The sequence below is a fragment of the Neocloeon triangulifer genome, unplaced genomic scaffold, assembly GCF_031216515.1.
Source record: "Neocloeon triangulifer isolate White Clay Creek 2 clone unplaced genomic scaffold, ASM3121651v1 ptg000014l, whole genome shotgun sequence".
NCBI lineage: Eukaryota > Metazoa > Arthropoda > Insecta > Ephemeroptera > Baetidae > Neocloeon > Neocloeon triangulifer.
Genome location: NW_026775556.1, coordinates 827788 through 1100994, shown reverse-complemented (window position 1 = coordinate 1100994; position 273207 = coordinate 827788). Strand labels below are relative to the sequence as shown.

Sequence of the window (273207 nt, the reverse complement as noted above, 5' to 3'; positions counted from 1 at the left end):
TTTATACACGAGCCAATTAATGTTAGTGCAGAGTGTCACACCCGTATGAATGCATTCAAGCTCTCTGAGCCTGCTGTTGGTTGAGTAGGCAACCCGTGCATTCACTGTGCCACGCTGGTTGCATAAACGGATGAGAATATTTTCAATTTTCCTATTTCATGCATATACCAACGCGCTATGAAGTTTATTTATCACTTGAATTTTGTTGATATTAAATTAAGTAATAAAAGGTATTTTTTTCTTATTTTTAGGTAATATTTTATAGAAAAAGGTCATTTCGGTGTCCAAACAGAAGCAAGTATAAATTTAATTTTTTTTATCACTGATTCATGTTTCTAGCAGATAATTTTCTTTTAAAAGAATTTGTTAAATTTTTTGTAAAAACCAATAAGGTAAGGTCAAAGGTCACGGGGTCAATAATCTATAAAGAAGCAAAACTAAAGAGCTCAAAATCTTATCAGGAATATAACAACGAGCCATTCCTCTTTTATCCTAAAATTTGGAGGGAAAAAGGTCAAACTCACAGTCAAACACGCATCATTACGAATTTTCAATCAAAATATCCCAAATTAAAACCTATTAATAATGGAAATTAATCAAAATTAAAACCTAGTAAAAAGCTTTCCTTTAGAACTATTAAAGCATTACCTTTTTCCCATCTAAATAATTAAATATAAAGTATTAACAAATTTCTATGCAGCAGATTTTTTTAATTTTTTTTTCTCGATTTTCAGCCAACCGTCAATTTGAATTAAAAGGTCACAAGGTTGCCAGAAGTGACCTTGATCTTTTAAGTTTTTCGTTCAAAACATAAATCGTCTGCAATGAGGCGATTCCAAAATTGTCCCAGGAAATTAATATTAATGTTTTACACTGTCCGAAAGCTGAGAAAAATTGTTTTGAAACTAAAAAATTCCAAATTTTAATCTTATAAAATTGAGATTTTATGTAAAAAAATTTAAATTTTTTATTTCTTTTTGTGAACCTTAATACAGTTACTACTTCTGCTGAATTTTATAGAATTTAATGTCGCGTTTCGCAATAATGGAGTTTTTATAATTATGTGCTTTGATTTTTTTTTTAATCGTAAGAGTTTATTCTTCTTTAAAATCACTGATCAAAAAAGAGCAGCCTTTGAACCGCCGAGATATCGGTTTAGAGATCTGATAGCACTTTTTGTTGTTTTTGCGTAGCCAGCAACAATGAGCTTATCTGTGAGCGATATAGACGAACATGAGATGTGTTGCTGACAAAGTTATCGCTGGTAAGTTAAGGTCGTGCGGCGCTCTGTCGTGGAGAGAGGGGGGAACATCGTATCTTTTCTCTCTCGGGATACTCGGCAGAGAGGACGCGTGAATTAGAGAGAAACAGATTGCAGAAGAAGGTAAAACGGGAGGCGATTGAGCTGCTGGTACAGTTAGCGGACTCGTCGAGCCAAGAAAAACAGTCCAACCTGCACCAGCATGAGGAAAACGGTGCAACTTACAACGCATGGTAAGTAAAATAATTAATATTTAAATTTGTTTAAAATTTGTCTTTTTAAAATTCCACTTTTAAATTATTTAAAATTGAAGAATTTATTTTTAACGAGTCTACAGATGAAAAATTACCTCATTAAGGTTGGTCTTAAAATTAAAATAAAAAAGTTAATTAAATAGCGTAATTGCTACTTTTTTCCTTCGTTTTATATTTATTTGTTCTTTTTTATTTTATTAGCTCTAAATAAAAAATAGTGGCCTGCACTCAACGGACGCTCACACGATCCAATTAGAATGCATTAAAGAGCATGACTCGCTAACACTCTTGCGATAACAGCGCTTTGCATTAAAACTCGTGACTTCAGGCAACTCCCTTGAGCATTAATTTTTAATTTACGCTACATGATTTTCAACTTGGCATCTTCCCTCTCCCAGCAATCATTATTTCGAATACTTTTTAATTAATGATATACATACTATATATAAATTTTTTTTAGATTCGTACCATTTATATCCAATTAATTAGAATTTTTAATTTTATATCTTAAAAAATAGCTCTGTTTTGACTGTGCAAAAGGCATAAAAGCAATTAATGCATGAATTATGCAGCATTATGCAGGTTATTCAAAATTAAATCAGACGCTAACTTTTCCTTTCTAGAAACAAGACTGACATTTTTCATTAGCCTCTAGAACCGGTTATTATTTCACTCCAACGCACGTCTGAGCTCCTAAAGAATTCTTTATTAATGTGCGAGCGCCCATATTCCCGCGCCCAATAAATAACTTTTCTTTTGTTGTGTGAACAAGGAATCATTTGATATGGGTTGTCAAATTAAGGCGTACAATGGTGTTTCTGACTCGCAAGTGACGAACGCGTTCATAAAAAATTGCTATCTCATTTTTCCGAGACATGCTTTGGCGAGAGTGGTTCATCCTCACGTGTGTTAATTGAGAGAGGCTTGTTTTAAAAGATAATCAGATTTTATCTTCCCATTAAAATCGAATAAGAGCCAAAGGGTAATTCTTCCTCTTCTCTCCTCGGCGACCTTGATATTTGATCTTGTGCAAGATTGCGGCTAAAATTAACTTCGGAATTTAGCTGGGAGCATTTTTTCTTTTCATATTTAAATATTATATTGTAAAAATTTAGACTTCCTTATTTGGTGTGATCAACTCATGTGATTATTTAAAAACTGAAAGCAGTGCTGTTTTTTTTTTTTCAATATGTTTGGAAAAAAATAAAGAGATATAAGAATTGAAGAGCTCTGTTTGAAGACAAAAGACCATGGTAAACCACAATGTATGACTTTTAAGTGAGAATACCTTAAAATTGCATTCACTTGAGCACAGAGCTTTTTTTCATTTATCGAGGCAAAGCATGCCGCGTGAAAACCCAAACTTGAACTTGTATGTTAATACATTGGCAAATAAGAAGACTCATAAAAATTGTAGCCACATGTTTTTCAGCAACATAAGCGAATATTTGAAGCCAGTTTTTATTTTTATACTTCTTATATGTATATAATTATCAATTTATATTTAGTTATAATTCTAATTTCAGTAAGTAAGTAAACATTAATTAAGTGTAAGCGTTCAAATTTGTAGCAATAAAATAAAGAATATTTCTTGACAAAATTCAAATTCAAAGAAGTTAAATTTTGCGCACGATTTTCTGTTCAATTTCAATTATTTCACCCCTCCCCTCCCCTCTAATTTTGTTGTTTTTAGTGAGTTGTACACAAAATAGTCAGTTGTGGTCAATTATTAAATTTTAACATGGTTCATTCAGCTTACAATTAAAAAATTCGTGCTTATTAGATTATTTTGGCCGAGCAGCACAAAAAGATTTTAAATATCGATTAAAATTTTTAATAAATTACAGCAAGAAATCTCATTCATAGGCAGATTTTATTTAGTTAGTTTTTTTAATTACAGTTGGCCTCCGTTAATATTAAACAAAAAAGGTTTTCTCCCTACCCCAAATATATAAAATAAACTGTAAGGGTTCTAATTTTGCCGAAATTCGCCCTCAAGGTCAAATTAGTTTGTTTTGTTGAATTTAATGAAATTAACTATTTGAAAGAAAAAAAACTAAATTATTTTGTTCATTTGGAAGAACAAAAAATAAGTGTCTGATTAAAACAAAAATTGGAGCGCTAAATATGATTGAATGATTTTTCAGATGAGAAAAAGGGCAGTCGGCCGAACCTGTTGCTGCCCGGACACAAGCGAGCGGGCGGTCGGTTGCTGGTGGACGTGGTGGGCGAGTACCTTTTTGAGACGGGCGCGATTTTGCTCTCCTTCCTGATCGCGCGCAACTCGATCGCTTGGATTTTGGAAACGGCGTTTGGACTGGGTCCCGATTTTTGGCAGCTCCAGTGGCAAACCCTGGTCGACCGAAACCTCGACCCCAAGTTCTACCTTGTGTGGGGCGGCCTTACAGTGTCCCTGTCCGTCTATTGGATCTGGGGCGGTTTCTACTGCGTCCTCGACAGGACCGGCTGGCTCTCCAGGTACAAAGTCCAACCTGGCACCAACTTGCCCCCGGACAGAGAAAAGTTCATCAAGGTATCGCCTTAACTGACCACTTTTTTAACAATCTTTTTTTTTCAAGCTGCATTTTTGAAATCATTATTGGCTGACATATGCAAATTTTCTTTCCATACAAGGCTGTGGTGCACGTGTTGTTCAACCAGTTTGTTGTGTCGATCCCAGTGGCAATCGCAGGATTTTACCTGACCCAAAGCAGCGGCCGACTGCTCCCGATCGAGCAACTGCGGATTTTGCCTTCATTCTACAGAGTTCTGCTCGAGCTGCCTTTCCACATTTTTTGCCAAGAAGTCGGCTTCTATTACAGTCACAGGTAATTTTATATAGTTTTAGTTTAATTTTTTACCTTCTTAAAATTTATTTTGTAAATCATTCGTTCTTCAGAGAAGAAATCATTAATTAAAAGCTGCTGGAGATGAAAAATGAATTCTTAAATTTAAATGATGGATAAATTAAACAATGCGTTTTTATCACTTAATTCACAATAATATACTCCACTTCTCTCGTCAGTTAAAAATTATGGCTAAATTGATTTTGATACTAAATTTATCTCTTCAATTTCTATGTCGTTTGCTGTTAGTCATTTACATTTGTATGCATGATACATTATAGAGATATCCTAAAAGCGGCGCCTTGAATTAAAATTGAATATAATTTAATTATAATTATTAATCAAACATTTCAAAAGGACAGATTTCAATTAAATTATTCCAGTATACAAATTGAATAATTAAAAAAAAAAATTTAAAATTTTTGCACAATCATGTCTTAGTATTTTTTGATAAAAATTTAATTTATTTTTAGTTTTAATAAAATTAATCAAAAATATATTTTACTATCGCAGTCAAATAATTAATTAAATCTTTTCATTAATTATAAATGGCAATGTGTGGTTGATTTTTCAAAATGATGAAAAACTATTTTTTAACACAAAAAGTTCTGAAATTTAAAAATAAATTTGGGACGGGGGGAATCTTCTAATCTGGCCAGTGTACCTTTAAAACCTCTGATCTGCTAGCAAACTAAGTTTGATATACTTAATTGTGGATTTTTCGATTAACTTTCAAATTTTTAAATTAAATTAAATTAATTTTGTTATTTTTTCTAATATTTTAGTACTTACAATTTAGAAAAATAAAACAATTTTACATCGCATACTTGAATAATTATTAAAACTTTCCAAAAGTGGTAAAAATTTTCATAAATTTTTTCATAATTATTAAACAAACAATGTCGTTATTTACCGATTTCTAGGTGAAACCAAAAGAAATGTTTGGCATCTCTGAGCCGAAATGAGATCCAGCTGATTTTTGATAACTCAAATATTTTTGTACTCACCGCAGAGATGTGTGTTGATTGATGTTGCAGGTTGCTGCACCACAAGTCAATCTACAAGCACATTCACAAGAAGCACCACGAGTGGACGGCGCCGGTGGCCATCATGGCCGTTTATGCGCACCCCCTGGAGCACGTCTTCTCGAACGTTGTGCCGGTGATCATCGGGCCGGGCATCCTGGGTTCGCACCCCGTGTCGGCGTGGTTTTGGTTCGCGTGCGCAATCTTCCACACGATCAACACGCACTCGGGCTACCACCTGCCGCTGCTGCAGTCGCCAGAGTTCCACGACTACCACCACCTCAAGTTCAACCAGAACTTCGGCGCCATGGGCCTGCTCGACCACGTGCACGGCACCGACGCCCAGTGGCGCCAGACAAAGTCCAAGCAGCGCCACGTGTCCCTCTACTCCACCACGCCCATCAACCGGCTCATCCCAGACAACAAGGGGGACTGAGTGACCCCGGGTCTCCCCTAGAGGTCAGCCGTGGAACTATTTGTGATTTTGCAGACAATAATTGTAAAAATATATTAAATTTTGCTTGTAATTCTATTGTCTTAAACTTTTGCCTAGTCAACCAACAATTGAATTTGGAATTGCGATGTTCCTTTGTACAGATTTTTATAATGGTATTTTTATGTAAAAAGAAAGGTGATAAAATTAAAATTTTGTACAATATCAAAGTGTGTGTTGATTGTGGAATTTCTTTGTACTTTCATAATCCAAAGAGTTTTTTTTTTTTGCAAATGTAAAGTGCATATATAGGGATTTTTTTTATATAAAAACTGATTCTCTGAGAATTATTGCATTCTCAATTTACTTCATTAGATATATTTGCACAAAAATGATTTTTTTTTCAAGTGCTAACGGTGAACAGAATAAATGAAAATGTGAGAAATAGTTTTCGTTATCAAAAAGATACTTTTCTCACTACAAAATATTTTCAAATTTAAATTAATTTAAATTATGCATTATTTGCATAATTATCATAAACAATTATTTTCCTTTTATAGTCCCTTTTAATTTTTTTATTTTTACTACAAATAGGAGAAAATAATTTTAATTAAAATCATAACTTATTACGCATTATAGATGCTTCAAGAAGAAATTGTATTTGTCAACGCACGCAGAACCGGTTCACCGCGTCTGACTGTCGCTCTCGTCCGCAATTAAATGAGATATGCGTCTCGCTCGCGGCAATATAGCATAACGTAGAGAAATTTATCATTTTTTCTTCTCGTGAATATATAAATTCAAGAGCCACTTTTACACATGGAATTAAGTAGAGAAATAGACAACGCTATTTGTTTCATGAAATAAATGTGCGTGCAAAGCGAACCTTTTTCCACTGATAAGCAAATCAAATCTCTCACGCGTGAAACTAGCATGACGCGATCAGATTTTTTTTTTATTATTGATATAAGAAGAGCATTTAATATTGTTTTGGACAGAGAAATTTTCAACACAGAGGTGAGCACGCATTTCATAGGATGCTTTTCAACTAGGACCGTTTATACGTGCCATGCTCTGTTGGACCTGAGCAGCTTTTGTTGTTAGACAAAATAGAGAAAGATTTTAGAAGGAAAAACAAACAATTATACTAAAATAACCTTGCGATTAAAAATAATAATATAATAATTGAGAACTGACAAACACAAACTTAAAGGATTTATGTGAATTGTAGTCGCTTGAGAAAATAATTCTTTGGCAGCAGGTTTTTTTACGGTCGTTGCGCGGACACAAAATTATGTCACTCTCACACCATTGATTATTTTTTTTTTATTAATTTAGAGAGCAGGAAATGAATTATGCAGATCACATTTAATTCTAATCGACCGCACACGAGTAGCTGCGGTCAATGAACAGTGCAAAAAGGAGCTGCAAAAAACATTTCCACTGTATGATTTACTATATATTTTTAAGATTTTAACCGCAAAGCACGTGGGACAGCTTCTGGAAGTTTCTCTTAAAGAAAAACGTCCAAAGTGTTAATCTGTGCATTTATTTTAACGCTATAAAGTAAAAATAATGCAATAGGCTGTAAACGTGTGAGCTTGGCACGGCGTTTGAAGGAGTAGCGGGGGCCAAATTTTCACGCCGTGGAATATGAGCACCACTTTCGGTCTTATTTAGTTCCACGCCGCTCTTGCTTGTTGATTGACAAGGAAAATATCAACTCCGACGAGCTTTATATTAATCATAGGGTGCAGTTGTGACCAATTATCGGGTTCGAAAAATCAGTATGGCTGTCAATGAAGGTCAGTTTAGTTTTATTCTAAGATTCAGCAAGTTCAAAATATAGAAAATTTTAGCAATGGCCGGTTTTTTTTCACAAAATAAGCAATTGTTTTAATTAAATGAATTTCAGAACGAAAAGCAAATAAAAATTTTATTTTCATCTACATTTTACTGCGTTTTACTTAAAATAAATGTGATCATCTTGTAAATGACTAATTTTATCTTATTAATACTTTAGTTTTAAACTTGTTTTTAACATTCGCTAGAAATTATTAAGTTTTTGATGATTATAGCAGATTGAGTAGCCAAAAGTTGACACCTATTCTAAATTCATTATGTTAATTTTATAATAATAATTGCAATTACTTAAAAAGAGAAGAATATCATTTCATTTTTTAACCAATGTAATATTTTATTAACATTATGACAATGCAGCAATTTATCCATCTATCTGTTAAAGGTTTAATGACACACAAAAATGTCAATTTATTGGTCAAGAATTTTCCAATTTTGATATATTAAAATAAGAAATTGCACATTTCATGTTGTTTAGGCCTTGGGGCTGGATTGCGTTGGCAGACGGCCTGTTCTGACCTTATCGCGACTCTTCTATCCATCGAACTTCATCTGCTGGCAATCAGCAACTCTCTCCGCTGGTTAGTTTTAATAAATTGTACTCACTCTTTCGTAATCATAATTATCTGTAATTATTGCCATAGGCAGCTCGCGGAACCTATATTCATTTGTAATTATTGGAGTTTGGTGCTCATTTGCATTTTATTTAGATTAATAATTTTAGCTATCTTCAAAAACTCCTATCAAAAGACATTTTTATTGAAAGGCTATAATTATTTTTTGTTTAGGTTTGTACACTCTATTTTAAAAATCCCTGAACATTTGTTTGAAAATGCATGGCAAAATTTGGTGGAAAAATTTGCTACTCAAGACGATCAGATGACGTTTCTTGTATCAGGTAAAGATTTGATTAAAATAATATTTTATACCTGAAATCTGACTAATTTTCCCATCACAGGCACACTTTTGGTGTCCGTCGTCGTGTACTGGGTGTGGGGCGGTTTCTACGTCCTGCTCGATCTGACGGGCTGGCTCTCCAGGTACAAAGTGCAGCCAGGGACGAACCAGCCCTTGGACCAGGGTCGCCTGGTCTCTACAATCCTGAGAGTGATTTTCAACCAGACAATAGTTTCTCTCCCCGCCGCCGTGATCGCGTTTTACTTGGCCAAGTTCACAGGTCGCCTACTGCCCTTCCGAGACCTCATACACGTCCCACCCTTTTCTCAGGTCCTCCTTGAGATGCCATTGCTCATTTTGTGCCACGAGTTTGCCTTTTACTACAGTCATAGGTGAAAAACAAATTATATAAAATTATACATCCCAAGTTGACGTATTTCTTGTTTTTTTTCTTAGTGAAATTCAATAGATAATTGCTTGTACTTTAAAATTTGGTGATTTATTCTGATATTAAAGATTTTAATCAAGTCCTATAAATTGCTAATTGAAATTAAATATTCAGCATGAAAATTACTAAAAAAAAAAGATCAACTCTAATTATAAGTAAAAAATTTACCAATACATACCAATATATTAGTTTTTTAAGCGTAAACAATTTAAACAGATTTATTATTATTTTATGGCAATTTTTTTTTATATAATATTGATATTAAATACTATTTAGTTCAATTGGTTTTTTTTTTAATAGAAAGAAAATAATTGAAGTTTTTATTTAAAATATGTTGTATAATTTATGATGAAAAAATTTTTATTTTAACAGATTGTTGCACCAGGGATGGTTGTACAAGACGATCCACAAGCGGCACCACCAGTGGACGGCGCCGATCGCGGTCGTCGCCGTCGACTGTCACCCCCTGGAACATGTGCTCGCCAACATTGGCCCCGTGTTGCTGGGCCCCGCGCTTTTGGGCTCGCACCCCCTGACGGCGTGGTTCTGGTTCGCCTACGTCACCTTCCAGACCCTGAACGGCCACTCAGGCTACCACTGGCCGTGGTTCCAGTCGCCTGAGTTCCACGACTTCCACCACCTCAAGTTCAACTGCAACTTCGGCTCGATCGGTTTCCTCGACCACTTGCACGGCACAGACTCGCTGTGGAGGAAAAGCGACCAGTTTGGCAGACACGTCGTCCTCAGTGGGCTGCAACCGGCTGTACACAATTTACCTCAAAAAATAAAGTGACTAATTCTGTCGACGAAAAACTGATTTGAAATACTTTTGAAAGTTTATTGATTTTATAATTTTTATAGAAAATTTAAAAATAATATGTGAGTAAAATTGCATTATACGCTTATTATACATGAAGCCGCGTGTTTATTCCGCGCCGTGGCGGCAGCACACTTTTGAATTAACGCGTCTGCAATACTATTGCAAACTTTCCCCGTAAGAGGTCTCGTAGATTAACTATTCGTTCACAACGTTCACAATTCTCACTTCAACTCTGTGACAATTCAGAGTCCAGAAGACACCAGGCAATAAATGAGTTGTCTGACATAGAATGGATCATAGTTCATCTGATAATTGATATTTTTTAGTTCCACAATATAAGTAGGCAAAAAATATTTCAAATTGACACATTAATTAATTAATTAAAAATATATCATTTTAATATAAGGATTATCAGTTAATTAAATAACTAAAATAAAATTTTAAGGATTTATTATAGTATTTTTGTTTTAATATTTATGCATATTTAATAATTATCAAATATATTATTTTGTATTTTCATTAACACACCATTTTATATTAAAATTGGACATTACCAATAATACGGGGAGGATTAAGGTTAGTGTTAAAATAATTGACAGAACAAAAAATAAATAAATCGTTTTGATTAAAAAATTATGAATCTTTTGGAAGTCCAGTTAAATCATCAGATGTTGTGACAAAATAGGATTGGCGTAATCTACCTCAACCCACTCAAGAAAACGCGTTGAAAAAATGATAGTTTCATTTCATTGTCTATAACTCTATATATAATTATGGGCATTATGGCCAACGGTTTACTAAACTCGCCAATTCAGCTATAATTCAACTTTCTATATGAGCTGTAACAGGGTACGTGATAAACATAATGTAAGAATGAGACTAAAAATCACAATAAAATATTAATATCCTTGCAAGCGATAAAAAAATTAAAGTTCAAATCCTTTTAATACAAATATTGAAACTTGAAATTATTCTTGACTTTAAATAAAATTGTAATAAATTGGTGCATTATTTAATTATATAGTATTAGTAAATATTTTAAACCAGTTTTTGTGGTGGTTTTTCTATTGAAAGCGAAATTATAATTTATGCTGTAAAGAACTTCAATGAATACACTTAAAGGAAATAATTACATTTTGGAGAAGAATTTATACAATTTTAAAACATTGAGAAAAAAATTAAATTTTTTTATATGCGCAGTAATTAATTTTTCGATTTTTTCGTGCTGTCGTTACGAATTTTTTAAATTTATAGATTGATTATTGCTATTTTTCGTTTGTGGAAAATATTATACATATTATTTTTCTCTCACTATACACAGAAGAAGACGCGATCGTTAATTTTATGTGAACTCTTTTTGCGTCTACGTCAGTCACTCTAAGCAAATCAAAAGTAATAAAGTTGCTTTTGTCTTGATAATAAGTTGATGGAAATTGCGGTAACGACGTGATTATGATCATTTTCTAGGCGCGTAAAAGAAGAAAACTCTAGAATTTATTGAACCGGAAAAATGCAGTTAAATTTTTAAAGGTCATACTTTTTGTCAGAGAACTGCGGTGTTTAAAAAAGTAATATATGCACATATTTTCAGAACAATTAAGTGATCTGAGGGTTCAATCACCTTTCTTGGGCTCAAAATAGCAATTGGGTTTGTAATCAGTCGAATGCATCGATCGGTGGTCGACGAGAAAATTTGCACGTAGTCCCCGAGCTGCAGCGGCGTCGGCAACAAGCGGCGATCGCTTCGTTGGTTATTTATCCATCGGAGCGGCTATAAGGTCATTAAGGCCATTGCGAAGAGGAAAACTGGTTTGCCAGACTTGGTTTCAAAATATACATATATCTGTTGTATGTGCGGCGCGTGGAATAAAAAAAAATAAGAGAGCTGCGCCGATCGCCATGATCATTCCACCACTCGCCGAGGCCCCCGACGGTCCTATCTTTTACTCTCTTCTCTGCATGCGCCGCGTTCCCTCACTTTTTATGAGCTGTGAATCCAAGTTTATAATTGTGCCATCTAGTCAACTGCTCCCTGATCTCATTGCCGTGGATTACTGTGCAGGTAACGCGACTTTTTCCCCCGTTTCCGACCGCAGAAGCATCTCGAACAAAAAGGTCTTCGAAATCATCTAAAATGATCCGTTCGGCTGTAAAATTTTCTTCCGATTCTCAATTGAAAATTTGAGCCTCTAACTTTGATTAAAAATGATGAAATTTATTCAAGTATTTGCATCAGATTTTAATTTGTAGGCACGCAGGTTTTAATTTGTGTACAACCATTATTTTAATTCTATTTTTTTTTATATTTTCATGTTTACGAATTTTAGCGTTTAATTACGATAATGACCCTCACGTGGCCATCTTTGCTCGTTTAACTTATTTTTAGAGCCGACGAGAGACAAAGTGCAAAAAGCAAAGTTGCGTCATGAGGGCGCTTTAAACCAACTAAAATAAAAAAAGATTTTATTAAATTTATTTCGATGGCCTCTAAATTTTCAACTTTATTCTAATTGTTTGTCCTTAAGTTCAGTAACCTTAATCCTTAATCTTTTTGTCTTTTCGTCAATTGGGGCAGAGCGCGTGTGAATTTGATGTCAAAGTACACGCGTTTTTTTTTAGGTTGCCAAGCCCTACGTCGACCTCCGATGGCTTCCATCCCACAAGGCGCGTTCGCCAGCTACAAGATAAGGGCGAACGCTCAGAAAGAAAAGCAGAACAACGACTGGCAGGGCAAATACAATGACACCAAGGGCTCCTCAAAGGGCTTCAAAGAGTACTTTGGCCTGCCGCAATTCAACGGCGAATGTGAGTGACGCGCGGTTCTTATCTTAATTCTCACTTATTTTTTTATAAGAATATCTAAAAAATTCTGACGATTTTTACAAATTCCAGTGCTTGCAATTTCGCCTGCCAAGTACAATGAGAAGCTGATGAAAAGCATCTGGGGACAGTACAACAGATACTCTGTCCACAATTTCAAGCAGATTAAGGGAGATGCAGTTGCCTATGGCAGGCAGCAGCTTCCGCAAGTTGACGAAATGTAATTATATATATATATTTTTATTTTTTATTGGAAACTAATTTTACTTTTATCAGGATCGTCAAAAGCGTGTCTGCCTGCCTGACCAACCCCACATTCTTGGTCAACAAAAGCGGATAAAACCGCTTTGTTGACCGACAATGTACAACACCGTAGAAAAACAAGGGTTTATTCTTCTGAAATGCCATATTAGCTTTTTTATATTTCATATGCAGAGAATAAACAGTAGAAGGGTTCAAAAAACCTAACGCTGACTGCTTATTTCGCTCTTTAAAACCAGCCACCCTTGATTAAAATTAAATTTTCCAATTATAATTCTAAAATATTTCTAGTCTTCATTGATTAAGCTAAGGGTCAAAATTAAGATATTTATTAGTACCATAATTAAAGCAAATATTTTTCCAGTGTGCAAAATTTAGAATTAATTTATCCTTGCAAAAACCGCTAATTATTTTCTCTTTTAAAAAAGTCTTTTTTTTATTTATTTAATTTGCTTTTTAATTTAAAAGAAATGTATGCTTTTTCCGGTAGAACTAGTAATGTATTTGCTCTTGGAATTTTAAATTCCGAACCAGAGTGTTGAAAGCAAATTTTATTCAATGCAAATCAAATAGTGATAGAAAGTTAGAAACACATCCGGCCACGTGCCAATTCTGAATTTCCCGCCCTCTTTTAGTTCATTGGACTGCCGAAAGATGGCGAAATCTCCTCTCTTGCGAAGTCAAATAAAATCGAAAGTAAACAAAAATTTGGACAAAAGTCCAAGTCGTTTGACGTTAAATTTTGGCTCTCGTTCCGCTTCGGACACAGAATGACCGACTCAGACAGCAGCGGCGACGAATGTTCGCTTCAGAAGTGCAGAAAACCCGCGTTCGTCTTTTACCGGAACCGAGAGGACTGGAAGGACGTGGTGCCCATTCCGCAAAACGACGGGCCCAACCCGGTCGTCGCGATCAACTACTCGGACAAATGTGAAAAATAAATGATTCAAAATATTTAAAAAATTAATTTAAATCATTTTGATTCAGTCAAGGACGTGTACGACTATTTGCGGGCGGTGATCGCCAAGCAGGAAAAGTCCGAGCGGGCCCTCGGCCTCACCGAAGACGCCCTCAACCTCAACCCTGCCAATTATTCCGTCTGGCAGTACAGGTCAATTAATACCTTAAATCTCTAATTAAAGCTGAATCAAAATTTCCAATCAGGCGAGAAATCCTGAAGCATTTAAAAGTGGATCTGCGGAAGGAACTCGCGTTCAGCGCCAACATGATTCACATTCACCCAAAAAACTACCAAGTCTGGTAAGACTTTTACTTTTGAATTTCTTATTAAACTGATTATGGTGATCTCAGGTACCATAGAAAGGCTATAGTGGAAATGCTGGGCGATCCGTCTTGCGAATTCGAGTTGACGAGAAACGATCTCGAGTACGACAGTAAAAACTACCACGCCTGGCAACACCGTCAGTGGGTCATTCAAACCTTTGGGTATGAAATTCTAAATTTAGTCTTTTTTTAATTAAATATAACTAATTAATTCTTATCAAAATAGACTTTACGATGCAGAGATGGAACTGTGTAATAATTTAATTGCGGCCGACGTGAGAAACAACTCTGCCTGGAATCACAGATATTTTGTGGTCAATAATACAACCGGGTTCACTCCCGAGGTGATTGTCAGAGAGGTCGACTACACCCTGGAGCAAATCAGCAAGGCCATTCAAAACGAAAGCGCATGGAATTACCTCCGAGGGTGAGGAAGAATTAATTTATTAAAATTTTATTATAACTTGAGTAAAATTTTGAAGGCAATGCCTGTCATTGGCAGCTTTAAATCTCTTTAATTTTTTTTGTAATTCTAGAATTATTTTTAAAAACAGGAAATTCAAATTCCTTATATATTTATAGTAAATTTTATAAAATTTTAAGATATCAAATTTTACCCCATTTTTTTGGCAGTGTTTTGGAAAAGTCTCAGGATGGAGTTGCTGGAAATAGAAAAGTGAACACTTTCTGCGAAAACTTAATCAGGTCCAACGATATTTCAACGCAACTCTTGGTTTTCCTGATTGACGTCAACATGGCCCGCGCCAAAAGTGATTCCCTTGCGGCCGAGAAAGTGAAAGAGGTAAATTATTCCTAAGATAAAATAACTTGATATTAAATTATTATATAATTTTAGCTGTGTGCCATGTTAGCCAATGACGTTGACCCAATTAGGAAAAAATACTGGAACTATTTGGCCCAGACAGTGTAAATTGTAAGATCCCTTTTGATTCCATTTATAAATTTTGTTTAAATTTGCCACATCGATTGTTTACTGCAGCAACCGATCAATAAAGAAAAGGTTCTGATTATTAATTTCAATTATATTATTAATAAATTTAACGACATGAATTGTAATTATAACTGAAACTTGAAGATTTGTTGCGGGGCAGTCGGGGTATCAGTTTTGAGCAATAACACGTCGGCAACATTAGCCGGTCACGTTTTTTGCCACCAGATGAGGTCATTTGATCCGAATATCACGCGGTCCCATTTCCAAGATCAAATTGCATGTCACATTGATAGTGAAAAGTGAGAGAAGGCCGATTTACACTGCAAAAATACTCTCTTTTTATTTGGCTATCCTTTGACTTAAAAACAAAAATAAGGCGCTTTCATTTTTCCTCCTGAATCTGCAGTTCCAATAAAGACGCTGACTCCGGGCCTTTGGTTATTTGAACACCTGGAATTGATAGAAATATTAATTAGTCACTAAATTGGGATCGGCTTAAATGGAATAAAATTTAATTGGAACATTATAATTTATTTCTAAAAGAACGATAAAAATAATGTGTAAATATTAATTTCATAAAAATTAAATGTACAAAGTCAAATTAAATTGAACTGTTCCTTTAAATTTAAATAAAAATATTTATTATATTGATTTTTTTTTTTAATTATTACCGTTTGTTGTGGGCTGCTGTTTCTTGAAGCAGTGCATGACTGAGAGGGCGAGTCCTCCGAGAATGGAAGGCAGTCCTGAGAGGAGGAAGGCGAGTTGGTAGGAGGCAGTTTTGTCGTAGAGGATTCCGGCGAGGGGCGGCCCGAGGGTCATCGGAATGGCCATGAGGCCCAGCAGGAAGCCGATGGCCTGCGGCGCGCCCTCCTGGCCGCACAGGTCGAACGCGATGGGCCCGATGAGGCTGATGAAGCAGCCGTCGAAGATGCCGATGCCCAGCACCAGGGCGATCATCCACGGCCACGACGGCGCCCACACCAGCAGCATCGTCATTGCGCCCATCGAGATAAATGAAACCTGTTTTATTTTTTATTTTTATTAAGCCCATTATTTACTTTTATTTCACACCTGCTGCAGCAAAATGCGATTCACCCTTGGCAAGTCGCCAATTTTTCCAAACAGCAGCCGACCCACGCCTGACGTGAGGCCGACGCACATGATCAGGATCGTCCCATCCTCGTTCGGGAATCTTTCCTCTACAAATTTCACCTAAAAAAGTTTCAGAATAATTTAATATAAATTTTAAGTAATTTGAAGATTAAAATTTGGGAAGTTTGGTTGATTTTAAAAAGAAAAATGGTGCAATTTTTACCATAATCGCCATAATAAAAATGGAACTGAAATTTTTATACGTATGTGCTAATCTGAACTGATCTGAAAAGATGAAGAGCGGTCATATTTTAAATTATTGTTTCTCTTGAAAATAATTAGGAAAATTAAAAAAAATTTAAATTTTTATATAAATATTATGCTTTTAAAAAATTAAAAATTTACATCTGATTAGTTCTAAAAAAATTTTGAAACAAAATGCTTTAAATTTTATTCAAAAATATAATTAAAAAAAAAATCTTTGAAAATATTGTAAATAATCAGATTTAATATTTAATTAAACCCTCAAACTTACACAATTAATTAAGAGTTTTATTTGATATCATATTTGTATATTTTTCTTTCAACCTGTGGTGCGCTTGGAAATTACCATGTGAACATAAGGCACAAAGTACCCGAATAGGGAGCAGGGGATGCAGATGGTCCAGATGACGTATCTCTTCTCCTTCCAAATGGCCCAGTTGACAATGGCCTGTTTTTTATTCGATGATTTCACGGGCGCTCCTTCGGGAGCGGTGAACAGGAATCCGGCCGCCGCCAATCCTGCCATCGCCACAGCCAGGCACCGCAGCGTCCATGGAAGGTCGAAGTGCGCGAGGAGGTAACCCAGCAGCGGCGGTAGCGTGATCGTGAACACCGAGCTCCCTATCAGATTTACGTGCCAAGCAAAAAATTAATTGCGGTTCACGTCTGCATTGTTAAAAAAAAGTAATAAAAGACTTAATTACAATCAGAGATTTCAATAAAAAATTAATTAAAATTTTACGATTACTGAATATATTGATAAAAATTTGAAATGTAAATTTCACTTGAAAATATAATAATTACAGATGAAATTTCTTAAATAATTAATCTCTAAAACGTATTAATTAAAATTTTGCAATTTGCAATGCAAATAGAAATCACTTTTATGGTCTTGCGCTAATTAATTTCACATTAATCAAGTGATGAGTCATAGGGGAGGTTAATGTTTAATTAAGGAGAGCATCATGTACATGTGTGGCCGTGTTAAAGTGACACCCGCATGACATGTGTTTCGGCACAATCGCAGTTCACCTGTTCCTCACCTGTACACACAATGCCATTCACCAGGCCGAGGCGTTCGCGAAAATACAGTCCGAGCACGGCCAGGGAGGGGGTGTACGCGAGGGAGGCGCCGATCCCGAAAAGAATGCCGTAGGTCACATACAACGCCTCCACCTAAATAAAACATTAGTTTTGCAAGTAGTGAAGAATTGCAGGGCACACTCGAAGAGACGCGCTATTCGTCAAGTGAAAACGGACGAGCTTACAATTGTCCTCATGGAAAAATTTCATTTTTTATGAGGAAAAAAACGGCTCTGCTATAGTTTGGGTCACGGTTTGCGACCTTATTCCACAGGTAAGAAAAATTTAAATAAATCTGCCCATTTTTTGAGAAATTTATTTCTAGTTTTTTCACTTTTATAATGAATTTCGCTCCTTTTTTAATTAAGTGATAAATACCGTGTGGGTGAGAAACGAAGAAATGGTCATTCCTATCACAGCCAGGGTGCCTCCCAGAAGGGTTGTTCGCTTCAGACCAAACCTGTCAGTCAAAATGCCTGCCACCGGCGACAGGGAGAACGTGGCGCCGATGGTGAGGGAGCCCACCAGAGCTGCAAAGGAATTTGCATGGGTCGTAAAAGCGTTCTTTGTTAATTAAAATTACAACAGAGAGTGAAAGTTCTTTAGTTTCATTTCAAGAAAACTTAATTAAAAGCTCAAATTTTGGCACTAGCGAATCCGCTCCAAACTATAAAACCAAGCTGGTCTTGCAAAGTGTCAGTTAAATAATAATAATAAAAAAAATCAAATTACTTATATTTTGTATTTTGCCTGGCGATTATTTTGTACCTAAAATGCACCTGTTTACAAGTTTAATTTTATATAATTTTGTGTGTGTGTGTGTAAATTTCCATATTTTCCTCAAACGATAATTAAGTTTCAAAAGGAAATGAAAGCACAGAAGAAACACAAATTTCTATTTATTAACTTCAACATCAATATTGGTTTTGTCTAATTTAAACTAGCGCAGTGAATGAATGGCGTCATGCGCGAGTCAATTAAATTACGATTGTGTGTATTTATTTGTCTCATAGGATCTGATGCGGCCGTCATCAGTGAATCGAGCACTCGGCAGGTTTGGTAAATATTTAAAGAGGCTTCAAAATGAAGGGAGCAGTCGTATTTTTGGCTGTTAAGCTCACGCGCCAGCCAGTTAAAAAAAGAAAACTGGTCCACGTCTGTCTCCGTGAGTGTCACAAAGGAGAAAGACGAAGAGCGAGAGTCAAAGGGGTCTTGGCAGTAATTCTCAGTTCGAGAGAGCGATTCCTTCTTTACATTTGAAATCCTTTGTATACAGAAACAGTTTAGTGTTTTCGCGTGGTTTTAATTAAACACGCGTTCAAAGTGCGCCGCGCTGCGTGATTGCGCCCTCGACTCCACACTTGAGAGATTTGATTGCGCAGTTTGATCTCGGCACTTGGCAGTCTGCAAATCAATCATGACCTTATCTCCGTCTTTCTTTAAAGTGGAATATTGTCTCAAAAAGAACAGCAAAATACTAAAAGAAAGATCAAATTTTAGGTAACAAGCGAAAGTTTTTGTAACACTGACGAAAAATAATTTATAATTTGTTTGATCGCATTTGAAAAGAAAAAAACAATTATCCTGCTCTACATGTTTCGGCTACCGGCTGCAACAACTATAACTCATGAGCAGTGAAATCAGTTTAACAGAATTATTACAAAAATCAATCTTCTAAAGTAAAATTTCTTTCAAATTAACAATTTGTTTGTTCCAACCTGGTTCCAACTTTCAAAATTTTTTCGCAAAATATTGTTCATTTGACAGAAAAATATGCTAAAGATTGATTTTTGTACTAATTCTTCTCAAAATGATTTCACAGCTCATGAATTATGGCTTCAGCCCCGCAGCCAAAACATGTAGAGCAGGATATTGTTTTTTCTTAAACAACTCACAAACGAGGAAAAACCGATTTTAAATGCAAATCTCTCACCATGAATAAACCCTCCATCGGGAAATTGTACCTTAAGATTTCTTAATAATTATTTTGGTTCTAAAACAGAAGTGATGAAAAATGATAATTTTTTTTTTAATTCCCAAAACAGCTGTTTAATTAAAGCAGCTGAAAATGCTTAATTTTGTTGGCAGAAGGTTTGACCGAATTATTGCTTTGCTAATGCGATGAATTTTTAAGGGGAAATGTCATTGACCCGAGCCAAAGGGCAAAAACCTGACTGATAAGATAGCAAAATGATGCCTTCTTGCTTTGGATAAATAATAAAGTTCCGTTTTTTTTAATCAAGAATAATATTGAAAGTATTTAAGATTTAAAAATGACAAATCTCAGATAATTGACATAAATTTAGTAAATTTTGCTAATTATATTATCAATTAAATTATATGAAACATTTGTAGAGTTTAGGTGAAAATTAAATTAAATTACAAATGTTGCGCGTGCATAAAATTAGTAAAAATAAACCAAGAGCATATATGTATATGTTTATTGCGTTGCGATGGCGACATCGGGGAGTTAAGTAGAGGCGCTTGTAAAAAAAATAACACGGTTAGATATCACGATGATTGTGGAGGGCCTGTTACGTACACTCTGCTTTTATCAGCTCGCGTCCCGAGACAAGGATAGTGTTTGTATAAAACCTCCTTGTTTGTTCCAGCAAAACACACTCGTCGGTTCCCCTCCAAAAGTTTCTTTTTACACATAAAAATTAAGATTATCACGAGTTTCATCGTACAAAACACACGTCAATGGTTTGTTGCGCAGGCTGTGCAGCGTCGCAGATTCCAATTTCAAAGCAGGGCGAGAGCAGTTGACATGTGCGAAATGAGATTTGCCATTCATGCATGCATCAAAGCGTCAAATTGCATATAAATGTTTCAAATTAATTCGCTCCAAGTTGCGAGTGAAGCTGCTTAGAGACGCGCATAATTGCGGAAATTCGGTTTTTCCGTCTCCACGAATACGCCAGTGACGGGGAAACTTTAAACGAGGGGGAAATTTGCTTGCGTTGCGAAATTCGCGAGTGCGTAGGTGAAATTCTCCGACTTCAAAAACACAAACTGCTCTTTGAAGACTGCGGTGAAAATCTTTTGTGCATTTAGTTAGCGCCTTTTATTGTAACCTCAGCTAAAAAAACTGCTTTGTTTTTGTTTGCAAACTTTTCTGCGTAAATAATCATTTTTGAAGTTTGTTTAGACAGCAAAAAAAGAGAGGAAACTAAATAAATTTAAACATTGCTCATAACGAATATTTCTTGTACTTTTATCAACATTTCAGTGAATAAGTTTTAGAAAATTATCAAAGAAAAAAAAATCTGTTTTTTTAAACGTTTAAATATGGAATTCCGTATTAATAAATCTTTTGCAGGTTAACTTAATTTTTAAACTTTTGTGCATGAATTTAAAGTTTTGGTATTAAATGACGTGTGTTTAAGTGAAAAGGATTAGAATTAATAATTTCACAACAAACTGCAAACCACTGCAAACTTTGTCTCGAATTCCACAATGTTATCTATTCTTGAATGTCCTAAATGAACAATTTTTTTTACGTTGAATACAATTAATTATCACCACAAAGATAATTTGTGTAGATTTAAAACTGCAGATTTTATAAATAAAACTATATATCTTCACAATATGAGCAACAATTTCCAGAAAATTTAGAAAATATAATTAAAGCGATAATGTTAAACTTTGAATTTTTTTATTAGAATAAGGTATGGAAAATTGTTTCCAAATTTTTCACTAAATTTGATCTTTCTTCAGTGATTGGAGCTCATTAAGTTTATCAATGACCTAGAATTTGTACTAAAAATTGCTGAAATTAATGATAATATCAATTAATTAAAAATAATATATTAGATTTTCATTCTATTCTTCTATGCTCTAATAAAAATGAAAAGGGTTAATAATTTATTTGCAAAATACTAAAATGAAAATTTATGTCTGCTGTCAACCTTGAAGATCTAAAAGTGATCATTGGAGGCCACTTGACTGTGGCTGCGTTTTTAGACAAACAAACACGCGTGTCCGAAAATAAAAGTAAGTAAACCTGCCATGGAGCTGGCGTCCTTCTCTCCCTCGGCGGCCAGCGTCTCCTGCAACCTGGCGTAGATGACCGAGTAGGAGTTGATGAGGCCGAACACGAGGCCGTTGACGCAGAAGGAGGCGGCCACGACCAGCCAGCCGCGCAGGCCGCCGTCCCGCGGCCGCCACTCGTCCGCCTCGGCCGCACTCATGTCGTCGATTGCCGGCGGCTGGAGCGGCCCGCGACCGCCCCCACCCAACCCCTTTTATTTTGGTCTCTGCTTTTTTGCGCACGCTACATTAGGCTAGGCCGACCGACCGACCGACCGACCGACAGACCCACGTGGACTGCACACTCTTCACTAACACTCTCTCGCGGCCGCACAGTCACCTTAATTGATAACACGATTATACGACCAAGTGCAGCTCAAGCTTTTATGGCAAAAGAAAAAGGTCAGCGCTTTGATGAATTGCAGCATTTTGGCATTCCAAGCAAAGAAAAACAAAGAAAAGCGAATTTAATTTGCTTGTGTAGATTCTCACCAGTATATCATTGTCAAAAATGCATTTTTTGGAAAATTTAAATCTTATTTCCGCTTTGTTATGGACTTTTTGAGCTTTTTTAAATCGATTTCTGTTAAAATCAGGATCCCATCAGCCGAATGAAAGATTTTGGTGATATCTTGCCACTTAATTTTTTGTAATAAAAGGCGTTTCAATGGTTTTTGTCACCCAAAATATGTAAATATGATTATTTTTTTACAAATAATATTTTTTTGAGATATATCCAAGATGTATTCAGACTGAGATTTGCCAATAACTGCTATAACTAAATTTTTATCCATACTGGGAGAAATAATATAGCCCTAACTCATTACGAGTTTAATTTAATTTATTTGCTGAGAAAAAAACGACCATAAATCTATATTTGAAAAAAGGAAAATCACGTCTGAAATTTCTAGTCTTCAAATAACTTTTGTTCTCTCTCCTTTGTTTATTTTCCATGCCAAAGTTGCAACATAATAATTGGAGAAATAAACTAGAATGATAATGTTTATATTAAAAAGATAAATATTATTTGAAATATTGTTCATTCAAATTTAAATGCTATTTATTTATTTGGTTTGCGAATTTCTGTTTATGATTTTTAAATATGATGCAAACTTTGCACTTAAAGAAGTGGAAAACTTTCTATGGGATTGAAAAAAAACATGCTTTTTTGTTAATTAGAATTCACGTTTATGTAAGAATTGGGAAACACTGATTCTTTTTAGGAACTCGTGCACATTTCTTCCATGACGTCAACTAGTCTTGTGATGTTTTGCTCAATTCCGGAGACAAAAATCCAGCCTTGAACTCGGATTTATAAGGATTCTTGTGAAATGTGTCTTGCAAAATTCAATCTCTTTTATTTCTGTGAAGCATTTGAAGAAAATAAAAACGATAAGACCGTCCTGGTCTATCAGCCTAACCGGCAAAGGTTGGGGTCAAGTTCAGCGTGGGGACATTTTTTACTGGTGAGATAGACAGTCCAGATTTTTCTTCTCATGCGACGCAAACAAAACACCGGAATGAACTGATTTTCATGAAATCATCATAAGTGGGTTTTTTTGGTCGAAATGAAAAACAAGTTGGGGGTTTTTATTAAAAAATAGCACATTTATTACAGTAAACAAAAGTACACTTGAACAATTTATCATCAAGCCAACAATCGACACAACAAATATGTAGTCCAGGAGCTGAAAGATTTGACCCAGAAAATTTTGAGCAAGGCTGTTTATTCGAGAAAACCACCAGCGGAAAGTTTTCCCACACCGTCAAGCAAGAGATTCGAGTTTTTTTTTTTTTTTGTGAATGTATATTTTGCGAAAGGACCTGGCAGCGGCGGATCTCTTTCTCTCAGCTTATAAAATTTATGTTTTGTAAGCAGTGAACACGCGTGAATTGCGGCAAAACAATGTCGGAAAAACTTGCGAATTCTCCACTCGTGGACAATTTATTGAAACAGCTTGCGCATAAATCACTTTGCTATAGAAATAATTTTTCACAATTGACATACGATATACAGCTGGGCTTTTTGGCTATTTTGTTTTTTCGCAATAAAGTTAGTTGGAGAGAGCACATTTATAAATGTTTAGAAAAAGGTGAGCGAAAAGAGTGAACAAGGCGTTTAGGCGGGGCTAAGCTGGCAGTGGCAGGAGTTGATTAATGCAAATTAAAGGATCTGAAAACCTTCACAGATATTGCAAATCTTCATAATTCCGATAATAATTATTATTTTTATTATTAACTCCCTAAGTTTCCAGAAAAGCAAATTCGAAAACACGTTGTTTTGTCCAAAAATAATTTTTTAAAAAGCTTGATCCATTATAGAATTTTTTTATTCTGAACATATTTATTTGTCGATAAAACACAAAATTTCCATTCACCACCAGCGAAGCCCTTGAAGAAAAGACCTAAAATTAAGTCGAGTGCCAATCGAGGGCCGCACGGAAACCGCAGGCCAATTCAGAGCGTGCCACTCTCTCTAGTTTTGTTGCCGCGGCAGTTCCGATTCGCTCGATACACCCCCTAGCTAGCAGCAGCCACAGGTAGCGAGCGAGCACACAGGTTGCCGTGCAATCCGAGGAATTAGAACGCGGCACCGTTTGTGAAAAGAGACACGACCCGAAATTGGCTCATTCTTTTTCACCGTGTAATACAAAACGAGAGACGGCGGAGGCGCACCCCAAATTCATAAAGCCCGGTGTGTGTGTGTCTTACATAATTAATAAAAACAAAATCTCTCCAATTTTTCCTAAGCTTACGCACAATAATTCATGCAGCACTTAATTTCTTGCCTTAATCGTAATCCCTAATTTCAGACTTGAAAGGATTCTTCTTTTCACATAATTTAATGGACTCGTCCGGAAACTATAAAATCAATATATTCTCTGCACAAGGCGGAAAACAACGAGGAAAATTTAATTTGAAAATATCAATTTTTCCTTAATTTTTAATAATTGATTGATCGAGTTCGATAATTGAAAAAGTTGCCTTGCTCAAGTAAATTTTTCAGGTTCGGGAAATCGCCCGTCGCCTGGACTTTTTTTATTCTTCATTATAACTTCTAATAAGTAAGACTGGCTTATTCTTATCTGCCTACTTATTAATTCATTACGTAGAGCTGCTTTTTTAATTATAATTGTAAGCGGAAATGAAACGCAGGCGGCGAACCCTTTTCTTTCTTTCATCGTCTCTCTATGATGATTTTAAACTCCTTGATTATTGTCACCGTGGTAATGAGATATGCGATGCGTGTGTGCACCGGCGTGTTTGTAAGTGTGTGTGAGTGTGTATCTTTTTTTAATTGATAATTATCGCGCAGGGCTGGAATAATTGACAGCTTGGTGGTCCGCCCCGCGTCCCATTGGCTATATTTGATTATGTTTTCATTGTTAGGCCTGCGAGTGGCGCGCGCGATTGTACAAAAACACTTAATATTTAAGAGATAGGTATATAGAGAGACATTTCTGCTGATTGAATATATTATTGTACACTCAGAGAGTAGAGGACATTTACCGCATTTTGTTGTACCATTTTCGCCTCGTTTGTCCGACTAAAGCGCGCGCGAGTGGCGAAATTGCAAGAGATAATCGATCGTGTCTTTTTCATGTGGTCAATTAGTGCAAAAACATAGTGGATCAATTTGTTGACGTGCAGGGTGGCGCCGGTCGATGCGGAAACGAATTTTGCGCCAACGTGTGCATGCGGTAGTTTTTCATTCAAAGGCCGAAAGCAGCGGAACCATAAAGAGAATTTTTGAAGAAAGGCTTCAAAGCGTCTTTTGAAGTAGAGCAAAATGCAACCCGCCTCAGCACTTGACGTTAACTTGTTGACTTTAAACACAGGTTAACCCTCTGTTAATTGCATTCCTTCAGAGATGGAGCAGAAAAGAGAGAGATTTAATTGAATTGAGGGGCGATGAATTTTCCTCTAAGAAGAAAAGTTAATTAATTTGAATTTTCATAACTTGTTTCAACAGCCGAAAACTTTCCTTTTATCCGAAATTAGCTTGTAAAGAGCAGAAAAAGATTATTTTATTTTAATGTGATTTTGAATGAAAGGGTAAGAAAAAGCAAGATGTAAGTTGAAACCAATTTTAGGGACTTATGCAAAGAGAAAATTCCAGCAAATGTTAAAATGAAAATGGAAATTGAAAACAAAATGAGCGCTTGGATGGAATTCTTCAGATTTAAATTTGAATATGAATTAAATCATAATATTTTATCAAGGCAGAAATTTAAATATTTCATTACTAGAAATCTGAAAACTGTTATGAAATATCTTAGTAATCTCAACCAAAACGCGAAATATTATATTTTTTTGCAACATTTTTCAATTTCAAAAATCTGCTTTTTAAAATTTAGAGAGTTGTAAAATCACTTCTTCGTCCCAAGTCGGCGGAGGAAAATCAATTTAAACCGAGCCGCGAGCAAGAGTGCTGGATTCTCAACTTTTTTCACTTTCCTCCTCGCCGGAGAATTCCCCGACGCTCCATCTCTCTCCGCAACAACTTTTGCTTGCGTCGCGGAATAGCAATTAAATTCCTGTTATGCGTCGGAATTAAAAACTGCTCTTCCCTCTCTTTTTAATTTACTCGCTTTCCGCGCGTGAAAAATTGATTCGTGTAAACAAAGTTGCAGTTTTTTTGCGCTGTGCCGACGGCGCGCCAAGTTTTCTCATTATTCGGTGGCGCGCGACTTGGTGACGCGCGACAATAGCGGGATAGACCCTTTTGTGTGTGGAGCTGCACTCAGTCAGTCTGGTCGATAGATGTTGAGCCCCGCGTGTGTGTGTTGCCACCGCACCCGCAGAGAGCACGCACAATTACACAAACAGAGCCGCCACACACACTCGTTTGCCCGAAGAAGAGCTGACAACGTCATTTGGGCCCATTTTCGTACTCTCGCGTCACAAAACGGATCTAAAACTCCGTGTATGTGCGTCCGTGCATCTCTATTATATGGTCGGTTCTGCTTCGCTCGCCGATTAATAATCGCAGCGTCTGGTTAATACGCTTTTCATTTTCCTCCGTGACTTGATTGATTGCCCAACTGTCATGGTGCGAAAAAATTTATACTAATTGCTGAAAGTCGCGGAATTTTTGTGTTAAATTTACGGTTTTTTGGGGTTTGCATAAATTCCTGCGCTTTTTTTCATTAGAGTGATGAAAAGAGGGGAAAAGTTGTGCGCACGCAAAAAAGCTGCGGATAATTTATTCATGCGTACGGCATTTGCATTTGGAAGCAAATCAAGCTGAAGGACCTCTGGGACTTTCATTTAAATTAATGAGCATCTCTTCCATCTCCATTCGAACTTCCGGTACTTAAGATATCCAAAATGGCGCCGCCAGCTTAAAGAGGATGGGTTCAACTTGAATTGTGAATCAGTGCTATGCAACAATTAAAGAGAACCACAATTTTCAGGAATTTAAAATCAATCCAATAATTTCCACAGAGGAAAAGACTGAAATTTCAGTTCAAATCTGTTGTAAGATAAAATCCTTCTCGAAACTAATTTTGCAATTTGTAAAGCGGGGATAAGTTATTGGCCCGAGTGCAATCAAACTTCAAAGGGATTAATAAACTCATTTCTAAAATTATATACGCACTCGCTTATTGCGATGTAATGAAAATCGATGTAAAAAAATGAAGAGGCCGTGATTCGTCGAATGAAGAAAGTTCTGCAAAGAAGCCTTTCTTTTCGCTCCAACAAAGCCGCGGCAGTTTAATCTGATATCGTTTAAGCCGACAATCGATATTAATCCCGCTAAGCTCAGCGCTTGTATAAATTCTATCTTGCACGGTTTCTATATCCATGCTGCGGACGATCTCTCTATTTTATTCATAGCGGATTGAGCCGCATGGTGTGGTTAAATTTATGCAAACCCGCACAACATCGGTCTAGAGCAAGTTGCATAACTTGAATTAGTTCCTAACTGTGAGGTAAATTTACTAAGAAATTAAATCGGAGAAAAACCGAAATCAAAGGGTTAAAAAATACCTTTGAGTGAAATTCTCATTAATTTAAATTACCAAACTACACAGTAAAAAAAACTTGTTTTAAAAAGGGTTCAATTAAATTAATTAATTGCTTTTTTCCGTGTGAAAGTTTGGTGCTCTGATGGGAATCAAAGCAAACACGGTCCGCTCGTGCGAGTACTTGTTTGTCAATTGCGGTTATTTGCACAAAACAAATCTGATCCGTTCGCTGTCGAACTAAACAAACAGCGATTAAATTATTTCAAGCCCGTCGAGGGTGCGAATCAAAGTTCAGCAGCGCAGGGGCGGTGACCTTTGCAGCGCCCACGCAAAACGCTTTTCGCAGCCAGGCGGGCAGGTGTGGATTCGAATGTCCTTTTCGGGCCCAAAGGGCGCTCGCGAGACCCAACTTCGGCCGCACCCGAGGGCTTCCCCGACCACACATTACATTAAAATGCAGAATGGACCTTGTTGTTGGTCTTAACTGCAGAATTTCGTTCGGCCGCAAAATTACCCCGCGCTGGCACTAAATATATCCGGAGCTTTGTTTTATGACTGCTATTTTTCTCTTGCATTTTCCCACGGGACGCGTTTGTTTGTTTATTTCGGTATGCGCCAGACATCTTTCTCACTACCAGCAGATGTGAATTTGAAATTTTACTCTTTTACCAGGAAGGTCATCAAAGCCGCCGAGAGTCTTTGTTTGAGTTTTAGCAAACTTTCTTCGCAGAGAATGGCCTGTTTCGCTCGACAATAGCCCGGAGAGAGATATAAACTTTTCAAAAAATAGTTCTACTCTATATAGCCCTTTGATAAAAAGGAGAAGACAACGCAAAATGCAGTGCATAAGCTCGATTTATTTATTTCGTGTTTGGAAAATAATTTAGATTTAAATTCTAATCGCCCGTTTCCGTTTGGGAGCAAATTCCGAAGCAGGCCATTTTCTGCGTTTCATCAAATTTTATTTCACATATTTTTCGGTGAGCAAAAAATAAAATGGATATTGGATATCATAGGTAGATATATTGATAGGCGTGTGGGTGAAACCTTTTTAGATCAGCTTTTCCCTTTTCGATCGCGGTGAAAATTGAGTCGGCGGACGTGTCTAAATCCCATTTGCACAGAAGGCGCGCGCGAGTGAGAGACAGAAAGAGAAAGATACGGCAAAGTAAACTTCGCCTTGATTTGATCGATTATGGATGTGTGTCCTTTGAGGCGAGGAAATAGAGGAGAGCGAGGTGAAACATGCGCGCTTTATACTTCTGACAGCCTGTGCTCATATCTTTGTGTATTGTTGTCAAGATCAGGGAAAACTTGCAGAATAACTTTAAACTTTAGACGTCAGTTGCAAAAGCACGCCTGGAAGTGTCAAAATTACCGAGAAATCAAATTTCAACTTTTCAGGTGAATATGAACTCCAGCAGATCGGTAAGAGTGGATAGAAGAAGAAAATTTCTGGATTTTTTCATCCCATAAAATTGTAAAATTTGACTTAATTTTTTTTTGTTTCTCCAAAATAAAATGCCAAAAACGTTTATAGCATTTCGAAATATTGAAAGAACTGACGAATCCATTGGTTAGAAGATTTTTCAGAAGAAAATGAAAATGATTTGATTTAGGCTCTTGTGGGTCAAAATTGAAATTGGCTGTAAATATATTAAGAAAGGTCGAGTATTTTAGAGCTTAAATTTGCCGATAAGTTACTCAATTACTGGCAATTTTCACCTCAATTATTTAATTTTTATTTAATAACTCTAAATTTTCCAAGTGGCATTATTGTTTGAAAGAGCAATTATATTCAGTTTTTTTTCACCCCCAACTGAGCCTCTCAAGGTCTTTAAAGAAAAAGAAAAAAACATCCCGAGAAACACTCATTTTCCCTATTGGTTTTGCGTCAGTTGTGAGATGATTAGTTTCAAATTTTCCGTTCCGCGAAAAGCTGCTGAAGTAGAAAACCCGCGGCAGTTGATGACCTTTGACCCGAGAGTCAAGTTGCTCGATTGCGTCGGCGGTGGACTTTTTCCGCCCACACTCGCGCGCGCGATAGAGAAACGCTGGCGAAATGTACAACCGAGTAGAAGTGAGTCTATTGCACTTTGAGAGAGCACGCTGAAGTTAGCTACGAGATACACTTTTCATTCACTTAAATGTAATTTCTGCCACTCTTAATTAGGCGCGCGCGCGTGCCCGTGCTCAACTCGGAATTGGCCGCCGCATGTGGCGTCGATGCAACCTGTTAGGCGGACGCGCCCAGCATGTTGCATATCGCCGCCGATCAATAGGCGCGCGCGGGGAACGAGACGGAGCTCGCAGCTGCCCGCGCGTCATTCGCTCAAGCTAGGCTTCGGCACTGCACCCCCGAGAAGAAGTAGAGTGAAAGCAGGCAGAGAAGCAAAAATCATTTCGAGCTTTCAATCTTGCTTGGCCTCCCTCGCAGTATTTTTTTTTTTATTTATATATAATTGACCGAAATAATTACACTTTTTTGTTCATCCAGTTGGTGCTACGTGTAAAGGAACGACGTGTGCTTTTCAAGTACAGATAGAGAGATTCATTAACGACACCTAAATAGAGGTGCTGAAGTGAGAGATTTTACTTCCAAAGAGAGCAAAAAACGCCAAATTTTCCCCTTTTTTATTTTTCACTATAAAAATTTCACAGAAAATTTTATAACTGCATTTCGGACTAAATTTTTTAATGAATAAATTTCACATAAAATTTGGCGCATTTTCCATTCTCAGGAAGCTCCCTTCTTCAGTACCCCTACACCTAACTTTCTTTCGAACTGTCCGGAGATTTATAATTTTTTTCCTAAGTAAGATTCTTCATTTGATTATAGCATGGAAGTTCTTGCGATTTTTGCTTTGATTTTTAAAAATTTTTTATCCGCGTTGTCAGAGTGGGGGGTGGCACGAAGCTGAGCCACCCCCCGAGCGATCGAGCTAGGAGAGTCGGTTTTCACATTCAGAAGAGATACATTTTACCAAAAGCCCAGCGAAATATACACATTCTTTGACTTAAATTTGATATACTTTTTCCAAGACAACCACGCGCCAGGTTAATTTCGTAGTAAGATCTTTCTTTCTTTTTTTTTTATTTTGCTTCCTTTCTTTCTTTCTGTCTGAAGGCGAGCCGCCAAACAACGAGATATGTGTTTAATTTCACTAATGCGTTCCATGTGAGTGAGCAATTACACTTAACTGTAATTACTTGAATTGCAATTACCTCTCTTAGATATATTATCCATAGTAGTGTTTGTATTTTTCTTTTATATAATTTTTATGTACCTAAGTATTTGCCTGCAGCGATTATTTCCTCTTTTATTAATTTTCTCGCGGTTTCTCTTTTTTTTTAATAATCTCATTCTCGGTTAGATTTTTTGTTCATTAATTACTTGGAAGATGATATCGGGTGGTCTCTGTCGCGATTGCACTCTCTCTGTTATTCTCAATTGACTAGAATTGCTGCTTTGATGATTTGCTCACCGCCAGCCGAGGCATAGCAGGAGCACGGCCGTCGGGGTGGCCACGCGCGTGGCCGCCGAGTTGATGGTGGCGGCCGCCTCGGGGTCCGGGCTGGGCTGCGGGGCCATCACTTCCACTGCAAACAAAAACGCACCGCAACTTTAAATAACTGTTCTATTTTTTCCCACTTCAATATTATAAGCAAATAAATTCAATTAAAAAACAACTTTGGAATTTGTCGTCAAATTTGTGACATCTGGGTACTAATTTTGATTTAAATTTCTAAGAAAAAATATTATAAAATACGCAAATCGTCTCGTTTTAAAAAAATCTTAATTGAGTTATGCGTTGATTTTACAAAGGAATTTCAGGAGAAAAGCAATTTTATAATCTTGGGAATCATAAAAAGTCCAGAAAATTAAAATGGTAAATCTATAAATAGATTAAAAATTTTTAACTCAACAGCAATTTAATTAAAAATGAGTAAGCTAGGCTTATCTTCTTCTGATTTTTACTTCGGATCAAAATTTGATGGTAATTTTATGGGCAGTGAATATTGTTCAAAGTTGATTACTTGCAGCGTCAATAATTCCGAGCTAATTTAAAGCCATGTCCCGTCTTTTGCACGGCACCGACACACTTAAATTCCACACCTCAAAATACCTGTCAGAGCAAGTGTGGGGGGATATAAAGTTGGCGCGTGCGTGCACCCAGTATTAAATGCCTCTCATCCATTGTAAATCAATGACCCACGCGCATTATACAGTGTGGGGGTTCTTGTCAGTGGCCGGGACGAAAGGAAGATTTTCCCCAAGGCGTTACAAAGGCCTGTCTGTTCATCCTCTTAAACTGGACTACACCCGAATCAATCCGTCCACTTCAATTTCGGCCTCTTTAAACGGAAGCAAAATTGACACTCTCGTGTTCTTTTCATTACTCCAGAGAGGCAACCCCTAGCTCGCTACAAAAAACGTTCAAGCTGAGGTTTTCTATTCCCCTATAAAAAAATCTATCAAAGAGATAAAAACCCAAGAGGAATTCTTTCCTGATTGTGTACCTTCTGCCGCAGAAGGAAGCAAAAAAGTATGTCCATCAATCCTTTTTTATGATTGAAATTTTTATTATAATTGCAAAAAAATTCTTTGATTTAAACAATAGCCTCAAAATTGAGGTTAAAATATTTAAATATTAGTATCTTAGACACCAAAGGCGCAATTTTTTTAGCTTAAAATTTAATGATCTTGAATATCAACAATAAACTGTCAATTTAAAAAATCCAATATAAGCAATAAAATCCATGAATCCAAAGTTTTTAATTTTCTAATCAATCTTCTATAAAATTTGCAAAGATCAAAATTGAAACTGAATTGATGCAACTACAGCCTGTACTTTCAATAAAAAAATCAATGCGAGTTTTTTTTAATTGTTGTATTAAAAACAGTCCTCTTTGTAAACTGATCATTTCACTCAAGAAATGTGAGCAACGAAGTTTTGAATTTCACATAAAACCCAAGTTGCTAAACGCGTAAAATCCACAGAGATCCTTAAATTATTTTATTAGACAGTTTCCATTAGTTAATGAAACCGGCAAAAACTACAGAATTTCAGCTCCGACATCACTTTGAAAGAAAATAGCCTGAAGCAAGATTTCGTTTCACACAAAATTGCGCCGCTTATATTTGGTCCCAACGGCAGGCCAACTTTATATCCGCTTATTTTTTGAAAAGAAGTGCCCGGAAAGGGTGGAAAACGCTCGCCTTTTGACTTTCGCTCCGACTTTCTCTCTTTCTTCTTTTATGCCAAGACCTCATTTACAAAACCGCCGCGACGACGAGACGCTTAATTGATGTCTCCCACGCAGTGTTGGCACGCGAATTATGAAAGTCAGATTTATAATGAGAGACAAGAGCGAACTCGGGCAAAGGAAAATTTTAATTTTTCTCAAATTTGATTAATTAACAAACAAGCCTGTTGCAATTAAAGTCTGTTTGCCCAGCCAAAGTCAATTAAAGCATGAGAGGCTGTTCTAGAAGCAATTTCGCTTCGTCTTACTCAGTTAATTAATTTTTGATTGCTTGCCTTCGTCTCAAGTTGACTTTTGCTTACCTGTGAGCGAGGCCATCCGCTTGTCTGCATAGCGCACCACGCTCGGCCTCAGGTGGTTCTCCAGGTCCTGCTCGAAGCCGTGGAAGGCTGGGATCGTGGTGAGGCAGGTCAGTTGCACCAGGCCAGACGGCGCCGTCCCAGGCGCCGAAGTCGGCGCCGCAATCACGTGCTCCTCGTTCAAATCCAGGCTCAGCTGCACCGTCGAGTACGTCAGGTCGGCAAAGGTCCGCTGCCCAGGGAAGACCTGCAACAGATGGTCGTCCACCTACCCCCACCAAAGGCGGCCATTATTAAACAGGGTTGATCCAAATTTTATGTAAATTGAGTGGTGATTTTTTTTATTGAACAATTTTTAAACTTTCCCGAAAAACGAAAATAAGGAACCTTTGAATAAATTTAATTTCAATTTGTATGCAAAATAATTTCCAAAAAAGGTTACAGTTCCTAAAAAATCTACACATCTTCAAAATTGAGTTTCATTTTATTTTTTAAAAGTTCATTTCACCTTGTATCATTTGTATTCTATTCCATTATTTTAATTCCAATGAATTTGCCAAATTAGGTTGAAATTTAAACAATTTAAAATTTAAAAAAAGAAAATTTTCAATTTATATATCTTATTTTGAACTAATCAGATTTGAGAGAGAGGATTTTGCCCATCTCTTGAAGTCTGACGGACATTTGTTGATAGTTTGGAAACTGCAGGTCAGTTAATAGTTTCGAACGGAAAGGTAATTAAATTAGGTGTGTGCCCTCGCGGCGCAGGGATGATCCACTCTAGCGAATATATTAATTTCAGTTTGCTTTGAAGTTTGGCCTGAACAGGGCCGTTAGGGGAATAGAACTACTCGCCTTCTGTCCGTTGACGATCCACGTGATGTCCGCCTCCGGTCGGGACGGACTGGCCGTGCAGTTGAGCTCGAGTTTCTCGCCGGGCAGGTACAGGCCTGGTTTGCGTCCGGTGATGTGCGGGTCGGCGCGCTGCTTCACTGCAAACACGACCCAAGCACGCGATGCTCAATCACACACACAAAGTATATTATATAAATTTGCAATGGTATATGTACGCAGGGTGGCGGACACGCCTTTGTGCTCCCAAGTTTGATTTGCCTCGCCGGCAATAAATTTCAACCAAGATGCAAACAGCTGCCCACGCAGATAATGATATATATACGGACAATCAGAAATAGATTGAAGCGGCTCTGCCATAATCGTTTGAGAGAAATGAATGGTACAAAATAATTAATAAAGCTGGGAATAAGAGGCCACGGACTATTAAACTTGTTTCAAAAGAATTTCACTGTAAATTTATATGAAAAATGCAACTTTCAGTTTAACTTTTTTCAGACTTTTGTTACTAAAGTTTTTATATATTAATCTTCTTTTAAGTTTACAAAAATTTAGAACTATTGATATTTGAGAAATTTTTGATGCATCATCGAATGTTATTCCATCACAGATGCAATTTTTTTGAAAGAATGGATTAATTAATATTAATTTGAATAGAAATTAACTGGTTTCAGTTTTCAAATCATTCAAATTAATTTTACTAATGTGGCAAAAAAAATAAAAATGTAATTTATTTCTTCCTCACATTTTCATTTTTCCATTGAAAGATCTTTCCTTTTATATTTTTGAAATATATGGTGATTATTTTGTGTTACCCTTTTCCTCCAATAAGGCCAACCCACTCTTCCAAATCTTGGTTCGAAAACAAAAATCGATTTGCTACTTTGCGGGAAGGGAGGCTTTGAAGATTCCGTTCTGCGGGTTGCATACCCAAACCTTCAAAGCCTTTTTACCCCCTGGGAAGAACTCAATCGATTTTTGTTTTGCACCCTTGGTTTTGAAAGAGGAATATCTAAGGAGGAAAAAACTCAAATTTCCGTGTTGCGCGTGTTGGTTTTTTAAGCAATTAGAACAAGAACGCTTTTTACATAATTTTCCTTGGGTTAAAATGCGAGCAAATTTGGTGCTAATTAAAAAGGAAATTAATGATGGGGTTGACAGGTGCAAGAGGGGGTTGGAGCCGCCGAGATTAGAATGTTAGTGCAGCTTTTGGCAATTCATTTTCCCCTCGGCTCCCATGACACACACACACAAGAAACCGATCGATGAGAGCCTGTCGAGAGATTACACTCGGTGAAATATATCACATTTCGCCCCGTTTTGAGCGCGCGCGAATAGAATTTCACGAAGAATATAAAATCGGGGTCATACACGTTCACTTTGTGAATAAATTTGGAGTTAATTGCCCGCTCTCGGTTGCTGACAAACAGCGATTTAGATAAAAGAAATATGGAGCAGCGTGGCAGCTCTTTAGCAAAAAGAGATAAGCGATCCGGAGCGGAGAGGAACACGGAACCCTTTGTGCCCTCGCGCGCGCATTAGCCCGCCCGTGTTGTTGGATTATTTTTTCAATAGAGATCAGTTTCTTGCAGAGCAGGGGCATTAGAGGGGTGCGCGCGCACCCTTAAAGCAACACCTGATTATGGTCAAAAAACCAATAAAGCAGCGGGGGGCGCCGGCGCTACAGGCCAACGCGCCCCATTCAACCAATTTAATCGCGGCCTTAATTAAGCACCAAAACAAGCCGTTCGTCATTTTGCCAAATTGTCGTTTTTACGCACTGTTTGAAAATATCAGAGATTATCGTTTTAAACGCGCAGACAAAAAGCTTCTGCGTGCGCCAATTTGGCAGGGGCAATAAAAAGCTATCGGATGACAAAAAAGTCCATCATGTCAACATGTGGCGCAGAAACGATTAGTTTTTGATAAATGAAACGGAAATCGGCTTCAATTCAACGAGGCCCATTTAAAAAGTTACACAATTATCATCCCAAATATGAAATTATTTCTAAAATTTACAGGAAAATTTTAATTTGGTTTCTCTTAGTTGTTTATTTTTTTGCCATTTACTATGCCTAACAGTGTTTCAAATTTTGTTATTAAATAGAATCTTTGCAATGGTCTAGATACTGTTAATAACATCATAGTGATAAAATGAGTTCATTGAAGAAATTTTAAGGCATTGCAACTTATAATAGAATCATTTCGAAATGAATCATATAGTTGATCAATCTACTGTAATTTCTAATCAAAAATAAGATGAAAATAACGCATACTAAAAGACTGAAGAAAAACACGTTCATGTTGCGGCCTTATTTTAAATAATTCCATTCAAAATATTCCAGTAATATTAAAAGCAAAATCAAAAAATAAATTCTAAATATAAGTCGGAGTGCATTGTTAACATTCTGAATTGAGTCAAAATCAGCTGAAAGCTTCCCTCTTGAAATTTTTGATCGCCAATGAAAAATTGTACGCACTAAAAACACACAAATTTAATTCTATAAATAGAAAAATTATAATAATATGGATATTTTCCTATTATTTTTCACAAATATTTGTCTGTATATTTTTTTTAGACTCTCATGACTTTGACCGATATTTTGTTTAAAACTTTAAATTTGCCTCGCCTCCAGGAACAAAATTCACCACAAAGCTATTGATTGAGTGATGCTGACAAATGCGTAAAAAAGTTCATGCCGTGGCGCGGAAACGATTTGTTTTTGATAAATGGAACGGAAAAAGAATAACAGACACGAAATCATTCATCATTTCGTTGGGGCTACTCACGTATGACGGTGAGCTGCTGGTCGTAGGAGGCTTTCGTGTAGATGGGCGTCTCCGTGGAAACCTCGCACGAGTAAAACGCGGTGGCCTCAAATTGCAGGTTGCGCAGCATCACCTGCGGATCAAGGGTCGTGAGAGGAAACATGAGATATAATATGTACATTTCTCTGCACGGAAAACAAACGGTGAGGGAAACTGATGAAGTGCATCTCCACTTTAACACGTCAGCTTAGAGCGACAAAAAGTGGCGCTGCGCCCTTGAGGCTGCGGAGAGCAATTAGGGGGCAAAAAGAAGAGACACTGCCGAGCTGCAATCGCAGGAGAGAGCAACACTAAAAACAAACTTCTCGCCGAGTGATTTCTTTCGCAGAAAACAACTGTGCTCTCCAAATGAACGTGCACAAATTAGCCTTTGACACAAACGACGCCGAGTGCTTTGAAATTTTATGAAACAAACTCGTGGAATTCGGAACTTTTTCCGCGCAACTTTTTATTGACAAAAAGTTTCGAGAGTAATAAATTTTGTAACTAATGGCTTTGTAACTCGAGTGTCGTAAATAAAGGGACCAAAAAGACACTTAATACTTTTAACAAGAATTGGGGAGAAACGAAGACAGTGACGAGCTCTCAACCCTTAAAATGTATGTTGGGAGTCATAAATAAAGTTTTAAAATAGCAAAATTAAGGTTTTCCAAATCACTTTCAAGACTTTAAATTGAGATTTCTCTGTTAAAATACGTACATGCAAATTTTCAGCTTATCACTATGTCAGGACTGATGTAGTTTCATGAAGAATGAAAATTCACTTGCATGGAATCAGCCTCAAAGTGGCAATTAGGGTGAAATTAAATCTTAATTCATTGTTACGCAAGTTTTAACAGAGCTGTGGAAATTTTATCTTCTCTAAAAAGTTGGAAATTATCTTGTAGTAGATTCGGGGAGAAATAGATATTATTTTGTTTTTAGATAGAAATCTCTCTATAATTAAAGTGGATATCAACAACGACCAAAATTTTTTTTAAATCATCAGTTTTGGATGGGATGCATCAAAACTCATCAATAGGGACTAAAATATTTTTAAAATATCCCTAATTTTAAAGTTTACAGTCGTCAGAAATGGTCCCGATTATTGTATTTCAGTCATTCGAAGATAATTTTTTAATTATCTACATTTTGCCAATGGCTCAACCAAATTTTTTGAAAATTTAGAGCTAGACGTAAAAAGACATGGCGCATCTTTTGACAATCTCAGATCTTTGTTTGGGTTGCATATTTTCAAGGGGCAGAAAAATTTAATTTTTGACCTTTTGCCAGGGTCAATGACCTTTGAATTATAAACTTTGTTACCACAGACAAATGATACCTTGGTTCATTAGCTTCAACGTCCCGCCGAGAAAAGTAAAAAATCTTCACCCGTATTAATTTGACAGCAGTTTTAGTAAACCCTTAAGTATCTCCGGTGGCCATATTGAAATTTGAAAAATATGAAATTTTTTTATTACTTGGATATTTTTGGAACCAAAATACGAACTATCATGAAATTTGTTTGCAGAAATCAATTAATTCCAAGCGCTTAAAAATAAGCTTATCTTTGTCGGAAACGAGTTAAATGCAAAAAACCACGTTTTTTGACCTTCAATTAAACGTTTCTCAAAAATTTACGCGGTGACCCCCAATTTTCTTGTGCCAAATCTGTAGCCCGGTTATCAAGGAACATGATGGTGCGTCACACACTTTTGGCAAAGTTATTTTCATGTACTTCAATTACAGTTAAACGATTTTTGTGAAAATTTTACATAAGCGAGCCATGTTAACTTCAAATGCGATTTTCTCAAAAATTTATGGGGTGACCCCTAATTTTCTTGTTATCAAAATGATCCATAAGGTCCATACTAACAGTTCTAAATAATGATTTTGCGATCCTGAGCTCTTGATATCCACTTTAAAAACTGAACAATTTCAGCAGTGCATCAAGAGAACTTCTTAGTAAGAATCAGAAAATGGCTAAATTTAATGTTCAAAATATCCTCAGAAAATAAAACGCACTGACAATTTAATATTGCTCAACGCCAGACGTATAATGTTTTTTTTTCTGTTATAGAACAGCGCTGAAACATTGACCTTTACAATGCTCATTTGTAGGAAACAAACATATCATCTAGTTTGACTAACGTCAGTACCAGACATGTAAAAAGTCCCAATTCGCCGGTGGCAGAACATTATTTTCCTAAAAAAAATTTCATAGCTCGCATGAAGTTAAACAAAATTGGCAATAATGAGAATGACAAATGAGAGCAGACAAAAACTGAGCGTTGTTTTCAATTTGAGAAAATTTTGTCAGAGAAAATTCCAGTTAGCGTTGAAAATTTACAAAGCTGAAACAAAATTTCAGTGTTGAATCCTAACATACAAGGATGGACGCGATCTTAAATTTTGCGATTGCGATGGCGATCTTGAAAATTAAAAATTTTGCGACTGCGATCTTGAAATTGAAAACTCGTGCGATTGCGATCGCGATCAAAAACGTTGCGATCAAATGTATTTTGAAAAAACACTTTTCCGAACGGTTTTTATCAACTCTGGTTTCAGAACGAAGAGTCCGAATAACTATGAACTTCGTTAATGAAAAGTCTTTTTTGAGAAATTTTTCTATCAAATTACCTGAAATTGATACTTTTTCACCCAGATTAAGCATTAAAATTGCTTTCCGCGATCGCGAATGATCGCCTGCGATCGACCACCTTTTGCGATTTTGTCCGTCCTTGCTAATATATTTTCTCATTGAGCAGCATAAAAGATGAATGGGAAAATTATACCTGGCGCTCGTTGGAGTGTCGCCAGTCGAGCTGGGCGCCGGGCGTGGTGAAGTTGCGATAGGGCGGTTGTCGTCCACGCACGAACTGGAACAGCTTGCGTCCGTCGCGCAGCCACTCGACCTTGTGCAGCTGCTCGCGGGCCACGCCGTGTTCGCAGAAGAGCAGCGCCGAGCCGCCCATCTCGACGAAGCGCGGCACCCGCAGCGACACGTGGAACTGCACGCTCCCCTCTGCAACAAAGAAAGCCACCCTTTCAAATCATAATCTCCGCGGCACGAGACTGATAACCCTCGGCGGTAATGAGGTCCCTCCAGATCTCTGCGGAAAACGAGCGCGTCACGCAGGTTGCATAACCGGCACGTCCGCAGGCGCTCGCTCGCGGTTTCCCACGCATTAAATTTTAATTTCGGGCCCCGAAGGGAGGCGCCGACGTCAACCGCTTTGATGGCACGCGCCCGTAAATGTAAAAAAACGACTATGAATAACAAATGCGTCACTATATATATCGGTGCCCTCTTCCTTTCTTTATCTTTTTTTCAGGACCTACTAAATGTTGCGCGCTGCTGATGGGCTTGGTTTTATTTCCAAATCAGGTGGCCGTAACTTGCGAGGGGCAATCCAACAACGGTGTAAATTTTCAAATGGTCCATAATGATCTCACTAAAAGGAACGAGAACCCCTCCTTGGTCACAAAAATTGTTGTTTGTGCAGTTTTTCCAACAAAAACGTTTTTCTGTGGATTTTAAATATATAGAACTCGTGAGGGTTTTGATCATAAAAGGACAAAAAATTTCTTTAGCGTTCATTCTGATCCATGCCTACATAAAAATTTGTCAGGTTGTGTTGCAGTAGTACAGAAATCGCACAAACTTCATAGAAATAGATTGATATTTGCACTTTTTAAATGCAAGAACTTGTTAGATTGTCTTTAATTCATGGGCTATCATTGAAGCTTTGAAAATTTTACAAATCAGTGAGGCTATAGGAAGTTCTCCATTCTGCTTAAGTTTTAAGTCCGTTTAACTCCTCAGTAAAAATTCAAAATATTGAAAAATTTAACGTTTATTAAAATTTAGCTCCAGATGACATAATTTTCAAATAGTTTTCTGTGTGATTGAGAGGGAATATAATAATAGGTTGAAAGATCACAAACACATTTCGTGCCTATTTGTACAAAGAGATAAAATTGGATCGAATCACAACTCTCGTTTTTATTAAAGCCCTGATTATTGGAATTGGAAAAGGATGAGATAACGAGCTAATGAATATCTCCAATAAATTGTATATTTTCCGATCAAAGTTCGCATCTGTTGCTTCTTTCCATGCATCACGGAAAATAACAAGCAAGTTTCGTAACATCATCTCTCATTATTTCATGCCGGGCTGAAAAGTTTAAAGAGCCTCTGGAAATATGAGAATCATTTCAATTATTGCGCGGACGAATAATGAACCCTCTCGGCCGATTTTAATAAACGTTGTGCCGCGGCGGCGCCGGCAAACACAATTAAAGCGAGATGAAATTTGCATTTTAAAACGCACCAAACACACAGAGAGAATAATACCGACGAGTCGCTCGCGGCACTTTTCCTTCAGCGGCAGCACACAAAAGGAAACTGCGTGTTAACCACAAAAGTGGAAATCCGCGCTACGAGAGAGCGACTGGAAAATTAGCCAAAACTTTCCTTGCTCCCGTGCTTGTTAATTTTTTATTTTTTTGTGTGGGTAAAATAAAGTGGCAGGAAAACACGCGGCCGGCGCAATCCGCTTAATGTGGGCTGCACGCGAACACGTTTGATGCAATCCCCGTCGGATATATCAACATGGAAAAATCGTTAACGCAAAGATTCAACAGCGCGCGTCACCAGAGATGGGGACCCGCGCGCCCTCCAGGGCTTTGGATAAAATAGGGGAGCCTCCCACACGCGCGTCACCCACTTACTCAATCCGCAAGCTAACCTGCAGCCAATTTTCCAGGTGCATAAGGTGAGAAATCGCCTCGTTTGTCTTGCCTCGTGAAAAATTCATCCCCGCGTGCGGCGACCAGAGAGCGTGGAAATTTTCCCACTGGCCATTATTGGAAAAACACGAGACGGACGAGCACCTTTTGCACTTTTAAAGACGTAAACTTTTGCAAAACAGATACAGAAGAGTTAAAAAATAAAAAAGCACGTCAAAAGGTACAAAAAGTTTTAGTTTGAATGAAGAAATGATTGATTCAAGATCAAATTGATATTAACATCAAAGCTAAAGTTTCCTGAAAATAGTTGCATCTATTGTTTTAAATTAATTGAGCTCAAAATTATAATTCTTACATTAACATTTAGATTTGTTTAAATCACCTAAAATTTAATTACAGTTGGAAATCATTAATTTTTATATTTCCCTGACGATCAGAATGGCAATTTGTGATTTTTTTAAATTTAATAAAACATTTTTCCCCTCTCATCAACTCTATGAAATATTACTAGACATTTTATCCTTACAAATTATCCCTCAATTGGATTAAGATTTTGGTTAATATATCTGCAGATCAATTTTAATTTAGGATTTGATTGGTAATTCGAAGTCATAAGATTACTTCAGCCATCGCATTTTTGTACTTTTTTTGTCAAAATACTTTTAAAACAAAGTGTTTGTCTGTTTAAGGCTTTGGACGAAAGTTATTGAACAATTCTGAGATTCGACCTATTCGATTTTTACATTTTAGGAAAACACACCATTAAACCGGCAATGAAATCTAGCCGTTCATGAAAAACTAGAAAACTTGTTTCAGTGAAACTGTGTAAGTATGAATAATTCAAAAATATTCAATTTCATAATTTTAGCCATGAAAAACTTCGCCAAAATCAAATCCTAGGAAATTCCGCTTTAAAAACACGCAGGTTGTGAAAGCAGTTTGTTATTAGATGAATTTAAAACGGAAAGAGAAGTGACTGGTGACAATGAAGAAGAGAGAGTAGAATTTATTCACTTTGGGGCCCTCGACGGCAGTACCATTTAAAGCAATTTCATCTTGCGGCGACATAAAGGAGGTGATGAAATTCAAGCGCGATTATATTCGGGCGGATTTAGACGCGAGTGTGTCGTTTCATGAAAAATTCACTCGGCGCAACGCAATCAGGGAAACAATTGCCGCGGCGAGAGAAAGAGAGGGTCGTGTGTCGAGTCGTCGGCCGTTTGCCCACGGCCAATTGCGGCGGCGAAAGGCCGAAAGAAAAGGAGGTCAAACAGCGGAGCGCACGATATCGCCTGTTGGACAACCAGTTGATCCGCCGCGCCAATCAATACGCGGCGCCGCACCGAAGGCAGCGCGCCCGAACTCGCGGCGCCGCTGCGGGGGCACTTGACGGGGCCGCTGGACGGCCCCCGAGGCGGCCACTCACCTGAGAGGCCGACGGCGGCCAGCAGAAGCAGCAGCAGGGGCCTGGCCATGTCCTCGCCGCAGCCCGGGCGCTCCAACTCTGAGCCCGGGGGCGGCACTGCGCAGATGCGCCCCCTCGGCCGCGGCGCAGGGCGGCGCCCGCCGCCTGCGCCTCCGCGGCCGCCCGGCCGTGGCCGCCTCTAATTTTTCTCTAATCACGCGCATCGACCACTAGTTGAACATTTATTTTTTTTATTTCTACATGCGCGCGTGTGTATAATTCGTCCGCGACCATTGCACCCCCTCGATCATCCCCCGAACCAACAAATCTCTCTCGCTTTGCCACATTTTATGTGGAAATGCTAAGCACCGTATGAATCAATGATGATGCGTCACACAGACGTACATACACACGCCGAAAGACCTTTCACTCCCTTCCGACGACAGCCCTCGTCGCGCCGCAACCCCTCAAAATCCAATACGTACTTCATAAACACCTGTATCTCAGACCATTCTCTTTTGTTGTGCGAGGAATCAGAAATTTCTGAAATACACTGTTCGAATATATTTGGGAAAATGCAATTGTAAAAAGATTACTGCTGGTCAAAAAGAAATGCTATATTGTTGTTTAATTTTTGGTTTAATTATCTTTTAAATTTATTTGAAATATTTTTACGTCTATAGAATTGTTTTTTTAATGGTAAATACAAAATAATAAATATTATGTTGCTAAAAATAATGTAGATAAAATTTAAGATAAATTTTACGTAATTTGTTTGCTTTCTATCTTCAATACAAAAGAAAATTACTGTTTAAGCTACATAAAACTAAATTTCACATTTTATTTATATTTATACATAATGAGAGAATTCATGAATAAATTTTTAAGTTTTACACTGTTAACTTGTCAATATATAAAATACAGGGAGATCCATATCTCGACGACACAAAGTACGGCCGCCTCCCAGAGCGGTCAATGATCCAATTTGAAATTTCTTGACGACACTTTGTTCAGAAACTGTCCACAATTTTGTGGAGTGTGATATTGAAATTTTTTGGTTGGCGCATTAATTTCCTACAACCCTCGGAACGAAGTCGAGAGTTTGCTCTTAAGGGGAATCCCATGTTAAACGAAAATCGCGTTTTTGCATCAACGAGAAAAAAATGTTCTCATGCGAATTTTTGAACAGAGTAAGTTTTAATTGTGTTCTGTCAACTGGAGGGAGTAAAAAATCTAAAAACACCCAATAATTCACCCTTCAATCCCTAAATTAGGGTGAAGATGATAGTTAATTTAATTTTTGCAGGGTGAAAAGTTGCTCAGAGAAGACAAATTAGAATTGAAAACGTAAAATTTTTACTGCAACTTTGTTCACAATATCAATAGGCCGCACCGCAGGTGGCTACACCAGCGACATTGGTCTCTGGAGCTGTCGAATTTGCATAAATCCACAAAAAATAGCAATTACGTGGCAAAAAATGAATGAATGCGTGCAGTTAAAAATCTGAAATTTGGTTCAATGTACAATTGATCATGCCAAGAAGGTATGTAGCAGTCCCGACCAAATTTCTTTCAAACTTTTATCAAACACTTCGTTTCACACGCGTTTATGAATGTAAAAAACAATTACTTATCCCAACATTTATGATTATTATTTATTAAAGCTCTCAAAATATTGTTATTTTGCAAACATTAGCGTATTTCAGAGAAGATAGTATGTTTTAAAAAATAATTTAACATGTATGCATATACGAAAATATATAGTTTCAAAATTATGTTTGAAGTTTGGAAATTACAATAATATAATGCAACATAATGAGAATCTCAGTTTGTGGAATAAAAGAATTAAAAAGAGAAAAAGAAAAAAGATTTTAATTTATTAAAAAATTCATTTTATATCAATTTATATTTTATATTATTCCGATATATATTTCAGAGACGGTATTTGATCTTGTTTTACATTTTTAGAATGTTAAAAAAAAAAAATTTGTCAAATTTTCCTTGGTGATTATTTGTTTCGGCGAAAACTAATTTATTGCACTGTAAAAAAAAATTAAGGCAAAGCTGAACATAATTAAAAAAGATATCATGAAAAGAAAATCATGATCGTGAATTTCTCCTCTAAAATGTTAGTTTTGAGTCTTATGATGGATATTTAATTTTTTACAATATGCCAGTGAAAATAATTGAAACAACATACATACTGGTTTTGTTTTCTAAAGTAACTAATAATTTAAAATTTACCCCTGATATAAATTATCTGATGAAAATAAATAATACTGATTGTAAAAGTAACAAAAATCTATCTGCTTTTTATTCCCAAGTACCAAGAATTTATTCGCCGGTGTCTAGATTTAATATCGTTCAAGCTATTCCATTTTTTTTTTTTTTTTTTAATGTCAGTCAAATAGAATTCAGCGTAACTGAGAGCGACACTCGCTTTCCGCTCCCGTGGTGCCGCGCTTGCGAAATATCAAAGCTGCTGACACTTAATTCTACTTATTCCTGCGCCCCAACAGAGAAACTACATCATACATAACTTCCTCTCAAGCAACACCTGCTCTTTATTTTCCCAAGTCTGACGTCGCGCTGCTTTTCCAATTAGTTAATCAATTGGCTAATTAGGGTTTCGTAATCGGGATTTATATTCGGGATTAGTGGTTTGACCGAGTTTGCTCTCGTCGATCGGCGGCCGGCCGGCTTTTGCTGTCAATCTAATGCATTTCGCTGCAAATATTTTCGCCCCATGTAAAAGGAAGGCTCTCCTATCGATCTCTAATGTGTCCCAGCAGCTCCTACCATGTACTCGCCGCTCTAGCTCTCTGTTACATTACAGGTTCCGCCTGATTTAACATTTCCCCCTTAGCAACTTTCCCTCGCCGTTTCCCGGACATAAATCTCTCGGCCTTGCCAGCTCTATCAATTTTTAACGGGGCATGCAGAAAACTTTTTTTTAAATTTCATCTTCCCTTTTTTTTAATTCTTCTACTTCTTCTAAACCTCTTCCATTCATGAAGAAAATTGAGAAAAAGTCATTCGAGTCACTAAATTTAAACTGCAAAAAAAAAATCGCAAATAAATACAAAATGAGTAGTTCTTTAATTTCATATATATAAATGTAGTTTTGTTTCAAGTTCGAGAAAATAAAAACGACTGAATAGTCCAATGACGTTAATGAGTAAAGATATAAAATATATTCAAAAAGAACAGCCAAGTGCCTGGCAAAAAAGAGATGGGAGCATCTTGGTCTCATTCAAAGAGTCAATAAAAGTGGGAAAAATATTTTGTTCTGCAGTGGGACAGGCTCATTATTTCAAAATAAAAAAATTTATATTTCTTCAATTACTAGAAGCATGAACAAGCACAAGGGAAGGAAATGGAAACTAAAATTTCGGCCGTGAATTCTCTTTACATCAAGCCTCAAAACCTATCGAACCCTTAAATTTTGCAGAAAAGAGCTAAAAAAAACACAAAACCTGATTTATCAAGTATGAATTTTTATTAGAACATAAAATGCCATTTAATACGCAATTGCCAACTTTTAATACAATTAAATGTTAGGAAAATTCACATTTTTACCGTTTCTTGGAATAACGCGCCATTGGTAATTAATCACTTAAGATCAAATTTGATACTCGTCGGAGCGAAGAGTAATAAAATTACATAATAAGACAAAGTTATTTAATCAACGAAATTAAATGGTTTCAAGTGATGAAAATTGACCCAGATAAGCAATTGACCTAATTATTGGAAATTTCAAATATCTCGTCTGTGGAATTCGGTCGCCGCTGTAATCATTCACGTTTGATCAACATTTATTTCTCTCTGACCGCTGTGCAATAAAAACCACTTGATAAGGCAAATATTCGTCATAAGAAATTAAATTTATTAAAATGAAAATTGACCTTGATTAAGCAATTGACCTTATTTTTGGAAATTTAATATTTTCTCGTCCTTTGATTAAGCAAAAGACCAAATATTTGGAAATTTATTAGTTTTTCATTTATGGATTTTGCTCACCACAGTTATCACTTCCTTTTGTACAAATTTTCTTCTTCACCGAACGCTCTTCTCTAAAAACACTCAATACGGAATATTTTTTTCATTAATAAATTAAAAAGATTTAAATAGAATTTAGTCCTTTGATTAAGCAAAAGACCAAATATTTGGAAATTTATTAGTTTTTCATTTATGGATTTTGCTCACCACAGTTATCACTTCCTTTTGTACAAATTTTCTTCTTCTCAGAACGCTCTTCTCTGAATACACCAGCAGGTATAGGAATCAGAGATGATTAGCAAGAAAAATCATAAACACGTACGCTCTCATTGCAATAAAAATATTAATTTTAATAAATTTCTAGGTTCCACCGCCCGAAGCTGTCGCAGATCTTGTAGCTGCAATGAAATCATGGACTGGCTCCTTGGTGAAACTCATTGGAGAAACAAGCATGTATGTTTCTCAGCCATCCGCGTCCATCGATCAAGAAGGTCATGGAGTTGATCTGGGAGACCAAGCCAAAGTGGACCCACCCGATGAGACTTCCTCTCACAATCAGTGCCTCCTCCCAGATTGAAAAAGCTTGTCAGAAGGTAGGAAATAATCCTATTTTTTTTAAACTAATAACGTTTGGCTATTGTATTTTCCTAGATTAAAATATATATATATATATATGTATATATATATATATATATATATATATATATATATATATATATATATATATATATATATATATATATATATTATACGCATTCATTTATTAGATTTTGTTTATTTCCAGCAAAAATTTCAATCACAGCCTCTAGGCACTGTGTACCGGGCGACGTCCTTGTTTACCCCTCAAGTTGCCCAGGTAATCAAGGATTTCAAAGAATCTCCGTCTGGTCAAAAGGAGGAGAAAAACTATTGTTCAATATCTTAGCTATTGGTTTGCTATATGTTAGATATTGCTGAAATGGACTTGAAGTAGCTTCGTTATGCTCGTTATGAGATGAGTATAAGATAAGGTGTTAAAAAATGTAATTTGTTATTTGATCTGTATTATTTAATGACATTTAACGACACTGTTAATAATCTTATTTGTCTTATTTATTTCAACTAAAGAGTATAATATTCAATATATGTATACTGAATGTTAAGTAGGCAGAGACTGGCAAATAAGTTTAAATGCCATTTTTGTTTGTCTATAATAAAGAAAATGTGCTATGGACAAAATTAAACAAATGCCATTTTGCTCTACAAAAAATGACCATAATTTGAAAACATTTGTCACTTTTTTTTCAAAATTTTGAACGAAACATACAGTAACAATGATATTCCAAAATTCTCATAATAAGATTTTTGATCTCATTGTTTCCTTGGAGAATAACTTTTCGTAACTTTTTTATAATTTGATTTGGGTGGGAGTATGTGCTCAAGGGACCAGAAAAAGCTGGCCAAGATCTGTGGCCACTGCCCAGCTCTGGCTGGCTACAGCTAGAGCACACCGGCACGCAGCACTATAACCTACACAAATTTAACAACCTAGAAATTTGATAAGTTGAATGTAAATATTTCAAAGCCAGTGTTCCAGACAAACTTTTTTTACTAAATTGCCCCTTGCAAAGTCAGTTCAAGGCAGAAAAAGAATCTCAAATCAATTTGATTGCTTCAAAAACAAACTAAACAAAGAGCTGAAAATCTCAACATATTCTGACATAAACAAGGAGTTTCAATAATATGGAACAAGCTTTTATAAGTATCAAGTACAAATAATAATTTATTAAAAAGTTTGTTAGTGTATGTTAATATATTCTATTCCACTGTCCACAATTAAAAAACGTCACTCGGAAGCATTCACAAGTTCACCAAAGTATACTGTGATTGCAACAACTTTTTTCCTCAGAACACTCTGCTCGATTTCAACATAGCTTCCAGGACCAGCCAGGCTCAGCATCTATAAATTTAAGAATTTTTTTATTACTTTAAACATTTTTCATAATTTTATTGTAAAAATCATTTACAAAAAATTGATCATGATCTAATTTCGACAGATGAGATGCTTCTTCAAGAGGTTACTTTGATCTACAAAGCACTAACCTGTTGTGTGTTTGTGTTGCGGGGGAGGTACATGACCACATTTTCGCTCACTCGCCTTGCAGTTTTGTAAAGATCTTTGCCGTCCATACAACTTAAGTCTTCTAGATTGAAAACCTGAAAAGATTACAAAAATTGTATTAAAATGTCAACTTACAAAAAGAAGTCAGTTTGAAAATGAATTTAATTCAGTAGTTATCCCTGGAGGACTACTGAAGAAAATAACCATCAATAAACTGTGCATAAATCCTATTCAGATTTTAAAATTTTATGCAACTAACCTTTTTATTTAAATAATTGGGTCCACCCCAGGGGGGGCTGAGGAAAATAACGTCTGCTTTCAGCAAAGGTGCTATTTTGAAAAAGTCTCCGCAGATGAACTCGATTCGGTCCAAAACTCCATAAACTTGAGCATTGTGGGCGGCCAGTTTGATTTTCTCAGGGTCGATGTCAATGGCAATGACTGAAATTTTAAAATTAATAGGGATTTTAATTTAATTAATTTGGTTTACCTCTTTCACATGTCAAAGCAAACTGGATCGAATTTCCTCCCGCACCACAAAATCCGTCGACGATCACATCGCTTTGGCACCTCTCAGCAATGTGCTTGGCAATTTCTTCCGGAGTCACAGAAAACCACGACTCTAATGAAATCAATGGGAATCAGTTTATACTTCGGAAAAATTAAATTAAAAACTACCTTCGTCGAGACGAATTCCTTCGTCAAATCTGGAAAACAACTGGTACCTCTTGGCCCAGTACTTGTGCATGTGCGCCGATTGAACTTCCTCTGGCAGAATTTTCCTTGAATGTTTTAAATTCCTCTTCTTTTTCTCCAATTTTTCTGGCACCTCCCGAGTTTCCTCATTGGTCGACGAGTCAAAGACCGACATTTCCACCGGTTTGAAGGGGTCTAAATTAACCTTGAAGTATACACTAATTAAGTTAGGTAGATCAAATTTAAATTGAAAAGACCTACAGTGGCAGGATGAATTTTGAGAGCATTGTTTTGAGCTTTGATGTTTTTCTTTAGGTAGTACACGTCGGCATTCTCGAAATCGAATTCGCTACCACTGCTGGCGTCGTACGAACAGCCGGTCAGGTTAAGGAAGTTTTGTACTCTATTGATTACCCCTTGCCTGGGCCTCCTCTTCTGCAAACTTAATTTCACTTTTGTTTAAAAACAAATTTCCAGAATAAAAAAGAAAAACCTTTCTGCGGTAGAGGTTGATGAGGTGTCGACTTCAATGGGTCTTTTGTGAATTTTTTCCTCTATCGGCTTTTCATTTGTCTCTTCACCTGCAGGCAAGTCTTTCTTTTTAGACTCCTTGACCTCTTCTTCTTCTTCACCCGAGGAAGACGAAGAGCAATATTCCTCCTCTGCCTGTCTGATTGCTTCGAACATCCTCAAGGTCTCAACCATTAGCCCAGTAGAGTTTAAAATTCTGTAAAAAATAAAAATTTGAAATTACTCCTTTATACATTTTTGTTTTAAAAAAACCATTCAAACCTGACACTCCTTTTCTGCGCCTTCCTCTGTTCTTTCACAGGCCCAGGGATCATAGGAACTATGATTTTCTCTTCAAAAACGCTCTCTTTTGGAACATCCTCTATTTCCGGCTCAGTTTCTAGCTGGGAGACAACTTCGTCTTTCAGGTCTTCCACCTGAACGTCTCCTGGCTGAAGAGACATTTCGTTCAAGTTTTCACTCACTTGCTTGATAATTATTTCTTCTTCATTAACAACCGCGCTCGAATAAAGTGTTTCCGGTATTTCTACAGGATTTTGATTCCTAAAAAGCGAAATTTTTAGAGATGAATTGATGGGACTTAACAAATTTTACCTGTGGACAATCCTGGAGAAGACTCCGACGACCGAGTTCTCTTGATTTTCCGCGTCCAGCCAGAACTCAATTTCGCCTAAACTTTCGCTCGTCATGTAAGTACGTTTCTGTTAGAATGCGTACAGAAAAATTATAAAAATTGCAGAAAGTTGGAGACCGTGAGATGTTGCTGTTCGTTTTAGTCGTTTTGTTTACATGCGTGTTTTGAGAAAAAGGACAAAAAGGGGCGGTTTCAGATTTCGCGCGCAACAATTTTTTGATTTCAAAATATGGCGCGCAGAACACGCTTTGAATTTACATTGAATAAAATACTGAAAATGATATGAAATATTTCAATTAAATTGTAATGAAAATGTCATTTTCGAGAATAAAAATTACTTATTTCTGGATACAAAATTTCGAGACCTACTATTTAAGTTATTGTTTGGCAAGCTTGAAAGCTGTATTAATTTCCGCCTTTCTTTTAACCCTTGATTTACTTTCGCTAGTTTCTTATTTTTAAATGCATCTGTGCTAATAAATAAAATAAATTCAAGGGTCTCCAATTAAATCAAACCTCCTTTTGGGCTGTAGATTTGGTTTTTATTTTTAATTTTATCCATTTTTAATTTTAACCATTTTTTAATTTTTCATTTTTTGTCAAACATTTCAAGTTCTTCAATTGTGTTGGGCAGAGCTTTGTTGGCAGTTTCAGGTAAGAGCATGACTGAGGCGCCTCCAAGGATGGACAAAATTCCGAGAACGAACAAAGGCAGTCCTTCCCAGACCGCGGCCTGTAATTTTCCAAAATTTAATTTTTTTTTCATTAATAATAAATTAGAATCTCATTACCAGATTCCACAAGTTAGGAACGAGCAAAAGGGCGATTCCGGCCGCAAGATTCGCCGATCCGACGCCCATGTTGCGCACCACGGTGGGGAAAAGTTCCGCCGTGAAAACGGGCAAAATTACCTAAATTTCAATACAAATATGAAATATGATTTAAATTTATTTGCTGGAAAATTAATAAATTACCCAAGGGAAGGAAAAGGCGAATCGGCCCATCATGACCAGGCCAAGGGTGAGATTCTCCTTGTAGGCGTGCGAATCAGGAACAATTGTGGCCAGGATGCAGAAGAGGCCTCCGGCCGCCATGGTGGCCACCAGGGGTATCCTCCTGCCATGCCTCAAGAGCAGGGGCGTGCTCAGGGCGATTGCTGGCAACTCAACCAGGCCTAAATAAGAAGGGAAAAAATTTACAGGTTCAATTTGAAAGAATCCAGATTATTTTATTTCACTTTTTTAGTAGAAAAAGGTTTTAAAAATCTGACCTGAAATGACGGTGTTGAGGTGAATCTGGCCTTCGATGTTGCCGAGGTTGAGGACGAGGCCGAAGTAGGAGAGGTAAAGGGCGAACCACTGCGCGTACACGAGCAGGGAGATCCTCCTGATCCTGGGCGTGCTGAGGAGGGAGAGCAGGTTCTCCTGTTCGCTCCTGGCGACCTCTTCGCCCTCGGCCGTGACGAAGGCGCGCTCGACCTGCTCGACGTTGAAGATGCGTCGGTTGACCTTGGAGGCCCTGCGGAGGGTGCGCGTGAGGCGCGCCTGGTTGCCGACGGCCAGCAGCCAGCGCGGCGACTCGGGCAGGTGGTACACGACGACGAAGAGCAGCAGGGCGGGCAGGGCGCACGCCAGCTGCAGGTGACGCCACTCGGGCAGCAGGTACGCGAACAGCGCCACCGACAGGTAGCCCAGCGGCACCGGGTAGTGGAACGAGACGCCGGCCACGGTGCGCCACCGACCGCCCACCACCTCCATGCACAACACGAACGCGCTGAACACGACGCTGACGCACGACCAGCCCAGGCAGAAACGCAGCGCCATGAACAGCCACAGCCACGGCACAAACGCGATCCCCGTGCCAACCGCAATCTGAAAATAATCAGCAAATGTTATGCAAAATCAAATTTTTTTAAGTTCACTAAATTTTTTTAAGAAGAAAATAGTTATAAAATTCAATCGAATATAATTCTGTAAAAAAAAAATCAAAATTTAACTTCCTTTTGATAATTTTTGCTTAATAATTTTTGTTTCTTTCGAGTACATTAAATATATGTTCAAAATCTTTGATTCAAAAAGAGCTCCTTAAACTTCTCAGGTGGTTAAATTTGTAATTCTGCCCCCCAACAAAACCTGCAATCGAGTCATATTATTCTTGCGCCATGCGCAGCTTCAAACTTATGATCGGCCTCCTGGACGTTGGAAGGCTGCTTGGATTAAAATTCAGATTTGAAGCACGATTTTTTTTTAACTATTAATTTTCAGAAACTGGAATTAACTAATTTTACTTCTCATTAATCAGTTTTATTTTATTTAATTTGAAAAAACAAATAAGCTGCATTTAAGGTTAAATTTCAGTTTTAAACACTGTCTTAACTTTTACCGTTTAGCTTCAAAGTTTTCGGGTTTCTGTTTCTATTCACTCTTCACAAGTTTGGTTGTGTCCAATTGAATTAAAGAAGTATTTCCAAATTTATAGATAGATTCTTCCTATATACCACCTAATTGTCAACTCCGGTCAACTCTAAAAACCTTTTTTAATTCTCTAGGAATTATTTTCCCCCAAAAATTCGCGATGAAATTCGATATAAATCAGTAGATTTACATTATATATCTTTTTAACAATTATTTGTGTAAAAATATAAATCCTAGATAATGAAATAAAATAACGCATTATTTTATTTATTTTTACAGATAATTTTGAAGTTTTTTTAATAATTTGTTTGTTGATTCAGTTCATTACAAATAAGGACCACCGCCGAAAATATAAAAATAAGATCGTATATTTAAATTGATTGTGTGTTGAAATTATTGGGAAATTATTCTCTTCGCTCGATGATGCAACTGAGCCTCATTAAAATTCTAGCTTCTTGTTCTGTACAGAAATTGACAAATGTCTCAAAGAGCGCACGCTTTATTTCACAATGGAAGAATACGTTATTCAATAAAGTGACATGCAAGTGAAATTGTTTAGCCTTTCATAGCAGCATTAATTTGTAAGCGGCTTTTGACGTCCGCGCGCCTTTTACCAAATTTAATGTTCCTGATTTTTAATTTCACGCGCCGTGTTATTTATTCTCCGATACATTGGCCTTGAACTCGCCGCAGTGACGAAATTTTTTTCAACGCCGATCTCGCCGCTGGACTTTTTATTTTTTCAGGTGTCGCGCGCGTTTCCATTCACTTTTGTTGACCGCACCGGCTGCAGCGGCATAATCACGTTTACTATTTAAACCACTTTCGCCACGCGCGAATCATAATTTATTCCTGCAGCTCTACTCATGACGGGAGAAACAAAGCGTGACCCAGAAAGATGGAAAAGATTTTTATTCTTCAGCATAGTTTAATTAGCTAAAAATGCAACAATTTCATAATCTTCACGCTTTTTAGTTTCAAAATTACAACAATTTTATAAGATTTCTTTCTCTACTTTGGTTTTAATTGAATAAAAAACTCACCTGGATAGCGAGGAAAATGGCAAGAGTTTTGCGTCGTCCGAAGCGGTCGGACACGACGCCGGACACGAGGCCGCCGATGGTGACGCCGAGCAGGAAGGCCATCATGGACACGTTGATCAGGGCGGCCCTTTCGCACACCAGCTGCCACTGCTCATGGACACCGCTGATTGTTAGTTCCCATTAATTTGCACAAAGGTTTATAATAAAAGATGCAAACCTCGGAGACGATGGTCTCTCCGTCTGTCAAGTTGAAGACCCATCTCTCGCATGTTTCAGTAAAATTGTCTGTCAAATTTGATGCAGGACAGCCCACTTCCTAAAAAAAATGATATAAAATATCTAAAGTTAAAAAAAAAATCCACACGATGATGAATGAAACAATTTTTTCTGGATGTTTTTTCACAAACAACGTTTTCATTGTGAACATAGCAGATGATTAAAACAAAAAATTTTTTTTTTTAAATAAATTAGCAAGTTTAGTGTGACGGAAAAATTGCGTTTATTTATTCTGTCACCGCAGACCTTTTTCCTTATAGCGCCTTGAAAGTGGAGTGGTCATTGCGGGGGATTCCAAAATCAAAACTGGTTTATCAGCTGCGCGCTTAATGGTAAAAGTGTACAATAAATAATACAGAGACGCGCGGGGAAATACGCAAGTTAAACGCTAAACTTTAAAGGCGTTTCCTTATTTTTTAACTTCCAAAACCAAAACAGCCGCATGAATTTAGAACATTCCCGAAGATTCATCTCTTTTGACCAGTTTAAAATAGATTTATTTGTTTTGCGCTAAGATTTTTCTTATGGATTTGAGCAAACTAATAGATAAGTTGATTAGTTTATATTTATTTAATTTAAAAAAATTTATTGAAATATAAATAAATATATCATAAATATCAAATGATATATAAATTAACTGATATTATTTTTAAATTGTATAATATCAGTTTTAATAAATGTTACACTGATTTAAATTAACTTATAAATAATTTCTTAAATTACCATAATTTTTATATATTATGAGTTTGTCATTTTGTTAAGGAAAATTAATTATGAAGGGACGAAATTAAACAACAAAAGAGCTACTTCCTTGTGATTTTTGGAAAGGATCGAGTGGCGAACAATATGTAATTGTAAAAAGAAGGAACTCAACTGGTTGGCCTTCGCAGTGGAACGGCGGCGTGACCGTCTGAAAAGTGATGGCAGTCATGTGCCAGGTGGAGGGTAGGTAGAAGAGCGAAAGGGCGGCTGTGAGGCGCCACTGCCACGGGCCGCAGTTTCCGGTCGCCTCGCCCACCACGTCCTCCGCGGCCGCCTCCGGAGGCTCGTTGGGGGCGCGAACCCCGTTCTTTGGCACGACGCGCGGCTCGGCTCTGGGCATCTCGATCGTGGATCGCGGCACCAGCGATTGATTGCCGAGCCGCAGCCAAGGCCTCTCGAACCGCGCGCACCTCCACTCCACTCGCGCTCCCACTCACCTTTTTTTCTCACAGGTCCATGTCAATCCGCCAGCGTGTTGAGTGCTCAGGTTGATTGAAAAAGAAATTATCATCTCATCATATTCAGCAAGTAAAATATACCAACTATTCACAAAATTAGCGCTGAATAGTAATTAAATATATATATTTTTTTTAATTGAGTCTTATCAACAAAAAAATTGTTTTTGATTAAATTATATAGGTTTCTAACGCCTCATATTAGCCTTCAATTCGCCCATTTTACACGAATGAAAATTTTCAACCCTAAGTTTGTCTTGGTCCACTAGAAACAAAAAACGATCTGGCGCGTCTGTCTGTGAACCAGTTCTCTTTACATTTTAGTCTACTGATAAGCAAATTAAGCAGCCATCAAAATTTTATTTAACTTGGCCATGCAAAATACAGAGAGCCGCCTCAAACTTTCAATAATTATAAGCTTTTATACTACTCAACACTACTTATCTGTAAATTCGACTGAATGCCAAATTTTTTGCATTCCAACTGATAAATTAATTTGTTTTAAATGCAATAAAAGTTAATATATCGTCTTGTAGATCTTACTTTTGCTTATATCACGAGTCGCTGATTAAATAAAATACACCCCCATACTCTTTGATTTTCCCCAACTACATCAGCCACAAATACATTATTTAGTTAAACAAAATAGTACAACTTCTGTTAACAATTTTTTTTTTTAAATTTTCAGTCATCTTGTGCAAAGACCCGAACAAGTCCTGCGTCAGTTGACGAACCCTTGGCCAGAAGGGAAAAGCTTCTGAAACATAATAATATGCACAAACATATGAAACGAATAAAATTCATGAGTCTGATTATTACTAATTCAAGCAAGATAATTCAAAAAATGTATAATTCAAATTTGATTTTTAAGATAAAATCAACAAGAAATTTTAAAATTCACATTAATTTCATCAAAATCTCATTGATTCGGATTTTGTTTAATCCAAGACACCCAATTATATCAGTGCCAAGGAATTTTTCTTTTACTCAAGATCCAATTGAAACAGCACTTATTGGTTCCTAATTAACAAACATAGAGACAAAAAATTAATTAAATAATGGTTTGCAACAATAAAAAAAATCAATATCTAGCCATAACCATTTCAACTAAGATATAATGTTCCATTTTTAAGCAGAGCAATTGTAATCATTAAAATTATTTATACAACTGGAATATCAAGTTAAATAATTAATTTTTATAAATAAATAAAAACTGATAATGATAAGTAAACCTTAATTGATTGATTTGCAGAAATCCACTTGTCTTAATCCAAACCAAAGGTTGATTCAGCCTATAAATATTTTCAAGCTGCTCAACCGATGTGAACTTGTGTCAGTCAAGACGTCTTGCGCTTGCCTGGGAAGAATTTAAGGTTTTAAACTCAAATTGATAAAATGAAAAGGAATCTATTTTACCACAATCTGGCCAAATGAATCTTCAATCATTGAGGTGAGTGGAACTTTGTAGCTCCGGGAGCTCCGCAGGTTGGACCTTCGTCTGAAGGTGGAGCCACAGCTTTGCCGCAGTCTTAGGCACAAATCCACATTTAAAACCTGAGAATAATTTGTTTAAAAAAAACCAATTAAAGGAACGTCTATGGCAATAATTACCTCGTTCTCTGATGACTGAAATTCTGCGCTGATTTGTAAGTGATAGATGGCCTTGGTCATTTTAAACCCTCCAATTACCTCCTCCTTCTTGTTGTTGTTCAGTCCCAGAAATTCCTGATAGCTCTCCCATGGTCAGCACAGCTTTGCCCAAAATCTAGAGGACAATGATAATTTTATTCAATTTTATTTACAATTATATTTGAAAACTCCAGACTCTCACCTGGCCAAATCTTGGTCGCTGATGTTTCCAAGACATTGGGTTGCTCGATACATGGAAAATCTTGCCGCAGATGTAGCACCGCACAAGGTACTTGGCTGATCACTGGCTGGAAATAATTTCTAAATCTTTTCAATAATAAAAATTAATTTTTTTATAGTTAAAAAGATAAAGTAAAGAATTTTTAATAACATTCAGTTTTTAAGAAATAAGGTACCAGTAATTTTAAATTTTAAATTTAATTCCAACAATCAATTAAATATCACATTTTTTTATTGAAACAAACCTCGTAAAAATCTCCAGATTGTTGCTCAGGTCAGCTTTCGTTTGGTTCAAGGTCCAAGGGTTGTACTTCTGGTCCGACAGGTCACTCTGCAGGCAGAAAAAAAGAGGCAAAGCAACAAAAAATGTCCTTATAAAAATTCGAGAGGGGGGAAAAGTGGCCGATGAAAAAAAAATGGTGCGAGGTCGAAGTACCTCGAGCAACACAGCGTCCGTTGGCGGTAGGACGGCGTTGCCGGAGGTACCCCGAGCCTCGAAGGTCCACGAAGGCGCGTCGGAAGCAAACTTCCCACGCGCCACCCTGGCAGGGCAACACCAGGGGTGGACCAAAGGAGGGCTAGGTTGCACTTTGAGAACGGATTCATTTACCTGAAGCAGATCCGGAGGTTGACCCAAGGAGTCCCAGGACTTCGGCTGTAAAAAACAAAGTTGAAAAAATGTCCACATGGTTAAAAAGAAGCACTCACCTTGTGTAAAAGGATTTCAATCATTTTTTTTTTTTTTAACAAAATAAGGGTTAACGAGAGATAAATAAAAATCCAAGTTTTGAACTTTAAATTATATACATATTTATGCAACAGAATCAAAGAATACAATCATAATACAAATTATTGCTGTCAAACTATTTTACAAAATGAAAACTATGTACATTAATTTTCTGTGTAATTTAAAACAGCTCAATCAGGCGCAAATAAGGGACGCTTTCAGCTCGGGAAAAAAATTCTCTTAAGTAAAAAAAAAAAAACACCTCTGAGTAGAGCCCCCCGAGGAATCGACCTTTCCTGCCACGAGTTGGTCGGTGAGTTTTCGTGTAGCACGGGGGACATATGCCGTGCTTACCCGGCCCGAACCAACCTTCTGCGCTGTTGATCCTTAATTCTTTCGTTGAGCGAATCGAATGTGTTCCCCTAGGTACTTTCCAGGATCCTAAGCAAAGGACCCCAAACCCAGGCACCGAATTCGCACGCAGAGCGTGGGGAGCAAATGCCGACCCCTCGAGGAATGTGACCAGTTTTTCTCATGGATGCCCAACTGGCGTTTCACTCGGTCTCAAAAAAGGGAAGAGGTGTTTGAAAAAAAAATCGGACGAAAACTCTAAAATGGGATTGCGAAAAGGAGCTTCAGTGTTTTGACGAAAGGCGCCTTCGGGTTTTCATACAAAGTTTTGAGCATAATTCAGGTGAAATTGATTTTTTGCGTCGGTGTCAAAAGGTTACATTCAAATTAATTGTGTCTTTGGAAAATGTAAATGTGTGTTCGATTTTTTTTAAAGCATATTTTTCTAAATTCAGTTTCAGCAAGATTATATACGTATTATTTATCAAAGTTTTTTGTATTCTTTTTATTATGATTGTCGTATTAATTTCAAAAATTTATATTACATAGATTAAAATTTTTTTAAAGGTCCATGTTTTTTTCATATCTATTATTTACACTAAATTTTGAGTGTGAAGTTCTAAGATTATAAATTAACATTAATTTTTTTAATAGGAGGTTGACTTTTTTTCTTAATTCTATTGCAGGAAGATTATTTACATGTTTATTATATTAAGTTGATTAAGTTTAATTCTTTGTTTTTAATTCTAATGTGCATTAATAGTTAAATTCTATGATTATAAAATAATATTTACAAATTTTTTTTAGAAGGGCATGAGTATGTGTGTGTGTGTGTTTTTTTTTTAATTCTATCTCAGTTTAGCTAGGTTTTATAATATGTTTGTATGTGTGTGTGAGTGTGTAAATTTTTTTTATTATATTTTTTTTTAGTTTTTTTTTGTGATTGTTTTTTTATTTATTTTTTTTATTATATTTATTTTATCAATAATACCTATCAAGAAGTAATGTATATATAGATTGCTTCTTTTCAGGAAGATTTATTGTGTAATTTTTGTTTTGGCAAGATTGTATTATTGTTTTTTTTTTTCAATTATAATGTGTATTGTTGAACTTTAAGATTATAAAATATTTAATTTTTTAGAAATATTTTAGAAGGGGGTGGGTGTGTGTTGTTGTTTTTAAATTCTATTTCAAGTTAGCTAGATTATAATTTTACAATGTTTTTTTTTTTTTTTTTTTTTTTTTTTTTTTTTTTTTTTAGAAGAGGCGAATATTTTTTTGTATTTTGTATTATTTTCATTAAATTTTTGTCTCTGCATAATTTTTTTTTTTTTTTTTTTTTAGAGCAGGCGAAAATTGTTGTAATAATTTTATGTTTGAATTGTGTGTTGAGGAGTCCGTAATTTTACTATATATTGGAAAGATTGTATTATGTGCTGAAATCTTAGGTTTTTTTTTAATTCTATCTCAGCAACATGAATGTGTTTTGGTTTTGTTATTTTCTAGAGTTATTGTTTGAATGTGTGGTATTTGTCACTACGGATCTATACTACGTCGTAAATACATTGAAACGAAAATATAAAAACTGGCATCACAAATTTTCGGTACTTATTGCTTGTTGGCTGCTTCAGGAATGATGACATGGGGCTGTGTTGCCTGGGGCGCCGCGCAGTCCTCCACCACCTCCAGACGCCTGCAAAACTGCCACCCCCGACTCGGATTCCCAACAGCAGTCACACAAATTAACAAAAAAAAGTTTAAAAAAAAAAAATGAAAAATTTCAACGATTTCTACGGTGGCTGGCAATATTTGATTTATGAGCAGGAAAAGCAAAAATTAATTCATTCATTGGTTGGTTGAAATTGGGTTTTATTTGAATTGATTAACGGAGCTGGTGAAAATTTTGAGGCCTAGCATTGATTTTGCTGCAAAATTAAGACAGCGAGCCCAAAGTGGACAACAGAATAGGGTGTACATTTCTATTTTTCTTATTTTAGTGGCGGCGGATTTGTCAAAATTGTTGTAAAAGGGACGAAAATTTATCGAGATTTATTAATTTATTTGAGAGAGTAACTTGCGATTTATAACGAGAAAAGCTAACAGCAGTTAAAAGTTATTAATCATTTATCATAAATATGCATATTTAGGACGAAGGACTTTCCAAATCAAATGGGAATCAGACCCAAAACCTCTGTGACAGAATTTTATGGAGGCGCCAAATTAAGCAAGAAAATGTGCAAAAAAAGTAATACTCTGCTTTTCTCAATCTCCGAGTTTTCAGTTGTCTTAAATTCCCCTTCCCATTTTCTTTGCCATTAACAAACAACTTTTCCTCTCCAGAAAAGATATTCAAGTTTGTCCTTCGGAACTCCAAAATTTAATAATAAAAAAATACAACAAGAACAAGTGGTTTTTCTAAAGATTCATGAAAAAATTGAATAAAAACAAATGAACTGCAGGAACTGCTCTAATTAGCAGTAAAAATGTGTCATTAATAAAAGCTTTTTTTCGCTGATCTTAGTTTTTCTTTTTTTTTACTTAAGTATAAAATAAAAATAAAAACATAATATCTGATTAAACCTGGCTAACCCTCTAAATGAGAGTCAGACTTGCTGCTGAATTGAAGTCGGACATGAAAAACGCATCACACTAGATGCGCACTTTCGGACAAGAGGTCGATTTGACCCAAAATTTAGTGCTCATTAATTTTTGTAACAAAAGAGTCGCTAATAATAAATGAAGTTTAATTGCCATTGAATAATTTGATCGATCTTGATTCTAATACAGTTTTTTTAGAATAAAACAAATAAGAATTTGCTTGAATTTTAAATTGATTAGAAATTTTATACTGCCCAAAGTAGGACATGATCGCCTACAAAATAATTTTAATTGATGCTTTTGCGACATGTTGGTTTTTGTTGAAATTCGATTGATCCTAAATTTACTTTTGTATATTTCAAATTCTCATAATTATGTTCCGCAAGCAAACTACGCGAATTTAATTTTCTCCCTATTCCAGGAGATTTGCATTTTGCCTAAAAGTTGTATGAAAGTAACAATAAATATTAATGTATTATTCCGCCAGTTCTTGCACTCTTTCTCCTTGGTTATTTTTTTCTAAAATTTTGTATTTTGCTAATAGTGGTGCCAAAAATTCCTTCCAACAATTGAATGTAAACAATTTTGACAAATAAACAAGAATATTCAGAATAAATTCTAACATCTGCTTGATGTACAAAAATATTTGTGGTAACTTTCAACAGATTTCATTTGCAATTAAACAAAGTCCCTTTATCATACAAAAAAATGTTTCCTATTTTGAATTTGGGTGTCTCCATTGGTGTCGGGTTTGGCTGGTTGTGACACTCTTTCTGCCAATCTTTCAAATTTCATTTTTTTTTTCTTACTTCAGTAGAGTGCAATAAATAAACTAATAATTAAATTATTTTATTCTGATAGCAAATTTTAAAGGAGACACAAAGTAGGAACATTTCCCGTTTCTTTTTATTTAAATTATTTTTTCAAACATAATATAATATTTGGCCAAAACTAGTAATTGCAGCAGAGTACGAACAGAGAATAAAAATGTTATAAAGTACTGTGGAAATTTCAACGCTGTTGAATAAGCACCAGCCGATGAGTCTTAACTTGGCTGGACTTTTAAAAATAAAAAAGAATCCTTTCCAATTAAAAATTTTTGATTTTCCAGGCATAATAGACTTTTTGCTGTTTATGACCGAGTGAGGTGGTTGTTGCTGGTGGAAATAAAAAAGAGCTGAGGAGCTCGCCGAAACTATTGGTGATAATATTCCACAGAATATTTTAAAACAGCACCCATGAGAGAGAATGTTGCGGTCGCTCTTGTCAAGGGACAAGAATTTCAAATTTTTACGATTTTCTCTTTCTCTCATAAATTGTAGGCAGTCGGTTGAACAACAGAACAGAGAACTTAGCTTGAAACAAATAGCTTTTCACTTTAACCTTTCTCGATCTGATTTATCGCAGTAAACACACACGTGATTTTTTTATAGTTTTAAACTGATCAATTAGTAATTAAATAATTTGTATCAAAATAAAATAATAATAGCGATTGAAAATTTTATCGTACTTCGTATAATTCAAATATTATGATTGTTTTCTAAAATTGATAGATTTGGTCATGGAATTTCGCCCTACGAGTCTCAGATTTCTTATACTTTTGGTTCAGGTCGGATCTGACTACAGCAGACTGCATTTGTGATGGAAAATCACAGCATTTGCTTTTGCAAACTTCCCGCTCCAGTCGCAAATCATGGAACTTTTATCGGTCGCTTAGGAGTTTGCAACTCTCATAATGTTGGAATTGAAAATAAATAATTAGAGAATTAGTTGCTTTTTGCGGCCTGATCAAAACGCCAGGCATGCCTTTTAGTGTCGACGCAGATTTCTCTCGTTAATCCATTGGTGTTTTATGCTCAATCTTTCCTAAATTTTCTAAATCCTTCCAGCTTTTTATACCCAGAATTGCACAGAAATGCTCAATTCAAACGCTGCTGGTATGGTATTGATACGATTGGAACAAAAAATTAGGATTTTCCTCTTAAAATCTAAAAACGGCAACAAATCGAAGTGTATATTATTGTTTTTGTTTGCTTAGCGCCGTTTTTGTTTTGATTGAAAACCACGCTCCATTCCATTTATAAGGAAAATTTTTATGCTCTGGACCAATTCGGACTGGAAGTTTGTAAATCGTCAAGCGAGTTCATCTAAACAACTAAATTGTCCTAATTTAAAATTTTGCGTTTCGTCATAAAACGGTTCCTTATCGAAGTTTTTAGGACTTGACAATTTTAATGATGGGTACCTGTCGGTCCAAGCTTACCCGCAATTAGAAAAACTCAATTCTTTTGTGGTGTAACGAATTAAATTTATAATATCGAATTTATTGATGATGTTTTGGGATGAATAAATAAACATTAATTAGAAACCAATTTTCAGCAGAGTGAATGCACAAATTCTCTCACCTATTTTGACGGTTCTTTACTATTATTATTATTATTGATGCTATCAACACTACAATTAAAAGCTCGATACCTTAGAAATCACAGTTTGTCTACCCGCGGATTTTGGGCACGCTATTTTGATCAGAAATCGCTGCGAATTTGCTCATGTTATTTTAAATTTAGTTAAAAACTTGAAGTAGTTCAACTTTATCAGACTTCTGCAAACTTTGTTGCAAATTCCTATCACATTGCATATAATTTTCTTTCGAAGCTCAACAAGTGCTTGATTGCATAGAGAAGGAAATCAATTTTCAGCCAAGTTTTATGATTTATTTATTTTTTCTTTCAAAATCAAAATTGGATCATAACTTTAAAATTCAAATCATATGCAATCATTTTGGGAAAAATCATAATTGCAGGTTTCAAATGAGCTAAACCAGCTAAATTGTCTTTTTTCCAAGTTTAGACTTTTATGCTCACTGTGGCTGATAGTTTTTTTCCTATGTTTGAGCAAAATCTTTGCTTGAGGCGGTACATAGGTTTTCTTTAAATTCAACCCCCTTAACACTCAATTATTTTTCTTTCAGTGTAAACTTTTCGTATCAATTCCGACAGATAAACGAAAATAATAATATTCTTGCCAAAATAATCAATGTTATGTTGTTTTGCTACAAATTCAGAATGATTCAGAACTTCACATTTTCGTCAAGTTAGTGAAGTTAGTATATTTATATATTCATATTATAAAGCTAAAACAATAACTGATTTCCTCTTTATTTATTATATCGAAGTGAGTCGTTTTGTTCCAATTAAGAAGGGCTAGTCCGGGCATGATAAAATTCAACTGCAGGGTCCGTTATCTTTTTTCGTGTCGCATTTTTTAATAAAACGTTGACCACCAAGAACTGATTGTATTTGCGACATGTTTTCAAGTGGTATCATATTTGATGCTTTTGATTTTGCCAATTAAAAAATTAACTTTGAACTGAAAGTAAAAATGCGCTTTGTTATTGGCCTAGAAGCATCAGTGTTTAATTAACAGAGCTGCATTAATTTATTTTTCATTCGGTCGTTTGTTTCTTTCATCAATTATTATAATTTAAATACGAATATTTCTTGCAAGTTTCACAATTTTGAATAAAACAAAATAGATAAATACAAGAAACAAATCAATAATTTATAATTAATTAAAGATAACAACAAGTAACAATTGCAAGGCCATCCTATCTACACTTCCATGTAAATTTTAACTCCATATTGGCGGAAGCTCAAATTACATTCAATTCGAAGGGCGGCGGGCGAACACGAATAATCATTTATTTTTTCAAATTTAGATACTTGGATTATCTCTCCACTTTTTGAATTCTTAACAAGTTGCAACTCTAAGTTGCATTTATCACAGATAAATAGTTCAGTCTTTGCATAATATCACATGAGATGAAAAAAAACTGGTTCTTATATCACAATAAGCTCAAGGAAAAAATTATCTCTGTGTTGAGCACCTGATTTCAAGGACTTTTCTTTTGGAAACAGAATTCATCCTGTCTGATCACTAAACGACCCTTGCAATTATAATTATTTGGCTGTTCTTATTTCTTAGTTTCCAAGAATAAAAAGTAAATTATATTCTTTAAAAAATGATACTTCTTTTTGCAGTAAAAAAAACATCAATTATTTGTTCAACGACTTCAGTAGTGAGCCTAGAAAATCGGTGCTTCATGAATTTTTTCTGTAGAAATTTCTTTCCTTTCCTTTTGCCTGCCGCCCTTTTCGGTTCTCCTTGGCGCCTCAAGCGATTCACCCTAACTTCTACCCTCTTCCCCCCTCCGCACCGGCCATCATCGGTTGAAAAAGGACGATTTTCCGAGACCCAAGCCCCGGTTGACGGATCTCGAAGCGTCCGAGGTTGAAAGGCCGCGCCCCGTACTTCCACCCTTCCCTCCTCGCGCCGTTCCGGCTCTGCTACCTGAACCCCGGTCCATGCAGACCTCAACCACGCCACCCCCACCCTTACGGTCCATGCAGACCACAACCCCGCCATCCCCATCCTTAGCAAGCAAAGCTCCAAAAATTACAAAAAATAAGAAAAGTGAAAGAAGTGTGGAGGAGTCGAACGTTCAGCCTTAAACGTCGTTGAAAAAAAGTTGTAAAAGTTGATTCGCGCGTCAGGGTTGGGCCCTGACTTTGAGAAGCCCAACTTGCCACTCCAGTTGGGCGGACTGTGGTGCGGGAACCGACATCCGCCACTCGCAGTCCATGGACGCATTTCAGAATTTACTTTAACTTTGACGAAGGCTGATGAAAAAAAATCTCAGTTCGACCCAAATTAACATTACGTGTGATGAATTAAAGTGTCAAAAAATACCATTTCGTGCAGGAATTAAACCATAACTATAGAGACGATTTACTATCAAAATATAATAAAAAAGGATGGTACTTATTTTAATACTGAAAATTATGACAGAAATATTCGAGTCTCAGAATTAAAAAAAAAAATCGTGCATTTTTTATTCTAATATTCAGAATGTCACACTTTGCAAAGATCCAAAGTAAACAACGAGAATGAAACAAAGAAATCATGCACCTAATCCACCTAATTCCCATGCAACCTTTGGCATGCGCAAGCAAAAATCCAAACCAAAAGCCCAACCCTCAAGAGGGACTTATTTGAAGTCCCAGCTCGGAACATCGGCGAATGCAACGGAGCTTCGAAGGGTTTTTCCGAGGCCGCCCCCTCTTCCGCCAGATCCGCAACCCTGGCCTGGGATCGTCCCCATTCGCCTAGGCTAACGGAAGGCCCCCCTCACCCCCCGCTTCTCACACCCCATCGCTTCGAGGAACGCCTGGTCACTTTGCGACGCAACCCGCTCGACAAATTTATTTTTGACTTGAGTTCCTTTCTTAATTTGGCAAAATTTTCAGTGAATTTATTAACGTTTCCGAGCGGGTTATTTGTATGTATAGAATGTCCAACTTTTGCAAATTACGTCATTTGAATAATTTCATTTTGGGACGTAGCAGCAATTTTTCCAGCAATGCTTATGTTGAATTTCGATAAAGAAAACTTTACCAAGTTCTCATGAGTAGATTTATCTTAGTTCAAATAATTAAATATAACGAAATAGAATAATTTAGCTTAAATTTATAGAAACTGCACAAGCGATTCTCAATTATGTCGCTCAATATAGAACGATTCACAAATAAATGATTAATTTTTCACGGCAGTTTTGATTTACTCGTAATTTATCGAAAAGTCTCGCAGATTTCCTGACGTCGAGTTGGACACTCTGGCTGATTACACAGGTTCATTATTTCGCGTGCTCTGATAAATTGTACGAACCAATTTCAATAAAAAAAAACGCATTATTATAATAATGGAGGCAGGCGCCTGCAGACGGCCGAGTTAGGCAACCGGCACGACACATGTCAGCGTATCAAAAAATAAAAATATATAGCACAGTCGATGCAAATAAATAACAAATGAAAACCAAATTTCAATAAGAATAAAAACGCTTGAATTCAACCGGAGAAAAATATCACAACAATGGAAATAAATATCACAGTAGAATGGTTCAAATTTGCGGCGCCTGTCCTGCCGTCGTTTTTGCTTTTCAACCAAGAATAATTCTTTTCAAAGTGACCAGGAGAACCGTCCGAAATTTGAGGCCGGACCAGCCACGCAACGACGCCCGGTGGAACAAAAACAACTTCTTAATAAATTGATGCTTGATTTTTAATAAAAGATTAACCCAAAAACACAAATAAAGATAAAATTTGGTGGTGCCTTTTGCACCACCAAAAGCGGGCACAGGCCGAAAAGACTGTCTTGGCCTGACGCTTAAAAAAAGGAACTAATTATTATTATTTTTGAACCTCTGAGCAATTTATTCGCGCTGGGATTTCCAAATCGAGCGACACCTCTGCCTCCTTCCAAACGATTTCAGTTAAAACGTTTAAAACGCACATTTCGGCGCTCCCGTGTTCGGCCGCGCTAATCACCCAATCAAGATCACCTCTCTCAATCAATCTGTCTTTAGCTAGCTCATTCTTGTAAAAATCAGCGAGCATCGCGTTTGCTCATGAAATAGGTTGGTACTTTTTTAAGATTTTAATTTTTATAAAATTTGGAATTTTTTTATTTCAATTTGGCTGATTTCTTTTTATTTTTAGCTCATGAACTAGGGTCGCAGACCGCGACCGAAACAGGTAGCGAATTTTTTTTTTCAAATACAAAAATAATTTATGCAACGAGACAAACCCGATCTCTTCATTTCCATGATCATCTCATAAAATCTTTTTTCGCACATCAAAATCACTTCCTTTTGGTATCTTCGCCGATATGTATCTTATTTCAGACTTCATTTCATGCTGTGGAAAGCACAGACGCTGTATTTTTTACTAAATAATTTTTTTCCTCGCTTTTATTCTCTTTTTCCAATTTATAATTTTTGTATTCACCAAGAAGAATAAATAATAAAGAAATGGTGGTCCTGGACAATCCAAGATTTTATGTCAGACCAACCATTCCATGTCTATAAATAACAATTAATGCAGACGAACGGACATTCAAGTCCAGCTTGAGCCCTTGAGGTATTGGAGGGCAGAGGCTCACTGAAGCTAAAAGTAAAATAAATATTTCTCGGTCTCGGTCGTTCAGATTTACGCAATTGGGGTGGTTCAATCATAGAGTTTGCAGAGGTCGGTACTTGTAACACTTGTTTGGTTTTCAAGTTTTTCCTAGTTAACGATAATGTCCGTGGCATGAGTTCTATTCAAACGTTTTTTGTTCTATAAATGTGTCTTGAATTTTACATACAGATATTTACTCGGTGTTTAGACACTTTTTTTATTGCTTCTCCTTACTTCAATGTACTAATTTTCTAAAAGTTTCCCAATTAACTGGTTGTAATGAGTGGAGAAAAAATATATGTGATTGTTTTTAAACATAGCCTTTGGAGCAAATGCTCAAAATTATAAACGGTGTTAAAAATCACCATTTCATAAAAACATAACAACGCTAAGACTTTTTATAGTTTTCGATTGCATGAATATTTTCGGTTTGGAGTTTGATTCGTTAAATTATTTGAGATTGGGATATTTCATCTCTGAAGTTTCAGCAAATTCTTGCTATTTTGTCCAAAAATTCTTTTCTTTTAACGATTGCCATGGATGTAAATGATGTGGACAAATAAACAACAATAAAAATAATAATCATTGTGACTTCTATTTGATTTTCCTGTCGAGTTTTATAACTTTTTCCTATCCTAATGATGTAGGGCAGATTTTGCCTGATGCATCGATGATACAATTCCATATTATTTACAATATCCGACCAAATTTGTAGAATTTTGGTGACTAAACAACTCTGATTTCGTTCTTATTAACTTTTCTCATTATTTCTGCTCCAGCACTCTAGTAAAGAGCGCAAATTTTAACGAAGCGTAAATTCTCAGCAATCAATTTATTTTATGAAACTCTCAGGTTCGATCAGAAGTCGAGTTTCAAACGCAGGTGAATGATTATTTATTATTTTCAGCTTTAATCTGAATAATTAAAAGGTGACATTTTCAAACGCACCAATCTCACTATATTTTCCTCGTTTTCAAAACACCTTTCTCAAATTATCGGCGCATAATTTAATTGCTAATTAGCTGGAATGCACTTTTTATCTGAGTTGCACGCCTAAGCGTATGAAAAAAAATCCTTTTTCACTTGATTCAACTCTCAAGGAACAATTAATTTTGATCGAATTGCATGAAATTTTTATAACGTCGGAAAACACTGATTTTTGCAATTCAAAAAAAGAGTTGAATCCCAAAAAATTGCCAAACTTCTCAGTTTTCCATTCGCCGTATTGATCTCAAACGTGGCGCCTACGTTCAAGGCAATCCGACAAATTTCCAACCTGAGGGAAAAGCAATTTTTTGCCTCACACAGAGTTGTTTTTCCCTTCGTCGAAATCAAACTCCACTGAATCGAAATTAACCTCTGCAAAACTGCGCAAGCAAACATAATACGTAAAAATAAAAAATAGACTCTGATAAACGTTTCCATTTTTGACCATCTTAAATTAAATTTTTTAAATCTCTGTTCTGTTTGTGTGTTGCTCGAATCCATTCTCTTCAACTCACAAAGCAATTCCCAGTTTTGGCCTAAACTAAATTTTTGGGACGCAATTTTTGCGTGTGTAACAAATTTATTTTGCAAATGAATTGAAATCCTAAAACCTTTTTTCAAACACCAACTATCATGAACGGAATTTTTTGAGAAAAAAATTTCAATGGCAATTTCGCTTCAACAGGGGAATTTTCTGCTAATTTTGAATGCAAATTTTTGTAATGGATTTGCAGCATTTTATAAGTTTCTAGCGCTGTACTCAATTAACATCAAGAAAAATATGAAAAAAAAATATGAGCAAAGCCACTCTTGAGTTAGAAATGTAAATTTTCATTTCCTACATAATTAATATGTGGCAAAGTTTTTTTCCGTTTTTACAGTTACCGACTAGATCCATCAAAGATCTACTGAATCGTCTTAAACTAGCGCAGAGAAGAACAATTAATATAAAAATCAAACTTTGAATTTTTTCATAATCCTCAATTCTGACAAAGGAAATTCTGTTTTTGCTCTTCGAGCCATCCAAAGCACGATGAAATTTGCCAACAAATGAAAAAAAAATGGAATATTTGCAATGATTTTGGATGGTCGTTTAATTTCCCAGACACATCTAAAGCAGTGTCAATTCATTATATTATGTATTTTTTGGTAAATTTTTTGCATTAGAATAATTTCAATTGCCTATTTTATTTCTCTAAATCTCTTAATTATTTGATTCTAAATTAAACAAACAAATTAAAAAAAAAACTATGAGTGAATGACTGAAGGCCAATTTTGCATATAAAACCACTTGTCCTGTTGAGAATTCTGGAGCTAAATGTATTATTCATATAATTATAATTATTAAGATTTGGTAAGAATTTCTTAACTTGCTTCCAAGAACATTCTTATGGTTCAGTGTTGCTTTGCTTCAAATTGTAAGACTAAAAATTCGTATCAATTAAAATTGCCCAGAATCGCAAGTCACTTTTGGGAGGAAAGTAGATTTACAAGTATTTGCTAAAAGATTCTATTGGAAAATCAATTTAATTGAAATTAAAGCCAAGCCGGATAATTTTTAAGTCAACGCAGATAAAAACTAAAAAATGTTTAATTGAAATTAAGCTAGACCTCTATTATAAGTATAAAAAAAAAATAATAATAATGTGTGACCGCAAGGGAGCCCTTGCCAGAGGTAGAGCTCTGCAAAACGCTCTTGACGGTTTCGGGTTTTGCTATAAACCAAACAAAAAAGCCTGTTGTTAAAAAACTGGATACAAAAAATTTAGATGTTGAATCGGAAAAAGGAACCACGCGAGAGACAAATGAAAAATTAAAAGTTGGTACTCACCGAGATTGGTTCGGCGCTTCTCTCGTGGACATCCATGGCCAGGTTGCTGGTTTTCATGAAGTGGATTGAATTTGATGTTGTCCACAAGCAAAGCAGCTCTGCTGTAACAAGGAAGATCTCTTGTCTCTTGGTTGGGTTGGGTTGGCACGAGCACCAGATGATTTACATCGAGTTTCTGCAAAATAAATATTATATTAGTACAAATAATATTAACAGTAAGTTCGGAACTTGAACTCTTGATGATATTAAAAAATAAAAATCAAGTTTACATAATTTCCCTCCCTTTGAAGCTTGAAAGCAAATGAATTATTAAAATTCAGTTATTGCTACAAAATAAATCTCTTACCAGAAAAGTGTCTTGATGCAAATTCCACAACCAGAGAGGGTTGAGAAGTTGGTATGTCGGAAGAAGTCAAATGTTTTCTCCCTGGCTGTCTGGTGCTGAGTACACAGTCATGAAATCTTCAATATGTTTTGTGTCTTGTGGTTGATGACCAGCTTTGGAGCGCAAAGCTCAGGCTTTAACTGCAAAAAAATGCATAAAATTTAGAATCAGTAGAATCACCAAATAGGAGAGGCAAAAATATAAAAGTTTTAAAGAAATTGTTAATAAATCATTAAATTGTTAAGCTGACATTTATTATTAATAAAAATTATATGATTTTAGTTAAAAGATCCACTCACCAGAGGTGTCAAAGCACTTTGCGAATCTTGAGTAAATTGCCTTTTGGTGTTCTATCGCTAAAAGTTCATCTCTGCAAAAATTAAAACGACAATTAGATCATCTGCATTCAGCTCTAGTGAGAGTGGTGCAAGTACCTGTGGGGACTGGATGGCCGACACATTAGTGGTGGCCCCGGCGGTACAAGGCCATGTTGGCCCCTGGCCTGAGGCAGTAGGCGATGGCCTTGTCAGCCTCCACAGCGGCTCTGCGCCTCTTGGAGCTCCTAGCCAGGGGGATAACTTGTCCCTGTTCAGGCTGCCTCTCGTGCTTCCGCTGCAATCAAGAGAAAAAAGTTGTGTTACATTTTCAAAACTTCTAAATGCTTCAAGAGATTTCTCACCTTTCGCTGCTGGACGTTGTGCGTAGGAGCAGGAGGAAGAGGAGGAGCAATCTGGGAGTGGAAAAAAGATATTATTTTATTGTTGATGTTTAATTGTCCACATTGTTAAAAATACATTGCTTACTTTTGGAAACAATTTATTGAAAAAAAAGAAACCTTATGTATTTGTGTTAAAAATTAAAGTCTCACCAGAGCAACTTGCGGCACCTTTGCTTTAGGCTTCTTTACCGTCGGAGCCTTCTTGGCAACATTTGGCTTTGCATCGGACTTCCTTGCCTTCTTTGCTGGAACCAGAAGGCCAAGCAGATCCTTTGGGACACAAAATCAATTAAGAAATTATGCCTATATAACTTTTGATCACTGATAAATTACCTCGGGATCGGATTTCATGGACCTGGTCACCGGCCTGTGTAGGACTTCGGCAGTCCTTTTCTTCGGTTTTGGGGGCACCACTGGCGCAACAACCGCGGCAACCTAAATTAGTTGTTTTCATTAAATCAGCTCAGCAGCAGAAATGTGAAATAACTTGCCTTAGCAGGAGTCTTTTCTTGCTCAAATGACTTCTGAGCCAAGTTTGGAGCTGGAACCACGTCAGCCTCTGGTGCTGGAGGGTCCAAGTTCTCCTCGTCCTGAGGTTCGATGCCGTCCAGTTCTGCATCAACTACATCATTGTTCTCCCTCTGCAGGGCCGCCTCCCTCTCCAGCGCTTCAAAGTCCTTAAATTTCTTCTCCAAAGAAACATACTCATCCGATCCATGTTCGGGGAAGAAGGGTACGGCCTAAAAAAAAATCAAATATTTAACAATTTTATAAATAATTAAGGGCCGATTACTTACAAGTGAGTATGGGAAACCCTGCAGTTTTAAGTCGGTGGCATATAATCTCACTTGGACGCCGAATAGCTGAGAGAGGTAAAATTATAGTTTAGATTTTAAATTAAAAGTAAAATGAATCACCATTGCATCCAAGCACATCTGGATCTCTTTCTCTGTTTCTGGATTTCCTGGAAATTCGCGTTCCATGTCTATTTCGCTGCCCGCAAGCTGTTGGCAGAAAAGATCAAGGTTATTTTGATAAAATTTCAAATAGCTCTAAATTTGAATGAAACTTTCAAATTATATACTTCAAGTAAAGCCCCACAACAATTATTTAAATAATTCCTAAAGAATTGATATTTTAACCAAATAAAGAGTAAAACATACTTCAGGAGTGTGATCAATCCTCCATTGGGCTTCACCATCCAGGTCAATGCCGACGAAGAAATGGAAATCTAGCCCTTGCCATGATATTGAGTACCACCTGGTAGCGTCAAGGTACGCTTGGGCTAGCTGCACACCTAAAGGGCAGAGGTCCTCTGAGAGGGACAGCGACAGGCCCAAGTCCACAAGGCAGATGCTGAGAATGCCGGGCAACCTGTTCAAGAGGAAAAATGCAGCTTTCGAAGGGCTCAGCTTGCAATGGACCCAGCGCAGCACCAATTCGACCTTGGCCAGAGTGTTTTTCCTAGTGAGGAAAATTGCCCACTCAAGGCATCGCAGGTAGAGGAGCTGGTCCTTGTTGTCCTTTTCCCTGAGCAGAATAGCGTAGAGCGCCCTGAGGACAACAGGAGCCCACTCTGCTACCTCGTCTTCGGTTTGCTAATTTGGTAAAAATAAAAATGTAAACATTTTATTTAAAAAAACAGGCTCAAGGTGGACTTACCCTTATTAGCATCTCAGGGATAAATGCCAGGAGACGGTTCGGCTCCCAGGAGCCCATCACAAGCCACAAGAGACAATTCTCCCAGCCTCCCATCACGTCTCGTTTCAGTGACATCATCTGAGTAAAGGGGTAACTGCTGATCTTTTGAAGGGGCACCACATGCAATGACATGTGCACCACTGCATTCAATAAACGCCGAGCCACCAGACGGTGCGCTGGGTGAATGACATCGGGGTGTAGGTGCAACTGCTTGACCAACTCTGTGGCATCTTTCCCCTTCATCACCCCCAAAACATTCTGCAGCAAGAGGATTGACATTAATAAAGAGGTGTGCTTGAAAAATGTTAGAAATAATTACCGAGATCATGGCACTTTGTGCATCAGCTGACACTCGGCGGAAGGCGGCGAAGAAAACCCTGAAGCAATCAAGATGCCTCTCGCCGGAATCAAGCAGCAACGGCAATGCAGCTGCAAAGTTGTTTCTCGCCTTCTCCAAGATAGGCAGTCTGGAAACTTGGAAGGACATCTCCAGTGCTTTGAATACGGAAGAAGCCACTGCCAATGAGCATTTGGGCACTGGAAATAGAAGCAAATGAACAAAATTAAAATTATTTCCTTACCATGAAGTCTGGGAAAAATATTAAAAGTTTTTCTAAAATATATATATATATATATTTTTTAAATTAATATGATTCAAAGGCTTACGGTCTTTGGCAGTCTTGTACACATCAGCGGGGGTGCTAACATGGAGTGTGGCAATGATTCCGATGTTGAATGAGCGAACGTGGTCCTCTTTTGCCATCATTAAACTGGCCTCGAACTCCTTTGGCAGGCCAAGGCTTTTGATGCACTGTCCTGTGATGCAGTCGACTTCGCTGCTTTTCTCAGCGTTGCTCAAAGTTGTCTGGAACACCATCAGACCTCGCAGCACCCTGTTTGAAAAAAATGAAAAATGTCAGTTTCAAATACATAAATGAAATGAGGAGATTATGGACTCACAGGTACCACGGTAGTTTGCTGTCATCAGGGAGAGTCTCCTCGTCCAAGACCAGTTTGGGGTACAACAGCATAAGCGCTCTTACCAACAGTAAGGCGCCAGCACATTCATCAACGTCTTCGGGCTGCTCAGCAATCACGCGCAGCCTGAGCAAAAATCACATGGTATTAAACGCAGGTTCAGATTTTGATAAATAAAAAAAAGCTGCCAGGGGGATGAGGGAAATATATTCTAAATATCAATAAACTCAGGTTTTATGTTAAAATAAATATAATATAACAAAAATTCGCAGGAATTTCTTTCTTATTTACCTATTGAGTTAGCATAACATTCTTATACACATTCAATTTTTAATATTTCAATAGTTCTAAAAAATTGAAATTAAATAAATTTAATCAATAATTTGTGTTCATATTAATGAAAATAAATTACTTAGCCTAAAATGATGTGCGCTCAAATTATAAGGGTTTACAGATTTTCAGGTTTTTCTATTAAAAAAAAAAAAAAATCAAAATACTCACTGTCGGATTAATGGGTCGTCGCTCTGCTTTCGGGCAACAGGGTCTCCAAAGTTTAGCAGCGCTGGTCTGTTGACCTTGCTGCAAAGAACCTTGTCCGAAAAATGCAATTTCGTTCCAGACGGCTGCGAATTTGCCACTGAAAAAAATTTAAAAGCAAATTTAAAAATCATTCTCCTAGACCAAAATTCTATTTTTAGGATGCATTTTGATTCGATTTATTTTCCTCAAAAGAAGCCAATGCATGAACAGCATGAACTGAAAAGATAATTTGATATGCTGATTTGAAGACAATTTGATGGCGCCAATCGTGATAATAGCTTTGGGTTCAATACCTCTGTTTTATTATTATGGAATGAGGGAGATCAAAGAATTCAAGAGAGGCTCGAATGGAGTCTTTTTTTGTTCTCGGAAGTTTTAGCAAAATTCTTGCCAGTGTAGGTGTCGTTTTGTCCGAAAATTGCTTTTTTAAATAAATTTTTCTGCTACAAATTTATTGTAACAATGTGGACAAATATACAGCAATAATATTGTGCTCAAAAAATTAAAACCTTTTTTTCCGGACGATTTATATCAACCGTTGAAGGGCATAATTTGGGAATGAAAATTGATACATTTTGGAATCGGAACGATGAGAGTTTTTAATTTCTTTTGTCGTTATTAAAAAAATAAATAGTCAATTGAAGAAAAGAAAATTGAAAATTAGTTTGGGAAGCTCTCATTTCATGATTGCATATAATAAAAAACGCTTATTCAGACGGGTTGTCATTTTATATTTTTCTTCTCTAGCTCCATTCCTTGATTTTATTATTTTCCGACCGGAAGTGCACATTCGTGCGTGTCACTTTTTTGGACGTGTTTATGACCTTTTCGTGCGACAAAGTTGACGGCGGCGTTTTTCCTTTTGCTAATGGGGGAGGCAGGGAAAGAGATTTTTCCCCTTCCTTTCAGGCGCCGCGGACGTGCAAATAATTTTCAGATGTATTCCCATATCTGGCTCTCCCCTAGAGTATCAGCAAAAATAATGGTGCCACCGCACCCGCGGCAATGAAAAAGATTCTCCAACAAGTAAGCACGTGGGCCGCAAAAACAGGGACGGTGTATTTTTTCAACTTTGTTAAACTAAAATTCCATAAATAGATTCCATTAACTGCTTCAACAAGCCACACATTTTTAATCGAAATTTTATGAATCAGTTAAATTGAAGACAAAAATCCACATGACGAAGATCTTTGAGGTACTTGTATTGGCTCATTTTTAAATGGCAATTACTAATTAATTAATTTCTCAACGTGTCAAAAGCAATCAAAATTACCTGCTTCTGGTTACCTTTTCAAGGACTGGGAGAAATTACGCCGAAAGTAAATTAAAGGATTCAATTATTTAGGTGGATCTTGCAAGCAAAATAAATAATTAAACTATATAGAATTAAGACTCAACAAAGATTCTGACCTCTTAATTTATTTGTTAATCAAATCAATTAAATTGAACACGTCATTTGAATTATCAAATTTAAATTAGAGCAATCAATAAAATGAAATATAGAGCAATTTAACCGGTCGAGTATTGAGCGAGAGTTTTTGTTGTCGCCTCGGCAGGACGCAGGATAATGAGGTGGCGGTCGGTGGGGCGTTTGCATGTCAATGTGTGGGCAAACAAAATCCGCTTTCTTTGTGGATCAGGGAAAACCACCCCTGAAGATATGTGTCGATAGCAACACCGCGCCAAATAATGTCCTTCACGCCTGATCAAAACAAAGATTGCGCGCAAATTAAAAATTCAAATTACATATCTCAAGCGAGATGCACTCGAGGGCGTTCGATATAGTAGTCCTTGTTCTTAATAATATTAATAAATTCATAAAATACAAAATTCCACACGGGGTTGGTCTGTGCAACATCGGCATTCATCAATTTTTAATTTAATTTCATTCATCCAGAGAGGGGCCCTGAAGATGTTTACCAAAATCAAAGGAGGCCGTGCTCTTTTCTTTCCTAGCACGCTTCCTGCCATAAGGTCGGCACAGAAAATCATCCATTTACATTTTAGCGACAGATTCAAAACACAAAATATTGTTCCTTGCCACAGTGAAATTTACAATTCGTGAAATCATAAACTGGCGGCAGACGAATTTGTATTGCACTTTGCGCCTTAATGCGGTGAATCTCAACAAGATTTTACATACTTGTTGGCCGCAAACTTGAGGATGCAACGCTTGGGTCGCCTATTTTTGTCCCCTCGGCTGCCTGTGGGACTCGCAGGTTCTTACTCTCTTTAAAAGCTCAAGACAATTGCTCATAATAATACTCAACGTGTATGTACTTTTATTATTTAATTTACATTTCATTTTTAAATTCTCTCTATCAGGTTAATTCAATAACTAATTATTAAAAAAAAAAAAAAAAAAAAAAATCCCACCATCTACAAGGACTACCTGTGACAAAATTTTAAAATAAATGTGAAAAGTACAAAAACTTGGTCAATCGGCGGATGTGTTCTTTTCGATCTCCGAAGTTTTAGCAAAATTCTTGCTATTAGTGGCGGTGTCGTTTTTTCCAACAATTCCTTCTTTTAAATATTTCCAGTAATTGAATGAAATTTATTTTTCATGCTTAATAATATGCGTAAATTTGGAAATATTATAAAGGGAGACGACTAATAATTTTGAAGTGATTGCATCTGTGACAAATCAATTGTGCAGCTAAATAGTGAAGAGCAAAATTTCCATCATTTCAATTTAAGACATTAATGGTTTGCTCTGAAATTTCCCCCTTGCCTGAGCATTGTCTTGATTGACCTATGCAATCGCGCTAATGGCATCTGCCTGGTCTGCTGGAGAAAGAATTAATGACAAACGCCCGCGGCACTATTAATTGGGTTGTTTGTGCATCTTGCAGGAAGTGAGTTGAGCGCGACTTCAAGTTTCACGCATTTCTCACTTTCCTCTCCCACAGCGGGCATCCGACTTGGAAAATGCATTCAAATTCGATTCGCCTGAATTTTATAATTGAATAAGGGTTTCTTCCTCTCCATTTTTGAGTGACCAAATCTCACATTTTCAATCTGAACAAACAAAATGTGCACGTTTTCCGATGGGAAGTAAAATTCCTGTGTATTTTTTAACAACTTTAAAAAAAAATGGACTATGAAACAATTTCATTCCCAAGCTAAAACGGCCTTTGCAGTCGATGAATTTTTTTATTTTATTTCCAAACAATAGACTCTGCCAGTTCTGGTTTCAATTTCATGAGCAAAAAAAAAAGACAAAAAAGAAAAATTGGACGAAAATTTTAAACTTTTAAAACTATCGGAATGAATAAAATTGTGAAAATTTTTCGCAGTAACTTGGTGACCATTTTTAATTTGTACTGATACAATTCAAGCACAAGAGGATGGTTTGTGGGGAAAATCATGGGAATTACTGAAAATTTAACGTTTCTGAAGTCAAAAACATTTGCTCACTCAGCACATTCTTTGAAAGTTTGCATTTGTGTGTACATGTTTTTTTTTTATCCCAGGTGCGGCGGCACCCTTTCGTTTTGCTAATGCTGTAGGGGGAGTCAGAGATGGGAATAATACATTCTTAAATCATTGCGGCCACAGGGTCAAGAAATTTCTTTAGAAAAAGAAGCAAAACTCAATTGTGCACCGCGGCGCCAGAGAGGCAGAAGGAAAAATCTCTTTTGCTGTCTCCCCCGTCCCCCCATTAGCAAAAAGGAAAAACGCCGCCGTCGCCGCCGCCACTGCATCTCAAAACGCACAAAGAGGTCATAAAAGCGTCGAAAAACCAGGCGCGCACAAATAATATATGGATTTAGGCCCTGAAAATAATAAAACCAGCGACTGAAGCCAGAGAACAAAAATCAGAGCAAAACGAAAATTAATTCAATGGAGTTTCACTTGGGTTGTTTAACACTTTGATTTTATTGAATTAAAAAAAAAGTATTTTCATTTTCTTTAAACTTGTGAAAATATTGATTCCCAAACAAATTTTTTGCTGCAATCACCGTTATTTTAATTTGACTACAGGCCCACTGCGGGGGTTTTTTTTATCGACGATGTTTAAGCAAAAATTCTTGCCAGCGGTGGTGCCGTTTTTTCCAACAATTGAAAATGTAAACAATATTTTGTAACAACGTGGACTAATGATAATAACAGATGAAAAATAAATAAATACCCCTGAAAAATTTCTGACTTAATTTCGTCTAAAAAAGCTTCCTTTCTACAATAAAATTGAAAGATTACCGAGAAACACAGGATTAATTTTAATTTCAGCAAAATACGTACAATTTTTTTTTGAAATCATACTACAAAATGTCGCAAAATGTATTATTTGTAAATAAATTCCTGGGTGTTCAACTGGGATGCAAAGTGCGACCTTTTCAAAATCCTGCGCCCCCTTCTGCGGGCCGACTTTGCCATTAACACGCAGTCCCAGAGTGAGAAATCACTCAGGCTCCACACCCTGCTTGCAATTGAGTTCAAACGCAGAGAAGGACAAGCGCACGCTCCACTTTGAGAGACATGTAAATAAATAAATAATAGAGAATGTTCGGTAGAAAACCCCGCGTTAAAATCTCCAATTTTCTGAGCATATTTTCAGGCAAATCGTGTGCCTTCCACAATTCATAGTTTGAAATTTTGCTGATTTATTAAATAAAAAACCTATGCAATTTTATTTATCAAGTAATGAAAAGTTCCAAATATTCCATTTAAGATTTGAGTTTTTCAAAACCTTTTTTTTTCCAAGAATTGTATAATTTGACAGGATTTGAAGCATTTTTTAAGCCGACCATCATTACAACGTAAAAAGCAAATATTTTCCACTTTTGAAGCCAATGGAGAGGCCGCGGTGGGGACTAGAATGAATTCCTGGGCGAAATAATGTTTTTCTAGGGAGCCGAAAATTTTGGACCCATGCGCGCAAATGAACAAAAGAAATGGAGAAAATGCCCAGAAATCCATTTCCATTTTCGCCTTCGCCTGCTTTGATGTGCAAAGAGAATGTTGGCGCTGGGGGAGTTGTTATTGACAACTGGTAGCTGTTGGGAGGAAAAAGCAAATCCTGAGTTCGCCGCCCATGCTTTTGCTGCAGGCAGGGGCCAAAACAAAGAAAATAAGAAAATTGCTTCTTAGGCTGTCAGTTGAGCTTTTAATAAGAAACTGCAGCTACGACAAAATAAGGGAGAGGCAGATTTATGACCACAGCTATGGAATGCAGCACTAGGAAAATAATTTATTTTTCATTAAAGTTGAAATGAAGAATTTAGTAAACAATTTATCCAGCAAGAAAGGTCGCTTTGAGTTGAGAATCTACTTTATTTTTCTATTTGCATTATTTTTTCCTTTTTGCATTAAAAATGAAGTTCTAGAGGGGCGATAATTTTTTCTCAATATTTGACGAAATCACGAGTAAAACATGGACTTAATTTAAACAGATTTTCTTGTGAATTTATAAAAATATTAATTTTATTGCTAATTTGGTTCATTATTATAGTTGCCAGCAATTGTTTTTAAAATTATCTCTATGATTGACAAAGACGGGAAAGTCACATAAAATAATATAATTACAAACATAAAAATTAAACTAGCGCGCTCCCTTCAGAATTCGCAAATAGCACAAACGGGGGCTGCATTTTGACAGAAGGGTCGAGAACCCTGCCGCCGTCAAACGTGCAGAGATGCTAATTGAAAATTGAACTGCATCGGGTCCACAGACCTCTTCTTCAAAGGCAGAGAGACTGATTTTAACGCCATCGAATGCTGATGGGCAACAATTGGCAACCCCCGCCGCCGCCCGTCCCCAGCCTAAAGTGTTTTAGGCCAGGATGCTTTTCCTTCAGGGTCGTCAACCCGGGAAAGATCTGCCCTTGAAGAAAACAACAAACAAGTTTCGCTCCCTCGGCCAGCAGATTTTATTAAGTGCGTTTGTGCATTATTTTATCGGAAAGTGCGGCCGCGCCTCTTTTGATGTTTGCTTTAGCAAACCTCTGCTAGTTTTCATATTTTCAAATTCTCAATTTCTATATTGACATGGAAAAGAAGAACAATTTAAAAGACATCGATATTTTAGACGAGTAGCAAAATAAATTTAATTTTTACCCCCCGGCAATTCGACAGATTTTATTTACATAAAATTTAGACTTAACTCACCATAAAACCGAAACGAGAGTTCCAATTCAATTAGAAACTCAATTAGCGATTTATGATTAGATTGGCGTTTTTATGAGGAATTTGTAGGTGCAATTTTCGAGCAGCCGAGTGGAAAATCAGGGAGAAAAGAAATTATAGCGCCCAGGCAACAAACACATTTGTTTTTGCCTTGGAGTAAAAATTTGTTAACGCAAAAAATGGGAAATTTAATTCTTTTGCGACACGAAAAAAAAAAAAAAAAAAGAGGCAAACAAAGCACTGCCGTGATTATTTGCCTCGCGGGCAGTGCTAATGGCAGTGCAGAGATTTGAATGCGATGGGTGAGAAGCAGAGACCAACTTCCTGCCTCGGTCCAAATATCAGAAGATTGATTGGGAACAATCACATGAATTCTCATGACATCTAAAAAAGAATTGGAAAAAGTTTCATCCTCAAGTCATATATTGATGAAAACGGCATTTGAAGTCGTTGAATTTTGTTTTGTATTAACAAACAAAGCAATTTCATTAAGCAAGAAAAAATGGTAACAGGAACATTGGAAAGACGATTATTTTAATAAAAAATGCAAAAAATGTAAACCTTAAAACCGAAATTAAGCATGAAAACTTTTTCGGCGCAACTGGTTATCGTCTAGCATTTGAAAATTTTGTTTATTTTTGTGAAAAAAATTTTATAACTGATACAATTCAAACACAAGTGGATGGTCTGTGGGGAAAATCATGGGAATTACTAAAAATTTAACTTTTATAAAGTTGAAAACTTTTGCTCACTTGGCTCGTTCTTTGAAAAGTGTGCATTTGCAGGAACATGTTTTTTTTTTATTACCGCAGGTGCGGCGGCACCCTTTCTTCTGATGATTCTTAAATCATCGGCCACAGGGTCAAGAAATTTCCTTAGAAAAAAGAAGCGGCGCCGGAGAGGCAGAAGGAAAATCTCTTTTGCTGCCTCCCCCGTCCCCCCATCAGCAAAAAGGAAAAACGCCGCCGCCGCCACTGCATCTCAAAAACGCAACGCTCAGGCGACAAACGCATTTGTTATTTCCCCCCCCCCCCCCCCCCCCGAGGAAGAAATTTGTTTGTGCACAAAAAGGGTAGCTTACTTGTTCGCGACGCGAAAACATAACGCAGAGACAAATAAAATGCACTTTGCCGTGATAATTTGAGATTTGAGCCACCCACCTAAATGGCAGAGAGTGGAGATTTGAATGGGCTGGCTGAAGCAGAGGAGGAAAGCCAACGATATCAGATTCCAGCTCGACGATCAATTTAAAAAAAAAAATCGCAAAAATTTACAAAATATGATGCAAAACTTGTGTTATTAATCATATTAGTCATGAATGTCATGACACATTTGAATCATTTAAATAATTTCCGAACTTCTTTTTATGTATTTCTATTTATGTTATCATTTCATCTTTTATCTTAAATACCAGAGTGAATTCGCTCCGCAAGAAATGATAAAAAATTGATAATATTTCTGCACAGATCATAAATTTTCCTTTCAATTCTAAAATCATATGAAAACTGATTAAAAAAGCCTACGTACGGGAAGAATTACTATTTCTGTTTCCGAACAGCATAACGCGTATTATTAGCAAAAATGCTGAAAGTCATTTGGTTGTGTTTCAAAAATCGAAAGTTGTTTCTAAAGACAGAAATTTTGGCCTCTTAGTAGCAATTTTGGCAATTATAAAAAAAAAATAACATTACAATTTATGTATTACGCGGGTGAAATGCCCGCGCGTCAAATAAAAAACTGCATAAGAGAGAAATCAGAGTCTTACTTTTTGCGGTGAAGAAGAGGTCCAAGTAGTAGACGATTATGGCACAGTCAAAGATGCAATCCAAAGGAAGCGAGGGCAGCAATGGATGCAGCAGAGGTCTTGAGATTGCAAATCGATGTGACAGCGATGAGAAGAGCTTCACGCGCGGAGGTGCAAAGACAAGTGAGCAGCCAGCGCGCAGGGAGGTTTCCTGCGATGGCGCCCCCTACCTGCCTCTGCTTTCTCCCATTCCCCTTCGCCGCTCCGACTTCAACCCTTTGCAGTTCAAGAAAGCCGCTCATATTGTTCTTCTTTCTTTGCGCGACAATTCTTGCACAAAAGTTGGCGATCTGAAAATTTAGCAAACCATATGACAGAAATCACACAAAAATCCAATGGGGGCTCAAAATGCAATATATTTCATTATAATGAAATCAATTTCATTGTTTGATAGCCAATCAGAAGCGATATTTTCGAACAGGTTCTGCATCTGATTGGCTAAAAATTCAAAAAAATTCATTTTTATTTTGCATCAGGCCCCCATTGCAAAAATTATAATTTTCCATTTTTACTTATATGTTCAATTTTATTAAAAATCATGTAAAAAAAAAATGATTTTAATAATTTGCCACTCCTGCGCCAATCAAATTAAAATTCTTGGCTTAGACTCTGTTAATTAACTTGGCACATACAAAGTTCCAGTGTATTTTTAAAAAATATATTGACACTACTTATATTATTTCAATTTGTAAGTGCTTTACATCAACTAATGGCGCAGAGTGTCGTCGTTGATCATACTGAAGGTTTTGTTGAAGATTGAAAAGATTGTTCGAGAAATAATTTTTCCTAGCCGAGAATGAATAAATTCCGTTTTGAAGACAAATTTTATTCAATTGAAGAATACAATGTTAACATTGGTTTGCATCGGTTTGCATCTTGCTTAAATTGCAAATGTTGTTGCATTCATTAATTCATACAAAGGTACAAAGATTTTATCGAAGTAAGATGTTAAATTTGGTACCATTTAACTCTTTATTCTTTCTGCTAGTGTTGTCACTTAAATGAGATATAATAATCACTTGAAAGAGAAGCCTTAAGGCAAGAATTCTTGCAGCCGATTCAGTTTTTCGGCTAATATGTTTTAAGTTTAATGAACTTTAATATATAGATGACGGCAAAATGAACATTCCAAAAACCAAATTAAATGACCAAATCTTCTCTCTGGTGCATATATAAACTGATAGTAGTCCGCGATAAATAAACAGGCCGGAGTAGTGCCGACTGAATATACCTCAAGTCATCTGAGCAGGTTTTCCCAATTAATCTTAATACCACATTTTTCGTTTCTTCTTTCCTTTCATCTGCATGCCGTGTTCAAACGGTTCAAACTGTCCAAAGTGAGCATCTTCAGAATTATATGGCCTTACATTGGGTCCAGTCTAAAGTAATTTAAATGAAGAGGGATAAAATAAGCACAATAATTGATTAAAATTTTCAAATGATTTGGAACTTTAAAAAAAAAATTGAGCTTCACGTATACAAAATATTTAAAGTTTGGTTTAATTAACAACTTTAAATATGAAGCAAAACCAAAATTTAATACAAAGGCCTTTTTGGCCTGCCTCCTTACCATAGGCTCAAGCTGATTTGTAAATGCAAAGACGTGCCCTCTGCTGACGTTAGTTGTAAAATATCTATTTTCACCACAAATTGGGGAGAATGACTTTGGACTCAATAGAGCAAATTTTCCTTTCAGCAAAACACTTTGACTGTTTAGGATGGCAATGTAGATTCTTTCCTCATTCGTCAGCCACTCGGAGATTTGCAGAAGGTCAATCTCCGGCACAGTGAAAAGGTGGAGTTGTGGAATTGCCAAACGGAGCCAAGCACTGCAGCTGAAATAACATAAATTTGATCTTTTTAACGGCATAAATAAGCAAATTACAAAAATTGTACCTTGAATCATCCCCTTTTGCTTTTGCCAGTCTCACACAGGCAGACACAAGTTCTGCTTCTGACTGGAGTCTCATTTTGTTTAAGTTGAGGAAAGAGATCAAAGTCTCCAAACCAATTTCTAGAAAAGCTGCATCGTTAAGACATGTGTCAGTCTCTTCCTCCAAGAACTGAAAATATTATACAAATAAATATTACAAATTATTAATTTCCGATCTCACATAAAAACTAAACTTGAACCTTTTTGCAAGCTTCACTGATGAATCGGTTCTTTTGATTTTGGCCGAAAATGCTCCACACAGTATTGGGAGAAAGAAGAGGTTTCAGCATGTTTGAACACAAAATCCCCAAATCATGCAATAAAAACTCGTCAGCAGCTTTGGCCAACTCGATCATGTCTCCTTCGGAGTGTTCACAACCGTCAGCAGACGGCACACATGCACAAATCTATGAGCAAAAAAATATGACAGAAAATTTACTATAATTAATTTTAAAAACATTAGCAAGAAACTTACTCCATGACCAGTTTGAAGATGGGGGGTTTGACGCTCTTGATTTCGATGGGTCCTGGATTTGTCAGGTTCAGAAATAACTGCTCAAAATACATGCTCGCTGCTCGTAAATCAAATTTGTTGGCATGAAAACACTGCGAGAAGAAGCGATTATAAAAAGTAAAATTAGATTTATTAGATCTCGATTTGGTAGACGAAATCAGCAAGTATTAAAATGAAACGCACCTGCCGGCAACCGTCGTCCGGGCCGACGAGGAATGAGCAATGATCGGCGAAATCAGCCTTCTCCAAAGCCATCATTTTGTTCTTGGCCACGCCGAAATAATCATAGAATCGACTTTCCTCAAACGAAACCTCCAGGTCCATACTATTGATCGCCTAATCTAGGAAATGGATTCATGTACAGAGCGCAAATATAAAAGCCCGCTGCAGTTTTAGAGATTGGCACGGTACGCGCTAGCGACTGCAGCTATGAAAAGATGAATCACGAAACGAATATGGCATAATGGCACGAACAAATGCCGTTTTTATGCCGTCGTGAAAGCAGTCTGCTGTTATAAAAGTGAGCAGATTCGTCTGCGTCATCTGCGTGCGCCGCGGCCGCCGCGCCGTTCCTTAATTTTGCTCAACATTTCGCTCCTCTCTTCTCTCTTCTTCCACCTCTTTCCTCTTTTGCTTCGCATTCGCATTCCATTCCGCAACAAGTTTGCAACTTTGCAATGCAAAACACAAAAGAAAAGGGCGGAGTCTGTAAGTGGAATTCGTATTCTAACCTGCATTCCAAATGGAAGTATGGAGATAAATGAGATACACACAAAGGATACAATTATTTACAAACTACTATAAGCAATAAGCATGGATCATGTCGGATCATATAATGCACGTATGTGCATTATGATGTCTTTATGTACTACATTTATGTACACTAAAATGGCTAAAATGTGTCAGATATAGGGGGAGGGAGGGGGGGGAAGTGGCGCTCAAGACGATAATATTCCCGCGCCAGCCAAGCAACAACAGTGCAGCCTCCTAGCGGTAGAAACTGGAATCAATTTTCAAACAAATAAAAAAAAACAAAATAAATCGCTGAAGCTGGGAGAAGTTCACATTGGCATGATTTTTCTGACCGGAAAATGGTAAAATGAACCTCTAGCCTGTTAAATTGCTATTGCCTTGAGTGAGAAAATGGCGAGGAAGAAGAAAGCCGGCGGTCGAGGAGGAGGAGCGGCCGCGGCGGCGGCCACCAGCAGCCCTGCCGGTGCCGCAGGTCCGTCTTCCGCAGAGCAGCCCAAACCAAGAGGCAGAGGTTTGCTAACTTTAATCTCGGAGATTAAAGATATATAATTTCTAAATCTTTTACTCAAAGGTCGGCCGCGAAAGAACCCCGTTGTCGTTGCGGCGGCGGTGCCGGACCAGCCGGACGCCGTCGTTAAAGAGGAACAGTCGCAGTCGTCGTCGATTTCGACTGCCGACGAGCAGTCGCAAGACGCGACGACGTCGCAGACCGGCGACGAGTCCCTTCCGCCGGCCAGCAACAGCAAGAAGTTTGGCAAGTTCCGCATTCTGCACAGTTCTTCGCCATCCAGTTCGTCTGGCGAGCAGCCGTCCGAGTGGGCGACTAAAGTGGAGGCTGAGGTGCCGCTTCCCAGCAGTGTTGTCGAAGAGGTCGTCATTGAAACCTGCACGATGGAGGTCGAGGTCACCGCATCTGAGGAAATTAAGCATGAAGAAGTGGATGTGGAAATGGCGGTCGCTGAGGAGACGGTGGTCTGCATGGCCGAGGACGACAGCTCGAGTAGCGCCGCTCCTCCAACAAATGAAGCAACTGTAGCCAAAGAACAAGAGGAAAGTAGTCAGCAGTTGAAGGGAGAAATTGAAAATTTTGAAAAATTAACAATAGAGTCTGAGCAAAAGGTTGACGAAGAAGAGGAAAAAATTCTTATGATTGTAAATTAATTCGGGAAATTTTATATGTTTTTTATCATATTTTTATTTCAGGCTGCGGAAGAGAAAAAAGAAAAGACTGAAGCCAAAATTCCCGAGCCTGAAAGTCCTCAGAATGCAAGGAGGCGCAGTTCTCGAATTAAAATTATTCAGGTTTGGATTTTGAAATAAAGAAATGTGATTATAACTAAACATGTGAAAAGGAGTCAAATGTGAAAGTGAGGCCTAGCAAGGAGGATAGAGAGAGAGAAAGGGAAGCCAAGGAAGGAACTGAAACTGGCTGCAGCAAAGAAACTTCGGAAATTTTTCCTACTCCGACCGCTCCAGTTTCGAGCAGCGTCAAACCGGTCAAGGTTTAATCACAACCGATTCTATGAAATTTTTGGTTTCAATTTTGTATGCAGGTCAAGTCTCGCTGGAGGCGCTCGAGTGAATTAGAAATGGGATCAAACAGCCTGGCTAGAAGTCCAGGAGCAAGTCCCAACCCCTCTCCTGTGCCAACAGCACCCAAGGTGCACCTGCCACTCACGGCTGATGAGGAGAAATTGAGAAATTTCAAAAAGGTGGAGAAGAATGTTTATTTGACCCAAAGGTGAAAACTTAAAGTGAATTAAATTTTAAAATTTTGTTGTTTCTTTATTTCATGTAACTTTGTAAGAACCTTTTCTAATTTTAAACTTGATTTAATCTTCAGAACTACAAACAAAGAAACAAAAGGGATGATATGCGAGTGCGAACCTGTTGATGATGATGAGATGGGATGCGGAGAAGACTGCCTCAATCGGATGCTCATGATTGAATGGTAAATTTATGTCTCCAGTTAATATGAAATTAATTTGTGATATTTGCAGTGGTCCTCGTTGTCCACTGGGAGACAAATGTTCCAACAAACGCTTCCAGAAGATGGAATATTCTCCAATTCAGGTTTTCCGCACCGAAAAGAAAGGATTTGGTCTGCAGGCGTTGGCAAATATTGAAGGGTTATTTAATTTCTAGTTTAAAAATCCATTTGCTGAATTTTAAATCCCAGTGGAGCGTTTCTCTCCGAGTATGTGGGCGAAGTTTTGGATCCGTACGAGTTTCAGAGACGAGCCGAGGACTACGCCAATGACAAAAACAGACATTATTACTTCATGGCCTTAAAGTCTGACGCCATCATCGATGCCACCATCAAAGGCAACAACTCTAGATTCATCAACCACAGCTGTGACCCGAACGCTGAAACTCAAAAGGTATTTAATCTTAAAAGTAACAAAGCTTGATATTAAAATTCAATATTTTTGTAGTGGACAGTAAATGGTGAGCTACGAATTGGCTTCTTTTCCATCAAAGACATTGCGGCTGGGGAGGAAGTCACATTTGACTACCAACTGCAGCGCTATGGGTACAACTTTTATTTTATTAATTAGGTAAATATTCAACCATCAAATTTAGCAAAGAGGCGCAGCGTTGTTACTGTGAGGCTACCAACTGTAGAGGCTGGATCGGTGGTGACCCTGACAAGGAGGAAAAAGAGGAGACTGTGTCCAAGAAAGAAGTCAGGGCTGCCGACAAGAAGGACAAAAAGGCCAAGCCAAAGCCCAAATTCTACATTGTTCAAGAGCTTTTGGAAGACCAAGACGTGAGCAAAAAATTTCAAAACTTCTCTTTCTGATAAAGGATTTTTCAGTTGGAGAATGACGTGCAGAAGCTTTGCAATGGTGGTTTGAAGAACCAGAAGAACACGCTCAACTTCAGCAGACTGATGGTCAGGGTTGAAAACCAGGAGCAGCGGAAGCGGCTGCTCGAGTTGCTGCAATCCACTGACACACCTTGCCGAAGACTGTTTTTGGACTACCACGGTCTTCGACTCATGTGGAGCTGGATGGTCGACGAAGGCAACATTCTCCGTCTAGAGGTTAGGACAAAAATTGAACATGATACTTCAGATTTTTTAATTTTCAAATTTATTTAAATCTAATCTTTAAATAAAATTTGTTCTTCATACTGTTTTCAATTCTTAAAGTAATGTCAATTTTATTTTAGATCATGCAAACTTTAGAGGCTTTGCCTATAACCAACATTACTCTACTGCAAGACACAAAGGTCCTTGGGGTCATTGAGAAGTGGGAGGAAGAAAGCAGGTAGTTTTTCCTGTGCTATTTAATGAGTACTTTGAAATTTAATGAAATTTTGTCTCAAAGACCTAGGGAAGTTGAAATTGAGATGGAATTGGCACCAGCTGAGGAGGAGGCTAAGCCGGAGAAGGAGGAAGTTGTAAAAACTGAGCCGATGGAAGAGTGTGTGCCTCCCGAACCTGTCGAGGACTCTGCCAAAGTGGAGGAAGCTCCCAAAGATGTGGAGAAGGCAGAGGAGCCCATGGATGTTTCTCCACCTGAAAAGCAAGCCGAGTCTCAAGAAGAGAAACCTCCAGAGGAAAATGAAAAAGTAGAAGAAGTGGATGTTGAAAAGGAAAAGCGCGAAGCTCTAGTTGCCAAAGCCAAGAGTGGTAAAAATTATTAAATGAGTGATTGAATAACATTAAACTTTTCATACATCAGATGCTGCCAGACTTGCGGCTGAAAACGAAATTGCCAAGCGACTTTTGGAAGCGTGGAGACAGTTGCCAGAAATTTTCAAAATTCCCAAGAAGGTGAAAAAGGAACAGATGAAAGAGCATGAGAGGGAAGCTGGTAGGTAAAAAAACAGGCAGTTGAAATTTAGTTTTAACACTTTCCATTGCAGAGCAAAGCTACCAAAAGTACCTTGAGAACAGGGGGTACAAAGCAGAGTATTCCGAAAGCAGTGACCGCGCTCGAGACAGATACCGCGGCGCAAACACCACTTCCTCCCTGACCACCTACCCTGGCTTCAAAAGGAGAGACTTGAAGGATGAAAATAGAAAGCCAAGGCTCGAACGTCCTGAGGACAAGTTTGTTTCTCTCTTGTGTCATTTTCGCATTTAACTTGTACCTTCATGATTCAGAATGTTTGGTGGAATGAGCAAGTTTGAGAGACGTCAGCTCTTTGCCCAGCGAGTGGAACAAGAGGAAAGGGCCAAAAGGGAGCATATGTGGATGGAGCAGGAAAGGGAGCGGCGGCGAATCTTGCAGCAACAACAGCAGCAGCCTCACATACTGATGGACGCCAATGGCGTGCCCTGCTTTTTCAATCCAGCCACCAACTCCTGGCACGCCTTCCAAGGTCCTCCAGGTACAAAATAATATATATAAATTGCCTTCATTTCAAAATTTTCAATGAAATACAATTTTAAAGGCAAACTGAACGAACGATTCCTTTCTCTTAATATCTTTTTATAATAAATAAATTTACATTTTTTTTAAAATTATTATACCTTCAACAAATAATTTTTAATATATACTTTCCCAAGTTTTGGTCTGCAAAATATCTTAATAGAAAAATTTTTCAGTTGCAAAGTCACCAGCCGAGCCTATTGTGGTGCAGCCTCAGTTCGACCCCTCTGTGTGGCACCAAGTGCACCACATCCCCATTGCGCCTCTGCCTCCCAAGTGGAAGGCTGCCTATAATAAACAAGGCCTTCCCTACTACTTCCACATCAAGCACCGAGTACCTCAGTGGGAACCTCCCTCTTTGATTCCAACCATCGGCAGTCTGACTTCATCTGAGGAATCTAGCAGTTCAAGTGAAACGGAAAGCAGCGATGAATCAGGAGACGAGGGTGATTCTGAAAGTTCCGAGGGTGAAGAGGGGAAGAAAGGCGATGACGAATCTGACCAAGAAGAGCAGTAATTGAATATTCATGTGTTTTTGAAAAGGATTTTTATATTTTGTGAATTTTAGAAGTTTGGCCGAGGAGCCGGAGGCTGAACCTTGCGTACCTGGTGAAGAAGGTCTCAAATTAAAGACAGGTGAAGGAGCAGAAGAGGGGGAAGAGGAGTCTAAAAAAGTGGAGCCCAGGCGGCGTTCTGGACTCATCAAAGAGCTCATCATCATCAGTGTATGTCCAGTTTTTATTTAAATGGTAAAATTATTTAAAGTGATTTCCGCAGCCTCGTCGAGAGGAAGACATTCCGACGGAAAGCTCAAAGATTCGAATTCGAAAGGCCAAGGAGCAGCTTAGGCTGGAAAAACGGGCTGCTCTCATGAAGCAGCACAGACTCAAAGAAAAGTCCAAGGAAAAACAACGAACCATAAAAATAAAAACCCCAGCAGGTAAATTATTAAAGAGATTTTGTAAAAAATGAAATTCAATAGAATATTTAGCAGGTGGCGATGTGGATGCCGAGGCCGAGAAGAAAATCAAGGAAGACTTCCTTGCAAAAATGGCCTCCACTGTTGTGTCAACCTTGAACCCCTACCACAAACCTGAATGCCAGCAGGGCCGAATTACCTCCAGTGAAGATTTCAAACATCTTGCACGAAAGGTTTTTTTAAACTTTGCCAAATTAACTCTCATTTTTAAAATGATTTATTCTGTAGTTGACAAACTTTGTGATGCTGAAAGAACTGAAGCACTGCCGCAAAGTGAGTGACCTGGCCTGCAATGACAGCGTCAAGCACAAGGCCCGCGAGTACATCAAGAAGTATATGGCTAAGTTTGGCGAGCTCTACTCTCGAGAGCGGGAACGGGAGCACAGCAGAAGTCAAGGTGCTGCCGGAGGTGAAAAACATGATGATTCAGTGAAAGAGGATGAGGATATGTGATGTTACAAACTCAAATAATTAATTTAATTTGATCAAAGAAAGTGCTAATTTATTTTTCGTAACTCCTTTGAAATAATTGTGGAACAAAAGACGAGATAGGTTTGCATATATCTAAGATTGCTGCAGGAATTTTTATCATGCTCCGAATTTTGTGAATTGCTGTACACATATACCAAATGCCATGCAAGGTTATAAATTTTAGCACATATCACATGGGTAAACAGCCTGTCTAGTGAACCACACTGGTGAATATTCTATGCTAAATAGTGAATTGTCAACGGACGAGGTAAGATTATCTTAATTTTGATGATTTTCAGTGAACCTTTAAACCTTTTGTAACTTTTTGTTGATAAGAAAAACCATGGCAGCAGTTCCAGACGCCCGAAAGTATGAAACTCCCCTGTCCAAGAGTTTCTCGCCGAGTTTTGCTAACTCTGTTGACATTTTGAACAGCAGTGAGGTATTAGCTTTTCCTTAATTTGATCAAATCCTGCAAATTAAATCACTCTCCAGATTGCCGAAATCACTGCCATGCCTGAGGAAGGTGTCGCCGCAGCCCTGAAGCACTGCAAGTTGCGGGTCGTTGTGCCCTACTTCCGTCTGCTGGCCGCAGTCGGCCTGCGACCTTTGACCTTGACCAACTCCTGTCCCTGCTGGCTTGTCACTTCACTCAGTTTCCTGCACCTGGGTCTTGTCCTCATCCTCCTGGTGCTCGGCTACGGCCTGCAGTTCCTCTCCTGCTTTCGGCAAGTTTGATGTGAATATGAAAATAAATGAAAAATTATCACATTCTAAATTCAGGAGAGACCTCGGGCCTTTGGGACAAATCAACGGCAACGATGTTCAGCAGTGGGAGGAAAAGTGTCCTTTGACCCAACTGGTCTCAAACTTTGTTGTTCCGAGCATTCTCCACCTGATCACCTACTTGTACGTTCTCTATCTGTTTCGAATCAAGGACATCGAGCAGTTGCCTAATTTGATGGAGAGGGTAAATTGTGCTCATTTTTTTTTTAAACAAATAACAATTTCATTTTTTTTTTTTTTATTCAAACGCCAATATTAAAATTGGATACATTCCGAAGTTATGATGTATAATTGGGTGTAAAATTAAATTAAAAATTTGAATTATATTAAATTTAATTATATCTATCCTTTTAATTTTATTACTCTCTGAACTTCAATATTTTCTTAATTTTAAATTAAATTTAAACTCTTTGAATAGGTTTTTGTTGTTTCCTGTCCACCCGGTGGTGTGGTGCAGCCGAAGAAGGTGACAAGATCTCTGTGGCTTCTGCTGGCCATGGCCTCTGTGTGGCTTGTCATGTCCGTTGTCACCTTTTCCCTGGCCCTGATCCTCAACCCTCCAAACTTCCGCTGGATCTATATGTAAGAATTCCTTCTTTTTTCTGTACATCACTTAAAAAATTAAATTTCTAAAGGGATCCTATTTTCATCCGAGCTTTGTTGGCCACCGGAACGATGGTCCAGGACGCCGTTCAGTCGACCCTGGTCTCAGGGTACTGTCTGCAGGCGCATCTGCTCACCCTTTTGGCTGCTGCTCTCAAGCAGAGAGTTCTCAAACACACTTTGTCCCTTTTGGACTGGATGAGGGTAAAATGCATTCAATTAACAACAAAAAATCAGCTCTAATTAAATGACCGATATTAATTAATTAATTTTTTACTGGTTTATTTTGTTATTAGAATTGATTAGAATAAATACATAATTTCTTTGTAGTACTTTTATTTCATCGAAGTGTAAATTCAATCAAGAAATAAAAAGAAGACCATATTTAATTCAGGAGGTTCGAGAGTTGCTGGAGCTTTTGCGCCATTTGAATGACCGACTGGCACCTGCCGTCTGCGTCTTGGCACTGATCAGTGCCTCCTGGGCCCTGTCAGGTCTAATCACCATCGTTCGAAAGCCCGAATCCACCAGGGTTTACCTTGCCGTCCTGCTGATCATCCTTTGGGCCACCCTGGCCATTGCCCCTTTCATTATGGTTAGAATTTTCTGTTTTTATTTTATAAAAGTTTTAAATTTTTTATTTGTTTAGGCAACAAGACTGAGCAGACACTGTGACGCCCTCCGAGAAGTGGGTCACGAAATTCGAGCTAGGCCCTTCGAGTACATGGATGCGTCGAGTGAAGACCTGAACTCGCTGCTCCTGTTTGCCAGCACCCTCAGGTTGAAACCAAGCCTCTTCGGAACACCAGTGTCAGGTCGTTCAATGTGCATACTTTTGTCTCTTGTAGCTTTGACTGCCCTAGTTGCTGGTCAAATTGCATGATTTTTTTAAATCTTATACACAGAAAGAATGCAGTAACAAATGTTTATGCACTGCTCTTATTTAATAACAATATTGTTATAATTTATTATTTATTAATAAACTGAGCACTGAGCCGCAGTTTTTTCTCTTGATAATTAAATATTATTAGGGTTTTTGCTACACACGTAGATAATACTTATTTTTATTTTTACAAAATAAAATTTTCATCTTGTAGAAAATTAAATAGCTATGGTTAAGTTTTTTTTTTAACTAAGACGTTGATAATATATAATGCAATCCATATATTTTTTACAATACTTATTTTTATTTTTACAAAATAAAATTTTCATCTTGTAGAAAATTAAATAGCTATGGTTAAGTTTTTTTTTAACTAAGACGTTGATAATATATAATGCAATCCATATATTTTTTACAATATACTTGTGTGTGCACGGACATTGTCATTGATTAGGAAGTCGATGAAAAAAAATTCTTTTGCAAGCAAAAGGATCTCATTTTATTCATATTACATCCATGCAATAAACTAGGTTTGCATGGTAGAGATCGTTTCCGCTCTATATCATTTTTCCTTGCCAGCCAACCCCATTATTACCTTCGCCTTGCCCCTCTCTTTCACTCTGTCTCTCACTCATGCATTTGACGCACCCCCAAGGATCTTTTTGAAAGATCCTTTCGCACCCCTCTATCTGTTTTGTTAATCCTCAATCACCCTAATATGCTGGTAGCTCATATCATCGACGAGTTGTTTAACAAGAAGCATAGAAATTAACAATGACAGTGTATTATAGATGCTTGCTTCTGCTAAATGCTTGCTGGCAACTCTCATCTCGGAAGAATTCAAAAGTAAATAAAAAGGCCTTAACAAGAGCTTAATTTAGGTAACTTTTAAACTTATAATTTTCTAAAGCTCGAAAATTCAATTTTTTTATATTTTGATACGGCACTAAATTGTCCAAAAATATTTCTTTCAATTAAAGCTCTGATGCGTGTGCATCAAATAAGTATTCCCCACTTGGTGATCTATAATATATTATATTTCACGCTCAGAACTATGGTCCAGGACGCCATTCAGTCGACTCTGCGGTCTCAGGGTGCTGTCTGCAGGCGCATCTGCCCACCCTTTTGGCTGCTGCTCTCAAGCATAGAGTTCTCAAACACACTTTGTCCCTTTTAGACTGGATGAGCGTAAATTATACGAATTATACAATAATTTAAAAAATTTATTATTAAATTGAGCCAAATTTTTCTCAGGTTTAAATATTTTATCAATTTTAGCTGCACAAGAATTATTTATTTAATTAAAATTTTGTAATTTCAAAATAAATTTCCAATTCATGGAAAATAAATAATAGATACTTAAGTTTTCTTTTCCAAGAGTTTGAGATTGATGCGATTAATATTATTAATTTTTTTTTTTTATATTTCACACTATACCTGTGTGTGCACAGACTCTTAAAGAATGTTTTGCAGGTTATTATTATTATTTATTCTACTCAAGTCATAAAAAAAAAAATGAAATTGGAAAAATGAGCAGAAAGGGTATCACAACTAGCAGAGGTCTGCTAAAACGCCCGACATCAAAAGAGACACGGCCGCCGCGGTGAACCCACACTTGCAGCACAAAACAGGTGATTTATTTTTTATTGTTGCTTCAGGCGCTGCAGCTCAATGGTACACAACATAATAACATTGTAAGCACCCCGCACTCCCTTATGCCTTCCTCCCCAATTTTTAGCCTCAATCGCCCCTACCCGACCCAAAATGCAGGCGCAGGTGGTGGTAGAACGATGCGCGTTAGCGTCGTTTTTCATCCCCTCACAGCTTAGGCTATCATTATGTGGTTTGTTATGTTGCAGAGGCGCTCCACACAATAAGAGCGATGTATCACTGCTGCACTTCATTTCATTTCGCCGGGATATTTTTTTCGTCTCAACGCTTTCTGGAGACTACTCTGGGCTAGCAACTCATCTCGGAAGAATTTCAAAAAGTAAGTAAAAATAACCTGTGAAAAGGAGCTCAGTTTAGACTTATTATCACGGCCAAACTCAAATTCTCATGAGCTTAGTATTTAAATTTAGTTTCTTTTGATTAAGGATAAAGGCGCACTTTTAATCATTTCAAATTTGTGCAAGGCCGGACTGGGGCTCCGCAGCCCACATAGGGTGATATCATTGAGAAAGCGCGGCCCAGTTCGGCGGCGCGTTTCCCAATAAGACTAACAAATATGTTCAATCGGCCCAAGGCGTATCAGAGTTGGGCTCGACTGTCTAGTCTGGGCCTGAACTTATGTTTAAATATTTTGTTTTTATCATAAGAAAAATTTCAATAACTATTTTACGCGTCACGTGACAAACCAAAAGTGACAAGCGAAGATTTTATACGCACATTGTCAGTGGCTGTTGAAAAATAAATTATGAATAGAACGCTCCAAATTTTGTGTACAATGACGCAAATAAAATTAAACCAGCAGTTCTTTGTACCTGAAAGAAATAAATAAAAGAAACTACGATTTATAAATTCATATAAATTAATATATTTTGTTTTTACACAAAAGCTTTTTTACATTTAAAGTTTTGTGTAATGCGTATAATGTTTGTATTTAAATCACTGCCTTATTTATTCCAGGTAATTTTTGAGGAAAAACGACCCATCACCTTACTGTGAATTGAAATGAGTGCAAAAGAAAAAGCAGCTGCCAAAGAAAATTGCCATTGCAAATCGGCCAAGTCTTCATTGCCTTTATTGGTTTGCACTCGCAAGTCGAACCATGTTTGCACCCGCAAGAAATGCAAATTCTGCATACCCAAACGACGACAGCTCAAGCATCAACCTCCTAGCAAAGGAGGATTGATTAGTGCTAATGATACTCGCAAATACATCATTGGTGAGTATAAAAACTATTATTTCCTGGCGAGGAATAATAATATATTTCAAAAGAAATATTTTTTATTTGACATTCACAAGTGCATTATGCATTAGGTAAGAATTAAAGTCTATCTAGTTAAAAAGTTAATTAAAAAGCTAAATAATTTGTTTTGATTGATAATTTTTTGCACTTTTTTTCTCTTTTTATAGCCAGCGCATCAAAAAAGAACAAGTGTTTTGACCGAGACTTTCCATGGGAGGTTCCTCTTGAGGTTGTTGAACCTGTATGTATAGCAGATTTGCCACTAGAAAAAGATCTCATTTGCAAACTCCTGCGGATGGACGGAAAAAGGAATAACGCATACTTGAGTGCTATGTACCCTACCCCTCAGTTTTTGGGAAAACAATTTTATGATGCAAGCGTTTTATTTTCCTGCAAGGAAAAAAAGGACCAGCAAGTCTTTTGCGAACTAGCAACCGTCACGAATTTCATCTTCCACCTGGAATGCTCGGGACTTGACTATTGGAGGGTCGTGGACAAGAGCGCAAACCAAGCCTGCGGAGAACACTTAGAATTTCTTGCATGGCACACATTTCTCACGACCTACGAACAAGAGGTGAAAGAAGAGGAACAACTTCCACAAGACCACCAGCCTGCCGATTTTCTGCTCAACAATGGCCTTGTTTGGCAGCTCCACCTGAGTCCTATTTTGCTCAGTCAATGGTTGATGACCGCCCTGTATGTGCTGCTCGACTATGAAGAGAAAACTGCCCCGTACAGATATGCACCGATACCTGTGCAGATCGCAGAGGTTGCCCAAGACGTCCTGGTGTTCTTGAAAGACCTGCGGAGGAGAATCGCCTACGGATTCATGCTGATCGGGCACCTGGTCAAAATTCACCCCAAGAGGGACGGCCGGGTCACCAGACTGATCAGGGAAGACATTGTTGCGCCTGTGCTGGCCTCCCTGAAGGTGATGCTCAAAGACGAGGACAAGCATTTTCAGTATCTTGTCAAGATGTTGCCAGACGTTATTGAGTTTGCAAAGAGTTTAAGCTGTTCGTGTATGATTGAACATCTGGCATACATTGATCCACGGAATCACTATTTCGTAGACCAAGAATACGACAGTGACTTACTGTCGTCGAGCATCGTTTTCACGCAGGCTTTTTATGATGACAAGCGGCAGATCAAACCATGCTTTGGGGAACTCTCTACAAAAATTAAAGATTTAAAAAAGAAAATCAACGAAGTTGTAATTTATGACCTGCTTCCGTGGTCTGGACAAATGGTTATTGAGGTCTACAATGCTGGAATGCTGTGGGAAGTGATGCAACTGCACCTCCGTCCTGAACTAGCAAATACAAAACTAGATGGTGACATCTATTCATTAGCAAATATAATCTACAACTCGCATGACGTACTAATTAGCAGATTGGAGGAGGTTTGCAGAGATAAACAGCAAGCAATGCGGAGGAACTGTCTGTCAACTTTGTTAATCAAAGAGCACCGCAACGCTTTGGCCCACATAAAAGCAAGTTGGTTCTTTAGAGAAGTCGAAACATTCATTACGAGTGGCAAAGTAGAGTTGATGGAAGCCACGACTGTAATTTGCAAAGCCAAGTTTGGCAAGAACTCGTTGATCAGGAAGAGGAGAAACGAATTTTTGAAAGAATGGGATGGAACTAGCAACCCTTGTCTTAATCTTGACGAGCCTGTCCTCGGCAACCACAACCCCATCAGAGTGAGTTTAATGTAATTTTCTCTTTACAATTTCAGTATAAAAATCCTAAACTTTATACCCAATAAAAGTTTAAATTCGATCAAAGTATGTTATATAATTTATCTATAATTTTCAGACTGGCGTTTTGGAACTGATTAAAAAAATAATTGCCGACAACTCAGATGCCGAGTTAGTTGAATTATATCCAGACTGGGCCTTTGTGCATTACATCCTGCCAACATTTGTGAATTGCTTCCAAACTAAGAGTTCTGGATTTTCAGACAAGTTCTCAGAAACATTTTTAGAAGAGGTGCTCGGATTATTTTCCAGAGATTACAACGCTTGGAAATGTAATACAAATAGCGTGGATGTGTTCAGTAACTGGTACCAGAAAGCTGAAATGCGAAATCTTCCAAAGCTTATGATCCTAAGGCGAATTTTGATGGACCGCGTGCCTCGAGAAGTTGCAAACAAGTTTGGTGTTCACACCAGCCCCATTTCAAAATTAAGCGAACTCCTTTCATTGAATGCGGCTGCCAATGTGTTTGTGAGCGACCGCGAAAACACACCGACCTTTGAGAAGATCTATTATCGCTGGACCAAAAAGGTCATCGATTGGTCCAACATTCTATTCTTTGCTATGACCGAGTCCATCTCAAAATTTGAAAATAATACTCCCGGTGGAATCAAGAAGAAGAGTTTGCTGCTGGCAATTTATTCGATGGTTGAGCTGGTGACGCTTTTCCAAGTGGAAGGCTCGGCCGAGTTCTCGGCGCACCTGAAACACCTGAACCAGTTGTGCCAAAACCTGGACGAGACGTACACGGCGCTGCTGCTGGAGCAAAACGGCGGCGGCGGCGCCGAGTGTGCCGGCGCGGCGAGCGCGTGGCAAAGGGTGGGGGTGGTGCTGTACCTGCTGTACGAAATGCGCAAGGCCGTGGACGTGCCGCGCGAGTACAGCCCTCCCGAGTACTACCCCGAGGAGGCCAAGCTGGTGCTCAGGCACTTCGCCGCCAAAGACCTGCTCAAGTTGAAACTGGCGGCGATCGGCCTGTGCGTGACCGAGCCGCACCGCCGCAACCGCACCATCACCACCATGGCGCTGGTCAACAAGTCGTCGCCAAAGTTGTTCGCCCCGTACACGGCGCGCATCAAGAAGGGCCGCATCCGGCGCTGGCACGACGACCTGCTGCTCCCCGTCAAGCACTGTCGCTTCTGCGGCAACCTCGACCACGCCAAGCTCACCATGTGCACCGCCTGCGTCGACAACGACGACTACCCCGACGTCAACTGGTTCTGCGGCCACGAGTGCGAGGCCGCCGCCATGCAAAAGTGCAAACATGAGGACGAGCACGTCGCCTACATCATGAGTAAAATTAGTTTTTAAGGTAATAATACTTTGTGCGAATTTTTATTCTTGGAACTTTTTAAGAGTCTATTTTAAACAAGACCATATAATGTAATTTTTATAAAGAGGTTTCAAATTTTAAGTTCAGTAATGTATTATTCAGAGCTTAATAATAGAGGCATAAATTAATTTCTTGTACACGTATCCAAAACGAAAAATATTGCATTATGCTAGAATTTCGCTAGTTTTGTCATAGTAGAGCGCGCGCCCTAGTATAAAATTAGAAAACCCCATTGCGCAACTTCTCTTTTGAGTGCGTTTTAAAAAAATTGACATTATTTTACGCACTTTATGTAATTAAAGGAGGCTTTTGTAGAATAAAATATCTTGGCATTTATATTTTGCAAACAATTGAAGCACATTTTTATTTTCACATAAATCACAGAATTTTTTTTATGATAATTGTAAGATTCTGCAGGATTTTCTATTTTAACAAACTTTTCTTTTTGGTCAAGCTGAGAATAAGACATTTTTTAAGTTCCCCTATGAATTACGAATGAGCTGGATCATCAGCGTGTTCTATAGTTTTTTTTTCAATTATAATAATTAGAGTTTTCAGAAGATGTAATTATTTCAAAAATTTATAACGGGAAATATTGGTCATTATTGTCGAAAGCAATCAAAAAGTAAATTGGACGCAGCGTCCTTGGGGTGGCGAGTATTTCAAATTCTTTCTTCTGCACTCGCGTTCCTTGGCTTTGATAATGTCATCGTAGGTGCGGGGAGTGTAGGAACGTTTCTCCCTCACCTCCTCCAACTCTACGTCCTCCAGCTGGCCACTTGGTGCGGCCACACCGACGGCCAGAAGGGCGGACAACACCAGCAGAGCGAACAGCAACGTCGTCTTCATTTTCAAGCCAAGAATGATCACAATTCTCTGAAAACCTCCTCCTTAAGTACTTTATTTGCATGAAAATAGGATGTTTTCGAATTGGGATGGGTTTTTTGCCACAAAAGGAGAAGGTCAGATGGGGTTGAGATTTGAGATAACAAAAAGGAAAATTTTTTGCTGGTTTTTTAGTTCCGGAAATTATTCAATATAATTGTGCGATTTTTAAATGTCTTTTGTTTTTTGCGTTATCTTGATAAATTGCGATGGAAAAGTCCCACCCTCCTGCAGGAATAAGCTCCACTCTCGGGGGTCACTGCAAAATTTGACCCTGATCTTGACCGGATTGGCAGAAAAACTACAGGAAATTTATTGCGGCCAAATGCCTGTCTCGATAACGACGTCAACTGGTCTGCGTGATGAGTACGAGGCCGCCGCCGCCATGCAAAAGTGCAAACACAAAACAAAAACACAAAGACGAGCATGCCTCATTTTATTTTTGGCAAAAACAGAATTTAATTTTTTAAGACACTAAAATTCATTTTATAAAGCAATATTTTGACTAAAAAGGAGGATTTTTATTGCTTACATTCAAAGCAAGAAATAAAATGCAAAACAGACATTTCCGGCTATTCAAAGTTCTCTGTAAAAAAAAAAAATAAAATAAAATGAAGAACAAAAAAAAATTAAAATAAAAAAATATTATTTTCTTTGGGGGGGGGGGGCACTTTTTTAAGGAAATATTTTCCATATAAATCACACAAAACTTAGTTTATATAATACGTATCATTTTCTTCAAATATATGTAAAAGAACGATAAGATTGTCGACTTTGATAAATATTTTGGTGTGGTCTAATAATAAGACCAAGTGACATTGTCCTCATACAAACACAAAGAAACTAGAAGGAAAATAATTTTCCACAATTGATTTAGAGTTTTAACTCGCACAGTACATGACATCTGAGATCAGCGTGGCAAAGAAACCTGTGGCATTGTTTACTTTTTATGTCGTATTAAAACTTGCAATACCTATATATTTATTTCAGATAAGTTTCACTCTTTCACTGAAACAATCAAGGAAATGACGAACAACTGTTTATCTTTTTTACTATTTACCGACTGACGAGACCAGGATGAGTAACTCTATCGTTGGCGTCACTGCAGCTCAGTTAATTAGCTTTAAACAGACAGCAAATTAGCTGCAGCACATATAATCTTGAGAAATTCACGAAACTAGCTTCGGAAGACCAAGAAATCGTTGTAAATATATAAAACCTGGCGAATTCATTTTTCTATAAATCCATAAATTAAACGTAATAAGATTTGAATTATGAGCATCTAGTGTAAAATAGTATTCTTATGTGAAAAAGGTAATATTATTTACCCACAATTCTGCAAAAAAAAAAAAAAAATAAGTTTTTCAATTTATTTATTTATTATTTTATTGCATGCATGATGCAGCCAAATAAGATAATAATATGAATTACGCTGATTGCGAGATGCGCAGAAGAGTTAATTGGAATTCTTAGAAAAAAAGCGTCACGTCTGCAGTCTTTACTAATTATTGCCGTGTTTACACATCATGTCTTGATAAGATACACCTCAACACGTAGAATTATTCTTTCGCAGCATATATACGCACGCAGTGTGGAAAAATCTCTCTAGTGCGAAAGAAATTTCCTTCGTTTCGCAGCAGCTGCTTTCACAATATGAGTTTGAGGAAGTTTTTAATTTTTTTGGACAACCCGCAGGCTGTTTTCTTCGCTGGGCAGAACGTGTCGGGAAGGGTTTTTGTCAATAACATAGAACCCGTGAAACTTCAAGGTAATAATTTTATTATTGATCACGAGTCTACAATTAACTTTTAAATAATTTTACATTCACGCTCAAATTATGAATTTGAACTTCAAGCAAATATGAGAAGAAGAAAACTCTGAAACTTTTGACCACAGCCGTTTTTTTTTTATATCATAATATCAAATTAAAGGCATCAATATTAAGTTGACGGGAGAAGCTAAAGTGAGTTGGATGGACGGCCAAGGCTCAAGTCACTCGAAAAGTGAGCCCTATTTCAATCATCAAACCGTTCTTTTGGGAGGAGCAGGTGATTTACAAAATTATTGACGGCATTTAAGTGTTTTATATTAAAAACAAATATCAAAGGACGTGGCTCTGAGATTTGTCTTGCTCCCGGCGAACACTTTTATCCTTTCAACTTTGACCTGCCCGCCAACATTCCGTCGTCCTTCGAGGGCGAGCATGGCCACATCAGGTACTGCGTCTCGGCCTCGATGGACCGTCAGGACCGAGCCTGGAAGCTCGACCTGGAAACCTCGGCGCCCTTCGCCGTCATCGCCCTTCTTGACCTCAACTCGGACCCTCAGTTTGCCGTAAGGAAAATAAAATTGTGCCTAAATAAAGACTCTGCATAATTATCTATAGAGTCAATTAATTAAGGCACGCTCTTGTGTGTGAGAATGAAATTTCGATTAAATTCAGGCGCCAGTGAGTGCCACCGAGACCAAGAAGTTCTCCTTCTCTTCAGGTGTTGTCAACGTCGTCCTATCGTTGCCGGCTGGGGGTGTCGTGCCTGGAGAGATCCTTCGGCCCACTTTGGACGTAAAAAACAACTCAAAGGCCCACCTTGACCGCGTCAGACTAAAATTAAGGCAGGTTGGTTTCAATTTTTTTTTTAATGGGAGGTAAAAAAAAATCAGCCTATTTAATATTGATAGAAATTTTCACTACTAGCATTGGTTTGTATTTTTGTATTATGTCATTTTTAAGGAGATAATTAGTAAATTTGAGTATTTAGGAGAACTAAATTTGTGAAATTCAACGCATTGTTTTTTAAAAAAAATTATTTTTCTTAAAAATGCGGCCCAACCAAAATTGATGTAATTTCACCAAAATCACCAGAATGAAGATGGAAAAATAAAAACAATAGGTCAGTCATCATCAAAAATCTTATGGGCGAAGGTTCAGAAATTTGAATTTCAGTGTAGATGTCATAATCAGAAGCTCCACTCAAAAAGCTCTAATTGATTTTTTTTCCATTAGGTAGTGACATACATCGTGAGCGTCGCAAGGGTAAATATTTGCTATGCGACCGTCGCCATGAGTTTTTTCGATTCCGTCAAACCCGGACAGTCGCTCACTTTTGAACAGGACATGTTCAAAGTCCCGCCTCTGCCACCCTCGAATAAGTACTTGGAAAAGTGCAATGTCATCGAAGTCGGCTACGTTCTCAAGGCAAATAACCATTTATTTTATTTTATTTTTTTCCTTTTAAATTCAGTGGCACCTCTCGCAATAGGAATAACAAAGACTGGTTGGCTACTCCAAGAGTTCAGCGATAAGAAAAAAAAATAGCTCGCAATATTTAAAAAAGAGGAGAAATTAAAAATTAAAAAATCACATTGGTTGACACTTGTTGGCAAATTTGTCCACTATAAAGTAAAATAAACGCTGTTATCTCTTAAAAGAAATCAATAATTCTTAAATAAAAAGACTGTTTTTGCCTAAGAAATTTTGAAGGTGAAATATTTCGCAGGCTTCTTTTTCGCCGAGATCGTCCTTGCACAGCGATTTCCACGTCGGCTTTCCTGTCGTCGTCGGCACCATTCCTCTGCGCGCTAATTTGCCACAACTGCAGGGTGAGTCTCTCGCTACTTTCCAATGTTGCCATAGTCTTAATTTTTCTTCACAAATTAGCCCCGCCGACCTACGAAACGTGCTTATTGGGCACGGCCAGCAAAGTCAAGAAAACAGACAAACTCTCGGTGCCCAAGTACCCTGTCTACCACAATTAAAACTGTAGAGATCCTTCAAATGAATGTTGTGAGTCATACAAACATATGAGCAAAAATTCACATATTTTTATCTTATAATTTAAATAATTTTATTTTATTGAAGACTTTTGTATCAAATAAAATACCATGCCACACGAACAAAAAAATAATTTGCTTTATGGACACAACTTCACTTTATTTTAAGCAGTACCGCCCTCAAGGATCAACGCACCGGCCGTTCGAGTACACCTGTCCCTTTTGTCTGCAGGCAGCTTCCCTGGCTTCCTTGATTGCGGCGGCAATGTCACCCAAACTGTCTCGTTTCTCCCTCGCCTCCTCCAACTCAACGTCCACCAAAAGGCCACTTGGTGCGGCCACGCCGACGGCCAGAAGTGCGGACAACACCAGCACAGCGAACAGCAACGTCGTCTTCATCTTCAAGTCGAGAATGATCGCAATTATCAGAAAACCTCCTCCTTAAGTACTTTTTTTGCATGAAAGTAGGATGTTTTCTAATTTATGCTGTGAGGTTTTTTGCCACAAAGAGAGGAAAGCCGGATCGAGTTGACATAATTTAAACACAAGATCTTTGCTGGTGGTTGAAGAAATATTTAATTAAGTTGCGGTTTTTATGGCGCGCTTGTTATTTTGTGGTGAAAATTTGTAATCAAGCCGCTCAAATAACATCCGCGCTTTGACCCCTCAATTCTGCAATGTCATTTGCTTTACGAAAAAATAGTAGAGAAAATATAAGTTTGGCCCTTAACGGAAAAACAGAAAACTACAGGAATTCGTTTCATGATTGATATTTTCAATAAATATCTTTACAAAAATCAAGAAAGAAAGGATTTCGATCAAATTTTATTTTTTTTTAATGTGAAAATATTTTTAATGCTAAACATCTTAAAATTTAATTTTTGTTTTTGACTTGAAGTAAGATATTGTGTATTTAAATATTATTGAATGGAGAATAAATAAACATTTTTTACTGAGGGCATTGTAATCCCCTCAGTCATAAAAAAATCCATAAATTAAATAAGGGCACAGGCTGTAAAGACTGATGTTAATATCAATTATCATTTATTAAATCATTTAATGCGGGTCTATTGATAATTGTAAATAATAACCTTGACAGTCTGTATACAAAAAAGAGGGGTAAATTTTATGGCGAAGAGAAATGAGAGGCTTGCTTGACCTTTTTTTAGTCCATTTTAAACCATCTGAAATACCACATTTGACTCCAGAGTACAACAATCAAACAATGCACTGATTTGACCATATCGTAAGCATCTCTTTAATATTGTTATGATAATTTTTTGGAACAATATTTCATTGAAACAAAAGGAGTGATATTTAATATTTAACACAAAGTTTTAATTTTGTTCATAATCAACTGGCATATTTTTATATCCTTGCAAATGGCTACACTTCTGTTAATTAAACGCACTTATCAGTTCCATCAGCACAGAAGAAGCAAAACCCTAAAATCCAGATTGCAAAGCCAGGGGGTCCCTTCGTTCTGCACTCCTCGTAGTCCATCCGGAAACTTACTCTTTTCGCAGAAGCTTGTTCCAGGCAGACGGCCAAAAGGACGGCCAACACCAGCACAGTGAACAGCAAAGCCGACTTCATCGCTTCAAATTAGGAATGCTCGAAATCCTCTAATGACCTTTCCTTATATAAGCATTCTTTGCAAGAAAAAACAAAGGATGTTTTCAGAAGTAAAAATCGTGGGTTTTTTTTTCACCACAAAAGTATGCAGATGCAAGGTCAAAGAATAAATAAATAAAATTAAGATTATTTATTACCTACAACAACCTAAATATCCCTCTTTTCTCACTTTTGATACCTTATTTATTTTATTTATTTATTAAACAAAAATTAAAACAAAACTCAATATTAAAACGCTTTATCTTTTTATACCTTTTTAAATCAAGATAATTAGAATAAGTAAGAAATAAGTAATATAAACATAAATTAAATGGAAAGAAAGAATTCCGAGATTTTTGATTTTACGACCCTCAATAATCGCAGCATTTGTGGGGGTTCAGTTGACTTGTCCTGCTTAATTCCACAATATGCTGCTAAACCACCACAACGCAAGGGGGAATAATTTGATTAGAGAGAGGTCGTGTGCGCGTAAAATATGGGAAGATTCGAGATGCAAAATTTCTTACTCCATTTTCATTCTTACACTATGTTTTCAAATTTTAACTCTCGCGGCATTGGAAATTGGTCACGCAAAATAGATGCCACAACTTTTCCCGTCTTAAAAATTAATGTTATTTTTTATATAATATAAAAAGTAAATAGAAGAGCAATAATTTTTTTTTACATTCTTGATAAAAATTAGTAGGTCTGTGATTGTCGCAATGCTTATTTAAAACGTTGTATTTTATTTTTAAGTATCACACCAACTAAAATTCTTATTTGAATTAAAAGAGTGGATGTTACATTCATCAAGCTGCTCACTCAGTATACCATTAAATATATTGATGATTGTTCAGTTGATAATTAATTATTAATTAATAAAATTGATTAATAATATTCATGTATGGAAGAATAGGATATTAGCGCATTAACTTTTCTGACAATTTATTAATAACGAAACATATGTACACAAAAGAATTTGAATTAATTTTATGTTAACTGATTGTGAGATTTTAGAAAAAAAAATTGCACCAGAAACAATGATTGTCTGTGATAGTTCTTGACATAATTTTAACGTTTATTTCTCACAATCAGAAGCAGCTTCCAACATCCCTCAACAGATAGCGGACGGACCCCTCTAAAAATCACCATAATTATACCTGCATTGTAGAAAACCTCCCCCAGAGTGCCTTTATAGCGTCTTTTCACAAAAAAGCGGAGCAGCTGCGCCCGCGGCCAGGGCCAGCCGCCGCCAGATTGTTCGACCGCAGTAGCATTTTCTTTTTCGATCTCGCTTTGAATGTTGATGGTCAAGGTTTTCCCACAAAATTTCAGCACAACACATCTAATTTCGCATCACCACAATTAATTGCCTACAATATTAAGACGTAAGTTTAACAAGTGCTATTTTGTTCTATTGTCTCAAAGGCATAATCTGCATTATTTTGCTTTTCAAGGCGAAAAATTAGTTGAAAAGGTCAAGTTTGTTTTTGCTGTACACTCCAAACATAAACACGCAAAACAGAACCTGTTTTATTTCTCAGATAGCGGTACAAGCTGATTGTGAGTTAAAGCATTTACCGCTTTTTTTTTCATTAAATTATTTTGTTACAAATTTGATTTGGCAATTTAGTACTATTTAACCTGGAATTATTTGGCGTCAGTAAGTTTGAGGTGTAATTTATTTGATTTTTTTAACTTTATTTTTGAAAGCTACCATTTTTATTCAAAACTAAAAACCGCAGATAATACTTTGAACCAAATTATTTTACTAAAAATGTAAAGACTCTTTAAATTAAATTATAAATTACAGCAAAAGATAATAGAATTTAGAAGCACAACCATTGTTTTTATCATCTAACAATAATTGGTTCAATTTCCACTCCATTTTTATCTCGCAAACTTATCACCCAGAAGCAGATTGCAACCCCCTTCAATAAGTTAAAAAAAAAATTAATTTTCAGACTAAATTCAATTATTATTGATTTTCCATTCAGGCACATTGGAAATAAGATGAGATTTTTAAATTATTATCTAATTAATTTTAATTAAATAATTTTTCAGGCTATCTATCCGCTGTAGGTACTTTTTAAACTTTTTGCTGTTTTCCAAGAATATTTGAAAAATTGCATTGAAATAAAAATTTCGGGGCGGGGTTGCCGCGGCAGTTGAGTCTCTTGATTTTAGCAGACATCTGCTATATAGTAGTTGTAAACGCTTTCTTCTCCGTCTCCAATTAAAAAAATAATAATAATAAAGAAGAATAAATAAATGAATAAAGGAAACAATTGATATATTGCACAAAAAATTAATTATTTAAATTAAATAGTGATTCTAAATTATTAAGTTCGCATGCAGAAATTGATATGCATGAATTTCACCGGCACGCAAACCAATTTGTTGATTTTAGGCCAATTTTTTTTATTTAAAAACAATGAAATTGATTTGAATTATAGTTTTTTTTTAATTTTTAAGGACGAGATGAAGAGTTCGGATAAAAGTAAAAATGCGCCCACCCGCAAAACCTCCCCAAGTGGAAAGGATGCGCCAAATGAGACAAAAGGAATCTCTTCACCACCTTCTCGTCCTAAATGCTCGCCCGAAAGAGACACGCACGTGTGCTGGCGAAAATCGTGCAAACACTGCATCCCTAAACGGAAACAGCTCAAACATTTTGTTCCAAGTTTCGCCGGTGATCACAGCCCAAACGAAAGGACCAAATATATGCTGGGTGTGTATTTTTTTTTGTTTTTATCATTTTATTGACCAAAATGTAATGCAACAAAATTAGCAATTAAAATATAAAATTTTGTTTTCAAAAGAAACATTTCTGTGATTTAAACTTCAACGGGACTGCAAAAATAACTATTGAATAGTTTCATAATTTTTTTTCTTCTCGAAATCATTGCTGTTGGTAAAAATAATAAAAATTTTAAATTTTATTGTTGCTTTTGATTAATATTTATTCATTTTTCATTATTGTACTAATAGATTTTTACATTTCAGCCGAAAAACAGGCAATGACTAAAAGAATCAAAAGAAAAGTGGCTGCTGACTTCCCGTGGGTTAAATTCAGAGACCCTTCAATTATAGATGTGCCCTTGGACCATGGCTTAGTTGGAGAGCTGCCGATAGTTTTCCGACTCATTCGCACGCAAAAAAGAAATTACAGTTATCTCAAGGGCATGGAATGCTCCATTCCAAGGTATTTGAACACGGGCTTTTACGACGGAAGTCAAGTTTTAAGCCCAGAGCACAAAACAGATAGCGATCGACTAGACGCACTTGCCACAGCAATCAATCACGTTTTCTATATGGAATGCATTGGACTGCAATACTGGAAAGCCATGATGGAAAGCAAAAATGAGAACCTCTACGCAGACGACGATATCGTGGAAATAATGGCTTGGCAGGCGTTTATCAACACGCAATCAGAGGAGACGTACAGACAAGATGATTTTGTGGAGGGATACGAGCCGTCAGACTTTCTGTTCAACCCAGGCGTTTTGTGGCAGCTCCACCAAAACCCGGTCCTCTTCAACCAATGGTTAATGGCCGCTCTCTACGTCCTGCTTGGATTTGAGAGGAAAACTGCATTTCTCAGGTTCACGCCGATGCCAATGCACCTAATGGCGCCTCTAGTTCAAAATGTCCTGGTGTTCCTGAGAGATCTGAGGAGAAGAATCGGCTACGGGTTTTTATTGATTGGATACTTAGTCGATATTTATCCGCAGAGGGACACAAGGGTCATCAAGCTAATCAGAGAGGACATCGTGGCGCCCTCACTGGCCACACTGAAGGTTCTGCTGTTGGAAGAACACTTCCAGCACCTCATCGAGATTTTGCCAGAATTACTTCCGTTTTCACGGCTCCTTCGTACAGTAGGGGAAGATGTTGTCATGGACATGAGAAACTATTCTCTTCTGGACGAGGTGGAGGACCAAGACTTTTCAAACTATTCAAGACATCAGGTTTCCTCATTCCTGTTTCACGCGGACCCAGCAGCACAAAAGTCTTGCTTTGGCAAATTGAAGACTAAAATTGAAGATCTCAAGGAAAACATCAACAAAAGTAAAATTTATCCGTCCTGGTTGTGGAGGCAAGTCCCTATACCTATGCAATTGATATATCATCCAAACAGTCCTCTGTGGGTTGCAATGGACACTTACCTTGAAGAGTATCTTGCTTCCACCAAGAGAAAAGACTTGCCCCCCAGGATGCACATAATCAAGGAAAACTACGAGACGTTGCTCGAAAGGGTGGAAAAGGCCTGCGAAAAAAGTGAGCCCCACAGAGGCTGCCTGTCAACTTTGCTGAGAGAAGAACAAAGATTAGTCTTGGAGCAACTGAAACACTTCAGCTTTTTTAATGATGTAAAATACCCAGAAGTTTTCAAGCACAGCATGGGCGCATTGAAAGACGAAGCACTAAGATTATCTAAAATCGAAAATAGCAGCAAGTCAGAACTGAGGAATTTGGAAAGAAAATTCCTGAAACAGTGGGATGGAAAGAAGACTCCGTACAGCGGATCTCTGTTCCAAAACCTGAATGCTAAGCAAAGTTTGGTGGAGGCAAGTTTTAAATTTTTAATAGCATTTAAAAAATATTAATTTCAATTAAATTTCTTCTCTATATGATCCATATTTTATTTGTTTCAGGCAAGCCTTCTCCATGTCACGAACAAAATCGTATCAGATGCAGCTTCACGCGAACCAACGAAAGTCTATCATGATTGGGGATTTGTTTATTACGTTCTGCCACAATTAGTGGACTGCTTTTATACTGGAAGCCCTGAAAATAATGGTTTTAATGACAAGTTCTCTGTTGAATTTTTAAATGCGATTATTGAATTATTTTCAAACGATTACGATTCAAATATTGCTTCTGAAAATGACTGGTTCCGCAAAGTAAATATATATCACATTCCAAAGCTTTTGGCATTTAATAAACTGATGCTTGACCGCACCAGCAAGGAAATTGCAATAAAATCCGGCTACTTTACAATTCCAATCTCAAAAATAAGCGAAATGTTAACATTAAATGCAGCAAAACACTTTTACTTAAATGACCATATAAACACACCTTCCTTTGAAATTGTGTACTACAAATGGACCAGGAAAATTACTAATTGGTTGAACATGCTATTCTTTGCCACAACCGAGTCCATCTCGAAATGTTCCACTTTTACCACAGAGGATGGAATCAAGAAGAAGAGTTTGCTGCTGGCAATTTATTCGATGGTTGAGCTGGTGACGCTTTTCCAAGTGGAAGGCTCGGCCGAGTTCTCGGCGCACCTGAAACACCTGAACCAGTTGTGCCAAAACCTGGACGAGACGTACACGGCGCTGCTGCTGGAGCAAAACGGCGGCGGCGGCGCCGAGTGTGCCGGCGCGGCGAGCGCGTGGCAAAGGGTGGGGGTGGTGCTGTACCTGCTGTACGAAATGCGCAAGGCCGTGGACGTGCCGCGCGAGTACAGCCCTCCCGAGTACTACCCCGAGGAGGCCAAGCTGGTGCTCAGGCACTTCGCCGCCAAAGACCTGCTCAAGTTGAAACTGGCGGCGATCGGCCTGTGCGTGACCGAGCCGCACCGCCGCAACCGCACCATCACCACCATGGCGCTGGTCAACAAGTCGTCGCCAAAGTTGTTCGCCCCGTACACGGCGCGCATCAAGAAGGGCCGCATCCGGCGCTGGCACGACGACCTGCTGCTCCCCGTCAAGCACTGTCGCTTCTGCGGCAACCTCGACCACGCCAAGCTCACCATGTGCACCGCCTGCGTCGACAACGACGACTACCCCGACGTCAACTGGTTCTGCGGCCACGAGTGCGAGGCCGCCGCCATGCAAAAGTGCAAACATGAGGATGAACATGTTGCCTACATTATGAGTAAAATTAGTATTTAAATATACGTAAGTTGTTATTGTATCTATCCATACTTTTTATATCTCCAACATATTTTTATTTTACGTCACTTTTTATACTGGGAGAATAAAACAGGAATCAAATTAAAGTTGAAAAATCTTGTGTTATCATTTAACCGAATGGAATTGTCCATTTAAGGTGATTTTTTTATTTAATAATAACGTAGTCGCTAGGATTGTTGTTTAGTAAAAATCAATTGGTGTTTCATGATGCATGATGATAATTTTACTTGTCTAAATAGTAAGTAGAGTTCAAATAATGAAACGTGACAAAAAGTCATATGTACACACTTTTTCATTCAGAGTGACAGTTAGTATCCAATTTAAAACAACATCGTCTCTCGATTGCTCTTAAAGCAAGTTTTAGATAGGCAAAGCAAATTATATTTATCTCTCTAGTTCTGCGCGCAGTTAATAAAACTCTTGATTTTATAGTCGGATTTGAATAATGGATCTATTCAGAATATTTACAAAGAAAACGTGTCACACGCACTCGATAAGATAAACTTGAAAATATAATAGTGAAAAATCAGGCGTCGTTTGCTGATGTCAATGCAAATTGAATGAGGAAAAGAAGCAGGCGGCTGTTGTGTCACAATAATATAAAAGCTTACACAGAGTTGTACTAAAATCAAAGGAGATCAAAACGCGCCTATATTGTGACCGCCAGGTCGCTTTCAAAGCTTATCAGTTTAATTAAGATGGTGATTACTGGTGGATGTGTTTGTACATGCACAATCCAACATTCAAGAAAATTTAGTCTGCCTGACACTTAACAATTTCTCCCTCTAAGTATGAATAATTTTAAATCTCTTTCACCAATTACAAATGAAAACATCAGAAGCACTAATTATTGACATAAAAACAGGCTTCGTTTATTACACTTTAAGAATTCCTAAATGAAATTATTCGGACACTACACACAAGAATGCTGCGCGGGAATGATAGCTGGTGGCATGTACAATCAAGTGCGGGTGAATTGGCTTAGTCAAAGTTAATCAGCTACTTCCCTGAAGTTTCCAAATAAATACTTCCATATCATTTAGATAACGCAACTGTCACATAATATTTCTTTGAGTGGCAATGAACGGATGAAATTACGGAAAGGTGAACGCGTTGAGAAATTTCTTCCACCGAAATACTGTATTCACACTCCCAGATCTGTCCACTCAACTTTGGTTGTGGTAGTTTCCTCCTCCTTTTAGGAATTGATTCAGTTAAGAGCGCGCAAAAAAATTAAATTACTAGCCAAACTCAGCAGTTGCATTTCTCCGAAAGATTTCTTTTGAATTTCCAACCACAATAATAATGATCACTTGTGGTTAAAAAAAGTAAATCCCAAAATAATATGCAACTAATTGTTGAACTTAAAGTTTGGCTCAGAAAAATAAAATTGTTCCTACCTCCTCTTTGGGCTCCAATTTGGGGTCTGCGTCGATGGCCAAGGACAACTTATGGCAAGACCTGCAGATGTATTCGTCTGTCGAGTTGACGTCTGCCTTGCTGAGTCCTTCGCAGATCAGATGGAACCACTCGGAGCAGCCGTCGCACTGTACCCAATTAACTTCATCCCCTGAAATTAAATTTTAATTTATGATAAGATTTAATTTTATTTAGACGCACCACTCGGCCGAACGCAGGTGTCGGAATTGCAGCGTTCCTCAGCGTCTGCCTCCTCAGACTCGCTAGCCGAAACATCTTTCGCTTTCATCTTCCTCCACTTCTTTACTGGCTTCACATCATCCTCTTCACCATCAACCTTTCTCTTACCCTGAACCAGACGTTTAGATTTACTTGTTTAAAGGAACAAAAATTACTACCTTTCTTCCAACCATTGGCTTCCTCGGCAGCTTTTCCTTGTTTGCTCCGAGGACAACCCTCAGCTTATTCTTGACGCCTGGTTCCCTCGGCTTTCTGGGCTTTGGTTTTGGTTTCTCCAACAGATCCAGCGGTTGCAAATTCTGCTTGCTCTCAGCCAAGTCCGGATTATTTTTCTATAGAAAAATAAAAATAAGAACAGATCAGCTTCAAAACACATTCAACCTACTTCAAAATTCTGCTTCTGAACAGGGTTGCTGGCGTGCAGAATGCGCCAGATGTGGTGGGTTTCGTCGAGAGACACTTCAAGCAGGTCTCCCTCCATCATCAGGGACTCCAGCATGAAGCGAGTGCTCTCCTGAAGGTGAAGGGTTGTTGGTGGGTGGCGCGGCACCAGAGGAGATTTCCTGCTGTGCTTCAGTCGAGCAATATTCACTGAGAATTGAATAAAAAAATGAAAAATATTAATTTTAAGAAATGCAAGCACTCACTTGATGAATAGGCGTGGTCGGAGTTGTTGGAGCCTTTCATCTTTTCTAAATCGCAATCTAGATCATATTCCTCTTTAGGCATATTGTTAGTAATCTGAAAACAAATTTCATTAAAATAGGTGAAATGGTAAAATTTAATTTGTTCATTGAAGAATCAACTGTAAACTCACATCTGTTCCTGGCATATCGTCAACATTGGCCATCGGTGGCATCAAAGGCAGCTGGTTCTGCAGCTCCGGGTTGTTGGCCGCCTTCTTCAGTTCACTGCTTATGATGCGCTCTGTCTTGCGTCGAGCCTCGGCCTCCAAGACCCGCTGGTTCATGACCGACAACTTGGCAAGGGCGGAGGCAACCTCCTCGTTGGCCAGCGCCGCCTTGGCCTTCTCCTGCCAGTGAATGGCGTTTTCAGTCAGGCACTGCAGGGTCTCACCCTCGTGCAGGCGCGCCGGCAGCTTGGTCAGGTCGACCAGCAGCGGCAGGACAGTCTCAATGCGCGGACGCCGCGTCCGGAGACAGGTGGGACAGAGGTACTTGGTTTGACTCTCGCCTGGCTGCTGCAGAATCGCTGACCTGCCTTTGCCAGTCAGCTTGCTGTTCAACAGGCACTTAGCTACATACAAACACAAATTAATCAAATGCATTTTTGTGGCTCGGAGTTTCTTACGATGGTAGAGTTCCTTGCACAGTTCGCAGTCGAGCATGTTCCCAGCACAAGGTTTGTTGCAAATGCAGAATTTGGCGTCGCCGCCCTCAGCAGTCCGCTTCAGCAGGTTCTTCTCTCGCAGAGTTATCATCAGTTGGACTTCCCTCTGCTTAGCTTGCTGTAATATTTATTTAAATTTTTTTTAGATATGAATTTACTTTAGATTGAAAATTTACCAGGAAGTTTGCAAAAATGGTTTCATTGTCGAGAGGAGGTTCGTCCAAACTTTTCTCAGTAAATGAGTCTAGTTTTTTCCTCTTGCCCTTGTTGCTCTGGATGCCGACGATTTTCCTTGGGTTCAACGCCTCAATCAGCTTGAGCTGAGAGTTTTTCTTGAGGAAAATGCGACTGGCCTTCTCGAGCCAGCCTCGGGCCTTTATCGACTCGTCCTCGAGGGCACCAAGAGGGTCCAGGTGGACCTGCAAGTTTCGGCCAATGTTGACCAGAATGTCCATCTGCTCTAGATAGGGGTGTTCGGTGGATTTCATGGTTCGGTACTTGTTCATCCAATCGCGGCCTTTCTTCACAAGGTCTTTCACTGACGAAAGGTCAGGCAAGTGGACTGGAATACTTTCTGCCTCGCTGACTAGCTTCTCGAGTTTCTTTATTGTCGGCCTGTCAAGACAAGAAAATTAGCACTGGTTCTAAAGAAGTTTTAAAAATCCATTACTTATTATTAAGTCCTGTTTTAGCCGCTCTGTTCCAGGAAGTTACTCTGTCCAAGAGTAGTTTCAACAGCCCTATAGAATTTTCAACAGCTGGTGTAGGAAGGAGGAGCTCAACCTCCTCCAGAAGTTCTCGCACTTCTTTCTCTGTGCTAGGGGGACTGCAGCTTTCCAGACTCCTTACACGGTCCAGCCACTGTGCTTGTTTCAGTTTCTGAAAAATAAGTACATGTTTAATTATTTGCTAGGAAAATTAAGGGTGGATGTTTTTACTTGTTCTAACTGAGGCATTTCAGGGAGCCAGACAACCATGGTTTTGCCCCTTTTGACAATGGCAAGCAACTCTTTGGTCGGTATGTCTTCTTCAGACTGCATAATTTTCTCTGCAGCTGCGTGGAACTTTTCAACCTCGGCAAGGGTGTCTTCTAGAATGTAGCTGTGTGCCACTTTGCAGCACAAGAAAGAAACCTTGGAAGCCAGCTCCTTCAGCTCATTCTCCTGCAGCTTATCCTCTGAGGGAAAATCACCAAGCCCTTGGGCATCTCTTCGAGCTATGAGCTGGTCACATAAATTAATCGTAGTTTCTCCTTCCTTAATGGCCTCTTTAAATGCTAGATAGGCCGAATTCTGAGGGTATTTCCTTTTTCGGCCTTCTTGATCTAGTTCTACAAGCTCAGACAATTCTGAAAAAAGGAGTCAAAATGAGTGTCGACTATCTTATTTAAACCCGATTTGACTGACCTGGCTTGTCAGATTTTTCTAAAAATACAATTTCCTGGACATTCTTGAACCAGATCATGTATTCCTCTAAGGAACGCTTGATTTCCTTGAGATTGGTCGTCAGCTCAGATTCCAAGTAGCGGTAAAGCAAAGTTTTCTTTCCGCCGTCGCACTTGCACATGTTCTTGAAGTGCCGCAGACAGGCCATTTTCTTATCATTACACTTGCAAGCGACAGCAGAGAGAAACAGAGTCGTCTGGCAAAAGTCACACTGCCTCTCGTCGTCGGTCAGGGTCTCAAAAGGAACATGCCCTTTGCTTTTGATGCCCTGGAGAAAACCAAATTTAAAATATCTTTACAAAAACAGGACGACGCTCAACACTCACATGGGCAGCAACTTCCTTCCTGAGAGCCACCTCCAGCCGGACCATTTCGTTCATGTCCTTGCAAACGGCCAGCGCCATGGGCACCGACATCCTGCTGACTTTTGAAGCCATTTTGCAGACCAGCTCGTCATGTGAAAAGACACAGTAGCGGCGCTGCTCAGCATAGTGGTCTATGCATTCTCGACCCATTGTGAGCTGGAAAGTTCAAAACTGAGTTTCAAGACATCCAAATACAGAGGATTCAGTTTACATACCCAATCAGGCGGGGCAAAGTTGACCGCCTCGGCAAAGTTGTAACCCTGGTTAAAGCCTGCATGGTATGACCTTGGGAATGTGATGACGAACTCGCCAGCTTGTTGGTCAGTGCGGAAAACAGGCACCCCTGAGATCAAATTCATTGGTTCAGACTGTTTTAAGCATAATTCTTTTTTTTACCTCTCTCCATGAGCAGATTGGGATTCATAATGGTGACAAGTTGGTGGAGAAGATCAGTCTGATTCTCGAAAAGTTCAGGAGCTTTGCTTCGCATTGCATCTTCAAATTCAGGCGCAGCGGCACCAGGCACACCATACCAAGTTTTGGGTTCACCCCTAGAAAAGAATAATAAAAGTATTCGCATAAATAATAGGTTCGAAGACTGATTTTAATTTTTATGTTATTTCATTCTCAATTAAATTATTTAATTTTCCATCATAAATTTGTGTTGAAATTAATTGTGTTTTACCAGTGGAGGTAGTTGATGGAGTAGGACCAGTGGTCTTCATTGTGCCAGCAGAAGGTGGAGAAGCACATGCCCACATACATCCAGGGCACCTTCATTCCCGAAATATCTGCGTCAATGTGGGACAGAATGCAGTCACTGAGGACGGGCAGGTTGTTTAAGTTCCACCCACTCCGAACATAGGGCTGAGTGACGATTTTTAATTTAAACAGAAAATTTTAAACAAAACGAAACATACCATTTCCGGGCTGGACAGGTTGTGAGATTTATGAGTGGGGAAGCCCGAACCGTGGTCAAGGGTGTGCAAATCAGCTCCGTACTCGACTGTGACGTCTTCGTCAATGGTGCCTACGATCCTCCAATACTCACGCTCAACCAGGTCCAAAGGCACCGTCTGTATTCAAATCATTTTAATTTACGATAAATTGAACAAATCATTTCATCTCACATGAACTGGCATGTTGAAGTACTGGCATTTAAATTCGTCGGCCATCTTGCCAAACTCGTACAACGAGTACTCGCGCTTGGCCTGCTCGAATCCGAAAGCCTCGAAAGGCTTCGACACCTCCTTGTCCACGCAAATCGGACACCTCCAGTCTCCTTCGGGTATTTCTGCCAACGGAGGCACCAGGCAGAAGGTGTGGTAGCTGTCGTCGCAGCCGTCGCACAGGAGCATCTTGTCCTCTTTATCTCCACGGCTGCACTTCTTGCAAACGTACTTGGCCAGCTGAAAATTATTTGGTTTGTGAAGAAAGTACCAAAATAGATAGCTGGGTTTTGAGCAAATGAGATTAATACAAAATTGTTAAAAGAAACTATTCTTAGATATTAATCTAATCTAATTCAGAAGGAAAATGTTAATCTGGAAGTAAATAAATAATTTAAATTTTGTGTCTGATAAGTTTATTGTAATTTGATTAATTTCCTATAATGGATTCCAATGAGGGAAAAAATTTTTAAAACATTTCAAAAGAAGCTAAGCATACGGTTTCTTTTCAAAGGAATGAAAACTTTCGGGAAAAAACTAAGAAAAAAATCATCGTAATACAAACTTGATTTTAGTTGAATAAGTTAAAATTAATTTTAAATGGCTTTCTACTCACGGGGTCTATGTTGAACTTTGACTTTCTTCCCCTGGGCTTTTTGGCTGCTTCTGGCTCCTTTTTCCTGGTGCGAAAACCTGCCATCTTGTGACAGCCACCAATGTACTGGAAACGTTCATAATCCTCGAGCTCGGCCTCCTCAACCACGGGCTCCTTTTCCGGAGAACTGGGCGGCGAACTGGCCTTGCTGTTTGGCAACGAATAGTTCCCGTGCATTCCATTCTTCTTACTTGGCCTTCCTCTTTTTGCAGGCTTATGTTCCTGCTGAAGTTTTAAATAATATTTTTTTTTAAACTTATTTGCGGAAAGTGGTAAATTATGTTTAAAAAGTACAACATGAATTAATAAAACAAGGAAAATTTTGGTAAGAATTATTTGTTATTTAACGTGGAAATTGTAACTAACCTTTGCATTTCCGTTGTTGCTCTTTTTGAAGAGGTCGAACGGGTGCAGATACTTTTCGTAGTAGTCCTTCAAAATAATGGCAATTGACTTCTTCGGCGCAAAACCCAACGCCTTGCAGATTTCCAGCCACTGCTTGTTCTTGATTTGAGACAAACCACCTTCGCAGAAGAGAAAACAAATATTAACTCTGGAAACCTCGGATGAGAAAATAAAAACTGACCTGCTGCCTGGACCTCTTGGTAAAGGGTGAAGTAGTCGACGGCGTGTTTGTCGATCATGGGAATGGTGCACGGAGTGCCCTGCAAGTTCCAAAACTTGCCGATCTGCTCAATGAAATTGAGCCGGATTCTGGTCTTGGCCTGAAATTTCAATTCATTAATCTCAAGAATGGATGATGAAATTCCCTAAAACGACGTCACAAAAGTTTAAAAAAAAAATCGGCCATTTTCCAGAAGAAATAAATCTCGCCTCATTTCCAAGCACAACTTCAGCGGACCAAATTCTTTGAAGCTTCTAATTTTACTAAAGCCGCTTCGGTCGTTTCAATTTAATTAGTTTTGTAGTTTAAAATATTTTTAATTAGAAAATTTAATAAAAAAATTCAAGGCTTTAAACACTTGCGTGCTTCAAATTTAGCATGAAAAGGTCCTCCGCGACTCGTTAAGATTCGAATTGGGTGAAAATTAATCGTTTTGGGCCCAAATTCAATTGCGATGAGCCCGAAAAAGTCTTCGGACTCAAATTCGCCCCTATCAAAGTGCGTACGTGACGCGACGACCTTCGCAATGATATTTTCAAAATCGTCGGATTTACTGCGACTCAGGCCGGAAATTTGATCCGCTCGACCGATTTTCGCGTTCGGACGAAGGATTTCGAAGGAAAAAAGCAAAAATAAAGGACTCACCTCCAGTTCGTTGAGTTGCTGCACCCTGGGCGTGAACTTGAAGTTGTCCACATCCACACAAAATGGGGGCTCCCAACCCTGCAACAAAGGACCCAGCATTTTTTCTCAAAAATAAATCGACGCAAGACAAAAAATAATAATTTAAAAAATCGTGTCAATATAAATCTCATTCTATTTAATAATTACAAATTTATAAAGAATTTTTTTGAGAAAAATTAAAAATTATGCAAGGTGACACGTTTTAGATAATTATCATATGTCCCAACTTTAGAGGCATTTTGCCTATAATTCTGATTAATTTCTGGTTAAAATTATTTGATTGAACGGAAATTGGTTCACTTAAGACTCGAATTTTGAAAAACATTACAAAATGTGCTGACCCCCTACCCAAGCAAAGTCCCCAAGAAAGTTGCATGGCAATGGCAGCCATTTTACAACAGTGATTTAATCGAGGAAAAAATAATTTTTCGAAAATCCGTCCGGGCACTTTGCGATCCGAGTCGTTGGCCGCATTTTGGATTTTGGAATTTTCGGGTGGTGCGGTCGGCGTGGGGGCGGCCGTACCTTGGGCGGGCGGATCTTGCAGATGCCCGTGTGCACGGCCTCGTCTCTGATTTTGGCGATGTACTCGAAGGGGTTTTCGAACTCCTCGGCCGTCGGCGTGTAGACGGGACAGTCGGGCGGACGCTTGAAGCTGAACGCGTCCGACACCTCGGGGTTGTACTTGCGGTTCTTCAGCATGTTGTTGACCACGAGCTCGTTGAGGTCGTCGTCGGCCATGGTGCGAGAGCGTCTCTCGGCAGGGCAGGCGAAAGCTTCACTCGATCTGCGAGAGAGAAAAAGAGAATTTTCGGTGAATCGGCGTCGCCGAACGGGACGGCAGGTCACTTACGAGGACGCTCGGTGCTTCGGCTCGGCGCAACTCGTCAATGAACTGCATTCGTGACTGCCACTCGTGATGTAATGGTCGTCATTTTCCCTGTCTCTGTGTGTGTACTTAGATGCTGCAGTCAGTGTTGACTTCTTGTTTGGCCCGTGCGAGCCTGAAAGCGAGGAAGAAAGTGCACGAAACGAGTGGGGGGCAGGCAATGCATAGATGGCGAGATGAGCGACTCGCCGCTTTCGCGTTCGGCCGCCAGGTGGCCAGCGGTCGATTTAAACTTTAAAGCCCACAGCTTGGTACGTGCGAGTGGCGCGCAATAATTCCTCCGCCTGCATCCTGGAGATTGTGGGTTCGATTCCCACTCCAGGTGGATTTTTCTCGGGGGAACCTGAGTGATTTCTAAATTGAAAATAAAAGTCTTAAAACGCTTACTTACTGCAGGAAATTAACTCTTTTTTATCTAGGAATAACTTTTAAAGCAATAGCAAAACCTTTGCTGCATTAATTAATAGTGGTGCCTTTTTGTATAACTAATTAATTTAATTTTTTTTGTTAAATATAGTTTTTGTTGTAAAAATTAATTCAAATAAAACAATATTATGTTTGAAGTTCTAATTCTTTGTTTTTATTATCAATTTATATATGAATTTTGATTGTTAGAATAATTATTATTATTATTATTTATAATTTATTATTATGTAAGACGCCAAAAAGTAAAAATATTAGATATTAATAATTAATTTTTTACAAAAAAAAATTACAGTATAAATATTATTTATTTAGCATAATCTTGTAACATAAAATTTAAAAAAATTGACTATATTTCAAAATAAAAAATTTATAATAATTTACGCAAAAATAAATTATTTCTCAAGCTATATTACTATTAATAAAACTTCTTGGCAGGATCTGAAATTTTTTTAAGTTTCACGGACATATTTTATGCGTTTTGACTAAACTTTTGATAAATTAAACAAATTAAAGGCAAGTTGACCTCCAAAAAATAAAAAACAAAAAAATAAAAACAGAGAGCATCTTCAAAAATTTTCCTGCCAATATTATTTTATTTGCAATGATTAACAATTCTGCCGCTCATTTCTATTAATATACTTTAAAAATTTAATATTCGTTCACCGTTCTCAATTCTGAAATAAAAAATTATACATCCCAATCCTATCCTAGTTGTATAAGTAGATTTCTGATTTAAACTGCAGTGGTTTAATCACTCTACAATGAATTATATCATAATTACTAATTACTTAACGCAGAAAAATAATTGAATATTCAGCAATGTGCCAATATATGAATTGAGACTTTTGGCAAGATAATTTTTTTATGCAAAAATTTGTCTACAAATTTACAAATATAAACCATCTAAGTATGATAACCCAGAACAACCTTTAACGTTTTTCACACCACATTTTTGCGGCGGCCGTTTCTGTGAAAGCCATAATGGCCGAGGCAATGACGAGCAAAGAGCGCGGACTTGGATCCCTCTTTGGGTCACGCACCCGATTTTTCTCCATGATAATAATATAAACTCTCACAATGGATTATTTGCACTCTTCTACGTACGAGAAATGTATTTTGAACCTGCTAGCAAACTGCTTATCTTTTGAAATGAGGAAGGCGACCGGCCTTTTAATTACCTTCTCATCCCTATTTTGCATTTGGACGTTTTTGATGGTTCAGCAGGCTAATTCTGTAAGCAATTTTTTTTCATGCATTTCTTACCTGATTCGTTGTTACTGACGCAATCACTCAAAAATGTTAAAATTATTTGGGTTATTTATTTAATTTACGATGTTCTGTTTACTTTCAAAATCTATTAAGGTATCTAAATGGAGAAAAAATAATTAAAATAAATTTATATACCTATAATTCCAGTTGATGAATACAACTGACTGCACAAATATGAAGCGCGCCAACCTCAAATTACCAGGTGAAATATAATTATTTCAGAGAAAAAATTGGTACTAAAGGAGTGAAATAATAACTTCTAGCGAGTATTTAATTTTAATTTTTTTTTATACTCAAAATATTTTTTTCCAAGAAAAAGGTGCCTTCAACTATTTAAAATGCGACACGATTTGTTATTATGTACTTTGAATTGCAGTTTTTAGTACGGATGGTGACGAGAATTTGAGTTTTCCCAGATGCGGCGAGTGGATTCCAAAAGCCGAAACGAAACCTCCGTGGGCGGCCAACATCGTGACGTCGATTCAAAAACGAGCTGGATGCGAGTGTGTCATCCTCACAGACAAAACGCTCATCTCCAGGCATTCAGCGTTTGGTATAATAAAAACTCGGTGAAATTTGGTTCAATTAAAATTATTTTGAATAAGTGCAGCTTGCGATTACGCGTACGAAGACTTCAAGAGCGGCAGAGAAATTTCAGTTTACAGGGGCAACTTGTGCAATCCCATCAATTTCCCCAGCTGCGGAAGAAAATCTAACGAACGGATGCTGCTGAGCAATAGAGTTAAATTCAAATTTCAGCCATCGCAGGACAGATTTGGTTAAATGTATTTGATTCTGTTCAGGTCACAGCGGCAACTTTGTTGTTCAATGACGAACGCCATTCTTCTTCCTATTACGTTTGGACAATAGAAAAAATTACTTTCAGCGACATGGTCAAGCCCATTTGCTTGTGGAACTCTTTCCAAGAACCGTCTTCCCAGATTGATATTTTCAACCAAGCTGTCAACGTAATTTTTATTATTAATTAATTCTTTTTATTAAATACCAACGGTATACAGACACATACATGAATATTAATTGTTTATGCATATAATAATAGTAAAAACTGAAGAGGTAGTAATTGCACTAAACTTTCATAGAAGCTGCTTTAGTTAGTGTTAAGTCACTCTTTTTACATTCGAATAGGTGATACATTCCAATTTGTTCACCACATTTTATACATTTACAGTTTTTGTTTGCTGCACAGTGGTAATCTTTATTTTCACATAACAAATGATGAAAACCATGGCAAGCATACCTCGTAAAAAGGTGCCGATCTTTAAAGTTAGTCTCTTTCCATTTATTTTCAGTCATTGCAGGAGTGTTGTAAAATTGTGGGTCGATTTCTGCATTTGTAACATTTTTTACATTTAGGAAATTCTCGTATTCAGTCGTGTTAGTTAACGAGAATGTATTACAGAGATCAATAATGAGTAAATTTGTACATGCTAATTCATATGCATATCTCGATTTTGTATATTTGGAAAGACACATAAGCTTTTTTAAAAATCTTGATTTAACAGTCTCAAGTTTAATAAGGTCATTTTGGCTTAAAAATGGCCAAATAGCCTCAATTCCATAACTAGCTATTGGTGCTATAGCCAAGTTGAATAGCTTAATTCCTGCTGAAATTGACGATTTTGCTAGTGAGTTTAGTTTCGAGATTGCAAAGATTGCAGATTTGACTCTCTTTTCAATATGTTTCGTAAAGGTATTGCCTGATGATTGAAAAATGACTCCCAGGTAGGAGAATTCTGCGACAAATTCAATTGACTGACCATTTATCATCAGAGAATCATCTTTTTTATATCTGCCTCGACCCTTATTTCTAAATTTTATAATTTTACATTTTCCTAAATTAAGTTGAAGTTTTCTTTCTGCAAGAAATTTTTCAATTTTTACCATTGCTTTTTTCAATTCTTCTAAGTTTTCACTTAGTAACACAACATCATCAGCATATAGGATTGCTTTGACATTTAAGAATTCTAGTATTGCATCATTAAAATCACTGATTGCAAATATAAATAGGAACGGTGATAAACATCCACCTTGACGGACTCCATTTGATTGTGTTATGGTTTCTGACAACGACACTCCGTCATTTATTTGCAAATAATTGAGGTAATAATATTATAATTGTCTAATTATAAATTCATTTTTATATTTGTTATATAAGGATGACGCATTTTCGGAAACAAGAATTTTGAGTGCCAAAGAGTGCTTTGGTGATGAAATCGAGGCAGAACAATGCAAAGAACTAGATAAAATTACTTGCGCCACTACAGCATTGCAAAGTTCTCGTAAATTTTGCATCTTTTCAAGCTTTAACCTTAATTATTTATTTATTTTTAATTTCTGCAAGATTACGGCTTTTTGGTGGCGCGCAAGACCGACCGATTTTACCTTTTGTCGGGTGATTTCAAGATTGATTATTCCCGAAATGTGGTCAGGTGGTTCAGAATCGGGGACGACATCCCGCAAATGGTGTTTGCTTCCTCGGATTTGGGCCTGATGCCCGAAATCCCGCGACCCAAGAAAAAAAATCAGTGAGCTTTATTATAAATTTTTCTCTCTTGCTCTTTTATTTTACTGCGAATTAAAGTTAATTTTAAGTTTTATTTCATCAAATTAAAATACTGCTGCTCATTAACATCCCAAATCTTCAAAGGGGCACACAATTTTGAGCTGAAATATAAACGATTTCACAAACGACTAAAACACAATGAAATAATAATTATATGAAAATTTTTTTGTGAAAAACTGAAAAAAATTGGGCTAATTGAGTAAAATAAATGTTGAAGTAGAGCACATTTTAATCCGCATTGCAAATTTTCTTTTTTTTTAATCTCTTCATTGAAAAGTAGAAAAAAATTTATGGCAAAAAATATAAAAAAAGGCATCTACATCAAATTCAATATTATTTTTTTCTAAATTTTAACATATAAAATAGGAGCCACTAGCCATTATTAATTGTTCGATTGTGTCACAAAAAATTCTTCGTAGTGAAATTGTAAATATAACACCGAGAATTTCTGCGCCGGTTTTCCAAAAACGCGTGTGTTAAATTGCACGATTTCAGTTGATCAATTCAATTTTTTTTTTTTTAAATGATTAAGGTGGAGCGAATGTTTGCATTGGTGACAGCGGCGGTGGTCTCGTAATTTACGACCTGCACTCGGACGTTTTCTTTTTGCGCGGCGTCGTCAGTTTTGGCAATGCCAAGAGGGTGAGAATTGCTGGCCGCCGCGCCTACGTTTGCAACCCTGACGATTTCGCCGTTTTCATAGACCTCGGCTTCTATATGGACTGGATCGTCCAAAATTCGCCTGATATTTCTGCAACCTGAAATTTTAAAACATAAAAAAAAGAGATGCGGCAAATTTCTTTATTAAAGAGTGCCATGACATAAATAAAAAAAATTTAATTGAAACTCATTATGATATTTTTATTAGATTCCAATCTACTTTAACTCTATAAATTATTTCTCAAGATTTCAATATTTTGTACACAAAATTCCCAGCAAACAATTTTTACGTCCCATTCAAATTGAGGATAAAAATGAAAAAAAAAAAACGTGTTTGTCCTGAATTCAAGCAAGATGAATGTCCGGCGTGTTTTGAGCAATCCAGTCCAGGTGGAAGGTCAAATCGGTGAAAAGCGAAATTTCCTTATGATTGCACGCCAGCTTTTCCCTGCCTTGCTGGAGGCCGCGCAAAAAGTGGCGTCTCGTTTTTTTCTTGTGCAGAACAAACGCGCCTCCGTTTCCTCCGACGCAATCCGACGAACCACCTAAAAAAAGATTCAAGCTGGATTTCGATTTATCAATGATATATTTTGGTACCTGTTTCAGCAAAAGCGAGGCAAAAGTTTTTGGTCGGACGCAAGTTTTTGGAGAAGAATTTTGGATTTGTCAAGTAGCAGTCTTGGTAAGGAATGATTTCAAGGCTAGATTCTTGCAAACTCTTTTCGCCTAAACCCATCACAACCTATAGATAAAAAAAAATTCTTAAAAAAATGCTGAAATCTTTAATCAAGAGGTGGAAAACCTTTCCGGTTTTATTGGAAATCCGATCCAAACTGTATCCGTCGTTCCACAGGCAAATCGGCTTCACATTTTCGTTGATCTGAATTTGATCCTTTTCGAAAATCAAAAGGGCGACGTCGTTTTCAAAGTGTTTTCCGGCTGGGTCGAACTCAGGGTGCACCACAACCCTGGAAGTCTATTGAGAACCAAAATCCCCGTTTTTATAATATATGAACATTTTTTAACTCACGGTGACTGTTTGTCGCGTCGGCTCGTTTTCTTTGGTCTTGTCCACGGTGCCGAAAGTAAGATGCACCTGATCTGCCAAAATCCGCCTTCCTGCCTCGTCAAATAGACAATGCGCGGCTGAACGTAAAAATAAAATAGATCTTACAAATATTTCTCAATAAATTTTGGGCACCTGTGACGGCGGCCTGTTTTGAAATCAAAGTTGCGGCGCATAACTGCGGAGTGAAAGTCGCGTGCCAAGGGTTTCGCTCTGCCGAATCTTGTCCGCAACCCGCGAAACTCTGCTCACCGCCAAAATCTTTGCAGATTTTTCAAATTAATTTTTTTATATAATTACTTGGACAAACTAACAAATCAGTTGATTTTTTCACCTATTTAAGAGATTTTTAATCCAAAATAATACAATATTTTTCCAAAATATAGTGATAGTGAATAATTATAGAATGGTAAACTTGAACTGAAATTAGTGTTTGAAAATCACACTGATTATTTTGAGAACAAAAATTCATGTTGAAGCAACTAATACTTTTAAATGGTTTTCATGTAAAAGTTATTTTAACTGGTTTTAAATTATGATTATTTTCATTTTATCTGACCGATTTTCCTCTTGGTTTTTGGAATCGGAGGCATGCCAATGAGGTCGGTGGAGGCGGCCACGATTTGCGCCGTTTGTGGCAGCAGGTCATACCAAATGGTGTAGTCACTTGACGACGTAGAAAAAGCGCCCCGCACATAAAATCTGTTGTCCCGACGGACAATCAAATAACTGGCTGAGATAAATTTTTTATACACAAAATATTGCTTAAATAATAAATGTTTACAATCTGCTCCAAATGAGGTGGTTCGGATCGTGTGATTCAAATTTTTGCATTCGCTTACGTCGATCTGCGTAGACAGGTGGCCCTCTTCGTCTCGCACCTTCTGTACTTCCTTCAAGTCACCCTGCCATTTTTTAGTAAAAAATTGCATATTTTAAATAATAAACAATGCAGAATTTACATAATTATGTGCTTTCCAAAAAGTAAAGATTAAAAATCGCTCATTTTCTATAATGAGTGATATAATAATTCAAATTTATTAATTCAACTGAGTTTTTCTTTCAAAAATCTGAAATTAATATAAAAATTATATTATATTACCGATGGTGAAACCTGGTAAAATTTTGACTGGAGCAAAGATTCAGGCAAGTTGTTGCGATTCCACAGGCAGATTGGCTTCAGAAATTCGCTCACAGTGACCTTGTTTTTCAGTGTCCACACGTAAACGCTCGTAAACCCATTTATTTTCAAAACGGTCACATTTGCAACCTGAAATTCCTGATTTTTAGAATACTGGTGGAAAAGCTTTTCGATTTTTTTGTAATTCCCTCAAAATTATATTCTGACAATAGATTTTTCAAAATTGGGTACATGATTGTGATCCTCAAAATATATGAAGCCAAAAAATGCTGAAAACAAAGAACTATTTTTCTTTATCTTCTTATTTAACGGATTATAAATTATAAATAAAGATTTTATCTCTATAGATAAATTCCATTATTATTTCATTTCCAGCAAACATGATTTTTTTTCAAATCACAAGTGTCTCGCTTTCATTTTGAAAATCAACTCCGAAAAACTTGATAGTTAAAATTTTAATTAAATATTGTAAAATATTTTAATTTTTCTTTATTTAAATCAAGATTCACTATATAACTTAAAAATCCCTTGATACCTGCTTGATACTTTTTCACTAAAATTTTAGTCCAACAAATTTTTCTTCTATGAAATAAAGAATTTTGTCATCGGTTGATAGGTTGAACGAAACTAGAAATGTGTTTTTTTGCAAACCTTCTGATGCTGGCCGAGGGATTGGCGACCATTGAAGCAATTCTCACCACCTGTGCAAGTTGCGCCTCCGAAAACTCGCACTCGGTTTGAGCCCGTGACGAATTCATCGTGGACCATTGAGCAGTCAACTATTTACATAAAACAATTAAAATCATTTCCTAAAAAGGGGCAGCATTTTTTTTTTTTATACCGGACGTATCGGAGGAGATGACAGTTTTCTCGGAAACAAGGGCGCCGCTGCAAACCGAGTCTCCCACGAAACCAAAATTACGTGCGAAAAAGCTGATGTGCCACGGAGATTTGGCATTTTCACTCGCCTCGCCGCAATGCTCGAAACTCAGATTAGAATCGTCATTTGTGAAAACTGAAATCCGAAACAAATTTAAATATATACAGACATGAGGATTTAAGAAACTTACTAGGTGCCGCGGCTAAGGGTCTCGCCTTGCCGAAATCAGGACAATCCGTAGTCTTGATGCGCTGCAGTGAGAACGGAAAACTCTAATTTTTTTGAAAATTAAAATGATATAGGAAAAAACATACGTTTGACAATGCCGGGTCGTGAGAAAATAAAGCAAAGAGCAAAAAGGTTGCCACCCTCATATTGCGCTTTTCTTAGTTTTTTCCAAATAGAAATGAACTAAAATATGAGTATTATAAATTTTTGTGATAACATTTTTTTAATGGCGAGCTTTTCTGTTTTGTTGGTTGTTAAAAATTAAATATATTACAGTGGGAACATAAAAAGACGGGATGCGACCGTCATTATTATTCAAATTTTGCCTATACAAATAAGACAAAAACGTTTTTCGTGAAATAGCCAAAGGCACTTATTTTTTTATTATTAGAAAAAAAGCGTGACTTTAAAAAGTATTGAGGTTGTTGAGGACTATTTATATTTAGCGACCTAAGGTCTAACAGGCTAGATGCAAATCACTTTTTCGCTCAAGGCAAAAAGGCAAGATTTTAATTTTGGACTTTGCGCGTTATGAGATGATAAATACTTTAGGCCTGCGCTCAAATACTACACAGCAGAGCGAAATTCTGCAGTACAAGAATATAATATTTGTTGAAATAAAATCCGGCTTCCTCGGTGGAGATGAGCAACTTTATTGTTTCTGCATGGTACAGAAAATCCCTGCTCTACTAGTTTTGGTTGCGGGTTGCAACCCTAATTCATGAGCTCTTTTCTCGTCGGAAGACGAAACGAAACTGAATATAATAATTTTTTATAATGCAGAAAATAATTTTTAACCAAAATACAAGCTCAATATTATTCAATTCAGATTCCAATTGATCATAAATTTGAATATGAAGCTGTGAAGTGTGTGAAATTAAGTAATCTTTTTATCTAAATAAAGGGAGATTTATTGATTTCCCCTAAATTAAACTTTGAACTAATATAAAAATTGTCTAGTAAGTATTTTATTTTACTTAAATAAATTTATTCACACATTAAAATAAACGAGATTGTGATTTGCGATTTTAATTTCACTAGTTTTTCTATAACAAATTTCATATATTATTAAAAAATTTTAATTTCTTAATTGAACAGGAAAATAATTTTCATTTATTATTTTATTTCGATTCAATAAGTGCCGTAGGATTATAAAACAGGAAATAAAAGTTCAGATTCTATAGCTGGTTCAGTGCTCTGGTTCAATGACTGCAAGCCAGGATTCTAAATATTTAATGTAAAAGTAATTATGAAGACCAATTGCTCACAGAGACATAGTGAGGAATTAATTTAAACTGTAACTTTTGATAACAAATAAATTAAAGCAACAATTATAATAATTTACGTTAAAATTTAGAGAAAAACAGGGAGAATTTGTATAAATTCACAAAATCTTACCAGCAAAATAAACGTGCGGCCAAACTTCGCAGTGCCTCAAACTCAAATAAAATGTATCAAATAATCTCTCACCGAAAATAGTGCGAAAGGTTGTAGGGTTCATCAGCAAAGAGCTAATGCTCCTCTCGCGCTCTACTGACGTAAAAACAATTTGAACAAAATATAAAAATTATTGTTAAATTGATGTTTTTTTAAAACAATTTTGAAAAAAGTGAGCCTTAATAAAAAAATTTAAACTGCATACTTTTAAAACAAACATAAAGAACTGTAAAAAATAGCTTTTAAATAGCTACAAGCTGATGACGAGATCATGCGAGACAAATCGTCTGTCCATTTCACGTCCTGAAGAGATTTTTCGTCCACGTCTCCCCATGACACACTTCCTTTATTGCTGTTATATTTTTCTATTAATAAAATCCTATTTTACTTTATATATTACATATTTAAATCATTACATTTTCAAACAAAATTTAATAATATTGAAAACGATTGAAACCGTGGCAAAAAAAGCTTATTAATTATTTTAATTAAGAATTTTATTTTTCGCTTATAAATATGGGGTATAGCTACAGAAATGGTACGATTAATGATGTACGACGAAGAAGAGCCGAAATTGGAACGGAGGCCTCCGATTCTTATATGTTGCATGGTTTGTAGCGTTCTGTAGCAGCCATATGAAAATATCCTTAAGCCGCCGTACATATAAGTGATCCGCTCGCGCCGATCGCATCCGCGTCGCGCACGCCGCCACGCATTCGGGGGGCTCGGCGGACATTATTCCCACGATCCCTCACGCTCACTCCCCAACTCCTCTCTCCAGGACACACTTGTCAGGATGGTCCGGAGACTCTGGCTGAACTCTAGGCGCGTTGGGCCGGCTCTATCCCTCTGCGGGACGGAGTTCTCCGGCCGCTGGATTCGCAAAAGCTGCACGCCGAATTTTCTAAGTCCCGCTGCGCTTTATTCTCTGCTTCAACTGCCAACAGCTCACTCCTTTTGGGGGCCGATCTCTTCCGCTGCTCTATCTGCCGCCGGAGAAGATCTGGAGGCTCTTTTGCACCTCCCAATGAGGCGGCTTTTCTTCTAGACGAGCAGGGAAGATCTGCGGTGCTCCCACGCTGGATGCTCTCGAAGTTCGAAGTTCCCCGGTGACTCTATCTCTCTGCAAGGCTGAATCTGATCTGCGGCGATTTGGCTCCTCCCTCTGGCTGCAGGATCCGCTGCTTGGATAGAAACATTATCGCATCGGGATTCAACTAACGTAACGCGTGGCTCCATAAACCGTGCACAGGTTTACAGAGCCAGCGTTGCTGCAGCCAGACTGAGTAGGGAAACCGGCATAGCCTCCGGCCGCCCTCCTCAGCCTGACCCGCAGGTCAGCCTGGTGGCAGCCCTTGCGGGCCGCCGGGGGTCTCCGCTCCCCGCTCCCGAAGGAGCCGGAGCAAGGAGTGCGCCGCTTACCGAGCGGCTCGGGTTTTTATATCATTTCTTCTCATTTGCATATATCGACGATCCTGGGAAATCGGAGACCCCTAACTCCACCTTTCTTCTAGAAGGTTCTCGAACTTTCCAATGCTTAAGGTATAGGAGATGACCACACTCCCCTCTTGCCGCACTCTGATTGGCCGCCCTAACTCCAGGGGGCTGGCCGAAGCCGCAGCGCCCGCGACACGTCGCCACTCGCCTGCATAAGAAAGGCCAGGGTAAAAATCAGCGGAACTAACTTTCTCTTCCCACTCCTTCTCTCTTGCTGCTGGCGCCGGCGCACAGAGCGCCCCTCTTCCGCTGCAGCCAACACATCAGCTGGGCACGAAAACAAAGCTAAATCCTCGGCAAACAAAATCGCGGCTCTGATGATAAATAAAATGCTTAAGCGAGGAACAACAATAAACAATTAAGATGGTGAATCAAATCCTCCCTTCCGAGCTTAGCATTTCACTAGCTCCCTTCGCGCATCTCAAAGCTCTTGAAGATCTCTGGTGGTGGTTGAAAAACTCTTCAGGCTGATAGGCTCCCTACGGGCTTCTTGCTTCTGGGAAAAATAAAAAACTTAGACTACGTGAACACTGAGGCTCGAATAAAACTTAAAAGCACACATTAAAACAGCTAAAACTCCACTCGGGAGATGACTAGCTCAAACATGGTTGACACAGAACGGTGGTTGACTAAAAACTCTGTCTCAATCTGGTAGACTCCTATTCGGTTGATCTCATAAATTGGTGTTACTTGCAGAAAACGGTTGACTTCGCACGTTGTCGGCGGGCTACTTCCCAAAATGCTCAGGACTTTTCACGGCCCTGGCTAACTCTTCAAAATATCCCGCAACCTCCTGAAGCATCTCACTAGTCCTTTGCACGCGTGACTTTCTTCTCACTTTTGGCGCCTGTGCACGTCTGCACAATTTCACTCTCTTACTAACTCTCTCTGGAGACTTCTTCTCCAGCCTTCAGGGTTACGCGGAAACTCATCTTCTATTTCCTCGGTACCGGGATAAACTCTTCATGTTCATATCGTATCTCTCTGGATCCTTAATCTTTCTTCATAATTCATATTTTCATATTCTCTCTGAAGCAATTCTTTCTTGAGCGCTCATCTTGATGACTCTTCAACGTCAACTCTTCATCTCGCCGACTCTGCTCGCCGACGCATTCTCTTAGTGGACACTTCATCTTCAACTTCTCTTCTAATTTGGTACCCTGGTGCGAAATACAACCTCACGTCTTCTGAAGATCTCGGACGAAAAGGACAGCAAAACTTCCTCCCTGACTTATCACTGAGCTGCGCACTTGAAACAAAGAGGCCGAAAGCACAAGTCGTCCTTAACCAGCTAACTGGCAAAAGCACAATCGAGAAGAGATAACTCCCCGCGATCATAAGTGCTGAACGACTGGCTCGAACCCTTTATCTCTGCTGCTTCAAAATCCTGTTGATTCACTTGAAGCGCAAAAATCTGCTCAAAAATCACGACTTGCAAAACTAGGATTGTCAGACTCGTTGAATTTCCCACGATGGAAGATTCCCTGATGACTGTCCCACGACGGAAGTTCCTCGATGCAGCTCTCCCGAGCTGTGATGAATTAAAACGATAAAACTCTAATATTCTAAAAGCTTTAAAACTGACAGCACAATCTAAAAACTCTTGGCGGTTGATATATTCTTTCTCAAGCAGGTAAAGTTTCGTTCCTATATCTTCACCTTCCTCCCGAAGTTAACTCTGCACCCTACCGGCACATCATAGCACATTATGTTACGAGCTGAACACTTCGTCGGCTGAAACTCTTGCATTTGAAGCTTCTCTAGTTGGTTGGCAGAAAGTTCTGCATTGACGCTCAAAACGCTGCATCTGATGTTATTCCAACTCACTAATCCTTCTCAGGCCTCCCTCTGAATGACCCTCGGCACCCATCTGTCCCGCATGAATAGTTCTGCCGTCCTGCAATGAAGATCTAAACCATTCCTGCTTCAGATCCATCGCGGACCGGTTATCAGAACATTCAAGATCCTGGGGCAGCCGGGGTTTCCGTCAAACAAAGTTCCTCCCTCATAAGATCGCTTGATCATTGCTTCTCTGCTTCTGAGTTCTCCTTGATGGTGTATTGCGTCTGCGTTCAGTCCACTTGCTAACTTAACTTCTGTGCTCTTTGATATCTCCGTGTTGTTCTCTGAAGATTTCAATGATGTTCTGCTTTTCTCTTGTAGAGTAGATTTTCTGCAGATCAGACCAAATCAGTCACTTGTAAGCTAAATCTGCTTATATCTAGCGCTGAGGCTCAAAATCTGCGTTGACTTGTATTTTCTTGACGATTTAACTTCGGGCAGCTTCTATGTTGAAGAAGCTCTCTGGTGTCAGAAAATTTTACAAGATTTCTAAAATCTTGCTGCTGAAGTTCTTTTGACGATCTTAGTTTGTTGATAATTCTCTGAATTGCTCTGTGACTGGAAATTTCATCTTGTGGATTAGAACTTTGAAGATATCTGCATTTGAGGGCCTGCAGTCCCTTCAACGCTCGATCTCAAAGACTTCTCTTTTGGATTGTATTCGATGATTCTATCAGCAGAGCACAACTCTGTGTAGATCTTGAAGGTCTTGAAGCTGAAGATCTTGAAGGCTTCACGGTGGTGTGACTTTTCTCTCTGGGACTTAGAATTTCTCTTGAAGTTAAGTGGGTGATGTATTTTCCTTTCTAAGTGAGGTTCATTTAAAGCTGGAGCTTATCCCACTTCTGACACCACTTGATCCGTGTCAGAAGTGCTTCAAAAGTCAGCTTGATTTGCTGACTGATGATCGCGAGAAGTTTTTTCCAATCCCACTTCTGACACCACTTGATCCGTGTCAGAAGTGCTTCAAAAGTCAGCTCAGGCTGAGGGGATGCTCGTGGGCAGCTCTGCTTCAAATCCCACTTCTGACACCACTTGATCCGTGTCAGAAGTGCTTCAAAAGCCAGCTCAAGGCTGAGGGATGCTCGTGGGCAGCTCTGCTTCAGATCCCACTTCTGACACCACTTGATCCGTGTCAGAAGTGCTTCAAAAGTCAGCTCAGGCTGAGGGGATGCTCGTGGGCAGCTCTGCTTCAAATCCCACTTCTGACACCACTTGATCCGCTCGCGCCGATCGCATCCGCGTCGCGCACGCCGCCACGCATTCGGGGGGCTCGGCGGACATTATTCCCACGATCCCTCACGCTCACTCCCCAACTCCTCTCTCCAGGACACACTTGTCAGGATGGTCCGGAGACTCTGGCTGAACTCTAGGCGCGTTGGGCCGGCTCTATCCCTCTGCGGGACGGAGTTCTCCGGCCGCTGGATTCGCAAAAGCTGCACGCCGAATTTTCTAAGTCCCGCTGCGCTTTATTCTCTGCTTCAACTGCCAACAGCTCACTCCTTTTGGGGGCCGATCTCTTCCGCTGCTCTATCTGCCGCCGGAGAAGATCTGGAGGCTCTTTTGCACCTCCCAATGAGGCGGCTTTTCTTCTAGACGAGCAGGGAAGATCTGCGGTGCTCCCACGCTGGATGCTCTCGAAGTTCGAAGTTCCCCGGTGACTCTATCTCTCTGCAAGGCTGAATCTGATCTGCGGCGATTTGGCTCCTCCCTCTGGCTGCAGGATCCGCTGCTTGGATAGAAACATTATCGCATCGGGATTCAACTAACGTAACGCGTGGCTCCATAAACCGTGCACAGGTTTACAGAGCCAGCGTTGCTGCAGCCAGACTGAGTAGGGAAACCGGCATAGCCTCCGGCCGCCCTCCTCAGCCTGACCCGCAGGTCAGCCTGGTGGCAGCCCTTGCGGGCCGCCGGGGGTCTCCGCTCCCCGCTCCCGAAGGAGCCGGAGCAAGGAGTGCGCCGCTTACCGAGCGGCTCGGGTTTTTATATCATTTCTTCTCATTTGCATATATCGACGATCCTGGGAAATCGGAGACCCCTAACTCCACCTTTCTTCTAGAAGGTTCTCGAACTTTCCAATGCTTAAGGTATAGGAGATGACCACACTCCCCTCTTGCCGCACTCTGATTGGCCGCCCTAACTCCAGGGGGCTGGCCGAAGCCGCAGCGCCCGCGACACGTCGCCACTCGCCTGCATAAGAAAGGCCAGGGTAAAAATCAGCGGAACTAACTTTCTCTTCCCACTCCTTCTCTCTTGCTGCTGGCGCCGGCGCACAGAGCGCCCCTCTTCCGCTGCAGCCAACACATCAGCTGGGCACGAAAACAAAGCTAAATCCTCGGCAAACAAAATCGCGGCTCTGATGATAAATAAAATGCTTAAGCGAGGAACAACAATAAACAATTAAGATGGTGAATCATAAGTGAGGCCCGATTTATTTCCCAATACCATGTCCATCGTGGCTCCGGGGCCCATCGCGATCCACACCCTTTTTTCTTAACCCTCCGTAAGCCTTCCTTACGCTCGCAGCTTTAAAAAAATATTATCTTCGAGATCTACCAAGCTCCGAGTTACCGGATCGTGGGGTGGTCTAGATTGTGGTGTGCGTGCAATTCTTAATACATGCGTCGCGCCTCCTATAGAAATGCGTCAAGCAGGCTAAAAGAATATGTCTTGCACCTACTATAATGGTGCATAATGTCCTCTGGAGATCGCTTTAGCCCACTCTGATATTGTAGCAAAGGCACTGTCTCCCCAAGCCGAAGCTAGGATTTTGTAGCACTTGCCATAATGGTGTACAGACCTCCAGAGGTCATCTTGCCCCTTTCTGAACCTATCCCAAGGGTCCATTTTTAGCCTAGCAATACCCTAAATTGAGATTGTATGAATGGAATCGCATCGCGCATGCTATAGAGGTTTCCGAGGTAATCCGGAAAAAATCAGATTCATTTAAAATTACACCAAAACAGCAATTGAAGGCGCGACGTCATACTTTTACTTAGGAGCATACGCGCTGACATCAAATAAATTAATTTGCTCAGTTGTGCGCCAGCAAATGAGGTTCACTTTTGAAAAGGACTAAGAGGGTCATTTTTTAAAAATAAGGTCTGGAATCAAATAAATTAATTTGCTCAGTTTTGCGCAAGGAAATGAGGTTCAATTTTTAAAAGGACTAAGAGGGTCAATTTTTAAAAACATGGTCTGGAATCAAATAAATTCATTTGCTCAGTTGTGCGCCAGCAAATGAGGTTCACTTTTTAAAAGGACTAAGAGAATAAAAAGTAATGGACAAATTGCACTAATATATATACATCATGTACTATAGATCGATCAATAGTGGAAAACAATAAATACCATGAAGATTTTTAAGGTTACACAAATAATTTATTTAGAGTAAAAATTGGGTATGAAAGTTTGATTATAAAAAAAATAGCAAGGATGGAAAAAATCGCAAAATCAATCTGCAATTGCGATCGCATAATTTTTTGAAAAGATGATATAAAGCATAACTTAATAGTTTATAAGTAAAAGGAGAAAAGGAAATCAATTTAGCTTATGAAAAATCTTGTTTAAGTTGGACATCCTAAGCTTCAAGTACAATTTAAATACAAAAAAGTGGATTGAGAACAATATTGGTTTTCCCTTTTGGAGTAAACAACAGTGTCCACCAAGCATAATTGTACGAATAATTTGGTGAGAGTGACGCTTTGCTTAAACTAAACAAGTGAATACCTAAGGTTTTTAACAAGACAGAGTGCTTCACCTTCTGGTTTTGGTTTTGATGCTTTACTAGGACTATAATCCAATATTTTATTGTTTTGCACCTGCAAATCTCCAAAGATCTTATTGGCACCAGGTGCGTTGTGCTTTAGCATGGTGATTCCATTGATGACCAAAACCTTAGGCAGATTGGTCCTTTTGTAGTAGCAAGACTCTTTCAGCTTAAATATGATTTTGACAGTGGCTCCTTTGGGCACCAACACCGCAGGCATCTCAAAACGCACACTCGAGCCGGTCGCAAATTGATCGGATGTGGTTGGGGCGATGACTTTTCCTGGATACCAAGGGTTGCCAACGCAGCTGATTGTCAGTTTCACACCGAGCAAGTTGTTTTCATACTGAACTCTTTGACAATAATCAAGAAGCCTATTTCCAAAAAGGTTAATTAAAATTGTTGTACAATATATTAAAAAAAAAAACTGCTCACTCGACTTGACTAGCAGTTTTCATGTCTTCCATTTGGTCCAAAAGTGAAAGGTCCAGGTTCACTTTGCATAGAACTTCAAAACCATGGATGCAAAAAAGTTCCTTGGCCTCAAATGACAGAACAAACTCCTCCGATTTAGTTATTTCTCTGCAAAGTTGAGGATCCTCGAAAATCTTTCTCGCGCTGAGAGGTGCACTTTCAGGAATGAGAGTGAAGGTCTTGATTGCACATCTGCTCTGCAAAATCGGGCAAATCGACTCTGGCCGCTCAGGTTGATGGTTAGCCAGCAGAGGGCTGTGGGCAAGTTTGTGCAGAAAGAAGAACTTCTCTTGATCAGTCAACCACGGGTAGAGCATCGCAAAACCTTTTTCAGTCACAGTTAAGAGACGAAGGTGAGGAAGGGATGCTTGAATCACAGCCCTTTAGGTAAAATAATAGAACAAAAAAGCAAACCTGAGTAAAAACATTATAATTTCATAAATATATATAAGAATACCTTTTATCTCCGTCCTCTTTCTTTGAGTTGGCAAGTTTGACGACAGACGCAATCAAGTCAAGCTCGGAATTGATTGCCATTTTATCCAGAGCCAAAAACAATCCCAGCACCTCAAATCCAATCTCCAAAAAAGTTGATTGCTCCAGGCACTCCAATGTCCGGCCAATCAAAAACTGTGTGTAATATAAAAGTTATGTAAGAAAAATCAGCAATAAAAGAAAGCAAATCATACCTTTTTGCACGCAGAGGCCACAAATTTGTTCAGATGACTTTGCTCCATAACCTTCCAAACATTTTCAGGGGTGAGGAAATGTTCAATCAGAGCTGTGCTTTCTGCACCCAACTCGTCCATCAAAAACTCGTCGGCCACCCTGGCTAACTTCACAGCTTCCTGAATGTTGGTCACCGGAGTGTGGACACGAGTGTGAGCAAACCTTTCAAATTATTTTTAATTATTAACTTTTCATTAAAAAAAAGAGTGAAATACAATTAAAAAAAATATATAATTTGCATTGGTGGAAAATAATAATATGCAAAGACTTACTCAATGACCATTTTGAAGATGGAAGGCTCAACGTGCTTGACCCTGATGGGCTCCGATGGAATCAATAAGGAGCTTCTGAACAGCCCTCGAAAGTATTCACTTGCGGCTCTCAGATCAAATTTGCTTCCGTGGACGAGCTAAAAAATCCCTTTCTTAAAATAAATATGAATTTGTATTTAATTTTAATTACAAAAATATGAATGCATAACAAAAAATACATTACATATAATATTTTATTACATATGTGAATCCGATGAAGAAGTTTGAATCATCAATTGATCGATCAAAAATGGAATGTTACGCTCTTTTTCTTTTCGTCTTTCTCATGACGTATTTTAATTAATTTTTAAGGTTACCTTGGCAGATTCGTCGTCCGGGCCGACGAGGAAGACGCAGTCGGTGCCATCGCCCGTCTGAAGCGCCTTCAGCTTCCAAACCGCTGCTGCGGACACATTTTTCTGCCTTTCCATCCATTCATCGGCGACATTTTTACCAACTGCTGTTCGCTTCATATTCGTACTTGAAGATTAAGACAAATAATGATACCACTTGTATGGGTAAAGTACACTGAAGACTGAAGATGTGATGTGACTGACGCGTGGTGACGACAAAAGCAGACTGCGACCTACACCCTCTGCACTGCACAGAAAACGAGAAGATGATAAGCAAGGGAAAGATTTACGTTTCCTTTTTTTTTGCCTGCTCCTTTGAGGCCTACCGAGCATGCACACACTTGTTTGTGTCGATCGCGCATATAATTGGCAACGCAGCGATTTCATTGTAGAGAGAGTGTGTTTCAAGTTTCAACCGATTTATTTTGTAACTTTACGTTTGGTTTGTTTTTGTTCGTAACATATTTTTATTTATAATAGAGAATGCGACTTTAAAATTAGATTTTGTTCCATTATAAGAACATCAACATCAATTCAAATAATAAATATTCCTGAGCAAATAAGATTTTTGGAACATTTTCATTAAGATTATTTTATTTTTTTATTAAAAAATATCTCAAACCCCACCTAGCAAAATTTCAACACTAATTCAAATACTAATTAGGTGGTAGAATTGATTCATCTATCACTATCATAATTGATTTTCTGTGCTGATTGCGATTTGTTTTTTATTTTATGTATTTATTAATTCACTAATTTATTTCCCTATTTCCTTACTTATTTGTTTATCTATTTCCTTCTTCCTTTATTTTGTTTTTATTTGTTTATTCATTTTTTTATATTATTATTTTAGAGTTTTAATAATTGTGCATATTATAAACATTACTGATTATAGTTTGTTGGAAATAATATAATCATGATTTGCTTTGGATTATTTTTATCTTTTCAATTTTTAAATGATGTAGAAAATATAAATATTTTGAAAATCCAGTATAAAATTATATCTGCGCGCTGCTCATGTCTATTATAATGTCTATGCAAAAATAGCAAAACTTTTTTCGCTCTTGCATTTAAATGTATTTATGGTGAAAATTTATTTGTTTCAGGGATAATTGATGGATAATCAAAAAATGGAAGATAACCACTGTGGTGTCGAGGCGGCGCCAAATACTTTCGAAGAGGCCGGAGCAAAGAATAGTAAGTTCCAAACACTATGGTAGGATTTTCATGGAGATTGGCAGGATCGTGGACAGCCTGGTAGAGCTGCATGTTTGTAGATGACCGCAATCAACTCGCATATGAGTGTTTCTGCACTGCATATTGCACAACCTGATTGAGAACAGTGACGAGCATGAAAGCAAAAATTAGAATTATATGTGACAAAAAAACCGTAAAAACCAACTATCACATAATATAAGTAATGCTCTACTTTTCATCATAAAAAAATTAATAAATCTTAGCATGAACTAAACTACTGCTGCAGATTCGGACATAAAGAACATAATTCTCCCCATTCTTTAAAAAAAGGAAAGTTGCAGGGACGAAAAACGTTCTGCTAACTTAAAACCCGCTTTTTACATTGTACAAATGTGAACTTTAATTTATAACCACAATTTATTTGCTGCACATACTGGAAAAAAATTTAAAAAGGCGAGCACCAAAATACCCATTATTTGTGCTCATTGATCGAAAGGATCGAAGCGCGGCGCAGCGGCAATTCAGATATTCGAAAAACTTATGCATTGCAATCATAATTATTAAATTTTTTTATCATTTTTATGAAGTATTTTAAGAGGGAGGATATTTAATAAAATAATATTTTTATATATATTATTTTGAAAATAAAATTGACCGTTTATTGTGAGAATTAGCTGGAAACATCTTTCAAATTATTGCCCTGGAAATTTTTGGCAAAATCACAGAAGCTACTCTATATTGGCTGACTCAGTTAATTGGAGCGTGCTCGGCCGGCTTAGCAAAATACTCAACAGTTCCCAGAAAAAGAAATCACTCTGGTTCACCCGAGATTCCCGAGAAATCGGCCTGGAACGGGAACTGAACCAACTTTCCTTGCAGCGTAGAAGAGGAAAGTGCAAGCTAATTTGGCGCTGATTTTATTTAAAATCAGCGCATAATAACGTTATTGGCCAGAGATGACAGAAACAATAAAAAGGGGCGGGGTCGAGTTCCAAGAAAGATTCGATTGTCGGTTGTTTGTTGTGCGAATTTGCGTTCCGCGCATTCTTCCGGCTAACAATCTAGAAGAGGTCTTTTGAGACGGATGTGATTAAGATTTAAGTAAAATTTCATCGATCACGCACGGACTGAGGACCGAACAAAGGCTCCAGCATTGGCTCCAGCGCACTTTCGCATCGATCCTGCGGTCTCGACTGTCTCAAGCACGAGAGGTCTGCACCTTCGCGGCAGTCGCGGCCGCGGCACCGTATTGTTCTCATCTCATCCTAGTTTTCTAATCTGGTATGTACATAAATGTGATCAGGTCCGCCGACTTTTATTTATTTTCCCACACACGGCCTTCGCAGGCCGATCGAAATGACAGCATTAAATTTATTAATTTCAGTTTCATGTCTCTTTACTGATTTTTTAATGCTTATATTTGCAGGGAACGAGAGATAAAAAATACAAGCAGACATTTGTTTCTTGTGACCTAAAACCTAACGCAGAGCATAGAGTATCTTAACGATCTCTCGATCCACGGAGATTATCTGTGTATAGATAAGAGTCAAGTCTCACCAACTCTTCATATCTCGAACCACAGTGACCACCAGGGCCTTCCGCAGCATGTAAGTCAAGCATAATTTTTGTTCAAGAATAATTTCATATTTTGAATTTTGATTATTAAACCTTAGTTTTCTTTGTTGGTGGTGTTTGTTGGGAACGACAATTTTTTTCCTCCCATATCTCATCACCATGCTGAATTTCAGCAAACTTTGCAATAGGCAATATAATCAATTAATATTCTAATTTTGCTTTATTGGTTCATTATTGCAGACCCGCCCGTATTGAAGCAAAATAGTAATATCATGGACGACGATGTGGAGCTGCCGCCCCCCAGAAGAACTAAGCGCTTCACTTTGACTGCCTACTCTGCGTCTCCACAAATCGCAGATGAGCCATAGTATGCGGATGCCTTCAAAGGAGACCGGGTGATCATGTCCACTCATATGAGACCCTGGATTGACGAGATCAAGATTCTCTATGAATTTGAAGAAGATAACCAGATGGTATTTTCGATATATGCTGACACAAGGACGAATGGAATCAAAGACAAAATCTTCTGTGGCCTGCTAAAGCTCATTCCTAGCCCGAGGAAAGGTTTATGCTTGGTCCCAGACAGACTCCTTACCAAGCTGGGCGTCCAATCAGGGACTCGGGCTAGCGTTACCAGCCGCAAGATAACAGCAGCTACTGAACTGATTTTCACCAGTCCGAGGCAAATTATTCTGACGCGTGGACCTGCCCTTGCAGAAAGCCTTGGAGAAGCTCTGAAGCAATCGACAACTTTGAAACTCAAGGACCAAGTGGGATTTCTCTTTGACGGAACATACACACTTGTCACCTGATTTTTAAAAGTCCCGAACAAGCGAAGGTGGTGAGGGTTGGCAGAGGACGAAGTGACCCCCAATTCTTGGTTGGGTATATCAACCCCGATAGGTTTAAAGAGCTTGTGCCTGAACTTAAAAAACTCGTGCCTGAACTTGAAGAACCTTTGCCTGAACCTCAAGAAGCCGTTGAGCCTGAAAATCCTTAGTGAAGGACCAAGTGATCAGATTAAGATGAATTTAGTTGCAAATTTAAATTTGAATTTAAATTAACAGTTCTATTTTTCAATTATTTAAGTTTATTTGATTAAAAATTTGAAAAGCTGTCATGGTGCATCTACTTAAGAGAGGGATAATAGAAGGGGAAAAAATTACGCACTCTCGTTTGTGCTCGTAACTCTTTTCATGCACTCTCAATTCCAATGATTCCACAAACCTTTCCTTTACATGGCCTTCACCTTATGTAAAAACGGTTGGCTTAATAATTAAAAGAGGAGAATCCGAGAATGATAATTTTTTTATTATCATTTGACTATTGTCTTTATTTTGTTATCTAAAAATGGCATCGACGTGTCAAACGTCACAAATAATAGGGAAAAAAATGACGCACTCTCATTTGTGCTCGTAACTCTTTTTGCTACGCAAAGCCTCTAAACTGATAAAACTAGCCTAGCACATTTGAACAGAACAAGGCGCGGTGCTTACTATGAGAGGCACTCGCTTTTTTCTTCCTCGGTGCAAATCATCATATCATACGCACAACTTTTTATTCATCAACAAATTTTGTTCATTGCTTCAAAATTTTCAGTACTTATTAATTCACAGAAAACTAACAAATCACTTGGATTTGCCAACTTTTAATTCTATGATTATGTGAAAGAGACACATTTTGATTTTATATCAAGTTAAACACTTTTTAAATTTGGTTCTGTTTCAACAATTGTCACTCAGATGCTTTTAGCATGCAATTTTAAATATGACTTTGTGAGAAAAAATAATAGAAAAATTGCCAATCATTATAACTTGAGTGTATAGTTTCTAGCACAGTGGAACTGGAGGAAAGGCCCAGACTATATTTGAGCGCATACGTACTAAAAACTGGGTGAATAAGTTTTGAGCACCTTCGATGAGCACCGAAAACATTAAGATTAATAATAATTTTAATTAAAGCTTGAAATTATAATTAGGGAACACACCTTGCCTCCAGTGTTTTAATTATTATTACAATTAATAAATCATTGGCTGCGTTTCAACAACTCAAGTTGGCGAGATCTTCGAGGAATTCACTTCGGACAAATATCACACTCGGCGGAACCAGCAAGAAAAAAAATACCGATCAAGGCAGTGTGACTGTGACTGAGAGAGTCTGTGTGCTGATCAGTGGTGCTTCTTGCGTTTGTAGGCCGGCCACCGGCAGGAGGGGCAGCTGTGGTGGTCCCTGAGCAGCCAGGCCATGATGCACGCCTCGTGGAAGGCGTGGCCGCAGGGCAACCCGCACAACAGTGACCCTTTCACGTAGGACTCGAGGCAGATGGCGCACTCGGCCGCCCTGAGGGCGCCCTTCGGAGGACCAGAGTCCTCCTCGGACTCGGCCTCCTTGCCAGGACGCATCATGTCCTCGATCAGGGCGCGCGACATTGGGTCTCGCTTGACGTCCATCCTGTGACGCCACCTGGCCAGGGTCCGAAGGTAGTCGGCGCTGACCAGCGGGGTCAGCCAAAGGCCAGGAACCGCCAGACGCTGCACCAACAGCTCCTCGGGGTTCGGCATCCGCTCGTCTTCGGAATCAGGACGTAAGCTAAATAACATTTATGAAACTCAAATTAGTTAAAATCATTTAAGAGAAAGAAATTTTTTAATTCATGGTAAAAAATTAAAACATTTCATCAAAACTTCCGACAAATTCCTAATTTAGTAAATTATTTTTGAAAGTATTTTTTTCCTTTTTAATTTTCAGGAGTTTTTTGTATAAATTTAATATATTTACCTGGTGAGGGTTGAGGTAGGATTGGGCAGCAGTTGACTGAGCAGCCTCCAGCCGAAGTTGGTGCCCTCGGAGGGCTCTTCAAGAAAGCAGTGGCGCACGCAGAGCAGAAAGAGGAGCAGCGTGCAGAGCAGCACCTTTGGGTAGCGCGCCAGCAGGTTCAGGTCGGCCCTGAGCCAGAGACCTGGTTTCGAAAGGGCCGTCCAGCGGCTCGCATACGAAAAGGCCTCTGTGCATGGAGTGGCCAGAAACGGCGCCCTGTTTGAGTGATTTTATTTTTTAATAAAATTTTTTTGAAATTTTTTGTTAATTTCGCACCTGCTGAGGGTGAGGATGGCAAGCCAGGCGGCGAGGAGGGCCAGGTTGTGCGCCAGGATGGTGAGCAGACAGCCAAGGAGGGAGCGCTTGGTGGCGGCGCGCAGCACCGCCAGCAACTGGCACAGGGCCAGGGACACCAGAAGGGCGTCATTGGCCTCAGGTTGCACCGCCCTGAGGAAGTTGTGCATGGTCTTGAAGTCGAGGTGCTCCTCTCGGCCGTAGCCGTACATGTACGACCCTTGCGGGGTCGACACTAAATATGTGGTGCGGTCCTTCGCCCCTAGACTGCTCTTTGCCTCGTCTTCCTCCTCTTTATTCTTCACCTTGAACAAAAAGTGACATTCAATTTTGTGGAGTTAAATTGTTTAATTTAATTAATTGAATTGTTTGATTAAAGTTAGTTTTCAGTGAGTTAAATGACATTAATTGTTAATTCTTAATAGGCATAATTTCAAAAAAAAAAAAAAAAAAAAAAAAAATACTGGAAATTACAATTTTTAACAACAGATGCAATTAAATTACCATTTAAATTAAAATAGACTTGATAAAACTAAATAATTTATTCATTAACAGGAGAATTTTGTAAAAAAAGATGATCTATTAAATTCAAAGATTTTAAGGAGATTATTCAAAGCTAAATTAATTCATTTTGAATTAATGTGCCTCGATTGGGACATAATTATCAAAATTTTACAAATTTTTTTATTACTTGTAGCATTCCGAAGCGGACTCGTCCAGCAAACTTGACACTGAGGGCGGCCAAGAAAAGAGGTGGACTGGAGAGTTTGGTGATGAGCAGGAGGCGCACCTGGCCATCGGCCTCAGGTTTAGCCGCCGCCTCGGCCCAGCTGGCCGCCTCTGACACATTCTGGAGCCGCTCGACCCTGTCGGACAACTGTTGTCGCACCCACGCAATAATTGACTGCGGCTTGGTCGACTTGAAAATCTGCATCAACACTTTGTCCTTGGCTCGAGTGCCCCTCGGCAGGGCTAACAGGAGCAGCGGTTCGTGCCACCCTTTCCCAGTGCACAACCTTCTTGCAAAATACTATTATATAGAAGTTTTAAAAAATGATTATTTTGCATTTTTACCTCCGATCCAGCTTGCAGTCGAAAACACCTGTCCTGATTGCAAAAGGGGCCAGGTGGGCGCAGACGAGCCGCCAGCTGTAGTCGTCTAAAGGCGGCTCTGCCCCTTCAGGTGCCACCTGAATTTTTCATGTAAATTTATTAAGGAATGGTTCGAAGGAATGGACTGAGTTTTCAGACCTGAACAAGCCATACAGAGTCTTTGGTGTCCTCGACTTCTTCGTAGAAATGGGCCCCACCAGTGAAGTGAGAGGCGGGTGCTGCAATTCGGGCCTTCACCTCGTTCTCCGATGTTTCCAAAACAGCAATCTCAGAGTGCACAACTTGGCCTGGCGAACAAAAGAAAAATTAAAATGCAAGTTCAATTTTTTTAAAGACGAAGAAATAAATGAAAATTATATTTAAAGTTTTCTTGCTTTTGTTTTTAAGATTATTTATTTCTAGATTTTTCCATCAAATTGCAAAGCGAGTCACATTTTAATTGCATGTAATCAAATTACAATTCTTATCAGCTGAAGAAATTTTAAAATGATGTCGAGCGAGATAAATCTTCGCACCAAATTTTTATAAATAAATAACTTTATTATAACATTGTAAAAAAATTAAGGTAATTATGTAAATTTAACTCTTGGATTTCATGAGCAAATTCAGGAAGTGAAACTGAAGCAATTCAACCCCGTTTTTTAATTGACTAGACCCTGAAGACCAAAAGGGACGAACCAGAGTTGTAGACGAGTTCGGCGAGTTCGTGTTTCTCGACGCAGCCTGCGTAGCCGACCCCCCTGGTGTCCAGGAGGGCCTTGAGCTGTCGGACGCCGAGGACGAGCCGCGGGTCGACTTCCTGGTTGGGCGCCAGACCCTGCAGGTGCCAGATGAGCAGGTCGATGATCCTGGCCACCAACATGAGCACCAAGAAGTAAAGCACCAGCAGCAGCACCTGCCGCCAGCGGGCGTTCATCTTAATTGGGCGCCGCGACCTTTCACCTCTCCTGCTTTAATGAACAAAAGAAAACAGAGAACGCGTCAAAAGCCCATTTGGGTTGCAAATCAAAACACACAGGTTGACGTCACAGAGGGGTGGCTGCCACCCCCGTCACCAGTCACCCCAATTAGAAATATACCATCGGTCAATCGAGGGACGAGAGATCTTCTCGGCTCCGAGAATCAGCTCATTTCGCTCTTGTCAGTCACGAGAGGCGAGTGAAACGTCACTTTAAAGTTTCCCTGTGTGTGTGTGTGTGTTTCTCTAAAATTATGTACAGTAAAGCGACGAGCCTTGAAGTGCAGCTGCAGAGTGCAGCACCGCTCCACTTTATCGACTGATAACAACTCAGCTGCGGGGAGGGGCTGCTCGCGGGACCAAACGCCGCCGTTCAAAAGCGGCAAAGCACGCGAGAGCAAAATTACACTTTAAGGGTGAAACTTTTATTAAATTTTTTTTAAACTAAAACTGAATATTATTTATTTTAAATGCTTAAATAAATGCCTGAAGAGTACCCATTTTATCCCAGCGTAATATGAATGGAAAAATAATTGATAATGATACCTTCCTATCGTTTTACGTTTTACTTTTATGTAAATATAGTCACGACCTTAAAATAAAATTCACAGAGGGCCAACAAGGCGCCGACGACCTTGATGGTAATAAAAAAGACCAATCTCTATTATTTCTTTACCAAAAATTTTTCAAGCAATCATTCAAAAACTGCCAGCATATAATTATAATTAAAATTAAAATATTTTCTTATTTAAATAATATAAAATTAATTTCCAAGAAAAATTTCATTTATTTTTTAATTAACAATAAAAGCGGATGAATGGCGAAGTTTTAGAGGGTCGTGTTTAGACAGGGCTGAATTCGTCCGTTTTGCTCACCCCCGAGTGTGCCACACTTGTTGAAGTGCGGTTGGTTTTTAATTAAAAATAACAGTGAAAATAACTCGATTTAGTGGTGTCGTCACTCTCTCGCGCGAGCTTGTCCGCGTCAATTACGATTTTTTTTTGCTGTTGTTGGACAAAACTAGATTGAATTCATCCCTCGAAAATATACTCACGATTGTCATTCCTCCTTCGGAGTGGGTGTCGATTCGGCCGAGGCAAAGAAACGAGTGAAGAAAAAGAGCGCGAAGAGGCACGAAAAATTCGTCGCGACCTTCTGCCTTTTTGAAACTTTCACCTGCGAGAGCCATTCAAGGTCTGCAGCTGGAGAGTTAATGGCAACAAACAGCACCTTTGCAGTTATGCAACACATGCTCTCACTGCAGAACCTTCCAGTTTTAGCACACAGAGGAGGGGAAATCGCGACTTTTCATTTGCTGATCGGAATTTTAATTCATGTTAATCAATTTTTACTTTTTAAGTTATGAGGCCATTTATATTTTGTATCTTTACATTGATGTTAATCAAAAACATTTAAGCTAAAATTAAATTAAAATTAGAAAAATATTCCCTTAATTAATGACTTTTTAGTTATTTTTAAAAAAATTTGTGTTTCACGCGAGTTGCTACTGATTTTCTTGCACTTCTTTTACTGTGTATTAATAATTTTTTTCAATCTGCTAAATTGAATGTGCAATTTTGCTGATGCGGAGCGGCAGATGAAAGGGCCTGGCAGCACAATGGGCGCGCAGAAAAGCAAGCGAGAAAAGAGATCAAAAATAATATTTTCATTTGACACAAAAAAAAACCGCTGGCCTTTTGTCGCTCTGCACGTCCTTACGTTTTTTTTCGCTCGCCGCAGCCGCGCGCCCACGCCGCGGTTCGCACTTGAGGTGATTGAACAGAGATTCGTTGCGAGTCGCGTCGCGGCTCTCATTAGACACAGACCTGCACCTCTGATTAATTATTTCGAACGCGCCAAGGGGGATGACGCGCGCGCGTGTTCAACGGGCTTCCTTGATTTCCTATTCGCGCTTCAAATAAAACGAAAACACGCTCGCCAAGCTGGACGGCAAAACCTTCGGAAGCAGAAACTTTCGATTTCAGGCGGAATTTCAATGAATAAATTAATTAATTTGTGCAAAGAGATTTATTAAAAAAATGTAAAATAATATAATAAATGACCTATACAGCAACCTTGGCTTAAAGTAATTGAAAATAAATTAATGCATTTTTGGATCAAATAAAATCTATTTAATGATATAATTACTAACCTTTAACTGCTTCTTGAGTTTAAATAATGCAGGTCTTTAATTGTATCAAAAACATTAAATTATAAAATGGAAATAATTTCATGATTTTCAAACTCCGTTTCCCTTTGCTTTTGTTTAATTGATCAATTCTGTTTTGGCATTCTCGTTTCGTTGTGGAGGAGCTCTTTGTGCAGAGAGACATGCTGGTGCATGAGACGTGCGCGGAATTGGCACTGATTATGCTCTCACCTCACCGCCTGCTTAATTGCAATATAGCACAAGAGTTAATTAAGCAAGGGATGCCTGCTCTGACTGTTAATATTATGAATAAAATTCCAAAGTAATTTATATTTTATTTAATTATATTTAAAATAGATCAAAACCAATCTCCAAAATAAAAAAAAAATTAAGCTATTTTTTTTATAATATTTTGATGAATTATCTATATGGGTTTTGAAAAAATGCTTTAAATTAACATTCGAATTAATCAAATTTCAAATTTGGGGCGAAATCTGTTTCACTCTTGGCGGTGATTTGAAAGGGTGGTTGGGCTTGTGTTGGGCAACGAGGTGCTGCGCACACACGTAGGCGTAGGCCGAGGCGGCTATAAGAGCTGCACCCCAGCCATCCCTCAGCCATTCGCACCCCCCGAGCTGCACCGCCAACCAACCGACTCAATCAAACACAAGTGAGTTTTATTCAACTTTTCCAACTCGTGTGAACTCAAATTGTTCTAGGAAAAATGGCTCTGAACGCACAGTCCGGACGGTTGCTGTTTGCCATTGGCCTGCTCTCCACCTTCCTCCTGGTGTTCTGTCTCGACACAGCCGAAGCCCAGGTAAAAATATTACTCACAGTTTTGAATTTTAAACAAACAATGCACTCTTTGTAAATTAAAAGCACATTTCTCAGTAGCTCTTCCTTGTCTTTAAATTAATTAATTAATAGATCAACTATTCCCCTGGATGGGGAAAAAGAAACGGATTGGTCGCAGAAAGAGCTCACGAGGAGGAGATGATGACAGGCTCGTCGCCACGCGGGGTATTTCACGTCTCTCTAGCAAATGTTTCACCCCTTTACATTTCCATCCCGCACTTCTTCTTCTTCTTTTTTATAGGAATGAATCTTTGATCTAATTTGCACAAACCTGCATGGATATAATTCAATTTTTCTTTATATTTATTTAGGATTCGATTTTGGCTGATTTGTGTTTCAATATTTGATATAATAATTGTGAAAAATTCCTCTCCAGGTCAATTTCTCTCCGGGCTGGGGCAAGCGGGGCATGACAGGGGCCGCGGGGCCCGGACTCGTGCTGCCGCAGGATCTGCGCGACCTCCCCTGCAAATCCACCATGGACACGATTTTACACATCTACAAACTTGTTCAGGTTTTGAAGCCTTAAAAATTATTTAATTTCGATCCTGACTCTCTGCTTCTCTAGGCTGAGGCGCAGAAAGTGGCCAACTGCGAGAAATTTGGCTCCGAATGATGGGAATTGAACCGCGCGGCCCTTCCTTCTTATTTTTAGAGAAATTCAAAGACAGTATGTGGACAAGAAAGAAATGCATTAGTTGAAAACTTTTTCATCGAGAGGCTGGACTTTTCGTTTTTCCGCCAAAATCTTTTGCTTTCTGTAATTTGTTTCTCTTTGACAAATGGATTTTTATATAATAATGATGATAATAAAATTTTGAAACTGTGCATATCCCATATATCAAATTGCTTTATTTATAAAGTAAATTTCAATCCAATTTCAATGGAAATAAATTTATAAATAAAAGAGCTCACAAAAAAGAGAGAAAACGTTACCTAAAAAAATTGCACAACTTTTCAAAGAGATAAAAATTTAAATTCTTTGGAAATACTGATTACAAAAATGAAATCACAGATGAAAAGGAATCGTTCGAAGTAAAGTTGTGCAATCAAAGAGCAAAAAATCAATTAATCGGAGCTCGCATGCGAAATCGTCGGCTTTAACAATGGTGCCTGGCGCGTCACTTCCTCTTCGGCTCCAAACAAGTGGAGTGGCGCGTTAAATATATCACTGCACTTTGTCACTGCAGCAGCGACCTCGGTGCAAAAAGGGCCAAAAAATGGACAGTGAAAGCGGTGGCCAGTAATTATATTTAAATATTATTTACTTTTTGTCGAGAGTCGCTGATTGTGAGTGGCCGCTCGGCTATGACGCCCAAGAAACCTTTGGTGTTGCTCAAATTTATGCAAAAAAGCTACGTGCAATTCCGGTCTGGCGAGACGCGTTCATTAGATATGCACCTTGCAGTTAGCAAATATCCACTCTTAAAATTAGTTGAATCTTTTTCAATGTTTGAAAATTTTAAATATTTGCATGGGGCAAAAATGAAAAAAATTACTATATTGTTTTCTAAATTAAAGACTGAGAGAGGAAATATTAAGAAATTAAAGAATTTAATAAATTTTGATAAGTTGCAAATAATAATGTTTCGGATATTATAATGAATATAAGAATTTTGAATAAACGACATTTTCATAATGGGGGGTTGTTGCCAAATGATACAACGTTTAATTATATATTTGTTAAAAATATATAAGACTTTATCTTTCTAAACAAACAAAATAGAAACAAAAACAGTGGCACTTGTTTTTTGCCCGCATCATGGCTTTTGCGTTTGTTTTGAAAGGTGGAGAAAAATCAACGTTATGTAAAAAAGGAAAGGAACTTGACAAGAAAAATTTTTCAGACGGAACGTGACACGTGCTCGGCGAAAGAAATTTTCACGCGATTAGTTCAGAGTCGTTAAATTCTCATGACATCTACATTGTTGGTCCTCAGTCAGAGAGAATGGCACATTTTAAACTTATTTTTAATTCAAAATCTCCAAAACAATATTAACAAAGGAACTATACATAATTGACGGAATGCATTGCGAACTTGGACAGATTCACAGAGAGCGCCGACTGATTTCAAGGGAGCGCGGCATCATTTCATTTGTCTTGCAAAGCGGAGGAAGAAGAAGTCGTTCAAGTGTCAGAATCAATCAATGAAATTACACGCTCAATGAGATTATGTTGTGCCTTTTGTTCTGCACTTGATCATGCCTGTCAGTGGCTTGCCGAATTTTAATTGGTCGCTCTGGCTGCTTGATTTACATAATATTATTTAATAAGATTGATCTCTAAATAATGGTAATGTAACTAATTTAACTTTTTTCTATCAACTTCAACTAAAATGTCATTATTTTGCATGTAACAAATAATAATTAAAGATTTAAAGAAGATCTGAAAAAAAAATCCCAAATCCGGAATTCATAAATTTGTATTAAAATATTTAATTAAATTTTACTATAACTATTTTAATTATTTTGCTTAATTTTATACATAAGAGTTAATTTAAATTTTGAGTCTATTTTTATTTAAACTTCAATAATTAATGTGGGTACACTATACACATAGGTAATTAAATTATTATATTTATTATTATAATTAATTATGAAAGAGATTTCAACAATTCATGGAGAGAATACAGAATTAAATAAATTTAGCTAATAATATTTCATCCTGGTGAATAATTAAATTATTTCCTATCATCTCAAAAGCAAAGGAAGTGGCACCCTGATCAGACAAAAGGTCCCATACTTCACGTCAAATACAAATTTTCCTTTCGTTTAATTATTTCTGCTTTTCAATATCATTTCGACGCATTGTCTGAGATAGGGTGCATGTTAGGTGGTTTGTACTGCTTTCTCTAAGGCGCCGGGAACAGAATGGTGCAGCGGAGCACGCCTCTATAAAATTCACTTGCTCGCCATCGGACCGATCAGTTTTCGTTCGTCAGTGCACCGACGACGACACAACATGAGACCATCGTCGATCGCCACACTTGTGAGTCAAAATTTATATCATATAAAATCAAATAAATTTAAACTTCTTTTAAAATATTTTCAATATTAAATTTGATTTGCTGTTGCAATGATCTAAATAAAATTCTACAGTTGTTTATTCCCAAAAGACACTTAGAAATGTAATTACTGAGCAATTCAAGCATCTAAATTTAAGATTTTTTTAAATAAATATTTCAAGGTTCTGTTCTTTTTATATTATTTTGTTTCTATCAACACTATTAATTATCATATTGTGAAAAAGAGAGTTAAATTTAAATTTGCTAAAAAAACAATTTTTCAAGGTTTTTAAGATTAATTCCGATTATATCTGGAGTAGACTTTTAGTTCGTTTGTAATTGCACCTAAACAAATGTTAGCAATGAATATCTGTATTTAATTAGAATGTGAGAGAAAAATACTAAAATAGTAATAAATTAATTAAATAAATACAAACCACACAATCAAATTCATTAAACTGATAAGCTTCTGTATTTTTTATAATTTATCCTTTTCAAACTTTTCTTTGGATTTACGTTTACGCCCTAATTTTAATTGTTGATACAAAACTATGAATTGAAGGAAGTTAATAATTTTTAATTTCCCGCTCCAACTAACGAGTCGATTAAATCCTGTCGCAGCTTACACTTGACACATTGAGCAGAGCCTTTCCTTTTCGCGAGAAACAGTGGCCTCATTGCTTTTGCATTGTTGATTTGCGATCCAGAGCAAATCGAGCGATTTATTTTTTTATTATTAGCAGCGGCGTGACCAGCAGAGCATTTCACTCTCTCGCCCTTTGTCTTCTCTCATCGCCAAGAATCTTTTGCGTGAAACCTCAGAAGAAATTATATTATTGATTCATTTATCCGCAGAGATAGATTTTTGGAGAAATTTTAATATGTTGTTTTATTTGTTTTCTCCTGGAGGAAGGAAAAAACTGCCATAAAAAAATTAGCCGGCACTTTCCAAGTAACGCACCACTTGAGACGCATCGCCGTTTTCTTTAAAATAAAAAGTGTGTTATGCAAAAACGGATCGGGTGCTTGGTGCTCACTAGGAAATGAGCGACGATAATCCTGAAAGCTTCATTAACCTTTTTTGTTTGTTCTGAACTTTGAAAAAAAAAAAAACAGCAGCTCTGATAATATGGAAACCGAAACGGTTTTACATCGGAGAAAGTGACTAGTAAAACCGAGAAATACTAAAACAAAAAAATCTTATATTGTCTTGGACAGTCTTGGAGCTAAAATAAAATTTTTAATTTAAAATTAGATTCAATTCCAAAAATTTTCTTTAAAAGCTCATTGCAGCAAAATAGTTTTGACCTTATTGTTCAAATGAATTATTGTCCCATTAAGGTGGTATTAATTTGTAAATTTAATTTAAATTAATTGATGCAGATGTTACCGCTGGGCGCCCTGGTTGCGATGCTGCCGAGCTGCGTGCTGAGTTTCCAACCCCACTTGCCCGCCTACTACAGCTCGACGGCCCAGTTCGTCCCCTCGGCCAGTTACGCGCCCCAACCAAAGTCCCACCACAAGAAAAAGGCCCAACAGCAGTTCTATCAACCACAGGCCCAATACTCGGCGCCGCATTACAATTACGAACAACCCCAGCATCACCAACCAACCCCACAAGCGTCGCAACTTGAACAGGTTTATTATTATTAAATTTATTTCCTTCTCTTGTAATTAAGAAATTTATTCTAAATATTTTAGTTGAGCACCTTGTCACAAAATTCTCCTTCTTGGGGAGGCGCGGACGAGTCATCGCACGACGGATCGAGGGTTCATTTCCACGTCAGTGGCCACAAAGGACCCAAATCTTACAGATTTGGATATGACACTGGCAAAGGGTCAGTACATATAGTTTTAATTTAAATCTATAATAAACAAATTTGAGGCATAACCAAAACCTAATCAATTAAAATTAAAAAGTAATTAAAATGGAGTATATATTGAAAATAAATATTAAATTTTTTTGGAAGATTAAAAATTTGTACCTTTGGATCAAGAATATAATTATACGAATTATACTGTTTAACCTACTTGGCTCCATTCATCTTTCAATTTTCGTATTCAATCTGGCTACAAAATTTATAATTTTTTGAGACCTACATTGGTCCATCGGCGCCGTGGCTTAGTTGGTTAAAGCGCCTGTCTAGTAAACAGGAGATCGTGAGTTCGAATCTCGCCGGTGCCTGTCCCTGTGTGGACCTTTTTACTCTAACGAAAAGATGATCACATTTTTATAAACAGAAATACTTGAAATTATTTTTTTTTATCGGAATATGTAAGTGGAATCGATTTTTCAGGAAGGCGCGTCAGTTTCGGTACGAGGAGCGCGACGAGCATGGCGTGACCCACGGCCGCTACGGCTACCAAGACAAGCACGGCAAGATGCGTGTCGTCCACTACTCGGCCCACCCCAAACAAGGCTTCCAGGCCACAGAGGTCGATCCCAAAAAGTACAGCAAATGATTAATTCAACGTGTTTAAGTCGTACAATCATCCTTCATCCACCATTAACAAGATATCAGCTCTCATATTTTATCATAGTTTTTTACTTTTTCCAATAAATCTCATCTTATTTTTATAGAAAAACTGCATTCGTTAATTTGAAGACAACAAGAACACAACGTTTTAAACTGTATAAATGCTTGATTTAATGCTATGATATAGATTTATGAGTTCAGAAATTACTTCCGATAAATAATTATAATAATTATAATGTGAATTAAATATAACATGTAATTCCAACAGGCAACAATTCTTAACGCGTTTGCGTACAACATGCGCTGCTGGAGCAGCACAACAAAAAGAACATTCGTCATTCGTACACCACTTAGCGGTGGGAAACACAAGCATATACATTCATAGTTCATAGTATTCATACATTGGGATTGAATTTAATTTTGTAAGAACATCACAATTAACATTGCATGGAAGACAATAGAAATTCGTTCGATCGCTGATTGGCACAGTGGAAACATTTTGACCAGTCAAAAGAAACCCGTGACGTCATTGCTAGTAGCCTCTGTGGTTTTAGAAAGGAGCAACGTAAAAGCAGCGAATACTTAAAATGTTTCAATAAATTTTTGTGCTATAATCGAAGTTCAACATTACATATCTTTTTCATTCTAGTTACTTGTCTAAATAATTTTAATTTTTATTCTTTCTCAAATCAATTCTAAAGTGATATATATTTTTATACTTAACTCCTTCACTGAACCCCACTCCTCAGCTGTTGTAAAAACATTTATCGGGTGTGAGTAATTCGACTTTTGCGTCATTTCTGTCAAAAATAATTGTTGATTAGAGGCCTGTCACTGTTCAAATTCGACGATCGAGAGTCAACATGTCTTCGTCTGCAATGGAGAGTATCCTTTTCACGAGTTCGGTCCATGTTTGACCGTTTAAAGCTGGTCAATTGTCACATGACGCTTGAGCAAATTTACAATAATATGTAATCAAAGAATTTTTTCATTGTCAAACGCGTAAACGTCTTCTGTTCTTTTTCTTTTCGTTTAATTTAAGCGTTTTCTCTCTCTTTATTTTCCTCAATGGCTTTGTCAGAAAACCTGTTCAATTTGAAATTCGCCGTGAAGGAGTTGGAGAGGAACTCGAAAAAGTGCGAGAAGGAGGAAAAGGCGGAGAAACTCAAGTGCAAGAAGGCCATCCAGAAGGGCAACCTGGAAGGTGCCAGGATCCACGCTGAGAATGCCATCAGACAGAAGAACCAGGCCCTCAACTATCTGCGCATGAGCGCCAGGGTGGACGCCGTCGCCAGCAGGGTGCAGACGGCCTTGACCACTAGAAAAGTGATTAACTTTCATCTCAAAATTAAAACCGAATTAAATTTTGATAAGTTTTTTCAAAGGTGACGCAGTCCATGGCAGGTGTTGTGAAAGCAATGGACTCGGCTATGAAGTCGATGAACCTGGAGAAGATCTCCACCCTGATGGACAAGTTCGAGCACCAGTTTGAGGATCTGGACGTGCAGAGCTCATACATGGAGAACGCGATGTCACAGACAACCACTACCACCGTGCCGCAAAATGACGTTGAAGGCCTTATGCAGCAAGTGGCCGACGAAGCTGGGTAATTTTTTTTAAATTAATTTAAAAAGCGGAATCTTTAATTTTTCATCATTTAAAGGTTGGAGTTGAAAATGGAGCTGCCTCAGGAGCAGGTGGGAACAATTGGCGCCTCTACACAGGTGTCCCAGGAACAGGACGAGCTGACCCAGAGACTCGCCCGTCTTCGTCAAGTGTGATAACCTTGTTTTACATGAACTGGCTTTACTTGTGTACATAAAAAAATTGCTTGCCTTTACTTTACACGCAGGCTTCTTTTCAATTCGTTCCCGTAAATAAAGAAAACTATGTAAGGATTATCGTGAATCATAGGCTAGCTAATGTATTTAAAAATATTTTTTAATTTTTCTTGTATTTTTTAAGTAAGCAAAAATTACAAAATAAAAGTATTGGTTCAACATGATTTTCCCAGCATTCTTAGACATGTATCCATTAAAATGATATTTTTGAAATTTTCTAGGGCTAACTGGCACGAATTTGTGATTTAATTTTAAAGTAACATGAAGTCAGTGCATTTAGGCGTGCATGAAGAGTTGTCTGAGGTCCTCGATGTCCAGCTTTGTGGCCCTTTTCTTGTTCAGCACACCATCAGCCAGTTCCAGCTTCTTTTCTTGCATGATTTGAATGGAGGACTCGATGGACTGCTGGCAGATGAGCCTAAACAAATTAATCTAGTATTTACAAAACAAATAAATATGAATTAAATTACTTGTAAATGTTAACATCCTTCCTCTGGCCCACTCTGTAAATTCTGTCCATGGCCTGCGCCTCCAGCTGAGGGTTCCAGTGAATGTCGATCAGCACCAGGTTGTTGCCTCCAATCAGATTAACACCTGTGCCTCCAGCAGTCAGAGACAGGAGAAGGACCTGAGGTTTGAACATCATTAAATAAAACCTTATTTCAACTGACTTCAGTCAAACCTTGATTCTTCCATCATCCTCGTTGAACTCTGTGATGATTTCTTGTCTCTTGACTGTGTTGAGGTCACCTGTGAAGAGGGTGGACCTGATACCGGACCGTCTAAGGTGATCCTTGACCAGGCTCAGGAAACTTTTCCACTGAGAAACAATCACCACCTTTTCCTTCCTCTCCTTAATCTCTTGGACAAGTTTCACTGTAGCTGCAATCTTTAATAAAAAAGTAAAATCAAAACTTGGAACGGTAAAATGAGAATAAGCAGTACCTTGCTGCTCTGGAAGTCTTCCTGGTACATGGGAGTTTCATAGTCCAAAAAGCTCTCGTCCAACTTCTTCTCCTCTGGCTCCATGATGGACATATTATTGATTTCTTCGACCAAGTCATCGATGCTCTTGTCTTTGATGTCAATGTCTTCCGCTTCCATGATTTCCGTGTCAAGTTTCTAACATACATTTTTATTAAATTTTGGTAACTGAATTTAAGATAAATATTACATCTCTGACAAGAGAGGTGTGGCAACAAATCTGTCTTAGTCTGAGCAGCAGAACAAGAATATGTGAGGACTTGACATTGCCACCGCCCTTGTGCATTCCTTTCTTGACGTCAAAACCATCTTTCTCCAACTGCTCCATGGCCTTACGGACAGCATACACGTCCTCACCAGTCTCCACCATTCTTTCAGCCCTCTGTAGGATGAACTTGGCCATAAGGGTCCTAAGAAACAACGCATGAGATTTTCAACTATAATTTTTTTTTAAAGAAAACTTACTTTGACTTCTTCAGCATGTACTGGTAGATTTTGTCCTCTTCGGGGTTCAGCACCAGTGGCACCTCAGTCATTCCCTTGCTTGGCAGACAATCAAGCTGTCCTGCCTCAAGCAGCTCAACTTTGGTCCTACGCAACATCACCGTTTTCATCACAGTATTCAACCTCTCCAGTCCGGCAGAGGTCTTGTTTTCGGCCACTCGGCGCCAAACCTATGTAAGAATAAGCTTATTTTCAATTTATTTCTAAATTTATTAATTACCATCTCATTTGTGAAAGGGGTGAACTTGAGGAAGTTGAAGAGGCTGTAAATATCCTTAAGTTTGTTGTGCAGGGGGGTGCCAGTCAGGCACCAGCGGTACTTGGACTGAAGCTGGTAAGCGCCTTGGGCAAGTTGTGTCTTGGGGTTGCGAATAGTGTGGGCTTCGTCTAGAATAACTCGCTCCCACTTAACTTGGAATAAGGTTCCCTGAGAAAAATCTTTTCATTTACTGATTCAACTTGTAAAGTTTAACAATTACTGAAGGTCTTGGTTCTTGGCCTGGGAGGTAGTCCATGGTAACTTTGCCTTCACGGCCAACTATAGCGTAAGATGTGATGACAACGTCAGCGCGGCACAGCCTTTGGATTTGAATTTTCTTAGAATTTGTAAAATATAAAAGTGTAAAACATACCGGTTCAAAGAAATTCCTCGAGAGGTACCATGGTAGACGAAAGGCACCAGAGCCCTTGGCTCGCACCTTTTGACAATCTCAGACTCCCATTGCTTCAAAACACTGGCTGGACAAACCACCAAAGTCTTGCCCTTTTTCAAACCTAAGCCAAAAATTTAAAATCGATACTCTTAAAACGGCTAAATAAAATATTTACCTCCAGGACTGGCAACAATGTTCTCCTCATTGTCCCTTCGGAGCTCTTTGCTGCGCAGAATGAGAGCAATCATGCTCAGAGTTTTGCCCAGACCCATATCATCAGCTGGATAAAATAAGTTGATAATATTTAAAAAAATGAACATTAAAAAAAACATACCCAAAATGCCTCCTCGAGGATGTTTTTCTTCTCTCCACAAACACCATGCCAGGCCCTTCTTCTGATGAGGCAGTAACTCTACCTCCAAGCCTCGAGGGCCATCGTCAGAGGCATTCTCTGGCAAGTCCCTCAAGGTCGAGTGCAGCTGGATAAGGGCGTCACCAGTTAGAGCCTCGGCAACAGCGTAATCTGATTAAATACACATTGAGAAACTGGCAAAAATTCTCTTTGAAGATTTCAATTACCACCAGGACGTTGGTACTGATTCTTGACTGGCAGGTTTTCATAGGGGGTCATGTTGGAGAAGGAAGCCTGTCTCTCAGTTTTAGGCTCCACCTTCACAGCTTGCTCTGGTAGTTTCGGGATTTCACCCATTTCCTTCAATGTCTTGTAAAAACCTCTCAGCTCGAGTCGTGCCATGTTTATTTGATGGCCAATTTTCACGCCTTTATCTGGCAATTTGCTCAACAGCTCTTCATTTGTACTGAATTTCTAGAAAAAATTCAATGTTAAAAAAGGGGATTACGGCGTTACAAAATTCCCCATTTCACATATCCCATATTTTGAATTCAAGCATGAATCAAAATTTTAAAGAATTTAAGTAAAAAGGACACAAGTTACAACTTTTAAAAGAAGGTTTTTAATTGTTTAAGGCCTCCTTATTGACATAGTCAAATCAAGTCTTTTCAACAATAGAAAACATTTTATCAATAAGGTGTCCTTAATATTTGTTAATTAATGATTTAGTTTTAATAAAAGAAATACAAACCTCAAGCTTCTTTAGAATTTCCTTCTTAGCCAAGATTTTCTGGATCAGGTCAGCTCTTTTGGCAGCTTTGTCCTCCTCTCTTTTACTGTAGGTGTTTGTGTTTAACTGAGCAGGAGGAGAAAGGCTCTTCTGGGGCTTGACAGGCTCAGAGAGATATTTGTATTCTGGGCTGGTGCGAACAGCCGCAGCAAGTGGCTGCTTCTTTACAGCTCCCTGACTGGCCTGGTAGATGTTGCTGCTGTTTGAAACCTTGAGAGCCGGCGGACTAACCGACTTCTGAAGAGGATGAGTTGCCACAACAGGTGGACTAATCATCTTTGGTAGCACAGGAGGACTCAAAGGTTTGGAAGTTGAGCGACGACCGATGTCATCGTCATCTTCGTCAGAGTCAATGATTCGATTAGGCCAACGCTTTTGCACCTGCCCAGGGCCGAAGCTATCATCAAGGTCACCGACTGACGAATCGGGACAAGAATCAGTCTCAGGCACAAACTGTCTGCCTTTGCTGGTGGCACTAACGCGATCATCGTCCGAAGCCGAGACCACGCTGCTGTTGGCCGAGTCCGATGTCAGGTCAACTACTTCGGAGGTTGAATCGCGCCACACTTCGCTCACTCGTCGCTTGATCGTGTTGAAGATGTTCATCGTGAATTATGTACTCTAAAAAATTTGACGAATTGCAAAATATCCCAATGAGAAATTAATATTTAATAAAATTGCTAACAAAAATGGTGGTGATTGCACGTCGTTTAGAAAACGCGCATTATTTCAGTTAAAGTGAACTCACCAGCGGCAGATTTGGTCAAAATTCATAAGAATTATTCTTACGTCGAACTTCCAAACTGAAAACACAAAGGTTTCAAAACGTTTTCGGCCCGAATTTTCAGAATTTCGAAGCAACGAGCCCGCCCCGCCGATTTTGCAACCGTCAGTTCATTTCTCAGTTGTTTTTTAAATTTAAAAATATGCTCTAACGCGTTTTGATTGGCGCACAGAGTCACGTGACTGAATAGTTGTTCGTGATTGGCCGCTGAACAATTCTCTTGATCTCATTGGTTGATTTTCGGCTCATGCGTATTTTCTCATAGGGGCGTGGTTGTTGTTTTTTGGTGTTTTTGCCGTTTTGGTGTCTTTTTACAAAAACAAGAAGGTTTTTTCCAAATTTGTGGCCCTTTTGAGTAGTGAAAACCTAAAAAGTATGTAGTTTATTGAATGCAACTGACTGAATACTCATATCTAGATTAATTTTACTAGGAAAAATGCAGAACATGCCTATGGGCCCGATGCAAATGAATCCAGGCATTCCGCCGGGAGGAATGCAATCGCCAATGCAACAGCCGCCTCCAACTTTGCAGCAGGCCCAGATGCAGGCCCAAATGCAAGCCCAGCAACAGCAGCAACAACAACAACAGCAGCAGCAGCATCAAGAAAAAATGGAAAATATCTCAAATGTGTCCAAAGTGAAGGCGTTAGTTGGTCCTTTGAAAGAATCTCTTTCGGTACAACTTGCATTTTTGAGGAATTAACAAAAGTAGCACGACAACTAAAATTGGCTTTCTTTGATTTCAGACAACACTTAAAACTGCGGCCCAAGCCTTGCACCAAAACAGTTTAATAGATTTAGGAACCATGTGAGTTGTTAATGAACTTAATAATACAAATCTTAAGTGATCATTAATTTTTTTATTTAGAAAAGGAAATGAGGCAGCAACATACAAGTTTGACAAAAACCTGGAAGAATTTTTCTCCTATTGCGACCAAATAGAACTGAATTTGGTAATGCAATTGCTACTTTTCTTAACTCTGGTGCTCACTTTACCTTTTAATTTTAGAAAACAGCAATCGAATGTGCTTCACAGGGAGCAAGCAGTCATAGGTATTTGCCAATGCCTGTTTCACTGACTCGAATGGAGACGGGTTTGGTGACTCCGCAGCAAGACTCTCTTTCCTACTCGCAGTTTCTCAATGTGGCCAAACAGCAAGTCGCCTACGCCAGAGAACTTCACGACACTCTTCAAGCTGCTGCCCAAGCCGTCAGCTCTAATGATTGAAGAATTATTGCATTTCCACACTCCTTATTTTTATTTTCACAAGAAGTTATTTATAAAATAAGAAAAAGCAGTTTGGCAAATAAATTTGGATTTATTAATGGCCTTACAGAGCAACAGATTTCCAACTTCACTAAATCTCAATCGAATAGCAGGTTCGAATGAATTCAGTCTTAGATAATAGCTAAAACTATGCGGCCCCCAGGATAAACTCTAAATTAATCAATAAGGGAAAATTACTGGGTGTTTTTCACATTATATTAATTGAGGGCAATAATTTTTCTGTCGGGGGACAACAATCGGGCCTCGATAATCAAACAGTGGTGCGCCAAATTTTAGAAATTAGAATAATTCATAAAGGTTTAAAACGCATCGATAACTTTAAAAATTGAAAGACCTGCCGTGGAAAGGGTTGGCCCTCATCTTGATTCGCACAACCTGCCGAACACACTCCCTTTTGCGCACAATCACTCTCAAGAGTCTGTTTTCTCTCTGCGGACACACTGTTGGTCAGTCTCGGATCAGCCGAAAGTCTCTTGCGAGGCGTAAGTGATGTAGAGGAAGCCGTCTTCGTCCTTGTGCTCCTGATACACCTCGGCCAGGGTGCGAGATAAACTGGCCATGCTGTGGTTGTTGACCAACAGGTACAACGCCTGCTGGGGACTCAGCTGCATCCGATTCCTGCAAATAAGGACACAAAATTGTCAGAAACTGATTTTAATTCAAAGAAAAACAACATACCTGATTATTGTGACAAATTGAGACATCGTAATTTCCTGAGGCACCAAGAACTTTGTTTTGTCCAGAGGGTTCAGAGATTTCTCCTTGTTATAGCGGTCAACAATGATCTAAAAAGAGATTAAGTTTGTAAAATAAATTTTAATTGAGGTTATTATAAAAAAAACTTCAAGTAATCTAAAGCTTTTTTACAATGGATTTTTAAAACTTACAGGGATTTTAGTAGGGAACTTGCTCCTGATGGCGGCAACTTCAGTTTTCCGCTCGGCTGTAATCAAATGCAAAAATCTCGATTAAATTGGAATTAATTTCTTTTCTCCGTGGAAATATAAAACGCCGGAAGGTAAATTAATATCTCGCTCTGACCGAAGTGACTTCCAGACAGTATTATCAACGTAAAAAATGGCGCAATGCAATTTTTTTTTTAATACTTATAGGCAGGTTGTCCGTGTGCCTTTGGCAACGATGACGCAATTTTCAGAGAGCGCATCTCGTGACCAGGCGGCCCTCGCGGCTCTGGCGCCGCTTCATCTTTTGCTGGCGCATTGTTTACAGCGTAATTAGCCGTATTACGGCACAATCCGGCGTTTATCGCGCGGCTCATTGGCAACTAAAGTGCACTCAGCCGGCAAGTCAAGGAGAGCCAAGGGCGCGCCGAGAGTCTCGAGCGAACCAAAAGTGCCCGGTTTGCATTCAAAGTGGAGCTTTGCATTTGAGCGGCTGCGTTTTATTTTCTCAAGGCCTCCGCGCGATTTCAGAATAAAAATAATATGCACTTCTTGGCGTCATTGTTGCTGTCAACACGTTTTGTTTTTTTCCGCTTTGAACCGTTTTAAAGTGGGATGAAACTTCGGCGACGGTGGAAACTCTTTGGGAATTTTAGGGAATCAAACGCATACAACTTTCATTTTTAATTGAAATTGAAATTACTTTTATCATTTTAAATAATTCAGAAATTGTTGCAAATTTAAAAGATAATAATTTTGGTTAAATGTATAAGATAGAAATTCAATAATTTGTTTTGTATTTTTCCTTTTAAAAGAACGCAAATTTTATCTTTTATTAGAAAATATTTTTCTTGCAAAAGAAAATAATTTGGATTATTTTTGAAGGCCAAAACTGTTGCAACAAAGATGATGGAAGATTTCTTCACAGACGTCTCTTTGAACGCTAATTTTTTCCCCTTCAGAGTTTTTACTTGCAGTCAAATTAAGAAAATGAATATTAAAGCAAGGTTGAATTTTTTGAGCCGCTTTTCCGTCTCCCCGTTGTGCATCGTCACGGGACAGAATGTTAATTTCCTGATTTCGCAACTCATTCTTTCTCGCATTGACCAACATTTTCCTGTTTACGCTGCATATCGACCGAGTCGCAACGCATCGATCCCTAGAGCCTCGAAATTTCTAGACTCTATGGGACGTCCTGTTTGCAAAATTGGGTCAGCCGCCAGTGCGCCTGCCCACCGGGCTCGGGTGCGTGTCTTCCCGCACGTAAGCGAGACAAAAGCCAAAATTTAATTCCAGACGCTTGCGGAATCAAGATATTTGCAGGACATAACAAAACAATTCAGCACAAAAACAAAAATATGAACTTCCTCAACCCCAGCCATCCTTTCTGAGTAATTTTTCTGCCCATTTTACTTTTCAGCTTTGTTCGACATATCACAAAATAAATTGGGAAAAATTAGTTCAAGAAAAAATGAATGATTCCTTCTGTACCACTAATCACTAATAAAGGCAGATATGACTTTGTCTTAGCCTGACCGCAAAAGAAATAAGAAATAAATCTTTTCTGCTGCACATTGCACTCTGAATGCATTTTTAATTTTGCGTTCGGAGAACCGCGCGGCGTTGCAGCGACGCCAAAATAGGAAATGGTCTTTGAGAACCAGTTTTCAAAACTCAGAAGAGTGCATTGCTCATTTAGTGCAAGAGACACATAAACAATTGCGTCAAGGCTGCGCGAATAAATTTGAAAAAATTTTCTTCGAGGTGGATCAGGTGCAGCGCCTTAATAACTCATGGTGGCGCGTGCAAAAAAGCATCACCGGCGGGAAGGACATTGCTGCAAACTGCGTTTCACTCTTTATAATTTTTAATTTTTTATCTCTCGAAGGCGGGGTCGGCAGATAAGAGAAAAAAGGGAGATTATGAAACTGCAGATTCGCGGCGCCTCCAACGATTTCTTGTGTTTACATTTTGAATGCCAAAGAATTTTGTTTGATTATTTTAGAGTTTCATTTAAATTTATTATGACAATCATAATAATTATTATTCAGAGGCATTTCTATCATCAAATTGTGTCTCAATTTTCTTTAGGAAAATCCAGTGGTTTATTGTATTTTGACCTTTTTCGTCTGTGGTAATGAGCGGAAGCAAGAAAATGTGTCTCGGCGGCGGTAAAATAATATTACAAATGCATGATGTGCAGGTCAAGAACCGGAATTATTTTTCTCTCGGTTTTCCTTGTGTTGATGCGGAAATAATTTTACTTTTGCTCCCAGACGAAGATAATTGCGTGTATCAAAATTATCACAAGAAGACCTCGTCTAAAGAGATAAAGGCGGGTTTTTTTCAGTTCACGGCCGATTGACCCTGTTTGATTAATTGAATCAATCGCCAATTCGCCTCCCTTATTAATTTTCTTGTTCTGCGCACGTCGCCTGGCAACAAGCGCGCTTTGTCTTGAAGAATAAATAGTCGTGCGTGTGCAAAAGCAGAGAATTATTTATAAAAAGGCAGCAGCCGGCCGTTTGCGACACAGAGAGCGAGAAAGAAAAAAGAAAAAAATAAATGCCGCTTCGGCAACACAATCATTATCACAAGAAAGAAAGAAAGGATGACGTCCTGGAACTGCAGAGCCAACGACCCGCTTCTCTTGTTTGGCAGAAAAACTTGGTGACGTGCGACGGACGCTTGGGCAAAACTATTTTGCGCAAACTAGGGCGCAAAGTTTGATAAGGATCGACTGCATTAGCTAATGGAAAAGCGCACAAAACCATTCAAGCATAATATACAAAAAAATTGAGAAGCAACGATTTCGAAAACAAATTTCAAAATCAAGCGCATTTGAACAAAAAATTTGTTGCATGGATTTATTAAGAAACCTTTTTTTAAATTGAAGTTAATTTGGTCTAAAATCCAGCTCAACAATTATAATTGTCCAAAGTTATCAGTTCAATAAAAAAAACTGCATGATTTTGCAAAAGATTAAATTGTCGGACAAGCCTGCGTGTCATTATTACTGGCTCAAAAGGCCACCGAGCAAGGTCCAGTGGTAAACAATTTTCCTCAATTCGCATTTCGTGCAATTTCAACGACCTCTGCGTTTTGATTCCGGCGGGGCGCATTGCCAACGCAGCTGCGTGACCTTGTCTTACTCTTGGCCGCGTGAGTCAGTCTCTGTGCAGCTCAATTAGAACCTTCTTGCTCGCATGCAAATCGGCACCAAGGCGCCAACAGCACCTGGCCGCCCGCTCTCTGATCAATAGACCATTTGCATACCGGCACACACACACACACACACACACCACCACCTGATTTGCATGCCGCTCTTTTGAGTCAGCGCGCGACGCAGCAAAAGAGGTTCTCTGCGACAAACGCAGCTTGAACGAGGACAAAGCTGCTCATTCGAATTATTTAACATCAATCACATCATTTTTATTTATGAATCTTTGATATTTCAGTGATAATTTCTTGCATAACAATGACGAGAGGTGGGAAAGATGTTTGTTTTTAAATTATATTAAATCATTTGTTTGAAACTATTGATAAACGTAACGTTGAATTTAGCCAAAAAGTTAAAAAATTGTGCATTTTTTTTTAATGATTTACCATAATTTCTGATTTAGGTGCACCAAAAATTGTTCAAATTTTAAATAAATTATGACATTGTGCTTTAAATGTTAGAAACACGGGTAATTTTTTTAAATTTTGCACAAAATTAAATTCTCCTTAATCGATTTGATCACTAAAAGTAAAAGTCGATCGATTAGTACATCATTTCAGTGAATTTTTACGCCTAATTTTGATGGACCCAAATTTTTATCTCATTTCAGCGCCTATCAACCAAATTTAAAAATAAAAGTCCTCCACTTTGATAAGAAACCAGACCCAAAGTCAAATTAATTGCATAATTGTTTATTAGTAAATAAGGAAATGGTTTGTGATGAACGAGATGAGTTGAGACAGTTATTGTCATTTGCTTCATCTTGGCAATCAGAGAAAACGTGAGTCATCCTGGTTCATGATCGCAAACAATTCCATGTTTAATCACTCCTTCTTGTTGATATTTTAATAATATTTTTCCAATGAAATCCGTATATTAGGTGAATAACCAAAGAATATGTTTGAATTGTGATAAAAGCGCCTTTCACATTTAACCTTTGATCGATTTAAAGTCATAGAAATTACTCTATTTTTGCAATATAAACATAAACAAACACAACTAATCTAAACAGTTTTATTTACTTCTAAATATGGTCGGTTGGAAGCAGATGCGGGCACCGATCGAAGTCCTACTCATGAGCTCTGCATTTATGAGAATTGCAAGCACAGCAAAAAAAAAAAGAAAAAAAATGCGAGCCCAAAATATTAAGTTTATTTGCGCAGCCGGATTAAGTACGGAAAATTCGCAAACGAGTTGAACGCAAACACCCAAGGGCCCAAGGCCGATCATTGAAAAATGAAAAAAATGAAATGCACTTTCACTCTACGCGCGTTGGCACAGATCCGCAGCCACGGTCTGACTCATCGCCGATCGAAAACACAGACCAAATCGGCCTGTGTTGCGAGAGAGAGAGGCCAAATCGGGAAAGTCAAAAGCCGCGAATTGATCGAGTGCCAACAACAGGGAGCGCAATTACCAAAATTAGAATTAGATAATTACAAACTTGCAAGTAAATAATGGAATTTCTCATTTTGAAATAACTTTGCAGAAATTTGTTATTAATTCAAATAATTAACATAAATAATAATTAAAAATTGGACAGAAAAATTATTTTTAAAACCTTATTTATTCAAAATGTTATAAATATTTCATAAAATCTTTATTAGAAAAATTGATTTTTTTTATCCTCCACAGTTTTATAAGCATTGCAGACTTTTTTGGAATTTCCCAACCTTTTTTTTGAATTTCCCGGCATGGCCTTTTGTGGTAAACCAAATCACGAGAGAAATTTGAAGAAAAAACCAAGCCAGCAGTTTTGATGTTTATAAAAAACAAAACCTTTTTCCGGCCGGTTTTCGTAACAAGTCAAGTGTTAAAGACCAGTTTTTATCTGGCTCTTAAAATTCCTGCAGCCCAATGGCACATTAGACCAAGCAGTGACCTTGGCACGCACCTCCAAAACAAATTATTTGTCGCCCGTGCCCACCCTACGTGGGTTTTCCGTGCATCTATTATTTTCGTGTACGAAGCCCGAAAATCGAGCAAATCATCTCTAATTGAATTTCAGCGAGCAAGTTATGTCAAATCTTCTTAAAGCACTCTTGCGACTTCTCATTATTGCTCCACGAGGAAAAAGTAAAATCTCAATTTTCATTGCGTAAAAAGATTTATTATGGGCAGATATTATTATTTTCTTCGGTTTTATGATCTTGTTTTCGCACAAGCGAACCTGATTTTCTGCAAATTCACAACCTGCTTTTGCAGAACGGCAAGTTGAACCTGCCACGGGGCACCAACATGTATGCAAATCTTCGTGCTGGCATTTTTGCAACAACTGTACTTTGGATCACGACTTTCCATGCAGGCGAATAAATGCCATTCGCTAATTAATGTTAATTAATTATTCAAACACGGCCACCAGTTTTGTGCGGGATTATTAACAATGAAGGTGAAAACGAAGGTTGTCAAAATTATCAAACTTTCTATCTCGTTTGGAAACATATTTTTTGAATTTTTTCAATAATTAATTTCTAAAAATAAATTCTCAAATTTAGGCAGGCTATCGGCTATCTTTCTGCAGAGCGAAACAGCTTTCATTAATATATCAATTAAGGAATGACCAACGACCACCCCTTTTTTTATTCTCAACCGCTGATTTTTGAGCCAAAACGCGCGCCAAAAACAGGAAGCCATTAATTCCCATCAATGCTGAAATATAATTTAAAACATTCGGGGCTGGGAAATAAAGCCTTACCAAGACTCTTCTTATTTTTGAAAGGCCGCAGTCTGCTGCTGGCGGCCTGCTGCTGGCACGGTGAGACTTGTTGGGGTTGTTCGAGCCCCTCTTCGGCCCGCGTGTTCGACGGCGACATGCTTTTGCTCAGCACCGGTTGCAAATTTCCAGTGTCCCGGACGGTTGATTGGCAATCGCAGAACGAGCTTCGGAGGCACAAGCGGACGAGTCACGAGATTACGGGCGTAGATTGCTTTCGAGCTGAGGCCACGAGCTTCTTGGCCACGAGCACGTCTGTCCTGTCGGCTGCAGTGTGTTTTCAAGTTTTCATTCACACCACACCCCGCTGGCGTGGTTGCTCAAGAGGCGCCACGGCGCTCCACGATCTGCGTTCCGATTGGTCGGCCAACCGGTGAGCCACAAGCGGTGGCGCGAATTCGCCAATTCGCACGCCTGATCAGCCTAATTGCTCTGATTTACATTCGCGACACGTTTAGTTTCTCACGAATTTCAAGTTGAGTTGGAAGAGAGAGTGGTAATGCGGATTTGTTTATCTATAAGTGGAAAATTAATATTAAAATTGATTGGGTTGAGAAATAACCGGTTTTGGCAATCAGCGTTTTTATTAAATTCAAGGTTTTTCAACAAACACTGGTTTAAATCAATACAAATATGTAAAATTACATCAAATAATCACTGCTAAATAACATATTTTTATAATATTTTCAAAATTTCAAAGTTTTTGGTAAGTATTTTGTCGCCTTCAAAAATTGATTAACACCGGTTTTAAAATATTCAAACCGGTATGCGGTTTTAGATCACGGTTCGGCCGCAGATGTCGCCAGCATGCAAGCAGTTCGATCGTAGTACGGCCGTACTGCCGAACCGAGCGAAGAAGAAACTAAAACTAAAAGAAAGCAATGGCCTCCCCAGTCGGGTCGAGAAGAGCAAGTTAGTCGAACGGAGACTTGGCTCGCCATCTTCAGCCGCCGACTCTGCATTGTTATCGCACGGTGTGGGCCGTGGGAGGGGCCGTCCTAGTCGCACCTGCACCAAACACACTCTTTGCTAGGACCCAGGGCCCAGGAGGAGACTTGGCCACCGGCAAGTTTGTAAAGGTGAGTCGCCAGTTTCGCCCCCGACCAACCCTCGCGACTCGGGGGTGGTCTTTGCGGGGCCCTCCGCGGTCCCACGGGCCCCACTTTGAATTTAGATTGAATGCCCTGGCCCTGGACCTGTTGTGTTTGTTTTCAGGATTGCAAAAGTTTTAGGTGGACTAAAACTGATTAAAACAATAATAATAATAAAAAAAGCCTGAATTTTATGTTTATTATATGAGAAAATTTTCCAACTTTGAAAATATTAAGGATGCACTTGAATTAGTAAATTTCTAGCTTCGAGTTTATTTATTTGTGGACATTTTAATTCAATATTTTCGGGCCCTGAGATGAAGGAATTTGCTTCGGGTTTGGCACGGAAGTCTTGCAAATGCAGACTTGCAATTTTTTGCTCTTTTTTTCACCAATGAGCAAAAGCACAATAATAATTAGTCTGTTATAAAATTCTGTTTATCCTCGAGCTGCATAATAAAAGCTCGGCTTGCCCAAAGGGGGGCGGATTTTGTGAGTGTTCTCTTTATCAGGGCGATAAAGAGAGATGAATATTCATGCACAGTGGCGTGATTTATTTATTTACACAGGGCGCCGAATGTAGGCCAAGTCTTACCTGTCCGCCCAAAATTATGCGAACGAAATATAATAATAGCGAGAGTGGAGAAGAAAAAAAACGAGTCGTCAGACCGATTGATGATTCACTCGACAAAGGGGCGAACCGGCAGAGCTGTTGCCAATTTTATTCTCGGTGCGAGACACTTTCAGTAATTATCCCGTGTCAAGCCCGTTCAAATTGATATATTACCTGCCACTCCAGCCTAGATAAATTTTCTCGCAAATCTATTTAATTGATCTTGAGTAAAGCGTTTCGATTCTGCAGCTCACTGCAGCTATGAACTAAATTAATTGTTTTTTCTATAAACGAATAAAATCCAGCAAGCGATTCATAAGTTCAGAAATTAAAAAAAAAAAATTCGAACAAGTAATTTCTCAATTATTGATAAATTTAAAAGATTGTTGATTGATATTAGATTAAAATCCAACTAAATAAAGAAGTAATCAGGTAAAAGTTTCAAATGAAAGGAAAAATAGATTGAAATTTGTGAGTGGAAAAATGAATTTTAAGTGTGAGTTTTTTAATTTTTATTATAATTATTTCTAAATTAAATTCCATTTTGAGGAAATTAAGATTTCTGATTATAGAAATTTTTTATTTTTGTTTATTTCTGTCAAATTTTATTAAACGTGATTTTTCCAGCACAATTTGTTTTTTTAAGATTTTTATTTATAAGAAGTTCAAATTAATCCAATAACCGTGGCATCAATTCCTTCTTATGTTTTTATTATAAAATCACACAATTGCCCTTGGCGCATGCAAAATTTTGATTGAAAGCTAAACAATGTCGGTCCCTCGCGGAATTTTCTAACGCTGCAGATTATTCGGCACCTGAACGGCTTCCGTTTCTTTTTCATTGCCAAGTGAAAAGCAATTTATTAAATTCAATTTTCCAATCATCCGACCCGCAACTTTTTTTCGGCCTGTGTGATTCTCACGATTTGAAATTCAATCGCTCTCGATTTTCGTTTCATTATTATTTTCCCAACGTGCAGAGTTTCATTCTCGTGCGACCGAGAGAGAGAGAGAGAGAGAGAGAGAAAGAAAAGCACTCAACCCTCTGCTTTATTGTTTTACCCGAGAGCTTTTTTGTTTCTCGCGCCACCCTCGAGGCCACTTTGTCGCAGAATCCTCCGAAAGGGTGCGAAAGTAAAAAAAAAAAGTAATGGTCGCGATAAAAGAACGTGCGTGTTGACATCTATTGGATTTTGACGGCCAAAGGAAATCGCGTCACGTGCAACTTGATTCTTATTGTCGCGTCGAGCTGCGCTATAAAAGTTAGCCAAATTTGTAAGAAAATTACTACAATTTTTTAATGCTTCAAATGAAAAAAAAAAACTAAAAATGGTTTTATTGAAGCAATGAATTTTATTTTAAATATTTCAGAGTATAATGAACCTTTTTGAAACATTTCGCAGAACTTTCCGATTCACTCGGAATTTGTCGATTGAGAAGATTGTGTTCTGCATCAAAACTTTCGACTGCTTTTGCGGGGTCGGTGCTCGAACTGGATCAAATTGGTCTCCGCTTACGCAATCGGCTCATGCACTTGCCCAACCGGCGCAATTAATAATTATGCGATCAGGTGACGGCAAAGACAAAGCCGCCTCCGTTCCCACATGACGACCGGGAATGAAATGAAAAAAAGAAGAGGAAAACGGGTTGATTACTCATTTGCTGCGGCTGCACAGAAATAGGAGTTGGAAAGGAAAGGCTCAAAAAAGGCCTCGCGTCAGCAATAATAATGTGATATATGAATCATAGGATGGAGCTAAGAACTGAGTGGAGTAATTAGAAATTATCAAGTTTCTTAAGGATTGGATAAATTATGAGTTACAAATAAAATGCAGCCAATTTTGTTTCCTTTTTTTAAGGTTACATTTTAAATGCAATCAAACCAGTGGATGAATTTTTTTATAATTGCTTGTAGAAATCAACGATGAAAAATGTCTTTAATGAGTAAAAAAACTCTCAGTTTTTAAACTGTAAATGAAATTTTCTCTAAAATTTAAATTTACGCTAAAAATTATCAAAGATTAATGTATAAATGTAATCTTTGCTGTTCTAGGTAGGAAAATATTCCATTTTGATCCAATTTAAATGATAATCTTTAATTTCTGAAAATTTTTTTGGCATCTCTATCCCTTTGTTCTTTCAGTTCAGTTTTGTTGCTATGTAACTTTTTAATTTTTCAATATAGGCTCGGATTTTTGAGTTTGACTGTGCGACCGCAAAAATGGTCTCCGGTGACGTCTGGTGAAGCTCGATGCACTCTCGGCCGCGATCTGATTTCAAAATTTTTCCCGACGTGCCCTTTTTCGTTGTGAAATCGAAGCCCCCGTTTGAGGTTGTTGATTTAGAGACACGCAAATAATGTAGCAAAAGACCGGAGGCGATAAATTTTGTGCGGTTTTGAAAATATTTTGTCGCCAATTTGTGAGAATAAAATTCGATTTTCCTCCTGCGCGAATTCAGGCCAATCAGTGTCAATGAAATTAGCCACTCGGCCTTGGCCCCTTCGCACGGCTAATTGTTCCAGCAGCTGAGAGTGGCACGATTTTTCTTTTGGCCCGAGGCGCGGGTTTATTGTGCGTTGCGGCACTGCCCGTTTTTTATTATACGTGCAAATGCAAAAAGAAAAAATAATTCTAATGGAGGGAGTTGAACAAACTCGTTTCAAATCTTTTTGTCTCGCGTGAGACAAAAGACCAAAGACCGCAGTCGCCGTTTCCATTTCGTTAGAGCCAATTCTGGCCAATTTAGAAACCATTACCCGCTGGTTTTGTGTCATCTTTGGTCTGCGGTCGTCACTTTTCCGCAGCCAGATTTCCGCTGAGTATAATAATTCGGCAGAATTCGCTGATAACCGCCAAACCAAAGAGATAAGAAAGAGGAAAAAATGACTCGAACCGCAAACTCATCCGCCAAATTCCTTTTGTCTGATTTCGCGGAATGAAACTGGCGTTTTTATATAAAAAAAGTAAAGTTCGCTCCCAAGTGCGGGATGAATTTTTCAGCAGGCACAACTTCTTATGTTACAACTCTGACGGGCTGGAACTAGATTATATGTGAGCGAGTTTTCCTCACGACTTGCGCTCAATACCTCTGGGCTTTTGCTCCATATTTTCCGCGTTTCGTTCCCCTCGCGGATTTGTATGTGGAACGTATCTGCCAATTATTTATGCATCAACGGCAGCTTCCACGCCAAAAGTGCCGCACCGGAATCGCAAAAATATATGCGCTATATTACTTGAAAAAAGACTGCAATTTTGGGGGGGGGGGTCAAAATTTAAAATTATTAATTAATTTTAAAAAATAATTGTACTTGAGGCTTTAGCAAAATAAAATAAATGAAAAAAAACGGCCAGATTAATTTTGAGGATAACTTTTCGCTGCATTATCACTGGTTTGCAGATGTCAATTCCAACAAGACATATACTATGGGAGAACTGAATTGTTGAAATTAAACATGTTTTTTTTATGGAATTTGTCTTAAATATTTTTTTAATCTCAAAATTGACTGGACCAAAATTGATAAAAATTAGAAATATATGGAAGAATAAAAATCAATGTAAGTCAACATTATAAACAATTGAAAATTTACATGGATATATTTACAGTTTAAAACGGTTTAAAATTAAAATTTTCTATTCAAATCAATGAAAATTTCCTAGAAATGAAATATTTTTGGAGACTTGTGCTTATATAAGTATATAAAATTGTCAGAAAAAAGCATCACTTTCTTGCAAAAGTTGATCGGAATTGGAGCAAACAAAAGAGAGCCGGCATTGATTTGGAGCAATGCGCAGATGTTGGTGCTAATTTTCCAATCAGCCTTGATAAGGGTTGATTGGCGAGTGTGTGCGTGTGTGTGCAGCGCTGAAAAGCCAACCGCTCATTTCCTTAATAAAACGACGCGCGTGTGTATACATAAGTGCAGCGCAGCGCCTTGGTCGGTCCGTCTGTCCCCACGGCGTGACGTCAACGTTTTATTTTGAATTCGCTGCGACAAAGACAATCAAGGGTTGGCCGCAAATGACGTAATAATTTATTTTGCCAACGCGGATCGGGGCGGATTCGCTTTTTGCCGCGCCAAATTATTCGACTGTGTCAACAACGCTGTCAATGTTTGACTTTCGTTGCGGCCTTTTTTGCTCTAACGAGTTCTCAGCAAACAAGCCAAACTCCAAATATATGCAAACAACGAGAATTCCGGCTCCGAATGCTTAAAAAACTTTAAAATTTTCCGAGTATTTTGATAATCAAATTAGTGGAGGTTTATTTTTATCCACTCGAATAAGCCACTCGGCGCTTTTCTTATCTGCGAAGGTCGGCGTCCAATTAATTTGCGGAGACACTTGTTTGCGTTCAGAGCAATCCAATAATGATGCGTCGCGGGTGCAAGTCGACGAATTGCGCAATTGGCCTGCCCTTGCTGGAGAAATTGCGCGCGGCCTTGGGGCAGATCTGAAGCGGCCCAATAAAAACATAATCGCGGGACGGTCTGATTAGCATTCAAGGAAGGGCGCACGTGCATTTCGATTGCACCGATCACAGGGTGTTCGAATCAAATTATATTGCCTGTTTATGTTTCCCCTGTGACTGACTCACTTCCGACCCAGAGCGGTGCGACACCTGAATTTTAATTATCTTTGTCGCCCGGAATAGATTGCTTTTGCTATGGGCAGAGAGGCGTCTCGCGGATGTGTATAAATAATTGATCTCGCACCAAGACTAACAATGAGATAAACAAGATTCAAAGTTGATAAAGAATCGACGATTTTCTCTCTTAAGATTACAATTAATGTACAACTGTTGGCAGATCTTTTAATTCATAATTTATGCGAAGTTTTAAAATTATATTTTTTCATAAAGAGCACGCCAAGTATTTTAAAATAATAAATATATTATTTTTAATTCTGGATGTTTAACAAAATTAATTCATTGACGTCAAAAAACAATACAAAATTTTCACCCTTAAGATTCTCCTTCTTGATTTCCCTAAATAAATTTGAACCTCAAGCCTGAATTCACCAAATTTGGTTTAAAATGCTTTCAATAGGAAACGGCAAATCAGCTGTTAATCGATTGCGATTCTAAAGTTATCCGCACACAAAAAAATCTGTCCTGCACTTTCACACCAGAGAATGTAAACAATTTTGTTTTTGGTCATTTTGAAGCTCCAATTGAACCTCATTTCTTTCGCGCACTGCTTAGCAAATTAATTTATTTGATTCCAGACCTTCTTTTTAAAAATTGACCCTCTTAGTCCTTTTAAAAAGTGAACCTCATTTGCTGGCGCACAACTGAGCAAATGAATTTATTTGATTCCAGACCTTCTTTTTAAAAATTGACCCTCTTAGTCCTATTGAAAAGTGAACCTCATTTGCTGGCGCACAACTAAGCAAATTAATTTATTTGATTCCAGACCTTTTTTTAAAAAATTACCCTCTTAGTCCTTTTAAAAAGTGAACCTCATTTGCTGGCGCACAACTGAGCAAATGAATTTATTTGATTCCAGACCTTGTTTTTAAAAATTGACCCTCTTAGTCCTTTTAAAAAGTGAACCTCATTTGCTGGCGCACAACTGAGCAAATGAATTTATTTGATTCCAGACCTTTTTTAAAAAATTACCCTCTTAGTCCTTTTAAAAAGTGAACCTCATTTTCTGGCGCACAACTGAGCAAATGAATTTATTTGATTCCAGACCTTGTTTTTAAAAATTGACCCTCTTAGTCCTTTTAAAAAGTGAACCTCATTTGCTGGCGCACAACTGAGCAAATGAATTTATTTGATTCCAGACCTTGTTTTTAAAAATTGACCCTCTTAGTCCTTTTAAAAAGTGAACCTCATTTGCTGGCGCACAACTGAGCAAATTAATTTATTTGATTCCAGACCTTTTTTTAAAAAATTACCCTCTTAGTCCTTTTAAAAAGTGAACCTCATTTGCTGGCGCACAACTGAGCAAATGAATTTATTTGATTCCAGACCTTTTTTAAAAAATTACCCTCTTAGTCCTTTTAAAAAGTGAACCTCATTTGCTGGCGCACAACTGAGCAAATTAATTTATTTGATTCCAGACCTTTTTTTAAAAAATTACCCTCTTAGTCCTTTTAAAAAGTGAACCTCATTTGCTGGCGCACAACTGAGCAAATTAATTTATTTGATTCCAGACCTTTTTTTAAAAAATTACCCTCTTAGTCCTTTTAAAAAGTGAACCTCATTTGCTGGCGCACAACTAAGCAAATTAATTTATTTGATTCCAGACCTTTTTTTAAAAAATTACCCTCTTAGTCCTTTTAAAAAGTGAACCTCATTTGCTGGCGCACAACTGAGCAAATGAATTTATTTGATTCCAGACCTTGTTTTTAAAAATTGACCCTCTTAGTCCTTTTAAAAAGTGAACCTCATTTGCTGGCGCACAACTGAGCAAATTAATTTATTTGATTCCAGACCTTTTTTTAAAAAATTACCCTCTTAGTCCTTTTAAAAAGTGAACCTCATTTGCTAGGATAAAAAGGGACCCTTGGGATAGGTCCAGAAAGGGGCAAGATGACCTCTGGAGGTCCATACACACCATTATGGCAAGCGCTAAAGGTTTGCTGTGATAATAAGTTTTCATCGGTGCATGAGCCGTGCTCTTTTCGCATCCACCTTTTGGCCTCTTTTCTAATCCCAGAACCTGCCGGTTTCTCAGTCCGCGACTTTTTGAAACGAGCCGCCGGAAAGAATGAGGGCCGTGGCTGGAATTAATGGAACGGCTTAAGTCGCGGCGGCGGAATTGCAGATCAGCTCCTTTGACGCTCAAAGCCATTATAAGCCTCGAAGCCAACATGAATGGCTTCATAATTATTTCTCGGTAATTCTTCCCCGCCGCCGCGACCCCCTTCGTGTGACAGCAGCACCGACATAATAATGCAAGGGCACGCTCGATTCGCCAAAATTGAAAATCGAAAGTCCAATCTGGAATTATGTATGGCCGAGTGCGTTCCAGTTGAATTTCCCACCGCAGCTCGTATTTTACATATACAAAACGCGCAGCCACACAAACACCAAATGACAGATGAAACAAAAATAATTTCGAATGAAAAAGCAGCGCAGTGTTGTCGAATGTATAATCAACGCCCCGTCGGAGCGACTGCATTGAACGCAACATTTCGACCCACGCGCGCCCACCAGACTTAGAAGGCCAACAGGTTTGAGTGCATCTCTTTCTCATTTCACACATGGATGGCACTCGATCGTTCGCCGTTGATTGATCTCTCGGCTTGCTTGATGGGGCTCTTCCCGGGCCGAGACACGTTTCAAGGATATTGATAACTCTGTTCCTCTCAAAAATTCAAAAATGCACGCACCTTTCACTGAAAACAGGTTGACAAAATTTTGACTTTTTAATTTTAGCTTCTTCTTTACTGCAAAACCCATAAATATGTTGTTGCATTTAACGAAAAATGGTTAATTAAGCAATGATCTTCATGGTTCATCGAAATAGAATGATTTCAACTGCGTTTAATACAGCTTCAATTTAAGAATAATAAAAAAAAACTAGGGTTTTGTCTTTTCCAATAAAAGGTAAGTGGGAGGAATTAATGAAAACAATTATAAAAAAATTGGAAAAATTTTGATTTTAATATTTAAAAATTGCAGAAATTAATTTAGCAAAGAAGTCAGTCAATAGCTTCAGACTGTGCAATGACTTTGCCAGGAATTCCATGATATAAATTCCAGACAAAATCACAGTATGAAGCTTTTGACTGACTTCTTTGCTAAATTGATTTATGCAATTTTTCATTTAAAATACCAGTAGGTCAGTTTTCTTTAATTTTTTATATTCTTCTCTTGCAAATTCAATTTTTACGAGAAAAATGATTAAATTTTGACTAAATTGCAGCAAAGTGACGAGCGGTTCATCAATTAGGCAGGGAGGTCTCGCCGCTGTTGATTGTTGATACAGAGGTGGTCGTTTGGCAGCCTGGTTGAATATTCATTCATTCATGTTTGTTTGTCGGCGAAACGCGACACTGCAGCAGGCGATGAATTTGGCCGTGCAAACTCCTCCCCTGCTTTCAACCCTCGTGCTCGGCGTTCTCAAGAGGGCGCAACTAATTAAAATGCGAAGAGTCTCTGTGTATATTTTATAATTTCGAGCAAGACGAATTGCGCCGAGAGAAAATAGATTTTTGTGTTTAGAATTTTTGGGGAATAGTCTGGTGTCGGCGCCAAAGTAAACATTTTAATTGAAAGCGCCGAGCGAGGGAGATTTAGTACTTGAGGAGAGAAAGAGAGACAAAGCCGAGAATTAACGAGGGATCGACGTGTTCTGCTTTTTTGATCTTTGTGTCTCGCCTGACCCTTGGCCGTGCTGCTGCTGCTGCTGCTGCTGCTGGGTAATGTTGTAAGTGCACGGTGTTTATTTATGGACGCGCCGGTGCCGCGGGCTGCATCTCTCGTCGTCATGCTCGCCGCTTGCGTCATCCGACTCGCTTACAATTTTTTTCCATAAATTTCAAATGCAGCTGAAAGCGAATCTTCCTCTTATTATAAAAGAAAGGCGACACTCCGCGCCCATTTATAGTCAACTTTATCCTAAGTGCAGTTAATTGCCAATTAACGCTGTGAGTGCCACCACATGGTCGGTAACTGTTCCTTGTCCAGGCACTGCTAATGAGTGAAATTACTCTATCTGATTATTTACTGAGCACCAATTCCGGCCAGTCTATTAATTTCGATCGTTTTAATTGCACTCCGAGCCATCTGTCGTCCGGAGGAAATTTCAATATTTATTTTTACGACCGGCCTCGTAAAGTTCGTCCCGGAACTGTGCTTTTACGACCTTTCTGACTTTGCGCACTTTAAACAATTCGCACTAGTTCTCGAGAAAGCGAGAGTACTTCTTTTATACACACAAAAACAAACCACCCGCGCGCCGACCAATCAGTCATCGCTCTCTCGCGCGCCGGATTTAGCCTCGCTTCATTTACCCACTTCATTTCATAAATAATCCTCTGTGCTGCTGACTAAGCTCTGCATCCACTGGACTGGAATTTCATAAATCACGCGTGGAAATTGAGCGACAAAGAAATTCCCCTGAAGAAATCCAATCCTTTAATTGAAGGGATTCAAATTTTAAATTTATTTCCAACATGAATGTTGAAATTTTACCCCTTCAAATTCAACCACAAACTGTATCACTTTATTTTACTTTTTTTTTTAGAATATACTCAACAGAAAATATTTGTTGTCAGACTTAAAAAAAAAAACATATTATCATGAAATATGCGTCAATTGCATCATTTCTTAAAAAATTTACTGTTGATGAAAATTTTCGATTATTTGCAAAATTAGAAAAGAAATAATTGACTTGTGTAGCCTGAGTTGCCAAATCGTTCATTGAATTTGTTTTTAATTCAAATTGGTTTGCAAAATATTCAGAAAATTTCGCAGATTTAAAGGAAAGATCCAAGCTGGTAATCAAGAGCCATGTAAGAATATTTAGACATTCTGTTGAGTTTAGAAACATTTCTCTTAAGCAAATATGATGGAAAAGGGTGAAATAGAATACAATTTTTTTTTTGTATCGCTCTTGTTTGCCTTGGGCCCCTAATCCGCGCCTGTATATTGACTTTTTCTGCAGTCCTGGGAAGTTTTGCTCACAAAGGCTATGCAAACCGAGATGCAGCTGTTGTGAGTGCATTTGGCTGCACAACAAGCGGCCAATCTGGTCTTTTCTTTTGTTGCTCTGCTCCATCACAAGCCGTTCAGGCAGCATCAGAGCAGGCACAGAGAAGGAAACATTATGCCGACGACGTGGTCGGGTCGATCCTCAGGTGTCGCCCAGGTGTTGGGTTTCCTTGCGCTGCACGCACTTACATATGCGACCGCAAATTAGACTGCTCCGGAACGCACATGCATAAAATATATTCTCATGGTTTATTCATTCGGCTGCAATTTGCGCCCCGAACTTCATTAAAAGCTCACAATTATTTGGACACAAATTCACGTGCGAAGAGGAGCTTTTGGAGCAAAGCAAACAGCTCGCCCTGTTTTTGTTATAATTTTTATAAGTAACTTTTATTCCAACGCTGAGCAAACATGCCCTCAAGATTCGCACGTTCGTCGCCGATACTACCAATAAATCAGGATTTAACTTGATGTGAGAGAAAAAAATCATTTTCGATCCGAGAGAACTTCTTTCTCGCCTATTTCGTGGCGAAATTTCGAGCAGGGAGTTTATAAAGCGGCTTGTGTTTGCTCTGCGTGTTTATCTTATGCAGAGTGCGCGCGAATAAATGGGTAGGTAGGTCGGTCGACGGAATTAGCCCCGACCAGATGTGCTGCAGCTCGATTTTCGCTCACCGCGGCGGCCCTTCTGACTTTCGAGTACACGCACCCAGCCTAGACTCGGCGCTGATAAAAAGCGGCAATAACCATCAAGACCCACTTCCCGCCAGCTCTCCACATTTCCACTTCTCTCTCGCACTGCGTTACTTTGAATCCAGCGATTTAATGCACGTGCTGCAAAGCAATTTACATACGTTCCAGCCGAAATTTCAAAAGACGCTGAACCTCCATTTGAAGCAAAGATTTCTTCAACAAGGTTATAATCTACAGTGAAATTAAAACACCTGAACCTTTTCTCATTAAATCAATTTAATTTTTTTTCTAAATTCCCATAAGAAATAATATAAAATTTCAAAATTTATATCTCCAATGAATTGAATTTATTTTTTTTTTCTCATTGGAACTGAAATCTGCTAAGCAAACGTAAATGAAGAGATAAATTAAGCTTTGAACAGACAAAATCGTCTTTTACTGTTCTCATGTCTTTGAAGGGAATTTATTTTATCGCCTTAATTTTGCCTTGTACACTAGCAAGAATGCAGTGTAATGGGTTTGCATATACCTCATTTTGTAACTGTAAATGATTGCATTTTAACGAGCGTCCAGGAAATTTAATTAATCCTGGAATTGAGATAAATGGTCGTTATAACCTTTCTCTCGTAACTGCTCGCTATTTTTAAAGACTACACGTATAAGAACAATTATATTGGATATTATGAAAGTCGTGGAAAAATTGCTCGGCAAGGCTCATCCAATTTGCGGCGACTTGTGCAACCTTTTGGCATTACGAGGACGAATTTTGTGCAGCCACCGAATTTAATCAGCTTGACTTTGAAAGGGCTTTCAGGTGCCGACCATCTGCTCTGCATTTGTGCCGGGAGGGAAAAATCTGCTCGGGGTGCGGAAGCAAATAAATCCGCATTCATTCATTCACAAAGTTTCTCACGGACGGGCCCGTTTCCCACAATGGGTGCTGACTGACGCGTGCTTAATTATCCTCAGCAGCCAATGTTTGTTTTCGGCTGATGGCCCGCTGAAAGTTTGCCTAGCAAAACAGAGAATCTTGTTACAAAACTTCTATACAGTCTAAAAAATAATTTTTTAAAACAATTGGGCATTTCCATGAGTGCCCTCAGGGCCTTTGGAGGAATTTCATTAATGTTTTAGGAAACCAATCATTTTGAGTTTTACATAGTTTAAGAGCATTTAAAAAAGAATTGTTCAATGAAATTTTGGAACCAAAAAATTTAAGGACATTTTGAAAAAATTTAAAACGTGTTTAACTCTGCAACCGCGTGATAAAGTTTCACCTTTAATGAACTTTTTTATAACGAACAACTTTTCTGTTCTAGGTCAAAGGTCACTAATTAAAGCAATTGTATGATTTTTTTTCAGGTTTAGAAAAAAATATAGCACAAGTAATATTACTTGAGGATATGTAATGAGACCAATTTGAACGGAAATAGTTGTTATTTTGGAATTTTTGTCAATGAAAAGGAATAATTGTTTTTAACTCTTTTGTTTTTCACCCAATTTATTAACTTGAAGGTAATTAAGCTTTTTATGAATATTAAATACATTTTGTAAAATTGCGCATCTACATTTCTTCCTATACTTTCAAATAAATGAAAAGGTGCCATCATTTTTTTACTAAAAGAATCATAAAATCGCTTAAAAGTGGCCTTGACCTTTGGCCTGCAGCATATTGGGGCCAACATAAAAGATGTTTGGCATACAAATTACGTTAAGAGTTGAAATTTTTATCATTCTAGCATTCGCGGTTGCGGAGTTTCAATTTTTTAATTTCTTTAAAATCAAAATATCCGGGAAAAATGGAGAAGTCAGAATTTTTTTGGTTTCAAAATTTTGGTAAACAATTCCTTCTTTTTAAAGGCTCATAGACATATCTGAAACTCAAAATGATTGCTTTCCTAGATAAATTCCTCTATAAATGCCCAATTATAGTATCTCTAAATTTAACTAGGCTTTTTTGCAGATGAAGTTGAAAGAACTGAAGTGACATTATTTGTGCTTCACTTGGAGGTTCTTCGACTTTGATTATGTGAGCTGTGTGTCATGATTCAATCCAGATGACGACGAGCGCAATGAGTTTGACCATCGATTGACCCGACGAGCGAGAGCACAACTGATGCCTGCGTGACCCAGTGCGTTGCAAAACAAGAGGGTTATTTCCGCGCCACACACGTTTTGTGCCATATTTTATTTTGGTCTCCCATTGTCGCGCGTTGATTCTTTCACGCAGGCAGACGCGTACATGTGAAGCAGTAATGGCGCTCAATTGGACAATTGAATAATCAGGCGCGCTCTTGCATTGCATAAATTAGATCATATGACCCACGTTTGCGCGCCCCCACGACCAGAGCAAATTGAATGTGGCGTAACTCGAGACTTGTTACACACAGTTGGTGCTCGATCGCTCCGTCGCCAACACTCATTCAATGTTCCAGATTTACAAGGAAAATTTTATACAGGACAAAATTATCTTTCGAATTTATTGGTGAGTTGAAAATTTGAATCAATTGAAGGTCACCTTCGAATCAAGTCAGAAAAGTCTGTCGTTTTTTTATAAATACAGCCTCATTTTTTTCGCCCCAGTGACTCATAAATATTTTCTTGGGCAACTTTTTGTCGACCCTTTATCCTCTCGAGAGAGACATACGCACAGCTGTCAGCGTTTATGAATATCTAAACGAGACACTCTCCAGCTTCAGCTTTTATTTAGACAATGGTGTGCATTCAAATATTTTTATACGCCCATCGAATCTGTTTTCGAGCGAGATAAGTTAAAACGAAATGCCGTCTAATATGTCACGCGCTGACCTTTCGTTTCCTCCTCCAAAGTTCAACTCTTTTTTTTTCACCCACAGCAGATCTTTCTTCATTTCATTCTTTGTCTGCTCGCCTTGTTGATCTCCTTAAGAAAGTTTGGCAAAAGAAATCGACGCATTTGAATAGGCTTAGGTGGGTCGTGACCCGCGTGCCGAGCGACCAACCACCCTAGCTCTGCGATCGATCCTTCCGCGATTAATTGGCCGGCAAAAGCAACCGAACGGCCCAAAGAGGATTGAAAAAATCCAGCAGGCCTCTCGAAGTGACGTTCTGATCCTTTTAATTGTGTGCTGGCAGCCCCCGGTAGTAAATCTAGCGCGGAAATTGCCGCAGTCGATCTCTTCCAACCGCCAATCGAGCGGAATTTTCCCCCAACGAGAGCTAATTAGTGAGGCTTGAAATCGATGTTTGCCTATCCAATTATAGAGTGAAAATGAGTGCTTGAAATTGAAATCCGGAAACTTTTCTGTTACTTTGAATCAAATGAAAAATTATCAAAAAATTATCAAAAATTCGTATTGCAAAAAAAATTGCTTTTACATAAATAAAAAAATAAAAATACAATAGAATATTCAGAACCTTTAATTTAATCTTTTCAGATACTTTTTATAATTTTACTGATTTAGAACAGTAACAAATTTAAGTAATTTTAAGAAAAAATAAATAAACTTCAACTACGTAGAATTTTGAAAAATCTCTCTTTCATATTTTTCCAGTCTTATTTGTTCTACTTGTTCAAATGACAATATTATATGATTTAAAAAAATAATTAAACTACCGTTATTAATTTATCTTTGATGAAATCAAGTTATTTAAAAAATCTCCATACGTGGTGCCGGAATAATTCTCCATCTCAATGTCTGTCAATCAAATTTATCTGAACGGCACTTTATTATAATTAATTCTGTTCGCTCGTCCAGCAATCAAATCGGATTAATCAAATAAATAATAATATGGAGCCGCGGCTGGAAATAAAAGGGAGGAAAAAGAAGCATAAATCAATAACAGCAGCAGACGAGCAATATTTCAATTAGCCGGATCCAATTAATCATCGCGTTTTTTATTTTTTGTTCGTCCGTTTGCCGGCGCGTGTTGCCAACAGTATCGATCAGAGCAGCTCATCCGACGACAGATTCGCGGAAATATTCACTCGTCGCGACCATCAATCTTGCCGGCACCGAATCAAAACTAGTTTCTCGCCTTTTACAAATAAAGAGGAAAAGAGAGATGCGAAGTAAAAATAAAGAGCTCGGGAAAATTGTTCGTCCTGTTCAACCTCGAAAGTTTCTTTTCCCAGCTCGGCATAAAAAAAAGAAAATCGATTCTGGAAACTTTAAATTAAGATCAAATTTTGTTTTAAAGTGTTTCTGAATAATAACGAACAAAAAATGACGATATGCACAAGAGGTCAAAGGAGGTCATGTGGCGCGTCCGTTTATATTTCCAGACGAGTTTTAATCACGAGTTGCGTCGCCGACTCAGTTTCCAGACTTCCTTTTCCGCCCCGTGCACGATGAATTAATCATATGAATCGCCCGTCGATTGGCGAGAGAGGTGCGTCGATTCGGAGGAAAAAGGGCGGCGGCCGTGAATTATCCGGCCGGGGAGCAAACGAGAAACAAACTCCATTAATTTGCAACAATATGTTCGGCCCTTGGACTCCCCTTGTGCAGAATATTTACGAGGTCCGCAGTGGGAGGAGAAAACAAACTTTTCGCTGCGGCCAAAAGTTGGCAAATTTCGCCCAGTATAATATTCAAAAGTTTCGTTATTTTTGGTTTGCTCGAGCGAGGAAAAATGAAAAAAAAAATCCTGCTGCGAGAGTGTGGCGTGAATTGGGCCGTCCGAAGCTGTTCGGGTGATTAAGGGTGCTTTTCTCGGTTTGCTCCCCTCGGGCGCGCGGTGGGCTCAGCCCAGGTTGACTGTCGATTTCCTGATGCCACTCCCGTATAAAAATAGCAGAACATTTTTTCCGAACTGAATGAATATTTGAAAAAAAAATACTTTTAACTTTTTAATTCCGGATTAATTTTTTTTCTTAAGTCTTACCAAGGATTTTTTTTTAGTAAAAAACATAACTAGAAAGAAATTAAATAGAAAAACAATCACCTTAAAATTTTGTTCCTTTCATTGTTTAATTTCCTTTACCCTCTGTTTGATTCCAAACTCAAATCTCTGATAATTTAAAAAAAAATCCGGGTGAAATTTTGTTTTTTCTTTCTTGGAACGAGGTGGAATGAGGAAATGTGGTGCGAATGAATAGGGCCGGTGATCCAGCTTGCGATTCTTGGCGTCTGGAGATCTTTTATGCATGTCGATTCCTCTCTCGGTGTATCATATTGCCTTTTCGACGTCTGCCGGCGGTTATTGAATTTCCGCGAAACGCGTGCAAACGCAAATTGGACGCATTGCTGCGGGCTTTCTTCCTCTCTCTCTCTCTCCAAAGAAACTTTGAAATCGTTTCCTAACGAAGAGCAAAGTTTCTGAAAGCAACCCCGCCGCGTGCTCTTGCAAATTGCAACAAGGCAGAGACACTCGTGTTTATACATTCGCTAATGGTGCTCCGGCGAAAATTATTTTCCCGCCGTCTGTCTGTCTGCCGCGGTGTTCATTAAAATCCGTCACGTGTAAAAAAAGCAATCTCGCAAATAACATCTCTCTTAAAACTTTGACGGTTTATTTATATATTTTATTTGCGGTCTCTCTTATCAAGAAGTGTAGCTTTTGGGCGGCTGAAATATTGCGTCGGCCGCTTTGCAATTACGCCCGAGTGCACGCCGCCCTGACCATCGATCATCCCCTCGTCCATTTTTTACGCGCTTTTTCCCCAAACGTGTGCGTTGTACTGATTTCACGCAGCATTTGGCCGAACAAAAAGCCTCGAAATTCGAAATGCAAACTGGGAAAGTAATTCAATTTTAAACGAAATGAAAGCCCAATTTTCCAACTGGAATGAAACAAGTCGTTTGAAAATAAAAATCTAATTATTTTGCTTTGTTCGTTACCTCTAAAAAATAATCTCGCTCTTTTATGAATTTTCCATCTCGATCAACAGAATAACTTTCGAGCAGGAAATCAACTCGAGTGCGCCACGCGCCAAAAGATGATAATTTCTGAGCCCATATCAGAATTCTATACTAAATTTTGCAATTATTAGATAAGGGGCAAGGTCAGATTGAACAGATTTTGCCTGCAGAATTTTATTTTTTATTTGAATGGTAATTACGGCGGTGGTCAGAGGCTGTTTGTTGTGACAACGCGGGCGCAAACCCTTATCCGTATCCTATATTTGTACTCACTCACAACATTATATCTTTCCGTGTGTGTGGAGCGCAGCAGTGGCACGCGGGCGGCGATCAATAATTATGACAAAGGAGCCGGAGAGCGACCCGCGCACACAAACGCATTAAATCACAATTACCTTTAGAGCCGGGCGAAAATAAAAAATGATAATGGCTCAACGGGGCTGGTGCAGCGGCGTGCGGTTGACACAAAGAAGACGCCAAACACCAACTTGATGGATTTATATAGTTGATGTAAGGTCATTCAAGCATTTATGCAATAATTACAAGTTAATTTAAGGACAAAATTAAATGTATAGAAAAATTTGAAATTGCAAACTGTTCAAACAAAAAATGCTGAAACAATTACCAAGCTGACTTTAATCATGAAAGAATTAAAAAATAAAATTAGGTTACAAGTAAAAAAAAGGAAAAATTTAATTGCAAAATTTCTCGTTTTATTTTTCCATGTGCGGCTTTACATAAGAAAATCCAACCCTCTTTGAAGAATGTTCAATATTTCATCATTTTTTTAATGTAAAATAATTAAAGCGTATCAGAAATACAAGTTAGAAAAAATGAGGTTTAAAAAAAAATAATAATTTTTCTCTAAGTAACTTGACACCATCTGCACCCCTTCTGATACCAGTGGGGGATGCTTTTGAGAGGGAAGTGTCATTTTATCCATCTTGCTGTAGTCGATCGCCTCGCATAGGGGTGCGATTTGCATTTTTGCGGAGCGCCAAATCCTCCCTTTCCGTCCTTGACGCTTGTAATTATGCAATTATTCTAATTTTATTGCACGCGCGCGCGCGACAAGCCAAAAGTGTGAGCCGAGATACGGCCCAAAGGGGATTAACGCCTCTCGTTCCTTTTTACATTCTCCGCCTAGACCAGAGAGAGAGAAAAGTTCGCGGACAAATTTCGCGTCTGACTCGTTTTGCGCTCACAGTTTTGCCTGACACGATTCCTGGTCAGAAACGAAAATTTGAGCACGCATGAAAGTGAGATGGATAGTTTCGTGGTTTGCCCTCGCCAACTAATTTTGAACCAGACAAACTCTTCATTGTGCAAAATGAAATGGAAATTTAAAGTTGAAACGGGCAAAATACAAATGAAAATTTTTGGATCTTTTTGCAACATTTTATTTATTTTAATATATATTTAATTTGAAATTATCTCTTTAATAATCTTTCCTTATAAAATAGAAAATTTACTGGTAGAATATTGTTATATTGTTTAAGAAAAAACAAAAACGTGCTCTACATGTTTCGGCTGCGGGCTGCAGCCAAAATTCATAAGCTGTGAAATTATTTTGACAAGAATCAGTACAAAATTCATACTTTAAAAAAATATTTAGTTTTCAATTTTTTTGTGAAATTTAAAGCTTCATTTTTACACAAAACAATTTTTAATACAAAATTATCTGAAATTTTTTAGCATTGAATTAATTTTTATAACAATTTTGGTCAGAATATTGAATTTAAATTAAAATCACCAAAGAATAGGAAAATCAAATTTTCAATCTTATCCAACTTCCTTGCAAACCAGAACCACTTAAATGCGTCTTACAACAATATCGAGGAACAAAAGTTTTATCTGGAGCCGCTATGATTATTTTCGTTTGCCGGCAGCGCTGGTAAATAAACTCGTCACCAGCAGAGTAATTATGCGAGCGCGAGTTTGCTCGTCAGCGCAGAATGGAGCTCTCGGCATTGTTGTGAAAATGTCGAGCCGCCGAGCGAGCGAGCACATGTGCGCAGAGGTGACGCCAAATTGCTCTTTGCTCCTTCAGCGCAATTTAACTTTTCGAATTAATTTCCTCTCGCGGCACAAAATTTATATACAAACAACTCCATAAATTGTAATATTTCGTCATGTAAGGAAATAATTTATCAAAAAAATTATCGCATTTTAAATCGACTATATTTTTCCCTGTTTTGAACGGTTTATTTGCTCCGAGGCAATCAAAGGTCGATTGGATAACGATTTTCAACATTAAAAACAAGCGAGACTTTCGTGCCGAGATAAACCAGAGAAATATTTTCGATGCTGTGTCGCTCTTTCTCGCATCATTTGCAAGCATTGATCGAGCCTGTTCGCGCAGCGTCCATTGTCGCGACAGGGCCATTGTTCTCGCCCGTCTAGCTCGTCGCGCAACCAGTTTCAAGTTTGCAACTAAATCCACCTCAAAGCTCGGCCGAAATTCGGCGTGGTCGCCACCGATAAATAAAAGCCCTGATTTGCGGCGCTCCCTCGAGACTGCAAACACGGAAAGTCTCTGCGAACGGAAAAACAAATAAATCGCCGCTTTTTGCCGAATCGATTTTCGCCTTTTCGCAAACCAAGTCACTTGCAAACAGAGATAACAAAAAATGAAATAAAATATATAAGAGAAGACGCGCCCTTTTGCAGGCCATTTTATCTCTCTTCAAAGGAAGAAATAAAGAAAGAAAGGGCTGCATTCATGCGCCAGACCAACAGAGCGCGTCACAATAAAAGCAGCCTCTTCATTCCGACGCAACATCTGCCGTCCAAATTGGCCGCTCATCTCAACTCTTTCAATTTTAATTTTCAAGATAATATCTTTTTTGCTTTTGTGAGCAACAAATCAAATAAATAGAATAAAATTTTGTTTCAGGTGATGGGCCTGGCTGACTGAGGGAGCAGACTGATGGCCATGAAGACGCTGGTGGTGCTCGCGCTGGTGGGCCTGGGGGCCGCGCTCGGCCCCATCAACCACCACCTGCAGCAGGAGCTCGACATGGGCAGTCCCAACAAGTGAGTTTTATAATAACTTTTATGACGTAATTCCGAGAGAGACGGACTGGCTCTCTCTGCCGCAGACGGACAAGTTTCTTTCTTTCTTTCTATACTGTCGAGTTACAACTTTTTGTACGCTCACGCAATAATAACGTGTCTGTTATAGTGACTTAGGATTTACTGGAAAATGGGTTAAACTTCAAATTGAGACTTTCTCAATGAGAAATTGTTTCAAAGATAATCTTATTACCTAAAACTATTTGTTATTTGTATTTAAAAGGTTTTAAAATTTGATGATTTCACTGATATTAAATATTATATTTAAAATGTGGCCGTCAGGGCAGTAATTGAACAAAATTAAAAGCAAAACAAATTTAGAATTAACCAATTTTTATGTGCAAATTGAGTTATTGGAATCGAACTATTATATTTCTCACAAATTCACATAATATTGTTATGCATTTTGTAAAACTATCCTTTTTCTAATTACTTATTCTATACCATTATTGCCTACTGTGAACAAAAAATCTTCTTTAAACCCAATTTTAACTTCAACCTTTAACCCTTATAGTTTTCTCTTTGTAATAACATATTTTGAACCCATTTGTTGGAACAATCTTATAATTTTCATAAAACATTTTTCTATTATTTTAAGCATTCCTCCAAATCTAATCAATTAGTGCTTAAAACCACAGCTATCACGTTGATGACCTGAAAACCGTCAATGTTCAATTTAAAAATTTATATTTATGGTTTTGCATTGATAAATTTCATAAATCTTATTAATAATCATTTATTACAGGAAAACAATAAAGGCTTGCATTAAAAATTAGCCACAAAATTTATGTATTTAATTTTAAGGCCTTCTTCTTACTCATTGTTACTGAGCTTGGAACCAATGCGTAATTATTTTGATTTTTATTTTAATCTAAATTTCAGTGTTAAATTTACGGTTTTCAAATTTTAGTAGAAAAAAAACCATCTTTGACTTGGAAATAAAGAGATATTTGATTTCTGTCGCAGTTTGGCGGCGACCGCGGTGGCGGCGGCGATGGAGGACGGAAGCGACTTTGACTTTGAGTCGGGTCGGGCGCCCGAGTGGAAAGTGGCGGCGACGGTGTCGTGGCCGAACGGCGACTCGGAGCGCGTGCAGCGGCTGTGGGGCATCGCGGACACGACGGCCGCCGTCGGCCACCTCTTCTCCTTCACGGTGCCCGTCGACGCCTTTTCCGGCGAGGTCACCACCGTCGAGGCCGTCGTGGACAAGGGCAAGGCGCTGCCCCGGTGGCTCCTCTTCGAGGCGGCCAGCGGCCACTTCGAGGGCGTGCCCGAGGCCTCGGACGTGGGCGAGGTGTACGTCCGCGTGGTGGCGAGGGGCGGCGCCGGCGAGACGGCCAGCGACGTCTTCGCCATCAACGTCGTGCCCAAGAGCACCTACCAGGTCCCCGAGTGCGACGCCGGCCAGGACCGTCTGCAGATTTCGGTGCTTGTCGACGCCCAGCTCGCCAAAATCAGCCCCAAGAGCAGGGTGGCCGCGGTCAGGAACCTCGCCGGATTCCTCAGTGTCTCGCCTGTAAGTTGCAAAAACTTGTTCTCAATTCAAAATCTTATTTTTCTTTTATAATTATTACCTCAAATTGTCCTTGAATTACAATATCTTGAATAATTGCATTGTTAAAAAAAAATTGTACCTTTGTAATTACAAGCCATGTTTTAGAGATTTTCGTGAAAGTTGGTATAAAATTTGCAATTCCCTTCATGGAACTGCTGATTCGTTTTGCCCAATTTCCCCGGAATTTTAATTACATCAAAAAATTATTTAAACGCAGACATAATCGTCCTCTTTGAAAATATTTGACAATGTAAATTAAAACTAAATATGAATCCTCATTAAGATTTCTTTGAAAAATTAAAACGGAAACTGGAATAAACTTAAAAACACAAACACGACACACAAAAATACAAAAATATAACACACTTACTAACAAAATTAACAAAAAACTAAATTGCTTAAAAATGGGGCAAAAATTGTTGGAAAAGTACGTCAAATAATTTTAGAGAATTTTCACCAATTTTCATTGAAATCGGGATATCTTATCTAAACCAAATAGCTTGTTAAATATGAAAGTTTCCTGGTTGAAGCAGAAGATGCAAATTTTTTCACCTTTAGTATCATAATCTCTATTTTAACTCGCAATCAGACATTTTTTTTCTATCCAATTTCAGGACACAGTGAAAATGCTGAGCCAAGATTCCGAAAGTGCTGTTTCTCTGCACGACGAGACGGTGGTGGCCGCCGGCGCTGGAAACTCCAAGCACGGCCGCACCACCCTCAACCCAGCAGTGGTGCTCAAGTTCCCTTCGACCTGCGCCAGCCCTGGCCATGCCCTCCTGCTGGAGCGACTGCAGGCGCTGGCCATGGACGGCACCCTGGCAGAAGTGCTGCAGCTGCCTGTGATAGGGTGGCTCGCCCAGCAAACCACCCCAAGACTGCTCACGACCAAAGCCCCGGCCAGAGAGAGGAGACAGGCACTTCTGGTAAAACTTTTTTCTCTTCAAAATTATTCGAATTTCTATTCCTGGAATTTTGAAATTACAAAAATCCTAAATCACTCATTTGGCGGGAAAAGCAGAAATTAAAAATAAATTGGAAAGAACCATTAAAATTAAATTATAAATTACAACTAATTTAATATTTTGTGTCTTTTAGGCTGAGGGGTCAGGTGGTGGAGACGACGACTCATATGACTATGGCAGTCCTGATGAAGATGATGAAGAGGAGGACTCGGTGACGCCGGACTCGCGTGAGGTGCCCACGATGGCGTCGCCCATCTTTCCGGAGGCGACGGCGACCACCCCTCAACTTCAGTCGCAACACCCCCGTCGCCACCACCACGGCGAGGGTGAGGACGAGGACGAGGTGGCCGTCAGTCCTGCCAACAGCCCTGCTCTAGTCGCCTCCATCGTCCCCACCCCCACTCTGGTGCCCATCAGACCGACGCGCCTCTCTGATCTGGTGACCCCACCTGACCAGGTTGAGGTTTCCATCGAGCCCAGCAGGGTGGGCGTCGAGGACTTCATGCCCGTCACTCCCTCCTTCACACCCTCCTTCTCTCCCGAGCCGGATTATGGCGAATCCGTTGAGGTTGACGAGCTTTCAACCTCGGAAGGTTCATCCAGTCCTCAGGTCACGCAGCCGCTGCCTGCCCTGCCTTCCAGCACTCCCAGCTCAACGTCCGAGGAGCGCTCTTCCACCACGGAGCAGGGCAGCAGCAGCAGCAGGGTCACCACTGAGGAGGTCGAGTACGGCACCAAGAACTTTGCCCCCACCATCAAGCAGCGTCTGCGCAAACAGCCCGTGGTGGCCGGCAAGGTCTTCAGGTTCACCATTCCTGAGGACTCTTTCCAGGACTTTGAGGACGGCAACACCAAGAAGTTGAGACTTATTTTCAAGAGCGCCGAAGGCACAGCCCTCTCCTCCAGCTCATGGATCCAGTTTGACACCGCCACTCAAGAGGTCTACGGACTTCCTCTTGAGGAGCAGGTAACTAAAAACTTTCAATGATGCCCAAACAAATTATTTGAAAATTTAAATCAGAATCTGCATACCCGAAGAAAAAATAAACGGTACCATTAATAATTGATCATTTTCTCAATTTACCAATTAATTTTTTAATTTTAGATTTTGGGTGGGCAATAGAGAGAGGTAGAATCTTACAATTTCAAACCCCTTTAAATTTCATCAATTGTTTCCAAATTTTCAGATTTTTCACACCTCAAGTCCCCCAAGTAAATGAAACAATTACATTGTGTTTGATTAATTTCTTAAATTCTAGGTGAGCAAATGGAACTTCTATGTAGAGGCGATGGACAAGGAGGGCAAGACTGTGACAGACACTTTGGAGGTTGTGGTGCAGCACCACAAGGCGACGCGCACCGTCAACCACGAGTTCTCTCTGCAGCTCAAGATCGACAGCAAGTTCGACTTCCCCTCGTCAGTCGACTGGCAGATGAACGTCCTGAACGGTCTGACCAGGTTCTTCGGCGACTCCAACGAGAACCACATGACCGTGATCAACGCCACCGCCAGCATGAGCTCCACAGACAACATCCTCTTCACCTGGACCAACGACTCGCTGCCCAAGGAGGAGTGTCCGTCGCACACCCTCAAGCAAATGTACTCGGCCATGACCATCAACGACAAGGGCGATCCGTCCATGGCCCTCAAGGAGGCCATTGGCAAGACCTTCACCATCAAGCACGTCACCTTCAGAGGCTTCAGCAAGTGTGAGTCGCTCGTTCTCGGGCCCCAGCCGGCCACCAGGCAAAAGGAGACGCCACCTGACTCAGGGGACAACAACTTCTCGCCCGTTCTGCGCAACCAGGTTGACCAATTGACAGCCGTCGCTGGGGAACTCCTTGTCTACAGAGTCCCTGAGGTAATTTGATAAAATTTCCAATCAAATCGGTACCATGTGTTTGACTGGAAATATCAGGGAAATATATTTAAAATCCTATTACAGTCTGATTTTGTCTCAAACAATACGAAAAGATTATGCACAGAATGGAAATTTAAGATTTTGCCAAAATTAAAGGCATTTATCACAAAAAAATAATGCTTTATAAACATATTGCATTTAAAACCAATTGTTTTTAGGACACCTTCTATGACAATGAGGACGGCAGCACCAGGAACATGAAGTTGAACCTTCTGCTGATGAACAGGTCGCCCGTCGAGCCTACCAACTGGCTGCAGTTCGATGTGAAGAACCAAGAGTTCTTCGGCGTTCCTGAGAAACATGACAAGGGCACTAGGGAGTACCAACTGGTAAGTTTTGGAAAATTGCCAATTCAACAAATTACTTAGTTAAATTGTATTCAAAAGGTATGCGAGGACAGCAGCGGAAAGACGGCCAACGACGGTTTGGTTGTGACGGTGCAGCCTCCTGAGCACAGACCCCACCACGTTGAATTCAGGATGACCCTAGCCAAGCCTTCGCTTTCTGAAGTTGAAAAGAATGCAGCCAACAAGAGAAAACTGCTGGAGAGGATTGCCGAGTTGTTCGGCGACTCGGACACGAGGAACATTGTCCTTGACAATCTGCGCCAACCACCCTTCCAGCACCACTCTGGACCCAGCCCTACTATTGAAGTTTTGTGGTAAGAACAGTTTCATCTAATTTAAATTCAATGTTCAAGCCGGTTCTAGCTATTTTTGTGTTACAAGTTTTTTTCTCAGTTTATGTCTAAATTACAATAATTTTATATATAATATAACACAATCTAATCACAAAGTTTGAAATGAAGGTTTTGATGGTAAATAAAATTTTTTAAGTAAATTCACTTCATTTTTATGCACAAAAATTTATTTTTTTTTAAAAGCATTTTTTTAATAGTTTCAATCTAAAAAAATCAATTATGCCTCCATTCGATTGTAAGCATTTAAAAAATTTATCTCTTTTCTTCCTAACTTGATTTGCTATGAAGTTGCAAAAAAAATATTAAAAAAAAATTTAATGAAATTGAAGGAGCAAATAATTTTACTTTTGACATTTTTGCTTTCAGGTACAACAAGTCGATGCCAACAGACCGTTGTCCAGAGGCTGAGGTGGCCGGTCTGCGGCGCATGATCATCTCAGAGGAGGCCGTGGGCCACAGCAACCCTTCCATCTCCGCTTCGCAGCTGTCGCCGCGCGTGGCCGAGGTCATGCGCTCCGACTTCCACGTCCTCAAGGTCATGATGGTGCCGACGGGGGTGTGCCAGGGCGAGTTCACCTTTGAACACTCGCCGGTGACGCCCGAGCCGCCGCCCGACGACGACCTCAACACCTTCGGCAGCAGCAAGGCCTCGGACGACTACCTCATCACCTACATTGTGCCGGCCGTGGTCATCGCCTCGATGGTGCTGCTTGCCCTGCTGGTCGCCTGCACCCTCTACAGACGCAGGAGGCGCGGCAAACTGGCCGTCGGCGAAAGGAGCGGCCCAGGCACTCCGGGCTTCCGAACCAGGGGCATTCCTGTCATCTTCCAGGTACGAACATTTGTATTTCTGTCAAAAATAACAATTAAAAAAAAAAACTAAAATATAATATAAAAAATAATGAGGGTTGATTTTTATGAAATTATTTATTTTAAATGTGGATGGATAAAAACTTTCCATTTTGTTTATTTAAACTGAGGTAATCATTCTCAATTTAAATAAAAATTTTAAACTTTTGTTATCAAATATTTAAAATTGATATGAAATTTATGTAGGACGAGCTTGACGAGAAGGCTGTGGAGCCTGTGGCGAAAAGCCCGGTGATCATGAAGGAGGAGAAGCCGCCGCTGCCGCCTCCGGAGTATTCGGTGCCCCTGCTGGGGATGTCGCCGCACCCGACGCCGCCCATGATGCAGCAGCACCGCCACCCAACCGCCGAAGACCCGCTGCTCTCGGACGAACCCGAGGCCTCACCCTACCAGCCGCCGCCGCCCTTCGCCAGTGGCCGCGAGAACGGCCGCCAGAGCAGACCCAAACCCACCCCTACCTACAGGAAGCCACCCCCGTACGTGCCGCCCTAACCGGGGGCGCCGCCCCAAGCACAGGAATGGCGGGAGCTTTCTGTTTAGTTTCCAAAAATTAATTCTATCAAAGGGCAGCTTTTGACCAAATTTCCTATTTCTCCGAAAGCGATGTTCATTTTTTTCCACTTTTAAGTTTACACAAAATGCTGCTGCAAAACAAGTCAAATTACAGAGCTTTTGTAAGGAAACGAGCTCGCTTTTTAAAGCTTACTTTTTTTTAACATTTTGAAATCCCGAATCGACCATTCCTGTTGTAAGAGAAAAGGGTCCTCTTCCTCCAGCGTGCAACACACAATATAAATATTTGACGTCCACAAGAAGGCTCTTTTAGTGCCGAACTACGAAAAACAAACTCTAAATCGCTGTTGAGAATAAATTTGGTTTTGCCGCAGCCTAGGGAGAAAAAAATCACTAACTACGAAACTAAAGTTAGCTGTTAGTTACCAAAGACTCAAAAACTACTGCCGAGCGTGGGTGTGTGCGCGCGCCGAGTGTGCCGACTGACCGACCTGCAGCGATATTAGCCTTAAGTTTTCCTTATTATCATTAAAAAAATTAATTAATAATTAACGAACTGAGTGTAAAATGTTTGTGTCGGTTTTATTCATCTCTTTTTTGATGTTTTCCACTCTCACTTATTAGTGTTTCCACATCTATATAATATCTCTGGACAATATGTAAAATTTTGACGGAAAAAAGCAAGCCCGATGAAGAGTCTCTCTTATCAACTTAATTTATCTTCCATCCAATTAGTTTCTGCTCCGCCGTTAGAATTTTATTTTTCTATAATCAATGATTTTTTTTTTGTTCTAAGCAGAGGCTTTTTGAGGGCAAATGATTGCTTGTTTTGTGTACAGTGCGAATTAATATCAACAAAATGTCTAAAACAATTCACTATCATCAAAAGTGTGAGTGAAAAATTAGCAAATGTGAAAGCTTGAGAAAAATAATCATTTTGTACTTTATAATTGTGACGCCATTTAAAGATATAAAATTATTACTGTAGCAAAAAAATCTTCGACAATGAAACATGTGGGTGGCTTGCGTTGACTTGTGCCACTCAAATATTAATAGGTCCATGCAAAAAAAAATGTATCTGAATGTTCAGGTGGCATGTGCTGAGAAATGTATTTAATCGAGAATAAATGGCAAAATAAAATTATCAATAGAATTTTAGATTGATATAGATTTTTTATTTTCACTTTGTTCACCCACCAGAAATCAATTTTTTTTTTTAACTGGGTAATTAATAAAATAATAATAAAAAAATAAGGTTTGTACATGACTCAGGGTAATTTGTAAAAAATTTATTGTGTTGGAATTGTTGCCAAATATTATATTTTTCTATTAATTTAGATTTTGAAACGCGCAAGTAATTGCATTTTTTTTTAATTGTCAAAAGCGATAAAAAAGCCAAGAATGGGAAAATCGCAATTATTAAAAAAAAATAGCTGTTTAAAAGTCATTATTAGTTTGAATTTGTAAAGAACGAAAGAATTTTTAAAATATAACTGAAATTTGCGTCTTGCAGTAGCTCTCCGTGGAAAAATGCAGAACGAGACCGACGTCTGAGGCTTGCTGCCACCCCGAACCTGATGAACCAAGCCCCATCCATTACGAAAACGGACCTGATCGACGTGCTGAAGCGCCTGCTGCCCAGGGAGCCGTCGCTCAAGACAATCAAGATTTTCTGCCACCCTCTGAACACCAATGCACCAAGGTATCCTGTACAACGTAGGAGCTGATAGACACGCTGGCGCTCGGGTCAATTTTTTTCTTTCACCACCAGAAATCAATTTTAGCATTTAAAACTGGGGAAATTCGCGAAAACTAGTCTTCTATTTTTTTTTAAATTCAATTCAATAATTCAATTCATAATCCACGTACTTAATTTATATCTCAATTAAAGTCTTAATTTTTGCACCGCATTTTCTAAAAATCAATTTTGTAAAATTTTATTGGGTTAATTGCAAATATACATTATTTTTTTCATGTGAATGTATGGACATTAGAAGCTGGATTGGTCGAGGACGACATTTTTCCATTTCAAGACCCCAGGCCGCCCGGGGTCTTCTAATGTCCATAGTGAATTGCAACAATGACATTTTTGTAAATTCAAAAAACCATAACTGTCAAACAATCGAAAATTGCAACAGTGGAAAAAAAATAAGATCTTTAAAGTCATTCTTCTTTTGATTTTTGTAAGGTAAAAGTTTATTTTTTTGAATGACTTTGAAAGAATTTCTGTGAGTGAAACTGAAATTTTCGCCCTGGGGCAATACTTTCAACAACAGCCCGTCTGTGACCAACCCAGCCGGAAATGTATTGCGGCAGGCGCTGCAGATGAGCAATTCAGATCTGACCTCAGCTCGACCTGATTTCTGCCTGGATCTGGCGGCAATAACGCTCAGCCCCCATAATATGTGAGTTTCAACTGCCTTCTTAAGGTTTCCAGTTAAGAACTTATTTAACAATTTTCCACAGCCCTGGGTCAACACACACAATTAACAACAGCCCGTATATGTGACCAACCCAGCTGGGAATGACTTGCGGCAGGCGCTGCAGATGCTGAATGATTCAGGTCTGACCTCAGCTCGACCTGAATCTGGCAATAACGCTCAGCCCCCATATGTGAGTTTCAACTGCCTGTCTTAAGGTTTCCAGATAAGAACTTATTTAACAATTTTCCACAGCCCTGGGTCAACACATTCAACAACAGCCCGTTTGTGACCAACACAGCCGGGAATGTATTGGAGCAGGCTCTGCAGACAAAAATGGTTCCGGTCTCATGACCACAGCTCAACCCCAATCTGTTGGAATCAGCATCAGCACTCTACACCCAAACGTGAGTTCAATACAATAACCTTAATCGAGGCTTTCAGCTATAAATTATTCTTTGCAATTTTCTCCAGCGCCGATGGATTTTTATTGAAACTCTCCAGAATTCATGTTTTTGTAATTATTGCATGGCTTTATTGCTAATAATTTATTAAATTAATATTTATTTTTGAATTTTTCTTTTAAATCCCAACCATCAACTCCTTGTTGTTTTGCATAAAGACATTCACATCACTGCCTGCAATGCAAACCCACTAGAGTTCCCACAAAGGTAATTTTATCTACACAATTTATACCCGACCTATAGAATAATTAACAATTTATTTAAGCACAATTTAAAAAAATACGTATTTTGCATCGCACTTTAATTTTTAAATATATTTTTTGCCAATAAATTCCTGCAAAAAAGCATCAGCCCAAGAGCATGCCAATTATTATTATTATAAATTAATTGCAAGCAATTTCTGCAACGAACTGATTTTTTTGCAGTTTGTTGCAGGAGACAAGCCCTATAAGTTTCTGAGGGTGGAATGTGATCAGCACTTCTCCCGTGCAGATCACCTCGAAAGACGTGTGCTGAAACACACCAGGGCCAAAAACTCTGCAGATGTGCAAATGCGGAAGGCCTGACCACTTAGCGCATCACAAAAAGAACATTCACCAACCTAAGGAGAACATGAAGATTTAGGGATAACTCGCTGTTCACACCCAAAATACATAACTTTATCTTTATTTTAAAAATGAAGCTTTAACTTTTGTTTTAATTCAAATATATACAAAAAACACTTTGTCGAGCTGATTAACACTTAAGACAGCGAAGCGCAATAAATTGTGAGCGAGATGCAAAATGATGGAGTTTGAGAAGGAGCTGCAGAATGTCAAAGGTCTGCTGGGGCAGAAGGAGGAGGACCTGAAGCGGCTGCGCAAGGAGAGCAAATCCTTCCTTGTTGCTTTCATCCTCATGATCTTGGCCTTCCTTGTTTTTGGCCTTGTTTTTGAAATGTTCTTCGATCAACAGCGAGAGAACAGTTTGCGCGAGTCAAGGAAACCGTCGATTGCTTGAGGGTCACAGACGAGGTCATCAAGGACACCGGCGGTGCCTGCTGACTAACCAGTCTGAAAGACTTGTTTCACCATCCTAATTTTATAATTTTCATGCAAAAATGCGGTCCGCTTTTTTAGTGCATAAGTTTTGCGCCGCCGTGTCATCTAATGCTTGTCTCCTTTTGTTGGAATGCTCAACCAGACGTTTTTTTTTTATTGATGATTTAAATAAATTTGATGGAAAAGATTTTCAATTGAGATATATAACACAGTAAATGATACAAAAATTAAAATCCAAAAATATATTTTACTTTCAAGAGGACCACTTTCATCGTATAGCACCCGCATTGTTAAAATGAAACTATAGAAATTATTTTTAAGACATTATAATGTTTTCTCAAATTTTTCATTTAAAAATTTTTTATTTTCCTCCACAGTCGAGATACGAATCCTTAACGGAGTATGAATTTTGATGATTTTAAAGATAAGATATCTTTGCATAACGTGTGCAATTTTAGCAAATCAAATATTTTTTGCTTACTATTGTTACAGGACTTCGATGCCAAAAATGTCATCCTATAATTCAATGCTGCAAATAAAGATATAAAAATAAATCAATTTTTACTTTTTTTTCTTCAAATCCTGCAACACTAAATTATTCAATTCCTCTCAGTTTATCCTAAAGTCATGCAGCACTTACGCGATGCAGTGGTCCAGCACTGAGGAAGATGGATCTTCTAAGTGCCTCTCTTCTTGGTCATGGCATCGAAACTGTGGTGGACAATTATTTCAACTATTTTGTTATACTGAAGATCATCCCGCCTTTGTCCATCATAAAACTCGATGATTTCAGTTCAGAGTTGAAGATCCTCAGGGTTGCACATGGAGAGGCGCAAAGGCTTGCTCTACATCGCCGGATCGAATTGATGCAAATTTGGTTTGGTAGTCCTTTTCATAATTGCTTGTATAGGGTTGTTTTTGACGAAATAAGTTTTGTCTCTCCTGAAAAGTTTTATCAAAGTACCGAGTGACGAAGTTATGTAAAGATGCTCTCCCTGCTCAATGGGCCTCAGAGCTCGAACAACTGCAGTATTCTGGTGAAGAGAGAAATGCACATTTTCTTCACAAGTGCTCTTTTATAACTTATAGTAGTAGAGTCAAGAAGAAAAAAAAAGAGTCAAGAAGAGTATAATTATGTATATTCCTGAGATATTTTTGTAATTAGTTGCAAATTGTGTTTATTAATGTACCACCGGGCATTTTCTGCCCAAATACATAAGTAATTATGAAATTTATTCATTTATGGATTTATGCACGCACTCTTACACAAACGCAAGGAAAATACACAATACATAACATAACCCCAACAATAAATCTTGTCCAAAAATAATAATTCTGCTTTTATATTAATCTCTTTTACATATAGTATATTGTGTACGGTACAACTTCAAAAAACCGTGTGGCCAATGCGGCGTCAATTTCCCGCCGTCGAATGACGCGCCATCTATCAAATCAAAACTACGATCAGTGCAATCCGCACCGTATGGCTAATATTTACATCGGGGTGATCGGAGGATCTGAGACTAGTGGATAGAGCGAGAGATGTAATAATTTAATTCCCTCGCTTTTAATTTAACATTTCTTTGATTTCCATTTAAAAAGATTTGCCCTCCTTTTCTGCTTGCGAGAATGAATCGTGGCAACGGCCTGTTCCACCAACGACTCAGAACTAAGAGAATAACTTGATTGAACGCGGGTCTCCTCCTTTGTTCAATCGTATTCTCTCAGTCTCTCTTTTCTGCAATTTCCTTCTTCTCCACTCAACTTCTTACTTTTCTTCTCTTAAACTATTTCTCTCTCTCTACTCTACCTAATCTTAAACTAAATCCCACGGGAAACTCCAACTCACGAACGAAAACCGCAAAGAATTACAATTTAAACTGAACCTCTATTTATTCTACTTGCTAACTTCACGGTACTTTACACTTGAAACGGCCAACAGCGCCTCTACCGGCAAAGGGAGGAAGGGAAACAAACTAACTCGATGGGAGGAATCGGGCCTCGGTTACCGCCGCCGCCGACAGGGCGCGCTCGGTTCACCGGTTTACACAAAACTCGCAACTTCCACTAATCTGACAAAAATATGCAAATTAGCGGCGAAAACAATTCAACCGCTAATTATTCCGACAATTTCCACGCAAAACTAAACAATTTCGGGACTTACAACTCAAAAATCGGCGGGGTTCAGCACCACGTGCGGCCGACGTAACTTCTCAAACCGGGCAAAATTAACTAAAAATCCAATAAACTCACCAAATAAACGCCTAACCAACACCAGACCAACTCAGGGAACAATTCACACTACCAGAGAACTCGCAAATCTAGGCCGAAATTCGTCCGAAACCCGTCGGCAGCCAAGAGCTCGCGGCGCGCAGCTCTTGCTCCTTCAGCGTCTCAGCACGAACTCTCTCGCTCAACTGCCCAGCGCCAATGAGAGAACGCATCGGTCTGCTTCTACTCGCTTCCAGAAGGTTCCGGCCAATCAGATCGCGAGTTCTCAAATCGGGCCTTATATGGTCATTTTCTCCGGGGATTATCCAAACATGGACGGCGGAGATGAGAGAAAACGACAAAATGGGTTTAAATGACTTGAGCGGGCAATTAAACTCAAACCTGATGACTTATTCGGGTCGGGACTGGGACGAGTTGGCCGGCGGCGAATAAAAAGTGAGTCTATTTGCTTTCTTTCTTCTTTCCGGCGACAGCAAAAACACGAGGCGGTTTGTTTACTTTCTGATCGTTCCAATGTTGACCGGTAGATGGCCACGATCCGCCACTCACCGAGAAACCTCGGCGGACAATCGCGGGCTATTCAAGCGGGCTCTCTCTGGTTCATGCCCCCCAAGTTTTTGTCATATGTCTCGAAGAAACATTTGGCAAAAACTTACTAAAGGAGCTTAGGGCGAGGGAATCGGGTGGATGATGACTTGGATGAATGTAAGGACGACACTCAGCCAATCTCGGGTCAGCCAGGCAGAATGTGCGCAAGGGCAGCTTATCTGGTGGTTCTGAGGGAGGAATCATGTAAGGGGTAGCCCTGCTTGAACGCCTGTCAGACGACTTTCGCAGCCTGACCGCCCTGGATCCCACGTAGGTGTCCGATTGTCTCAGGACACATGGAGCAGTTTGGTTGTCATCAGCCTTGTCTTCCTTCAGAGTGATGTCCGGTCCATGCGGCTCATCCAAGATGTTGCACCTGGTGTTGAAGAGTGTCTTCTGCAGGGCAGGCTCCTTGGCGCGTACAGTTGTTGTCACTTGTGGCAGCAGGCCAAAACCAGAACCAGCATCAGCGTCTGCTAGCTTCGCAAAACGTCTCACTTCTGTGTAGTCGTGCTGTAATGAGGCTTCTGTTCCAATGGTCAGCATCTCGTCCTTCACACAATCCTCTAGCGCTAGCTGGTGGTCCTCGTTGATGATTGTGCACGTCTCCGGCTCATAAAACAGGTCACTCAGTCCTAGGTTGACTTCAAGGTCAGATCCAGGTCCCACATCTATGCTTCCTATCTGCGCCAGTACAGGGTCATCTCCAGGTTCGGGGTCCTTTTCTGGCTCACAGTCATCATTAGGGGGATTGGAGTTCAATTTTTTAATCAGCTGGTTCAGCTGATAATAGGACAATTGTAGGTACAGGGAGGGCTCTTCCTTCCTGAAATAGGCTTGGGGTGTTGGAAACAGTTCCGTTTCACACCTGGGAACATTGGCGGTGTGTTGAGGGGATAAAGAGAGCAATTGATTAGCATCAGAAACATGTTGGTCATGAAGTGGAGGCTGAAGATCCTCATTCACTGCCAAAGAGCTGGAAACTTTGCCGTCTGACTGCTCACCTATACTAACTGCTGCTAACGGCCCCCCATCCTGTGGGTGCTGAGAAAGCTCGGCAACACCTTTCGGAGAATCTTCAGGACTCGCCAGTTCTTGTTGTGTTGATGTCAAAAGGTCACCACTAGAAATACTCTCTGAAGACGTTACTGCTCGGTCATGGACACCAACAGTGTTCTGCGCTCTTTGTGCATGAAGATCAATGTGTGCACCATGAGCATCACTGTTCGAACCTGGGTTGAAAGGAATACCACAATTGGCAACATTGTCAACAGGAGCACTATGAGCACCAACAGGGCTAATGTACGAAGAAGCGTCACTATCAAAAGGATACTGCAGGCTCTGAGGGAAGAATTGCGTGCGGAAAGCCGAAGCAAAAGTCGCATAGGAATAACCTGGTGGCGTGTACACCTCAAAAGACTTAAACCATAGAGCTGCATGAGCCTCCAGAAGTACCTTCATCATGGACCGGCAAGCAACGTCAATGGAGACGGGAAGATGCAAAGCATACGTCTCAAACTGAGCTAAAAAATCCACTGGGTCAACCACGTCACCAATACCTTTGAAATGTGGTGGCTTTTTGTGCAGCCAAGAGGACGATGCTGGAATGTGTGCAGTATTCACCGGTTGGATACCTACAGCGGCCTGTGGAGAGGGCTGAGCACCGCTGGCACCAAAAGCAATATTCCCCTGTTGAGCACCAAAAGTTTGCGGCACCAAAGCATGCGCCGGTTGAGCACCAAAAGTTTGACGAAGGTTGTTGTTCACCATGGAGGCTGGTGTAACATGAGCACCATATGCATTCTGCCCGCCATAAGCATACAGATTGCCGTGGGCTGCATGAGCACTATTAGAATTGGCTGGGAAGGGAACTGAGTGGGCACCACTAAGGTGAAAAGGGAGGTGAGCACCACTTGCTCCGCCAAGCTGAGCACCATTTGGAACCATTGGGACACTATGAGCACGAGCTGAGTTGACAAAGAATGAAACGGCAGGAGGATTACTGTTCACCATTTGAGCACCATTGTGCACCATTTGAGCACCAGGAGGAATTTGGGCTGATTGTGCACCAGGAGGTCCACCATAATGAACACCATTGTGCACCACTGAAGCAGCATGAGCACCATTTGCTCCGGGAGGGTAGGCACCGCTTGGAATTACAGGGAAATGAGCACCGTTTGGTACCATTGGGGCACCATGAGCAACACCACCAAGATAGGCACCGTTCACCAATGGAGCACCAGTAGGTATTTGGGCTGCGTGGGCACCAGGAGGAAACTGAGCTGCTTGGGCACCAAGAGGTCCACCGTCCAAGTAGGCACCGTTTTGCACCCATTGTAGTTGTTGAGCCACCAGTCGGCGACGTTCCTCGGCAATCAATTGATGAGATAGTTCCACAGGGATCCATTTCTGCAACGGGGTGGGTGGTTCGCTCAAGCGCAAACTATCGACATATGGGTAACATGGAGTCGATTGTGGGACAGGGAAATGGTTTGGAGAAAATACATCCATTGTATTACTCCTTTATTTACAGCAAATTCACACAATTTTTACAAAATGCAATTTCCAATTTTCTAATACTACAAGAAAAAAAATTCACTCAAAACTAAAACTCCAAAATTTTCCTACACCTCGCGGTTACTATTTTCTACACTAATAAGGCCCCCAAGGACACTCACAAAGACTTTCCACTAATACCAAAAAGAAATTTCCAAACGCAACCAACTTTCCACTAAAAAGAAAAATTAACACACCGGATTACACCGTGGAGTCACGCCAGACGACGTGAGGCACGACAAGGCCAGGCCCCCAAGTTCTGAATCGTGGCAACGGCCTGTTCCACCAACGACTCAGAACTAAGAGAATAACTTGATTGAACGCGGGTCTCCTCCTTTGTTCAATCGTATTCTCTCAGTCTCTCTTTTCTGCAATTTCCTTCTTCTCCACTCAACTTCTTACTTTTCTTCTCTTAAACTATTTCTCTCTCTCTACTCTACCTAATCTTAAACTAAATCCCACGGGAAACTCCAACTCACGAACGAAAACCGCAAAGAATTACAATTTAAACTGAACCTCTATTTATTCTACTTGCTAACTTCACGGTACTTTACACTTGAAACGGCCAACAGCGCCTCTACCGGCAAAGGGAGGAAGGGAAACAAACTAACTCGATGGGAGGAATCGGGCCTCGGTTACCGCCGCCGCCGACAGGGCGCGCTCGGTTCACCGGTTTACACAAAACTCGCAACTTCCACTAATCTGACAAAAATATGCAAATTAGCGGCGAAAACAATTCAACCGCTAATTATTCCGACAATTTCCACGCAAAACTAAACAATTTCGGGACTTACAACTCAAAAATCGGCGGGGTTCAGCACCACGTGCGGCCGACGTAACTTCTCAAACCGGGCAAAATTAACTAAAAATCCAATAAACTCACCAAATAAACGCCTAACCAACACCAGACCAACTCAGGGAACAATTCACACTACCAGAGAACTCGCAAATCTAGGCCGAAATTCGTCCGAAACCCGTCGGCAGCCAAGAGCTCGCGGCGCGCAGCTCTTGCTCCTTCAGCGTCTCAGCACGAACTCTCTCGCTCAACTGCCCAGCGCCAATGAGAGAACGCATCGGTCTGCTTCTACTCGCTTCCAGAAGGTTCCGGCCAATCAGATCGCGAGTTCTCAAATCGGGCCTTATATGGTCATTTTCTCCGGGGATTATCCAAACATGGACGGCGGAGATGAGAGAAAACGACAAAATGGGTTTAAATGACTTGAGCGGGCAATTAAACTCAAACCTGATGACTTATTCGGGTCGGGACTGGGACGAGTTGGCCGGCGGCGAATAAAAAGTGAGTCTATTTGCTTTCTTTCTTCTTTCCGGCGACAGCAAAAACACGAGGCGGTTTGTTTACTTTCTGATCGTTCCAATGTTGACCGGTAGATGGCCACGATCCGCCACTCACCGAGAAACCTCGGCGGACAATCGCGGGCTATTCAAGCGGGCTCTCTCTGGTTCAAGAAAATTACACGGTATAGGATGACTCTCACAACTGCTAACATTCCGTCCCCTTTTTTCATATTATAAGGTCTCTCTCTGCACAATCAGAAAAACAAAGCGAGTGGTTTTGAATTTTTTTGATGCAATTTGAGTATATGCGTTTGCATTAAATTTAACCATTTGTTTATTTTATGTGCAAATTGCGCTCGCTTTATTGCCTTTCGCATTTGTTTTTCATTTTTTATTTGCAGTTTTGCAGTTTTTATGGTTTTTATACATACTTCTCTTTGAAATTTGTCGCATATAACTAATTCTTAAATAGCTGTGAAATTATTTATGCATGTGTATTAAAATTTTAAGTCCTTTTTCTTATTTAGCATAATCTGTCGCCTTCCGCCTTTCTCTAAATTATAGAAAAGATGGACTACAAAGGTATGAGGTGAGATTATATTATAATTTGCAATTGAATTAAATTTTCTACATTCGATATATTTGACTGTAATTTGTATTAGTTAATTGAGATACATTATGTATTATTTTATCTAATTATTATTGATGAAATCAATAAACTCAAACGGCATCTTGTTTTGATTTGTAGCCCAGCAGACCGATGTAAGATCGTAAAATTGATTCAAAGGAAGAGAAATGAGAGCAGCACAAGGAAAGAAAACTCTAAGATTGAAAGTCTGAAGATCCTGTCGATGGAACAAATTTACAAGACCTTCATGTACATGGAAGTTGGTTCACTAAAAAAATTGCGTAATAATTTTTGGAATATTTTTAATTTTACTCTTAATAAGAATTTGAATTCAAATTGCAGCTAACACTCTGGTCCAAGAGTTTTTTGGCTTGATCTCAAGATCAACCTTCCACAAAAGTCTGACTGCTGGTCCCTCTTCTGTTGCTGCAGATAGTATGGTGCTTGTTGCGATGCTCCTCAACACCTACACAACCGAATTTGATGGCCAAAAAGTCTTCTTGCCAAAAATGCCTCTTCAAGAATGGGAAAAAATTTTCACATACATTTTAAACAATTGTCCAAACATGTCAAGAATTTCTCAAACAAAATTGTCCCATTTGGAGCATCCGTTATGTCCCACGGACTTGCAAAATTTGACCAAGTTGGAGCATGTCAGCCTTTCCAGCTACGTATTCACGGATGAACACTTGCATCTCATTCAACAGCACCTTCCTCGGCTCAAGTAAACTTTAATTCTATAAAGGCTAAAGTGGTCAGTAAAAATAATAATTTTTATACTAATTTCAGGCACCTGGAAATTAGCATGGCGAAAAACACAGAAAAGGCGGCTGTTGCTTTTTCCAAAATGCAGAACCTCAAACACCTCAGCATCACACCGGGTTGTCATTCTGAGCCAATTGATTTAGAACTTCTGGTCCACTGTGCTGGTCAAACACCCAATCTGCAACATATGCATCTTGCTGCCCTCCAGATGGATTTTGCCTTTTTGTTCGGAACAATGTATCCGTACAAAGAACTCGTAATCGCAGAAATAACGTATTAAAGTTGTATATTATGCCAGTTGTTGTTTTTTAAACCTTTCTTGAATCTTTCAGCGTCTGGCTGCCAATTGAAAGGGACTGGCCCTCCAATGTTTCTGTCAAGTGCCTTTTCATTGAATGTTTCGATAGAGAATTGCATGCTGAGAGACTGTCTTCTGTTCCTTGCTCACCTGCAGTGCTTGGTGTGAATGCTGACCCCGACGAAATTTACATGCTTGTCAAGATTCTCGGCCAGGACACCAACACAATCAACATCAAAAGAGATCAGGTCGAGTCGGAAAAGATGCCTCTTGACCTGTACGTCATTCTTGAGCATTGCCCTAATTTAGAAAGTCTGAACTTCTACTCCATTGGATTCTGCGAACCTCACAACATGAGAAAGTCACCGGAGGCGTTCAGAAAACTAATTGAGTACAAGTACAACTAATATCGTTGTGTTTTCATGTGTTGATTATTCATTGATTTTTTCTCCAGTTTCCTCTTCAACAATTCAACTTATGAGTTGAACCAAGTCCTTGAAGAGGTCTCAAAAGTAAATGAATTTTACAAAATGTTCCTACTCGGTTCAGAACGCCACAACTGCAAAGACGTAATTGTTTACAACGTTGGCCATATTCTGGCTATTTTGGAGGCTCTAGTGGAACGCCCTGACTGCCTCAAACCTTTGGAGGATGTTATTTTATTTTTGCAACATGATCCTATGTTGGACTTGGCCCTCAAAGTATTTAATTTCTTGTTTAATACGAACTTTACAATTGATTGTATGAAATTTTAGATGGTCCAGTGCCTGATCTTCCACTCGCCCAATCTTAAATCCATTACATGCATCCTGAGTGAAACGACCTCCCTCAGGGAAAGTTCTGTTTACAGGGACCACAGCTGGTTTGAAGAATTGGTCACTCAAATTGGAATTCGCTGCTTATTTCTTCCAAGAAAATTGTTCACTAAAATAAGACAAAATTATTCTGGAGATTCTGATAGTGATACGAGCAGCTCAGAAGAGGAGGAGATGGAGATTGATGATGATGTTGTCATGGAGTGAATTCAACGGAGAGCCAAAGACCAACAAGAAAGGTGTTTCACCATTTGAACACCAATATTTTCCCAAGCTCTTAAAGTTTCCTTTAAAATTACATTTTGAAAAAGAATACTCTCGCATTAGAGAAATTTGCTTTTAAGATATTTTTTTGAGAGCCCTATCGTAACTAAGTTTTGGGGCGCCTAAATTGTTATCTTGCAAGCTTGAAGAGTGCTAGAGCAGAGATCAAGGTACTCTTGATTTTATATAAAGGTCCGTAATTAGACATTTTCTGCTTTCTTTATTTTCATGAATAAAAAAAAATGTCTTAATTTTTACAAATGAAGACGTCTGCTTTAGTTCCAATCAAATCAAAGAAGACTTCTCATAATATATTTGAGCAATTTAATCACATTCAACCTGAAAAACTTAAATTATTGTGGAAGTATTTTTCTCAGCTTTACGATGACCTCATCAAATTATGGTAATTCTAATGAGTTGGTTTATTTAAAGAAAAATAGTTATAATATAACTCCGCATGGATGTATAATATAAATTTATAATGAAATCCATGAACGATTATTTTAGTATAAACAAGCCTGTCCTGTTGAAGAGGACTTGTCCATTTGTTTCGGAGTGATACAATTGCATTGTGAAATCGATCAGCAGGAATATCAAACGATTTAATTTCTCTCTATAATAAAAAAGTACCAAAAGCAGATGTGTATGGAAGGTTTCATACATAATACATAGATTTCAAACAAACCAATAAATGAATCAACCTCCAACATTAAAATGCACAATTCTATTCTGAGCTGATTTATGTACACACAAGAGACGTTTCAGATATGCATTGAAAACAAGAAAGCAGATTAATTTGCGGAAAGTAAGAGTAATATAAATATACTTCAGCGAGTGCTTTCGCGCCACTCGGGGTCAAATTTGAATTTCGCGCGCTCAGTGCGAGTGGTTCCGCTTCCTGGCCCGAGAGTTTGACGTACCAGCTGACCTATATCGAGCACCACCATTTCTGTTTTGCAGTGCTTGCCACTTGTTATCTCGCAGGCAAACACAGCGTCATTTTTTTGCGACTCGCAAATCGCAGTGGGCCACTTGGCGGCGACATTTGGCCGCGGCAGTCATGCTGACCTTCGACCTCTAGACGAAACCGACCGAGCCGAGCAACGCTGGCCACCGTGAGTCTCCTCTTTCGTTAATCTCAAATTTATTTATTTTCGTGCCTGATTTTGACATTCCCAAGGTCCTTATCTGTCCTCTATCTCCGCTGATAATGAAACTCTGTCCGTCACTGTTCGCACGGGGCTGATTCATACTTCGCAGTTCATACGTTCGGCATAGGTGGGAAAATTGCTGCTGTCAATTGGAAAAGTTTTTACCGAACATCCGATTGAAAATTGATGAGGCTCCGCATCCTTTCACTTTTTACACCGTGACGCGGAAGCGGGCCCTAATTGATTTGTTTGCACCGATTAATTACACACCTTTCGTAATTATATATACTGCGGATTTTGTAATTAATAATATTACTGAAATTTTTATATTTATAATTTGTTGTCATTCAATTAAAATTATTTTGAGTGATTTCACTTCCAGGAAATTTGTTATTTTAGAGGGGAAAAAAATAAAACAAGCACTTAATTTTAATCAATATGCGCTAGAAAAGCCAAATGTTTTCTGAGATAATTGGCACCTTTTCTTGATGTACCGTTTTGCTTCTGCTGATAACGAGTATTTTAACTGTTGCAGAAAATGTCGTCGAGCACGTCAAGCCCTTTGAGCAGCACCACCCTGAGCAGTGTCATGTCCTCGACGGCCGCCGCCATCGTCTCGACTGAGCCGCCGGCCATCGAGCCCATCTTCCTGCAGACCAAGACCGCGCAGGGCATCGCCGGCGCCTTCGTCTGGGTCGCCCTCATCATGACCTGCCACCAGGTTTGTATCTTCTTAATCAATTGGATTTTTTTAACTAAAATAAATTTTTGGGCAGATCTACCAGCACCTGCGGTGGTACAGCAACCCCTCGGAGCAGCGCTGGATTGTGCGCATCCTCTTCATCGTGCCTATCTACGGCTTCTACTCTTGGCTTAGTCTCATGTTTTTCAACAACGAGAGCTACTACGTCTACTTTTTCACTGTGCGCGACTGTTACGAAGGTGCAGAAATTTTCTGTTTTGAAATATTTCTCATGAAATTAATTTCTTTTCTCTCTATATAGTGAAGAATTCTTAAATAGCACTTTACTATTTAAATTTAAATTAAATTGAAACGAATTCTCAAAATTGTAGAGGTAAAAACAATTATTATCCAGTTTATTATTAGTTTTTTAGCTTATCTCTGTTGTGTTTTTTTTTTTTGGCCTTGAAACTTGAAAGGATAAAATTGCTAACAAAATTTACTCACTTTTGCAGCGTTTGTAATCTACAATTTCCTGAGTTTGTGCTACGAGTACTTGGGCGGGGAGGGCAACATCATGAGCGAGATCCGCGGAAAGCCGATTCGCTCGTCTTGCACATACGGCACGTGCTGCCTGGTCGGCAAGACCTACACCATCGGCTTCCTGCGCTTCTGCAAACAGGCCACCCTCCAGTTCTGCCTGATCAAGCCGCTGATGGCGCTCATCATCATCATCCTGCAGGCCTTTGGAAAGTACCACGACGGTGACTGGAGGTGCTGAAATCAATATCATCCAAAATTCCCATTGTAATCGTTAAAAATTTGCAGTTTCGCCAAGGGCTACTTCTACATCACAATGATCTACAACGTTTCCGTCAGTTTGGCGCTGTACGGCCTGTTCTTGTTCTACTTTGCAACCAGGGACCTCCTCACACCGTTTGACCCAGTCCTCAAGTTCTGCACCGTCAAGTCCATCATTTTCCTCTCCTTTTGGCAAGGTAAACTTTGGTTTACAAAAGTTGATTATTTATGAATCTATAGATTTTTCATCCAATTTTACCCCGAAATACAAATTCATCAAATTTTTTATCTTCTAAATAAAATATTCATCAGAATGAAATTATTAAGAAAAAATTTGTTAAAATTCGCGAAAATAATTCAACTATTCTAATTAAAAAAATTTAAGCTCTGTTTTAACAATGAGCTCTCAATATCTAATCTTTACTGAAATATAAACTTCTGAACCTTTTTCCATAAGATCAATGTAAATTTTTTATGTCGAATGACCTATTGATTTCATTTTTCCATCTTAATTGGGGTGATATGAACATTATTTGCTAAAAATTTTTTATATTTCCAAATTATGACCAAAAAAATTAATGAAAATTGCCTTAATTTTCAAAAATCAAGTTCTCCCAATGAATTCAATTTCGCTTTGACACTAAAATCAACAAACCAATGCTAATGTAGAGAAAAATTACCATCAAAATTACTATGGCAATTTTTTACAAAAGCCTCTCCTTAATACACCCTTTCAATCACTTTCTCAGATTAAATAGATTTAATAGTTAATAATCTTTTATTCATTAAATTTTAAGTCTATGAAGTTTTTTTTACGATTTTTCCAAACCATGAAATAAAACAACTTTTTTTAATGAAATTTCAATTAATGTGAGTGAAATTGCTCAAAGATGTTTCAAATCATTTGAAAATCATCCTGTTGATTAAAATTTTTAGATCACTTGCAAATTTGAGTAATTTTAATACATTTTTTCTAAAAAAAATAGAGCTAAAAAAATATTAAGATACTAAATAGCATAAATTTAAAACTTTTTTATTCAGGTGTTCTCCTGGCCGTTTTGGAAAAGGCGGGGGCGATCGAGCCGGTGATCGACAGCACGGGGGTGCCAACGTCTGCGGGTACCGTGTCCGCCGGCTACCAGAACTTCCTCATCTGCATCGAGATGTTCTTCGCGGCGGTAGCGCTTCGGTTTGCGTTCCCACACACGGTGTACGCGCAGGGGTGTCTGCGCGACGCCAGCGGCCGCTCCGTCACCATGCACAGCATCTCGTCCAGCCTCAAGGAGACGATGAACCCGCGCGACATCATGACCGATGCCATCCACAACTTCCACCCGCAGTACCAGCAGTACACCCAGTACAGCTCCGGTAAATACTAGCATGCTTGCCCCACAAAACGCGCATGGATCTTAGTGTCTTGCAAAATCTTAGGCCAGATTTTTTGTTTATTTTTATGCTGCATCATTTTCATTTTTTATTCGCAGATTTAGATGATGGTATATTTTTCAATTCTTGCATTGTGATCAAAACTCCTTCAAAGCAGGAGGCATTTTCCTACCAAAAGAATTTTGATTGAAATTTTGACTCTCGAGTCTGCTGGGAAAAGTTTTGAACGCTTAAAAGGTGTAAATTTTGTTCACTTTAAAACAAGAATTTTTTTATCCTTTCCTCTAAATAATCTTTTTTTTTTGCAATAAACTGTATTTTAAATTTAAATTTTGGCTGAATCTGCGTCAGAGATTTTGCATCCCATCGTACTCTGGCTCATGTTGTTGCATGCCCTGTTGTTGCAGAAGTTGGCTCGTCGAGCCAAACGCCTTACGAGAAGCTGTGAGACGCCCGTCTGTGTTTTTGCTTGGCCCCTGCCTGCCTGTTCTCCTCGCCCTGTTTCTTCCCCGCTACCTTATCGTTAATTCTCCTCTATGGCTGTTTTTATTAAGTTGAAATATAATTTCCAAAAGTTAATTCATAATTTTTATATATGTTTGTTTTGACGATAAAAAGATTAAGATTTTTACTTCGCTAATTAGCCGAGGTGAAAGTAGTGCAATTTTTCTAAAAATTTCTAAGACTTCTCAAGTGGACATTGAGAACAATGTCGGAGTTCAATACAAGTGCAATGTTTGGAGCACCTTGAATTTTTATATATATTAAATGCTTTTATTGGTACAAGCTTTGCTAGAATAGGAGTCTGTGTCTACTTAGAGGAATTGAATTCGAACAAATTAATTTATTGCCTTCGGAAGCTTTCAGTATTATCAGCTTTTTACTAACTTTAAAGAATTAATTTAAACTTCAGTAGCAGAGCAGTTTTTGTTATACAGAAATAAATATTATAAAATTAATGTACGAATTAAAATACATAGCGGTGTGCGTTTGTGGAATGAGATGCACGCTCCCTGAATGTGGTACTGTTTAAATATAGACGTAATTTAGGTGACAAAGAAAGAAAAAGTTTTTATTTTCATTCAATTGAAACCCAATATTTTAATAGTTTTTAATTTTGTTATGTGCTTTAAATAAACTCCTTTTCAGGCTCTCTTTCTGCATGAACCAAACTAACCAAAGCATCTTTCAAAATCTGTCATCTGCTTGTTCTTAAAAATCTGCTTTGAAATGAAAGTGTTTTTCCTCTCCGGGGACTATAATTCTATAATTGGTTGTGGTGCTTCTCTCTTTGTGACTGTGGTTCTCCTTTTGAAGGCGGCGCGCACCGCAACAACCGGAGCGACCTGGACTACGAGGCGGCGCCCACCGACCCCAACATGGCGCCGGCGCCGGTCAGCAAGAAGCAGGCCAAGACCAGCGTGAGCACCATCAGCAACCAGCAACACACAGAGAAGTCGATGCTGCTCAGCTCGGACGACGAGTTGCAATGAACAAAACGGACTCCGAACACACCTCATCCTATTTGTACCTTGTACATTTCCCAGCAATCTTGCTACAGTCTGACACACACTTGGATCTCGCTTCCGTTTTCCATCGAGCAGCAATTTTTTCTTTTTAGTCAAAGCATTTTTTTTTCCAAATATATTAAATAACTATGCATTTTTTTTTTTTTTTTTTATAAATGGGCTCTCTATGATTTGGAATCTTTAGTCTTTACAATTTAGTCTAGGTTAAGGGGAGACTTGGTTAAAATTCACTCTTTGTTACATGTTGATTTTGGACCTATCGGGACCTATGTTGTCGAGGCTGCATATAATATTTATTGTGTATATTTAACGCTGATTCTTTGTGATGTTGAAATGAGCTGCTTATTATATCAGACACATTTCCAGTCCATGTTGAGGTGGTCCGAGGTCCACATTTCGTCTTTAGTTTAAAAAGGTATGGTTGATTTATGGGCCGTCGGACCTCTGCAAAGCAAGTCTTAAGTGTTAACTACTTCAAGGGTTTAAATGTTGCATTTTAAAGGCAAAAATTTAAATGCTGTGAGAAAAAATGATCAAGGTCAGAATCAACAACACTGGTTTTATATCGTCAAGTATCAAGTAAGCCTTGATAGAAAAATCTAATATTTTTCTTCAAGTGATAAGACTTCCTCAGTTAAATGGGCAAAAGAAAAGAGTATTTTATACTAATTGGCAGGTTTGCAACAGTTTAAAAGTTTCGTCAAAGCTTACAAGAAAATCAGATCTATGCAATTGACCTTGCAAAAATTCTACGAAATGTCTATTATAAAATAAATTATCACCAGCAAATGAATAAACGAGAAAGAAAAAATGCAGTGTTTTAAGTAACTAACAATTCCTTATAATAATTCAGCTATTCACAAAGGGGATTCAGTGGGTTATTGTTTGATATTCTGCACCCTAGGGTCGTCAGGCCTGTACACGGTGTAGACATTCTTGTATTTCCTGTTGTCTCCGTCATTGTCGTAGTAATGCTTGAGACCGATGACGCCCATGGTCAGCCCTGCAACAAGAAAAATGTCAGGAATAATGCAGACTTGGGCATAAAGACAAAAGTTACCGATGACTGCCATTACAGAGGAGCCCATCACCTCGGGAATTTCACTCCAGCCTCTCTTCCAAAGGGCCATCACTAGAAGGAAATCCAAAATATATTATATACATTGAAAACGTATCTTAAAATTGATATAAGTTAATAATTTAGATTATTAAAATTTAATTTAGGCTTCGAAAATATATGTAGAAAAAAAATTTTGTTCGTAAATCAACAAATTTCAGCCAAGTCCAGTCAAATTTTAAGTGAAACCAACTCACGGCCAGTCTGTGATGCCTTTGCAGCCATAATTCGGCAGAAATTTGCAAAAGTCCTCCAGAAATTGCCTGAATTCGACCGAAAAGCTCGAGTTGGTCCAAATAATTTTTATGTTTTGGTTCAGGTTTCTGGCTTCTGGCCAAGGAGGTTTTTTGCTGATGTTCCTCTTTTTCTGCATGCCACGCCCACTAATTCCGCAGTCCGTTCGTCGTTCCATCAAAACAAACCGGCAAGTTAGTTAAAACTACTCGAGTTTCCAGTCTATTTCGGCCCGAATTTGGCTAAATATCCAAAGGTCGACGTTGAATGGCGTGCAGAAGGGTGGCCGCGTCCTTGGTGGCCTCGGCTTGGAGGCGTCACGACCTGTCGCGACTCGCACGAAGCGGCAAAGAGGCGACCTTTGCGCAGTCCCGCACCTTCATCGCCTTCCCTCGAACCTTCTCTCCGGGTCTGCTGCAACCCTGCAGCCTGGACCAGCAGCAGGTCAGGTGGAAAAAGAAGAAGTCGGCCGCAAAAAGAAGCGTGAGTACCCGAAAATTTCAATTATTTAAAAAAAGAAATTTTTTAAATACAAAACTTCAGTTTTTTAGTTTTTGGTACGAGTATTTTGTTTGGCTGTTTTCGTTGTTCGTTTGAGTTTTTGCACAAACAATTTATATGAAAAATATAATATGTCTCTGGTGCGTCCGTAGGACGACTTGGACAGCGATGACGATGAAGAGACTGAGAGTCTGAAGGAGTTGGAAAAAGAGTCGGGCTCGAAGGTGCACAAAGTGGTGGTCAGCTCGTTGCGGGCCGACCTGATTTTGAAAGGCTGTCTCGGCACGGCCAGGAAGTATGATTCGAATTAAAAATAATGCAGAAAAAAATCTAACGGACGAAATTTGGGAATTTTAGTAAAATCGAGGCGATGTTTTACGAAGGCAAGATTGTGGTTAACGATGAGAAAATGAGGAAGAAAAGCGATTCGGTAATTTTTTTTTACACGGATACCAAGTTTGCAAAAAATAATTTAATCAAACTTTCAAGCTGAGGGTTGGAGATGTGATCGACGTCGTGCAAGGACCCAGTCCTGACAACCCCGAGAAGTTCAATTTGGTGACAAGAATCGAAATTCTCGGCGCTCATGAAAAAGACTCGGAAAGACTTACGTTGCATTACAGCAAACAAGGAAAACTGTTGGTGCCAAAGTGATAGTTATTAATTTAGAAAATCGCCAGTGATTTAAAATTTTATTTATGATTTAATGAGGTGGGTCAAGAAATAAGTTTGAATAATTTAAATTGAATTATTAGGTGGCCAAAATATTAAACTGTAATTCAATGAATGATTTTGAATCAAATTTATTAAAATAAAAATTACAAAGTTAAAAGATAACTGAACTTTATTTTTCTAAATTATTTCATTTATAAATAAGTAAGGAGTTTTGTTATGTGAGTGGAAATTGAAACGCTCTTGAATTTTTTATTTATATCATTTAATTGTTAATATCCACAGCTTTTCAGAACATGTACCATATCAGAGAACAAAAACAGAGGAAACAATGTTGAATTCCGATGAGGTAACAGATTTCAGCAACCGCGCAGTTTCCATTTTCCTTCTTAATAAAAACAAATTTCTTCCTTCCGAGTGACGAGACCGCGCCATGACTCTCTTGCTTTTGTCTACACATTTTTTTGTTTTTCGCTACAAATTATTGCTGAGATTTTGGTTTCGCCGAACGAGACGGACACTGTTTGTGGAAACACCGATTTTCAGAGATTACAGTCATTAGTTGTTTGTTGAACACATAGTCACAAAAACCGTATTATCTTGCAAGATCAAGAATATTTACAAAACACCCAAAAATTTTGAGACTACCTCTTCTCCTCGATTCCGTCAACAAGAAATTTCAAATTCCCTCTCTGCAAATGCGATCGTCGCGCGTGAGTGTCGCTTTTTTATTACGTAGGTAGGCTAACGTTAGAAATGTATTACTCGGACACAAATATCTACTTTAATCACATTCAAGGTTCGAGAATATAAAGAGCATCAAAATGACCAACGATTCTCTCTTTGATTGCGTTTTAATTTCCTCGAAAATATTTATTCTCTTTCAAATACTCGCATTTTGATGCTGCATTTTCGGCGGGAAAATCAATTAAATCGAAAGTAAAACAATTTTCACCATTTCTAATTTTCTTTCCGTTTTAAGACAGAATTTATCTTTTGTCCACTTTTTAATTTTGACGATTTTCCTGAGGTTATTTATAAATTCTCTATTTCGCGTCGTACAACTAGGAGAGTACCCTGAATCCCTTAATTTTTTTTCTTCTTAAGTTTCTGTTTAAATTACACGATCTCTCCTCACGGTTTTTTATTTATATCGAACAAAATATAATTTCTGCGTGTGTGTTTCTGTTGAAAATATTTACATTTGATCTCTTCGCAACGCGCGTCCTTTTCGCTTTTCTGCTTTGAGTACATAACAAGTGAATAGTGTTTTGCTTTTTCGCAAGTCGATCTTGGTTAATTTGAGGTATAAGAGATTCCAGTGAGTGTCTGTGTGTGTGTAAATCGTTAAGTACTGAGTTAATTGCATTCTCTCCTCCAGAGTCGCCTGCACGTCCGACCTGTCCAACTCACAGCCAATCGATTCTTGTAAATGTGCTGAGAGATTTTCAATCGGAATTTTTATGCAATACTTATTTCCTTCTCGCGGTCGAACGGCCGACCCTTCTATCTCACTAAAAACAACGACCGAAATCAAAATTGTCTCTTTCGTTCCGGCTAAAATAACGTACGCTCCTTAAACATTAATCAAAAGATATAGGAAACTCAACAAAACGGGTCGTGCCTTAAAGGGTCTGCCAACTTCCGAAAAATTCCTCAGATCCTGATAGATCTTTGCGTTGTGTTTCAAAAGTGTTGAAGAAAAATTTATTTTGGACGAACATTGACACGAGTTCTTATTAAATGCCAAAGTTTCCCAAAAAACAAAGAGGCTGCCAATCGAGAAAATTAAAAATTTAATAACTATGCCAATTTTATTTTTAAATTAATTTTGAAAAGTTATAACCGCATCTTCAATTTACAATCTTCAATTTTTTAATGTTGTCAGCCCCTTTAAGCACGCATTTTCTCACTTATTTCTCGTGTACATATATTTAATTATATAATTTATCAAAAAACACGCACCACACGTTTCACTTAATTTGAATTTTTGTCCAAACTGCTGCCCACAAAAGCAGGTCGAATTCGTCCGAAAATTACTGAACTGAAATCGGGGGGAGTTTAAATTCTAGTTTGCTATCACATATGAATTTAATTTCGTAGCAGGTGTTTTCGGGAGGGACGTCGTCGTCGGGTCCGCCGCACTCGTCGCCTCTCTCTCTCTCTCGTGTAAATAAGATTTTGCGCGCGGCCCGACTACGAACGATGAGAAGTGAAGCAAGACAAAGTTTCCGTATCACAGCGCCTGTTAATTTTTTACTCTCGCACGCACCAGTCCCTCTCGCTTATCACAAATAACACAGGAATATACATTTGAGTGTAGTTATACGCTTCCCTAATTGTATACGCAAGGACCCCCTTCGCTCTCCCTTAAACATTATCACCAATGCGTGTTTTCGTTACCAAAAATATAGCGAACCAAATTGTATGTTTATTATAAATATTAGGCTTCTCCTTACTTAAGTACGTTGCGCTACAGCCTATTTAGAAAACTATCAGTAAAGTCGCGACCCGTGCGTGCACACCAGAGTAAAAATTTGTTGTCTTTCTTTTTGGAAACTTTTGTCTCGCCAAAAACGCTGGATTTAAAGTGAAGCTGAGTAAATTTCATTCTGCCACGGACTGTCTGTGTGTATCTGTTTAAATAGGGTTGCCAGGTACTGTATGAAAATGTGTAGAAAATCGCCATTCAAATTAATCAAAATTGTCCTGTAGTGCGATTAGTTTATCTGCTAAATTTTACGATTGAGGTAGTTCCATTCAGCTCGCCAACGCCTGAACAAGAAATGTCCCAGATTTCTCTATTTTTCGTGTTAAAAAAATGAAACCGGTACAATAATCTTCCAGCCCTTAAAGTTTTAAAACGATTAATTTCTTTGCTATAACCAAAAGGGAACGTTGATCTGAATTGAAACCGGTTAAAAAACAAATTTGAAGGATTTATGTACCAAATTAAAATAACGTTATTTTTTTGCGGGTTGTGGATTTTGAATGATCTGAACAAATCTGGGCCGGGGGTAGGCGAGCCTGTTTGAATCGCCTCTGTCTGCTTCTGGCAATCCTGCTGTGAGAAATAAGATTGGCTAGTGTCTGTTGCTTCACATCTTGATAATCAATTAACTAATTATATTTCCTCCGAGTATACTTCATATTTAAATATAATCAAATCGGAATGTAAAAAATGTAGGCACTACTTAAGTCAATGAATTATATACGTAACGAAGATATAGAGCTGCTGCGTGTATCGTTTCATATCTTTAGTAAATATAAAAATGTAGTAAATCTGCAGTTTAGTATAGTAGTTGCTGTTCAGTTACGGATGAGGTGTGTCTGTTCTTTGAATCGATCGTTTGTAGAACTACTGATTTGTATAAGCAGGAACTGTTTCTCTTATTCGTAGCTATGACGTACTTATTATTGTTGTGTGTGTGGATGATTTTCGTATCTTTTGCTTTCCAGAAACTTATCGACTCTTATTAAAAATGACAACGGAAAAATATCCAAACTGAGAGAACAGCTTGTTAATTGTGTGGCTCAGTCTTCTAAGGTTCTTTTGCTGATTACAATAATATATTATTTCTGTGGATGTTCCCGATTGAAGTGTGTGTGGGGGTGTGTGTGTCAGTTAAAAATAGTGTCTGCTACACTCGCGCCAATTGTCAAGAAACGGGGCAGCAATCCAATGTCTTTGAGCCAACGGTGTTGCTTATTTAGATGGAGTGCTTTTTGGGGGCGTCGACGAGTTGGGTGACGAGGTCAAGGGCGGCGTGCTCGGCCGCGAGTTCGCGGTTCTTCTCGGACTGGGGCAGCAAGTGGATCATGCTGACCGGGATGGGGAAGGCCAGGTCCGAGTAGAAGTTGGTGTAGGGGTTGAAGTTGAGGTCGGTGGTGTCGGGCGGGTTGTTGTTGGCGCACGGCTCGTCGGCGGCTTTGGCGGGTGGCGACACCAGCTCGGCCGCACCCACCAGGCAGTCTTTCTTCAGTTGCTCCAGTTTCAGCGACTTGCCGTACTTGCCGCGCACGTACATCAGCAGGCTGTTGTACGGGATGCCGAAGATGCGCGACGCCTGCGACGTCGTCATCTTCTTGTTCCACACGTGCTGCAGCGCCTCCGTCAACTCTGCGTTTGTCCACGACCGCGGCGGACCTCCCCGCGGCGCGCTGTGCTGCCCTTTCGGCCGAACTGAAATCATGAAACAATCGAATGTGCATTAAATTCATATCAATTAAAACAAGAAATAATTCAATCAATCATTGCATTCTCATCAGGGGGTCATGTTTGATTCTGAGTAAAAGCTCCAGCTAAAAGCTAACACAGCCTGATTAATTTTTTTTTTAATTTTTCTCTGCTTTAGCATTGGTTTGTAATGTAGTTTATAAAATTTCCAATCAGACATTGTAAGAAAAATTAGATTCATTGTTGTTGTTGTTTATTTGTCCAAATTGTTACAAATCATTAGGAGATCTGATTTTTTTAGCATATTGTTTCTTATGGGAACTTTCTCAAAAATATTTGATCCAATTATTATTCATGAAATTTTATCAAACCATGTTCATATCACCTTAATCAAGTTGGCGGCAAAATAAAATTAATGTAGCTTGTCATCAAAAATTACATTGATCTTATGGGAAATGGTTTGATAAGTTTTTTTTATCAGTGTAGCTTCTTTTTAAAATATTTTTCAGTCGGTTAATGATTCCGAACTTTTACACTTTGGGTCTTTTTTGATCACTTTGGAATGGAATGAACCGAATTCGTTCTTAGAAATAAATTCAATCCAATTCTTGCAACTAGAATTTGCTTGATCAAATTATCAGTATTGGGTCTTTTAAAATTGAACTGTCTAAATAAAGCTTAAAATTCTGTTAATTAAATCATTATGTTAAATAATTCCTCAGTATACTTACATTTTCTTTTGTTCATAAGAGGATTATCGTGTCTTGGTTCAGGCAAGTCGTGCAGTAAATGATTTCGAGCGTCTATCGGTGGAAATAATCCTGAAACACGATACCAAATCCACTTTAGACTTTAGAACCTTTGATTTTTACAATTTTTTAATTATAAAAAAAAAATGATATTAAGTACTTATTGGAATGCATTTTCATTAATAACTATTCCATTTAAAATAAGAATAAGAAATACAGTATTATGTGTATCCGATTGTTGAGCTATAAATTCAAAATCTTGGACGCAAAATATTTATTAAATATAAAATTAAAAAATGTTATAATGAGGATATAGATAGGAATTACCTAAGTGCGCCGATTCCATGGAAAACACTGCAACAAATAATGGCATTTGAATCACAATTGAAGTCGGAATGGTGCAAAAAAGAACTCACTGTGTGGCGGAGTCAGTGGCAGAGAAGAAACGGTGGGCAAAACAGGAAAGCCTGCTGTGTCTAATTGCGCATCCTGCAAAACAAGACGCGATTTGCTCGGTGAGCTCGGCAGAAATAAATGAGATGACAAAACAGACAGAGATTCTCAAAGAAAACATTGATATCGCACGGACACACACACGTCAAACCAGGATAATGCAATTGTCAAGGTTTGCCACAAAAAATTGCCCAGAGCCAAGTGTAAAACCAACTTGAATATCTATTTCCTGTCATAAATCCGGCTAAAATCAATTTCATATTTCAAAAAAGGAAGACCAGTTTAAAAAGTGACAAATTTATTAAAGATGAAAAATTCAAACTTGTCTAACAGTAAAGTAAACTTTTCAGTAATTAAAAATATATTATTATTATTTTTGTGATTTTTACGTGGAATTGGAGGAAATCAATTTAATTGTAATATTGCTTTTAATGCATGAAATGCAAAATAATAAAAGGATTTAATTAATACCCGGCTGGAGAGTTTAGGTTGTGAAAAATATTTCAAATAAATTGCATGAAAAAAGAAATATCCCACTTGACCTGATTAATTGTCATTTTAAACTCAACTTTTGCTAACAGTTCAAATTTGGGATAAAAATATATTATTGTGGCCAGAGTTGTTGTTATAAATACCCATGTGAACTGAGGTGGAGCACTCACTGGAAGGCCGAGGGCGTGCGGGGAGCCGCCCATGGAGAAGTCGAGGAGGCGCTCGCTGGGCGCCAGGTCTGTGGGCAGCGAGGAGGGCGCCTTGCTGGGGGGCAGGTCGGCCGAGGTCAGGGGGCTCTCGGGGGCGCCGCTCGCCGGCGCCGAGTGCAGCGTCGACGGCGCCGGGCAGTTTTCCGTCGCCGGAAGCAGCAGCGCGTTCACCTGCGCCACTTCGATTAGCCGCGAAAATTTACATGAAAAATTTTTACTTTTTCCGAGGACGACGTCTTCTTGATGCTCAAGTTCTCGGGCAGGTCGGGCGACGGCGGCCGGCTCGGCTGCTTCTTGAGGTCGCGTGCCATCTCGCCCGATCTTCTCCGCGGCCGCGCCTGCATTTCATTAAGTTCGTTTTACGACAAATCTATAATTTATTGAAAGTTTGCTCATAATGCACCCTTTTCCCCAGATAAAACCAGTCCAAATCCACTCCAAAGTGATGAATAAGATATTTACTCTTTCGTACAATTTATGGAAAAGACTCTTTTTAACTTAAATCGCGGTCATACAAATGTTATAATTTCCAGAGGCCAATCGAATAATAAGAGACATAACTATGGGGATTGTTTCATGGAAACGCTTGAAAGACTTTAAAATGCAATAAATATGATAAATTATTTTAATGAAAGTTTTATTCAATTGAGGTTTTGAAATGGGAAGTTTAGGTTTGGCCTATTTTGTTACTGATTAATAAATTTCATTACCATTTACAGCAAACGGGTTTGAAAATTACATTATTATTTAAACGTTAACCTATTTAAAGCGCAGGCTTTAATTTTATGCAACTAAATTCACTTCCAATGTTTTTTTTATAGGTTCAATTTTAATTTATATATTTAAAGTTATAAGATTTATTTCTTCCTTTCACTGTTTACTTTTTTATTAATTGTCGTTTAATTATGTCGATTTGGACTGAATCATTACTCAAAAATTTCAAGAAAGGGTTTGCCGATATTTGCATGGAGACCAATTTCACCTCTCAATTTTTTTTTTTTTTTTTTGAAGCTGCATTCTCAATGACACCTAAATGAACTTAAATTCAAATGATTTTAACGGAAAGTGAAATTTAAGACTAAAAATTATAATAATTATATTCCGACTTAAAGGTTGTTTACTTGTATTAGAAATGTTGATTTATTAGTAGTTAAAAGTAAAATGAATGCTGACCTGTTTTCTCCTGGGGACGGGCGAGACCCTGTGGTGGTCCCTGGGGGGCGAACTGGCCTCACTGAGGGGCGACTGCTTGACGGGGGGCTCAAAGTGGGGCGCCGGCGAGGGCGAAAAGGGCGACGAGAGGAGCAGGGGGCCGTTCTCGGGGCCGCGGGCCCCCGCGAAGGGCCCTGGTAAGAAGGTGGGGGAGTTGGGGGTGGCCGCCTCCATTGACTCCTCGTGGCTGCCCAACGACTGCGGCTCCTTCTCCATGTGCGCCAGGCCCCGAATCTGAAAATTTTGGGTTAATTTTTCTATAGGAAAATGAAACTAGAATTTAGTCTCATTTTGCCTTAAAATTAACTTGAAAAAGTCGCTTTAGTCCAAAAAGTCTTCATTTATATTTATCAAAATTTAGAATATGAAAGATCTTTTTGTTTATTTTTGTTTTAAATCTGATGACAGCTCAAAAGAAGTCAAGGTAATTTTATAAAAAATTAATTTTATTTGCTAAAAAAAATCATTTTTACTTGAAATTCCTACGAAGTATTAGAAAGCAATACCTATAAAAAAATTAAAATTCTGTAAAAATTGAAGTCCATAAGAAAGTTTCAAATTAATCCAGAAATTTAAAAAGTAAAAATGAACATAAAAAATGCATAATATTTTCACACAATCAATTTCCACTGCCAGGATTCATTGTGGAGCAAATTAAATTTTAAAAAAATCAAAAGGATTTTCATTCATTGCAATAAATAAGGTGAATTCTGACCTGGAGGGACTCGGCGGCGCGGATGAGCGACGAGAGCTGGGCTTGGCTCACGCTGATCTCGCCCTTGTACATGAAGTCGACGATCGCCTGCACCTCCCATTCCTTGAGGTCCTTGAGCACTATGACCGGGTGTTTGCACGGCGTCTCCAGCAAGATGCGTTGGAAGTACGGACTGCCAATCAGTTTAAAAAATTTCAATTAACTCTCTGCGGGGAAAAAAAAGAATTTCCAATTCACGTCATTGCTCGATCGATTTCGATTTGAATTTCCATTCTCGTTTCTCAGACACGAAATAATGCAGTATTTGAATTTTTGAAGTAACTCCGAAGATATCTCGGCAATACTTTTCATAAATTTCAATATTGAAATTTCAGTCGCTGATTAAAGAGTCTATTCAATTCAAAAGCAATATTCTTAGGAAAATGGAGGTTTTTATTGGCGCAAGAAAAGTTTGATTGATTTTAGTTAAAAATTCTTAATAAAAACTTCGCATCGTTGGCTGATTTAAGGCTAAAATAATATTCTAAAATATAAAAATATAATAATGAAGGTTTTTTTAAACCTCCAATTCAAAAGTATAAATAACGAATATTCATTTCATTAAAAAAGGTTAATCACTTTATGCTCCATCCCCATCCTTCATATATTCATGAATATTATTGTTTTGAATTTTAAAATAACATTACAGAAAGAAAAGATGGGCACTTTGGTATTTTTAATTGAAATATAATTGTTAAAATTTGAGCAGAAAACTACGCGGTCGGGACTTCAGAGGGTCGTGTCACCGAATTGGGCTTAAGAATTGTTTTGACTTTTTGCTGGGTTCGGTGCAACTTATTCAACTTCACCCTTCACCGTTGCAGTTTTTTTTAATCCTTCAATTCACTTCAATAGTTCATTTAATTTAAATTCAGGAATAGTATTTGAGACAGATGAGTTATATTTTTATTTAATGTGTCCAGAGATTTTGAAGCAAATAATGTAATTTTAAATTCATCACACTAATCAGCTATCAATGTTATTATTTTTACAAAACAAATCGGCAAAACTCTAGCCTAAACAGAGTTTCCCCGTATATTGCAAATGATGAAAATAACAGGTAAAAAGATCACACTTAAGGTTCATTCTTAATCAATTGTTTTATTAATTTTGACTCTTCAGCAGTGAGCATTTTTGATCAATTTCTCTGTTTTTATTTTCCATTTGAAAGACCAATTTTTTTGAATGCACTTTTTCAATAGATTTTGTTAAAAAGGATTGATTTTGATGTCCTGTGCAACATATAAAAAATGGGTATAAAATCCGAATAATCAAATTTTCTCCAAGTTTTGAAATGGGATAAGAAAGCATTGGAATTTATTAAGTTTACAAGAAAAAATGAATAAGAGCGATGCAATATTATAAAAATTTGTATAATATTTCTGGGTTCAGAACGCTGTTAAGAAAATTGACATTGCCATCCTAATTAATCAAAAGTTATAAAGATTTTAAACGTTAAAAACGGTGGATTTTAACGTGGGTTTTTGACGTTTAAATTTAAACTTTATAAGTTTAAGAAATAATATACTATTTATTTTCAAGCATCAAATTAGTAGCAGTGAACTTCATTTTTTTTTATGTATGAATTAGTACCTTTTGCTCAAAGCATCACCCTTCACCCTGAATTTAAATAAATGGGAAAATTCATTGCATTTTACTTTAAGGGGGAGCTTTTGATATCTACACGGAAATTAAAACTTCTGGGCCTTTTCATATAAGATCAATGAAAATTTTTTTTGGCGACTGATCGATTGACTTTTATTTTTATTTAGTGAAATTTTCATCAATTTAAGTTGGGCCAATTTGAAGAAAAAATTATTTTGGGAGATTGAGAAACAATGTTAATTTAAAAAATTAAGCTCTCTCAATGACTTGAATTTTTCTGGCATCTTCAAAGCAATGCTTATGCTGAGAAACAATACCATCAATATTAATGAGGCCTTTTGTCTAACAATAAGTCTCTACTTGTCATTATTGAAGATAAAAGTAATGTCCGCGATCGAACTGATCTGTTGCGAATTTCCAAAGACAAGTTCCATTTTGAAAGTGTTGCGCAAAAATACTCTTTACGATTAAATATTCAATTATTTTAAAGTAAAATTTTTATTTAAATAATGAAACAAACCTGCAGGCAGAGAGGACGATTCTGTGCGCCCTGACCCTTCCCTCATCGCAGACGAGCGTGACGTCGACGAACGCCTCGTCCTGCAAAAGCGCGTCGAGGGCGTTGAGAATGTGGTACTGGTGGTTGTTCCATCGGAGGCTGTAGCCGGGGGCGCACACCTCGGCAGAACTCATTTTCCGGCGGCACAATCGCGTCACTCGCAACCATTTGCACCCATCACCTGCAGCAATCAAAACCTCAACTTCAACATAATCGCTTTCGCACTTTCCATTATTTAACAAAATAGAGATTTTTTAAAAAAATTCAGTAATTTTTAAGAAAAATCTAGAATAATGTTCAATTTGCGAAAGGTAACAAAATTATTGCTTTTTTTGTTGAAATAATATCAATTTAAATATTAAGAAATTTTAAGAATTTAACCAACTTTTATGAAAAATTTTAGTTTCATTTTAACTCTTGCGTTCTTAAGTAGGAAAAAGTGAATAAGAATAAGTTGACGCGCATTATTGAACGAAATGTAAGCTGCTTCTTTCCGACGCTAATCCCAAAATTGTAACAATTCCTGTCAACTCTTGCGGTCTTCACGTTTATTTGCAGCAGAGCCAAAGGAAAAGCTCAAATCTTGACAAATCAGGAGAGGAAAGATACCAAAATCTACATGTAAATTTAAAATGAAGTGCGAAGATTAATTTTGTTCAAAGATTTGATCTTCTCATCTTTGGCAAGAATATGTTTCAGTACCGGAAAATTAGCAAGAATCTTAATTTACTATTCAATTTATAGAATAATTAAAGAGAAATTTTTAAAACTTTGAACGCAAAAAACTTTAATGGTCAAGTTCTTTCTAATTGTTGGAGTGAAATTGAGTTTCTTTAGTTGGTCTAACGGATTAAAGATTTGAACCGAAACTAATCGGGAAGCTCTTACTAAGTTGCGAAAGAAAAATGTGAAGGAGGTGCGAGCGGCCGCGTTGATGAGCGAACAGACCCGCGCTCCAGGGCTAAAATACCGCGACGCAAATCGGGCATTAATTGCAGATCCGCGACGCGATTTTTCTGCAAAGAAAATCTTCAAAAAATTCGTTTGAAAATGGCAATTTTCAGAACTTTTGGGATGAACTATTTTACAAATATATTGGCAAATTTATTAACCATGGACTTATGAATTTGCAGAGCTTATGAAATTCTTCAATTAGAATTGAAAATAAAAATACGTAAGGAAAGCAGAAAATAAGATAAAACAAGATTAATTTCAAAATATCAATCATGCGGATTACAAATTATATTTAATATCTGTGAGTTTTAGAATATTGATCATGAATTAATTTTGTAAATTGTTAATTTTACTTCACAAAATTCATTATTAAAAATAATAAACGGGAAACAATAAAAAGATTAAATTTTAATCTAAAAATTGTTCTTGCTAAAATAAAAATTACGGAAAAGACGAATGTGTTGGAAGTTTCGAATAATTATTCACTGAGGAGAAATTGAAACGGGACGCGGTGCAGAATTTGTTTTTATTTGTGAAACAAACGTCGAGTGCCAAACTTGCAGCATTTGTGATAAATCAGCAAAATAGACGTGCTAATGTTTGCGACAAAGGGAGCAGAAATGTGAGTGTGTGTGCAAGTAGTGTGGAGAAACACAAAACAATGTGCAATCGACTTACGTGGCCGTTATTTATGCAATGGTGCGCAAATTCAACGCGTGCAATGACATGGGACACGAGGCGAATTTACTGACACGCACGCATAAAATTTAAATGCCACGATCCGCCAACAATCTTAATTGAGCACACCCGTCAAAAATTAAAAATAAAATTAAAATAATAATAAATTCAATAAATTGAAGAGGAAAATTTTTAAATCGGAAAAATTATTCTGAAACAATTTTATAATAATGAGTCACAATTTTAATTGAGTTTTATTATAAAAAATTTGTATAGTATCACAATAATTAAATTAAAACATTAACTGGTGCCTAAGAATAATTCGAATTTTTAATTTTGAAAAAATCTAATGAATGATGTGCAGCAAATAACTGAATTTTAATTAAAAGCGTAAAAGTTAAGTAATTAAGCACTGATCTCAAAATCGTTCTTTAAATAAAATTATAATTATATCATAAATCATAATCAATATACATATTTTCTTCAACTAATTGAAACTTTTATTCTCATTATCAATTTTTTTTTTTCGGAATCCGGAATGTTTGTTGAAAGATAAAAATCCAAAATTTGAGGGCGTTGTTGTGCAGGTTGCAGAGTAAAATTCTATAAAATCTTTTACCATTGAAAGAAATGAGCAAATATTTAATTTATAAGCCTGATTTGAAAGGGTTTTAGTGATACTTAGTATGAATTCATGACGTTGAGTTAATGATAAAGAATTGTAAATATGCGATTTTTATCAATTTTCTTCACCAATTATTTCATTTCTTTTAAAAACAGAGGAAAAAAATCTATAGAATTTTAATGTTCAGATTGAATTGAAGAAAATTGGAGAGGGGAAACCATTTTTTTCATTTTTTATTAATGAAAACTTTGAAAGGCTTGTATTTACATTGAATTCTTGCCATTTGAACAATATAAGATGTGGAGCAACTTTAAATTTTTAAAAACTTGTAATTCTCACTAATTATTAATCCAAATCAGCCAAGAAAATCATTTTTTTTAATCAGCTAATTTTTTCATTATAATTTTGCATAACGAAAAGTCATTTACTTTTAAATGTTTTTGATATTTTGTTGAAATGATCGAAAAGTGACAGACAATTTGTGATCTAAATTTGGTTATCAATAAGTTCAATGGAAAAACGAAATAAAATTTTGATTCTTTCGGAACTAATTACGAAATGAAGTCAATTAAAAGTGCTTTTACAATTAAAAAGAATGGGAACTGACCTTTGGGAAGAGTGTGGTCGGAGTCGGTCGGTCTTGTCACTTTTGTTGGTTTTTCGCGCGGCGGTCACTCTTTGCGTGGGAACGGACGCACTACGACTTTGGGGGCGAGCGAGGGTGCACGTGGTGCGGCGGCGGTGTTGACGGGGGTGGCTCGTGTGTCCGCGCCAAATCTCACTGCGACGGGGCTGCACTCGCGGGGGCTGCGTCTTTTCCTCAACACATCGCAACTAATTCTGGCAGATGCATAAAAAATAAAGGCGCGCGACGAGGTTTTATTTTAATCAAAGTTGTTGGAAAAGTAAAAGAGGTGGGGAGGGGGTGTGGGTCCGCCGCCCGCCCGTCCGTCGCGCGTATATGTATAATAAAATATTTTCGCGTTTTTCAACTTCTTCTTCTTGTATTGCACACGCGCATGTGCATGCGTGTTCCTTCTTATTTTTTAAGTTTTTCCACCCGCAACCTATGGTGGTTCTGTGTCTCTCCCTCTCTCTCTCTCTCCCTGGCCTGGCTGGCATACACAAACAGCATTATATGTGTGTGTGTGTGTGTGTACTAACTACACTTTCTTATGAGCAGAGAGAGACAATCGATCAAGCCTTATGAGTAAAAAGGCGGCGGGCGAGAGAGCGCGCGGAGAGAGAGAGAGAACTTTTTAATTTCTTATTGGTTGCCGGAGAAAAATCTTGTGCGCGTGTAAATTAGAAAGCACCACCCTTTTCCCGCGACGTGTACGTTTTTCTCTCCCTGCACATGCTGATGACGCCGGCACAGCCAGAGAGAGAAAGAACACCCCTAGCCCATCCGCCCGAGCAGGCACATCGGCCAAAGAAAGTAGTTAATAAGCACAGCGCTTTCAAACAACCCTTATCCTCAAAATAAAACACTTAAATTTCGCTCAGCCGATCAATTTTAATTGAAAGAGATGATCAAACTAATCAAACAGCTTTTAGGATATTAAAATTTAAATATTTAGCGCGTAATTTTAAATAAAAACAAAGGAGCATTATTTTAAATTTTAAATTTAGAATGAGTCTTTCAGAAAAAACCAACTAAATTTGCTGTTAAAACTCTTCTTGATTTGTGAAAAACAACTCTAAGGTCAAGGAGAAAACAGTATTTAAAGACTCGGAGATATGTGATTGGTCTATTAGGTTCCCCCACCACTTTTCTTATCGGCTTAAACCTCTTAATTTGAGGTTGGGTTCATCTCTGTTTTCACCACGAAACATGTCCCTACATTGGGAACAGCTAAACGTCATTAATCCAATATAATTTAAAAAATTCCCGCCAAAAAAGTTTCAAAAAGTTGTGCAATTTGCTAAAAGTATCTTTTGATGTTTCAAACTGGGCATAAATTTGTGCTGGAAATGATTTTATACTGATAATTTTTAAATTTAAATCGACTTATTAAAATTAAAACTAATAATTAGCCCTTTATGAATAAAATTGCAAAAGTTTGGATTTGAAGAAAGTTCGGAACGGCACTGAGGAAACTCGGCACTATTTGTGGACGTGCAAAACTTTGAGAAAACACGAGGCGGACTGGCGGCCGGTCGGACTGGGCAAAAAGTTGGTGCGCACCAAGAGAGCGGCCGGCGATTTCGGGGAAACAAAAGACGAGCGTCGGCGGCTGCCACCACACACAGACTGATCCACTAGGTTGTTATTTTCTTACTGGCCGTTTGAATGCGCCGCGATATTTAGGAAATGTCTCAAGTTAGTTTGCTGACCGAAGGGTGGGAGACGAGAGAGAGAGATGATTTCGGGGGGTTAATGAGAGGGAGGTGTGGGAGGGGGTCCGTTCAATGGCCATAATATGCAAGCAAACTTCTCTCGCCGCACTCGCACACACAATCCCTTCTCCTCTTTCTTACATACGCCCCCGCCTCACTCACTCGCTCGCATGCCGCCTTAACCAACATGCTCTGGGAGATGCTGATGATGAGGAGACCAGGAGGGGAAAACCGACCGACCGACCGACCGAAGGACCGACCGACCGGACTCAAGACGAAGAACCACTCGAGCGGGCAACTCCTTTCCCTACTCCTGGCTGCCTAGGCCGGATGTTGTTCCTTTCTCTCTCTCTTCTCGCGCTGCCGATTAATTCCACCCCCGCGTGTGTGGCTATGCAACCGGTGCGACGCGCCCGTCCGACCTGCAGCCTAACCTACCCCTTGGCTCTTAAATTTTACCGGCAGTTCTTCTTATCAGCGCGACAAAAGTTTATGAACTGAAAATAAGCTTTGAAAATTTTTAATTAGCATAAACGTAAGGGATTAAACGTTTAACAAAAATCTCTTAAAATTGGTCTAATAAAGAAGGTATTATTTATTTTAAAATATCATTGACTTGAGGTTTCTACATCATGTAATTTTACAACTATTAAAATTATAATTGTTAAATAATGAAAATTTAAACCTTATTTAATCAAATTGTGACATATCAAAGCTTAAGAAAAGTCTATCGAGTATTAATTTAAAAAAGAACCAATGCTTTAAATTTATTTTGTTATTTCATGCAGTTTTTAAATATCCTCAATTAATTAATTAACTTGTGGCGATAAAAGGTGTACATTTCTTAAATGTTCTCATATATATATCTTTCAAGAATTTATCTCAGTAGGAGAGTATTTTGAATTGAATGAAAAAAAAATTATAACAAAGCATAAAAAAACAAAATTTTTTAACCTACAAAACCTTGTATTTGTAAATTTTGACAAAACCGCTGATGGGTTTTGGGTTCAGATTATTGAAAGTTTGTCTCCTTGAATTTCTCGGGGGTATGCGGAGCGAGTCAAGTAGTTGCTCTCTCGATAAGTTTGAATTTGCTGCAAGTTGCGACGACGAGACGCGGAGCGAGGAGAGGAGAGAGGGCCAGAATAAACTCGTCCGTTAGCCCTTGGTTAGACGGAGATCAGTGTTTCGGAAATAATTGATTATTTACCCCACATCTTTGCTGCACTGCCGATTTTCATTCATGTCGTTGAACCCGGGACAATAGTAAACTGCAATAAAATTTCTGATATATGCATTCGATATAAACATCCATCAATGACTTTGCAAATTTAACAGTCGGAAAAGTTGGCAACTTTATTCTCACGACTCTTAAAGTCGTCTTAAAACGTTTCGTCAATGAGTTTTATGATAATTAACACTCGATTGTTGTATTTTTTGTTTTTCGAACCCAATTTGATTCTATTAATTTGTATTACTATTTTCAAACTTTCATCGAACCAGTGCAAAAATTTATTGTATGCAAATGAAGAAGATTATCACATAAATTCTAACCAAACCAAACAAATTTGAACAAAAACTCCTCTGATTTGCTTTCCAATAAAACTGACAATGATACAAAACGTTCCGATTTTGTGTCAATCATTTTTTTCCGCTACGACTTTATTGGAAGGGAAATCATATGAATAAATAGCTAATCACATGCAGATCAGAGATGGGAGCATAATTGAACAATTTGGTCACACGATTTGATTGATTGATGTTGAAAATACCACCGCGCGCTCGGCGGAAAAATGATAAATCGGAAAGAAAAACTGCTGCACCTACATTTCCCCCTAACCATGGTGACATTATCACATTCCCACCCTCGGCCGACGCTCAATTTATTCGTTTACACACGCAACCGTATTGTACGGATCCAATGATGACATCCACGCACGTGTGTCACAATCGATTATTCCAATTCCTGTAGAGAAACAAAAAGAAAATTGACTTTATTTAAACCTTTAACCTTTTCAAGCCTCAAATAACTTATCAAGTAAACTGTCAATTTCAAATTTGCTCCAAGATATCTAAAATTTTAAAATCATTTCCAATAAATTTCTCAACTAATGAGTTGAAAAAAGGTCTAAAAACTGATTAAAAATGAGTGTTTATTTATAATTTGGAACAAATTTCTGATTTGAATTGAAATTTTAAATCATTTTTTTTTTATCCATCTGAAGCTATAACTTTTATAATTATATGTTTGGTGGCACAAAATGTGTGACGTTCGTCAAAATAATTCAAGTCATTCGGCGGCAAGTTGTCGCGCTTTTCCGAGCAAGCAGGGTTTGAAAAATTGATGAGGACGCTTTTCGCTCTCGTGCGCGCATTAATTTTTATTTCGGCGTTTTAAATTATCTTTTGTCGGCGTCAGGAGTGTGTGTGCGTCTGAAATAATGATTGTTGCAGCGGCGGCGGCAGCATGATATCGCGACTCGCTCGCTCGCTGCGCGACTCCCCTCCGTTTTTTAATCCTCCCCTTTCTTAATTTCCTTTTACAACCCTCTCGCTCGCTGCTTCTTTTTTGGACCCCCATTAAGAGGGTGGGTAAGAACCAAGCGCTGCTCGCAAAGAAGAGAAAAAATTAATTTCTTAAAACATGCGTGCGCCCTCGCGAGTTTTAACTCGACGCTGGCTGCACACACTGCTCCCTAATAAAAGAAACGAAAAGCACCCTCGCAAACTCGCAAAGTTGCACAGAGCGAGCGGGTATCGCAGAGGCCAAAATTTTCTTCCACTCGAAAACAAAAGATGCGATAATTTCTCAGACTTGAGCTAATGTCTCGCGCTGTTTTGACGAGCCTCACTTTTGTTCAATTCATTTGCTCTTTTCAATGGATTTAAAGTTACTATAAAAAATTGTATTGGACAGATTATTTGACACCTGTAATGTTTTATTTAAAATTTTGTGATTAATTAAATATTCGTTCTAGTAAAATGTAAATTTTTTACCCCTTTAGGCCAGTTTACATTCTTTGCATTTTATTAAAATAAACACTTTTTCAAAATCATTCCTGAGAATCATTTGTTTCATTAAAATTTTGTATTTTTCAAGTCTGAAACACAAAAATCTTTTTCGTCTTAACATTATAAAAGTTAAAAGTTGTACATGAATTATAGATTAAATGAATTTAATTAAACCTCGCCTTAATGAAGCCAATGTAAATAGCTACATGATTATTTTAAAATGTTTAAATGGTTTAAAATGTTAAAATAGGCCAAAAAGTTGAATTATCGTAAGCTTCTGGAACTTTCAAATATTGCATTATAATTTAAGTTAAAAGAAGGAAATTTAGCAGATTAAATATTTAACTCTGCAAATGATGCAATTTACAGCTTAAATAAAAGAAGTTAAATTGTAATGTATAATGATAAAATTTTCCAAAAATCAAAACATGTTTTTACTCGGTTTTACGAAAAAATTTGCAATAAATAACTCATTTTAAAATTAAAATAATTAAAAATGGAAAAATAATTCAGAATTAATTAATATTAATTAAGAACATTTCACTGAAATTGTTGCTGATTTTTACTTGAATGTCGTTATTTGAAGCCTTTTGCATGTAAATGAAAAAAAGTAAGGAGTGCGAAACTTTTTGCCTGGAAGTTTGAGGCCCACGCGCCGGTTTTAAATGAAGAAATTTTCCCCTCCTGCCTCGCACACACACACGCACTTGTGCAGAGCATTCTTATTTTTGGCATGACAGGAATCGATTTTTAATTACCAGCAAAGCGAAAAGAGGGTTTGAGAAAAATGCGTGAGCATCAATTAGAGCCGCGAGCGAGCGAGCTCCGGCGCGGAGAGAGCAAGCACCCTCTCTCTCTCTCTTTCTCTCTTTCTCTCTCTTTCTGCCTGGGCAAGAATGTGATTTCGTCTAGAATTAGTATGTATTGATCTGAATATGCAGCGCGAGTGTGTGCGAGAGAGAGCAAAAAGCGGCTCCTTTCTTTCTACCCCTGCTTTTTAACAAAGCACAGTACTTAAGCTAAGGAGCAGCCGAGAGAGAGAGAGAAAGAAATTCTCATTTAATGAAAAATGACTTTCCTCCTTACCCCATTTGCTCCGACACACAATTCCTGTATTTCTCTCTCTTGCTCCGTTTTTGACAATGACATAAATTATTCCAAAACGAAACACAGCAGCCGTCGCAAACGCCACTGGCAATTATTATTAAAATTTTAATTTATCGCCGCCGCCGCCGCGTTTTGTTTTCTTTGGCCGAAATTTGTTGAAATTATATTCCGAGAGGGTTGCATGTCTGCGACCAGATAAACCACCCCTAATTGCCTGAATGAATAAATATTCACTTACGTTCGATTGATTCGGAATTTACTTTTGAATCCCTCCCGCGGCTATTTTCGGCCGCCACTTACTCTTAATTACACAATTATGGTCGGCTCGTTAATTTGCGTTGGTTGCTCTGCCGAGTTTGACGCCTAATTATCACCACTCGCCATTCATTCGCGCCTCCAATTACTCTCGGCCTTGCACGTCCAAACCCAATGTAATCTCATTTTTAATAATCATAAAATTTTAAATTGTTTATAATTTTTCTCTTACAATTAAAGTTAGTCCGTGGACCAATCATACTTTCGATCTGATGGTCAGAATGCAAATTTTCAAGTTCCGTTATGGAATTTTTTATCAATTGACAATTTTAGTCTGGCAGATTTAGAAAAAAAGCATTTTTTTTTTTTTTTAATTTTCCGTTAAGCAATGTTCATTTATATAAATTCAGTTGAAAATCATTAAATTCGTCTGAATTTTCTTGCACATCTTGTAGGAAATAAGAAATAACATCTGCGTCATCAAAGAGACGTTTTTAGCAGAAGCTCCTCCTTAATTAATTGTCAATTCAAAGACGACTTTTCCGCGATGGGTTTTTTGAGTTATTAATTGTTAGAGAAAAAATAATATCCCACTCTTTTGGCTGCGGGCTGCAGCCAGATTGATTGATTTTAAGGAAGAAGATCTTTGAAAGATTGATTTTTGTACTCCTTTTTGTTAAAATGATATTACAGCTCATGAATTACTGCTGCAGTCAAAACATATAGAGCAGGATATTTTTCTTTTCTTAAAAAAAAAAAAAAAAAAAAAAAAAAAAAAAAAAAAAAACACACACACAAAATCCATTGTAGAAAAGCCCATTTTAAATTCAAATCACCGTGATTCAACCCTCGATCGTGAAATTCTGCCACAAGATTTCTGTATAGACGAACTATTGTTTTGCACCTTGTAAAATGGTAATTTTTAAGATAATATTTTTTATTTTCAACCATGAGAGTTTTATAATTTTCTTTCATATTTTGCAAATGTAAAGAAAAGACAGAACTGCATTTATTAGAGTAAAATTTACAAACTTACACAAAGTATTATTCATTGCAAAACCAATTTTCCTTGGATTTTTGAATCCAACTTGAATATTAAAGAAAATTCTGGAAGTTTTTTTTCGCTGTACATGCAAACACGCGGGAAGCGGTGATGAGGACGTTGATAGTGAAGGAATTAGAATTTCTTTGGAAGGCCGTATAAATCATTAAAGCGCCGTGTGTAAGTTTTCCTCCCTTTTTTTCTTTTGATATATTCAAAGCACTTTTGGATTTCTTTCACACTTGGCTCTTTGTTTGCCCACGTACGTTTCTTTCTCTATATTAATAATAAATAATTCGGAGCAGCGAGAGGGCCAGATTAATAGCGGCTGATAAGCTGCTTTTGTTACACTTTTTTAGGCTTGGAAATATGCACGTGTCTCTTTCTCTCGTTTTATATATATCAATATACGTGAGATTAATTGTCAATCTAACCTCATTCGCGTTCGGAGGAATTATTATTGGAATATATAAAAACAAAAGGTACACGCTGGAGGCCGGGCACAATTTATTGGCGGTGATAATGTTGGTCGTCGGCATACAATCATTATCATTTTACGGCACGAAACCATCAGTTCACTGTCATATTGTAATTTGGAATATCATCATCCGCACCAACCCATAATCGTATAATATATAATATTATGCTAAGTAAAAAACTACAAATCGAACCAACTCGCCGCAAATCGATCCCCCGAATTCCCCCGCCGCGAGATAATTTATAAATTTTTTTATATATATGTTTTGTCATTCTAATGTGCCGCTGGTGAATTAAACATTTTACTCACAAATATTTTTATACTCCCCTTGGCTCGGTCGCTCTGTCGCTCGCGATGCATGCAAATGCGCGTTTCTTCGCTCGGTAATGTGTCAATATTAGGCCGCGCGCTTTTGTCTCAAAATTTGGTTCCGAGAGTGCGCGGCCATTATCTCAAATGGTCATTACTCAGGTAAATCGAGTATTAAAATTCACCAGCAAACACGTCACTTGAGGACAAGAAACGTCACCACAAAATAATAAAAGATGATCAAAGTAGGAGCGTCTTTTTTAATTTTGTCGCCATGTTTACAATATTTAAATTAAGGTGAGCAAATCGTAATAGGAGTCAAAATTTATAGAGTAAAATTAATGGAATTATGAATAGAAGACTTTTTTTGTTTTATCTAGAAATAAAGGCGACTATTTACTCTTTAAATTTAAGTTGCTAAGTTAAGTCGTTTTTAAAAGAATTCAAAACATGATGTTGGAATTAATGTTTATTATTTACTTTTTCTAACAAAATATACAATAAATACAAATTGTTGGAAACATTTATTTTGAAAATTTTCAAAAATTCAGTTCCTCAAATCAATCCAACAAAATTAATCAGATGGTTTTCGTGTGCAAAAGTTTCTCCTTTGTAAAAAAAATTGTAAGAATTTTTCACCATATATGAGGAAGAAAAATAGGGGTGGACTAATGTAGAAAAATCAAAGAATGAAATAAATTTCAAATTTTGTATAGCCAAAAATTTACTCATTTTGGGAGACAATTGAATTATTGCCTTATAGTTCTGAAATAATGCAGAACTTTTATTCATTTTGAAAATTCGCTAAATTTCATGTGTTTACATCAAAACGGATGAAACCACTGCAATTCCGCTTCCACATCTCATTTCTTGTTTAATTTTCAAGTAAGTTTTTGTTTAATTTTTTAAAGATTCAAATTCAGTGATTTTGAAATTAAATGTTGGAATTTTCAGATTTTCCGTGTTATTTAAATTGCAATAAAAGAAGAATTGTTTAAGAATTGTGCATCAAAGGATGGACTGTGATAAAAGTCGATTCGCCGCAAGATGAGTGGCCGGAGAAAAAGATTCTGTGTTCGGGGCGGTTGACCCGCGGCGGCGTCAAGCGTGTCACGCGAAATAGTGCGAGTTTTGGTGGAGAAAAGCGTGACTGCGCCAAACAAGCGCTTGACCGTGCATTTCTTTATATCTTTCTCGGCTCGATCGTGAAATGTTAATTACAACAAATGCGTGGAGGGACGACGGGTAATTTGTAGGTAGCCGCGATTAAATTGTAGAGCAATATCTGGTCGTGCACTCGAGTCGTTTAATTATTTATAATGGGGCGCGTGAGGTTTGCGGTTCGTCTCATCAAAAGCACCGAAACGACACAAACCACGACTTACAATCCACACCCAGCACACAACCAGAGACACGCCGATCCGCACAATTAACTCGCACACACCACAAAAGTTCTATTTTCCATCTCGATTGGCCCATTTTTTAAATTTACAAATTCACAGACTATGGTAAAATGATGTGTTTTTTCATGTTAATTAATTCGCAAGTTCATTCTGACAATGAATCTTTGCGTAAAATGGTTTTGATTCAAAATATTTTAGGTTAAAACGAATTTATTTCATTTTTGCACGAATGAAAAAAATTATATTTATAATTTTTTATATTTATTTTTTAAATTACGAATATTATTACAGACTTTTTTATAATATTTGATGATAAATAAAAATTAGTCACAAAACATAACCATTTCAGCATAATTTTTTTATGATTTTTCATTAATTATAATTAAATTTGCGGCATCACTTCTTAAGTAAGTCACATTTCATTCGAGGGCTGCCATGAAGATAATTTCTCCGATTTATCCCGGCCGCCGATCAGATTCAATAACTCGAAAGTTGTTATCGGAGTGACCTTTCGGGGCGATCAGGAGGAGATGCATGCGATGAGAGGAAACAAGATAAATTTGGATCGTGGCGAGGGAAATAATGCAGAGCAGCGAAATAACACATTTATAATGTTTATTTGCGTGGTGGGTGGGCGTGCACGAGATGCTGCACTGGAAAATTAATACCCAGCACTTGAACAATCAAAGTGAAAATCGAATGTAAACGGCGAGTGCATGTGGGATAATCGAAGAATATACGAATCAGGACATTCGTGTTCGGCGCGCGGACGAAAATGGAATTGATATGTTTTTTCGGTCGTCCAACTTCCACGAGCTCCTACTTTTGCTCGCAAAGTGCACCAGTTGAATTCTCTTTTATCGATTTGCGCTCGCGAATCTTCTTTAGTTTGAATCACTTTCAGCGACTCGTATGCTCTTCGTGTGTGGAAAAAAACAACACTTGCACAGCTTTCCTATCAAATTATCTCTTTTTTCGATTTTTAAATGGACAATGAAATGAATTTTTTTTTATAAATTTGAAGGTTTCTTCTTGACTAAAATGAGTTTTTTGCATCGCGACCATAAGTAAAAATGCAATAATTTCAAGTCTTTATTTATGATTTTATTATTTTTTCATTGAAATTCACTTATAGATGCAAATTGTATAATTCATTATCATTTTTTTTTTAATTAGTAATTCAAATAGTTTCCACAAAGTAGACCTTCTTTAAATCTGGTACACCCAAAACTTCCAGATAATTTATGAGACGCATAATATTGGCACAATAAAAACATTAATGTTTAATGAAAGGGGGAAATTTACAGGGAAATAGAATATTTCCTTGATAATTAATTCAACATAAATTTTGAGGTTTGATTTCATTGCCAGCTTGATTGTTCATATCAGTAAATTATGTTCAATTAAAGTTGGGGTGATTTTGGGGGGAAAATATTTCATTTTTTTTTATCCTACAACTGATTGTCTGACTTTTTGGAGAAAAATTAAATACATAAATTTAAATCTAACAAAGAATTATACTTAAAAGGAAAAATCATTTCTAGATATTTATCAAAGTCACAACCAACACATTTCCCAAAATTTTTCCTGAGAATCAATTAGGCTTTTTTTGTGAGTTTTTTTTACCGATCACATTATTATTTTTGCTCAAAATATTATAAATTCTGATTTTTTTCTGTTTCTGATTCATTTTAATGAAGTATAGATGGAGAGTTTGCATTAGACTTTTACTCCAAGCTTAAAATAATTATCACAAATTCATTACTAAAATAAAACCTTCTGCAAAACACTTACAATTAGAATAAAATTAAAGTTTCCTGAAATTTATCATTATTATTATTACTTTTTTTGTAATTTTTATTATTTCATATGCCAAATAAAGTCTTTTCTAATCGTTTTAAATGCGAAAATATTCTTCCCAAATGAGCTTCAGGTAAATTTGTTCTGTTCCTACAGTTCATTGTATCAATTAAACAGCTTTCCGAGGTTTTTTTAGTGCTGCTCGGTGGAATTAAACAATCGTCCGGCGTTTATTTGCTCGCGAAAGTGGTCCACTGTGAACAATCGTCGGCATTGCTAATTGTTTTGCGTGCACATGTCGCTCATTATGGAGAAAGAGTTTTGAGTTTTTGGTGCAGTATTGTTTGGGCGAGAAAGGGACTTTCTTGCTTTCTTTCGTGTGTGGATGGGAGCGCGAATCGGGGATAAAAGCAGAGCTTGCAGGTCTAATTATTCGGCGTGAATGGGGTTTGTACTGTTAGGCCGATGATCACATGACGTGACACGGATGATACCCAGGCGATCAATTGTGTCCGCGTCGAATTGGCCGTGCAGGCGTGCAAGGCTTTGTCGGAGGCGCGAGCCAACGCTTCAATGAATCCACATTCTATTAGCAGAGCTTTTTGCCATCCAAACGCGCGCATCTTCATGTCAAATTGTTGCAATCAATTGGAGCAAGAATAATCCCGCGATATATTCATCTCACAAACACAAGTGATGGAAACACAATCCATTGTCTGCCGACAGAGAGAGAAAAACGGACAGAGTTTGAGCACCGAATCTGACAATGCAAGAATTGTACAACAAAATTCTGCGCCGGTTTTCTCAATACTTTTAAGAAATGATTCAAAGATTTGAACAAAGAAATAAGTTGTTTATTCAATTTAAAGTTAAATTTGCGCACAACATTTAATGAAGAGATATAGTAAATATTGAAAATAAAGTCAATTTTGTTGAAAATTAAAGCGAAAATTTTATTTGAAAGTAAATAAAATACTCAAAATTATGAAATCATCAAAAGAAAAATTTAAAATTTTGAGGCTGGAAGAATCAATTTTCGCAGAGATTTGCAAATGTTTTAATTTCAAAATCTGCACAATGTTAATTAGTATATTAAACAAATTGATTGCAACAATGAATTGATTGATGTTTCTATAATATTTTTAAAATTTCAAATTTTCGTGTTTATAAAAAAGCCATTAATCTAGTGATTCCTCATTCCTAATCTTAAAAAGTTTTTTCTATTTAAACCAATTGCACTTGCAAATTAATTTATCACTTTCAGTGGCTTTTGTTAATCAGCAGATTTTTTTTTTAATTTTAGTCTTTTTATTAAACGTCTCATTCAATTTCCAGGAAGTTTCCATTTTAAGGCAGTTTTTCTTTCAATTCCCCAATTCTAAGTCCGTTTCGAATTTGCAAGTGTCGCTCTTCTTTGACGAAAAATTGAAAGAAAAGTTGTTGCAAAAAGCTGCGGTGCGCGAGCAGCGAGCGGTCCAGCGACCAATATATCTTTGGTCCTCATCATGCTTCGAGCATAATTTCCGTCGGATCTGCAAAAAGTAGTGTGAGACTCGTCGTTTTTTATGTGTTTTCGTGTGCATACTAGCTCTCGTTCCCCGGTGCGCCGCCGAGTGCAAAGAAAGAGTACCGGTTGAGTGCGCCTCTCTCTCTCTCTCTCTGCATCTCACGCGAGAGAGACACACAAATTAGAAAGATCAGTCAAGTAGAGCCTCGCGCAGTCTTGACCGCAGAGCAGTTTTACATTTGTACGCCTTTTTACACACACATTAAAAAGGAGGAAAAAATTAGAAAAAAGTGCCCGTCATCCCATGAATGGCACACAATGCAGCAGCCAACAACGTGAGCAATGGAATGACGTTTTAAGTGCACTAATTTATATCAAAACCGGAGCAACACAAAAACACAAACCATGAAAACTCTTTGGGAAAATTCTCCCGACAAACTCGCACCCACAATCTTCCTCCACATCCATCATCACATGAAATAATTCTTTGAGAACAAGTCAAAGTTAACTTTTATTTAAGAGAAATTTGTTCAAATTTTTAAATCTAACAGCTTAAAAAATATTTGAATCAAAATTTTGACCTGTGTTCTTATTTACAAGTAAAAAATTGCAAAAATAGATTAATTTTACGCAAGAAAAAAAAAACATTTGTCATTAAATTTTTAAGCAGCAAATGCTTCTATTAATTCGTTGAATGCGCTCAAATATGAAATCACTTTATTTTGTATTTAAAAAAATTTAAAACGATTGAAAATCTGGTGAAAAAGTTAAATACCTTATAACGGTTAATTGGCAGATGAGTCGGGCGAAATTTACAGACACACATTTTTGTTTATTTTTTTGAATGATTATTTTTTTATACACTTTTTTTAATTCCAACTTTTACCCTTCCTCTCACCCTAAAAATTTGTAATCACAATCGTTCGCCGAACAACATCAGAGGCGGCGGATTGACAGCGGGGCGAGAGTGGGGCTCGTTGGCGAGTGCACTTTGCACTCGCAGCCGATAGGTACCGAAAGGTGGGGAGTGCGTGCACTCTCCGCGGGTTGCAATCGAGGTCAGTGGCCCACAAACTTTGAAGGGCGACGCACTTGTGTTGGCGTGCGTTCGCCCAGCAGCGATCGGCCGCGTGCCGAGTCGGATCCGATTAAATTTCTGTCGACATTACGAACGTAAGTGTCAATTAATTTTCCCTTGCGGGCCAATTCCGGTGGGACTTCTGTGCCACCCTTTTTCCCAAACGGGTTCACTGACTCGGTTCTTCCCAACCTTTCAGGTGCCCCTCGGGGCCGTTTTGTATCGACTGAACGGTCTCGCGGAGCCGTCTCGGGGCGTCATACCGAGCCGGACACCTAACCACCACCCAGGTGTCCGGGCGACCTCGTCAATTGGGTCGCGCCGCGGGCCACCACTCACATCAGAAGCCGCCCTTCAGCGAGAGGACGTCACCATTGTCGCTGGAACAAGACGGACTGCATCGAGGAACACCGAAGTCGATGAGTACCGTGTTTGATTTATTGTGCGCACACAAACTGTAACCTATCCTTATTTCCTACCCTTTATTTATTATAATTAGTTGAATATTACAATTACACATTTTTCAAATTACTAATCAAAATAAAACATTTATTTCAACTAACTCCATTTGCAATATATTGTTATAATATTCACCATTTTTGCAATATAACCATCAATTAATTTTCAACCGAGTTGCCAAAGTTTATTTATTTTTGAGCCGAACCAAGAAACGAACCCTGCCTCTGCGTTTGTTTAATTTTGTTGAGATAGAAAGTTCTAGAAAGAAATCGTGGTAAGAAATTATCACTGGCATCCCAGAATTTAAGAATTTGTGTCTGAGCAGAAATAAGTAAATTCCTGAATGACGATAGGTCGTTATATGGCATCCCTTTAATTATTTCTTGGACGGCTGTGTCGAGTAGTTGACAAGTTACAAGTCGTTTTGTGTGCGTAGATACGTGTTAGCGAGTGAGTCTTTCGAAGGAGGGCCTGGCGTTTGTAGTATTTTGCTCCAGTTCGTACGGCGGCTGCGAGTATTTGTTTGTTGCGAGCGTGCAGCATTGACGCGTGTAGAATTCCGGTGCAAATTTCGTGGCGCGCGCGATTATTTGTCATTGGACATTCTTTTCTCTTGTAAGAGAGTAGTGGAATTTTTTTGATATCTGTGTGAGAAAGTAAAGTCGCGATTCATTAGCATAATGAACGTGTTAAAAATCGAATTTGACAGATTGAGCGAGGAGTGCGTGCGACACGAGTGTGCCGCACTCGGAATTGAGGTAGGAGACAAAAGTCTCACTGCTTTGCGAGGCGAGATAAAAGCGGTGTTCGATGAATTTGCAGCCGCGACTCGCGAGAGACCGGTGTTGACCGAAACACAGGCCGTGGCCGAGGAGTTGAAATTTATTTCGCAACAGACGGGCGAAGTAAAGGCAAGGGCGAACGACGTGGCTAATTCAAAGTCGGCGTCCGAGGCAAGGAAAGTGCGGACGCACATCGCGTATTTGCGGGAGTGTCTGTTGAGACTAAATCCGTCCGAGGAGGCGGCGGAGCGGTGCAAAAACTCAATTTTGGCTTTGGGCGAACACCTGCGGCTTGCTTTTCGGGTGTTAAAGGGCATTCAGCAGGACGAGCCTGAACAAGTCGAAGGCGAGGGAGGCGCCGCGGCGTCTGCTCTTTTCTCCGAATTAGACAAAACGGTCGCGGATTTAGGCGATCCTATCCAGCAAGAACACGAACTAGACACGAGAGATGATCGAGTAGCTCAGTCTACGCCCAGAGAGAAGCCGCCGTGGCTTCATGATGTGTTGATGTATTTGCCGATGCGATTTGACGCGCGGAAAAATGAGCCAGTTCCACTTCTTGCGGACGGCGCCGTGGGCGGAATTCCTTCTTTTGGAGAGCCGAGGAGAACTGGGAAAATTATTCCCGTGTCTGATTGGAAAATTCAGTTTTCTGGCGAAGCAAAAGAGAAAATTTCGTTTGCGGACTTTTTGCGTGAAGTGGCGCTGAAGAGAGACGAGAGCAATCTGTCCGACAGTGAGTTTTGGCGTGGCGCGCATAATCTTTTTACGGGACCGGCGAAAACTTGGTTCTTGGCGAATCGGGAAAAATGGGTTTCTTGGGTGGATTTTGAGCCAGATTTTTTGCGAAATTTCAAGCCCGCGAATTTTGACTCGCGACTTTGGCAGCAACTTCGGTTACGGACGCAGGGGAGAGAAGAGCGTTTGAACTTCTACGTGGCTGAAATGCAGCGCAACTTTGCTCTGCTTGAATTTCCTCCACGAGAAGCTGAGCGTTTGTCTTTCCTTCTGGAGCGCCTTAATCCGTTTTTGTTGAAAAATTTGCCATTTTCCAAAATTAATTCTTTGGATGATTTATTGTCTGAAGGATTGAGGTTGGAAGCAGTTCAGTCGCGGATTGATAATTATCGCGAGCCGGTGGCGCCGGATAATCCAGTTCAGCCAAGCCTCGTTTACAAAAAGCCGAATTTGAAAAGTTCAGATAGTGCGAAAGTGAGTAGTGTCGCGAAAGCGCCAAAAGGCGATCAACAAAAACAGCAACCTGCGGCGGCCGCGAGTGATGGTGCTGTCGTGGCCGGGGATATTAGACCGAAATGGACCCAGGGTGGGGCTCAGGGGTCAAATTTTGTCCCAGGTTCAAAGAAACTAAATCCAGCTTTTGCACGTGCGAATTCAGACCCTGGGAATGGGCGTGTGTGTTGGAATTGCTCTAAGCCGGGGCACACTTTTGCTTTTTGCCCCTCAAAACAGGCAAATTTCTTTTGTTGGGGTTGTGGCGCGAAGGGCGTTTCCAGTAAAACATGTAAAAACGAGCGTTGTCGTCGGGCAAAAAACGTGCAAGGGGGCCCTGCTGGCAGCGGCACGCAGCCGAGCGGGCCCGGGCCGAGTGCAGACGGACCGGCGGCGAATGGCGTCGTTTCATAAATAAGATTCATTTAGATACTGTGCGTGCAAAAGTTGATTTGATTAAGCAAAAACTCAAACGTGATGTGAGAAAAGCGGAAAATTGTGAACATGAATTTACGTCCGTAGACGATGATGATAGACTTTTTGTGAAAGTGAAATTAATCGGTAGAGAAGTAGATGCTTTGTTAGATTGCGGAGCCTCAATGTGCATTTTAGGGGGGCCGGCCGCTCAGTTGATTAAAGATTTAAAGTTAAAAACGCGGAAAACAAAAATTTTGAATGTAGAATTGGCGGATGGCAGTCATAATTCGGTGCAAGGCAGTGTTGATTTGCCAATAACAATTGATAATCGGACATTTTTAATTCCGGCGTTAATTGTGCCAAGTGTGGATCAGACTTTGATTCTCGGTTTGAATTTTTGGAGCCGCACAGGATTTATTCCCGATGTATCAAATGGCACTTGGAGTCTCTCTCCAGACGTGGTGCGCGGTGGGCCGAGTGCGAAACTGTCTGCTGCAAAAGCGGATGGGGACGCGCTGACGGAAAAGCACAGGCGTGAGCTCCATGAGTTAATTGATTCGGTGAAGAAAGATTTTCCCCAAAAATTAGGCCGAGTTAAATCTGAATACCATATTGACACTGGCGATGCGAAACCGATTAAGTGCAAACAATTTTACATTGCGCCGCCAATGTTGGAGTTGATGCATAAAAATATAGACGAGATGCTGGAGCTCGGCGTGATTGAACCCGCGCAGAGCCCTTGGTGCTCGCCTGTTTTTTTTGTGCGCCACGATGACAAGGGCAAAGAGCCGCGTTTAGTTTTGGATATGCGTGAAGTCAACAAAGTAACAATTGAGGATGCGTATGCTGTGCCAATTTTAACGTCAATTTTGGATAATTTGGGAGATTTCAGATTTATTAGTTCAGTTGATTTTAAGAAAAGCTATTGGCAAGTTCCTTTAGACGCAGAAAGTCGGCCAAAAACTGCTTTTTTTGTTCCTGGAAGAGGTCAGTTGCAATTTTGCGTGATACCTTTCGGTGCAATAAATAGTGGGCCGGGATTTATGCGTGTTTTGGATGGAATAATTGCGGGTTCCTGGATTAGAAAATTTGTTAAAATTTATGTTGATGACGTTTTTATTGGTACTCCAACGCTAGAATTGCATTTCAAAGTGCTAATTGAATTTTTCCGATTAATGAAAGAGGCGAATTTAACACCAAATTGGGACAAATGTCGTTTTCTGCGGAGCTCAATTAAGATTTTGGGTTATTTTCTTGATGAGAAAGGGTTGCATCCGGATCCCGAGAAAATTAGTGCAATATTGCAATTAAAGCGGCCAGAGAGTGTGAAAGAAGTGAAAATGCTCCTTGGCGCTGTTTCTTATTACCGCCGCTTGATTGATAATTTCAGCACAATTGTGGAGCCGCTTACACGCCTTACTCGTAAGAAAATATCATTTGTTTGGTCTGATGAGCAGGAAAACGCATTTGCGGAATTGAGGGAGGCGTTAATTTGTGATCCGGTGGTGCGATTGCCTGATTTTTCGCGACAGTTTATTTTGTCAACTGACGCGTCAGATGTAGGAATTTCGGGAGTTTTAACTCAAATTTTTGAGGACGGCAAAGAGCACCCAGTTTTTTACGTGAGCAGAGTTTTGAGCGCAGCGGAGCAAAAGTACCCGACGATTCATAAGGAGGCTTTAGCTATTTTGTGGTCAATTGAGCGACTCGAGGGATATTTGGCGTATAAAAAATTTTTGCTCTACACGGATAATAGACCATTAAAATTTTTGCGCGATGTGAAAAATCCGAAGGGCAGGTTAGCCAATTGGGTCGATAAATTGCAGAAGTATGATTTTGAGGTTTTCCATAAGCCGGGAAAATTAAACGTCGTGCCAGATTTGCTCTCTCGTTCTTTCTCCGCGCCGGTTAAAATTGCGCCAATGGCGATTAGAGCCAGAACTCGCGATCGATGGTTCATCGACTTGTTTGAAGGGGTGAGAAATGACCCTGGGAAATTTCCACTTTTTAGAATTGAAGGCGAGAAATTGTTTAAAATTGTGAAAAGTTGGAACCCTTGGGAGGACTCTGAATTTAAACAAGTGGTGCCCAAAGATCAGCGTTCAGATGTGATGCGACAGTGTCATTGCCCACCTGAGGCGGGACATTTCGGATTTCGTAAAACATTCCACAAAATTTCGGAAAATTTTTATTGGCCGAAGATGAGGAGCGATATTGCTCGTTTTGTTTCGAACTGCCGCACTTGTGTGCAGCAAAAGCCTAGCCAAGCCGCGCAGGCGGGATTTATGGTTTCTCACCAGGTGGAGAGACCTTGGCAGGTAATTTGCTCGGATATTGTTGGGGAGTTTCCGCGGAGTTCATTGGGAAATAAATACATTTTGTCAGTTGTGGATTTTTTTTCGAAATTCGTTGTCCTAATTCCATTACGAGAAGCGAGTGCAAATTCAGTGAGCATCGCGCTCGAGAAAGTGTTTTTCACTTACGGTGCGCCTCAGTTATTAATTCAAGATAATGCCAAAATTTACCGAAGTAAAGTTTATAAAGATTTCGCGAAAAGATTTAATGTTGACCTCCAGTTTACGCCACGTTATCATCCGCAAGCAAATCCAGTAGAAAGAGTAAACAGAGTTTTTGAGACAGTGGTGCGCAGCCACGTCTCTGACAATCATAAAGATTGGGATAAATTTTTGCCACAAGTTGCATTTGCAATTAATTCCAGTGTTCACGAGACAACAAAATTTTCTCCATATTTTTTAATTTTTGGCAGACAGCCATCGCTTTATAATCATTTAGGGCCGGAAATTGAAGACGCGGAAATAGTGCACGATCCAGTAGCCGAGTATGCGAGACGCTTTCCGAAATTGAGCAAAATATTCGATGCTGTACGGGAAAGTATGAAGGCAGCCAGCGAAAAGAACGCGCGTTATTATAATTTGCGCCGACGGCCGGGTGATTTGCGAGTAGGCGACACAGTCATGAAGAGGAATTTTGTTTTGTCAAAGAAAGGAGCAGGGTTTTCTGCAAAATTAGTCCCAATGTTTGTTGGCCCATTTAAAATTGTTGAACAAAAGGCTCAGAATATGTTTACTTTGGCAGATGATCAACAGAAAATTATTGGTGATTTTGATTGTAAAGATTTGAAGAAAACATCACTCCAGAAATAAATTTCCACTTTGTGAAAATTTTCTTTGATGGAGGGAGGTATAACGGTTAATTGGCAGATGAGTCGGGCGAAATTTACAGACACACATTTTTGTTTATTTTTTTGAATGATTATTTTTTTATACACTTTTTTTAATTCCAACTTTTACCCTTCCTCTCACCCTAAAAATTTGTAATCACAATCGTTCGCCGAACAACATCAGAGGCGGCGGATTGACAGCGGGGCGAGAGTGGGGCTCGTTGGCGAGTGCACTTTGCACTCGCAGCCGATAGGTACCGAAAGGTGGGGAGTGCGTGCACTCTCCGCGGGTTGCAATCGAGGTCAGTGGCCCACAAACTTTGAAGGGCGACGCACTTGTGTTGGCGTGCGTTCGCCCAGCAGCGATCGGCCGCGTGCCGAGTCGGATCCGATTAAATTTCTGTCGACATTACGAACGTAAGTGTCAATTAATTTTCCCTTGCGGGCCAATTCCGGTGGGACTTCTGTGCCACCCTTTTTCCCAAACGGGTTCACTGACTCGGTTCTTCCCAACCTTTCAGGTGCCCCTCGGGGCCGTTTTGTATCGACTGAACGGTCTCGCGGAGCCGTCTCGGGGCGTCATACCGAGCCGGACACCTAACCACCACCCAGGTGTCCGGGCGACCTCGTCAATTGGGTCGCGCCGCGGGCCACCACTCACATCAGAAGCCGCCCTTCAGCGAGAGGACGTCACCATTGTCGCTGGAACAAGACGGACTGCATCGAGGAACACCGAAGTCGATGAGTACCGTGTTTGATTTATTGTGCGCACACAAACTGTAACCTATCCTTATTTCCTACCCTTTATTTATTATAATTAGTTGAATATTACAATTACACATTTTTCAAATTACTAATCAAAATAAAACATTTATTTCAACTAACTCCATTTGCAATATATTGTTATAATATTCACCATTTTTGCAATATAACCATCAATTAATTTTCAACCGAGTTGCCAAAGTTTATTTATTTTTGAGCCGAACCAAGAAACGAACCCTGCCTCTGCGTTTGTTTAATTTTGTTGAGATAGAAAGTTCTAGAAAGAAATCGTGGTAAGAAATTATCACTGGCATCCCAGAATTTAAGAATTTGTGTCTGAGCAGAAATAAGTAAATTCCTGAATGACGATAGGTCGTTATAACCTGACATAAAAATATAATATTATAGAATATAAATAGAGTGACAATTAAAAAAATTACAATTTTATTTTCCTTTTTTGTACGAAGATGAAGTTTTGTTTGTGGTTTGCAAGTTAATTTAAAGTGGAATCGTTGCTTTTTGGCGGAATTGGCGGCGAACGTTTGTTAGGTCGCTGCCGGTGGTCTGGCTCTGTGTTCTCTCGAGCTGCAAGAAAGAGTTAATATTTCATTTGACGTCGGCCGCGGCTGAGAAGCGCACATGAGAGCGTGTGTGAGTGCATTGTGAGCCGATCAAGGTTGATCATGTATCATGAATCAATAAATAATAGAAAATCGTGTGCTTTTTTCAAAGGCGATACATGCGCCTCGATAATGCACGTTTAATATAATAATAAGCCCCCTGTTATACGAATAAAAACGCCGTTCTCATGATCTGCGAAAGTCATGAGCGATCGCGAGCCAGCAATTTTTCGACTCCTGACAACCACTCGTGCTTCATTTCTTCCACAAACCGAGTGTCAGCGAAAAAAAATGTTAATATACAGAAAATTAGTCTCAATCGCAATAAAGCCATTTTGCTTACAAGTCTTTAAATAAATTTAAAAAAAATAATAATATAATAATCCGAAGTGTAAATTTTAAGAAAAAAAGATTATTAGAGTTGCATTCCTCTTTTTTTGTTCAATTTTCAGTCAATTTTACAAACACTAGTCAGTCTTCCAGTCTCCAATCTAATTTAACTTTTAAGTAACACAAGTTTTTGGTTTTTAAGTACAAAATTTATCATTTTGTCTAAAAGTGACTTTTTTGAGCTTTTTTTTGTTTCTTGCATTAGAAATCTGCTATTTTTCAAATTAAAGAGAGTGCTGAGATGAAAAATTTGCTCATTTTTCTTTAAAAACACTTTCAGACTGAAGAAAACGATTTTTTTTCTCTCATTTATTTAGGCGTCGGCAAAACGGTACCTAACTATGACAAATTTTAACAAATAAGCCAGCAATTTTTATGAAATTTAATTAAATATCAAATTTGTCTCAATTTTATTTTGCATGGTGTGAATTAAACTGCAAAAATTAAAAACTTTCAAAGTTAAATCCAGGCTATGATTTAAAATTTTTCATCCGTATTTTAGCTTCATTCTTTTTCTGCTGGACTGATAAAAATTGTATATTTCGGTTGAAGCTTTTGACAGTTGCGTGTGCGGTGATGGGAAATCGATTAATAAGAAGAAGAGCTGCCGCCGCAAAATAAAAGCGGGACTAATGATTAGAATGCATTGGTGTGTTGGAGGGGCGCGCTTCTTCTTTTTTGCTTCGCGTCACCCGACCATCATCTCGAGAGTTTTTGATCTCGCTGAGAAATATATAAATTCGATGCTCGCCGCGGGCGAGGAAGAAAAGTCCCCAGCGATTCTACTTTTATATTGAATTAAGTCTGTATCTCATCATTTGCATCCAGAGAGAGAAAAGTAAGAAGGCATATAAACACTCATTTGGCAAAATGAGAAGGAAAAAATGCGCGAAACAATGGCGGCCGCGACGAGGACCCAAGAGGCGCTTACTTACTTGGCGCGGCGCCGCCCGGGATTAAAATGAATGAGTATCGGCTGCGAATAATGCAGACTAATGTATTTATGTGCTTTGCTCTCTCTTGCGAGCGTGTGTGTGACGAGGGCGCCGCAATTTTAATGCAGCTCTCGCATTATTATCAATGTGCACGACTGTCTCCTTCCTAATAAACCTCCCTTTATGTGTGGTGGTAATTTTTCCTCCGTTATATACTCGCACCACTTCAACCACTAAACAAAACGAAAGTGCGGGATTTCAGCAAATCGTGATTTATGTCTGCAAACGCGTCGCTCTTGCAACATTTATCATGTTCACGTTTGTTTCTGAATATAAAACGCGGTGTAATTTATGAGATGCTTTAAAATTACGATGGTTTTGTAAAATTCGGCCTGCAATTTTAGTTCAAGTTAAGAAATTGTCAATCGGTTCAGTAGTCCAGAAATTATTTACTCAAAATACTCTCCATTTCAGTTTTAGGTGGTTTTATTGAATTTATATTGTCCTCCTCCTGGATAACAATCCATTTTTTTTGTCAGTCTTCATGTATCAATAAGTGCTTATTTCAAATGTGGAATTTAAGCGTCTGCCCATGGAGAGGCACAAACCAAACTAACTTTGGGGCTTTGATTCAAAGTTTTTGGTCCATTAGCTGAACAAAAAAGATTAAAAATCGGCGCTTTCAGAAAGTTGCTGTTGATAATTTCAAATTTCAATTTATTCCAATGATACGTATAACATGAATTCTAACAGGGTAAACCGAATAAATGTGAATTTATGCTATTTATTAACGAGGAATTTTGCATGTAGTAAAATACCAAGCATTGTTTTTGTTTCATTGTTCCATTTTAAATTTAATTTTTAATATATATTTATTGATTATTGATTGGGCACTAAACCACAGCAGATGTACAAATGTCATAAAAAATACATTAAGATTGTTTTCAATTATAAAAATTACTTTGTTTATTAATTAAAAAACCTGTCAGTCAAACGTTTTGTACACATTTTAGGAATGATTTTACGGAGAATCAATAATCTAGAAAATGCTAGCAAACCCTTTGAAGATGCTTACAATGGTGTTTCCAACCTCAACTGCAACATTGCCAGCAGTTTTGACAACACCGACTGAGACTCCTACAACCGCAGCCCCTGGAGCTGCAATGGCCGAGAGGACTGGATTTCCACAGTCGTGGTGCACTTTTGCAACCAAATTGGCGGTGTCGGAGAACGTGGTGCTCACGCCGCTGACCAGGGTGGTTGCAGTCTTTGCCACTCCTCCGACGGCATTTGTGGTAACGTTGGCGGCTCCGTAGACCACGCATCCGACTCCTTTGCCAATTCCCTTCACAGTGGCCTCAGCAGGACTAATCGTGCCTATGGACATTTCACGTCTCAAACTTTGACCATTGGATCTGGCACCACCCTTTGTAGCGCATCCTCCTGTTGCGATTCCGATCAAATTGACCCCTAGGTCAGCCACCCCGTTCACAGCTCCAGCGAACGCCTCGGACGCACCGTTGATGACGCAGTTAGCCGCCTTGCCGACGCCATCGACAATGGCGCTCGGAGCAAATTCTTCTCCTTTGCAAACTCTGCCGGCCGTGTCGCCTAATTCGTGAACAACATTAGTACAAGTGCCAGCCACTTTGAGCACAGGAACGGTTGCCGTCTTCATGCACGATCTTCCAACGTCCATCAGCCGACGGTTGAATTCTTTGACTCCAACTTCAAAGTGTTGCAACTTGGTCAGAGCGTCCAGAAACCAGGTCTGGCAATCGGTGATCCCAAAAGGACGTATGGTTTCTTCGGAATGCTGCCGGCCAAGGTGTGCAACTGCTTGGGTGAAATTTGCACGTAGCTCAGATTGATGATCGAGGCGGCTTTGAGATATTGCGTGATGACCAGGAGAACAGTTTTGGGCATTTCCACGGAGCCTCTGGTGTGCGGCCCTGCAATCTCAGATGTCATGCTGATCAGCGTGCCGCTTGGTCTTATCACTGATTTGGCGTAGCCTGGCACTAAGAATCCTTCATCGTTGTCACCTGAGAAATTTTCATGCAAATTATTAAAATCCGAGTCAAATAGTTTTGATCTAACAACATACCTTCGATGACAACCCAAAATGTTCCAAATTTGATTCCAATAGCCCAATGGTGAAATGGCGTTTCATCATCATTCATTGAATTTACTCCTCTCCTGACGATGAAGACTTCGCCAAAGCGGGGAGTGTTGTCAGGCTCATCCTCAGGGTACGGAACAACACCCCCATTTTTCGAGTCGCTCACGCCTGAGCTATTAAAGTGGGTAAACTGCAAAAAGATTTTATAAAAGTCATTTAACTTACAAAAAAAAATTATGATGCAAAAACCCATAATAATAATAATTAAAACAAAATAATCTTTTAGATTGTTTACTAAAAATTATTAGACCAGACGCGCGGCAAAACATATATCGTGGCTATCGTGGTAATTATAATTTGAAGGTCCTCTATTCATAAAATTTGATAAGTTTGATAAGTACTTTTTTCTTACCGGCATTATTTTGAAAGAAATGTATGGGTGAAAAGTCTAAGTCAGTCCTTCTTTGAATCCGGCGGCTGCATCAGTTACGTCGTCGTTGCGTAATTTAATTAAAGGTAAAAACTTTTGTTCCAAATTTAAAGTCTTGGTAATTACTCTGGTAATTTTGGATTTTCAATATCGACTTAATTAATTTGGACCGACTTCGTTCAGCTTTCGTATGTGGCGGTGTAGTCGGATTCACCTCACCTGTATGTAAAATTTCCACGCCCTCTCAGTTGCCACCGCGCTCTTCCATTGGGCGAGCGTGTCACGTGATATGTACCACTGATACTGCTTTCTCACGAAAGCGCGCTAAAACTCGGCACGTGGGCCTATACAGTACCTTCATATAAAAAAATATAACTCTCATATTATTAAATTCCGGAAAATTCGATTCAAGCAGCTAATATTTTAAAATTAAGAAGGCGATGGATGAAAATTCTGTGTGGTGTGGTCTTTGAACTTTGACATGACCATAAAAATAAATTTATAATTTTAGGAAAAATTGAAAATAATTAAACCAATAGTAAATTTTTATTGAGATCAGTTTTTTAATTTGAGATCTAATTTACATTACAAGCACATAGCGCTCACTCACAGCACAGCCGACTCACTTAGAAGCTTCCTTCGCGTGGCCTTCTTCTTCGGCCGTTTGGCCTCGAACTGCTCATTTAACTCATGGAGTCGCTGAAATTAATTTTCAGTTAATCTATTTTAGTTTTTTTTTTAAGTTTGTACCTTTTCCAGCAACGATTCCTTCCTCCTAGTGTCCGCTGCTGCCTTTTCTGCAATCTGCTTCTTTCTCTCCTGGATGGCAGGTTCCAGCTCCTCGTCCGAGTCGAAGTCACCCAGGTCAACAACCACTTTGTTGGGGGACTCCAAGGTCAGGCCCTCCTGCTTGAAGTGCTCCTCGATGAGCTTCTCGCAATGGGCAACACTGTTCTTCCAGGCATCCTCAGGGATCTCACGAAGTGCTCTTTCCCAAGTTGCTATCACCACCTCCTTCGAATGACTTTCATTCACCTCAAGAATGAGTTTGTTGTATTTTCCTTTGGTTGTGCTCCAGATGTGCTCAATTGCATTGTAAATGCAGTTGTATGGAGCATTCCTAAGAACAACATGGCCATTCTTCTCCAGCAGGTAGTCAAAAACATAGCTAGAAATTAAAAAGAGAAAATAATTGTTAATATATTCATAATTTAAAAATTTATGAAAATATACCTTTGTTCGTCTGAAACGTGTTCTAAGCAAAGCTCAAACATTTCCTTCTTCTTGAGTTTTGGATCAAAAGGAATTTTATTTTCATCCAACCATTCCTTGAGTTCAGCTTTGCTCCGAGACTTGACAGGCCTCTTTTCAAGCTGCAATTTTTTTTTTTTTGATTATTTCATGTGTTAAGTCTTATTACTGAATTATATTTATTTTTATTTTCAGGTGTGGTATTACTTAAGTTAGTTTTTCAGTTTAAATAATAATCAATTTTAAAGAAAACTCACCACAGTTGAGTGATAGCTGGCATTGTCGATCACTATACAGCATTTTTCTGGCAGGTTGGGAATTAATTGATCAATCGCCCATTTCATGAAATAGTCAGCAGACATGTCTCCATGATAGTCCATATGGGCAACCTTTGATGGAAAAATCAAACTAGCTCCTTTTACGAAGCCGTCGGCGCTTCCAGCGTGCACAATTATGAATCGTTTCCCATTTGAGGCTCTCACCCTGCCGACTGCTTCCGAGCTTCCGTCAAACCAACCAAAAGCCACATTGGACCCATTTTGAAAAATCCAGGTCTCATCCAGGAAAATAAATGTGTAGCCCAGTTTTTTTAGCTTCAAATAACGCCTCAGAAAAGTTCTAGAAAAAAGAGAAAAAATTTAGAATAATTTTGAAAATTTGATTAATACTGATCGACAACTTAAAAAAATAGAATTTTTACACAAGAGTAAAATTTCAGCCAGTTTTTTAATTATTCAATATTTACCTTCTCCATGCTATGTTTTGAGGCGTCTGTTTGAATTTTTCCCGGAAGTCAGTTTTCCGGTAGGAGAAGCTTAGCTCATCTTTTAGCAATCTCCGTAGGCTTGAAGTACTGCCTTCAAACAGTTTCCTTGCGACACACCGATCCATGACAGTATTTATAGTTGTGTGCTCACCTAATAAATAGAAAGTGCCAAGTTATAAATTATTTAATTTAAAAAAAATTGTTGCTAAAATACTAAAATAAATTTACAACTCAATATTTAAATTGCCTGATATTAAAGCCAAAACTAAATTAGTAGGATAAGTTAAATAATGATATTTTAAATAATTTCAATAATTACCTTTTCTCTTCATTTCATAAATCAAGTTTTGAATGCATTTTAACGTGAAGGAGTCCACTCCAGTAACTGGTGCTGGCCTATTTAATCCTTTTTTCGGTGTTTCTATCTTTTCTCCAGTTTTGAGCACGTTTAAAACCGTCCTCTCGGAAACCTATTAGATTTTTAAATCATTTTTGTCCAAATTAAGGAAAGAAAAAATTTCCTTACCCCCAACAATAATGCTGTTTGCGTTGCTAATTGGGTGTAGCTTCGGTTTTCACCAGGTTGCCGAATTAAAGTGAAATGAGCGGAGAGTATTGCTCTCCGTAACTCTTGATTGACACTTTTTCCAGCTGGTCTTTTGAATGGATTTTCAATTGGGCCTGGATGATGCACAAGAGCCTTGTATTTTTTGGCAAATGGTGTAGCTGGTAAGTCGCCAAATCGATCATCCTCTTCATTTTCGTCGACCAGCTTTAATTTTATCAAAGTTTTAATATGTTGCAATTTTTTTCAAATTTTAATTCATTGATTAAAAAAAAATTAATTTACTGCACATATCAAATTTAACCTACCTCTTGAAAGTCTTTGGAGGTGGACGGGCCATCTTCCATGCTTGGAAATTTTCTTCAGAATGAGTGTGCAAGCACTTTGTGAGTGCATTTCCATGCGGGGATGATTCATAACGCCGGTAATTATGCCCGAGGTGCCCCAGACGATTGCCATTAGGGCGCTCTGCGCGACGAGCGTCACCTCCGCGTAATGAGTGGCGCCGAAGCCGTCGAATGCACCAGACTAATTATTAACCAATAAAATTCACCACTTCCTTGATTTGTCAGCCTCTAAAGAACACTTCCAATACTGCCTAAATTTTTTAATTCTACGTGTTGAATAAAAAAATTCATAAATTAATAATTCAAATTATTACAAAAATTTCAGTATTATTAAAAAAATAATGACAAAATTATCATTAATCTCTATCTTAACCATTAGTCAAACGACCTGGAAATTTCATCGCCTTCTTAATTTAATGCTGCTTAAATTGAATAAAATAATTGATCGCTTATATATTATATTTTATATTGAGCCAGTGTATAAGCCCGCGTGCTGAGTTTTAGCGCGCTTTCGTTTCAAAAGTGTACCTGGGATGAATGTCACGTGATGCGCTCACCCAATAGAGCGCGGAGGGCGTGGAAATTTTACATACAGGTGAGGTGAATTATATGTCTATGCGTCTCGCCAGCAGCTGATTTGAGAAAATAATAACAACAGCACGGTCACGATGGGGCGTGTGGCTTCGCGCTTCGTGCGAGCACAGTTTGAAACTTTGGCTTCACGTATTTTTGTACTTGTGTATAATAACCACATTGAGTATAGTGGGCTGGGCTGTAGATTTTTTAAATGCATGTTTCATTTTATCATACTCTCGTAACCCTAAAAATCTTGTCATGTGAATTTTTTTCGGCAGCAAACTAAGTATTAGATTAATGAAACGATTAAAAAGAAACGAAATTAATAAATAAATAAAGTATGTTTTTTATTTAACAATTTCTGTTTTTTTTTTCTTTTTTATGGCTATCTGCTACTAAAATTTATAATAAAAATTTTTGTTGGATAATGGGCGCTCAAGAACTACTTACAATCTCGATGAAATGGAATTCAAAGAAAAAGAATGTTTTATCAATTAACTTTTATATTTTGTATTTTATATCCAATAAATAACTAATCTTCTGCGTTTTAAGCACCTCTATAACTCATGAGTCATCTTTTAAGATAAAAATTTGTGATTTCGAAGCTAAAAAAAAAACTGAATTTTATTCTTTCAAAACATTATGTGATTTTTAATTTAAATTGCAGCACTTATAAAAAAAAAGCAGGAATTGAATATCATGGAATCAGTGTATAATTTTAATTAATTACATCTGCAGCTACTTTAAATTTGAATTTAAAGCTTGAGAGAGAGCCTTTTACTCTTACATCTTCAATTAAAAATTAAGCCAAATTTTTAATACAAATTTTAATTATTATTTTTTTGTTACAAATTTTACTTATTGCTTTAAACTTTTCACTTGGAAACTTTTACAATTTATTCAGTACATAATTATGGCCCTGTGAAGCGCTCATTAAATATAGTTGAAATTTATAAAAAAATTTAACAATTTATATTTAAGTAAGTTGCAGCTAAAAAAAATTGACAGTACAACTCTGCATAATAATAATAATAATTAAAAAAAAAAAAATTTCATCCATCCTTTTTTATTGAGGCATAATAAGTCAAAAATAATAATATTAAAAAATGAAACTTTATTTGCTCCTTACATGCAAATGCTTTTAATTCTTCTAAATTTTACCACAGTATAAGTTTTTACAAAAATTTTACATTGATTTTAAATAACTAGAAAATCCTACATTATTTTTAAATATAAATAGAAAATCCTTTCATTATCATCGCTTGTTTGAGACTTTTACCATTAGGAAAAATTATTTAATCTAGAAAATACTTGCAATACCATCGAAGATGCTTACAACAGTGTTTCCAACCTCAACTGCAACATTGCCTGCAGTTTTCGCAACACCTACCGAGACTCCTACCACCGCAGCTCCTGGGGTTGCCAGAGCTGCAAGGACCGGATTATCGCAGTCTCGGTGGACTTTTGCAACCAAATCGGCGGTGTCGGAGAACGTGGTGCTCACGCCGCTGACCAAGGTGGTTGCAGTCTTTGCCACTCCTCCGACGGCATTTATGGTAACGTTGGCGGCTCCATAGACCACCAGTCCAGCGCCCTTTCCAACGCATTTCACTGTTGCCTCAACTGGACCCATTCTGCCTGCAGCCACCTCACGGTTCAGAGTTTCGCCGTTTGATCTTGCACCGCTGTTCGTAGCGCATCCACCGGTAGCAAGACCAATTAAGTTGACACCAAAATCAGCCACTCCATTCACAGCTCCAGCAAAGGTCTCGGACGCTCCGTTGATGACGCAATTGGTCGTCTTGCCGACTCCATCGACGATGGCGCTGGGAGCAAATTCGTCTCCGTTGCAAACTCTGTCTATGGTCTGGGCTACTTCGTGAACGGCATTTGTGTACGTACCAGCCGCTTTGAGCACAGGCACAGTTGCCGCTTTTACCAATGACCTTCCAACATCCTTGACCCGGTTATGAAATTCCTTGTCGCCAACTTCAAAGTGTTGCAACTTGTCCAGAGCGTCCAGAAACCACGTTTGGCAATCATTAATCCCAAGGACGTACGGTTTTTTCGGAATACTTCCGGCCAAGGCGTGCAACTGCTTGGGCGAAATTTTTACAAAGCTCAGATTCACTGTCGAAGCTGCTTTGAGATACTGCGTGATGACCAAAATCAATTCCGGGGAACCCTTTGTGTATGGGCCAACCTCCTCAGATTTCATACTAATCAGGGTGCCGCTGGGTGTGGACGTTGATTTGTTATAGCCTGGCACCAAGAAATGTCCATCGTTGTCACCTTTCATTAAATACATATCATGTAAAATATAAAAAAAAGTTATAAACACTTTTCGCACTGTACCTTCAATGACAACCCAAAAAGCTTCAAATTTGATCGCAATAGCCCAGTGATGAAACGGTGTTTCTTTGTCTGTTTTAGAACTGACGCCTCTCCTGATGATGAAGACTTCTCCATAACGAACGATGTCATCAGGCTCATCCTCTGGGTAAGGAACAAAACCTCCTCTTTTTGAGTCGCTTGAGCTTGAACTGAACTGCAAATGCAAGCATTGTTTATAAATATACGAGGAAAATATCCCAAACTTAGAGTCTGATATTAACTGAATTTATTATATTTGTCACTCAAATATTTCCAAAATAAATTTCTTAAAATTCAAAAAGTAAATAATAATTATTTAAATCAAAATATTTTGATAGTAAAATGCTTTTGTATTAAAATAATTATTTTAACTTTTGCATATACATATTCTCCTTACCGGCATTTCCAAGGAATTACTCCTGCGTTAAAGGCCAAAGTCCTTCTTATTTGGGAGTCCGCGCGTCTGCGAGACTTTCAGCCGCGTAGTTTAATTATAGTTGCGATGCGAATCAAAATCTGCTCTATGCGAGGCGGTGAGCATCATTCATATGAAGATTGTAAACCTTAGACCTTTTCGCGAAATTGCTTCGCTCACACGCGAAAGTCTAGTAATTGTACTCTCGGCTTCAAAATAAGCGGACAGTCGGTTTCACGCGCTATTTTTAAGAACAACAAAATGATGTTGGTACTCGCAGCGCTAGCAGGTCTGATACCAGTCGGCCGACTCACATTTTGCAAGCGTTTATTAAAAAATGATTTCAACAAATTGCACCGGCCGTGCAAATTTATTAATTTTTTTTATATTTTAATAGAATAAAAGTGTGCAAATATTTGGTTGAGAAAATATAATATTCTATATTAGTCTTGTTGATCACGAGGTTTTTTATAATAATAAAACGCTCAGATTTATTGTTTTTCATTCAATTTTATTGTAATTCTTTAATCTTTTATTACCATGACAGTAAATGTACAGAAGTTATCAAAATTTCATCCAAAATTTAGTGATAGAATTAATTTAAATATAAATATTAAATTATTTTTAAACTATAAGTGATTTTTTTTTATTCATTAATTTGCTGATGGAAAATTTTATGACAACTTGCAAATAATCTAAAAAATACTTGCAATACCATCGAAGATGCTTAAAACAGTGTTTCCAACCTCAACTGCAACGTTGCCGACAGTTTTCGCAACGCCGACTGTGACTCCTGCAACCACAAGACCTGGGGTTGCAAGAGCTGCAAGGACCGGGTTATCACAGTCTCGGTGGACTTTTTCAAGCAAATCGGCAGTGCCGGTGACCGTGTCGCTGACGCCACTGACCAAGGCGGTGGAAGTCTTTGCCACTCCTTCCACGGCATTCGTGGTTGCGTTGATAGCTCCTTTTCCCAAGTCTTCCACGATTTCCACTACTGGATTCATTCTGGCCTGGTAAATTTAAAATGAAAATGAAGAATCACGCAGGTGAAAAAAGGGATTTCTAAATGCAATTTAAATTTCTCTGTTAGTGAAACTTTTGCGTGCCCCTTACCAGCGTGTTTTTAAAGAAACTCTTAAAGCAAAAAATCTTGTTTGAATCCGCCGACGCCGACAGTGTGGCTGCAGGCCGGTATTATAGCGTAGACCTTTTAAAAGGTAACTCGCAGCGTTATATAAGTATAATTAACCTAAGACTTTTTGAAAAGTCTAGACATTAAAATGTATGTCGCGTGTGTTGCAAATTCACACACGTCGTTCCGAAAAGTCTTTCAATTTGCAATTATATATTTGATAAACTGCATGTTTTCTTTAGCTAAAAGCATTCGTTTATTCAAATTTAATTAACATTACATGAAATATGATTTCATCAATAATTTTTAAAAATAAACAGCAATGGTAATAACAAATGAACCTAAAAGAGAAATTTCATGGCAATTTATGTCTACATTAATTTACAATTAATTTTCCACTCGCACAAAGTAGTATTATTATTTGAAGAAGGGGATTTTGATGGAAGTTCGTTGTTCACAATTTCTACTACACCCTTGAGTAATTGAGAAGAGCTTTTAAGTTTTGCCCCATTTTTTTGCTTCTATTTTTTCACATAATTTGAATAAAATTTGAAAATAACATGTCGGCTAAAAATTTCCAAAAAAATCACAGTGGACGCTTTTGTTGCCTGTATTTTAATAATTGTCTTATCTTCATTACTATTCCATTGAAAAAAATTAAAGCAACAATTAATAAACGCACCAGCGTTACCAATTAAACTAATTGAAGTGCAAGTTGCCTAGTATAATTTTCATCATAATCGGGGTGCTCTGCCTCCTGGCCCTCTTGTCTTACCAAGAGAACACAGTTTTCTTCTGCAAATAAATTACACAGAAAATACATGTACTAGTTAGTTAGTTTTTTTTTTAAGAAAGTGGTTTATTTAATACCCCCTTGCTTAAAATCTGGTTTGCGATATGAAAAAAAAAACTCCTTTTTGCTGATCAAAATAAAATTGTTTAAATTTCCATGCCAAAAAAGGCCATTCCATTTGCTCAATTTCTTTATAAATGCGACTCTTTTACTCTAGAATCGCAAGATTTTTGTACGTCCTTTTCAATTTTATTTGCATTTTTTGTTTTTCAACTAAATTTTTTTCAACTTTTACTCATTTTTTTGTCAATAGACTCATATGTACCAAGATGATCATCAAGTGCATGAAATTTTGGTTGAATTATGTCTAATCTTGAAATCGGAAGGTGCTCTCGGATTGCTTAAGATAGGGTGTGAAGTGCGGCTGAGAGGGCAGGCAGGGGTTTAAAATTGCGAGAAAAAAGAAAGCCAAGCAGGGAGATTTGCGCCTCGAAGATTTGCATCCGCGTGTGGAGGGGAAGTGTGGGGCGGTCTTGGGTCGGTCGGTCGGTGTGTGTGTGTGTTGTGTGTTGTAAAATTTTGTTCCTGGGCAGCGGCGGCGCAGCCACCCCAGCAGTGGCGGGTGAGTTAAGAGAAGATCTTATAGATGTAGTTACTAAGGAAAGGAAGGGTTCTTGATGAGTACCAACGAAAAATCAATAAAGCTAAGAGAGGAGAGTAGGAGATGAAGAGAAAATGAGCGGCGAGAGCAGCAGCAGAGAGAAATATAAGAATGGAGAGAGAGAGAGTGGGGCTGCAGCAAGACATATGCAAAAGAGTTTATATACATTTTCATCAGCAGCAGCCCTGCTTCTTCTTCTTCTTTTTCGGCCCCGCTGTTTAGTTAGTACACTCGCGAGCATAAAAAATGATGACGCTGCTGACGCGTGAAAACTAATCAATCCCGTTAATTTATTCCCGGCGACGAGCAAACGCACATGCCGGAGAGAGACGCGCACCCCGTAATGATTTTTTTCTCCTCTTTCCTTCGTCTTGAGAGCAGCCCGAGAAAAAATGGCAGCGCTTTTAATTGCAACGAATTTATTCGCGAGACACGCGCGCACCCCGCGCGTAATTACGGCGCCTCCACACACACACAGTCAGCAACGCCGAGATTCGCAACGACTTCGTCTCGAGGGGTGAATAATGACCCTTGCTTTATGATAATCGCGCCCACCAAAACAACCACCATCAAATGCGTAAACAAAACGCCAAACAAACAAAACTCTCCCATTTAAAAAATATAAATAAAAATCAATTTTTATGAGAGTTTAATTGAAGGTGTAATAAAAAAAACCATTTTAATGTTCTCTAAAGTGTTGATCTAACAATATTGTTAGTCTTGAAAAATGTTTGGAAGGCAAAAAACCGCAAAAACCTTTATTTGACACATCACAGTTTTCTGCAATTCAAATTTTCGTAGAAATTTTTGAAGAGCTTCATTAATCGGTGAAAGCAAAGCACAAAAATTAAAATAGGGAGTTTTTTTATAATTTGTACTTATTAGTTGCAATTTTCCCTCTGAAAATTTGATTTTAGCAGAAAAAAATGATTATATTCAAATTTCTTTATTTGTAAATTCATAAAATATTAACACAAAACGGAGCATCGTGAATTTTCCATTTGTCTATAAAAATGGTAGAGCCTTTCGCCTTGAACGAAAAATTTTTTTTCAACAAGGACAAAGCACGCTTTCTTCACTCCACAAACGGCTCTTCTTGAGCGAAAACTTCTCCACTCAAATGTTGATTTAAAGCTTTAAAACATAAACTTTATCAATCGAGCTTCATCAATATATGGAATTAAAAAAAAAATGGTTATATTTTAATCTGAATTAAAAAATACAGAGAATCATGAGGAATAAATAATTTTGGAAATTAAAGACAAAAATCTCTTTGATAAAACATGTTTTCCTAAAGTTAAAGTCAGATGAGAGATGATGAAATTTAAAAAATAAAAATTATTTTAAAGTAGCCTTAATTCGTTTCCAATTAAAAACTTCAGCTTGAAAAATGGCATTGACTTGCATTCCGAGCCCTACCCATGGTTTTTTATTGCCCTAAATGCACAATGCAGAAATATTACCAGCTTATTTTATCTTTTGTATGTTGGGAACTAAAACTTCAAGATTGAAGTTTCAATAGAAGTTTACAGTTTTGTTTTTTACTCTTGTGTTGGCGTCGGTTTGATTGATTGCAAATTCGGTTCTGTGTGAATGCGAGGCGCATCAGGTGCAGCGACGAATGAAATGAAGCGACGTGTGTTTAGTCGCTGCAGCGAAACGTGGAGCGCAGGATGAAGGAAGCACCTGTTTCTCTCTCTCTCTCTCTCTCTCTCTCTCTCTCTCTCTCTCTCTCTCTCTCTCTCTCTCTCCGCGGTGTCACGCTTTTCATTCATTTTACAACGTGTACCATGCATGTGTCTGTCGGCGGCATATCATTCACACGCCAGCAAAAAACCAGTGCTTAACCATTTGTAACTGGCCGCATGTCAAATATAATTCTCATGTCTTTTTTATATCCCGTCTGCAATAAAAGTTCCGGGAAAAAAATGGATTTTGGGACCCATTAAAGAACATCACCGGTGTTATTGTTTTTTTTTTTTTGTAACTCTTGTTATCTTTAAATACATTAAACTTAAAAATCCTCCTCTTAAAAACCATTATTAAATTCGTTTTCCGGATAAATGAAATAAAACTTTGAGTGAAAGTTTCAAATTGGTTCTAAATTCACTCAATTCGGTTGGACAATAAATTAATTTTAACCACAAGAATTTGGTAGGAAAATTCAAATACCAACTAAATTTGTGTTATTTGGCACATAAAACTTTCGTTTTTTTCACTTTCAGAATCAAAATAAAATTGCCCGTGCTGTTTTTTAAAGGAATGAGACTGTTTTGCGGAAAGTAAACTTTTGCGCGATTTGAATGGGAATCACCCCGTTTACGTTTTCTACGCGAGTTGCGAACAAGAATGAAGTTTGTTTAACAAGCTATTCTTTTTGTGAGCATGGAAATTTATTGGAGCGGCGCGAGTTTTTAATTAATTCTGGTGGAAATCAGAAAATAGTGCCGAATGACTCGTCGAATTCGCTGCAGGCCTCGAATTTGCATGCCGTAAACAAAAGACGCTCAACAATTTCTTCGGTGCATGAGCGGAATTAGCATAATTTAGTGGGTATGTGGTCTGAGAAATAATAAACAGCTTTCGAGCAGGAAGAATTGCACGATTAGAAGTTGTTACGAGCCGAGGCACGACAAATTATAATATTCGCAAAAAGCGGCGGACAAATTATATTTCCAACGACGCGCGGCGATTCATGCATGGCACAGCTCGAATGCCTTCTCGCGATGTCACCGACGCGGACCCGCACATTCATCCCCGCTCGTTAAACCACCCAACTAACAGGGGAACACCTCAACCGAGCTCATTTACAACTTCTACAGCAAAAAAATTTTAAACCAAACGGTAAAAATTTATTAAATAAATTCTTCTCCTCCAAACATTTAAATCAGATAATCGATTTTCCTTTGGTGGAAATTATTTAATTTGCAAGACGAATAATTGAAAATTTATGGTTTCAATTTATTTCCCAAGCTATGCGACGAAAATTGGAAAAAAATGCAATTTAAAATAAGAAAATTGAGGTTTATTTTCTACAATTCTGGACAAAAAGAAGCAAACGAAATAGTTGTGGATTTTTTTAGATTTATTTAAATTCCAAATCAATTGAAACCCAATCATCACAAATTAAACAAACACATTCAAAGTTTATTCAAAATTTAAATAAAACAAAGTAGGTGTAAATTGTAGTTCCACTTTTGCAAGTTAAATTTTAAGTTTCATAATAATTTGAGCCACTGATTTCACCTTACAATATTGCCAATTTTGAAACATACAATTTATTAATTTGTTGCATTTATCATATATTTAATAGTTAAGAGTTTTAGATTCACTAATTGACTTCTTTTCTTCTAATTAATCAATAATTATCTGTTGTTTTCAATTGAAAAAAGGCTTTTCCAGTGGATTTGTTTTTATTTTGTGCTATTTCATTTTTTATTTTAAGGTTGGAGGATTTCCCTGGCTAATGCACGATTCGAGCACACATTTGCACAGAAAATCTGTAGAGTAGTCGCGTGCGCGCTTTTCTTTCCCTCTTGCCAATTAATTTAAGTTATTGTTGCAAAGGTGACGCCGCTTTTCTTTTATAGGTCAAATTGTAAATTAGGAGGAGGGAAACGCGACGTTTTTATTGAAACCACCATTAGCTTTTTTTGTTATTTTAAAAAATCGGTTTTAATCGCAGGTGTTTGTTTCGGAGGCACCCACTTTGCCGCAATTATCGTGCACCAAATTACAACTTTGATGCCAAAGAGAGAGTATAGGGTAGGAAGAGCAGTGAGTGCACTCCATCGTCTCAGCAGCAATAAAAGAGCGGCAAAGTGTGAGCCAAGTTGTGCGAGCGACGAAAACGGCGGTCAAAGGCCGTCCTCAAAGGTGTGCTTGATCGACTCGAGTCAATAAAACATTCATTGAGCACTTAAAAGTGGCTGCAAATTAAACAAAAAAGGTTGAAGTTTCGTTTAAGAAGGTTATGCAACACGCTCGACATGCTTGTACGCCGGTGCAGCCTATCTTTGATATCGATGGTTTTACAAAATTTTTAATATTAATTTGTGGCTCTCGGAATATGTCTGTGTTTTTTCTTATAAATTTATAAACTTTTTTTGAAACGCGTCCTGAGGAAAAAATGTGACAACGATTAAAAATTAAAAATGATTTCAACTATCACAGTTGAGCATTTTGAAGGAGGCAAAAGTTTGACATGAAGATTTGCAAGTTTTCAACTTTCTTGAGTCTTGTAAAATTTGATTTCACAAGGAAAATTTTCATGTTTTCTTATGATACCTTCCAATTCGCAAGATGAGGAAGATTAAAAAAAAAACTTAGAAAACTTGTACTATCTTGTCTTTTTATCACCCTTGTAACCCTTTGATTTTGCTTAAAAAGTTGATAAAAAGATATAATACAGGTTTACGGGTTTTTAAAAGTTGTGAAAAATAGAAAGCTACAAAATGTTACTTTTCCCCATTCTAAATTAGAATAATTAATGAAAAACACGTGGATTATTACAAGTTTTTGGATCTTCGAATCGAATTTAAGGAAAAAAAATGACAAAATACAAACAAGAAATTATTTTCTCGGAAAAAAACACACACTTTTTTATAAAATTAAATGTTTCTTTTGGGGGAAACTGGTTAATCGAAGTGAGCTGCAAAAATTAGGTTGATATTTTTTTTTTAATTTTTGGTTTCTGATGAGTATTCTACTTATTGCCAACGTTGGTAATCTACGGGGAGAAAATTTGATACTGGTTTTGTATGTTGGCGTGTCTGTGCTCATTAGCAAGTTCTCTTGAGAGTTGGCCAGGCCGAGGCAGGTATGGACGCGTAAGTTTGAGGAGTCAATTAAAAGTACTGCAAATCCCGGCGAGCTTGAGAGTTTCTTGATGTGTCTCTCTGGACAGTTGGGACGTCTCTCAATTTTATTAGTAAGCAAGCAAGAGAGAGAGTTGAGACCGAAATGTTGTTATGCGTGCGACAATAACTTGGCAGCAGCGGCAGAGAGAGGGACTCGAAGGGAGAGAGAGAAAAGTTTGTGGATCCGTCTTGATGAATATGCCGCGCTCGAATCCGACAGAATATAATACTAATGGGTGTATGCATAAGGTTGGGGTTAAGAGAAAGCAGTTTCAAGAATGGCCGGTCGGTCGGTCGGGTAGGGACGCCGAGGAGCTCTAGTCCGGGCGCTTCACATAATAAAATATACGTATTCAATATACAAAGCAGTTGGATATTGCCTCAGTTGCCTGGGGTTTCTCTCTCTCTCTCTCTCTCTCTCTCTCTCTCCAACACATTCTGTTGGGAATAATATACGTAAGGAAGCGAGAGGAGCTCAAGAGATGGACCTTGCCAGCCCGGGAAAACGTTCGTTCGTTCCCCTTCTTGTAAAACTTGGTCAGGCGGCGCAGCATTTCTCCTGCCAGCCGCAACTTTACATACATAACACACCCACTGATGATGATTATGCCTCCTCAACCCGACCATCGGACCCTCGCCCGCCCGCCCGCCAGCCCCAACCCTTCTATCTCTCTCCGTTCGTTCGTCCGCCTTCTTCTTCTTTTCTTGCTGTTGCGGAGACATAATATGCATACGGCTGTCTTATTCCACCCCCCACCCCCCACCCACTCGGCCCGTCTTCTCTCTCTCTCTCTCTCTAATTTAATTATTCGTGGCGAGGAGGTGCTTGCTTGCTTGCTTCCTTGCGTACAATATTGGGGATTTATAATTAAGGCATTGTCCGGCCGAATATCTTGGCACATGTGCCCCCCGTTCTAATCCTCCCCGGCCGAACCCCCTCGGGTTTGTTTGTCTTGCAACCCTTTCAGTTTTGACAATTAGCAGAATTGAGAAGAGACGCCGCGTCCACGATTCACTTCGCAAACCTTAAATCTCAAATCAACTTTCAATTCAATTCAGGATTTCCAGATTTTGCAGAAAATATGTTAGAAATTTCAGAACAAAAAAAAATACGGTTTCTTTTGAAATAACAAGAAAACTTGCACGCCTAGAACGAGCTTTTTTAAAATTTAGAAATTTAATAAATCGAATTGTTTTCTTATCTGATGATCAAATTTCAATAAAATCATGTTACCTTTTCTGTTGAAAAAAAGCAGCCTCCGTTTAATTTTGATGGCAATTTTTTGTATAATCCAAAAAAACTGGAAAATAAAAAACAATGCTCGTTATAACTGAAGTAAACAGCATCCTCTTTCTGTTGATAATTAGAACCTAATACATAAT

At 38.4% G+C, this 273207-nt stretch overlaps 36 protein-coding genes, 3 long non-coding RNA genes and 1 other non-coding gene across 57 annotated transcripts; 20 read left to right on the top strand and 20 right to left on the bottom strand.

Moving 5' to 3' along the window:
* The first annotated feature begins 1302 nt into the window (after positions 1-1302).
* On the top strand, positions 1303-6051 carry LOC132201120 (fatty acid hydroxylase domain-containing protein 2-like). Its single transcript, XM_059627049.1, has 4 exons — positions 1303-1494; positions 3663-4048; positions 4150-4343; positions 5399-6051. Exons 1-4 carry the CDS (start codon positions 1464-1466, stop codon positions 5820-5822), a joined length of 1035 nt encoding a protein of 344 aa, XP_059483032.1. The 5' UTR covers positions 1303-1463; the 3' UTR covers positions 5823-6051.
* Positions 6052-6358: 307 nt separating this feature from the next.
* Positions 6359-9830, top strand: LOC132199734 (fatty acid hydroxylase domain-containing protein 2-like). The gene is made up of 5 exons (XM_059624680.1): positions 6359-7624; positions 8158-8260; positions 8468-8577; positions 8638-8968; positions 9397-9830. The coding sequence occupies exons 1-5, from the start codon at positions 7609-7611 to the stop codon at positions 9815-9817; spliced, it is 981 nt and encodes a 326-aa protein (XP_059480663.1). The 5' UTR covers positions 6359-7608; the 3' UTR covers positions 9818-9830.
* A 1866-nt stretch (positions 9831-11696) lies between these two features.
* On the top strand, positions 11697-13132 carry LOC132199735 (uncharacterized). Its single transcript, XM_059624681.1, has 4 exons — positions 11697-11906; positions 12464-12649; positions 12737-12884; positions 12941-13132. The coding sequence occupies exons 1-4, from the start codon at positions 11744-11746 to the stop codon at positions 13002-13004; spliced, it is 561 nt and encodes a 186-aa protein (XP_059480664.1). The 5' UTR covers positions 11697-11743; the 3' UTR covers positions 13005-13132.
* A 455-nt stretch (positions 13133-13587) lies between these two features.
* On the top strand, positions 13588-15244 carry LOC132200698 (protein farnesyltransferase/geranylgeranyltransferase type-1 subunit alpha). Its single transcript, XM_059626362.1, has 7 exons — positions 13588-13855; positions 13913-14036; positions 14090-14185; positions 14237-14371; positions 14436-14636; positions 14843-15011; positions 15066-15244. The coding sequence occupies exons 1-7, from the start codon at positions 13696-13698 to the stop codon at positions 15138-15140; spliced, it is 960 nt and encodes a 319-aa protein (XP_059482345.1). The 5' UTR covers positions 13588-13695; the 3' UTR covers positions 15141-15244.
* A 231-nt stretch (positions 15245-15475) lies between these two features.
* Positions 15476-21946, bottom strand: LOC132200697 (monocarboxylate transporter 10-like). Its single transcript, XM_059626361.1, has 7 exons — positions 21610-21946; positions 17982-18133; positions 17564-17696; positions 16867-17141; positions 16236-16376; positions 15833-16184; positions 15476-15611 (listed from the first exon to the last, which is right to left on the bottom strand). The coding sequence occupies exons 1-7, from the start codon at positions 21794-21796 to the stop codon at positions 15544-15546; spliced, it is 1308 nt and encodes a 435-aa protein (XP_059482344.1). The 5' UTR covers positions 21797-21946; the 3' UTR covers positions 15476-15543.
* A 1470-nt stretch (positions 21947-23416) lies between these two features.
* LOC132200990 (uncharacterized) lies at positions 23417-43078 on the bottom strand. The gene is made up of 6 exons (XM_059626834.1): positions 43013-43078; positions 39630-39859; positions 36817-36928; positions 34030-34166; positions 33178-33442; positions 23417-31207 (listed from the first exon to the last, which is right to left on the bottom strand). The coding sequence occupies exons 1-6, from the start codon at positions 43059-43061 to the stop codon at positions 31089-31091; spliced, it is 912 nt and encodes a 303-aa protein (XP_059482817.1). The 5' UTR covers positions 43062-43078; the 3' UTR covers positions 23417-31088.
* Positions 43079-48723: 5645 nt separating this feature from the next.
* LOC132200254 (uncharacterized) lies at positions 48724-51108 on the bottom strand. The gene is made up of 9 exons (XM_059625586.1): positions 50913-51108; positions 50580-50861; positions 50281-50514; positions 50049-50229; positions 49770-49992; positions 49582-49713; positions 49351-49532; positions 49073-49186; positions 48724-48929 (listed from the first exon to the last, which is right to left on the bottom strand). The coding sequence occupies exons 1-9, from the start codon at positions 51005-51007 to the stop codon at positions 48816-48818; spliced, it is 1557 nt and encodes a 518-aa protein (XP_059481569.1). The 5' UTR covers positions 51008-51108; the 3' UTR covers positions 48724-48815.
* Positions 51109-51481: 373 nt separating this feature from the next.
* On the bottom strand, positions 51482-55838 carry LOC132200031 (organic cation transporter protein-like). Its single transcript, XM_059625196.1, has 7 exons — positions 55560-55838; positions 54627-54725; positions 54410-54556; positions 52223-52823; positions 51927-52126; positions 51744-51863; positions 51482-51685 (listed from the first exon to the last, which is right to left on the bottom strand). Exons 1-7 carry the CDS (start codon positions 55785-55787, stop codon positions 51542-51544), a joined length of 1539 nt encoding a protein of 512 aa, XP_059481179.1. The 5' UTR covers positions 55788-55838; the 3' UTR covers positions 51482-51541.
* Positions 55839-72986: 17148 nt separating this feature from the next.
* On the bottom strand, positions 72987-73352 carry LOC132201548 (uncharacterized). Its single transcript, XR_009442287.1, has 3 exons — positions 73299-73352; positions 73179-73244; positions 72987-73121 (listed from the first exon to the last, which is right to left on the bottom strand). It is a non-coding gene; the product is annotated as an uncharacterized LOC132201548 (long non-coding RNA).
* An 11053-nt stretch (positions 73353-84405) lies between these two features.
* Positions 84406-86840, bottom strand: LOC132200708 (uncharacterized). 2 transcript variants are annotated; one of them, XM_059626379.1, is made up of 7 exons: positions 86712-86840; positions 86164-86316; positions 85942-86072; positions 85667-85873; positions 85430-85596; positions 85104-85368; positions 84406-84912 (listed from the first exon to the last, which is right to left on the bottom strand). In XM_059626379.1, the coding sequence occupies exons 4-7, from the start codon at positions 85820-85822 to the stop codon at positions 84799-84801; spliced, it is 702 nt and encodes a 233-aa protein (XP_059482362.1). In that variant the 5' UTR covers positions 85823-85873; positions 85942-86072; positions 86164-86316; positions 86712-86840; the 3' UTR covers positions 84406-84798. The 2 variants fall into 2 exon arrangements, with proteins under 2 accessions (XP_059482362.1, XP_059482360.1); XM_059626377.1 differs by lacking the exon at positions 86712-86840 and having other exon boundaries at positions 86164-86499.
* A 149-nt stretch (positions 86841-86989) lies between these two features.
* Positions 86990-92683, top strand: LOC132199743 (histone-lysine N-methyltransferase SETD2). Its single transcript, XM_059624695.1, has 21 exons — positions 86990-87244; positions 87305-87885; positions 87937-88035; positions 88086-88235; positions 88287-88474; positions 88577-88684; positions 88734-88862; positions 88913-89114; positions 89169-89266; positions 89317-89503; positions 89552-89779; positions 89908-90005; positions 90066-90370; positions 90423-90554; positions 90607-90793; positions 90848-91074; positions 91292-91628; positions 91684-91840; positions 91893-92055; positions 92107-92267; positions 92323-92683. The coding sequence occupies exons 1-21, from the start codon at positions 87124-87126 to the stop codon at positions 92545-92547; spliced, it is 4083 nt and encodes a 1360-aa protein (XP_059480678.1). The 5' UTR covers positions 86990-87123; the 3' UTR covers positions 92548-92683.
* Positions 92684-92707: 24 nt separating this feature from the next.
* LOC132199745 (uncharacterized) lies at positions 92708-94972 on the top strand. The gene is made up of 8 exons (XM_059624699.1): positions 92708-92833; positions 92902-93007; positions 93061-93293; positions 93349-93535; positions 93770-93933; positions 93987-94158; positions 94349-94549; positions 94604-94972. Exons 2-8 carry the CDS (start codon positions 92909-92911, stop codon positions 94835-94837), a joined length of 1290 nt encoding a protein of 429 aa, XP_059480682.1. The 5' UTR covers positions 92708-92833; positions 92902-92908; the 3' UTR covers positions 94838-94972.
* A 290-nt stretch (positions 94973-95262) lies between these two features.
* On the top strand, positions 95263-101185 carry LOC132199744 (uncharacterized). 2 transcript variants are annotated; one of them, XM_059624697.1, is made up of 5 exons: positions 95263-96465; positions 96694-96824; positions 97463-97721; positions 97913-99447; positions 99563-101185. In XM_059624697.1, the coding sequence occupies exons 3-5, from the start codon at positions 97508-97510 to the stop codon at positions 100811-100813; spliced, it is 3000 nt and encodes a 999-aa protein (XP_059480680.1). In that variant the 5' UTR covers positions 95263-96465; positions 96694-96824; positions 97463-97507; the 3' UTR covers positions 100814-101185. The 2 variants fall into 2 exon arrangements, with proteins under 2 accessions (XP_059480680.1, XP_059480679.1); XM_059624696.1 differs by having other exon boundaries at positions 95263-96824.
* Positions 101186-103268: 2083 nt separating this feature from the next.
* Positions 103269-107299, top strand: LOC132200782 (arrestin domain-containing protein 17-like). Of its 2 annotated transcripts, none has more exons than XM_059626494.1 (8): positions 103269-103488; positions 103652-103768; positions 103828-104054; positions 104164-104337; positions 104725-104916; positions 105218-105320; positions 105379-105504; positions 105664-107292. In XM_059626494.1, exons 1-7 carry the CDS (start codon positions 103374-103376, stop codon positions 105474-105476), a joined length of 1026 nt encoding a protein of 341 aa, XP_059482477.1. In that variant the 5' UTR covers positions 103269-103373; the 3' UTR covers positions 105477-105504; positions 105664-107292. The 2 variants fall into 2 exon arrangements, with proteins under 2 accessions (XP_059482477.1, XP_059482478.1); XM_059626495.1 differs by having other exon boundaries at positions 103365-103488; positions 103576-103768; positions 105664-107299.
* A 770-nt stretch (positions 107300-108069) lies between these two features.
* LOC132200781 (uncharacterized) lies at positions 108070-113024 on the top strand. Its single transcript, XM_059626491.1, has 4 exons — positions 108070-108493; positions 109581-109836; positions 110112-111676; positions 111764-113024. Exons 2-4 carry the CDS (start codon positions 109587-109589, stop codon positions 113006-113008), a joined length of 3060 nt encoding a protein of 1019 aa, XP_059482474.1. The 5' UTR covers positions 108070-108493; positions 109581-109586; the 3' UTR covers positions 113009-113024.
* Positions 113025-113229: 205 nt separating this feature from the next.
* On the bottom strand, positions 113230-122059 carry LOC132200208 (lysine-specific demethylase 5A). The gene is made up of 24 exons (XM_059625484.1): positions 121835-122059; positions 121507-121768; positions 120943-121020; positions 120259-120397; positions 120039-120196; positions 119634-119897; positions 118979-119257; positions 118769-118924; positions 118534-118715; positions 118245-118399; positions 118064-118191; positions 117810-118004; positions 117445-117751; positions 116977-117386; positions 116709-116917; positions 116215-116653; positions 116000-116156; positions 115506-115945; positions 115336-115429; positions 115074-115279; positions 114847-115020; positions 114650-114797; positions 114430-114599; positions 113230-114224 (listed from the first exon to the last, which is right to left on the bottom strand). Exons 2-24 carry the CDS (start codon positions 121720-121722, stop codon positions 114174-114176), a joined length of 4755 nt encoding a protein of 1584 aa, XP_059481467.1. The 5' UTR covers positions 121723-121768; positions 121835-122059; the 3' UTR covers positions 113230-114173.
* A 1257-nt stretch (positions 122060-123316) lies between these two features.
* On the top strand, positions 123317-126970 carry LOC132201322 (uncharacterized). The gene is made up of 8 exons (XM_059627402.1): positions 123317-123529; positions 123713-123767; positions 123942-124118; positions 124176-124306; positions 124369-124533; positions 125742-125865; positions 125928-126111; positions 126682-126970. Exons 1-8 carry the CDS (start codon positions 123374-123376, stop codon positions 126704-126706), a joined length of 1017 nt encoding a protein of 338 aa, XP_059483385.1. The 5' UTR covers positions 123317-123373; the 3' UTR covers positions 126707-126970.
* Positions 126971-126984: 14 nt separating this feature from the next.
* On the bottom strand, positions 126985-131606 carry LOC132201321 (uncharacterized). The gene is made up of 13 exons (XM_059627401.1): positions 131523-131606; positions 130211-130307; positions 130087-130147; positions 129858-130031; positions 129668-129795; positions 128978-129145; positions 128660-128780; positions 128435-128608; positions 128011-128136; positions 127840-127955; positions 127612-127785; positions 127407-127551; positions 126985-127354 (listed from the first exon to the last, which is right to left on the bottom strand). Exons 2-13 carry the CDS (start codon positions 130268-130270, stop codon positions 127155-127157), a joined length of 1647 nt encoding a protein of 548 aa, XP_059483384.1. The 5' UTR covers positions 130271-130307; positions 131523-131606; the 3' UTR covers positions 126985-127154.
* A 6708-nt stretch (positions 131607-138314) lies between these two features.
* Positions 138315-140764, bottom strand: LOC132200794 (uncharacterized). The gene is made up of 6 exons (XM_059626518.1): positions 140504-140764; positions 140148-140284; positions 139836-140037; positions 139604-139776; positions 139108-139527; positions 138315-139046 (listed from the first exon to the last, which is right to left on the bottom strand). Exons 1-6 carry the CDS (start codon positions 140657-140659, stop codon positions 138617-138619), a joined length of 1518 nt encoding a protein of 505 aa, XP_059482501.1. The 5' UTR covers positions 140660-140764; the 3' UTR covers positions 138315-138616.
* A 2006-nt stretch (positions 140765-142770) lies between these two features.
* LOC132200787 (uncharacterized) lies at positions 142771-145079 on the top strand. The gene is made up of 3 exons (XR_009442194.1): positions 142771-143017; positions 143163-143343; positions 143552-145079. It is a non-coding gene; the product is annotated as an uncharacterized LOC132200787 (long non-coding RNA).
* Positions 144602-149701, bottom strand: LOC132200785 (E3 ubiquitin-protein ligase RNF103-like). Of its 6 annotated transcripts, none has more exons than XM_059626501.1 (8): positions 149548-149701; positions 148214-148482; positions 147674-147822; positions 147497-147612; positions 147114-147441; positions 146405-146727; positions 146090-146344; positions 144602-145900 (listed from the first exon to the last, which is right to left on the bottom strand). In XM_059626501.1, the coding sequence occupies exons 2-8, from the start codon at positions 148449-148451 to the stop codon at positions 145480-145482; spliced, it is 1830 nt and encodes a 609-aa protein (XP_059482484.1). In that variant the 5' UTR covers positions 148452-148482; positions 149548-149701; the 3' UTR covers positions 144602-145479. The 6 variants fall into 6 exon arrangements, with proteins under 6 accessions (XP_059482484.1, XP_059482483.1, XP_059482486.1 ...); XM_059626500.1 differs by having other exon boundaries at positions 148214-148485; positions 149548-149699; XM_059626503.1 differs by lacking the exon at positions 149548-149701 and adding an exon at positions 148552-149524.
* Positions 149702-151272: 1571 nt separating this feature from the next.
* LOC132200911 (red pigment-concentrating prohormone-like) lies at positions 151273-152333 on the top strand. Its single transcript, XM_059626696.1, has 5 exons — positions 151273-151312; positions 151362-151462; positions 151573-151665; positions 151877-152014; positions 152069-152333. The coding sequence occupies exons 2-5, from the start codon at positions 151367-151369 to the stop codon at positions 152114-152116; spliced, it is 375 nt and encodes a 124-aa protein (XP_059482679.1). The 5' UTR covers positions 151273-151312; positions 151362-151366; the 3' UTR covers positions 152117-152333.
* A 1983-nt stretch (positions 152334-154316) lies between these two features.
* On the top strand, positions 154317-157076 carry LOC132201051 (uncharacterized). Its single transcript, XM_059626925.1, has 4 exons — positions 154317-154488; positions 155888-156142; positions 156206-156342; positions 156802-157076. Exons 1-4 carry the CDS (start codon positions 154462-154464, stop codon positions 156965-156967), a joined length of 585 nt encoding a protein of 194 aa, XP_059482908.1. The 5' UTR covers positions 154317-154461; the 3' UTR covers positions 156968-157076.
* On the top strand, positions 156616-156689 carry Trnat-agu (transfer RNA threonine (anticodon AGU)). Its single transcript has one exon. It is a non-coding gene; the product is annotated as a tRNA-Thr (tRNA).
* Positions 157077-157709: 633 nt separating the features above from the next.
* Positions 157710-158986, top strand: LOC132201501 (charged multivesicular body protein 1b). The gene is made up of 4 exons (XM_059627705.1): positions 157710-157866; positions 158063-158307; positions 158367-158587; positions 158645-158986. Exons 1-4 carry the CDS (start codon positions 157845-157847, stop codon positions 158760-158762), a joined length of 606 nt encoding a protein of 201 aa, XP_059483688.1. The 5' UTR covers positions 157710-157844; the 3' UTR covers positions 158763-158986.
* On the bottom strand, positions 158905-163029 carry LOC132201500 (transcription termination factor 2-like). The gene is made up of 14 exons (XM_059627704.1): positions 162854-163029; positions 162067-162726; positions 161543-161789; positions 161298-161486; positions 161139-161243; positions 160943-161084; positions 160790-160889; positions 160531-160737; positions 160272-160480; positions 159997-160216; positions 159768-159944; positions 159505-159711; positions 159293-159450; positions 158905-159240 (listed from the first exon to the last, which is right to left on the bottom strand). Exons 2-14 carry the CDS (start codon positions 162709-162711, stop codon positions 159099-159101), a joined length of 2748 nt encoding a protein of 915 aa, XP_059483687.1. The 5' UTR covers positions 162712-162726; positions 162854-163029; the 3' UTR covers positions 158905-159098.
* Positions 163030-163161: 132 nt separating this feature from the next.
* Positions 163162-164219, top strand: LOC132201502 (mediator of RNA polymerase II transcription subunit 29). The gene is made up of 5 exons (XM_059627706.1): positions 163162-163262; positions 163321-163565; positions 163636-163697; positions 163758-163842; positions 163899-164219. Exons 2-5 carry the CDS (start codon positions 163326-163328, stop codon positions 164115-164117), a joined length of 606 nt encoding a protein of 201 aa, XP_059483689.1. The 5' UTR covers positions 163162-163262; positions 163321-163325; the 3' UTR covers positions 164118-164219.
* On the bottom strand, positions 164189-171324 carry LOC132201503 (microtubule-associated proteins 1A/1B light chain 3A-like). Its single transcript, XM_059627707.1, has 4 exons — positions 170995-171324; positions 165065-165120; positions 164856-164962; positions 164189-164795 (listed from the first exon to the last, which is right to left on the bottom strand). The coding sequence occupies exons 1-4, from the start codon at positions 171110-171112 to the stop codon at positions 164636-164638; spliced, it is 441 nt and encodes a 146-aa protein (XP_059483690.1). The 5' UTR covers positions 171113-171324; the 3' UTR covers positions 164189-164635.
* A 542-nt stretch (positions 171325-171866) lies between these two features.
* LOC132201499 (dystroglycan 1) lies at positions 171867-199306 on the top strand. Of its 2 annotated transcripts, none has more exons than XM_059627701.1 (10): positions 171867-172091; positions 191815-191954; positions 192960-193509; positions 194163-194474; positions 194647-195480; positions 195773-196375; positions 196594-196764; positions 196822-197096; positions 197502-197967; positions 198192-199306. In XM_059627701.1, exons 2-10 carry the CDS (start codon positions 191848-191850, stop codon positions 198495-198497), a joined length of 3624 nt encoding a protein of 1207 aa, XP_059483684.1. In that variant the 5' UTR covers positions 171867-172091; positions 191815-191847; the 3' UTR covers positions 198498-199306. The 2 variants fall into 2 exon arrangements, with proteins under 2 accessions (XP_059483684.1, XP_059483685.1); XM_059627702.1 differs by lacking the exon at positions 171867-172091 and adding an exon at positions 185445-185560.
* Positions 199307-202812: 3506 nt separating this feature from the next.
* Positions 202813-209278, bottom strand: LOC132201347 (uncharacterized). Its single transcript, XM_059627451.1, has 2 exons — positions 203083-209278; positions 202813-202971 (listed from the first exon to the last, which is right to left on the bottom strand). The coding sequence occupies exon 1, from the start codon at positions 207771-207773 to the stop codon at positions 205275-205277; it is 2499 nt and encodes an 832-aa protein (XP_059483434.1). The 5' UTR covers positions 207774-209278; the 3' UTR covers positions 202813-202971; positions 203083-205274.
* LOC132201348 (uncharacterized) lies at positions 203950-212529 on the top strand. 3 transcript variants are annotated; one of them, XM_059627453.1, is made up of 8 exons: positions 203950-203986; positions 209642-209703; positions 209863-210023; positions 210085-210466; positions 210532-210780; positions 210840-211202; positions 211260-211506; positions 211561-212526. In XM_059627453.1, the coding sequence occupies exons 2-8, from the start codon at positions 209684-209686 to the stop codon at positions 211825-211827; spliced, it is 1689 nt and encodes a 562-aa protein (XP_059483436.1). In that variant the 5' UTR covers positions 203950-203986; positions 209642-209683; the 3' UTR covers positions 211828-212526. The 3 variants fall into 3 exon arrangements, with proteins under 3 accessions (XP_059483436.1, XP_059483435.1, XP_059483438.1); XM_059627455.1 differs by lacking the exon at positions 203950-203986 and adding an exon at positions 209257-209296; XM_059627452.1 differs by lacking the exons at positions 203950-203986; positions 209642-209703 and adding an exon at positions 208974-209296 and having other exon boundaries at positions 211561-212529.
* Positions 212530-212807: 278 nt separating this feature from the next.
* Positions 212808-218245, top strand: LOC132201349 (transmembrane protein 184B). 5 transcript variants are annotated; one of them, XM_059627456.1, is made up of 7 exons: positions 212808-212999; positions 213571-213756; positions 213812-213977; positions 214233-214491; positions 214546-214715; positions 215560-215886; positions 217222-218243. In XM_059627456.1, the coding sequence occupies exons 2-7, from the start codon at positions 213574-213576 to the stop codon at positions 217395-217397; spliced, it is 1281 nt and encodes a 426-aa protein (XP_059483439.1). In that variant the 5' UTR covers positions 212808-212999; positions 213571-213573; the 3' UTR covers positions 217398-218243. The 5 variants fall into 5 exon arrangements, with proteins under 5 accessions (XP_059483439.1, XP_059483443.1, XP_059483440.1 ...); XM_059627460.1 differs by lacking the exon at positions 217222-218243 and adding an exon at positions 216312-216852 and having other exon boundaries at positions 212810-212999; XM_059627457.1 differs by lacking the exon at positions 212808-212999 and adding an exon at positions 213024-213162 and having other exon boundaries at positions 217222-218245.
* A 6-nt stretch (positions 218246-218251) lies between these two features.
* LOC132201352 (uncharacterized) lies at positions 218252-218909 on the bottom strand. Its single transcript, XM_059627464.1, has 3 exons — positions 218748-218909; positions 218494-218565; positions 218252-218436 (listed from the first exon to the last, which is right to left on the bottom strand). Exons 1-3 carry the CDS (start codon positions 218773-218775, stop codon positions 218312-218314), a joined length of 225 nt encoding a protein of 74 aa, XP_059483447.1. The 5' UTR covers positions 218776-218909; the 3' UTR covers positions 218252-218311.
* Positions 218910-218939: 30 nt separating this feature from the next.
* LOC132201351 (mitochondrial transcription rescue factor 1) lies at positions 218940-220127 on the top strand. Its single transcript, XM_059627462.1, has 4 exons — positions 218940-219267; positions 219438-219580; positions 219643-219715; positions 219775-220127. The coding sequence occupies exons 1-4, from the start codon at positions 219052-219054 to the stop codon at positions 219937-219939; spliced, it is 597 nt and encodes a 198-aa protein (XP_059483445.1). The 5' UTR covers positions 218940-219051; the 3' UTR covers positions 219940-220127.
* A 90-nt stretch (positions 220128-220217) lies between these two features.
* On the bottom strand, positions 220218-234736 carry LOC132200675 (protein jim lovell-like). Of its 3 annotated transcripts, none has more exons than XM_059626325.1 (11): positions 234613-234736; positions 233032-233264; positions 230129-230348; positions 227965-228136; positions 227211-227483; positions 226256-226375; positions 225972-226208; positions 225300-225372; positions 225211-225237; positions 224866-224955; positions 220218-224140 (listed from the first exon to the last, which is right to left on the bottom strand). In XM_059626325.1, the coding sequence occupies exons 3-11, from the start codon at positions 230299-230301 to the stop codon at positions 223668-223670; spliced, it is 1638 nt and encodes a 545-aa protein (XP_059482308.1). In that variant the 5' UTR covers positions 230302-230348; positions 233032-233264; positions 234613-234736; the 3' UTR covers positions 220218-223667. The 3 variants fall into 3 exon arrangements, with proteins under 3 accessions (XP_059482308.1, XP_059482310.1, XP_059482309.1); XM_059626327.1 differs by having other exon boundaries at positions 225999-226208; XM_059626326.1 differs by lacking the exon at positions 234613-234736 and having other exon boundaries at positions 233032-234590.
* Positions 234737-256245: 21509 nt separating this feature from the next.
* Positions 256246-257844, bottom strand: LOC132200309 (uncharacterized). The gene is made up of 2 exons (XM_059625692.1): positions 257639-257844; positions 256246-257576 (listed from the first exon to the last, which is right to left on the bottom strand). Exons 1-2 carry the CDS (start codon positions 257712-257714, stop codon positions 257281-257283), a joined length of 372 nt encoding a protein of 123 aa, XP_059481675.1. The 5' UTR covers positions 257715-257844; the 3' UTR covers positions 256246-257280.
* On the bottom strand, positions 256571-257209 carry LOC132201466 (uncharacterized). Its single transcript, XM_059627646.1, has one exon. It carries the CDS (start codon positions 257207-257209, stop codon positions 256571-256573), a length of 639 nt encoding a protein of 212 aa, XP_059483629.1.
* An 810-nt stretch (positions 257845-258654) lies between the features above and the next one.
* Positions 258655-261012, bottom strand: LOC132201465 (uncharacterized). Its single transcript, XM_059627645.1, has 8 exons — positions 260974-261012; positions 260627-260872; positions 260420-260570; positions 260080-260251; positions 259592-259952; positions 259317-259456; positions 258834-259251; positions 258655-258782 (listed from the first exon to the last, which is right to left on the bottom strand). Exons 1-8 carry the CDS (start codon positions 261010-261012, stop codon positions 258690-258692), a joined length of 1620 nt encoding a protein of 539 aa, XP_059483628.1. The 3' UTR covers positions 258655-258689.
* A 1677-nt stretch (positions 261013-262689) lies between these two features.
* On the bottom strand, positions 262690-264572 carry LOC132201350 (uncharacterized). The gene is made up of 3 exons (XM_059627461.1): positions 264359-264572; positions 263944-264136; positions 262690-263880 (listed from the first exon to the last, which is right to left on the bottom strand). Exons 1-3 carry the CDS (start codon positions 264362-264364, stop codon positions 262889-262891), a joined length of 1191 nt encoding a protein of 396 aa, XP_059483444.1. The 5' UTR covers positions 264365-264572; the 3' UTR covers positions 262690-262888.
* A 461-nt stretch (positions 264573-265033) lies between these two features.
* Positions 265034-265618, bottom strand: LOC132200813 (uncharacterized). The gene is made up of 2 exons (XR_009442199.1): positions 265493-265618; positions 265034-265389 (listed from the first exon to the last, which is right to left on the bottom strand). It is a non-coding gene; the product is annotated as an uncharacterized LOC132200813 (long non-coding RNA).
* Between the last annotated feature and the right edge of the window lie 7589 nt (positions 265619-273207).

Coding starts and splice junctions, on each gene's coding strand:
- LOC132201120 (XM_059627049.1), top strand. CDS start 1,464: ATGAGGAAAACGGTGCAACTTACAACGCATG. Junction 1,495..3,662: donor GGTGCAACTTACAACGCATG/GTAAGTAAAATA, acceptor ATGATTTTTCAG/ATGAGAAAAAGGGCAGTCGG. Junction 4,344..5,398: donor GGCTTCTATTACAGTCACAG/GTAATTTTATAT, acceptor TTGATGTTGCAG/GTTGCTGCACCACAAGTCAA.
- LOC132199734 (XM_059624680.1), top strand. Junction 8,578..8,637: donor GATGACGTTTCTTGTATCAG/GTAAAGATTTGA, acceptor TTCCCATCACAG/GCACACTTTTGGTGTCCGTC. Junction 8,969..9,396: donor GCCTTTTACTACAGTCATAG/GTGAAAAACAAA, acceptor TTATTTTAACAG/ATTGTTGCACCAGGGATGGT.
- LOC132199735 (XM_059624681.1), top strand. CDS start 11,744: ATGATCATTCCACCACTCGCCGAGGCCCCCGACGGTCCTATCTTTTAC. Junction 11,907..12,463: donor TGCCGTGGATTACTGTGCAG/GTAACGCGACTT, acceptor GTTTTTTTTTAG/GTTGCCAAGCCCTACGTCGA. Junction 12,885..12,940: donor CTTCCGCAAGTTGACGAAAT/GTAATTATATAT, acceptor TACTTTTATCAG/GATCGTCAAAAGCGTGTCTG.
- LOC132200698 (XM_059626362.1), top strand. CDS start 13,696: ATGACCGACTCAGACAGCAGCGGCGACGAATGTTCGCTTCAGAAGTGC. Junction 14,372..14,435: donor TGGGTCATTCAAACCTTTGG/GTATGAAATTCT, acceptor TTATCAAAATAG/ACTTTACGATGCAGAGATGG. Junction 14,637..14,842: donor GCATGGAATTACCTCCGAGG/GTGAGGAAGAAT, acceptor TTTTTTTGGCAG/TGTTTTGGAAAAGTCTCAGG.
- LOC132200697 (XM_059626361.1), bottom strand. CDS start 21,796: ATGAGTGCGGCCGAGGCGGACGAGTGGCGGCCGCGGGACGGCGGCCTG. Junction 17,142..17,563: donor GAATGGCATTGTGTGTACAG/GTGAGGAACAGG, acceptor TAAATCTGATAG/GGAGCTCGGTGTTCACGATC. Junction 15,612..15,832: donor ACAGCAGCCCACAACAAACG/GTAATAATTAAA, acceptor TATCAATTCCAG/GTGTTCAAATAACCAAAGGC.
- LOC132200990 (XM_059626834.1), bottom strand. CDS start 43,061: ATGGCCAGGCCCCTGCTGCTGCTTCTGCTGGCCGCCGTCGGCCTCTCA. Junction 39,860..43,012: donor GGCCGCCGTCGGCCTCTCAG/GTGAGTGGCCGC, acceptor TCTTTGTTGCAG/AGGGGAGCGTGCAGTTCCAC. Junction 33,443..34,029: donor GGATCGTCAACGGACAGAAG/GCGAGTAGTTCT, acceptor TGGTGGGGGTAG/GTGGACGACCATCTGTTGCA.
- LOC132200254 (XM_059625586.1), bottom strand. CDS start 51,007: ATGACGAGCGAAAGTTTAGGCGAAATTGAGTTCTGGCTGGACGCGGAA. Junction 49,714..49,769: donor AGGAATTCGTCTCGACGAAG/GTAGTTTTTAAT, acceptor TGATTTCATTAG/AGTCGTGGTTTTCTGTGACT. Junction 49,187..49,350: donor CCAATTATTTAAATAAAAAG/GTTAGTTGCATA, acceptor TAATCTTTTCAG/GTTTTCAATCTAGAAGACTT.
- LOC132200031 (XM_059625196.1), bottom strand. CDS start 55,787: ATGCCCAGAGCCGAGCCGCGCGTCGTGCCAAAGAACGGGGTTCGCGCC. Junction 52,824..54,409: donor CCATTTTCCTCGCTATCCAG/GTGAGTTTTTTA, acceptor GATTATTTTCAG/ATTGCGGTTGGCACGGGGAT. Junction 51,686..51,743: donor TTCCTAACTTGTGGAATCTG/GTAATGAGATTC, acceptor GGAAAATTACAG/GCCGCGGTCTGGGAAGGACT.
- LOC132200708 (XM_059626379.1), bottom strand. CDS start 85,822: ATGATCGAGTTGGCCAAAGCTGCTGACGAGTTTTTATTGCATGATTTG. Junction 85,369..85,429: donor GCAAAAGGGGATGATTCAAG/GTACAATTTTTG, acceptor ATGTTATTTCAG/CTGCAGTGCTTGGCTCCGTT. Junction 84,913..85,103: donor CAAATCAGCTTGAGCCTATG/GTAAGGAGGCAG, acceptor AAATTACTTTAG/ACTGGACCCAATGTAAGGCC.
- LOC132199743 (XM_059624695.1), top strand. CDS start 87,124: ATGGCGAGGAAGAAGAAAGCCGGCGGTCGAGGAGGAGGAGCGGCCGCG. Junction 88,475..88,576: donor AATGTTTATTTGACCCAAAG/GTGAAAACTTAA, acceptor TTTAATCTTCAG/AACTACAAACAAAGAAACAA. Junction 90,555..90,606: donor AGAGCATGAGAGGGAAGCTG/GTAGGTAAAAAA, acceptor TTTCCATTGCAG/AGCAAAGCTACCAAAAGTAC.
- LOC132199745 (XM_059624699.1), top strand. CDS start 92,909: ATGGCAGCAGTTCCAGACGCCCGAAAGTATGAAACTCCCCTGTCCAAG. Junction 93,934..93,986: donor AACTTCCGCTGGATCTATAT/GTAAGAATTCCT, acceptor AAATTTCTAAAG/GGATCCTATTTTCATCCGAG. Junction 94,550..94,603: donor CCATTGCCCCTTTCATTATG/GTTAGAATTTTC, acceptor TTATTTGTTTAG/GCAACAAGACTGAGCAGACA.
- LOC132199744 (XM_059624697.1), top strand. CDS start 97,508: ATGAGTGCAAAAGAAAAAGCAGCTGCCAAAGAAAATTGCCATTGCAAA. Junction 97,722..97,912: donor TACTCGCAAATACATCATTG/GTGAGTATAAAA, acceptor CTCTTTTTATAG/CCAGCGCATCAAAAAAGAAC. Junction 99,448..99,562: donor GCAACCACAACCCCATCAGA/GTGAGTTTAATG, acceptor TATAATTTTCAG/ACTGGCGTTTTGGAACTGAT.
- LOC132200782 (XM_059626494.1), top strand. CDS start 103,374: ATGAGTTTGAGGAAGTTTTTAATTTTTTTGGACAACCCGCAGGCTGTT. Junction 103,769..103,827: donor CGTTCTTTTGGGAGGAGCAG/GTGATTTACAAA, acceptor CAAATATCAAAG/GACGTGGCTCTGAGATTTGT. Junction 104,338..104,724: donor TCAGACTAAAATTAAGGCAG/GTTGGTTTCAAT, acceptor TTTTTCCATTAG/GTAGTGACATACATCGTGAG.
- LOC132200781 (XM_059626491.1), top strand. CDS start 109,587: ATGAAGAGTTCGGATAAAAGTAAAAATGCGCCCACCCGCAAAACCTCC. Junction 109,837..110,111: donor AAGGACCAAATATATGCTGG/GTGTGTATTTTT, acceptor TTTACATTTCAG/CCGAAAAACAGGCAATGACT. Junction 111,677..111,763: donor CTAAGCAAAGTTTGGTGGAG/GCAAGTTTTAAA, acceptor TATTTGTTTCAG/GCAAGCCTTCTCCATGTCAC.
- LOC132200208 (XM_059625484.1), bottom strand. CDS start 121,722: ATGGCCGACGACGACCTCAACGAGCTCGTGGTCAACAACATGCTGAAG. Junction 118,925..118,978: donor ACTTCAACATGCCAGTTCAT/GTGAGATGAAAT, acceptor ATTTGAATACAG/ACGGTGCCTTTGGACCTGGT. Junction 118,005..118,063: donor ACTTTGCCCCGCCTGATTGG/GTATGTAAACTG, acceptor TGAACTTTCCAG/CTCACAATGGGTCGAGAATG.
- LOC132201322 (XM_059627402.1), top strand. CDS start 123,374: ATGGATTATTTGCACTCTTCTACGTACGAGAAATGTATTTTGAACCTG. Junction 123,768..123,941: donor CGCCAACCTCAAATTACCAG/GTGAAATATAAT, acceptor TTTGAATTGCAG/TTTTTAGTACGGATGGTGAC. Junction 125,866..125,927: donor TACAGCATTGCAAAGTTCTC/GTAAATTTTGCA, acceptor AATTTCTGCAAG/ATTACGGCTTTTTGGTGGCG.
- LOC132201321 (XM_059627401.1), bottom strand. CDS start 130,270: ATGAGGGTGGCAACCTTTTTGCTCTTTGCTTTATTTTCTCACGACCCG. Junction 130,032..130,086: donor ACCCTTAGCCGCGGCACCTA/GTAAGTTTCTTA, acceptor TTCGGATTTCAG/TTTTCACAAATGACGATTCT. Junction 127,786..127,839: donor CGACGCGACAAACAGTCACC/GTGAGTTAAAAA, acceptor GGTTCTCAATAG/ACTTCCAGGGTTGTGGTGCA.
- LOC132200794 (XM_059626518.1), bottom strand. CDS start 140,659: ATGAAGCGAACAGCAGTTGGTAAAAATGTCGCCGATGAATGGATGGAA. Junction 140,285..140,503: donor CGGACGACGAATCTGCCAAG/GTAACCTTAAAA, acceptor GGGATTTTTTAG/CTCGTCCACGGAAGCAAATT. Junction 139,047..139,107: donor AAAACTGCTAGTCAAGTCGA/GTGAGCAGTTTT, acceptor TTTTGGAAATAG/GCTTCTTGATTATTGTCAAA.
- LOC132200785 (XM_059626501.1), bottom strand. CDS start 148,451: ATGAACGCCCGCTGGCGGCAGGTGCTGCTGCTGGTGCTTTACTTCTTG. Junction 147,613..147,673: donor ACTCTGTATGGCTTGTTCAG/GTCTGAAAACTC, acceptor TGAAAAATTCAG/GTGGCACCTGAAGGGGCAGA. Junction 146,728..147,113: donor TCCGCTTCGGAATGCTACAA/GTAATAAAAAAA, acceptor TTTTTGTTCAAG/GTGAAGAATAAAGAGGAGGA.
- LOC132200911 (XM_059626696.1), top strand. CDS start 151,367: ATGGCTCTGAACGCACAGTCCGGACGGTTGCTGTTTGCCATTGGCCTG. Junction 151,463..151,572: donor TCGACACAGCCGAAGCCCAG/GTAAAAATATTA, acceptor ATTAATTAATAG/ATCAACTATTCCCCTGGATG. Junction 151,666..151,876: donor CAGGCTCGTCGCCACGCGGG/GTATTTCACGTC, acceptor ATTCCTCTCCAG/GTCAATTTCTCTCCGGGCTG.
- LOC132201051 (XM_059626925.1), top strand. CDS start 154,462: ATGAGACCATCGTCGATCGCCACACTT. Junction 154,489..155,887: donor CATCGTCGATCGCCACACTT/GTGAGTCAAAAT, acceptor TAATTGATGCAG/ATGTTACCGCTGGGCGCCCT. Junction 156,343..156,801: donor GGATATGACACTGGCAAAGG/GTCAGTACATAT, acceptor TCGATTTTTCAG/GAAGGCGCGTCAGTTTCGGT.
- LOC132201501 (XM_059627705.1), top strand. CDS start 157,845: ATGTCTTCGTCTGCAATGGAGA. Junction 158,308..158,366: donor CGGCCTTGACCACTAGAAAA/GTGATTAACTTT, acceptor GTTTTTTCAAAG/GTGACGCAGTCCATGGCAGG. Junction 158,588..158,644: donor CAAGTGGCCGACGAAGCTGG/GTAATTTTTTTT, acceptor CATCATTTAAAG/GTTGGAGTTGAAAATGGAGC.
- LOC132201500 (XM_059627704.1), bottom strand. CDS start 162,711: ATGAACATCTTCAACACGATCAAGCGACGAGTGAGCGAAGTGTGGCGC. Junction 161,085..161,138: donor CATTGTTGCCAGTCCTGGAG/GTAAATATTTTA, acceptor TTTTTGGCTTAG/GTTTGAAAAAGGGCAAGACT. Junction 159,712..159,767: donor AAGACTTCCAGAGCAGCAAG/GTACTGCTTATT, acceptor TTTTTATTAAAG/ATTGCAGCTACAGTGAAACT.
- LOC132201502 (XM_059627706.1), top strand. CDS start 163,326: ATGCAGAACATGCCTATGGGCCCGATGCAAATGAATCCAGGCATTCCG. Junction 163,566..163,635: donor CTTTGAAAGAATCTCTTTCG/GTACAACTTGCA, acceptor CTTTGATTTCAG/ACAACACTTAAAACTGCGGC. Junction 163,698..163,757: donor TTAATAGATTTAGGAACCAT/GTGAGTTGTTAA, acceptor TTTTTTATTTAG/AAAAGGAAATGAGGCAGCAA.
- LOC132201503 (XM_059627707.1), bottom strand. CDS start 171,112: ATGTCGCCGTCGAACACGCGGGCCGAAGAGGGGCTCGAACAACCCCAA. Junction 165,121..170,994: donor CAAAAATAAGAAGAGTCTTG/GTAAGGCTTTAT, acceptor ATTTGATTACAG/CCGAGCGGAAAACTGAAGTT. Junction 164,796..164,855: donor CAATTTGTCACAATAATCAG/GTATGTTGTTTT, acceptor CCTTATTTGCAG/GAATCGGATGCAGCTGAGTC.
- LOC132201499 (XM_059627701.1), top strand. CDS start 191,848: ATGGCCATGAAGACGCTGGTGGTGCTCGCGCTGGTGGGCCTGGGGGCC. Junction 191,955..192,959: donor GACATGGGCAGTCCCAACAA/GTGAGTTTTATA, acceptor TTTCTGTCGCAG/TTTGGCGGCGACCGCGGTGG. Junction 197,097..197,501: donor CCTACTATTGAAGTTTTGTG/GTAAGAACAGTT, acceptor TTTTGCTTTCAG/GTACAACAAGTCGATGCCAA.
- LOC132201347 (XM_059627451.1), bottom strand. CDS start 207,773: ATGGATGTATTTTCTCCAAACCATTTCCCTGTCCCACAATCGACTCCA.
- LOC132201348 (XM_059627452.1), top strand. CDS start 209,208: ATGGCCACGATCCGCCACTCACCGAGAAACCTCGGCGGACAATCGCGG. Junction 210,781..210,839: donor CTCGTAATCGCAGAAATAAC/GTATTAAAGTTG, acceptor TGAATCTTTCAG/CGTCTGGCTGCCAATTGAAA. Junction 211,203..211,259: donor AGAAAACTAATTGAGTACAA/GTACAACTAATA, acceptor TTTTTTCTCCAG/TTTCCTCTTCAACAATTCAA.
- LOC132201349 (XM_059627457.1), top strand. CDS start 213,574: ATGTCGTCGAGCACGTCAAGCCCTTTGAGCAGCACCACCCTGAGCAGT. Junction 214,492..214,545: donor TACCACGACGGTGACTGGAG/GTGCTGAAATCA, acceptor AAAAATTTGCAG/TTTCGCCAAGGGCTACTTCT. Junction 215,887..217,221: donor GTACACCCAGTACAGCTCCG/GTAAATACTAGC, acceptor CTCCTTTTGAAG/GCGGCGCGCACCGCAACAAC.
- LOC132201352 (XM_059627464.1), bottom strand. CDS start 218,775: ATGGCTGCAAAGGCATCACAGACTGGCC. Junction 218,566..218,747: donor AAAGGCATCACAGACTGGCC/GTGAGTTGGTTT, acceptor ATTTCCTTCTAG/TGATGGCCCTTTGGAAGAGA. Junction 218,437..218,493: donor CTCTGTAATGGCAGTCATCG/GTAACTTTTGTC, acceptor TTCTTGTTGCAG/GGCTGACCATGGGCGTCATC.
- LOC132201351 (XM_059627462.1), top strand. CDS start 219,052: ATGGCGTGCAGAAGGGTGGCCGCGTCCTTGGTGGCCTCGGCTTGGAGG. Junction 219,268..219,437: donor AGTCGGCCGCAAAAAGAAGC/GTGAGTACCCGA, acceptor GTGCGTCCGTAG/GACGACTTGGACAGCGATGA. Junction 219,581..219,642: donor TGTCTCGGCACGGCCAGGAA/GTATGATTCGAA, acceptor TGGGAATTTTAG/TAAAATCGAGGCGATGTTTT.
- LOC132200675 (XM_059626325.1), bottom strand. CDS start 230,301: ATGAGTTCTGCCGAGGTGTGCGCCCCCGGCTACAGCCTCCGATGGAAC. Junction 228,137..230,128: donor ATCGTCCTCTCTGCCTGCAG/GTTTGTTTCATT, acceptor ACTGATTGGCAG/TCCGTACTTCCAACGCATCT. Junction 226,209..226,255: donor AGACGTCGTCCTCGGAAAAA/GTAAAAATTTTT, acceptor GAAGTGGCGCAG/GTGAACGCGCTGCTGCTTCC.
- LOC132201466 (XM_059627646.1), bottom strand. CDS start 257,209: ATGAAGACGGCAACCGTTCCTGTGCTCAAAGTGGCTGGCACTTGTACT.
- LOC132200309 (XM_059625692.1), bottom strand. CDS start 257,714: ATGAATGATGATGAAACGCCATTTCACCATTGGGCTATTGGAATCAAA. Junction 257,577..257,638: donor ATTTTGGGTTGTCATCGAAG/GTATGTTGTTAG, acceptor AAAATTTCTCAG/GTGACAACGATGAAGGATTC.
- LOC132201465 (XM_059627645.1), bottom strand. CDS start 261,012: ATGGAAGATGGCCCGTCCACCTCCAAAGACTTTCAAGAG. Junction 259,457..259,591: donor CCAGCTATCACTCAACTGTG/GTGAGTTTTCTT, acceptor AAAAAATTGCAG/CTTGAAAAGAGGCCTGTCAA. Junction 259,252..259,316: donor CACGTTTCAGACGAACAAAG/GTATATTTTCAT, acceptor TTTAATTTCTAG/CTATGTTTTTGACTACCTGC.
- LOC132201350 (XM_059627461.1), bottom strand. Junction 263,881..263,943: donor TTTTTGGGTTGTCATTGAAG/GTACAGTGCGAA, acceptor ATTTAATGAAAG/GTGACAACGATGGACATTTC.